Source organism: Paramormyrops kingsleyae, chromosome 5 (assembly GCF_048594095.1).
Source record: "Paramormyrops kingsleyae isolate MSU_618 chromosome 5, PKINGS_0.4, whole genome shotgun sequence".
NCBI lineage: Eukaryota > Metazoa > Chordata > Actinopteri > Osteoglossiformes > Mormyridae > Paramormyrops > Paramormyrops kingsleyae.
The window spans coordinates 20,406,851-20,688,134 of NC_132801.1; the positions used below are offsets into that span (position 1 = coordinate 20,406,851).

Consider the following 281,284-nt stretch of genomic DNA (forward strand, 5'->3'; position numbering starts at 1 on the left):
AAACTGTTCAAACTACTTCGAATCTGCAGCTGGTAGAAAAATCCTTCTGCTTCTCAGTCTATCACATATTTTGTTCTTAAAATGTTGCTGGTTCTGAAACATTTCGGTGGCAAGTTTTGGCAAATGGAAACAGAACATTTCCTATAAAATAATGAAAGATCTTAGATCTTTTTTTGTTTTACTCTGCTTTGCATGAAAAACACTGTTTTGCACAAAATATATGTTAAAATGTGTACATGGATAGGAACATGAGAGACAAACAACACAATAAAAACACCTAGATGGGGTTAAAATGTAAAACTGAAGCCTTCTTTTATTCCATAGTTTACTTTAAAATTAACAATAGATTTTTGTATTATAATCCTGTCCTGGGTTGTTCCCTGCTTTGTCCCTGTAGCTTCCAGAATAGGCTCTAGACCGCTGTGACCTTGCATAGGACAAGTGGGTATAGAATATGGATGGATGGATTGTAATCAATCATAATGCTATTTGAGGACTATATATTGTTTAATTAACAAACACAGGACTACAAACAGCAAAAGAAACAGGGAGACTTGCCTCTTCCTATGTGTCTATCTGTTGTACTCAGAACATGGAGGGAAAAAAACTGCAGCTCTCACAAGAAAAATGGACCCTGGTCACAGCCAGTGAGTGGCGCAGTGCAAGAAGCCGACAGTTTGTAGAGGAATCTCGCTGAGTGAGGAAACTGACAAAGGAACAGAGGCAACATTCCCTCATGGCAGAGAGAGAGGGAGGGGGAGAACACAGGGTTTCCTGACAATGTGGATCATTTTCATTATTAATGATTCCTATTGTGCCTCCACCCTGTAACATGTCAACTTGCAAGCGGCCAGTTCCATTATGGCTTCTGCTGTGGAAAGTCCTCTTTGTAATGGACCCCCCACCCCCAGCTGTAATCAAACTGATTGCGTGGTCCTCACAAGTAAGGTAACTGGAGTCATGCCCCAGGCACAGGGCGACTTGGGGCAGTATCACGAGCTCTGTGACCCCCCCCCCCCCCATTCTCGCTCCACTTATCAGCACAGAGAAGCAGTGAAACAAGACATCTTGGCATCCCCGTGGAATTCATAATTAGACGTGTCAGGCCCGATTCAAGCTGGTGCGCTGATGAGGATGAGGTCCTCGGCACTGGGAGACAGGAGAGCCACAGACAATGGGAGGGGGGGCAGGGGGGGAAGGGGGGGCAGGACTCCCAGACAGACTGAAGAGATCCCCATGTTTCTCTGTGAGGAGACACTCAAGGTGATTGTGCTTCCTGACAGTCAGAATCAGAGACTGTGCAGGGGAGCCAATCCTGCTGCAGTACTGTCAGTGACAAACAGCAAGCCAAGCAATATGGCTTCCGGGGGGCGGGGGGCGGGGGGTGATTTAAGAAAAGGCCACATCACCCGTTACTTCGTCATCGTCGCTCTGCCTCGTTGGCCACACATGAGCAGTTCTGAAGGAAGCTTTGACGGTTGTCTGTGACCGTCACTGCAAGTGTCACGACTTGATAAAGCAGTAGGCAGGACAAGTTGGGGGTGTTTTAGCTTCAAAACTCAGAGAAAACCCTGCATGCTTATAGCAAACAGGCGGAGGGGATCTCAGCAAATCCACATCCTCAAATCCTCATCTTACCTTACAGAACAACCTCTTCGGCGACATCCCATAGGAAAGCATTGTGGAACATGTTTCTTACAATAAAGATTTTTTCTAAATTATTACAATTAATTTGTTAAATTCTCCATAATATACTGCAATGTTTCCCAATCTGGTTCTCAGGAACCCACAGACAGTCCATAGCATGTTGATTATTATGCTGATTGGTTGATTGGCTCACTCCATCTTACTGCTGTCACTCTCTTACCGTAAACTGGCTCTTCACATCATCTTATAATGCAGCTCTGTCACAGTCATTACTAGAGCTGAGGACCCAGTATGACAAGCACAATTAACATTGTCAACATACAAAACACCCTTTTGCTTTCCAAATCTGTTGATATAATTCAGTCGACACTGATTGAATCCTCTTCAGTTGCTTGTAATATTTCTAGAGGAACTCAATCTATTCCCCTTTGGCAATGTTCTCAAGGCTAGTCTGACCTCTTCTTGAATTACTGAAGGTTTTTCTATGTACCTGATCTCCTTAGATGTATCTTGGGAGATCATCTGTGTACTACTTCCATCACTGCTTGATCTTCGTATCATGTATTATAATTTGCCAATGGATGTCCTTTAGAAACACCAACTTGAGGTTGGGATTTCTTTCTATCTACATGGATCTTCTGAAAAACAGCCATTGCTTTCCATTTTTATTACTGTTACGGGTGATGCTGTTGTAATATTGGTTTTTGTCTTTTTCTTTTTAACTTGATGGAATTTGTGACTCGATAGAGATTCAATTTAAACCGTATATGTATAATGCTTCTTCTACTCTGAATGTCATGAATGTCATGAAAGTAGTTCTGCTTTTGTCACCTTATACTCTGGCCCCAGCAAGGGGATGGAGTTAATCGGTGATGAAATAAAGGACAGGTGACCTGCTATGTGGACCTTGCATGTCACTCATTTGCTCCTTGGTTTCTCCTACCTACTAAATTTAATTAGCGCACGACGCTGACAGTGGGCTTCAGAAGTGTCTCCTGTGACGCTGGAGTCGCCTGGTGTCATGTTTATGAAACCGGGTCAATGAACAGAACAGGAGGGAACATGTAACCCTGTATGGCTTTCATGCAGGTAGCTAAACAAACATATCTGAACTGGTTTAGCTTCTCCTAGTGCTCAAAACTGATGCCGGTGACAATCCAACTATCATTTCACAATTTGTTTCAATGACCTTCTATGGTGCAGTATACAGAAAACGTGCAAAAAAAGTCAAGTGCAAGAAAAAGATTGAAAATAATGTGAATACACGAATTAATAATAATAATGTTAAATATTATACTAATTGCCCAGTTTCCATGCTGTCATGTGTAAATAAATGTGTAAATCGTTTTTCTATAAGATATACACAGAATAGAAAACATAATATGACAGAATATTAAATACAAGAGAAAGAGCTACTGTACTCCCAGGCTGCTGTTTATTTCTGAGAGAAAATAAAATGAGCAACGTCCCCGTTTTGCTGCCAGGAAACCGAAGGCCAGTTGTACTTGAATAGCTCTGCAAATTTTTCATGGAATTACACCCAAGGGTTGGAGGCCTGTTGATTAAGGTTCAGGTAAGGCAATTCCTCAGAATTAGACAATTAGTTTGGCTTTCTGATGGCACTCCTATTTATCGTTACCATTGTCATTCTTATTGTTTATTATTTGTGATAGTTCCTTTCATTCTCACACAAAATTAGATCTCAAGCATATCAGATTCCAAGTTCAGCAGTGCCAACGTTCTCTTTAAAAATATACGACTATCCACTAAATGTAGGTATTATTGTGGGGTTAATGCCGGTCGTGTCATAGGATACTGACACCGTGGAGAGTTTCAGCACCATATGAACGGACAGCAGACACTTACACTCAATCAAAAAGAGGAATTAAGCTGTGATACTTTCCAATGAGACATGGATGGTTAGCTGTGTCGATGGAGGCAGGGAGATCACGTTTAAATGCTGGTCTCAATCAGGGAAAATGGAGGCGATCTAGGCAAAGCAGATTCAGGAAATGAGAAGGTTTGGTCCTGGTCGGTTTGGCTTATCACTCCTTCCCCAGACTGGCTGCAGAGGATTATGAGTGTTTTAAGGTCAGATTAGTGGGTCTCAAACTGTGGTAGCAGTAGTATGCGGAGTCCCCCCTAGTGATACACAAAGGTACCAGGTAATAATTTTTACTGTTGCTACCCCCCCCCCCCCCCCCTTTACCCCATGCGCTTCACCATTGGGAAATGAAGAGCCTCAAACAGTATGTGGTATGTGGTGTAAAGAATCTGAGAACTACTGGTATATCATAACCCAGAGAATGCAATCCGGACCCTGGTGTTTCAGCTCAGCCACCTTCTATAGGCGCTGACTCCAGCAGGATGGGGAAGAGTCCCGACAGACTGTGGACTTGGTAATGATGGAGCATTTCCTCCAGAGTCTGCTGGGGACCAGGCAATTTGTCAGGACTGCCAAATCACCTCAACCAAAACGGCAATCCAGAAGGAGGGCAGGGTCTGGGGCGGCACTGACCCCAGTCAGCAACAGACATCCACAGAGAGCCTAGGAGTCCAGGAGGCCCAGCAAAGAGGGGAGACCCCAGAGGATTCCAAGGAGATCCTCTACACCCACTGGTGGAGCCCACACCAACTGACCTCCAAGCTCAGTAGACCAAGATAACCTTGCTGTGTGGGACCTCTTAGCCCCTATCCCTTCCGGTCCTCCTGCCAGGAAAGGACGTCACTATCATGCTGGACTCTGTGTACCTTCATGGATGTGAGACAGGCTTAACTAAATAGACCCAGATGGTTGTGCTGGAAGGAGAGCCAAGGATGACAGGTTTACTCCCAACCCAATACTGCTGAATGGTAAGTTGTATTTCTCCACAGCCCAGTAGAGGGAGCAGAAGGAACTGCTGGTAGTGTCCCAGTTTGAGGTTGACACATGAACTTCGCCCATATCCACCCTATGGCATGGCAGCAAGCAGCTCTGGAACACTGAGGAGGGAATCTGAGTCCATTTCCACCGGCTGGGCCTATGGAGAGAAGTGAGGAATTCTAACGCTCTGTGTCCCACCTGCTAGGGGATAACCCTCAACTCCCTCCAGCTCCTCTCTTGCCCCTGCAAATCAACAATGTGGGGGATGGACCTGGTGGGCCCACTGCCATAGTCAGCCGGGGCCACCAGTACTTTCTAGCACTAGTGGATTATGCCATGCGATGCTGGGAGGCTGTGGTGCTAAGGTAGGTGGCCGCCACTACCATTGCCTAGGAACATGGCCAAAGACGCCTGAGAGTAACAGCCGTCAAGCTACAGGACTGGGATTAAGAGTGTGCAGCAGGTGCAGGACTGGGCCCCACCCCAGGTCAGGAAGCATATCGCATCAGCCTCGAGAGAGCAGCCCAGAGACCAGGTCCATCTCCTGACCCATAATGCTACCTGCACATTCCTGGCAAACCGGTGGGATTGGTCAGCTAAAGTCCAAGTAAGAACTGGTTTTCCCTTCTCCCTCGCCACACTATGGTGATCCAGCATCATACAGAAAATCCTTTCTTGCCATTTGCTTGTTCCCCCTGTGTCGTGAAGGATCCCTCCTGCACTCCAAAGTTAGGTTACTCGCCATCGATAAATAGCCCATTGCGTGTACATTACTGTGGAAAAGTCTTATGCAGCCAAAGAATATGTTTCAATGATCTCTATGCTAGTATACAACTATTTTGCAAGTCAAAGTGTGTCAGCTTAGCCATTTCAAAACAGCTGCTAAAATCACCCCATTATGTGCAGCAATCATCCCACACACCCATGTATTATTTGACTCGACTACTAGCACATCTCATATAGCTAATCAATCTCATTGACTTTTTTTAAACTAATTAAGTTACTTATTAAGTGAGCTGGTGGTCAAATGTAATGAATACTGTATATGGAATGGCTGGGGTGCCCCTGAGGAGATGTTTGGGGACTGAAGTCATGTTTATCTAGGAGTTCCTCTACTGACAATTAGATATCAGTAACTTTTTGGAGAACAGAAGAAATTTTTACTTGTTTTTTTTTTGCGTTACTCTTAACTTGCTTATGTTCTAATGTTAAACTGTGTATTTGTTCTGAGCAAATGTGCACTGACTAGCTACCCAGACAAACAGCTTTAAACATTTCCTTTAACTGCCAAAGACCTTTCCACAGTACTGTGTACTTGCCCTGCCAAGGACTGTTTCATAGCCTTCCGCTTCTACGACCTTGATCAGGGTTACAGAATGGATGGATGGTTCAAATGATTAATAAGTGAGCTTAGATGGGAAAATTCCTCCCCCACTCAAAATACAAATTTAAGAATTACTGTTATCCTCTTACTCTGCCTTTCCTCTCCTTCATTTAAGAGGCTTATATGGCATTAAGATCTATGGTGTAATGAAGGCAGACAAGGCTAGATAACGGTGTACAGTTTTATGGTAAATTAACAGGGCAAATATGCAAAGGTTCTGTTTTCAACCATACAACATATAAGCTTTCTATATCAGAAAGCAACGATCAGGTTCTAAGTCTAAAGTAAAAAATTCAATTAAACCATCAGCTAAATGAGTCAGTGAAAATCCAGTGCTGTAATTTCCCATTTAATTGTAGCAGTCAAATATACTTCTGCTTAAGTCCGTTTATCGTTTAGGTTTACACGCCATTTTGAGCAGCTGCAGGGTAATATGTGCCTCAGCATATTTATCTCACGCCTAGAGGGAATCATTTGCTGGGATCTGCTTCTGTGTCTACATGTTTTTTAGTTTTATGGAATCTCCTGCCAGAATTGCAGACTTTGAAAAAAAAAAAAAACTTACGATGGCAGACCCACAAAATAAAACGCCTGATTTTTTAAGTTAGCCAGCTTAAAAATAAGTTGATATTAAAAATAAGTCAATATTAATTTTCCATCAGTTACAGTGTTCTTGTGGTTTAGTGGGAGGCACCATTACTGTATCTCACACCTCCAGGGTTAGGGGTTCATTCCTGCCTGTCTATGTATGGATCTTGCATGGTCTCCTTCTGTTCCTCTTAGTACTCAAGTTTCCTTGCATAGTCCAAAGACCGAACTATTAACTAGTGACACAAAATCGCCCATGCTGTATGAGCTCCATGACATCCCATCCAGGGTGTCCCCCTGCCCTGTATCCTGTGATGGACTGGCATCCCATCCAGGGTGTCCCCCTGCCCTGTATCCTGTGATGGACTGGCATCCCATCCAGGGTGTCCCCCTGCCCTGTATCCTGTGATGGACTGGCATCCCATCCAGGGTGCCCCCCGCCTTGTGTCCTGTTCTACCTGAGACAGGCTTCAGACTCACCATGACCCTTTATTGCAGGGGTGTCAAACTGCAGTCCTGGGGGGCCGGAGCCCTGTGTAGCTTAGTTCTTTCCCTGATATCCCACACAAATGATTCAGTTCAAGAGCTGTGTGATAATTAGCACAAGGAGTTGAATCAGGTGTGTTAAATGAGGGGAAAACAAAAAATGTGCAGGACTCTGGCCCCCCAGGACTGGAGTCTGACACCCTGAAGTACTGGATAAGTGGCGAGAAAATGGTTTAATAAATGTTTTGTCAGTGCAAGAATGGAATGAGAGTGGAATGAGTGTGGTGTGCTGACTATCACATGTAAACAAAAATGTGTGTGTGTGTATGTGTTTGGTTGTGCTGATAAAGGGTTCACCCGGTGGGATGTGGTGTGTACTGTGTGATGTGTGTGTGTGTGTGTGTGTGTGTGTGTGTGTGTGTGTGTGTGTGTGCTGACAAAGGGTTCACCCGGTGGGATGTGATGTGATGTGTGTGTGTGTGTGTGTGTGTGTGTGTGTTTGCGCGCTGATGAAGGGTACATCCAGTGGGATGTGATGTGTGTTCCATCCTAAACAGAAAAAACATCTCATGCTTGGTTGTTAGGATGGGTAGTTCACACTTCCTACTCAAAGGAACCTTTAGAAATAAAAATAAAAACAACACATTATTTTGTTGAAATGTACTTCTTATACTTCATGACACCAGCAGACAGGTCACATTCCGGAAACTCCACATTTGCTCTTTCTAAAAGAAAAACCACATTCCTTTTCTGCAGACTGAATGTAGGAACAAAAGGTTACTGATGTCCTGTAACGGTTAATTCGTGTTCCTGAATCCCTGCATGCCAGATGATATACCCCCTGGACACGAATGAGTGCTAGTGAGATTGAGTAAATACATAGCAGACATGAATAGTCAATATAAGGTGCCGTCGTACCTTTTTAAGGCTAATCATATGGCACTCTCAGGCACTCTTAGTTCCGTATGTTTAGCACCCTGCCTAATCTGGCTCTGATCAGTTTAAAAATGTAGCATAATTAAACTGCACAGACAAACATCTGTGTATCGTTATCGGTGCTCCTTGTTTGCATGTTCTGTCCATGTTTGCAAGGCTCATATTCCAATAAGGCTCGAATATGTCAAGAAAAATAGCGAAAAAGGAGAAAGACATTACGCACAGGCTTTTACATTACAGACATTTACAGTTTAGCAAAACAAATTCTTACCATGTGGAATTTCTGTTTGTTAAATTTAATCTTTTCATCAGAGTTCATCTAATCACAGAAACTAACCAGAGTAATACAAGCAATGTCAGATCTAATAGGAAATAGGCCATTTCTAAAAATACCACCCTAGATCCAGTCCAGGACGCTGTAGAAGAGTAGGACACATTAACGAAATAGATTGTTATGACAGATTGCATTACTCAACTGTTGCCCGGCGCCCTTTTAGACAGTGTTAAAGTCTGATAAATATTTTTACTTTATTTTCAGCAAATGCAACAATTTGACTTACATTGTAACAAATTTTGTAGTTTCAAAAAAAGTTAATGGTGGCTTTTGGAAAATCACATTCGTCTGGCTAGACTGACCTATGCTGTGGCTCAAGGTTGTCTCACTGTCAGAATGTTTATTTCATGAAAAACTCAAGTCAAGTTGAATATAATTGGTCTTGTTTAATTATTCGGTGACTAGGCCGCTCAGACTATGGCTTGGAGGCTGAACCCAGTGACATGGTTTAACTAATTTAAACCCACACAATAAGCCAATTTTCTCAATGTAATTTAATAATATGTGTATGCTGGAAAAAAATGGCATTAACAGTGTTAATAAAAGGGTTACTCTGAGTAACAGAGGCTGAGATGCACAGTTGAATAGTCAGACCTCCATCTATCTTGAAAACACTTACGGTGGTGAAGGTCACGAGGGGGCCGAGAGCCTGAGGCAGGGGGGCATGCTGGATGGGATGCCAGCCCACTCAGCAATCACTCTGCCAAACAGAACTATTTCATTTCATTTGAACGTAAAAGATAATATTTGCAGTAGCATATTGATACTATGGAAGTATCAGACATGTCTGAATATGTATCATCAGTACCATCAACAGGCACAGTCAGGCATAAAATTCTCAACGTCCCTAATAAAAGTGTATAAATAAAGAAAAACAAAAGTCTGGATTTTTCTGGAAATTGACTTTGTTAAAAATGATCCAAACATTATAAACGCCCATTGTATTCATTTGAAGAGAGACAAAACACAAGCGTACACAATATCGATAGGGCTCTGTTTTGATGATCTAATGCAAAGCAGAAAGGGCAAGATGCCGGTAAGATTCTTGGGCGTGTCCAAAATCATTTTGCTATTTTGACTGCAGAATAACCAGACTTTACGCCAGCGGAAGGCGAATAAAGGTTGTCCTGACTCTCTTAGGCCCAACCCCAGACTATACCCTCGACAATAGGCCTTCATTATGAGTTACGCTCACATTGAGTCGCCCTCACAACATGCCCTATATATGCACTAAAACTGATGGAAACTGATGGAAATTTTTGGATTTGAGACAGACTCACCCTCACTCCACCTTCAGTCTCCTATACAGGAGATGAAATGGCTCCCATAAGAAGTATTGTCCTCTTATAATATGACTTAAAATCAAAAAAGTTTTCCACTATGAGAAGACGACAGTTAAGTGGTCTTATCATCCTGATTTTAAGCAAAGTTTGTACTCACTTTATTTCATTACACATATATAAATATATATAAATAAAAACCCTGGGCCAGACTTTCAGCAGTGTGAGGCATCCTCTTCTGATTAATATCGTGTTTGTGAACATGAACAGTCTTCAAAAATGTAACATTATGAATCATATGTGCATTTAAACATTCAGTCGCATTAACTCAATACTAACTTGATATGAAATATTTTATTTTAATATGTGATTATTTTCTTACATTTATATGGCGATGTATTGTCCTGAATGTTTTTGCACTGTTCTGTTTTCTGCGTGCAAAGCATCGTGGGATATGAGAGTGGTAGTTTAGTTGCTTGCATCGCTGCTGACTCACTTCATGAGGACACAACGGGCCACTTCCCCTTAGTCCTTTGAGACACACTTCAATATGGCGACGGGTCTCAGGAACGCGTAAAAGAAGGTGAAGTGTCTAGTGACCGGTTTGGGATTAGGCCTCAATTAATTAGGCGTGCTTTGGGCGTAACCTGCATGGGCGTAACCTGCATGAACCAATCGGAATGGCACATCACCTCACCTTTAAAAGGCTGCAGCGCATGAGCTATGCCGGATTGCTATTACAATGGCCTGTTTGCCTGGGAAGCCCGCTTGCCTGCTTTCCACCAGTGGAAAACTGGGCCCATTGATACTCTGCTGGGAAATTGCCTTGGCTGGCTAACTTGCCTTGTCACAGAAATCTTGCCTGAGCTGGTTTTTTGTCTCAATACAGCTTAGCCTTTATACTACATTTCCTGAACTAATGAGTATGCTTCACTACTGAATCCTTTATTCATTCTGTTTAGCAAAAATCAGTTCTAGCTGGGTTCCTTTGTATAGTACTTTGATTAGTCTATTATAGTATCCCGCTGTATAGTACAGATCATTTAGGTCACTGTTCTGTTACTGTTCACTCCATTGGTTTTGTGATGCATGGTCTTGTTTTTTACAGTTAATTTGTTTAAGTGCAGCAAGAAACCTTGCTGACTATTGACTAGACATGAGTCATTCATGAATAATGTGTTCTATTTGAACAAATCATTTAAGTGAACAATAGGATCTCTGTGACTACATTAGTTCATTCAGTTTGTTCAGTTCATTCAATGAGCAATTCATGGTTCATTTCTTTCACAAACATAATCAGTGAACTAGATCACGCAGTTCATGACCAAGAAACTCTCTCTGTCTCCTCCTACTGGTGTAATAATGTACTGTATGCCTGAGTCAGTATGACTAATATCATTTAAGATGAAGTGTAATTCATAAAATAAAATACTTATTTTTATTTTATATTACAAAAAATATAATTCATTTAAGTTTCCATGTGACCCTGACCAGGGTAAGTATGTCAAAGATGGATGGAATTTAAGTTTCATGAGACTAAATTAAAAAATGTAACACAATTCTATTACACATAAAAGGAACCCACCCCTCAAAGGGAAAATATGTAAGGGGTACCTGTTTAAAGCAGATGAATTCAACTCTACCATTGACTTTACTGCACTCTCATTTGAAACTGATTTATCTCCAGCAATCACAAGTAAACAGCACTGGAGCTGGTTGATACAACACTAACATTCAAATCAACTCACAAAAAAATGTTTGTAAAAAATTCCGCATTTGGGACTTGGACGCCATGAACGCACTCAGTTCAAAAGCCACAAAGATGAGGAGTGAACTGATACTTTACAGGTTCCTGAGATCAAAACACCCCTTTGATATTCAAATACTTCACTTTGTTTCACGCCAGCGCAAGAATCGAGGAAATAATTAATGGTGAAATTGGCACAGTCAGGAATGAGTGTGCTTTTGGGTCAAACTGTGTGAATTTTAATCTAAACTTGTCCTGAGAACTGACTTGTGTGCTGGAGAAAAATGGAAAGTGGTCGTTACTCTACTTTTGTGCAAACAGTAACACATCAGGAAGTCACATTCTTGAGGTGCCTGCACATTTTAATCAGTTATCAAATGTTCTTTTCCATGACATTTCATATAGATGGCCATCTGATTTGTACAGTTTGGGGACAAGTTGTTTTTTTCAGGGGGTGGCTACAGAGTGATTCTTCTCATTACCCTAGCATGTTAAAAAAAGTTATCATAAACCTGCACATATGCCTGGTTTATTGCACACCAAAGCAGCCTAGTTATTGCAATGGATGAGCCAATAATGGAACTTTTAGAGTCCGTTTTTAACAGGACAATGTTTTTGAAGCTGTGCATAACATGTAGGCCTCACGGCCGTTTTCTTAGTTACAGATTGGCTGCTGAGATTTAAGTGTTCTGAGTCTTTCACGGTGACCCTGGGCCACCATGACCATTTCTCTGGGACCATGCTGTATCTCTTTCCCAAGGTGAGAATGCCCTCTGATTGGTCCCTCGAGCCATGCAGGAGCCGGTAGAGGTGGCTCCGGAAGTTTGGCTGGCCAGCCTTGCGTTTCCCCAGAGTCAGGATCCCAGCGCCGTGGTTGCCCACACCAAGGAGGAGGTCATGCAGGCGACATGAACAGCTCCTGTCCTTGCAACAGGGGCGAATTTCATTGGCTTCACCAGAAAAGTATAACAGCACTGTGATGAGGAAGGAGGCGGCAAGTTTCTGTGGGAGCCAAGCAAATAGAAAAGCAGTGTGGATAATGCAAGTCTAAGTATTTCAAGGTACGTTTTTCTTGCATGTCATTATAAACTAATCTCCCACTGCCCATCATTTTTTTCATGGAATGCAAGGAGGCTACCATAGGAAGCACTAGACATGAGGCAGGGGACACCCTGGAATTCAGAGACCTCAATTCAGTGTAAATCGACAGAAACATGCAAACTCCACAAACATCAAATAGCCAGCAAATGACCTCACAACCCTGCATGTGTGAAGTTACAATGATAACTAGTGTCCCCCAACCGTTACTCTTCAGGGTACTCCGACAGTTTGTCTGTGTACCAGCACAAAATGCACAAAATATTTGACAAATTTTATTATTTTTTTTCTTTCCTAATACCATAAAAGTATTCCCAATTTGATATATTACTTAACTATATTTAATCCAAATTGTTTTTTCTGCAAAAAGCATTGTACAAAATGACTGGATTTTAATCCGAGAATTGTGCCCTTCTCTAGCATGAGGTAAAATGCAATACCGGCTTTGGTGCATACTGGGGCTACTAGGAAGGTTTGTCTTACCTTGGATATAGAAGGTCCCATCTTGGTTTAGAGTGTAGAAAACACACAATTCATTTCCCAACAAATGCAAAAATCTGTCTTCTGGACTTCCTCTGTTTTGTCTTGCCTGTTGACTGATTCTTTATATACCCAACTACAACGTCAGTAAATTTAATAAGCAGTTGATTTCATTATTTCTACAGTGTTTTGAGGACAATATAGGGCAGGAAAAAAAACACTACCAACGACCATCACCTGGAAACAGTCATTATTAGCTTTGCTCCTATTTTGGTCGGCAGAATGAAAATAGCAATGATTCACCTACATATTTTGATCTTTTTACTAGTGACTCATAATTAGAATGTCCCTTGTTAGAGCATACTGTTTGGATCAGTGCTGACAGTAATTGGGCTTTAATTGGAAGATGAAACCATAGTACTGCTGAAGGCATGAGGCAGACAAAGGGCAAAGGACAAATAATTAAGCGAAAATGCTAATGGTCATTCTTGGCTGACGCTGTGACTGAGAACGCATCGCAGAAATTATTATTCCTTCTGCACTGCCAATAAGGGAACGGAAACAGAAGGCAAAGAGAAAATGTCGCGACTGCACTAAGAGTCTGACTTAATAAACAGAGCACTAAAAGCGTATGCTTGTTTTTGAATGAATGAATGAATGAATGAATGAATGCTACATTTACTGTATGTAGTATTTTTCAAAACAAAGCGCTTTACAGAATCAATGGAGAGCCACTTGAACCACCATCACTGTGCAGGACCCACCTGAATGATGTGACAGCAGCCATTCTGCGCCAGTACGCTCTCCGGACAGTAGCTTAGGTGGTGAAGTGGCAGGAGAGAATTCATTGGGATCCGCACAGACCACAGGATGGACTCCCCTGTCGGCCACATGAACGCCTTGTTTGTTGCAGTCCCTGATAATTAGCAGGACCAGAACTTCTGAATATTATTCTTTCACCTCTTGGCCTCCATTCAACTTGGGGATGGTCTATGATATCAGAACTAGTGCATTTTCCCAGTCCTAAGGGTTAGGGTTAGGGTTAGGCTTAGGGTTACTTAGGGTTAGGGTTAAGCTTAGGGTTACTTAGATTGATGTTTATTTTTTGGTGGACAGTTTAACTTGGTGTTTTAAGTATCTTATAAATCTTTGCTGAACTGTTTGAAGGTGGTTTTAAGGTGTGGTACCTTTTTTTTGGGGGGGGGGGGGGGTGACATTCAGCAGAATTTTTCAGGGACTTAGCCATGTCTTTGTGTGGCCCTGGGACTAGTAACCAATTCAAAATCACAAGACACAGAGGGAGAAACTCAAAAAACCATGCAGGAGTTGGAAAGCGACTGGGTGTGGCTGAATGGACACCTGGTTTATACGTTCTGTTAACTACTGTACAATCTGCAGTAGTTATAAAATACAGTGGTACCTCAGAACTCGAACTTAATCCGTTCAGAAATCCGGATCAAATCCTAAAAAGTTTGAGTTCTGATCGAATTTTCCCCATAAGAAATAATGGAAAACCAATTAGTTGGTTCCCGGCCCCCAAAAATTACACCTAAATATGTTTTTTTAGCATTTAAACACAAAATGAACTGGATAAAACAAGAAGAGCATATACTGTACTAAACATATCTAAGCACATTTATTCATTTATGAACGACGTTATCACAGCGAATGCGAGGCTGAGACTGAAGCGTTACCCTTTGTTTCCACTGAGAGACGTGCTGCGTGACTCATTTCCCCGCATGTACAAGTTATCTTAGGTCGGCGTTCACGGTTTGACTTCTGAGATTCAGATCGAGTTCTAGGTAATTTTTTTTCGAACTGGTTGGTTCGACTTTTAAGAAATTCGAGATATAATGAGTTTGAGAACTGAGGTACCACTGTATAACCTTTTATTATTTGTTTTCCATTGCTTCTCAGGCCAAACTCGAGTCTATTTATTTATTCAGGGTTCAAAATGATGTTTCTTTTATGTGGTGCGTTATACAGGTCGTCGTCGACTTAGGACTGTGACCGGTTCTGACTGACCTGTCATAAGTCGATTTGGTCGTAAGTCGGCCATTTATTTTATATGCAAAAATCGTCATATGTATAGTATACTGTGTAATAAAATGATATCATCTTTAAGTCATTGTTTAGGGTTACCGAACACACAACAACCCGACATGTTAACGTTTTAATTCAATGTTTAAAGTTTGCTAATCAGACAGATGGTTGTGACAAAACGTCACTTCCATTTCCTAAATGCACACGCATGTTTTTGATGACATTGGCTGTAAAAGGGTCTATAAAAGTATAGCACATAATTTACATTACGTAATACTTGATAATGGTAATAACTATGTTACTGGTTTATGTATTAGCTATGCTGTATTTTTTATCCTTATTTAGACCAGGGTTTCTCAATCCCGGTCCTCGGGGACCACCAGACGGTCCATGTTTTTGCTCTCTCCCAATTCCCTGCCAATTGGGAGAGAGCAAAAACGTGGACCGTCTGGTGGTCCCCGAGGACTGGGTTGAGAAACCTTGATTTAGACTATGTCATATAGTCTAGGTGTGTAGTAGGCTATATCATCTAGGCTTGTGTAAGTACTCTATGATGTCACAATGACGGATCTCTCAGAACACACCCCCGTCGTTAAGAGACACATTTTTGTATTGATTCTGGTATGTGAATCTACACTGTACATATATTATTTCTACTTTATATAGGCTGTGTATTTATCATATAATTCCTGGTTTTACAATATTTTAGTGTTATTTTAAGTTTTATGTATTATTTGGAATGATATACAGTACTGTGTAAAAGTCTTAGGCAGTCCAAAGAAATGTTTAAAGCTGTTTATCTGGGTAGCAAGTGTACTTTGGCTTAGAACAAAAAACACAATTTAACATTAGAACATGTGCAAATTAAGAGTAACACAATAAAAACTAGTAATAATTTCTTCTGTTTTCTAAAAAGTTACTGATATCTAGTTGGATGGCTAGATGAACAGCCCTTCAGTTCCCAAACTTCTAATTAGGGGCACCTCAGCCGTTTCATGATTTTGTTAAATTTCACCAACAGCTCAATTAAATAATTAAATAAAATGGACTAAAAAGTCAGTGACAGATTGACTAGCTAGTGGCCAAGTCAAGAAATACATGGCTGCACTGGACGGTCGCTGCAAATAATGGGATGACTTTAGCAGAGGTTCTGAAATGGCTAAGCTGACACACTTTGACAGGCATAATATCATAGTTTTACACCAACACGAGGACTGCTTTTTCATTTTATGCCATTTCAGCTTTCGGAAGGTTTTGTTGGAATGTTCTACTTTCAGATAGCGGGGGAAACTTTTTAAAAATTTATTTTTAAAAATAAATGGTAATAATCCACATTTTAAGTTCCACTGTCCTTTCCTTCACTTGGGATAAAGTTTTTTAATTTCCTCTTTGGAATGGCTGCCACCTGGTGGGGAAAATGTGTAAAAGCAGACTAAGCAGCCATTTATAGTCACTTGGAGAAAAAGGCTATGATTATTGGGTTTTTCCAACTGAATGGCGATGACTAGATTATTGATAATACAAAAAAGGAAGACCAACAAACAATTAAGCCACAGTTAATTTATTACAGGTGAAGATAATGCAGAAATCTTAATTACCTGATGATAAAGTAAATATTTGTTGCAAAACTGAGACATGTTTACAGTAACAATATTCCATTATTAATAATAATAATAACAATAATAATAATAATAATAATAATAATAGATATGGATACAGTTTGGGGAAAGAGTAATCAGAATTGTTAATAAAATGAATGATACAGTATCCTGTATTAATGTTAGATTTTTATCCTGACAGCCGAAAAACACCACATTATTTCCAGAAATCTCTTTTTTGATTTTTCTCTGATTGAAAACATGGCTAACAGCACTACGAACACTGGAGAGAAACTATAAGTCACTGCATATGCTATAAATTAAAGACCCTCGTGACAGTTAATTCCAATAGGTCAGTTAGACTGGTGCACTCAGTACAATAACCGATGGAGGCGACAACACTGCGGTGCCACTGAGATCCATCCTGTGGGACGGACTTCAGAAGGTCTAAATGTGCTGCTATGGTGTCAAACGTGCACCAAGAAAGAAAATCCATGAACGAATGGCCAACAGAGGCAGTGTTTTCATTCCTCTCCAGACTCTGCGATGGCTGCATTTACACTCTTTCATTCCTGCAAACTGACTCTGCAATGCAACAGATGGGCTCCCAGTCTGAGAGGCGCCATGACTGGGGGAAAAATTTTGGAAGGAGCAGCTAGGTGGGGGCGCCTGAGAACTTGCAGGGGGGTCCGGAACCCTGAACTTAGGCCCTAATTCAGGTTGTGAGAGGACAGCCATCCCATAATGAGATGCTGCCCCCCTCATTCCCTCCGTTGCGCCTGACCTGTCCACCCTGACGCTTTCGAGGTCTGGCCAGGTTTCAGCAGGAGCTGGTGTCGCTGGTCATTTCGCTCTCAGGAATGGGGTCCAGTGTGGCGGGGGCGTGGTGCATCTCCGGGGAGGGGGCGGCACCGTTCTTGCTGAGGCCGCAGGACTGGGCGGCGTAGTGGATCTGCCGCAAGGTGTCCAGAGCCTCCCCCTTGGCGAGCTTCAGGAGGTCCGCCTGGCCCTGCAGCACGTGGGCAGAGAGTCGTCATGCACGGCCATTTAGCAGGGCGACAGGGGGCAGAGGTGCACAGTGGTGGCTTAATGGTTAGGGGTTCGAATCCCCAACCAACAAGGCACCACTGAGGTACCCTGAGCAAAGTACCACCTCCAACTGCTGCTCCCTGGGCGGCTGAATTAGCTGCCCGCTGCTATGTCACAATGTCACATATGGCTTAAATGCAGAGGACACATTTCCTTGTTGTGCACTGTGCTGTGGGGTGTCAACAATGGCCACTGATCACCAAATTCTTTTCTAGCATGTCAGGGAACCGTGACTTTAATCTCTAATGCCGTGGTCACACACCTCTTTTCACCTGGACATGAGCGTCAGGTAACAGGCGCAAGCAAGACAAGCGAAGCTGTGCTGAAATCCACTAAGATCTCAGCACATCTGGGAGGCGGGGGGGGGGGGGGTTGGGGATACCAAGGGTGCCCCAGATTTGCACCTGGAAAGTTTATCGGTCTCATTATGCTTCTGTGTAGAGGTCAAAGCAGACTGACTGCTGCACGCTGAACGCTGTGACTTATCCTGGGACTCCCCGGGGAAGAATCCCATCTTAATCTTTTCAGCCTCATTATTTCTCTTCTGTTCTTACTAGCCTATGTTTCAAGACACATGTCATGTCTCCCATGCATTTAGAAAGGTCAGAGAAACACAGCTGATACAGTAACAGGAAAAATCCACTCGTCAGCCAGCAGAAGTGATCACTGTGACAGTCATGCGCATAATGTCACTTAATGCTAAAACAATCTAAAGCACACCATGCTGAAACTGAACATGTCTGAAAGATCCTTGAGTTTTTTAAAGGTTAGCTGATCTCACGTGCAGCAAAATCAATTTTCCATTAAAGAAAGTAAACTATTAACAGTGAAATTCTACTGCCATAGAAATGGAATGCAAGCAAAGGAAGCCTATATAGGCAGTTTTGGACTGACGTAATTAATTTGTTACACAAAACCTAAGTCAGATTTGCCTTTCCATACCATTCCATGCCTTCAAGCAAAAAACACATAAGCCAAAAAAATACCTGTAAATTTGTAACAAAGAAAAATGATGAAATAACTGAAACCATAAAGTGTAGATTTACTTACACGAGTAAGACACATTTTTGCATTAGCATGTCCGTAGACACTATGTATCTTGGATATTTTTTGAGTAAATCTGGGTTTACTTTGTTTTGTATCATTCAAGAACTGCTGGAATACAGCTGGTAGCTGCATCAGATTTATCAGAATCTGAAGAGAAGAATCCATCCATCACCTTGTCTGCAGAAAATGCTACTTGGTTAGTTTATGTTTAAGATTCATCTCTCAGAACATCAGGATCAACACTACATACCGACACCACAGAACAGCAGAAGAGTGCTATTCACATCCAGAGACAGTAGATGGCACTGTAGCACTGCACTGAGGGAAAATGCAAAACCCTCATAGACTTTCCATGGTAATGGTGTGTTGATTAAGGTGATTTTTTTTTTTAAAAGTGCCACAATGAAAGAAAACCTCTTTATGAATAAAGCAGTTGGTCAGATTCTCACATTTTGACACCACAGGCCTTTGGGGGCCGAGATCTGACTGCTGCCACATGCTCGTTACATTTAGAATCGGAGGGGGGGGGGGTTTGCCTGACATGTGGGGGGCCCAGGACCTTAACCTCCGACGCCATGTGCACCTGTTCTCACCTGGACGGGAGCTCGAGCTGACAGACCCAAGCAAGGCAAACGCAGCTGTGCTGAAAAGACAGCAGCACGTGCGGGCGGCGGGGGTAGGGTGGGGGTGCCCCAGATTTCCGCCTGGACGATTTACCGGTCTCATTATGCCTATGTGTGTGGGTGAAAGCAGACCCCTGCGTGTTGAATTCTGTGATTCATCCTGAGTCTTGCTGGAGCTCCCCAGATTTCCGTGGCATTAGAATGAAAATAGGAAGATCCGCCCCCTGAGCGCAATGTTTAGAAGCTGGTGTCAAGGCTCTGCATCTGCAGACTCCCCTTCATATCAATTCGGTTTTTTTTTTTAAATATCAAATCAGTCCAGGCACCTGAGGCGTGAAGGTTCTTTTCACAATCTGCTTATCCGGGTGATGGTTTTGCTAGCTAGAGACAAAGCGATGCAAGCACCCTCTAATCACAAAATGGAACTGCGTTTGCAATTAATTATAAAAATGTTTTCTTTTTAATCATTCTTAGCAGTCGAACCTAGAGTGCGGCTTTAAATCTCTAAGGTACAATTGCTTGCAAAACGTTTGATGAGATGCTCCAAATCACATTGTTTGATCAACCCGCAAAGTCACATGGTTGCATTTACACATCCCATTCTCTATGGCTGCATGACATCCACTGCCAGGTTAGTCTCAACAAGAGTACACAATGCTATCCTAATGCTTTGTTCAATAAAGTTGAATTATATTATCATTAATGCTGTGTACTGCATATATATATATATATATATATATATATATATATACATATACAGATATGTATATATAGACAATAATTATTTTCCATCAGCAACACTGGCTGCTACCAGAGGTTTACTTAAGGTCAGCATAGCCCAGCTGACAGGAGAATCTTTAGCTGTATACAGAGGCTGAGCAAATCTTATATGAGAGGAGACAGATACCCAGAGAGAGCACTACAATGACTCCAGGTTTCCTATGGGCTGCTATGTCTTTTGGCCATCTTCTTATCCTCGGAATTAGACTCGTAACCCACATTTCCTCTCTCCAGCTAGCCCTTCAGTTGGGATTAACCTGATTTCTCGGCTCCTGGCAGCCGTTCTCTGGGCACGAGCTGCGTTACGGGCCCCACTGGGGCAGAAAGCATGGGAACATGCTCATTAGAGGATGGGCAGGCCTTCAGAAGGAGCCGAAAAGGTATCACTCAAGCTATTCCATTCCAGAGAGAATGGCCTTCCAAGGAGTCGTCACTTTGGGGCAGAGGAACTCAAGGTCACCCTAATTTTTACCTTCTCACAGCACTTCAATGAATCTTCTGACAACTTCAAAGGTAAATCATCACCCATGCTCTTCTCTACAGCACCAAATCCTGCACTCAATCGGTAAACAACAGATAAAAAGCTCTGTGGTTGTCAATATAATGATGTTACTTTTCCTCCCAGGATAATTTCTTCCCCAGATTCTTTATGAGATTAACATAAATTGCACAAACAGTTTGTTATTATGTTATTTTAGCTATAAAACAGTGACAGACAATGGTGGAGATCACACCACAGCACTGGCGGGGGTCGATTTTCCAACTGAGCTGAAGTTTGTGGTCATGACGTAGCCAGTCCAGTTAACGTCTGAAGTGCTCAAAATCGTCCCTTAACTTCCACCGCTGTGTTTTACACAAAAATGAAGAGGTCACTAACGCTATAGCCAGCCAATGAAAAATGAAGAGGTCACTAACGCTATAGCCAGCCAATGAAAAATGAAGAGGTCACTAACGCTATAGCCAGCCAATGAAAAATGAAGAGGTCACTAATGCTATAGCCAGCCAATGAAAAATGAAGAGGTCAGCTCAGGATGTTTTTTTCAAGAAAAGCATGGTAGTGGATGGCAGCCTCTCCACAAGTGAAAAATGCAACTAACAACGAAAGCAGAAAAAAGAGTGAGTAGGAAGCGAGAGGCTGAATGAGCTGAAGTGGCTGAGGGGTACGGATGAGGGCGTTCGCTGCGTGCTGTGAGCGGCGCTTTGCAGAAGTGACAGGAGACAGAGTGTTCACTTCGCGGGCTGATGACTGTAAACACGAGAGTGTGATAAAACAGAGGCTCCCGATGGCGGGGGGGGGGGGGGGCAGCTTCAGAAACAACCGCTGGTGGCCAGGTAAAGCCACAGCTATCGATGGGACAACAAACTAGTTCCATTAATGGATGGGTTGGTTTCCTTTCCATGCATTTACCTGCACGTAACGGGCCCGTTGATGGACTTTGTCTTGTCCCTTAATCACAGCTTATATCTAGCTTTTAGCAAGCAAGTCCTCTCTTTTCTGTTTTCAGTAATGTTAGTGCCCGGGGGGGGGCAGCCAGGTGACCTTGGAGTTTTTGGTTCCTCTCCTCCGTTGTCATCTGGCCTTCTTTATTTAATTTCTTTCCTTCCTTTTCCCCTTTTTCTGTATTACTCTCTCTAATGATGTTTAATGTATCACAACACATCCCTGTAAAGCGATTTGGGATGACTCTGTTGTGAAAGGCGGTATATAAAAATTAATTGAATTGAACTGAATGAATGAATCATGAATTGGGATATTTGCAGACGTCCGCCCACAAACCAGCTACAAAGAAACCACTTTGAGGAATTCTATTGGCCAGCACTCTCAGCTGAATGCTTATTGGTTGTCATTTTACTGTACCTTCAGCACAGTTATGTTCCAGGCGTAACTTTCCATGGCTTTCTGCAGCTTCCGGCCCTTTAGCCCTTCCCTTGCCCCAATCTTGTGAAGGTCTTCATGGAAGTCCAAGCCTGTGGGAGAAAAATGGCTTTAGCAGCTGCCGTTTGTGGGCGTCACAATTCAGTTGTCATTGTTCGTCTCCTGTAATTAAACCTAGCTGTGGGGGAGACTCGAGCACAGATGGGGAACAGAACCACGTGGCACAGGGGTTGGACGGGGAAGCTGATTTCCGCACTGGGTACATGTGAAGGACAGGACACTAATAACAAGGACAAAAAAAGAAAACACAAATGCACTTGCTGTCGGGCAGGGAGGACGAAACAGAAACCACATGTGCGCAGCATCTGCAGCGGCACCCGTTTCAATGCCACCAAGGACGCTGCGAGTGAAAGAATGAAATGAAAAAGAACAAATAAAATAGACACATCAACCTAGCATTGAATGCTGGGGTAAGGGAGGAGGGAAGAAATGAATATTAATTGGCACAGGCACAGAATGCGGCCTCTTCTCACTTGTGTCCTATGAGGGACCTTGAGCTGGAAGACTGCAGTGGTTATTGCAGTGGAGCGCACTGCCAGTTGATTCATTGATACAGAGAAGCATACAGGTTCTACTGTCACCTTCTTTCTCCATACATTTTATCTTATGGAATAGCTGCAGACATTGCAAAATGAAGACACATTCCTACTATTCAACCTGCCTTGTTCTTCTGCACAGAAATCCCCATCACAGTTGAACTCACTAAGACAGGTTGAGCCATTTGTGGAATTACAGCTGAAGCACATGTTGCCAGGAGACACAAAACAAGTGAGATTTGACTGCATCGTCTTCAGCAGAACAGCAGCAGAACTCAGTTTGAAACCTGAATTTTTTTCCCTTTTGAGTTTCGGGGGGTGATTAACTGCACTCTGCATACAGCGTGCTCCCCTTAGGCAAGTCTCCAGACCATAATATTCTAATATTTTCTCTATCACCATGAAGGTTTGCATTTTCCCAAGCCTTATCTCAGAACACACCCAACTCCAATTAAAATCCTCTTGCAGTGATAAGGATAGTTTGTGACAGGAAACATTTGTGCAAGTAATATGTTTCCTCTGTTCTTTATAGCCCCTGACATATCCTTTGTAACTTCTTGGGGCACTGGGTGTGTGAGCCAAACATATAAATACGTATCGTATTGAGGTAGCACTGCTTTGGGTGCAAGTAATGTACACATGCAACAACAAACATGGAAATTTGGCCATTAAAAAAGAAAAGCTCAGGAATTCCTGAATTAGGTAAGTGGATCATTTAGGAAGCTTTTTTGGAAGAAAACGATCTCCTTCATGTTCAGCCACGTACTGTACAGTATTTGACCTCTAATCACGGTCCTCGTAGCCATGTATATGACATGGCAGTCATAATCAGAGGCTTTATATACTGGTGTGACCACAAATTGATCATAATTTATGATAATTCAATCATTGTAAGTCTGGTTGCAGAAGGACCATTAAATGTCTAAATTGACTACTAGTCAATTGTTATTTGGCACCGAAAGCCACGCAAAAGCTAGTCTTAGAAAATCCTCAGCTCAAACTCAGCTTCTCTTGTTTGAGCTACATAAATTGGATATTAATGAAAGGAACAGTTTTATGATCAATTAATTCAAACTGTGTCAGGGCAGATACCAGTTTAAAACAATTACATTGCTTGTGCCCCAATCAGGTCAAGTATAAATTCCGAGATGGAAAAAGAAATCGCCATCTTTGTCTCCATTTCTGTAATCTGAGCAGAGCAGAGCTGAACTTTCGCCAGGCAACGGCCAGACACATTACTGTTCACTATTTGTCCCTTTATTCTGCCAGGCCAGCTGAGGGTATGGAACTCTTAATAATGCAGCCATATACTTTTACCTTCATCGTTGTACTTGGGTGTTTGTTTTGCTGCTAATCAGGCATTTCTATTGACAGACTTTGCAGTGCAGCCCAGTACTGGTTATGCTATACGGAAGAGGCAGTATTTTTCTAACCACATACAGTTCTGTTAATGTCAAATGAGCATGGATCTTGGTCAATGCATGGCCCAAAAAGAAGAATTAGGGAAGCAGGTTATAATAACAGCATCCGCTCCCGAGTCTACGTAAAAACCCAGGGTTTGCATCGAGGCTCATTACTAATAATAGCATGCACTTCAATCTGTTAGTGTCTTCTTTGGATGAACACAATTACTGGAGAGGAGCTATAAATAGCATTTCTAATTTGGCTGGATAAATCCAAGGTCACATGCGATTCAGGATCCAGTCTTCTGTCAGTATGGATAACCCTACACTTTTCTGTCGTGAAAGCATGAATTTCACCAAACATAAAAAAGATGCCTCATTATAAATAAACGTGAGAAAACTTTTTAAAACAACACTGAAGAAATGTGTAAGTAGCTCATTTTTGAGCAGAAACACATGCTTTTGTCTCAGTGAAATCCTGCAGTAACATGTGGACGGTTTATTTAAAAACAGCTTCAAGCAGGATTTCAAGACAATATACATTTCAGATTTAAAAGGTCTGCATTTGAAAATTTTTATTCTTAATTTTAATAATGCTTTGTTTTCTGGATTTCCGAGGTCATTACCAAATCGTATAGTCCAGATGAATTGTGAGGTAATATAATAATATAATATATAAATTACACAAAGCATACTTTAGTAAGGAAAAATCATTTTCACCATTTATTAATATAATCAGGAAGGAAAGAGAGGGAAAATGAGAGGAGCTCTGCAGTTAATAAGAAACACTGGATATTCGACATTTCAAGGACAATTAAGCTTTATTTCTAGTTCATCCAGCAAAAGATCTGATTCTGGCAAATAAAAATCAGCAAATAAGACAAAGAGCTGTTCATTTTGATGGGGAAAGTGTGTGGTGTGTGATGGTGTACAAACTGAAAAGGGAGAAACAGCAAAGACAGTAAATGCCCTGGAGAAACACTGGAGGGCAGCTCTAACAGGCAGGTACTGTACATTCCGGAATGTCCCACAGCCCTGATCACGACCAAGGGGAAAAAAACATTACAGCATAAAAGCATCTTGGTAAGTCATTAAGAGGAGACTGAGACGCATGGTGCCCTTGCAGCACGTGCACATCCTGCATCCGGTCGTAATATCGACTCAATATCAAGTCCAGGATTAATTGTCCAGGGTGTCCCATGTGTCCTGCTGTGTTTTCTGCTGTCATTCACTACCTGCTGCACAAAGTAAATACCTCTGTTCTCTAGTACTTAGTCAATGCAAATGACTGATGCTATGTTTATTACTTTTTTTTGGAGGTGGGGCTGGAGTGTTGCATAAATTGTTAAAATTGTGGAGAAAAAGTCTGTTAACATAAAGGGACTAAGGACTACTGGACCACGACTAAGGAAACTGCTCTTGCTGATGTTCCCTGAACAAGTATTCAGCTATTGGATATTTTTGTCTGAAATTTTACTGCATTAGATTAGAAAAACATATTTTAAAAGCCACCCATCGGACAGAAATAAAACATTTCAAAATATTCATCTCATTGGGTCAACGCGTAGTTTAACCAACTATGGCAGCTACTAGAGCCAGTGGACAAATTTCTATTAAATGTATGCATTGTGACTTAGCAACATATGCCAATGCATCCTTGCAAAATTGCTCAACTTGTATTAAGTTAGTTGGTGAACGAAGATGAAGAAGGTTTTGAAGTGCTGCACCACTTATCTCTCAGGTCAAAAGGCTCCACTCTCATCGAAGCTTTACGCTTAACTTTATCTTTTGTTCAAAGACGGCTTCGTCCCTGTTGCTCAGGACGACAAAGGCCGTCTCTCTGAAACGCCCTGTAGGTCGTCCCTCTATGCACATCACTAGCACAGGGAACAATTCAACTGCTGACCTCAACGATTGATTTTGTCACTGCTTGCATCACAGCTGCTTCCACGCGAGGTGTCCTTCTTGTCCGGCAAATAAATTTAGAGAGAAAGCCTGATAAAGCCAGCGTGGGGTGCTTACGTATTTTTTCCTCTGAGGGAGATTCAGGACCTTTGAAATGGCTTTGTATGCCTCACCAGAATTGTGTTCCTCTATAATTAGATCCCTGACTTGCATACAATGCAGCCTTGTTTTCATTTTGGTGGCTTCTTTTAGTCTCTTCTGTGATGTGGGACCTTAGGGGAATTTGCAGATAAATTTAAAGGAGGTGACCTGCTAATTTCCCAGACAGGTCCATAAACATACAATCCAAAATACTGAGACACTATATTTACCTGAGGAAATTTCAGCGTAAAGTGTCTGGCCATGCACCAGAACACATTCCATGGACATGTAAATCGCCTTGGTGAAATAAAACGATTCTGATTCTGAATATCATTTCATTGATAATTTTTTTGTGGTTGGTTTTTATTAAATGTTGAAGGTTTTGCCCTGCGATGGGTAACCCATCCTGGGTTACTCCCACCTTGTGCCCATAGCTTCCAGGATAGGCTCTGGACCCGTGTGACCCTGTGTAAGACAAGCAGGTATAGAAAATGGATGGATGGATGGATGGATGGATGGATGGATATTGAAGTTTGTTTCCCCCCACATTTCTCTGTTGATTTAACAGTGGTCAAAAATCCAAATCTGTGTTACATTTGCATGTTATCCCTGTGTTTGGCAAGCTTCTCCCATCTACTATGGTTTCCTCACACAACATCACTGAAACCCAGAGATCCACCCCCAGGTAGCTAAGGGTTCTGAAGGTGAAACAGCTGCAGTAGCACCCAAGACAAAGAACTTCAGGATTCAAAACACTGACTGAATGTAATGAAATGCTCCATGAGAGGCAAAAATAGAATATATGCACCAACAAGTCAAAAGCTCACAGGAACTATATAGCACAGAGTGGTCACCAAGAGGAGCTTAAATCGGAAACACAGCACAGGTGAAGTTAATGGATTAAAGATCAGTCCAATATTATGTAGAACAGATTAGTTACAGAAGGGTGGTAAACCTTCTGAAGAGCTCACAGTGTCTCCTTTGCCACCCTCTAGTGGTCATCTAGAATATTCCCCAGTATCATGACATAAGGTCTAAAAACTCGATTAATTAAATTAGTGTCTCTAAATTGCCTGTATTGTGTTTAATTTGTATGCTTTCAGTCTGGGGGTATGCTTTGTGATTGACTGTGATCTAACCCCGGGTATTCCCCTGCTTTGTGATTGACTGGGATCTCACCCCGGGTATTGCTCTGCCATGTGATTGACTGGGATCTCACCCCGGGTATTCCCCTGCCTTGCAATTGACTGTGATCTCACCCCGGGTATTGCTCTGCCATGTGATTGACTGTGATCTCACCCCGGGTATTGCTCTGCCATGTGATTGACTGTGATCTCACCCCGGGTATTGCTCTGCCATGTGATTGACTGTGATCTCACCCCGGGTATTCCCCTGCCTTGCGATTGACTGGGATCTCACCCTGGGTATTGCTCTGCCATGTGATTGACTGGGATCTCACCCTGGGTATTGCTCTGCCATGTGATTGACTGTGATCTCACCCCGGGTATTCCCCTGCCTTGCGATTGACTGGGATCTCACCCCGGGTATTGCTCTGCCATGTGATTGACTGGGATCTCACCCCGGGTATTGCTCTGCCATGTGATTGACTGTAATCTCACCCCGGGTATTCCCCTGCCATGTGATTGACTGGGATCTCACCCCGGGTATTCCCCTGTCATGTGATTGACTGGGATCTCACCCTGGGTATTCCCCTGCCTTGTGATTGACTGGGATCTCACCCTGGGTATTCCCCTGCCTTGTTCCCTGCACTGGTTAATCTCCAGACTCCCCATGGCCATGTACTGGACAAACAGCTGGAAGATGGATCAATGGATTGTATAAGATTTTGAGGCAATAATACAGAACAGTGTCACCAAGCAGAAGGACGGCTATACAACACACTAAAGACAAAACAAGCTCTTGCAGCAACATAGAGAAGCAAAGAATCTGTTTTTAGAGTTGCAAAAACTCAAATGTTTTTCCATTTAAGGTTGGCGACAGACTGTGAATGACAAAAACAGAAAATTGTGATTGAAAGAGTGTAAGGATTTCAAAGGCTCAGCTCCTGCTTGCCAGCATGCAAGCTTCTCTTGCCTCTTCTCATCATTAGATGATGCAGGAGCTCTACATGAGCGCGTCTGTTCTGCTTGTCCATCATCCTGGGCCCTAGTGACAGGCAGTCATTAACACAGACGCGAATGAAGTGGAGATGACGGTGTTTGAAGATACCTTTGATGAGACAGAGAGCTGCCACGAGGTCCTGCTCTAACCGTCATTTAATGATGTAGCATTGGACTGTAAATTAAAACGTGGTTTAAATAGGGGGAGACTTCTGCTTCTTTTTTATTAATTTCTCAAACTAAATCAAATGAAACATTAAACATTAAAACATAGAAGTAGGCAATGTCAGTCCATCTGGTTGGTTGACAAGAAATGCCATTGCTTTTTTCCTTATAAACTGATTTGATTTTTAATTAGTAATGTATATGCCATGGCAAACACTGAAAGAGCAATGCATGAGTCAGGGCAAAAGCACCTTAAAGCAACTGAGGCACCCATGTTATAATGACAGTGAAATCAGAATCTCCTTCCCGAGGAGAGACGCTGTGAAATGCAAATGATCATTGGGGATAAAGAGCTACAGCTGCTCTTCATGCCGGCTTGCGGCTGTCTCGGGCAGAACTGCGCACACGTCGTCTCGCTAAGAGAGACAAGACACCTGTCAGCGGTTCTAATAGACGTGAAATTAAATCGACTGGCAAATTTAAAATTATCGCTGCTGCATGGAAACAGAGGCGATGGGAGCTGTCATTTGCTAGGGAGCAGATGAGCTCGTCCAGCCAGAAGTGGTAACGCGGATTCGGATTTCATTTTCTCATTTGCGGTTCGATGCAAAGGCAGCTTTTGCTCAGGTTTACAGCCACAACTTCACTTTCACCTTTGGAAGACTCACCTAGGAAGTGATTAAGCTGCAGATGAATTAAAACCCCTTCCAAGGCTCAAACCTAGGGATTAGTGGTACCTGTGTCTCCTAATCACCAAAGATAATCATGAAACGTATACTCCATCATCTCTACAAAATAATGGCCAACACAATATCAATCACACTCCCATATTGAAACATGCAGAACATCTAAGAAATGTACTCTGCATTTACTCAATACCGTGTTTTCCCTGTGGTTACCTCTTTGAGCATTTTATTTCTGCAATGCTAAGTTCCATCCCTGCTACAAATACTACTTAATCAGTCTGAAAAAAAGCAATCTTAGAACGCAGTCACCACAAACAGAGGCGAATGGGATTTTATATAGATCAACCACAGAACCTAAGTACTGCTGGTTACCAAAAGCCATCATTCACAATAAGGAATTCTTAATTCACACTGAGAGAAGCCCAGCTGTCTGGGAGCAGCACGTCAGCTGAGGATACGGAGGACGGAAATGGCTGTTCTAGTTAAAGAGGAACACTGAGATGATGGGTGGCAGGAAGCTCTTCTGGGTCAATTTTTCAGGACTCCCAGTCAGCCTGTGAAAAGACCCACATCTGACCGGGGGACCTGCAATCAAAATATAGCTTGGGGCTTTGGCTAATGCAGAAGTAGCATCCTCATACGTAAGTAACAAACAGTGAGTAGCCATTTTATTACATTAAAACAAGAAAAAAATCAGAAAGTAGAATAGGTGACTGGTGATTGAAGGTGTAGCATTCAATTGTTTTCCATAACCTCTTAGGCAGGGCAGGGCTAAGGTGAGCCCAGAGCCTGAAAGGCCAGAAAGTAGGGGAGTCCCTCAATGGGATGCCAGGGCATCACAGGACGTCTGGCTACAATTAGGAAACATGAATCCGCTTAAACTGAAAGAGGAAATCAATGCACCTAAACACTGTGTGCAGAACACAAGGAGGACATGCAGGTTCCATGCATACAGAGCAGTTATCAAACCTACAGCTCTGGAGGTTTGAAGAAAACAATGCAAACAACGCAATAAATGCAAACAACGTAAGAAATGCAAACAACTTAGCAGAAAGTCTTTCAACATGTATCTTCATCTCCTGGCTTTGAGGAAAACCTTGAGAAAACACACCCTATCAAAGATCTTTTCTCCCCTTCACTTGACTATTTTTAACAGTATTATACAATCTGTCAACAGAGAAAACTAGATGAATGTACTCTTGCAGCCCACACGAAAACCCTGAATCTGAGGAGCATTTCAGTGTTTGAGATTCAGTGTAGCTTGTCAGAAACTGCATGTCTCAAACTGAGCAGCTACTTGAAAACACCCTCTGGAAAAGGACAGATGCTGAGTGAAGCGCCTGATAACCCCCCAGAGGAAGCGTTTAAGAGTGCAGACTGCAGAGCAAGAAGTCGGTTTGGGAAGGATGTCTGGCGGATACCTTGCCAGCAAAGAAATACATAAAACATTCCTCAAAGGCAGAGCTATTTAAAATTGGAAGCAGTCACTTTCTTCTGTGCCTGTCCTGCTTTGAGAGAACAACACAGCTCTGCACAGCTAATCCAAGTTTAGGCACAGGGGTCATCCTGATACAGCCCCAGTGACTATCCATCCATCCATCCATATTCTAACCACTTACCACATACAAGGTTTTGGAGTGTAAGACACTCCATTTCAGGCCACATGCACACATATACAATCAGACACTACAGGCCATTCAGAGATGGCTGACTGCATGACTTTGGACTGAGAGGAAACCACCAAGCCCAGATATCACCCATGCAACAGGGGGGAGAACATGCAACTTCCACAAAAGGGGGGGGGGGATTCATACTCCCAACCCAGGAGATGTGAAGCAACAGCACTGACATTAATCTACAAAGACAGATCTAAATGATTAATTGCAAGCACCTGCAGAAACAGAGAAGGAATGCGACTGATCCACATTCTGTCCTGCAGTGATTAATTAGTGCTCCATACTTTAGGCCATCACCTCCACAGTCCCGCAATCTATCTAAAGTTGCTGATTTTAATGAAGTTTCCTTCATATTGGTACTTAAAAATGTTAAAAGTACCTGGAGTCTCACTCTATTTTTACGTTCTTCATATGCAAACTATTTCAGTTACTGTTTCAAGGTTCTTCTGGTAAATAGCTGTACAGGACAATTAGTTAAATCCTAATCCTTTTGGTCATGGTTCTGGGGAAGTCAGCTGAGAGACTCAAAGGTCTGACCGGCATGACCTGTCGGCTCCTCACCTGCCCGCTGTGACTGCATGAGTCTGGCATAGACACCGTCAGCAGATTCAATCAGCATCCGGCTGGTCTGGATCATCTGCAAAAGAGAGTCAAGGACAGGAAGTCACACACAAGCTACTTCCTTAGCCCGAGTCTCCATACATCCTGATCTTTACAAAGGCTGACTGGGACAACAGGAAACACTTCCTGGAAAATAACACAACGTAATCGGACTCCTTAAGTAACCACACAGCTGTTTAGGTTTACTAATGTTTTTCAATCTCAATCCTTTCAGAACATTACATTAGTCATCTGCTAACAATGAATACCATGCATTTTTCACCTGCCAACCCTGGGGATTTTGCAAAGAATTCCACCATTTGTTATGTGTTCTGTATACTGCATTGTAATGCATTATGTATATCCTTTCAAACATGAAACATTCCAGTCCAGCTTTTAATATCACCTATATATAGTAAGCTTCACCCTCATAATAAATGTCATAATAAAATAATACATACTGTAGAAAAAATATTTTTGCTTTTTACCCCATCTTGCTCTCCATGAGATACACAGATGGATGAGCAAGCTTGGGGGTCACAGTGAAGGGGCAGCCACCTTGTGATTGAAGGATTGCTCAAGGGCCCACAGACATGTGACTGTTCTGTTGAGGCTGGGTTTGTGCTGGTGACCTTCCAATCATTGGCACCAAGACTAGCCTGCTAAACCACACTCCACCTCCATCCATAAACAGACACACGCAGAAGATATATACCTTTGGTTGAATAATTATACCCTGTGAGCAAAAGTGATGATATACAGTGTAACTTTTTGAGCAATGTTGCTGGGCAACAACCAACCAGGTGAGACAAGGGGCTACTCATTTGGATACTAATGATTGCTAAATGTTGCCCACTGCCATTTAAAGTATTTCAAATAGAAATCTGTTGCCCAATATCTATCTCAATGCTTGTTTTCTTTTCATTTGCACACAATAACCCACCAGTCAGGTTTAAATAACATTCCAAAATATTATCACAAGTAAAATTACAAAAGAGAAAAACTGAACACCCCCTTCCTAAATGCATCTACAAACTGAATCGGGTATAACCATTCACTGAGCAGATCACAAGACAATATACTTGGTGCCCATTTGTGATTAACCATGCTGACTTTTATTAGTTTTGGATAAACTCAGCTGTTTGCAGAGGGTTAGACTCTGGTAGTATACTTCAAAGTAAAACAAAACACTATAGGTAGGAAAGTTCATTCAGAAGTGCTTCAAGATACAGTGGAAAGTCACAGAATAGGGTGAGAGGGTCAAAAGAGCTCAATGGCTTTAATTAATGGTTCTTGTGAAGTCAGTAAAGAGCATCATCAGGAAGTGAAAGAGAACAGTACCCATACCTTACCTAGATCAGGCCATCCCTGCATACCTGGTGACCGAGGAGGAAGGAGGCTGTTCATGAAGGTTACCTAGAGCTTAATGGCAACTCTATTGGAGCTACAGGGCGCTGTTCTATATAAACTACAGTATTTTCTACTTTTATTTCAGAAATGTTCTTTTTGCCACTGGGACACTGGAAAATATGATGTATAAATAACGGTAATAAAAATATATATATTTTAAATTGCATGTAGGCCAAAATAGTTAACATTTTGAGGGATGGTGGATTTCTATACTCACTGTATTTGTTTTAGAGATATTCCTCCAAAACAGAACTAAATGTCTACAAACACAATGGGAAGCACAGGAAAAGAAAAATTCTCATCCTTCCTGCTTATCATTTTGTATTTATTTGGGATTCACCTTCCCAGTCCAACCAGATTTAGTTTCAGAATGTGGACTTCAATCTTATTAAACCAGGTTGACATTGCGTTTCATTTTGTATTGATATATGTCAGGCAAAATTGTCTTTGTCAAATAATGTCTTGGAGAAACTAACCCCACAACCAAACACTTAGAGATGGAATACAGGACTAAGGTAGTAGCCAAGCAAGCTGATATGTTTTTCAAAGTGAAAGTCAATTGTCAGCAAATCTTGTAAAGAAAATGTAAAGTTGAAAATTGTTGCTTGGATAAGGACTGAACATTACATGATTTATTTGGTAGAGCTACCTTTTACTGCAATAACATCACAGAGGGTAAGCTGACATGCTGTCCCATATGTCAAGGGAAAAAAAATACATATATATGTGTGTGTGTATGTGTGTGTGTCACCATTTGAATTTATATCAGAAACTGGATCATTATTACAGCTCAGCAACATTATAAAGTGAAGTCACCTGAGTACCTGAATCTACTGGCCAGGTGAAACCTCCGTCCATCATGAATTTTTTTCTTCCCTTTTGGCATGGGCATATTCCAGGACAAGAATGCCAAGATTCATAGGGTTTGAATTGTCAAAGAGTGGTTCAGGGAGCATGAAGAATCATTTTCATGCATGACTTGGTCACCACAGAGTTGTGACCTTAACCTCATTGAAGGTCTTTGGGATGTGATAAAGGAGGCTTTATGGAGTGGTTCAACTCATTTGTCAATACAGGATCTCTGTGAGGAATGAATACAAATCTGGATGAAAATAAAGGGTGAGATGTTGCATAAGCCTGTGGAAACAATGCCATGACAAATGTGCACCATAATCAAAGCTAAAGGCGGTCCAATGAAAAATTCAAATGGCGACTTTTTTTTTTGGCCGGGCAGTGTATTTCAAGAAAACCTGTTTCACTCCGCAAAAAAAGTTCACCTTTCTGCAGGATGATCCTAAGCACAAGGTTGAAGCAATGCAGGACAAATATGTGTATTTATCATTTGCTATTCAAGCAAATATAATAACTTTAAGAGGGATTCAGTACTTTTGCAAGCCAAAGTGTGTATAAAGACACCCCAGTCAAAGGAAATGTTTAAGGTTATTTTTCTGGGTAGCAAGTATAGTATATATTTGCTCAGAAAAAAAAAACAGTTGAACATACATAAATTAACAGCAATATACTCATTCATTTTCTACACTTGCTTGTCCTATGCAAGGTCACAGCAGTTCAGAGTCTATTCTGGAACCTACAGGGACAAAGCAGGGAACAACCCAGGACAGGATTATAATACAAAAATCTATTATTAAACCTTGGACAATTTGTTTGTTGTGTAATAACAGTAAAGGCTATTCTATTTGGCAACTCCTGTTCACCTCAGCATGTATTTTGACTGTGGAGGGAACCAAAGAATTTGCAGGAAACCCCTGATGACACGTGGAGAACATGCAAACTCCACACACGGAGCCAGGGCAGAGACCCCAACCCCAGTGCCAGAGGTGTGAGAAAGCAGTGCGATCCACCGTGTCACCATGCCGTCCCAAAAGTAACACGATAAAAATAAAAAAAATTCTGTTCTCTGAAAAATTACTGCTGTCTTGTTGGATGGCTAGATGAATTCCTCAATATCAATTCCTAACCCTCTCCTCAGGGTCACCTCAGCCATTCCAAAATTTCACCACCAGCTCAAGTAATTAATTATCTGAATTAGTTAAATAACTCAATGAGGTATTGATTAGCCAAACAAGGTAGGGTAGCAATCGAGTCAAAAAATACACTTTTGTATCGTATGATTGCTGAAAATACTATGGTCATTTTAGGAGAGTTTTTGAAATGGCTGAGCTGACACACTGAACGATGGTCGTCTCCGTCCATTCCTTTCTATGGGCAAAACCCTAATACCAACTATGACAACCTTATCCCATACCCAGCCCTAACCTGAACCACAAGTAACCAAAGAAAAAACAAGACTTTTGGCATTTTTGCACATAATGTAATGTATACCTGGACTCCATATACACACATACAGACACAAGGGATGGACAAAATAACAGAAACACCCCTTGAAAGCAGAACTGGAAGTGCTTCAATCACAATGACAAAGACGGCAATGAAGGCCGGTGCCAACAGAGGCCAGAATGTCAGTAACTCATAACGCAGGTGCATCAGTCACAAACCCTGAAACATTTTTTCATGTTCTCAGGGGAACAGCCTGAAGAATAATGAGAGCATATAAACAAAAGATGGATAAACTGCACTGGCAACGAGACACAAAAGCTGTAAGTTTGGGACAACAGGACATGAAATAGGAGAGCTTCTAAGCACCACAGAAGTCGCCACAGACTAGAATCAGCACCTCTGAGATACATTTAGCAAATAGTGCTGATAAAGTCTCCTTTAAAAATATGATTTTAACTTAAAATTAGTGCTATTATACATTTTTCCATTGTAGTCCTGTTTTAATTATAAAGTTATGACATCTATGTAATTAATTTCAAGTGGCTTAATTTTTTAGAGTGCAAGATCTGCTAGAAATTGGTTCTTTTATTTATTTTTTTATTTTTGGAATAAATGACTGAAGTCAGCAGTGTCGAATACTTCCCATTTCCGGGCCTCACGCTCCCAAGCTTTGAAGGCATCCACAGCAAAGCCAGATTCTTCCCCACTGTTAAAGCGACCACCTGCGGCAGCGTTCGTAGACTGGTGGCGAGAGCAGCTACAGTAGCATGGATACGGGGCAACTCCCCGTCACAGAGAGAGAGCAGATTAAAGAGGAAGCAGGAGCAGGGCTCACCGTGTCATAGGCGGTGAGGACCTTCCGCAGCAGCTCCGGGACGGGTCCGCGGGCCTCCATGGCAGGGTAGTCCTCGTCGAGGTCCACCATTACCTGCAGGGTGCGCTCACTGTTCATTAGCCAGGTGGACACCGTCAGAATGCACTGCTTCATGTTGGCGGCCGGCGTCAGCCCACACAGCTCTTTGAAGGACACCATGGCATTCTTAAAAGGAGAGCGAGAAAAAGCAATGATTCAGGAAGAGTTATATGATCGGCCTTGACACTTCCGTTGACCGGGAGAGTTTTATTCATACCAGTGATGAAGGAGTGGAAGGCTAGAATGCCAATGCAACGTGATGAAGGATTACTCACACGTGTCTATTCTGCACTCTGCTCGGCAGTCATGCCTGTGTTGCTATGGACAGATTTTTCCCAAAAAAGTGCACTGCATTAGCAACAACAAGCACTGCAAAGTATGCATCAAGATAAGTGGGTGAGAGAAGGTAAGAGATATAAGAGAAAAAAAGACCATAATCTGGGAAAGACTAATTTCTGATAACAAGATTCCATCCATCTATCTATCTCCCATAACCGGCCATCAGTATAGGGTCACATTGAGCCTGAAGCCAGTCCGGGGGGGGGGGCATAAGTCATGGAACACCCTGGACAGGATGGCAGTTAATAACATTTTCTTTTCAACATTGGCTATCTACTGGATGCCCCTTAATGAACTTAAACTATGTTTCCAGGTTTACACCAGAACAAACCTCTAATTTTGCCATGTATCATGAGTGATGTATAATATCTGAAAGCATTAGCCCTACAAAACCACGAAACGACTCGTGTCCACGGCCTGCGTCTTTTACAGCAGCGAATTCAACGGACTGTACAGGTCTCTACCTCCCACATTGGGCCCCAACTGAAACACAACTCTGTGCCACCGTAGAGCAAAAAAAAAACAAAAAACACAATCCTTCTTTCAGCCCTCAGTACCTTCCAGTACCTCCACAAGAAGATACAGGCAAAGAGAAAAAAAAAACAGAAGGGGAAGCAGTGTTCCGGAGTTTTCTTTGGAAGCTTTCCCTACAGCGTGGGAAAGAGGACTGCCTCTCACAAGGAGCTCCAGCAGGACAGAAAGACGGCATTATGTGGAGCGCTGCGTTCCAGGGCCTTGGGCTCGGCGATTCAGAGTCGGCAGCCGCAAGCTGAGACACCCACCAGCCGCTCCTCTGAGCAGGCCGGAGCCGCACCGCGGACTTTGCCTGACCTTGGAAAGGTTTTCAGAATTTCGGCCAGATACACAAAGAGGGGAGTGTTATGGGTGGGTGCTTAGGAGAAGGTTCTATATTAGATGCGCATTGGCTTAAATCTGAGCACCCTGGCTTCAGCAAAAGGGCTTGTGACCAGGGACACAAAAAACTGCCCGTCATTTTGCATTTAAGTTTCAAATACTAGCTGGAATCTTCACCAGGGTTGAAGTGGCATGCTGTTATGGCAAAGTTAAATATACTCTGAGTAAACAGCATTCATGTTAACGGCACACAATTAACAATGTTGGGGAAGTCAGTCTCAAAAGTGATGCATTGCAGACAGAGGTAGAAAGTTCAGGTTCAGAAAGTACAAATCCAGACCAAGATTTTCTTTCAACCAACCAGTTGAGTCCTCTGTGACTGTAACAAAACCTTGGTCTGGATTTTTACTTTTTGGACCTGCACTCTCCACCCCTGTCTGTAATGCATCACTTGCGTGACAAACTTCCCCAATATTGACAATTAATTAGGACAAATGCTGTCAGGTCCACATAACTGCCACCTCTGCAGTTTGGCTACAGGTATGACAATAAGACCAACAGACTTGGGTCTAAACCCGAAACAACTACAGCTAAGTAAGTATGCACTTGCTTTCTTATGCTGGTTTGTCTACATAAACCATTAAATTGCACTAATCATTATCTTCAAGCATCTTTTTTATATGATACAAAAATATTGCAAACAGTACAGTATCAACCTGGCATTGACAATAAAAGCAACAAGGACCATAAATTACATGACAAAAAAAAACCAAAATGATCAAATTTGTTACAGAAGCTTGCAGGGCCTCTACTATTTTAAATATTAGCCCTTTGAGTAAAACAGAACGGACATTGAGATCCTTAGATCCTTAGTTCTTCACGGCATCTTTCAGGCTTAGTGGTATCTGTACGCCCCAGTGTCTTACGTTCAGAATGTGATGCAACTTCACAGGCTACCTTACAACAGAGCTGGCTGGTGAGAGAAGCTGGACATCCATCAGGGGACCGAATGTGAACTTTCATTTTTCATCCAACTGGCCTCCGGCCAAAAGGTCACTCATTCGGTTTGTTTGTCTTATTTCAATTGGTTTTTCGAAAAGGTTTAATTTAAACCAGAGCAGCCACCCAAGTGAAAGACTGTCAGATGGACCCTCCAGTACGAACATTTATTTCTTCTCAGGATCCCCAGAGGTTCACGGATCGGGCTGCTGTGTGTCGGCAGTTGGACATGCTGAGGCATTCAGGGGGAAGTGTGTGTGCAGTGTGTGACTGTGGGTCAGGCCTCTGTGGTGGTGATGGGAAGGTTGCTGGTTTGAATTCTGTCTTTGGCAGAGTCACATCTCTACTGGACTCTTGGATAAGGTTCTTAACTCTGAAATGCTCCAGCAGTGTTGACCCCTGGCTTCACTCTTACCTTCTTACCCGTGTGTGTCAAAGAGGGGATGTATGAAAGAATGGACCTGTAGTCGTGCAAATGACAAATAAAGCACACTTTCAATTTCCTAAAAGCATCTGGGACACTTTAAATTGGCCTTTCCATAATGTATAAACACATTTTTCAATTCTGACCTTGAATTAATTAGTGTGTGAAATCAGTGGTTTAAGATCAATTCATGTATTTATTTCTACTTCTCCTAAAAAAAAAAACAACCAAAACAAATCCAATATACATGACGTGAAAAATAAACCATGGTGACCAGTGTAGGAAATGTAAAAAATATTTGGCCGGCAGTTTTTAGAAGCCCCCACTGTCTAAAACATGGGGGCATTTACAAAATTTTGGGGGCACTTTTTAAAAAAGGTAATAAATACATGAAGTTTGTTTTTAATGTGAAAAGAACCCACATTAAAATGCATACAGTAATCATCACCTTGTGCCAACATGAGTAAATACTGTAAAAGTGGCTGATGGGTGGGTGGCGAGGCCATGGGTAAGCAGACTTTGCGTAGCTAAGCCCCTAGCAGAGATCGGCTTATTTGTTTTTATTAAAAAATAAAATTGGCTTCTGCCAGGTATCGTAAAAGTGTTACATAGTAGTATGTAGTTACATGTTACATTAAGTTATGTACGCACATAATGTGAACAACTGTGCTGTTTGTGTTGAGTGTGTGTTAGAGACAGAAATTTAAATTAAATTAAAGGAATAAAAACAAAATTATGGCTTAATGTAGGATTAGAATATTGCCCTAAACTGGTAAATATTTTTTTTAATCTTGGGGCCAAATTTTTTCTCCATTCGGTTTTTAGGGGCCTTCTACGATTTCTTGCACCATTTTTGCCCTTTGCCCCCCATTTCTGACAATAACATTGACTTCAGTAACCCATTCTGTCATGAATGCTTAAAAAGTCTCTTTATGACACTCAGCAGAAACATATTCATTCATAAGTTTTGATATTTTACTTCTAATGCATTTCAAGGGATAGTGATGCAGTTTATTTGGAACAGATCTTACATCTAGGACAGCTAACACGTGCATGAAGCTCGCTGCTGAGACAAAGGTGCACGGCAGAACCAAGCCAAGATCCGTAGATCCCGCAGTTTTTTTTTTAAATGCCAAAACTAACTTTTAATATTAATTACAGTATGCATTACGTACTTACACTAACAAATGTTAAATAATACTAATATTTATATGTTTTAATATCTTTACGTGATCTAAATCATTTTCAGTATTGTTTCTGGCTTATGGGTTATGAGTTTCAGCAATCATTCGACGAGGTCCAAAAATATTCCAGTTTAATTGTTCACAGCCAACTCATGAAGAACTGAAACTGCAAATGTCAAATTCTCAAACCCGTAGGGGAGACGGCATAATGTTACACTTCAATTTAATCAGAGTAGAAAAAGCATCACCTTCAAGGTACACATACATTTAAATCATTAATTTAAGAAAAGTTTTTTCTCATAATTACCTGCTAGTAGTTAAGTTACCACTCATGGTAGAAAACAGTAGGCTTAAATATGAAATGTACCTACCTTGAATTAGGGATGCACCGATTCGATATTCGGATCAGTATCGGTGCCGATCCAGACCTATTTGACGGATCGGGTATCGGCCATGCGTGACCGATCCACGTCCTATACTTACTTATTTAGTTTTTGGCAATCTCTAAAAAGATAGCTCCTATTTCGTGTTAAATCTATTTGTACAATCAATCACACGACAGCTCTTTCCCATTTTACATGTGTTTTTTAGCGGCATTCAAATCGAACGCTAACAAGTCTTTTTAGCTACTCAGTGGGTGTGAGTACAGTGATTTCCGCCTGCTGTGACGTCATGCGCATACCCTTCGCAGTACGAGGAGCGTAAGGTAAGACGTGACGATCTGGGAGTATTTTACGCTTTTAACAGAAACCAGTAGCACAGCGATTTGCAATCTTTGTAAAATAAAGTTTTGAGAGGTCGAATAACGTTTAACGGGCACACATGCGAGACAAAAAAAGCAATGAATGATTTGCTAACTTGGACTGTTTTACGAACTCGCTGCAGCTTGTGATACAAGAGGGGCTGCCATCGCACCAAAGTGTAAATGAGCTGACGCCAATGGAAGAAAAATTGTGTTAAAATTTTAAAGCATTCACCTTTTGTGTATACTTGATTTGAAGATATTCATATTGAACTGCAAATGCCTCAAAAACGCTTAAAACAAGACGTACAAATGAGGTGGAACAGTACGTTATGTATGTTTGTAGTAGCCTAATTAAATATTTTTTGTCATACATTTTTTCCATCTGTATTTAATAGCTTAAAAAATAATATATAGAGTATAACAAAGTAAAAAGAGCTCTTGTATCAGAATCTGTATCTGTATCGGCAGTTGTGTGTCAGAATCAAATTGGAACTGAAAAAATGTGGATCAGCCCATCCTTACCTTGAATCCAGTGTGATCTAAACATATCTGTACTATGTAAAAAAAAAAAAAAAAATCTGACAAATATAAAATTTATGTGTACTGAAAAATGGATGTGCAGAAAAACTGTCTGAGACAGGCACAGGGCTTTCAAAGACTTATAAAGTTGGAGTACAGTAAAATCCAGTTATAACGGACTTAAAGGGACCTGGCAAAACAGTCCGTTATATCCAGAGTTGCTGTATGCCCAGAACTACAGGACACCATTTACTCATGTCACACCTCAGCAGACACACTTGTGGTATAGATTATTATATTTTACATGAAGTAATCCAACTTCACCTGACCAGATGCATGATTGTTAATAATCCCATCTACGTACGTATCTGCGCTGGATATCACCGGCACGCCACGCACCTTGTAGGTGGAGCCTGCATGTCTGTTATAGCTGAACAAAACTACAGCTAAAAGCAGCCCTGAGGACCAAATAGTTTGTCCGTTACAAGTGAAATTCCGTTTTATGCGAGTCCGCTATATCCGATGCTTTTTCTGCATGTTGTTAAAGGCGCACGGCCGGGACCAGCGGACCTCGTCCGTTATAGATGATATTCCACTATAACGGGATTTTACTGTATATTTCTTTATCGTAATGATTTTTCAACTCAGTGCAGCATTGTTTTCACCAGGTCTAGCTCTAAGCCAGTGTCCCCCAACCCAGTCCTCGGGGACCCCAGACAGTCCACACAATTGTTCCCTCCCAGCTCCAAACACCCTTGTACCAGGGATTTGGTGTTTGGGTTGATTGCTTGTGCTTGGTTCAACAATCAGCAAAGACTGTCTGGAAGTACGCAAGGACACTGTTGGGAAACACTGCTTAGAGAGTACAGGAATATAAGCTAGTTCCTCTGCTCATTAAGTGAAAGAAAAAGGAAACACCTATGGGAAAATATCAGGCTATGCGTAGATGCTCAAGTCTGCCTTACAGTGAAACAAAAAACATGCAAAGAGCAGCCAGTTCAATACCTGCACGTTTTCTCGCAGGTCTGTAGCTTCTCTCAGTGGCTGCGTGGATGCCCTGAAGACCTCGTCCACTGCTTTGATTCCAGTTGTTTTGGTAGAGGTATACTCCCTTGCTTTCCGCCCTTTCCTCACTGACAAACCCCTCTTGTGGGCCTTGCCCCCACCCCGTCGATTCGTGATGGCAATGTGCACGAAGAGTGTGGTATTGGCAAGGAACTCCCCAGTCAAGGACTGCAGTGGAACATGCCTGTATCCAGGCTGCAGGCACTCAAAAGGAATGGTGTACTGTCCAATGAACTCGTCCCCGATGTAGTCGTCGTCCAGTACCACAAAGCGGAGCACCGCTAACTCCGGTAGGTTGATCTGGAATTCAAAGCTCTCCTCAAAAACAGGGTTGTCCCCATTCTGGGAGACAGTTTTAGTCCTTTGCTCAGCACAGTCAGCAGGGATCCCATGGATTTCCACATAGACATAGGGCTCCACAACATCACCTTTAGCAGCAGATCCCTTAGGCTTGGGTAGATTCTGGCCACTTATCAGTTTGATGTGCAGCAACTGAGCCGATACCCCAGGAAGAGAGTCTCTGGCATTAGCACTGAAATAGGACACCTCCTCCCTCATAATCGCAGGCCGGAGCACGTAGCCGCAATTTCCGTTCTGGCGAAACCAGCCCAAGTTGAGGTCCATCATTAGGCCAGGTGTCTGATAATTCATGGCCACAATCTGACATCCACACTTCCAGAAGTCCTGTGGGTTCATGTTACTGGCATCAATTCTCATGGGGCTTGGGTACACCCGAGAGAGGAACCTTTTGTTGAAGCACACAAAGTCCTCTGGGGACTCATTAGCAAATCTGTTAGCATCAACTTCATTGAAAGAGCACATCTCCCAATATTTCTGACATCTCTTTGAGACTTCAAAATCTCTGAATTGCACTGACTTACACAAAGTAACTAGATTGGACAGCTCCTTACACAGCCTCAGCTTTTTACAGCTCATTCCATTAAGCTGGTCCCTCTCATCTGTGCCAAATCTTCGGCTCATTTCCATTCCCTCATCCTCATCTGTGACATCCCCTTCAGAATCTGGGTGACTGGGAGGCAGCTGCTTTCCTTTAAGGAGTATCTTCCTTTTCAGTTTCTCAGGACTGGGCAGGTAATGTTCTCTGGGGTCAGGGGGATTCATGTATAGCTTGTCGCCAAGGATCTTCTTGATGTGCTGCACCATGACCTTTTGTTGGCGAATGCTACAATGAGTCACCAGGCAGAGGATCAGTGGGTATTCTGAGCTTTCAAAGGCATATTGGTTGATGACATCCAGGACCTTGCAGAAGGCTAGCTGAGAGGTAACTGAATTTCCCACGTAGATGTGAGGTTCATTGTCAGGGCCATCCCAAACCACAACCTCTACGCTGCGGCAACCCATCTTTAGTGCCCTGATGTAGCCATTAAGGTCTGAGGAACCCCAGAAGTGGTCTTCGAGAAGGGAGGCATTGCGTGAGGCATTAATATAATAGTGCGAGAGAGGCTGTGTCATGTCCTGACAGACAAATTTGTGCTGAGGGTCAAATATATGGCACTCAGATGAGAGGAGGTAGTGCGTGAAGCCATCAATGGAGAGGTACCCTCGCTCCTTACCCTCTGCAGATGGCTCATATTTGTGTATGATCTCCATGCACATCTCTTCAGTCACCCCTTCCATCCCTTGCTCAACCTCCACAAAGAGCATCAAGTCCTTACAGTCCAGGTATTCCTTGTTGCTGGAGAACTGGACCAAGAGGAAAAAGATCTCAGGTCGGGTACACAATTCACAGTAGGCCTCTGTGAATACGTCAGTTGTTATCTCCTCCCCATGCTGATCTCTAACCTTTTGGAGCTCCTTAAACTTCAGCTGTATCTGTGATGCTTTCATCCCAGGGTTCAAGCCCCTGATAATTTGGGTGGCTTTGGGGAGGTCAATGTGTCCCTTTTTTTCCATGTCAGCTGCTTCAAACAAGGAACTAATCCAGGAGGTCCTCAAGCTGGCCTGGCTGGGTTCAATAACGTCTACTGTGTGCCTCCCATAGGAGACTAGGTAGCGAAGACCCATCACCCAGGTGTTGACTATATCTGCTGTGCTGGCCACCAGATCCAGGGACTCATAATTGTCTCCATAGATAATGGAGAAGGCACACTCCTCAGGGAACTGGTCAGAGAGGCCATTGCTGCGGAGCACTGGGGTTTTCTTCCCCAGCCGCACCTCCTTGATGCTCTTGATCTCCAGCTTTGCCTTCTCCGAGTCCTTCTTGGAGGGTTCCCATCGTAGCCAGCGCATGTCCGGGTCCAGCAGAAAGTAGCGGTTGTACATGCGAGAGTTGGAGCGAACCTTCTTCATCTCGCAGCCCTCCATCATGAAGGCCATGCAGGCTGCTGTGCTGTTGATCTTGCGATCGTTGGGCATAGTGCTGAAGGACACGGTCTTCTTACGCACCTGCTTTTGCTTGGAGCCATCCTACAGAGACGAAATGGAAAGAGGTCACTTTACACAGCACTCTAACATGTCTTTGATGACATATGTGTGTATAATGTCTAAATACACCGTGATTGCTGAATACACAAGGGTATAATGCAGGAATGCAGAGATGAAACATAATGGAATACTTGTATAAAAGCTTAGTACAGCATAAGCAACAAACAAATTCGCATCTTCCCCACTGTTTCAACTGTATTTGTTGTGCTTAAAAATTACAGCTATTTATTAAATGGAAGGTTGGGGGGCTAGTAAAAAAAAGTACCCCAAATACCCCAAGGGCATAATTATCCTCTTGTTTAATATCTCTGTGTCATATTATAAGATGGCAGGGAGGCGTGGATGTCCTGGGGCAGAGAGAAGTCAGGGAGAAGTCACTCCTTCAGCACATCTGTTGCACACAGTCACTGTATATGATTGAGTATTTGGCCCAGCTTGCAGTGGCAGCCCTCGTGTAAAACCAGGCTCTCTTGTTCCCCCCCCCCCTCCTCCATGCTGACACCAAAATATATTTTTTTTGTTTTTACTTCTTCCTGCTGCTTTTTGCATCCCTTTCCATTCCATTCTATCTATCTATCTATCTATCTATCTATCTATCTATCTATCTATCTATCTATCTATCTATCTAATCATATATACACACACACACACATTTCTAGATAGAATTTCCAAAAGCATTTACTGTTTACCTACAAGGCATGGCATTAAAATAGTCATCTACCACTTTAAGATTTTGAGCTTCACTGTGTTGAACTGACTGTGTTGAAAAAAGAACTATTTACACAGTAAATGTTATCCATGAGTAAAACGCTTAATTGAGACTGTACAACAATATCATGTCTAAGATTCTTCAACCATTTTATGCTTCTGGTCCAAATCTCTGACTGCTGAAATAACCTTAAATCAAAACATCAAGTGAATCAGTTCAATGTTTTCAATGTTCAATGTTTTCAGACAACACAGAACAGCATTTTTTAAGCTAATTAAACAACGTCTACTTTGTAATAAGGGAAAAAAAATCTTACAACTTGATTACCAATAGTGCTAAGAATTTCTGCCAGTCACTGCCAAACAACCTTGCCAAATTAGCAATGGTAGGTACACATTTCCTGAGGTATTCCTTGGTCAGAATGCTGGCAATAGGTTACATCTATTGCATAGCCTGCAGGCCGAGACATTGACATGCACTTACAGTAACATTAGGCAGGTGAAGTGAAAGTTTTCATTCTCGTTTACAATTTCTCTGTTTCATTTTACAGTAACACTTTGCTTGAGGGGGCACAAGTATCTTAGTAACTCAGTTACTAATCAAGTACAAATCATGAACTGCATGAAATACATGATCCATTATGACTGATTAATGATGAACGAACATGGGATCAGTACCTAGCAAACACTTAGTAGTTTTTGGTTAATTAATACAGTATGTACTATTATAATATTTCTGCCCCTTCAAATAAAGTTACTGATTTTAGTCTTGCTCTTATAATTTTTAGCTATGACTGACAAAATAAGCGAATGTGGCACGGGCAAAAGTTTATTGGAAGTCCAATCATTAAATAATTGTTAAAATGGCCTTGCAAGGACGTTTATGGGGACAAGGAAACAAAATTTTAGTTCTCATGCTTTCTTAACTAGCACTCTGCTCATCCCAGTAACCCACACTGTGACAGAGCAGCTGGGCCTGACTGGTCTGTCACATCACGCTGCCCACAAGCATTCTGGGTGGGAAAACATGGAACAGGGCAGCTGCACAGTGCAACTGCTTCAAAATGTCGATCAAAGCTTCTATATGAAACGTGGCCCTACATCAGTAAAGCCAAACCCATCACATTCGTAATGAATGGGCATTTCAAATGGAACTATATTTCATCTGTGCGGTTTTACTGTATAACCCATCAAATATACATTTTTTCTTTAGTCTTGCTGTCATGCTGCCAGTGTGCACACATGGCGCCCTGAGGTCTCTCATTGCCCATAAGAGATATTACTACACCGTCCATCAGAGGACTGACATGATGGTGCTGTGACATCATCAAATGGACATTAACGAGATCACACGAAGCTTCCCAGATTAATCACTTTTCCCTTAATCACTTTAACACTTGTAACTGATCTCGGCTCTTATTTTCTATTATTATTACTATAAAACTGTGGCATAATTTATATTGTGTATTATATTACAGGGGTATATTATACTGTAGGTTATATTATAGGGGTAAAGTTTACTTTAGTTTGGTCCTGCCTAAGCATAGGACTGACCACAAAAACAATAGTTTTATATTTATAGAGATTTTCATGTATTATAAAGAAATGTCAAATTAACACTCTCATTGTTGTTAGTTCTTAGCCCTCGTGAGTCTGAGGCCACTCAGCCCCTATTGAGACCTGACATGCCTTGACATTTTTAAACATTTCACCTCTCTAAAAAACATGTACCCCAAAGTGCAACACTTGCTTATATTCAGCATAAACTCAGCACCAATAATCTGAGACCATTTAGAATGTCATTCTTCTATTTTTTTGTTTAAATCATCTTTAAACATACACTCAAAAACCTATTTTTAAGCTTTTGTAGGTTTACACAGTCCAAAAACGTGGATGAGTGAAATGATGTCGCTAAATTGCCAATAGTGTATGAGTGTGTGTCAATTGGCTTGCATCCCATCCAGAAAGTCCCCCTCCCTCATGACCTCCCCCTCTGGGTACAGGTTCCAGGCTGACCGCGACCTGCACTTGATAAGAAGTTATGGAAGATGGATGGAGTGCATTTCTTAAATAAGAATCTATAAAGAATGGGCAGTCAATATATGACGCCTTCACTCTTGAAACAAGATAACATCAGTGTGCAAAAGATCAACAAATATGTTTGTCATGCAAAACCAAAATCAAATTAAAACAAAAAATTATGGCCATGAATTGTCATTCTTTGAAACGTTCTTTAACTTTTAAAATCACAAGGCATATCTGTATCACTCCTTTTCCAGTAAACATAGAGAATTCTCCTAAGGTTTAATGTATTGTAGAATGCTTGGATAGTCCCTTCTGTGTTGCTGACCATGAACTACAAGCGAGTGAGATGTTAGCTCAGCTACATTTGGCTTGAGAGCGTCTTTCTAAAGCCAGCAGACAGGAACAGCTGCTGTCAGAGCCACGTGTCCAAAGCTGTGCAGCGACTCTCTCGTCCTCATTGCTTTATCTACCAGCCCATAACTTTGTTCTAAATAAATATGGCCATAATTACATCATATCAAAGTCACCTCTATCCAAGTCATCTCTGTAATCTGCTTTCATTTCAGAAAGTCCCAGATAATTTATAAAAATAAGCACTTTTGAGACAGTGGTTAAAATTGGTTTATTTTCATTCTTTCCAACTGCCACATCTGGTTTGGAGGAACGTTTGGGAAGAGACCTAAATGGAAATGCCAAGCGGGGGGGGGGGGTGTGTATATGTATGTTTTGTGGCTGAAGGGCAAGAACCCAGTTTTAGAAGATTTCTCGTGGAATTGCTGCCATCTGGCATCTGCAGACGGGCCAAAGGTATAGAGGGTAGAAAACAGATGATCAGTTTTTTCTTGTCGGGTCAGCACCAGTGTGTGGCTTTTCAGTCCTAAATTAAATTAAATGTATTGTGTACATCCCTGCATGGTAACCATAAGATAAAGGATGTGCATAGGAACACTGGACTATGGATGTTATCATTTGGGCTAACATTTCAATGTGCAATGACTGGACTGTGAATTAGAAAGGAAATTGTAATGTGTTTTCCTTTTAAAAAATACCCAGGACAGTAAATTTAGCTCATGTAGCAGGAATTGATGCTTAAGTGTTCAGTTGACGATTCGAAACTGCCATTGCTGTCTCACTCTGCTTCTACCCTCTGAGTGACTGAGGTCCAAACCACCATCAGACAGGAGAGCATGAAAATTCATAACATGCAACAGCGTGTCCAAGTCTTACATCGTCTGATTTACTACTTGTTACTGCAAAGACAAATCATTTATATATCACACTTTTTATTTATTTTAGAAGACAGCTGACTTCCTGTGATACTCAAGCGAACATCCTGAATGTTAAAGGCGAATGCACAGTGGGGGAGGGGTTTAAAAGCCAACCATTGTGCACGGAATGACTTTGAAGCTTTCAGCAATACCAAGAGAAACAAGAGAGTAATATGGGAAACAGCGGCTCAAAATAATTCAGATGTGGAAACACAACTGAAGCAGGCCGCCCAATAACAGGAGGTGGTTTAGGCTGTGGGAAGCAATGGAGAGCTTTGAACCATCTTAGCTCTTCCTGCAGCTAAGACATCACATGGCTTCAAAAGTAATGACTAAAATAATATAATTCTCATGCTCTCCCGTCCAAAGGCTTGCGTTTTAATTCCCAGCAGAGGTCTTTCAGCTTTGGTCTGCGCTTTTGATGCTAAGGCTGCTCTTATGTATCGCAAACATGCCTTCAAGCTGTAGATGTGCACATGCTAGAATACTGCAGTCATAATGGGAGAAGGAGTACAGCATCTGGCCTGGGAAATGCGGCACTGGTGGTGCTGGGGACCGTCATTACATTACCTCTCCAGCACCTGCCCCTGTAAAAGTTTTGGAAAAAAATCTGATGCTGGTGTCAACGAATTCTGATCAATCAGCATGCAGCACAGTCTTCTGATCGGGGTTGCCATTATGGGGCTGTTTGCCTATCTGGCTGATGGCAGGCAGCCGTTTAGCCCTCTACTCTAGTTAAATCTGTGCTACAAGGTGATTAGAGCCACAAGTATGCTGCCATCAAACAAACACGCTCCGAAGTTGGGCATGAAGAGCGAAAAAACTGCCACCCATACCCCCTGTCCGCATTTGTACAGGAAAAACCCAAGGAGACACCTTGGAGATGCCTTGCCGTGAAGGAATTGAATTCTGTGACGCATTGCAATTCATCTCTTTTCCCAATTCAACCACAGCTGTGACATCATGAAGCCTGCCTCAAAAAGACGGCATGCATGCCAGTGGCCCATGGATGTGGGTGCAGATCACAGGAAGGGCCACTCGACAGGAAGCGGGTGCCGTGTGGATAAGGGCCATCTAAGTACGACGGGCATGAACCAGGAAGCAGTGAGGCGCAGAAGTGGGTGAGGAGCATGTTGTAGTGCGAATGCGGCAGCAGCCCCTGCTCACTGCACATGTGACCCCCTTGCTCAAAGGACCTGCAGTGAGGTTTGCTTTTATTACAGCTTCCTGCTGCTGGGGCTGCACTTCCTGTCCCTGGAGGAGAATAGCTCTACTACCTGCTTCCATTTCCTGTTTTGTCTGTATCGCTCATATAAAAACAATCTGTACAGATGAGGAATAACAAAAACCTGTGGCCATTATTATCCTACTGTGTAGCACAAGAGAATGTACTCCAGTAAAATGTATTAATTTATTGCCAATTCCGATGCTGAAATTGGTTTTGCACAATATTTTGCTTGTCGACTGTTTACACTGAGTCTTCTTTGTCTTTGTTTTGCACTTTGTTTGCATCTGTGCATAAATGCTTTTGCTGCAGTATGCAAACAAATCTCATTCTGTGATCAATAAATGATATTTATCTTAATAAAAGCAAATTTTACAAGCAAAAATTACATAACCATAAGCTTTTTTTTCCACTCCATAAATCCAATGCAATCCATAAATCCATTGCTTACAACAGCCCTACTGAAAGGCAATTTAAAGCAAGAAAACTTCTACAGCATCTTAGCTATACATAAAAAACAACAGTTGTTTTATTCCATGTCCTGATGACAGGAAGGCAGACTTGTGAAGTGGATAATAAAACGAACCCCTGATTATAGAAGAGTGACACTAAGAGCAAATTAACAATGGTAATGCAGCAACCACGACCAAAATGCTGTCTGAACGTAATGTGGACTCTGCGGCCTGCCAAGGATTTTTGGCAAGGTTTTAGAAGCAGGAGACAGTTGAAACAGTGGAAGACAAAGAGGTTTGCCTAGAAAACCAATCTACTGTTCTTCAGTTGACAGTATCCATCTGATCATGGAAAAATACTGCACGATTACTCAGCGCTTTTATTTTTTCCCACAGTCTACAATTGATTTTGATGCTATGAATTTACGATGAATTGAATTAAAACTGCTCTGGGTTCCCAAATTCTTCAGGCCCCGGACAAGCCAGAGAGACAGTGGTGCATGTTAGCCTGAGAGACACCGACCAGGTAAGAAATCCCAGTAAAACTCCTGGATGCTCAGCCTGCTTAACTGACTCGTTTGATCTTGAAAATCGCTTTACTGTCTTTACGTTCCAGAAGCTAAATTGTTATGTGTAGGTTAATGCTAACATTTCACATTTATGTCAACACACAGTTCCCCTTTTTCACATAACTTGAATTAGATTAGTGTTTTGGTAACACTTTATGTAAATAAGTCATGTATAATTATTATATATACCTTAATAATGCATTATAATGCATTCATAAAGTATTATAAACATGGCTATAATTTAACAAAAAAGCACAACACATTAGAGCCATGTTTATTATGCGTTATGAATGTTCTAAGAAGCTCTCATCTATAATGCACTATAGATACCTTTATAATGGTCAGTATAAGAATTAAGGATGCTTTATACTAGATTATGAAGGTATTTATAGTACATTATAGATGAGAGCTTCATAAAGCATTCATAATGAATAATAAACATGGCTATAATCTGTTATGCTTTTTATGAATAATTTTAACTGAATTTATAATACTTCTTGAATACAATATAATGCGTTCTGAAGGTGTCTATAATGCATTATACATGACTGCTTAAAGTAAAGTGTTACCAATGTTTTTAAGTGCCAAAGGAAGAAAATATAACAACAGCAGTGATGTCTTCATCCAGCTTCTTCTTGACACGATGGGAGAGGTTGGAGGGCGGACAGGGCGATAATTACTGGGAGAAAGCTGAACCATAGGGTTCCAGGAAACAGTGACTAATTAAAGAGCTGTGTCATGAAGGACATATTATCAGCTGCTGTCTCCCTCCTTTACCAGCCATTTTCTGATTGTGTCCCCATTCTTGGGGGGGGGGGGGTCTAATTTCACATGTCACCTGTCTCACTCATTTATTAGAGGGGGGGGGCATCAATACATTGAAATGAACCATGCCTATAGCTACAGCTATACCATATTTTAAAGGGGGGAATTTTGGAGGGAAATGCAATATTGAGGCACCTAACTTATGCCTCTATCTGTCATTTATCTTCATATGAAACAAATTTGAACAGACAAACCTTAACATGGTTTATTTTTTGTGACTGCAGATGTCTGACATCTGACATCCTCAGGGTGAATGAAAATTTGAGAATTCAATCAATCTTAAGGGGTTTGATGTCAACTTTGTGATTCGCCAAACTCGTTGAAGCTGAAGGAATTCATGGAAGTATTTACGTTACCCCTCAAAACACAACAAAACAACAAAAAAAAAACCACACTGAAGCACGCTAGTAGCAGTTCGCTGTATCACTCACTAACAGTGCCAATACCCACTATCAGCTCCACTCTGGAATCAGAAATGACTCCGCCTTCCAAACAAAAGGAGAACAGTCCGCACCGCAGCCTGCAGACCCGGTAACCATGGGCCCTTTCTACTCTGGTTCCCGCCGCCCTGCCAAGCTCCGGCGATCCCCCAGAGCTCCCCCTCCAGGCCAGCCAGCTTCACATCTCCACGGTAACCGGGTCAGGGCCTACTGGGCATCCTGAGGCGTTTTCACTTTCACACCCCCATTCTCACATAGGATTCTGCCTGCTGTCATTTGGATCCCCTGGCTCAGGCGCAACAGTCTGCACAAAGCAAACAGGCTACAGGAGTCTTTATTCAGCATGTCTGTGTCACTGGGGCCTCATGCTGAGGGATTAGCTGCTAATACTGAATGTATGTTTCCAAATCTCACAGCTTCAGGCTCCTTCATTCTGGAGAAGAAACCTTCCTGTGAATCCAACTGATCAAACCAGATTCAAACATAGGCCTATACCTTTTTTTTTTTTGGACAAATCTGTATTTGCTGTAGTACATTCTTGGTCACTTGTCCTGCCTTTAATCACTGCCCTCATAATCACAATGGATGTGAATGACAGAAACATCAGGGGAGCTTCGAACCGGGGGCAGGGGGTCTCTTTCAATCTGAGGCGGGAGGACGTCCACTTTGATGAGGCTCCTTTGAAGGATCAAGCCCCAGCATCCGCTCGATCAACAGGGGTAAGAGCGAAAATGTCAGAGCACCATCCCAGCCTGTCACTCCCCTGCCCGACTGCGTGGAACGCTCCGGTCCCTCACCCACTTCTGCTAGTCAGGGATGGGAGGGGGGATTTTTCTGCTTGTTTGATTTAGTTTCCCCCTTGCTTTATATAGCATACACAAGCTCAAGAGGCCTGCAGTGGGGTGGAAATAGTGGTCTCTGTGTGTGCAGCGGCATCTGCATGTGCGGTGGTCTGTGTGTGTGGTGGTCTCTGCGTGTGCAGTGGTCTGTGTGTCTGTGGTGGTCTCTGTGTGTGCAGTGGTCTCTGTGTGTGTAGTGATCTCTGTGTGTGCAGTGGTCTCTGTGTGTGCAGTGGTCTCTGTGTGTGTAGTGATCTCTGTGTGTGCAGTGGTATCTGTGTGTGCAGTGGTCTCTGTGTGTGCGGTGGTCTGTGTGTGTGCAGTGATCTCTGTGTGTGCAGGGATGGACCAGGAGGTAGATGAAAGGGATTAATGAGGCTAGCATATCCTTCACTGAGCAGCTGAACACAAACAGATCTAAAACCACAGATCATAGATGCACTTCATGTCATCAGAGGCGCTGGTATAAGCCTGTAAGGAGCCTCTTAGGTTATGCTTGCAGCCAGGGCCAAGTAAAAACTCAGCCTTGCCTTTTCTGTGAGGCACAAGAACAGCAAACCGTGTCCATCCATCCATTTTCCATAACTGTATAGCCAATGAAGGGTCACAATGATTCTGGAGCTTATTCAGGAAACATGAGGCAGGAGATACCCTAGACAGGATGCAGAAAAGAATACGACGTCCCAGAATCAGTTTCAAATGACTGAAACGTTCAGATGGAAGCAGTGTGAAAATTTGAAACCTCCTGCTCCATTGGACATATCTGGTTCAGGAGAAGCAGCTACTGAAATTCTGCTATGTTGCATTACATTACAAAAATGCTATTTCAAAAGATTTATACTTGGTGGTCATGTTAATTTTTAAATGATGATTATTTTTTTTTAACAAGGCCACAGATAAATTGAATCGGTTCTGTGTCAAACCGATTCAAAGCTTATCATCAGCACACAGAGTGCAGAATTCCCTGCTTCATGCATCCCCGTTTCAGGAAGGTGAATGGAGTCAAACCACTTCAATTAACTGCCCGGTTTTTGCTCTAGCAAGGTGCCAGTTTTTTGTGCTTGCCTCTGATGTTGATTTTGCATGGACATCCCTAAATGCTCTGTGCATCAGTGTCACTTGTGATCAACATTAAAAAAAAAAAAAAAAAAAAAAAGATCAGTTTGCATGTCATGGACACTAAACAGAGTTTTGGTAAAGAGAAGCTGAATCTGTATATAATTAAAGATCCAGAAACTGGATATGTGTAAAACAATAAGAGACTGGAAAAGTGATGTTTTCATACTTTATGCTTAGTAGCACAATGTTAGGTGACTTTGCTTTGGAGACACACTGAGTATTTGGAGAGAGAAATTAGTCCACTGGAACAAAATAATGATTTTTCACCTAATAAGTACCACTAGAGGACCACAGAATTGACAGCCACATTGAGAAAATCATCAGGCCTCTAAAAGCAGATACAGGCCCTCAAGAACATTCGTCCAGAAGGCTCATCATCAAGTTTTGGCAGGCTTTCATCAAAATCTTGAGGGTTTTTTAGGGAAGATATTGTGAAAGGGACCTTTTCTTCCCACTGTGCTAAATGCTAAATTAGATAATTCATGTTGGTTGAGAAAAATATTCAGAACAGAACTGTATCTGACTCAGTGGGTAGCAAATCAACCTGACACCTATGGGTTTGACCCCACCCATATTTCTGTGTGTGTGTGTGTGTGTGTGCGTGTGTGTGTGTGTGTGTGTGTGTAGAGTTTGCATGTTCTCCCTGAGTTTATGTGAGTTTTCTCCTGCAGTCCATAAATACACAGTTTTATTGGCGTCTGTGTAACTGTGTAACTATTGTTCAGTTACAAAAAAAAAATCAAAAGCACTCACACAAAACCTTTATTGACTTTAAAACCCAAGAAGAAAGCTCTCAGATTCTCCAGAGGTAGAACGTCTTCAGCGAAAGGATGCAAACCAACAAAGAATCCTATTTGCTTTTGCTCGTTTAACAGTGGAACAATTTAAGGAGACCGTTATTGTCCTTAAAGTTTTAATTCTTTCCACTCCCAGTTTAATGAAAAATAATCGTATTTCTCTGCTTGAAAGTGATAAGCTGGGTACTATCAAACTTAGCTTCAGATACTTAACAGGGAATTCTTTTTCTGAGGCCTCTTGGAAATTAAGACACCCTTAAGTCATTAATTCATCGCGTTCCAATAGAATATCAACAATTCAGGAAAGGAAGAGTGGAAGGAGAATTTTTTCACCCCTGGGATTCAGAGTATGAATCAGGCCAATGAAAATTAATGAATCCCTTTTCCAGTAGAATGCTTTCTAATACTGTTAGAATTAACCCAGAGAAAAAAAGCATCTCAGCTCAAAATATTGAATTATTTCACTTTCTGCTCTACTTATCCTGCTGAACTCAAAATGTTGCTCTTATAAAAAAGCAGAAAAGAAATATGAGTCGTTTCCTACTTTGTATATGTCCAACATTCAATAACTGATGGCAGATTCAGCAATAAAAAAACTCCAGGAACCATGTTCAAACTGATTTTCCATCTGTTGTTTTTCTACAAAATATGGAAAAGCTCACTACAGATTTGACTAAACTATACATTGACTTTATCATTAATATGGTTAAACATATTAAACCCGTCCCGCTGATCCCTGGGTCCTGCAATGGATGGCAGCCCTTCACAGCCAGCTTACTCTCACCTGGAGGGGGGGTGTAAATTTCTTTGAAAGGATCAATAAAGCATCAATTATTATTATTATTATTATTATTATTATTATTATTATTGACAATACGAAAATCATAGGGCCCTATTAGGTGCCAGCAAAGACGTGTGGAGGTGGACCTCAACACAATGTGATGGATGTCTTCCATCACTAGTAAAGATGTAAAACATCCTACTGGTGGGAAGAGAGGCCCAGCATCAATAATGGCCTTTCCTGTGTCCTCTGGTGCTGTCCAAAGGCTTATAAAACAGAGGATATATGCTCTGCAGGTGCCAGAGGACGCTGCCCCAGCTCAGAGCTGAGCATGTGGAACGAAATCCATCCCCCAGTGATCCTACCTGGCCAATCGGCAAAGACAGGAAATCCCCAGAAGAGTAGTGAGCTCACCGGCAGGGACAACTGCTGCACGGAGCTGGGTCTAATTACGCACGCCGGGCACAGGGTGCAGCAGCATGCAGGAACACAGGCGTGCCCTCTAAACGCCACAGAGCGTGCCCGTCATCAGTCCATAGGGGATAGCCGCAAGCCTCAAATGCTAACACTCCTAAAACATCACCACGCGAGGTGCACTGGCACAGTGTACCGCCCAAGGCCTTCAACGTAACAGTGCCCATTCGCTGTCTTTAATTTTCAGCCGATACTCTTTATATCTCCATGGTTGCTGTTCTAGAATGCAAACTCAAAAGACTGACCTTGGGAACAGCTAGAGTTGCAGTAATGTGAGCGTTTCAGTGGTTTCTGACAAAAAGTCCCTTTTTCAGGTATTATCGTGGCATGAAAATCTGTCAGAACCGTGACAGAAAAAAATTGCCATTTCTGTGAGGAACCATTTCCTCAGGTCGGCTGCTGAAGGTGTGAAGCTGGGCTTCTTAAGCTGGGGTCCATGGACCCCCAAGGGGCCCTTCAGTGGGTCTTAGAGGGTCCGTGATGGTCAGATTGAAAATGAACAATTATGTTCACTGCATTTTATATAAACTTTATTTTTGCTGCTATGTATACAAAATATTTAGTATAAAATATATTCATTGCATGCAACACTGAGTTTATGTGCTTCTGTGCATATTTTCACGAGGGGGCCCGTGCCTTTCACCAAGAACCACTGGTGTAAAGTGTGGGGATGCAGGGCCCTGGCGTTGTGGGCAGGAGGATGTACATTATTTTTACATGGCCAGCTGCCTCCTCTCTTTCCCTTATTTCCATTCAATCGCATCACATTTCCCAGAAGTCTTTAACCACCCCCATTAGTGTGCTCCTCGGCTCTGTGATACATCTAATTGTAAGAAAGAGGAAGAACCGGAATTAATAGAAGAACCGGCAGAAACCTCCCTGTTATCTCAATGCTCTTCTTAAGGCCCTTTTGGCCGGCTTTCCCTTTCCTGTGACATGCCTCACTTCCTGTCATGTGATTCCTCAGTGCCATGAAAGCCGACGTGCAATGCCCACATCCTGCCAGTCTGTCCAGATCGCACAGCACACATCACGACAAGCAGAAGGATGTTTCGGCTTCCTGTGGGTCCCAGGGAAAAGCGACACCATTGTGAGCCACTGAGTGATGCAGTGCATTGTGGGAGTAGAGGGGGCATAAGATGGCAGAATGAGAGGGTATGGAAGATAGAGGAGAGGAGAGGAAAAGAGATGGGGTGGCGTGGGGGTGCAGGGGGTTTCTGCTACGTTTTCAGGATTCATGACACACAACTCCTTCATTCCCACTGAAAGAAGAGGAATTAAGCCAAATTTTTACAGCTCAATTAAACGTATTCATAGGGACCAAAAAGGGGGCTAATAATGTAAAAGTCAATGCTCCAATATTAGGAAGATTACGGCACACCCCCTGCCCTTTTCATCAACTCTAGGAAAAACGTGACGCGTGACATGAGGACTGACATCTCCTGATCCCCATGCACACAAATGAGAGGAGGGTGAGCAGAAACACAAGTGACACATTTCCCAGGGTTCTGTGCTGGATCCCAGTCAAAGACTCATTGGTGCAGTCAGCTCCCCCAGACTGGGGACTGATGTTAAACCACCTTATTCATGTCCATGCAAGAAGTGAGATGTAATGTAATAATATAGCTATCACTTAACACCGCTAGTGTTAAATTACAATATTTCAACATTTTTTTTAAATAAATGTAAATCTAAATACAACTAAAATAGTGCTATCATGAACAAACTACATTTTGTTAAGTAACTAAGTATGTTGCTCTTATAAAAAAGCAAAGAAATAATAGTTTCCTACTTTGTATATGTCCAACATTCAATAACAAACTAAGTTGTTGCTGTCTTTACAGTTACAGCAGGCGCATATAAAAACGAAATTTGTGGAAAATTGAAAACTCTTAAATGATTCACTTGGGGGGGCACCACTGCAGTCTGCTACAGGCTCCCAGGAACAATCGTTTAAGTGTTTTATTCAGTCGCATAGCGATTTGGGTAGAGGTTAAGGGTTATGCCAGACTTAAAATGCCCGTGTGGAATTCGGACCCCAGCTCAGAATGGAGATAAATATCTTAGGAGAACAAAGAGGCACATTATAAGGAAATGGCCTTAATAAGCAAAGGATTAAGTATTACTGCTTTCCCAAGTGAACTGTTCCAGGGAGATGCTGTGAGTCTACACGTAAACAACAGACCTTTTCAGTCTTACACAGTTTGAAAATGGCGTGAGAGATTATGGTCACAAAAACAGGTAATAATCGTACTCTCAGAATCGTTCTGCCCAGGGGGATACCTAGAAATTCTGGGTCCCCTGTCTAAAACTCACCTTGCGCTGTATTCATGGGCCCCCGTCAACTGCTCAACCCCCTGAATCTGCCAGAGCATCCATGCCCCTCCCACGCCTCTGGTTCTGCCCATATTGGTTTAGCAAACAATACCTCAGGGGGTACCAGAGGGAGCCAGCAGAGGTTCCCCTCCCTCCGGAGAGTTCTGCAGCAGTACCTCACAGAGCCATGGGATCTTGGGACCGAGCGGACGCCTCATCACGGGGCAGTGGTGGTGACCACTGCGTCTGCCGCAGGCCGCAGGGCAACCGCTCTTAGCCACTGCTTAGCAACAAGGCGATGTGCAGCGGCGCTAGAGGGAAGCGGGCCGGCCGCCAGGGCGCTGCTGAGTCATCATAGCGGAGCACTCAAGGTCTACAGGGGAAGACATGGCTGGATCTGTGGGCTGGGGGACATGCTGGGGGGGGGGGGGAGCTGCCATGTTGGGATTTTTCAAGACGTTCCGTGTGTGGAAAGAGGTTTCCGGCAGCAGACCCATAAACAAAGGCACAGAGCAGGAAACGAAATCAACTGGGGCAAATATAGTGATTCAGCGCATGACTGGAAGACCTCAGACCGTTCCTGAGATTTGTATGGTTACTCACTGCTTCCTCTTGTCACTCAATCCAAGCTCCTCTGATTGCAGTGTTACCATTTTCAGTTTATTTTGACAATTCACCCCAGTGTACTGAAGTTTAAAATGACATCTACCTAAAATACATCAGGATATGTGTCCAGTTACATTTTCTACTGCTGGCAGACCGTTTTTCTGGCTTGTAGCCATCATTCTGCACTTAATTTGAGCCTATTTGTAATGTCACCCAAAAAGTTAAATGCTGAGTGTGTTTGCTGCTGCCACAATGCTGGTGAATGCAGAAGATGATGTCAGGGAGGGTGCTACATGAACATCTACACTGAAGTAACCAATTGCATGGCAGCATGGTGAGTGCGAGTGCTCTGCAACAGACTAGTCTGCCTAGGATAGGCTCGAAGCCCACCAGGACACACACTTAGATGTAGCTGACTGCAATCCCTGAGTGGTGTGGGCCACTGCAGGTTAGCATGCTGTTCCACTGATATAAAAAAAGGTTATTGGTTCAAATCCCACATCAGTAAAGTGATTTCACTGCTGGGCCCCTGAACTCCACCGATTGAGATCTGATCTTGCTTTAGCAAAAATGTCTGTCAGTTTTGATGAAGCAGCCTGCTGAATAAATTAAACAGAAATACTGCTGAAGTCCCACCTTCCATGTTGCCTATAGCGATATGCAAGGGCGTAACTTTGGCTGGAACATTGGGGGGGTTGAGGTTTCCACCCATTATGGGGGAAACATGATTATTAGGGGGGTTGTATTAGCTGGTTTTGATTTATTGGGGGGGCTACAACCCCCCGCAATTTACGCCCATGACTACATGTATTACCTGTATGTAGAATTTAAGAAAACAGGTTAATATGCAACTGTACTATACCCTCATGTTGATATTCTATCCAAGGCTGTTCAAATAAGTCTGTTAACTCCCCCAATATCCTGGTCAAATTGTCTTCCTGAAATAGTACTTTTTATACATGTATATTTCAGTGCAATAACAGCACAGTGATAAAAATTGCATATATTAAGCGGCATAAATATGACTTAGTTTTGATGTTATATAATGTTGTATTAGGTTTGTTAGGTTTGCTTGAGTTACGTTTGGGGCATCAGAGGACCCATTTTACTGCTTCGGAGTTTAACAAACTGTGGAACAAAGACAGAAAACTGTACGAAGGGCGAAACTAGCAGGGGAAACAGGAAGGGCGTTGAGTCTACACATCAGTCACAAGAGTCTGGTGTGTCGCCTCATCTCCAGGGGACCGAGAGATAAACAGAAGCGTTTTATATCACTAGAACGTAGTTTCAGCTCAACAGACCTGTCAGCTGACTCCCCCCCCCCCCCCCCAAGGCTGCCACACCAACTTCAGAAGCCTGCATTCAAGAGCCACCATGACAATAAGCTTATTTACCAAAAACCCACTTCGGAAATGTGAACATGCAGCTGCAGTATACTTTGAATACCTGCCTAGAGGTCTCTCATCGTAGAGAATTCTTTGTGTACGTTTGTTTATCACATCTACTACAAAGAACAAAGATGGAGGGTGTTAATTCACAAGCTCCTTCAAACATAAAGGCCTTCCTCTCTGGCCTGATGCCTTCACCTGCCAGTAATAAACTCCCCTGGTGAAAAATAAATAAATGCCAAGATTCACTTAGGAACTGTGTGAACAGAGTGAAGCCTGAGTCAGCTCAGAGCAGTGAACAATCAGACAAGTGGCCCAATAGGTGACAGGAAGGACATGGTCTTAAAAAAACCGAGACAAGCTCTAATTAAACTTCCCACTGACGTAATTAATGTGCTCAAAAAACTCAGATTTACAGCTGCATTTTGTTTGTGACATGTCCAAATATAAAGCACAGGAAATCAAGCAAAAAAAACTATTTCCTGTCATGAGTCGCAAACAGCATTCATGGTTAAAGTTATAATGTCAAAATATGTGCAGAAATAAGTAATACAGAGAAGCGGTACAAGGGCTGCTGCATTGCATTTTTTTTTTTGTCTACAACAGTTCCAATGGCATGAGGGTGTACAGATTTCTTCTGCGGTTACCCTCAGCTATGACCTGAGTGGCAAATCGAAACACTAATCAAACTGAATTAAGCTCTAGCCTCCCAGCCGCAGTGATGTGCATGAAGCGGTTAGGACTAGGTCAAGCTGAGATATGCTGCCATCTTCTCCCAAAACAGCTGAAATAGTCTTCAGCACAATGTTAAATTGCACTTGACAACAAATCAGGTGAACTGAAAGGCAGACCTGTAAGAATTCAGTAGGCAACTGTATGGCGACCCAGATCCAGGCCCCTAAGAGATGCACCCCCACCCCCCAACCACTCGCTGCTTCTGTCTCGGTGTCCAACAGGACGCTCGTTAGTGGAGGAGGCAATGCTGAGAGACTTCCGGCTTCTTCCACCTGTCCAAGCCCATTACACGCTTGCGGGAGGCCAGCCTCTCTCAGCAGATGGGCGGCTGCTTAATCTAACGGATGTTTTCAAGGAGTGAAATAACAAACCGGAGCGACTCCTTTGCTGACCTCAGTGGTCCCAACATCCACATGAAAACGCTGCGCTAATCTCTGAGGCAATGAGAAAACTGACACATTTGAGATCTGCCACTCTCATTTTAACACTTGCTGTATATATTACTATATACTATATATTATTTTACATAATTTTACAATATGTTATTTAAAACAATTATTATAAGTTAAATGAATATACAGTTTATATATTTGACAAAATGTAATATTTTTATCTAGGCTGACAGAATGGGGTGCAGCCAGCGAAATAATAGTCAAAGAAAAACCAACTTGACGTCCCAGACATTACTAATGCCATTTTCAATTAAATCATGTTATTTAAATAAATTATTTGAATTTATTTAATTGTGGGATACACACTCACTGAGTACTTTATTATGAACACCTGTGCACCTATTATTCATGCAATTACATCATCAGCCAATCATGTGGCAGCAGCGCAGAGCATAAAACCATGCAGACACAGGTCAAGAGCCTCAGCTGATGTTCACATCAAGCACCATTATGGAGAAAAAATGTGATGCCAGTCAGTATGTTTATATACACACTAAGAAAATTTAATTATTGCGCTAGTCTGACTGAAACTGGACTTTTAAAGTACGTGTGTTAGTCCGATTGAAATCCTACTAAAAAGAATTTCTTAAAGTCGGACTAAGATACCCAAATAACGAGATTGCGAGTCGATTTACTCCTTCATGTATACCCTCAGTTGGACTTAAACTTGCCTAGGCCCTCTGCGCATGTTCTGCATTCTCCCCCCGGGCTTTGGCCCAGAAGCAACAAGAAGCCAGCGCACAGAAAAAACTTTTCAAGGCGGCATAGGAGAGGACATACAGTACACCCAAAATGTACAGCGCTATAAAGCCGTCTAATTCACCCATCAGCTAAACGGCGCTTTGCCACCATACCTAGTACCATACTTTTGGTTCTTCGAGAAGGTTCCAAAAGTACGGTTCTCCAAGGTGTTGGTTTTCCACTGGCGTAAAACTGGTACCGGCACTGAATGACATCACAACGCAAGGATGGGCTTTTTTGTACTGAAATTGAAAAACGCCTGTAGTATATTATAGGGCTGGATGACATGCGATATTAATGCAAACAATGCCTGTTCTGCATGTGCAATTCTTACATCGCCAGTCAGCTAGATTAAGATCAGCGTTTTTCTTCAGGTATTATAGTGCAGGGAGTTTAAGTCTCACTAAAACATTTTTATTCTGTCATGGGAAAAAAACAAGCAAGTTGTGCAATATTAATGATTATTAATTTTCAAGATTATCTAGTATATGTTTAAAAATTAGATTAAAGTTTACCTCCACCGCTTTTGCATACATACAGTGCTGCATACAGTACGTTCTCTGAGACAATCATGATAATTTTCATCCTTGCTGTCTAAATCATTCCGAGATGGCTTTGTGAGAAATTTATCTTGAATTCCTTTTTTTAGTTTTATAAATACTCAATATTTATTACAAAAATATTTGCAATATTTGAAAAATGTCCAATACTGTGCTGTCATATTGTACAAAGTACTTCTCTATTAGTGATGCGCGGGTCGTCTCGTAACCCGCGGGTAACCCACGGGTCGGGTTGGGGCCGGTAAAGAAATTGTCACTTTATTTGCGGGGCGGGCTGGGGCGGGCCAAATAATTTCATAAAAGCGGGACCCGCGGGTTGGAAAAATACCCGACCCGCGCATCGCTATTCTCTATTTCTATTATACAAAACACTTTATTTCATGTTATGCTATCCTGATCTTGTTGTATCTGTTCTTTCGATCAGATCACAATTATAGTTTCTGTCACTTCATTTGTCCACAAACCCATTATTACTAATTTTATTTTATTTTTTTACATCTGTGTCCTAATAGGTTCACCGGATAAAGCCCAATACTAACAAGCTGAAAGGAGCCATATCGCCACCTATTGAAGGAGTCTGACATACTTCGCTCAATAAATCAATTCCCCTCCCGTGCATGTATACTGGGACAAGGGCAGTAGTCCGATTAAATGGCCTAGTCAAGCTATAACCTTAGAGCATGTAAACGTACAGAGTGATTTTAACCATGGCATGATTGTTGATGCCAGATGCGCTGGTTTGAGTTTTTCTGGAACTGCTGATCTACTAGGATTTTCACACACAACAGTTTTTTGGTGCGAAAAACAAAAACATCCAGCGTGCAGCAGTTCTGTGGATGGCTGCGCATCATTGATGAGAGAGGTCAGAGGAGGCTGCAGCTGACAGAAAGGCTATGTCGTCTCAGATAACTTCTCCGTGCAACTGCAGTGAGCAGAAAAGCATCCCAGAATGCAGAACACGTTGAACTTTGAGCTGTATGGGCCACAGCAGCAGAAGACCACGTCGGGTTCCACTGCTGTCAACCCGAAACAGAAAGCTGTCTCGATTTCTGCTGAGGCGCACAGATGGTAGGGTTAGAATTTGGCGCCAATAGAATGAATGCGTGGACCCAACCTGCCTAGTGCCAATAGTCCAGGCTGGGGGTGCTGGGCTAATGGTGAGGGGGATGATTTCTTGGCACGGCTTGGGCCTGTTGATAGCAGGGGAGTTTCTAGCTATTGAAAAGGTCCGGGGTAAGTGAAGTTTACCTGGGGCTTTACTTTTCACTTTTTTTTTTTTTGAAGGAAGATTGGCATGGGGGATAAAATACTCGGGGGTACAGCCCAGAGTGATCGGACCTAACGACGCCCAGGGTTGATACCAATCGATAGTCGCTTGAATGTCACAGCCTATCTGTGTATCGGTGCAGACTATATGCATCCCCTTCATGGCCACAATTTGCCGCCTCTGACTTTTGTTATGGCTACTTCCAGCATGATAACGCGCCATGTCGCAAAGCAAAAGTCGTCTCAAACTGGTTTTGTGAACATGACAGCGAGTTCAGTGTTCAGTGGGCTTCCCAGTCACCGGATCTGAATCCAAAAGAACACATTTGGGATGTGGCAGAACGGAAGATTCGCAGCATGAATGTGCAGCTGACAAATCTGCAGAAACTGTGGAAAGCAATCATGTCAGCCTGGAACAGAATCTCCAAGGAATGTTTCCAACATCTTGTGGAATCTACGCCAAGCAGAACTCAGGCTGTTTTGAGAGCAAAGGGAGCCCTTTTCCAGTATTAGTTATAGTGTTCGTAATGAAGTGCTCAGTGAGCATACTTTGCGTAACTTTTGTCATACAAATTCCTTAGCACTGCACAGCTTCAGCATCAGTCCTTTAATTCACTGTTGTAATCTCAAAACTCATAATGACATGACCGATTTGCTTATGTGATTCTAATAACGATGAAGCAGATTACAGCTGCAGCAGAGGTGATAATGAGCAATCTGTGAAAAGTATCTTGCTTTTCTGCGTTTAAGGATGGGCTCCCTGTCTGCCAGTACTCTACCGAAAAATACAAAATTTGCCCTGGCAGATTCAGCTGCTCTTTGTGACCTTTCTTTCTTTCATAGGAATTTGCACGTATTCTAAAGAAAGGGCTTTACCGACACAGACATTTTTTGCCTTTTCAAAGCAGTTTCCCACTGTTGGGTCTCTGCTTGTAGCATACTTCACTCTTTCATAGCAACCATTTACCACAGGAAATTGTCACATGTTCCATCTGAAGCTTTCAAAGCCAAAGGCAGGGCACAAGTGGCAACCAGCCACGATCGGGGAAGGGGGGCACAAACTGAGAGCTCCAAGCTCATACATGGGGAGGCTGAGGTGAATGTGGGGTTAGGGGGGTAGCGGCCAGCGACAGTCTATAATAAGATTTCCCCCAAGCAATGAGTTAAATATGTATAGAGGAGACAAAAATAATTACCCTTGAAGGGGAAATGCACATAGAAAATAAAAATGAATGTGAACCAAAGATGCATGTAGACTGCCTCAGGTGACATTCATCTTCCTGTATCACCATTGTCAGGGGGTTGGGGGGAAAGGCCACCTCTGCAGGAGAGTAAACATGCCGGGCGCAAGACACAGTGCGGACTGAGTGCCAAGACTGAGGCTCACATTAGTGCTGTCAGGAGGCTAGACCATTATCATGATAGCGTGTACCAAAACTACATGTTGTCTGAATATACATTACAAAATCAAACCTTTGCATATAGAGACAATCATGCATACAGAATTGTGGATTAGGTTTTGGATAAACAGTATATAGTCTAATTTAAATGTTTTAAAATGCACTGAATACAGGCTACAGCATTAAAGCAATTGCCATTTAACATGAACGATAATAGGAATGTCTGCAAAAATTAAGTATTCCACATTATTTATTCTGACAGGCAGCAAAAAAAAACTATTTTTGTTTACATCAACAAATCTTGTTTTGGCTTTGTAATCTAGTTTTGAGAAAGCAGGCAAGATGCCTTTGAAAAATGTAGTATAATATTATAATAACAGCTACCTCACATGGCAGGAGATGGGCAGCCACCAGTCTTGTAGCGGTCAGGGGTACTAGTCTATTGAAGGTCTTTGTCCACTTCTCTAAGAGTTCCTTTAACTGCCAGAATTTACTAGCATTGAGTGTTGACCAATAGCTGCATCAGATGCAAGTTACTAATCTTGCTCCTTCAATGGAGTACTAATTGCTTTGTGAATTTTTAAGTTATCAATGGTTCAAAAAAGCTACGCGGAAGTTCCGTGACGGAACTCAGCATTACATCATGTGTTGGTCCTATAACAATTTTTATTAAATTTCCACCCGCAATTCATTCGACTTTTACCAGAAGGCTGTACTTGTCCATGGATCCTCCCGTCTGCATTCAGTTGTAAATTCATCCATCTTCCATAACCGCTTAAGCAGTACAGAGTAATGAGCTTGGGGCCCATCCCAGAAAGCAATGGGAACATCTTGGGTGGGATGCTAGAGCAGTCACATTTTATGCGCAGAGTATAAATACCAATTCACTTAACTGCAGGCTTTTGGATTGTGGAAGGAAACCAACAGGAAGATGTGCAAATGTGTAAATTTCACACATAAAGCCAAGGCATACATCAGACATCCCTAAATGTGATGCTGCAAGACTACAGTGCATACCAGTGAGCCATCACATGACAATTTGTCTGTATGTCTAAACAAACAACCAAACAAAAAAAAGCAAATAAATAATCAATAAACTGGATTAACCCGAAGTAGAACAGGGGAAAACAAACATTGATTTATTTGGTTTGAGTGGATAAAATTAGTTTCAGGTTCCTAATCAACTTCTGCTTATTGGCAACAGTAAAATCGCATATTGACAACTGTTCAAGGAACACGACTAGACACACTTAATAAAGGGAAGCAAGGCTGGTGGTCTCCTCCTTAAGGAAAACAAAAGATGCAAAGTACAGCCACCAGCAGTCTGGTCAGAGCATCTGAGATCTATGCTAATCATCTTAGCCATTAATGGCCTTTCCTTAAATTTCCTTAAAGAAATATTAAAGCATCTCTTTGTGTTTCAAGTTCTTTTAAAAGGCTGCTGTATAAAGACAGTATTTCACATTCATGGCAGTGTGTCTTTCATGGATAGAAATCTCAGGCGGAAAATGACCTTAATAACGTGTCTTGCGGTTTCTCCCCACATTTTAGTACCGTTAGGCTGAATTAAAAGCTACACTTTAGGCTGAATTTAAAGTAATTCAAGTAGAATTGAATGCTATATAAAAGCTAAGAATTCACAGCTGAGGATTATGGGAAACCATCCATCCTCAACCCACTCATGTGGTATAGGGATGATGGGGGGCCCTGGTCCCATCCCAGCAGGAAGAGGAAACAACGCAGGGGACACATTAGAAGGGACTTCAGAAGCAGGAAAAGGAGAATGTGCAACAACAGAGTGCATCACATTCACAGCAGCACCTGCATTCCGCAAGCACTGCACAGCTTTCATTAACAGGAAATGTGTCAGGAAACAGTCATGCAAAATACACAGGAAAATCAGAAACTGTAATTACAGAGCCGGTAAATATGAAAAGAATTGGCAAAGACGTGTATATATGTGTATAAGGATGCATGGAAACAGCTTTATTTTTTTGCAAACTAATGTTGGTAGACAGGTTTAATTCCCATATGTGCTGACCAACTGAGAAGCATAAATTATTAATTGCTTAATATGTCTCTCTGTGACGCAGCTCTAAGCTGAAAAAAACAAAGTGATGAAATTGTGTTAAAGTGGTGATGGTGGATTGGCTTCCAAACAGCTCACACCAATTCACAGTTTGTACATGCGGCTGTCAGTAATGATGAGTGTGTCATTCCCACACATTTGCATAATATGTTAAAACAAGACTTTCAGCATGGGGGGGAGGGGGTATCAGATGGTCACATTGTGCAAAGAAGCTAGGGGCACAACCTTTATTTGAGTCCACCATAATTGGCATCCTTCCCTGCTCCAGGCCTGTTCTTTCTGTTCCCAAGAAGGTACACTTCATAACTTCTGCACTGGACACTGCATGAAGGACAAGACCATGCATGTGTACACCTTCCTACCACTGTCCTTCTTCCAGCTCCTCCAGCTTATCCACACTGATCCTCTGCATGATCAAACGTGACAGGCAGTGACAAACTAGGAAGCCTTCCACTGTCCTCCATGCCAGAAATGATCAAGACGAGGCACTGGGTCTTCCTCACTTTGCACGGTCAGCAGCAGCACTTAAGGAAGAGTCTTTCACATGACTCTATATATAAATTTTCTACTTTTCAGAGAAGGAACTGGAGCAAGTTCCGCTCACTGTTTGCAGTTTACTGCCCTACAGAGGTGAAAAGTTCAGGTCCGCAAAGTACAAATTCAGACCAAGGTATTGTTTCAACCAACCAGTTGAGTACTCTGTGACTCTATTCTGTTTGGTTGAAACAAAACATTGGTCTGGATTTGTACATTCTGAACCTGAATTTTCCACCTCTGCTGCCCATAATATTGCAATTTCTGCTCTGTGTGGCATTCAAATATTTGGGGTTTTTGTGGGTTTGCGCTTGTGATCCAGAAACCTGCATTTAGACGTTTTTAAATAGCCCATTTTTGTGTGTGTGTGTGTGTGAGAGCGGGTTTGCCCATCCTTATGGGGACATAATGACCCCATAACGTGATAAATATCCGTTTTTTTTCCCTTATGGGGACCGGTTTCCTGGTCCCCATAAGGGAAAACTCTATTTTATAAAAATCAGTGACTGCTATGGAAAAACTAAAAATGCAAAAACTCTTGTATTTTGTTAGGTTACTTATGGTTATGGTTAGGGCAGGGTAGGGGTTAAGGTTGTCATAGTTAGCGTTAGCATTTTTCCCATTGAAATGAATGAGCGGTCCCCATAAGGATATATTTACCCTACATGTGTGTGTGCGTGTGTGTGTGTGCGCTCCCGGTGACGGACTGACATCCCGTTCAGGGTGTTTCACTGCCCGGCCCCCCAGTGTTTCCTGGGGTGGGATCTGAGTTCACCATGACCCTACACTGAATAAGCAAGGAACAAGTGATGAACCAGGTCAGCATCAAAGTCCATTAAAATAATCACTTTGGAATTTTAATGTAACACCAAAAAACTGATTAACATTACAGTCAAAAGTTGCTGTAGGTCAGGGCAGCTCAACCTGGCTCCTGCCGATCTACCACCCTGCTGAGCTTAGCTGCAGCCCTTATGTAACAAACCTGATACAGATAATCAGGCCCTTCAGTAGCATCTCATTATTAGAGTCAGCTATGTTGAAGCTAAGTTGGCTGTAATACTGAGATATCTCTGAAGGGCCTGATTATCTGTATCAAGCGCGTTAAAAGCTCTGCAGGGTGGTAGACCTCCAGGAGCAGGGCTGGGGGGTATTCCAGAAAGCTTGGTTAACTTACCATTTGGTAAATCTTAACCTCTGGGTTGATATACCCCAAACCCGCATACCATGAGTATGTCGGTTCCAAAACACCTGAGAAGAGTAAGTTCAATCAACCTCCTATTGCTTACCCAGAGTTAATGCGCGTGCACCGTGCATACATAAAGACGTTTTCAATTGATCGCCGATTTCACGAGTCAGAATGGAAAATCAAAGTGAAAAAAAGAGAGCGGCATACTTCACAGAGGCGGAGTTGGAAGTTTTAATGCACGCATATGAGGAATTCAAGCCAATAATAATGAAAAAAAGCAATACGGCTGCATCGGCTAAAGAAAGAGTTGGCTTAGCAAAAAATAACGGACAGAGTAAATGCGTGTGTATTAAATTGCAAATTTGACATCGCCTCCCCTTTTATTATAATGCAAAATAATTAAACACATAACCCTTCCGCATCCTTTTTACTGTTAAATCACTATGAAAGCATTTACTTTTCCTGCCATTCATTTCTTTAGGTTAAAATAACAATGTGTCTCGACTAGGAATATATGGTTTCTTATTTAATAAGGTGTAATCCTTCTGGAGACAGAAGAACTTTGAGCCAAGTCAAAATGAAACACAAAAACATTCTGCAAAAAGGTAATTGATTACACGATCACTTAACTATTTATTAAACACGATTTAGTATATTCTTTCTGTCATGTAGCTAATAGAAAAAAGGCTGAAGCCCGTCTAACTGGCGGGAGCCCACCACCACCTCCCCTCACCCCATCTGAGGGCAACCAGTGGTAACCAGCATTGTACTGTCCTGTAATGATTACCTATAGTTAGTGGAAAAAAGTAATGAGTTTGATGATTTTAACAAGGCAAAAAATTAAGGATACAAAATCAAGTTACCTGCACATTGATACTATGAATAGATTTCCTCCGCTATCTCGCTGTACTTGTATAGTGACAATAAAGACATCTATCTATCTATCTATCTATCTATCTATCTATCTATCTATCTATCTATCTATTAACATAGTCTCCCTCATTTATTGAAGGAGCTTTAATAGGAATGTAGGTGCCATCAATGCACCCAATTATGAATGAATGAATGAATGAATGAATGAATGCCTTTTATTGTCACTATACATGTATTACATGTATTCCAAATTACATTTGGAAACCCTGAAATAGAAAGTCATATAGGGAAGTATCAAGTGTGTGTGTGTGCAGGATGAATACATGTAGGCTATAGATATAAATAGTATGACTATATATTAAATATGCATCATAGATTTTACTACAAAGGACAAACCTACCACTCTGTGGAATTCCTCTTTAATAACACGCAGAGCTTTATGGACAGGGAACTGTATAAACGTGTGTAAGAAGCGTTAAGTACCAGACATACTGTGCGAACGGCTCTACATACAGTTGCCTTTCCTATATGCTCTGCGTCGCCCATATTGTACAAAAAATGCCCTGACGCAAAAAACCGAAGTGCTATGCACAGAATGTTTTCTGTGCTAAGCGCAGACCCGCGGTTTGGGTTTGTGACATTTGCAATATGCGGTTTCAAGAGATGTTAAGTAAATGAACGATTCTTTTGAAAACTGATAACGCTTTTTCAAATAATCATTAGGAAATGACAAGACATCAATACGCGGTCTTATAACTCTCTCCCGGCGAAAAAAACCTTGTATAATTTATGCCTCCACGTTCACAGGATCGTCATCAAAAGGGCACGCCATGCTCAGTAACCTTCTGCAACAAACTTACCCTGGAACATAACCTGCTCAGTAGCAGGTTATCTTCAGAGAGTAAGCTGCTATGGTTACGTACATACCCAGAAAGTTAACCTCCGTTTTTGGAACCGAAAGTTGAGGTTATCCACTAACTTACCCTTAAACTTACCCGGGTATGTCACATAACCTGCTTTCTGGAATACCCCCCTGGACAGCTCTACGTTAGGTGAACTAACACTCTGGCCATTGCTAGCAAAACAAGGCCCCAGCCAGCCCCCTTCCTGCTCGCCATAGCGACGTAAAACAGCATGTGTTTCTGCGTGCGGCTCTCAGCTAGACAGGCAGCCTCATTGTCACCTCCGCGTGAAGACCTGTCCCTAAGCATGTCTTGGAGTAATCCACCCTTTCAAGCTACAGTCTGACACAAAGTCTACAGGCTAATCAGTCATATGTTTACAAGTCATTCTGTTAGAAAAGGGCCCATTGATCTCCCTAAAGAAGCCAAACATTAGTTGTTTCACTTCTCCTTTTCCTGGCAATTTGGGGTTTTGGCTGGACCACTACAAATGAAACAGTCTTGCTTCTGTGTGTGCACTGGCCATCTACGTGTTACTCAGGTACTACAGTGGCATGGGGGTCTTGAGATGGAGACCTCCAGCAGACATACATGCCAAGAAAGTGGCATCTCGTACCTGCATGACTCTCCACAAGGATGGCAGAGAGAATCTGAGTCTGAGGACGTTGTGTAATATTCTTTCTTTGGGTCCCTGGCTCCTGGATTATACTCTAGTTATTCAGTGGATTCTGCAGAATTTATTCAAAATTATTATTATTTTTACTATTATTATTGTTGTTGTCAGCAATGTTGTTGTCAGTAATACTACTACTACTAGTAGGAGTAGTACTCATGGTAGTAAACTGTATTTACGTCAGGCAAAGATATCAAAGCATGCTGACATATAGCAATTAGGGTTGTCAAAATAACATGTTAATTTCAATTGATTAATTATTCATTTAAAAAAACACATAAAAAATTATGCAGATTAATCCAGCTCTATGATTCCCCTTCACAATCTGAATACAGCTGTTCATGGTAGCATTGTAAATATGAAAGTAGATGCAAAAATGTTGCTTGGCCCAGTCAATGAAAATACAATTTAAAAAATGGTCTGTGCAGTTTCGACAGTAAAGAATTTCATAGAATCGGAGTAGTTCAAGCCTGAAATAATACCTCAATGCAATGCACTTACTAGTGAACTTGGAGGTCAGTGAGCAACCAGTATGTACTGTAAGAAAAAAGTTGTTTGTGCTTAAAGTCTATAATGCCAATCATTGATTCACTCATCTTCCAAAATCCATTTGAATTGAAATATTTGAATATGCTTCTCAAGTTAAATATTGATAAATGCGATTAATTTAGATTAATTAATGACAGTCTGTAATTAATTAGACTACTTTTTAAAATCGCATGACAGCCCTAATTGCAATATAAAGAAGTTGCAATGACTTGCACTGGATGTACTTATTTTTTTTGCAAAAGAATAACTGCTCTGACCTGTTTCCCCCTTTTAATATCGCCTACTTGCTGTGGGACTTCCTTCCTAACTCGTCTTTATTTCTTTTATTTACTACTTGCTGCAGACCTCTTATCATCCAGTGAAGAAATGTGCCAAACACCTGTAGCACGAGGCTACAGTGCAACCAGAAGAGCCTCTGTGCTGCATCTTCAGACAAAACTGAACCTCTGTGTGAAATCTGCCATATAGCAGTATTCCAGGTAGCCAAGTCTGGAAAAAACAAATCAAAACAATCAAAAGGACAGACAACAGCGAGCTGTCAACACAAATCTGGGCAAGGAGTTCCTGTCCAGCGGGGCCCACCTCTTCACTCAGATGAGAGCTGACACCCTGCACCCACACAAGAAGACAAACACCCATTGCTTTATAACTTTACGCTCCCGTCGGACAGCAGAGCACGAGCTAAATATGAGGAGGCACAGTCACCAGACAGATTCTGCTGCTGCGAAAATCCTTAATAATAATAAAAAGTGATGAAAAAAAACCTTTATTAGCCATTTGCACAAGTACAAGTACTGGTACACTGGAATGCTTCTCTGCACCTACCCTATCTTGCTCTCCATAGCTTGGGGTCTCAGCATAGGGCCAGCCAATGGGAAGCACCCCTGGAGCTGGGGGTTAAGTGCACAGCTCAAGGGTCCACACGGATGGGCCTGTTTAGCTGAGGCTTGAACCAGTGATCTTATGATCACAGGCAAAGAAACTAAATCACACACAACAATGACAACAACAACAACAACAACGACAACAACAACAACAACAACAACAATAATAATAAGTCCTCATTGTACAGGTGGGTGAACTTCAAGGAGTGTTCAGTCCAGCAGCCAGACTTGACACTTAATAGCTCTAGAAGTAATTAAATGACCCTAGAGTGCTCCATGATCTAGCTACCTTGATGAACCCCTATAGAACGTTGAAATCTGTACTTGGCAGAAGGATAAAAACATGGTTATAAAGCAAAGTGAAAATCATACTGGCTCGGACGTCACCCAGGATTAAAAGGTCCATGTCTGTAGATTAGGCAGAGGTATACAGGTGAAAAATGGACTGCAGTCTCCCTTGGGCAATGGGGGCAAAACCAGCACCGACCCAAGTATGGCTATTGTAATGGCCATAGCAGTGGGTCAAGACATCAGACCAAACCATCTGAGGATGTTTCAGGGGCTTATCAACACCTACCCCCTGTGTACCTATCATACTTTCATCATGTGTACCTATATTACTGTAGCACAACTAGAAACAGACAAAACAGAAAACAGGCAAAAATTGCACACAACATCAATACAGGAATATTTGAATATTAAGATCACAGAACAAAGAATTGCAGATCAACGACGTACAATAATTATGAAGAACCTTTTTCCACGGACAACGCTGGAAGGAACCAAACACCAGGTTGCAGCCGAATTACACAAAGAAAGACAGGATGACGGTGGGATCGGCACACATCCACATCGCACAGAACCACAGTCCGTGGACCGGAGGCATGACACCTCAGAAACCGACAGCAACTACTGCAACAACAGAAGAATCTGATGAGGCACCAGTGTAGACACAACATACCTCAGTCCCCACAATAATACAGACACTAATACATAACTTCTTTAGAACACTCACAAAATACGTAAGAACTGACCCGACCCAAAGACCACTAATACTGAAACAAGTTACCAAGGTCGGCTAACGCAATACAAGTAGAACTACACATCAAAAAAAACGACACAGACACCTGAGACAGATATTCGAAAGAATAAAGACACACACAACAAGAACATCACAATGAACACACAGACACATACTGTATACACACTTAAACAGAAACTGGCAGTGAAATCACAAAGACTACAGTAAGACCATACAAGCGAAGCAATCTACAAAAAAGACAGGACATACAATTCCAAAACAATGAAAAACACTTCTACAAAGATACACTAAACAAAACACCAACAGAAAACAATGGCACACCTACAATGGACAGCCTCACACAATACTGGTCTCCCCTCTGGTCCAATGCAGTCGAGCACAATAGCAATGCCTCATGGGTCAAGGAAGAAGAGCAAATAACAAACAGCATTACGCTGATGCCTTTTGAACAGATAACGACTGCAGATCTGACACAAATAATAAACAAACACAGCTGGAAAGCACCAGGTGTAGATGAAATACACAACTTCTGGTACAAGAAATGCACACATCATGCATAACCCACAGACATACCGCAGTTCTTAACAGAGGGCGTCACATTCATGAAACCGAAAAACAAATATATCACAGACCCACAACATGCCTTTCAACACTGTACAAGATACTTATGGCAAATGTAAGTAAAAAAAATAAACTCATATCACAGACAAGATACTCATAGAACAACAAAAGGCAGGTCGGAGGAAACACATGGGCTGTAAGAAACAACTGATTGATTCTGTGGTGCTCAGGCAGGCAGTCACACAGAAAGCGGAGACTTCTACATGCAGTCTACATTGATTATAGAAACACTTTTGGCAGTGTCTCACACACATGGCTGATACAGGCATTATACATATACAGGATAAAGCTCCCACTCATACAATTGCAGACACTGATGGGACACTGGAGAACAACGTTATATCTTCAAATCAACAACACAACAATGCAAACAAATACAGTCTACATCAGAAGAGGCATCTTTCAGGGAGATGCGCTCAGCCCTCTCTGGTTTTGTCTGGCTCTTAACTCACTATCAAACAGACTCAGCTGTACACACTATAGACATAAAATCATAAACCAGCACCCTCTCACATTTATTCTACATGGATGACCTGAAAATATCTGCCGGAACCAACATACACTTACACTTACACTGCTCCATATAACAGAAAACATTTCACAAGGTATAAACATGGAGTTTGGCCTGGACAAATGTAAAACACTCCATGTAGAAGAAGGAACCCTGGGAGAAGGAGGTTTCATTCTGCAAACTGGTGACCAAATTGATGGAACATAGAGAATGAGCTCTACAAGTACCTGGGATTCCAAAAGGCCAAACTTACTGAGCATAAACACATTAAATGCACACTAACACAAAAATACTCGACTTACAGAAATACTATAAACACATCAACACGCATGTTATACAGTCAAAGCCATCAACACAAATGCAATACCAGTACTCACATATTCCTTTGGAGTAATACATTGGACATCCATAGAGGTACAACAGCTCCAAAGGAAAACACGACACATAAACATCATCACCCCAAATCAGCCACTGAGAGGCTCACCCTCCCACAGGCAGAAGGTAGAAGGGGCCTCACTGACATGCCAAACCTCCACAATACACAGATAAACACACTGAGAAGCTTCTTCCACACAACACAAAGCACATCAGCACTACACAATGCTATAGTCCATGCAGATGCCAACTATGCAGCACTTAACTTACACAACACGCACAAAAAAACAATATATTACAACCCCACACCTCAAAAAGATAGAATGAACCCAGAAAGAACTCAATGGGAGACACTCCAGTGAAATCAGGCAGCCTCGTGTCGATAAAGGTGCATCAGGCAGCTGGCTTACTCACAGGGATCTGTTCAGTGAGACTGAAGGATTCATGTTAGCTATTCAAGACCAAGTCATTAACACCAGAAACTACATAAAATACATACTCAAAGGCACAACCTGTAGATACTGTCATAATTAACAAGAGACGATACAGCACATCACCTCTGGGTGCAAACTACTGACACAGATAGCCTACACACACAGACACAATCGGGTTGCCAACATCATACACCAAGAATTAGCACTACGACATAAACTAATAGACACACGCACGCCATATTACACACATTCATCTAACACAGTGGTGGAGAATACATCACATCAGTTTGCAGGGCGGGGAGTGCTACCCACTACTGTCATTGTTGTTGTTGTTGATGGCACAAAATCAGAAAAATATAACATGGCATAGCCATTGCTAAAGTCTTTCAACTTTTCAACAATTTCAGTTTAGTAAAACAGAACAGATGAGTATAATGACACATTAGAGGACAATAATGGATCTGTCACTATGCAGTGGTGCAGTACAAGGCACCATGTGGACCCGTACAGCTGGGCCACCGCCACATGGCGCCCACTGCACACGCTCAGACAGTCGCACTTTAATGATTATGCTGGTGAGGGAAGCACCAGTACAGCCCTCAAGCCCAGCATGACACTTCCAAAGGAACTTTCTATACACCCTTTTAAGGTCCCTAGGGGTGGGGGCATTGTGAGATATACTGTATATATATATATATATATATATATATATATATATATATATATATATGTTTTTTAACTAAAAACTCGCACCCACTAAAATGGTACTTCGAGCCAGCAGTACTGAAACACTGCTCTAACCGCTCATGTGGTCAGCGTTGCATGGGGGCCAGGAGCCTGGCCCCCCAGCACAGAGCACAAGGCCCTAGAACAGGGGTGGCCAATCTTATCCGCAAAGTGCTGGTGTGTATGCCGGTTTTCACTGCAACTCCCTAATCAAGTCATTAATTAGAGGACTGATTGGCTGAGGAGTCCTCACACCTGGGTTTGAACAGCTGACCTAAAGGTTATCCCAAAAACCTGCATACACAGCGGCCCTTTGCGGGTAAGATTGGTCATCCCTGCCCTAGAACAACACACTCACTATAAATCCTACATGCTGTTCTTTTCTCCTGTTACAAGTTTTCACAAAGAAGATGCACATTTACAATAGTAATTAAGGTAAGGCATTTTTTCTAAAAAATATAATTCTTTTTTCCCTCCGGGCAGCAATCAGAAATCCATTGATTTAAAGTGTAAAACCACATGCTGCCCCATGAAGCCTTTCTTTGGTAAAAAAAAAAATACCCAGAAGGCCCTGTGTCCACGTAAGATAGTGGCATTTACTGTATCTGATGTGACCTTAACAGATGGTCCAGCTAGTCAGCTTCTCAGCTTCCATACCTTCTTGTCTTCTCTGTATTCGCACCACAGGCTCAGACCACAATCAGCGTGCTCACACACTCTGGAACACAGATCTCATGTGGGGGCTGCAGTATACTGACAGTATACTGAGTATATAGAGACAGGCTCAGTGCTTTATCCTGAGTATTTAGCAAGTAATTTAATGACTTCATTTCTGACAAGGCCCTACAAAAATCCAACATCATTGCAGCATTTTACTTTGTTTGGTGCACCAACCAAACGGATTTTCTGAGATCAAATCAGATTTAATAATCTGATGATAATAATAATAATAATAATACTTTGTAAAAATTGAAAAAAATTCTTAACAAAGCCCAATCACATGATCATATCTATAGTACAGATACGGCAGGTGACTCCACAATAGGATGATAGGCATTACTAAACTGAACACAGTCTGGGGATTGATACTCTCCATCGGGAGAAAGCATGAGGGATAACAGGCCGTTCTGTGTGGTCTCTGCTGTCCTCTGCCTGGTAACACGAGCAGCCCGATCCCCACATTAGATTAATCCCAAACCCAAGGGCCATTATGCACAGTAAGTCAGTTAGCAGTACTGAGGCAGGCAGTGTGGGCCAGTGTCTCTGAGGAAGTCTCTCGCTCCACTGAAATGTGAAAGACGCCCTGTGCGGGCTCTCGTCATGAGAGCCATGCCCGGGGGGCACGGGCACTAATATGGCAGCTGTGGAGGGCCTGGTAGCGCGTCGGCACTGTGGACATGTCGACACATGGAGACGGGCATGACATTACCAACCCGGGGTCACTGCCCCACCGGACAAGTCTCAATCACACAGTTAGTTACAGTGCAGTGTCAGTGCAAAGACAACGCTAATGCAGTGAGTGTCAGTGCAAAGACAATGCTAATGCAGTGAGTGTCCAAAAACACCAACAGACCTGAATCTGCTGAAACCTCTCCTTTCTTATGATGCAATATCTTCACAATGCATCTGTCTCAGTGAGCTCATGACAATGCAGCAGCCAATCACAGTACGACACATGATAATAAAAACATAAACCCCTCACCATAAACTAGGACTGCTGCAAATAAGAATGTGGGTAACTAACAAATATATTCATTTATTTATATAGCAATTTATTTACACACGAAACTTCTCTCATAAGGACACTACATCTTTCCACCATTTGAGATTACAGTGGAAATATTTTGTTTTTCCACTGCATCCAAATCCTAATTAATAGACTGGGAAGTCGTCAGGAGGGATTGTCATGGAAATCCAGCAAACACTGTTTTTTGTTTTTCTTTTTTTGCAGCTGAGAGGAAAGGAAAGTTTGACAAGCAGAGATGGTTCCTTTGTCACCCAGTGTTTGATACCCAGATGTAAAAGAAGTGCAAAAAGAGGGACACATTCAGACATAACAAACAGGCCACTGAGCTGAAACTGCGACGGGTTCAGCATCTCAACCCCATCTGCAGCGAGATTTGCATTTCAGTGCATATTTTGGGTTTTTTTTTTTAATGAGGAACATAAACAAAAATCAAAAGTATGAGACAAGATACTGGATAGTCAGGCTTTAAATAAAGGTCTGATGAAAGAAAAGGACATAAAATGTTGACAACAGGAGAGAGTCGGAGCTGAGTAAGCAGGCACAGACCTGGCTCTGCGTTTCCATTGGTGATGAGCCACACGCCCATTTAGCTGGACAAGGGGTCCCGCTTCGGCCTGTACCAAGGGTGAGGTACACTCTGAAAGTTACCCTGGTGGCTTGCCTGCTGACATTTAATCCAAGCAAATAAATGCCCCCCTTAACTGCACATGGTGGCATTTTCCAGAACTGAAGACCTAACTCCCGTTCCATTGCTTGGTTTGCATATGTGGGGGAGCTGGGGGTTTTCCTTGTCATCGCTCAAGCGTGATCCCCTATGGGGTTTCCCCACATCATCACTCATGCGTGATACACTTTGGGGGTTTCCCCTACAGCACCCCGGCTCTACATGTCGCACACCTGAGATATATAATTTCCAGAACTCTCCACCGACAATGTGACCACTGATTGGGCTCTAAATTGGATGGCTGGAAAGTCAGGGGGTTTGAGGGGTCAAATCTGGACATGGGATATTCCTTACGTTATCACCATTTGTGTCTTTCACTTTGAAAACGAATGAATATAACATAGTAACAAACAAAACAAAGCAACAAAACATATAACTACAGGATCACTCACCAGTTTAGATTCTTATACCAGTGCTATACTGTACAAAGACAAATTGAACATCTACCATATGTACAGTATGTTAGCACTGACAACAGGAGACAAATTCCCGGTTTAGGTGAAGATACTTGGCCAAATAAACCTGATCCTGATTCTGAAATTGTTATTTTACACGCAAATGCAGCAAAAGTAAAAATGCATCGGGATCTGTGAATATGAAAGTGACGGATGTTTGCTTGCCGTGATACTTTGGTCCCATACAGATGTAACGGATTACTGAACACGAAGGACGCAAGACACTGTCAAACTCATGCTAAATCTGGTCAAATCAGTAAAAATCAAGACAAAAGGAAAACAATATTGTTTTATGATCTACCCATATAATGGAATATCAAACAGGCACTATTGCACAGTATTAGTCATGCAGACGGCACAAATCTGTGAACCTCTGTAGCTGTTTAAAGTTCCTGTGTGCCACTCAAATATCTGTCTTCACAATAAAAAGCAGAAGCTCTTATCACAATGCTATCAACAGCAGTCCGGTTAGTCATATCATTTACCAGCCTCTGTTCTGCGGTTGTTCATGAGTTTCAGTTTTACTGTTTCTGTGGAAACCATAGAAAATCCACACAAATGAAAGGTTCCTGCTGGGCCCGCTGCCTGGTTCCTTTCTGGATAGGAAGCACGCTCCGGATTCACTTGGACTGTTAATCTTCATGCTGCCGTAGTACTTCACCTACGGGTACTCAGGTGTACCAGAATACATTTTTCACAACGGGCTGGCATCCCATCGACCTGCGTCACGCCTTGTGCTTCCTGGGATGAGCTCCAGCAGCCCCCGCTGACCCTGGATAAGTGTGGTATAGAAGATGGATGGATTTACGAATGGATGCGGCTTGGCTGGCGGGTGCCATTTCCATGGCGGCACTTGAAAACCTTGAGCAGAAATGTCACAGGGTCCTCCATCCCCATCTGGAGTCCCCCCCCCACCCCACCATTAAAAATGTTGGACATGCCCCACTGGTACGCTGGTGACCGGCTGCCTAGCATACACTCTGAGCCCTCGTCGGAGATCCAGCAGGTCTGCCAAGCCGAGCCATGGCACCATCAGTGAGCCCTTCAGCACGCGCACCCTTACGCACCATCAGTGAGCCCGTCAGCACGCGCACCCTCACGCACCATCAGTGAGCCCGTCAGCACGCGCACCCTCACGCACCATCAGTGAGCCCGTCAGCACGCGCACCCTCACCCACCATCAGTGAGCCCGTCAGCACGCGCACCCTCACGCACCATCAGTGAGCCCGTCAGCACGCGCACCCTCACGCACCATCAGTGAGCCCGTCAGCGCGCGCACCCTTACGCAGCATCAGTGAGCCCGTCAGCACGCGCACCCTTACGTTTCCAAATATTTTAACTTTCAAGCCCAGACTGCTTCAGGCTGGGACACCACAGGTACTGAATCTACTGTCATTGACAAGATCCTGAGTGGCACCATGCAGATCCTTAGCAAACACATTGCAAACAATACAACAAACGCATTATTAATATTACACTCATCAGAAATATTTTTACTTAAAATGAATGACGATTTTCGAAAAATTTTCGACTTTTTAAGAAATGGTGACACAAAATATCCCACAATGTGGAAACAAAAAGACTGCATTGCATCAGCTCTGAACAAGAAGAAACCACTTCAGCAATGATTCACAGAGAACCAACATCCAAATGAGAAATCTCACCTCATCTTCTGAAAGTAAATTAAAAGGAACAAAAAAAGTGCCTTAATACAAATTCCCCCCCCCCCCCCCCCCCCCCCCCCCGCCGGGGGGATCAGTGAAGTTCTATCTCATCTGTCTCATCTTAGGGACATAGGGTTTTTTCTGAGCTTTGAGGGTGTTAACGTCAGTTACTCTCTCACCACTAAGAATAACAATAAAGGAAAAAAAAAAAAATTCTTAAAACGATTAATGGAATATTACAAGTCACTGTCTACACTGATTTCCTTGGAACTCTTAAGAGTGTCCGTCACTCTCTCTTTCCCATGATTCGCCTTTAGCTCTCCAGAGAGACTCCTCCCAGGCTGACGGTCAAACACTTCGCTGCTCTGAACGGGACTGGCTCTGAACAATGACCCTTCCGGCTGTATTTATTCGCAGTCGCCGACAGAGTCCACTCATTTTCATCGATCATGTTCAGCCACAGCGGTTCACAGACGTGAGATCTTCCCTCAAGCAGACAGGTTCAATGGCGGCCATAAGTCAGCTGCCAAAAGGGAGGCAGGAATAATGATTACAAAGAGGATGCTGCACCAGCTAGCGATCAGCTGTACAAACGAGGGGACTGAAGGGGGTGTGGAGACAGGTGATGGCATTACAACAGTAACAGGTCTTATAGGCCTCACAGACGCCCCGTCAAATGAGCGTCTTGCCCAGGTACCATCCACCTGAGGGGTATGTCCAAATCTCGTTCAGTGGACCAAGAACATCTATGAAACAGATTTATCACCAATCGCCCCGACAAATACAAAGATTTGAAAATATTACGAAACAATTCTATTTTCTATTCTATTTTAGTTTAAATGCATTGTAGCATTAACATGGAACAGAATTTATTTCCTTAATTTTATATTTTGCTGTAGCTGCCCAATAGCTGTCCATATTGCTGCAGTGTAACATAATCATACATCCATCCATCCATCCATCCATATTTTGGTGGGGAACATTGTACACAAACACAAAGAACGAAATGCTAACTGCAAGATTCATGCCATGTTTTCAGCTTCTTCTTCCTCTAGGGCTCAGCGTGCGACATTTCAGAGGCAGATCAGAAATCAGAAGGCAGATGAGTGATGGATGAGTGCTGAACAAACCACTTCATAAAGCACGCTTGTTCTCAGAGACTAAGATTCCTAAAAATCCAGCGAAAAGACTCCCTAAAGTACCAGCAATCCTGATAATCGACACCATGTGTCTCTCAGAATCTGAACTGATTCATCCCTTCAACTTCCATACCACTTATCCAATGAAAAGTCATAGTGAGCAGGAGGCCAATCCCACAATGCACTGGGCACGAGACAAGGGACATCCAGAAAGCGACGGGTTCTGGACTGATGCTTTCCAAACATTTTACTGCCCACCTAGTAAGGTTTTTATTACAACGCCATGTCAAATAAATGTTCTATGTGAGTCTATGTGTAGATAGATGAACTTCTTCAGTTCGTGAGTCTTACATTATACTGGTAAAAGTGGGAAAGGACCTAATCAGACAACACTGTCAAGAGAGGGAATCGGCACCCACCCTTAGCATCACGATTGCCATAATCTATCCATCCATCCGTCCATCTATCATCCATCCATCCGCCTTTCATCATCACATACTCATCACAAACTTGCAGTGCTCTTTGCCATTATGCAAAATAATCAGCTACTGAAACTCTCAAAAAACATGCATTGCAGTGACATGAATTTATTTATTAAATGGCCACAGCCAAAGACAGTATAAGAACCTTCATCAAGCTTGTGGCATCGAGCTTCCTTAATTACTCTTGTATAAGCATGTCCATCCCATTCCACAAGAGCAGCAGCGATGATGACAGTGTCTTAACATTGTGAAACAGTGCTACACTATGGCTCACAGCCAGTCGAAGTTCAATCAGCTCATGTATAAACTGGCACTTATAAATTCCACAGCAGATCTGCACCGGCTTACACAAGACCAGAGGCCTCTGCAAACGCGAGCTCGGGTTTTCATTCATAGCCACTAAAAGCCAGCTTGGGGAAGTCCTGTGAAGCCTGGGCCACAAACAGCCGTTATTGTCTCCTTCCCTGTTTATCGGTCCACTCCGCCTGCATCCTACACCTCCTGATCCTGCCATCACGCTACGCATTGTCACCCTTACGGTGGTTCTCACAAAGATGGCTCTCAGCCAGCAGCCAGCACCCCAAGCCCCTCCCCCAAACCTTATGGGGTCTTATATTGGTCAAGTATCAAATAAGCTGATGAGTATGTTTCACCAGCTGCCCTGAATAAGGTGAATGAAATCCAAATGTAAATGCAATCTGGTGGATTCCTTGTTTTTTGAAAGCAATTAAGAGAAATGGTCTGACGGGCCCGCTTGATTTCATTTACACCGATTATTAGCTGCTTAATGGCCTGAACAGCAATCGACAGGGATCCACAGAGATGCAGAGGTTCTGGTGGGCCTTGCCGCAGTGCATCTGTGAGAGGTTAGGTGGAAGGGTTAGGCCAAAATGCCATCAGAATGGCCAGGAAAATAATGCCAGTAAGGTTCAGGACCAGACGATTCACTGCCCCAAAGTGGCCGAGAAGCGTCCAATCGCAGAGCTCGCAAGAGGATGCTAGAGTTCATATATAAACATTAGTAAATCATCTACTGATAATTGAGGCAGCAAAAACAGATCAAAATGGTACAATAATTTTTATAAAGCTTTAATCAGAGTATACACTGTCTTAGTAATTAGATGTTTCATTGAATGCAATTAAGATAAAACATAGATACGGTATCTGGATTAACCACAGGGCAAACAAGATAATTAGTTATAGCCAAGTGTGAAATTCTTAACACTTTAGGCTTATAAAATATGAGATAATGGTATAATTAAAATAATTGCAGACATTAATATACTACAAATACATGTCCATTACTTGAATTCTGAAAATTGTAAAAGCTGAATTTTTGATTTAAATAAACAATATTCAACAAATAACAGTAACTGATGGAAAATTAAGTGCATGTGTGACAGTGTTTGTGGATAATGCTCCATAGTGAGGAAGTGCAAGACCCAGTACACAGGAATCAGGAAAATGCGAGAAATCGTAATGTTTTATCAGAGAGCTTGTCAACTGTAAAGGCTTCTGAGATCTTGGCAAACTGTCCTGCTTTGCAAAAAATGGGTAAAGGACAAGAGCTTTGCCACTTTAGATCACAGTAATATTGTTGTCTAATATAAATCAATCAATCAAGTTTAATTTGGCATAGTGCATTTTTACATACAGTCTTGTCAGAAAGCACTCCGCGGTGATTGACTGTAATTTTGTTTGGAGGGAATAAAAAAGTTCTGAAGCCTGGAAATGATTCCATAGCTTGCATGCATCCTGCACGTTTGAGCAGGTCTCCTCCTGCATGCGGTTTGCTAAACTGGTGACTCTAAATTGCCCCTAGTGTATGACTGCATGTAGGAGCATGTGCCCTGCAATAGACTAGCATCCCATCCAGGATGCCCTCAGCATTATTTTCAGAGTGTCCGGAAACAGGCCCAGCGCAAGCCAATGGTCGATTATTGCTTGAAGATGAAGATGGATGGATGGATGGATAAAAAATATTACATTTCTGCTGGCAATTGCTTAATACTCCAGCAAAACTGCGTCTACATAATCAAAAATTGCAAACATAAAATCATACAAATATTAGTTGTATACACAAGTTGTCCATAAAATGAACATCCATCCATCTTCTAGCCAGTAATCCTCATCAAGGGCACAGAATAACTCCAGTTGTAAAAAGCTTCTGGTCTGATACAGGGCAGCTACAGGGCACTGGGGGGAGCGAGGTTTGCATCCTACTAAACTCTGACAGTGAGTCAACGAAGATGAAGACGTAGCTTTCAAAGGATGCTTCCGGGCGAAGTGGTAAGACAGCTAACTTTTAGAAATCTAGAATTTTCTTGCATTTCATCATCGATAAAAAGAATAAAAGAATGAACCCCGGAACAGACTCACATATGGCCCCACTGCATTACAAACAGAACCATGTCACTGGGAGTCCATGGCGACAGCTGTTCTGGAATCACGTTACGTAATCACGCAGGAGAAGGGGACCACGGGCCTACAGCTGGCGTTGGCCCTGCAAGGCGGATGGTTAACTCCCAGCGCCCCACCTGCCTTCCAACCGGCAGAACAGAAAAGACGCCAACAATCAATAAGCTATTTTAAGCGTGTATATGTAGCTCTCAAACTTACTAAATGCGTCCCGTCCCAGGTCCAGCACGCACGGCTGTTCTCACATGCTGTGCCATGCCGGGACGATCTGTAAATGGCAGACATACAAATACTGCAGAACAAAACTCACAACGATTCCCCTGAGGCAGCACGTCTGATACTAAAAGATGAGGCTGCAGATCTCTGCTAAAGTCAAAGATCACAAGTAAGGATGGGGCTTTAAAAGCTCCAAATTACAAACATCGTTTCAAGTGACAGAACAAGAAAACATGAAGTAATAAAGTGTGAATCTCTAGGAAACAAGTCGCAAGCCTCCTGCCTTCTCTAGCTACCCCCTCATCACAGATGCCATGCCTCTCATCAGTACCAACAAAGGAGATTAACGCTAATAAACGTCCCATTATGACCCGGTCAGCCTAGTGGTTGCGGATTATGGTTTCTGCCAGACAACCTGTGGCTTTGCTGAGCACTCTCTATGTCCTTTGTCACCAGTGGTTCCTCAAACAGCAGCCTGCGGCTCACGTCGGCCATCATGATAACTCTAAGCCCCGCCCACCAGCCCTCTAGCCACATCTCTCGCCACATCTCTCCCCTGCAGTGACACTTACTGGACATACACATGGAAGCATTTTACATATCATAACAGTATAAAACTTAAAAGCTGAACTGTAATACAATCATTGTTGGTCAGTGTAGCTGAACCCTCTGTCCCTGTTATCGAAAGGCTGCTGGTTTGAGCCCGGCCTTGGCAGAATAGCCATGTCAGAGGGCCCTTATGTGAGAACCTTAACCACCCCCCCAACCCCCCAGTCCATAAGTGCCACTGCAGACAGCTGCCCTTTGCTGCTAAACTCATGGAGAGAAAGATGGGGTATAGGGTAAAACAGAATTTCCACATGGCATTAATAAATTATTATTATTATATAAAACGAAACAGACAATTCACTTTTTATCCTCATTTTCCACAGTCTGCTCAGTTAGGGGTATGACTGGTCTAGACTGTCCCCAATACAGTGCCTATTAATCACTGACCCATATGAAACTTTGCATAAATTTGCCTATACATGAAGTCAGTTCCTTGAACTGCAGGCCTGAAATTGCCAACTAGGCTTGGTATGATGCCCACTTGGCCATATTTCTTCCTTTAGTGACTTAGAATAAACTCAGCACGTGGAGCTTTATTATACAGGCATTATTCTTTTCACTTTGTCTAAACTCAAGAGCAGTTAGCCACGGCCGTCGCTAACGCTTCACTATGTATTAGTCAATGTAGTGACGTCATTCCACGCAGCGGACCGTCGGGAGACTCACAGCCACGCAGAGCCAGGCTCAACGCGGTGGCCGAAGTGTGAACAGCCGTGCGGGAGGTGAAGTCCCAAGAACTGTGTCCGGCTGCCTGACTGCAGAGGCAGGGATCCGCAAAGAGGAAAGGCTCAGCACTGGAAGTCATCACTCATGCTAAGTTTACCTCCAACTGCAACTTCAGTTTCAAAATGAGTTTCAGTTACTTAGAAAATGAACAACCATTCACCATTATCACAGCCACAGTTCCCCAAAGCCCACACTTACTATGACTTCCTGTTATGTGCCTACAGCTGCGTTGGGTTTTTCTAACATAATCCCAGAGGCAGTAATATTGCTCAACTCAAATACCTTAATTTCTCCTGCCCAGAGGACTTGTTTTCTGAAGTTTAAAACCTGGTCGTATCACACACACGAGACGCAAACCAAAACTGTCCAGTGAATGGGATTATTCCCATACCAACAGCTGATCCATACCTATGAGTGTACAACTGGCTGTTTTTGCTGTGACCTGGGAGTTTATTTGGAACTGTATTTCTACAGAACAAAATAACATATTTTCTGCCCCCTGCATTCAATACATTATAAATTAATCATTTAGTATACTGTATATCTAATAATAGCTATATTAATACTGTGATGTGCTAATAACTGTTTTATTAAACTCGTTATTCAACCTATCCCCCTAACAACTAATCTGATTTTAAACTGGATATTATGTCTTTGTTTTAAAATGTACAATTAAGTTTAATCTATATATAAGGGATTTTAAGGCTTGAACATTATTACTGTTAAAAAGACATGTCACGTGAATCAATGTTCAGTTACAATCTGCAGACTCGATATATCATGAGTTTGGCTGGAATTTAGACATAAACTGGACCCAAGAATCTGAAGCCGGCTCTTGATATTCTGCGGCACATTGGGATATAGTACACATACGGACTTCCTTATATAAATATATAGAGAACATGAATGATAAAGCTGGGTAATGTACCAAAAAAAAGGTTGCCACCACTGAACTTACATTAATCCAATCTACTAAAATGAAACTAAACAAATAAAACAAAACGATAAATTAGTCTAGGAAATGTCTCCTCGATATCATCTAATTGCATGATGAACTGGATAACAGCGTAATAATGTCTCATTTCCCGGGAAAAAGGGGCAGAAAAACGTTGGTGAACACATGTGTTGACATTTGCAAGCGCACTTTGAACGCTGTGGGCAGGCTGTACGGTTCAATGTGAACATGCTGTTATAACAGTCTGCGTGCATAAGTGTTACAAGGTTACCCCTCCATTCACTACTGCGAAAAGAAGGGGGGTTGTCAAGATGTAGCCGTTTCGATGCACTCTAAGAGTTTATAAATTATCGTTATTTCCTTTGCTTCGCCCCACCACGTTATAATTTAGCCATACCAACCTTCATGATCCCGCACGGTGCGCTGACGCCTCCCAGATCCCTCTCGCCGGAGCACTCCCGGCTGCCGTGGCCGGTCCTGGGACTCCCATGCTCCCTGCACCTTCTGCCGGCGTGCAAAGCCTCAGCAGCCGCCACTACAGCCGGCGACGCGGCAGCATCCACAAAAGCCAGGGTGCTGGATGGAGGAAACGCGCCGCCGTTTTGGTTCAGCCCCTCAGTTTCTGTCATTAGCGGCACCAAAGTGGCATTTAGCGGTTGTCCCGATGCACTTCGATCAGCCTGTATCTCTTCCATCATCCCAGCAGAACACAGGATAAAAACCCAGCGTCGTCCAACATGCTACCATAGGCTGATGACTAATAACTACTTGAATTAAAAGAGGAAAAGATTTTAAAAAGCCAAACGCAAATATCCGAACAGGTAAAATACACCGGCGATGCTTGGTAGATCCTAATGTCAAACTGAGCAGATAGTGTCTTTTCTGTGATCTTTCAACTTCTCGTGATAACGAGGAAAATGCAGTGACTCAGCGGAGCCACTGACAAGATGTGCTGGGTCTGTATAACTTTCGCTTTTGCGCGATTGACATCTTGTCGTCCGTAAGCCGCTCGGGGCGCTTCGCAGGGGCGCTGTCACACGTGCTCGCCCGCCCGGGATGCAACGCTTGACAAAAGCTCTCCTCAAATGCCTGCCCCTTCCCCCCCACCCTCACTGTGCACCACACACACTGCTCTCTCTGGTTTTACACGCTGAGAGCTTCTCCATTTACTCGCACACATCGCACAAGATACCAAGTTACATAAACACCTTAGGAAGCCGATAGAAAATTAACAAATCGATCGTACGCCAAATTGAGCAATCGTTGTTTCGTGTTATTGATTACATACACGAAATACGTCTAATCATGTGTTCAGATTCAAATACATATTAACTTATATGCATAACTACTTATATTAAGCGGCAACCAAGCAGATTACTTCAGAAATGTTATTTACAGGATATTTATATTCATTACACCTACCACTGCCCCCACGGGGAAGCCTCCAGGTGTGATTTGCGCCATCTAGCGGTCGATTTGGTAGGTTAAAAAAATAATAGTACTGTATCTCTTTACAAAGTAATCTGTGACGACTGCTAAAAACTTGAAACAAGAGTATATGACTAATTGGACTAAGCCAAACATAAACTACTATTTATTTAGAAGCAGTTTTATGTTGTAGAGAAACGATTTAGTCAGTAAGGTTCAAGAACATTGCAAAGAAATCGATTTAGGCTATTTCACATTACTCATCCGCTTAACATGAGTGACTAGAACATTATAAGTAAATTATAATTGCCTGCCAATACATGAGATTCGCTGTGACAGATCAATAAGTTTGTGATCACTTAAAAAACTTTTCTTTTTTTTATTTCCGTGACACTGATTGTAATCTAAGCACGGTGCTTAGTAAATAGTAACGCATTTGGCACGTTTTGCTATTTCAATAACATTTTGAATAGCATTTTATTTCGGGTCATTTTAATGCACCTTTCTGCGCCGTATAAATTCTTTTGTAGGCGTGGTAACTATAGCAAAGCATCGAAACCCTAATGTTCACAGTTCGGTCATGAACCTAATAAATGAATAATAAATCGTGCTCTTCGCATAATGTCCCCACTTGAGAGGAATGGATAATTTATTAATAATACATCAATACGAGCTATTTTTGTTCACTTTTATTGCCACCTGCATGTTAAGGTTGTAACAACTATCTGGAATGGATTAATTATTCAACACTGAAACAAAATGAGTTAAAGTCGCGATTGATTGTTTAACCAGATCCAGTTTGTGATATTGCTGACATGTCCATTTTTAGCTTTCATTCTTTCTCATTGCCAAAAGGAGTATAAACTAAATGCTATCAGAACCACAATATATTCCCTGGACCAGGGCTGAACTGGGATTAAAAATTAGCCCTGCAATTCAAGGTCCCACCAAAATTTTGGCCGAGGGCGTGATAAATTTGCTCAGCCCACGTACCCATCGGCCTATCAGGAAAGGGCTTGGAAGCTCACATAGCCAGTCCAGCACTGTTCTGCACGGCCTGTTACCCTCACCCCCAATCTTACCCCCCCTCCTCCCATATCCCCCAACCTCCCCAACTCTCCAGAATTTTTTTTAACAGTCCAACATTGTGTAACTGATCTCAGTGTATCAGCTTTACCAGATCGGTATCAGTGGCTGTCCTTTCATGTGCCATGTGTCAAGTCATACTGCTTTAATTTTGGTGCAATTTGTCTCACAGTAATTACATAGACCCTAGATATACCTGTACATTGTTCCTGGGAAGTCTGAACAAGATCCACCAAGTACAGTACATTGAGTTCTCACGGTATCAAGAATGTGGTGGCAGCAACAGACTGGCTCCAAAACCATGTGTATGCGCTGTCCAGGGGTCACATCTACCACTGAACAACATTCCTGTGATAAGGAGTAAATGTTTGTTACATTTATGTCATGATCTGCAATTAAAACATACTGACTCAACCATATAATTTTAATTTAAAATAATCTATGATTCTGTCACCTCAGGAGTTATAGTTTGAATGATTATATGCATAATTTGAGGAAATAGATAAATACTGATACTGGGCTAGCCTATGACAATTGGCATAATGGGCAAGTAAGATTTTATAAGTTGCTTCAATTAATCAACTTTTACGCTAAATTAAGTGAGTGTTCAGTACAAAATACTGAATATATGATATGAAATATATAAAATATACCTTTTGAGGTTCCTGAGTACTGGTAAGCGGGCGTATCAAACCAACGGTGTATCAAACAAATCATCTCATAAAAATTGTACCTTTGATGCTTGAGCTGGACTAATCAAATTTTTTGATGGTTCTTTACATATGTTCTCAAAATTCATAACAGAAATGAAACATTTTTAAGAGAGTTGATGCCTAAATTATAATCCAATTCTGGAATGACCCCTGAAGTAATCTTCTCACGGATTGGAAGAAAGTTAACTTTTCAAACCACAAGAAGGTAGTGCAGACTCTTAGTAAAACAAAATGCCAGAATTAAAAAATAACTACCTAAGTTTTGTTTTTCCTCTGAAAGGTTTGCCATATCTCACTAATATGGCTGCCATGCTTGGTGAATTTAACTAGCTTAAGTGAGACAGCTATGAAATTACATTATAGGTGACCGTGCTGACAAATCCTGAGCTTTACCGGGAAAATGTCCTGCAACAAAGTAAGACCAGATGCTTATATTTAGGGGGGATATGAGAAACGGTTCCTGTTTATTTGCCTTACGGTTACCTGCTGCTATGAGTTAGCATGGATGTTCTGTGGCAAATCCCCCCCCCCCCACCCCGAGTCTCTGAGGACACCCCCACATCCTGCCTTTCACACAGCGCTCATCTGGAACAATCCGCTTCCTCAGGCCTTTTCCTTTGCCGTTTGCTAATTCAATATAAAACACTAGTTTCAATTGAAAATGTTACTCTCTTCAAGAATTTATTATGCTTAGCACATATTAGATATTTTAACAACTTATGAAAAACATAATAAAGACAAAACACATAAAGAACAATTAATTATCAACAAGACACAGGAGACCAGGATGAATGCACTTATAATATTACACAAAAAGGGAGACTATATTAAAGGACAAATCAAACTTTCCACATTCAATTAATTTGAACATTATACCGAACCAGCAGTGCATTCACTCTGCATAGCGCTTTGCACATCAGTCCTACCGGAGACAGGTGAACCTGGGAAGTGCAGAGCTGTTCACACTTACAGTATTCTGGAGGAGACAGTGGTACTGAACCCGTGCAGAATGAAGCGGAATCTACAGAAGCCTCAGCGCCCTAAACTTACCCTGAATTCATACTGAAGTATCACATGGGTCTGACCTTTAGCAAATGCACGTTTTGGACCTTTGGTTGTTGGCAGATCACAGAGTGGAACCATTTTCGGCGGCACGTGACCTTGCAGGCTGTTGGGTGGCTGTGGATGCGGAGCGGCTGGAGGCCATCAGCCTCCCACATTAAACTTCTCTAAATGTCAGTTCAATTAAAGGTAACCTTAAGGGTGACTCCAAACAGCCCAAGAAAACGACGTCTGGGACTATGACGTGAGATCTGTCCTGTTTACCGCTTTTTAGAGCATTTGCATACTTGATCAAAAAAGGGGGTCTTAGGATCAATTGGTGATATCTGTTCACATTGTGGAATAAAAACACTTGACTAGTCGAGGTACAGTAACTCCAGGAAACAGATTAATTGATCCATTTGTCATTTAGCTAATACCTGTAAATATAACTGAGGATTATGCTTTTCCTGTTAATTGCTTCTTTTAATTGATGGTATTCCCATATTATACTATGATTAGTTAGCACAACCATCCATTTTTAAATATTGTATCCTGCATGAGCAGTTTACAGTCAATGCCCCCCCAACCTCTCAGATGAAGGTGATGGAAAAAGAAACAGATCTGGCCTGGTTCAGCCTCGATCTGGTTTGGCATGGCAGCAGAAAAACAGTTGAGGACTCTTGTGAAAATACTAGAATTGTCATTATTGTCATTTTGGTCACTGCCATTACCAAAGTCAGTAATGTAGCCCTGTGCAGCAGCCACTTACTCTGTACACCTTTGTTTGTATATTCACTATCCCCCCCCGATAAAGGGAATATCTGTGGTCTAAAAAGATAAACACAAGGTGTCACAATAGGGAAGAAGTTTACACTCTACACAGTGTTGCTTACAGCAAAGTTTCCGAAAGTAGGTGTCACGATGAAGTCCTTTCCCAGAATTCCCTTTCAGCGGTGCTCAGGAGATGGTCCTTCGCAGCAGGAAGTCAGCGCATTCCTTACTGCGCAACACTCGCTGCATTTTAAAGGTGGCAGGAGGGAGCGATGACAAGCTGCTGCGCAGCTCCAGAAACGCACCTCTGCCAACCAGCTGCACCCTCATTGGCCCGATGCTGCCTTTGAACCTGAACGATTTATAGACGGCTGAGTGTTCTTGGAGACAGTGGTCAAGCTGTGTGAATGAAAGAGAGAGAGAGCTTGCAACAGGATGAGGTGATCTTGGGACGGGTGGAGGGATTCCCCCCCCCCCACCCCAACAAGTTCATGCATAATGTATCCTCAGAAATTATTCACTCAATCTACAGCCCTTAAAAGCTTCTCTGCCTTCCTGTCCGTCTGTCACCCTTTAATGTGCAAAACCCAGTCAGCCCCAGAGACTGGCAGCCTGAAGGGAAATCAGTTATTACAGCAGCTGCCATGAAGTCATAGACGGTAAACATGGAGCAGCCCATCCTCCATAGAACGCAACTGAACCTTAATAGTGCATCACATATTACAGTATGTGGTTTTGTGTGCAAGACATTTTTATATACACAGGACAAAAATAAGGTAAAGATTAAAATAACAAAAGTCATCTGGACAAATTAGATGGAAGTGATGGCAGTAAACTACAGTACGTAAATAAAACACTATTTTCTTTTCCTCGCCATTTCTATTACTTTTAATAACTATACATCTCTTACCTCCAGTTCAGTAAGTTCTGATCACCCTGGCGATTAGACTGATCGCACTACCCTAAATACACTATATTTTTCTCATTGGTTCGGTTTAAGATTAATGGAGATGGCAGCTACCGCAGGAAGTGTAACTCTAGTAAATCGCTCTGCCAATTAAGCAAATACATAATCCATTGGGGACTTTGAATTTCAAAGCACATTAAAGCAGCTTTTCATTACTCGAGTATGTTTTTGCAAGAGGACATGCCCTTCTGGAGACTTGGCTAGCTTTGGTTAATTGTAGGGTGTTAGGGTTAGAATAAGGCAACAGAATACTATGTGGAGCATGAAGGTGCTATCGTGACAAGAGATATGGGAGAGACGGCAACAATATTGTTCTTTTAGATTTCATGTGTCACCTGGGCTTGTCTCTGCCACTCTTCCAAAGACACCCTTCTATATCTTGCCGAGCTGAACAGGCCGATGCTAAGCCTGTCTTCCAAAACAGGAAGTGCACTGAAAGCACCACAGAAGCAGCAGGGGTAACAGGGTCAGGCAGAAGTGCTGAGGCTACATTGAGAAACTGACCAGCAGATGGTCAGTAATGTGCTGCCTTTTATTGGTCAGGTGGGGTTGTGTGACTTCGGCTAGAGTAGAACCGAAAGTCACATTGTTTTGTTACAATGATATAACTTCAGCTTGAGTATTGGGTGCATATGTGTCTAGACTTACAGTTTGCCTCCTGGAACAAGTTCTACTACACCAAGATGGCGGCGCACTGGGTCGCAGCGGTCGCACCAGGTCCAAACCATAGTGCGATATTCCTGCTTTATTTATATTTTGGTGTTTAAGTGAAAATGTCCGTCGGAACTGCAAAGAAACACGTCTACAACTGCCATCTGTCCTGTTTCCTGTACATAGACAGATAGTTAGAACTAGTTTCTATTCTTAAAAATGTAGTTAGATTTATTCATGTGAAATTTCTATTTTATATTTTCTTGGTATGTTTTTTATCTTTATAATGCACCGTGGGGGAGCTGTGTGGAACGACATTTCAATACACTGTATACTGTGTATATTGTTGTACTGACAATAAACCGATCTTAATCTTAATCTTAGAACAGGGGTGGGCAATCTTATCCAGAAAGGGCCGTTGGGTATGCGATCTTTTCGCTTCAACTCCGTAATTATATTACTAATTAGAGGACTGATTGGCTGAAGAGTCCTCGCACCTGGGTTTGAACAGCTGATCTAAAGGTTATCCCAAAAACCTGCATACACAGCGGCCCTTTGAGATTACTGCCCACCCCTATACTAGAACTTCTAATGACTTGCTGTCCAGAATCCATCCAAAGTAGCTGAAATTAACAGTCATTAATGCAACTTGGGATATTCTTCTGACTTTCAGCCATAGATATAACACAAAAACATAACATTAAAGATGTACCTGATACTACAAATTCCAAGCTATTCATTTCAGAAAGGCTGACTAGCTTGAGGCTTGCAGGTTTCTCACCTTGTAGCGCTGCTCCTCGGTCAGGTTCCTCACTCCTCTCAGCTCCAGAAACACTTGATAATGGGGATCTGAACCTCCTGAGGCCTGACCTGTAAGCGGACGACACACCAGTGACAAGATAAACAGCCTCGCAGTTACCTTCAATTAGTTATATTTGTAAAGTATTAAAAGAGAGGCAGTGGTGGCTTAATGGTTAGGGAAGCGCACTCGTAATCGGAAGATTGCAGGTTCAAATCCCCGACCAACAAGACACCACTGAGGTACCCTGAGCAAGGTACTGCCCCCAAGCACTGCTCCCCGGGCGCTGAATTAGCTGCCCCCAGCTATGTCACGAAAGTCACATATGGGTTAAATGCAGAGGACACATTTCATGGTTGTGCACTGGGTGCTGTGGTGTGTCAACAATGACAAAAATAAAAATAAAATAAAAAAAACAGGCGATGGCTAAGACTGATCATGAGGTTAAAAGGGCAGTTCACCCCAAAACTGAAAAAGACATTTTAGAGGGGTTTTAGTGCTGTCAATCCATCTAGGTTGTTCTGCTGGGAGTTGCCTAGTTTTGGAGACATTAGCCATAGAAATTTCGGCCTTCTCGAATGTAATGGGAGTGAATGGCATTCTTTCTACGGTGATTAAAGAGCCAGAAAAATACATTTGCTTCAACAGCAATGTCTCTTACCAGAAATCATGACCCAGTCACTCAAGATAATCCACAGGCTTTGTAGTGAGCAGTATAATATAAGAACTATTTTTTTCTACCGAACTCCACACACCAATCTTATCACGGTGCAGAAGATATTGCTGGCGTGCTTGTGCTCGTATCTTCTGCGCTGTGATATGAATGGTGTGAGGAGTTTGGTAGATAAGTTCCTACACACTGAAGAGATAGCACTAAAGTACCTCTAAAACATATTGGTTTTCAGGTTTGGGGTGACCTGCCCCTTTAAAGCGCACTGGCGTGCCCAGAGTGTCAATTCAGTAGGTTACAACTTACCCAGAATGCTACTCTCCACACAGCAGTAGTCCAGAAGCTCTGCCCCAGGCCACTGACTGACAGCCCGCTTCAGGGAACCCAGGAACATGGCCTCAGAAATTCTCTCACCCCGCACATTCAGCATCTGTCCCCGCCTGCACACAAAAGTTGAAGTCTTCAATTTGAGTCACACACACTAACTAGCCATCGTCCATGACCCTTTATCCAGTAGACGGTCATGGTGACCTCAGAGCCTTTCCCAGGAAATGCAAAGTTGATTAAAGTATGTCAGCAATTCCAGCATTCCTTATATCAGGAATTTAAATGCAATTAAACAAAAAACTCAAATGTTATTCCAAATCATCTACTGAGGTTAGACATATATCAGTGGCAAGCCTCAAATGGTATCATGATTTTTTTACATTTATTTTTTAATCTTTGAAGCTTTCATTTTTACACATTCTGTGTAGTCTGGTTTTTATCCAGCTGATCAACCGCACTAGCCTATTGCCTCACAATTTTTGGTTAGGGTAGTGGGCAACTGCAAAGGGCTACTATTTGACAGCTATTAAGATTCTACTTAAGAGAAAAAAATATTTTTTAAAAGTGTTTGTAGAATGGAAAAAGAGTCATATGTTCAAAAAGCAGCAAATACCTGTACTGGAATTCCACCACTGGACACTGATTGTGGAAAGCAGTGATCCTCAGCACATCTCCAATTCGATATCTCAAAAAAGGAACCATAAGAATTGTCATGACTGTCACTCTTCTTCAGACAAACATCATCAAAAAAAATTATATTTAACATTATCAGGTGAGATACACACTGAATGCATGTATCCATCTCAATGTCTCGGTTTTAGGTTGTACTGAATATCTAGGATGACCCTATACTGACATCTAGTGGCCAAACAGAGCATCCTGTAAGACACCACAGGCACTGGTTACTGGTCACTAATATGGTGCACAAGCTCAGTACAGGTAAAATGCAATGGCAATGGCATATCATTCCTACATGGGCACACCTGAACAGGCCGGACGCGTTGGTAACCACCAGCTCGTAGCACTGGCCCTGCTGCACCTGCTCCATAGTCAATGTGGGGGGCTGCTCCTCCTCCAGACTGGCCTCGGGGACAAACTCACAGAACATGGATCTCGGGCACAGCAAGTACTGCCGCGGCTCCTTCTCTGGGCACACGTTCACGCCAATCAGGCCTATATGGAAAGAGAGAGGCGGGAATACACACACATACACACGCATATGTTAGGTATTTATATCTTTGTGAGGACTCTCCATCTGTTTCTATGGGCAAAACCTTAATCCTAACTATGATAATACTAAACCTAAACCTAACCCCAACCTTAAACACAAGTAACCCAACAAAATATGAGACTTTTGGCAATTTTAGTATTTTAGTTTTTTGACTGCAGTGTCAGTTTTTTTTTTTTTTATATTTATATTGTGGGGACCATATTTAGTCCTCATTAATGTGGTAAATACAAACGCACGGGGACACACATACACACTTTTGTATCCATATCTTTGTGGGGACCGTCCATTCATTTCTGTGGGCATAACCATAATCTCAACAACGACAACCTTAACCCCTACCCTGCCCTAACCTTAACCATAAATAACCATATAGAATACAAGATTTTTTGCATTTTTACTTGCATTCACAAATTTGTATAAATTTGATTTTCCTCTTGTGGGGACCGAAAAGGTGGTCCCCACAATGTCAAAGTAACAGGTTATTATCATATTATGGGGACATTTGGTCCCCACAATGCAATATAAACATAATACACACACACATACACGGGTGTATTTTAACTTATCACTAGGAGACTCTCACTATACTGCAGTATATCATTCCTCAAAACACTGGGCAAAACGTCAAAACATTTAAAAGCTGAAAAAAATGTTTTGGCATATTTATCTTTTTCCCAGAAAGGTACAGGGAACTGGCTTAATCAAAGATGCATCTCAACCTCCTGTTGACCCAGAAAACATCCCCCAAAATCCCCAAAATCTTATGTAATTTACTCTGCTTGCTCTTTGAAAACAAGCCCATATAAACCTGGCTAAAAGGCCACTCTGTGCCAGTTGAATGAGATCATTCCAGCAGACATGAGAAGCCAACAGCTTTCGATATCTCAGGCTCTGTATCTCTGATGACCTCACCTGGTCAGATCATGTACAGACTCTCAGCATCAGCTGTAGCATCTTAGGCAGCTGAGGAGGTTCAAGGTCTCGCCACTCATTCTTAGGACCTTCTACTTAGACCATTCCCACCATGGGAAGCACAGCCTGGTTTAGTAGCTGCTCTGCCCTGGACAGCAAAGCTCTGCAGAGGGTGGTAGCTTCTACCCTGAAGCCTTCAGACTGCTTAATATCTGACTGACACTAATTCATATACACTCCACTGCAAGTTATAGTCTGACTGTATACTTTGCATGTGACAAATAAAACCCTTGAATCTGCACGTGATTGTGTTAATAATAACTCAATCAATAACATAATAACATCATAATAAATGGGTAGGTTGTGATGTAATGTTCTTAAGCATCGCTGCTACTCGCGCTGTTTTGGTGACAGAGTAAGATGTCTCTGGGTGTCTCCTAACCGAGCACGCTGCTGCACTGCAGAGCAGTCTGGGAGCTCGTACCTTCAGCGGCAGCATAAACGGGGGAGTAAAAGGGCACACCCTCGCAGTAGTGCTGCCTCAGCAGTTCCCCGTGAATCTGGTCGGAGCCGGAGTCCACAGCCAGAATGAGGCCGAGTCGAGGCCATAGTCTCGGGGCTATGCCCAAGAAGCCCTTCTCAAACTCTGCCCTAAGATGGGCGGCACGCTCCGGGTCTGGCCGGAGCAGTCCTTCCAGAGTTTTCCGTGTTCCATGCTCGAGGTCCAGCTGGGGACTGACCCGGCCCAGCTCTACGTCCTCCACCAGCTCCTGCCATCGTTCCTGGAGGAAGAAGTGCACCATCGCTTACCATCCCAGGTACGTTCAGCTCCCTCTGCCAGGGGAAGGGTTTGTTCCAATAAGCCACTAACAGGGGAAGTTATCCAACTAGCATGTTCTACTGTCTAAAGCAGGGGTGTCAAACATACGGCCTGCGGGGCGAATACGGCCCACTATGGTGTCCAATACGGCCCGCGGGATGATTTGAACAATAGTATTAAATATCAAATCTTTTTTATTATCATCATTATTATTATTAGTAGTAGTAGTATTAAAAAGGAATGAGTGTTAATGAACAGTTCCTGAGGACTTGTTAAATGCAGTTTTACAGAATATAGTGCATTTGTTGTAATTTGATGCACTATGATTAAAAAAAAATAATAATAAATTCGGCCCGCACATGGTCACATTTTCTTCTCATCCGGCCCTCACCCTAAAATGAGTTTGACACCCCTGGTCTAAAGCATGAGCGTCGTTAGGTCCGATCAGTCGGGGCTATAGCCCTGAGTATTTTAAGCCGAACCCTGAGTATTTTCGGCCCCCATGCCAATCTTCCTTCAAAAAAAAACAAAGTCGCGCCCCGGGTAATCTTGACTTACCCCCTTTTCAATAGCTAGAAACTCCCTTGGTCTAAAGCATACCGTTATATAATATCTTGTAAACCACAAACCACTTTTTGTGGAAGTCTCTGTTCATGTTTGGTATTCATACTTGGAAAATTTAGTTTATTTTTTCTTTCTGGCTTTCTTCCAGTCCCCAATACCATTAATATACAGTAATTCCTATTTACACTTCTGAGATGGCACAAACTGGATTTTATATAGCTAGAGTTTTTAAAATCAAACAATTAAAAAAAACATGTAACTTTTTAAGTTAATTCGATCAATATTTCATAATTGAGTTTCAGGGAATCTGTTGCATATCCCAGCAAGCATAGTAAACGCACATAGATTACTCCCCCCCCCCCAGTCACATTCTTCAGCGAGTCCCCTTGTACCTGCAAGCTACTGAAGGCGTCAAAGATCTCAGAGGCGAAGTCAGACTCCAGTGCGCCCAGTGCAGAGTCCCTCAAGGCAAAGAGCAGGTGCAGGTAGAGGGCGTCTCGCTTGTTGCGCACTTGCAAGGCTGGTGCAGGTGTGGTGTAGATGCTCAGCAAGTGGTGGAGCAAGGTGGAGCAGGAAGAGGCCAGGATGGAGATGTTTGACCTGATGGGAATGCCTGTCTCTGAACAACCAGAGTTCGAATCGTAGTAAAACCCAGTAGTGCGCTGCAGGACTTCACTGGCCGGGAAAGACCTCTTTATGGTGTCTAAACATACAGCGACCCCCTGAGGAGAGAGAGACCAAAACTCCTGACAGGTTCATTCATACATACATCCACCAAGATCAAGGCTCTCCAACTCTGGTCCTATAGAGCTCGTATCCAGTAGGTTTTCTATCTTATCTGGCTTCTGATGAGCCACACCTGTTCTCAAGGAACATACCAGGAGCAGGTGTGGCTCATCAGAAGCCAGGTAGGATAGAAAACCTACTGGATAGTAGCTCTATAGGACCAGAGTTGGAGACCCCTGATCTAGATATACTTCAGCATAAATTTTACTATTATCTAACGAGCTGCCTAACAGCAGTTAAAATTCAGAAAACAAGTACTAGTAAGAGCAACATGCAACAATATGCAGCCATGGGATTAGTGTACTGTATTTTCTTTCCCATACTTTTTGAAATGGACGTTTCCCTGCATTTCTACTTAATATTACTGCCAACCTTCCAGTGCACTTGATGTACAAAAGAAATTCCCTTGCGAGCGGCTAACAGACAGTTCAAGATGAATATCAGCAGCATATGCGCTGAGTTCTCTTTTCTGCAGTTCTGCCATTTGGGTGTTTCAAGAGGGAACAGATATTACAGCTTTGCCGGGAACCGTCGCCCGCCCCTTTACCGACCTGCAGAAACAAATCGGTGTTAGTATCCTTCATGCGTGGGAGCATGCAGCACTTCCCAGATATGCCCGACGTCATGACCAGGAGATGCGGCTTCTCTGCAATCAGCAGCCTGCTTTCCCCAGCCGCTACCTGCTCCACCAGATCACGGTAGTTCTCATAAACTGTAATGGGATGATGCTGGCGAAAAGTTTCACAATCTACAAAATATAATGGGCATTTCATATATATATTGCGACTTGCATGGCCTCATACAATGCATCATTTTAGAACAATGAGGATTTAACATATTATGGCACCACAGTTTATCACTTTTCAATACGTAGGGTGAGTATATTGTTAAAAGGGGACAGTTAACCTTTGCAGTTAATATATATGTTTAGTAATACTTTATTTCCTCCTAGGGGCATTAATGTAGTGAGAATGGTATCAAGTTGGGATTCAAGACATTGAGATGATTCTGTAAATTTTTCCAGCGAGCAATTTTTCAGAAAGTGTCCCATTCTAAAATACTCACTCTATGTTAGATATATCATAGGGAAGGTGAAGGAGCGGGCCATCGTCCAGTGGCAAAACAGCAGTGCATCTGAAACCTGTTTTGAAAGGTGCTTTCATGTTTTAAACATGAGGGGTTTATTTAATTGCCAGTCTTGAGCAAATTGTTCACGGACATACCCTTTGAAAGTTACCCATTATTTAAAGTATCCCCCTATAACTGTGGATAAAGTTTTATGAGATTTACCTTTAATAGATTTAAAATCATACTGCCGTCCATAGTCCGTGTTGGCAGTCTTGTGCAGGCGTTTCAGCAAAGTTTCCTCCTGTACTCGCCGGACGTCCAGCGTATCTGCCTCCAGCCTATTCCTTTGTCGTTTTCCAAGCCATCCTATTATTCCCCTGGCGATGAAGGTAATGATGAGGGCGGAGGCCGTCCTGCTTTCTCTCTTCGCCCTCCATCTGATGTCTCTCCAGGTGATCGTCACCCCACACAGAATGACGGCAGCAGTCACACTTGGCAGCAGACGAGTATCTTGGAGAAGCTCTGCCACAACAAGGGATGCAATCACAAGCACGGCCACAGGAAGACGCTACCGGCCCACTAAAATCCAGGCTTCATTCCATACTCTATACCGCTCTCCGTGTTTATCATTCAATAATTACTTACTCAAGGCATGTTGGTTTTGTTTCTCTTCAAAGTTCATAAGCATTTCTATTGTGAAATATAACGTTTTTGTAATGTGATTAAATGCGTATTGCATACAAATTAAATTGTCGCATTATTGCCACCATCATCCTGTCCAACGTGTAGTCCCGCCTTGCGCCCTGTGCTGCCCGGGATAGCCTCCAGGGCGCCCATCCTGACCAGGACGAGCCGTTAGATGATGGAGGGCTGAATACCTTAATTATATAGCTAATATGTAGGTATAATTTACAAACGCCAGGGGTAACCGTATTAAACTTGGCACAATTTATTTACATGATACTGTAGCAGTATGCCTTATTGAAGCTAGTTGTGACTACATTTAACAAATGATGTGCATGACATAACCTACCGGTATTGTATCCCACCGCAATTAAGAAGATCACGAGTAATGAAGTTAAAGCAAAATAACCGCAAAGTCTGCTTGGTCGTATTTTTAGCATTTTTGATTAGAAAAATAAACAAGATTTAGCCACTTAAATGATTGATAATAAACTTCCGTTTTCTAGCAAGTTCCGTTTAGAAATGCCACATCGTTCCCTTATCTCCCTATGAATATAAAACTGCGTTAATTGTGAACGGTTTACGATTAATTGTAATTGTAAATTCACTTTGCAGATCCCAAATGTGCATAGTGCTGTACTTCCTTACATGTTCCCTAAAACCCATGACAGCTGAACTATGACCGGTCAAATGCCAATGATGTCATCTACCGGACACCGCCCCGATTGAAACCGAAAGTAAACAAAAGGACAAAAATCGCTTTTTTCGGCTTTATTAATTGGTATAATTCTCCTAATCGCATTCACGTGTATTTGGATCCCTCCTCTCCAACAGTTAGAAAAACTGCGTCAGAATATTTAGTCATACAGTTATCGCTGTTAATGGTTCAGTTAGCAATAGCTAGGTTTCCGCCAGTCCGTTATAGGTGCATATACGAATATTTCTGGGAATGTTTGTTCAGCCTGTGTCGGATTCGGATTTGTCATAAATTTACCAGTTCATTAAACAGTTTACCTTTCATTATGTTTTAAGAAGTGCTCTGCATAAAATATACAAATAATTAAGTAATAGAAAATATTGTCTGGTGGAGGAGTACAATTTATAGGAAGTGTATGCTTTACTATGTTCAAGATGTAAATGTAGTCCATCCGTTTAAGTGGACTTTATTGATCCGGCCCGAATAGTTAATAATGAATATAGTTAAGAATGTTTAGTAATGTATGGGAATTTAAATAATCCAGTTGATGGTCTCTCACATTTATCTTTGTATCCATGTCAAATTACTTATATTAACTTAAAGTCGTATCTTCGGCTCTGGCATGTTGCGTTGTATTGTGGTTCAATGGCAAACGGCATTTTGACAACAAGAATTCATTATGCTAGATAGTGGTAGCATACAGTTGGAAAGAAATTACATTTAAATTAAATGAAATTACACCACACCTTGATTTTCTCTTCACTTTGTGTGTGACCTGTGTTACAGATGATATCCCATGACTTTCTAAAATCTAATAATGTTGAAAGTTTATTGTTGTCCCATGGGCAGTGGAGAAATATCACTGTTGGGCCCTTGAGCAAGACCCTTAACCCCAACTGCTTCAGGGATGCTGGCTTGTGCTGCTCTCATCCACACTTTTAAGTCACTTTGGATTAAAGCAGCTGCTAAAAAATGTAACAGGTCATATACAAGATGTGTGCAAACAATACATGAATATGGATTGCATTGCTAAACTTTTAGCAAGATGGCTGGACACGATAGAATATGGCAGTCACCCCAATTTAAGTAATACCTGAATTGTTGTAGTACTTCATTACCTGACATAAATTCTGTTACCAAAAAAAAGAAAGCCTTTGCTTACTTAAATTCTTCCTTTTCCTTTTTCCTAGATGCCGTTTTTTGAGGGGAAAAGACTACACGTTTCTACCAGAAGATGGCGATTGTGAGTTACAAGAAGTGTTGCACAACTGCAGAGAAGATGAATGTCTTGTTTTTCTCCACAGCTTGAACAAACCACAAAGGAAACTGGGAGTCAGACATCTAATTTTGGCTGTACCCAAAAGCAAAACAGGCTGGACCAAGATGAGCATAAGGGAAAAAAAATCAGCTATGATGTATATGTTTAAATTAATCTATGTCATTATTTTGCAGCCATTAGCAAGTATCATGCATATCTGGCTTTAATTCAGTGAATGCTTATTCACTGACAGTTTTACAGTCCTGGAAAAACCTGGCGAATCAATGTGAATGACACTAACAGCTGTACTGAATATGCCACAATATAGTTGCTCAAACCGGTGTTGAACATGAAAAACTGCAGGATGAAAATGCATGTGTCTCTACATGCATACGACGGAAAGTGTTTTAGGTTAGAACCAATTTGAAAAAGGTCTCAAAACCTCTGGTCAGTGAATTGCAGGTAATAATTATAACACAGTGTGAATTTCAGACATGTCTTTGTCCTTTGTCTACATTAATGATGCAATTATAAAACTTTATTTCAATTGGTTGTCTTTTGTGACACTGAAGTACTAAAAAACAGAAACAAACATGGGACACACAGAGCCAGCTAATGTACAGGAGCTGAAACATCACATTGCACAGGTGGGGGGGAAAACTGCCCAAAATACATAATATAAAACAAGGAAAACAAAATACCTGAATAACTGCCCATGTTTTCATTGACATGTTCTTGTAATAAAAACATTTAGAAATGCACTGAAAATAAATGCTAAAGGAAACAAGTACCAAAGTCTGCCACTAATATAACATTTATTAATATGTTTCTCCTTAGGAAAATAATCTTAGACTGCAATGTCAGATTGTCTGCCATCCTATTCCCAATGCATATAGTACATATTCAAAGGGTATGCAATAAAACATGCAATTCAGTTGTAGCAAAATATAGTTTTCATATAGAACATAATTCATATAGATTTGTTTTGTAACACATCTGTCTCCAGCTTGTTTCCTGAGCCTGTGGCGCAGACTGACAGGCAGAGTCAGCTGGCAAAGAGACTGAACAAGCACGGGAGGTACAACATGTGACAGGAAATGTTTTCAGTAGTGACTTGCACCTCAAACTTCTCTTGGAATTCTAAAATTGGGTTCTAACATCTGGGCAGTCACCCCTACTTTCAGAAGAAAAGGAGTAGGTTTTCCCATATACCAAAGAGGTTTTTGGCAATAATTGTTTGGTGCAGACCACCACCTCCTTCGAAATACAGACACATGTGGCTTGAGTGGAAATTCTCATTTATTTAAACAGCTGTGGTGGATGCGAGGTGCGGAGCCAAACAGGCCCAGTGACATGGTAGCAGAACACAAGCCAGTACGCCAGCTGTGACTGAAGATCCTTGGTTGTCTCACCTGAACAACCTACCAAGCAGAACACAGGGGTCTGGCCTTAGTCTTGGAAAAACACAGGCACTGTATGGATGGAGGGTGCCATACAAACTGTATGCTCCATCTCGTAGAAAGATGTTGTAATATTCAAAAATGACAAGCTTGAATGAGGACCGAGCAAATTGCTCCCGGGTGTTTTACTTACACAAAAATGTTCTGAGGGCAGAAGGAAAAATGATTGGTTCAGAGAGATACCCAATCAGATTGTAAACAGGGTGGGTTAAAGCAACTAGAAGAGGCAGGACCAACCAATTAGATGTCTTGGTCCCACCTCCTCTACAATCGGATTGGTTGTCTATCTGAACCAATCATTTTCCCTCCTGCCCTCAGAACATTTTTGTGTAAGTAAAACTCCCATGAGCATCCAAGCAGTGCGGTGATAGGATAGGGGTTCCTAGCCCTCAGTCTGCAGGCAGTATTCAACTGGGCCATGGAACGCTGGTGGCAGAGTTGTCACTTGTCCCATATACTATAGGATTGTCCTGTATTGGAGAATAAAATGCTGTGATCCACGAAAAAATGTTATTTATCCCATATTTTCATACACATTTTGTCCCTCCCCCACTCATATTTTACTGTAGGACTTTTTTATTGGTAATTTGTGCAATTTGTGTGCAACAGGAACCGGTCCATGGACATCAGAGAGTTAGGAACCCTTACCATGACTGACCGAGAGAACTATGCTGAAGTAACTTAGTGATATGAGAAGCAGGGAGGGTCCTGTCAGAATGGGACGGGAGAGGATGTAACACTAGAAAGCATGTTAACCATGGCGTAAGCACAGGGAAACAACTGCGTATTTAGTGTCCTATAGTCTTGCACAGCCACAGCATTTAAGAATATGGCAGGCCAATATGGGCACCAGGAAATAAAAATTAAATAGCATCTTAAAATGGAAGCAACTCCCTCACTAAGTACTGTTAACTTGGAATGAATTTCAGCTGTACAAAATTGAAAACACTGAAGCACTAACAATGATATTGTCAGTATTCCTGTTGGTGTTTGTACTGCATGTCTACAGACCACTTTGGTAAAATTACTGTAAATTTTACATTTTTTTGTGCTACTGTGTCACTCCCACTCTCCCAATTATCAATACATAACTTTAAAAAAATTATTTAGATCTTTTTTAAAGCAGGTTAAAAACTGAACTACAATTGTATGTGGTACATCCACAGTCTTGTCCGTAATAGAACATCTTCTTCATTTTTTGTCTGTTTAACAGGTACACATAAAAACATACAGTGAAAAAATAATTGTCAGAATCTGCATGCTTAGAGTAAAACCAAAAAAAAAACAAAAACAAAAAACTAGTGATTAACAACCATTATTAACATTTCACATTATGGTTATTAAACTGAACAACAATGAAATCAAACCATTGGGAAATCCTTTCACTTGGTGGCTTGCAGGGTTAGAGGTAAAGGGTCATGACTGTTGTCCACTCCACTGGTTTTCTATTGGCCTGCGCAGTAGCTCTTCCACATGTCTTGCAACATCCATGGTGTCTTCCAGGTCAAATTCTCCATCTGCATCCAACATTGGATCATTCCTGCAAGGGGGGCCCAACACAACAGTCGAACAGATAAACACAAACAAAAATTTGAATCAGATTAGTTATGCCAGGCACTCCCCACACTGATTGCCCCTCTTCGGACTGTCGAAAGCTGGAGCACTCACATGGGAGGGTATATTCCATAGTTATGAGGGTGACTGATAGATGGTGAAGCCGCATGATCCATGTAGGTGGGATTTCCTCCGGTTGGGTCAGGGTTGGCAGTAGTAAAGCTGCAGGCCCAAACAAAGAAAGACCTGGAATCTGATGAACCTTCCTTCATACAGAGTGGGCTACAGTACCAAGCAGCACAGTCAACATGCAAGAATCAACAAGGAATGTTCATCAGGCATCTTCCCAACCATTCCTTTCAAGGGGTGACTGATCATCAGTATCAGACAAAATGCAAAGACAACCAGGAAACAACTCATCAGATCAACAACAATTTTTTTGTCGAACTATTTGCCCTATGATGATGCAGGCAGAACTTCTGTCACTGCACATCTGTTTTTAGTAAACAAAAAAAAAAAAACAGAAAGGCAATCCTGAGTGTTCCTTGGCAACTGCTGTCTTTTTCTTGTGTCTGAAAGTGTATATTTCTATTGCTTCGCTAATGCATTAACTTTCCAGCATAGTTTGAATTGAAAGCCAATGCTTAATTGGCAATTGGCATTTAAGGAGGAAGCCAGGCAGACTACCTACAACCCGCGATTAATTCTACTGGAGAGAGGGCTGGGGACAATTAACACCCATAATTGTGAGAGCTGCAGGAGTGAATGGGGACTTGATTGACAGGCACATCAAGGCGGCCTGCTGCATACTGAGCAGCCAGTTAAATCGCACCAAAAGACTTCCTCTTAATGAATTACCCCTGAAGCAGAAAGGGAGCGACATATTGAAAATGTGACATGTCAGACAATCTTTCCATTGTGGAGCAAAGTGCTTTAAGTGCTCCCCGCACTTCACCTCTCACACGAACACCTCTCGCCCCATTTTCAGCAACTGAATTGCGAATGTGAAGGGCGCAATTAGCGATAATCAGCCCTTTCCTGTTATCCTGCTACTCCTTGGCCGTACGTCCTCCTTGCACAATAAACTGCCCCAGCACGCTGGCACCATGGAAACAACTCATAAATCCTCTGGCCGGCAACGATGGACGGCAAGAAACCAACATGTTTTAGGGCATAGGGAGAAGGGCCTCACAACTTACTCTGGCACTACTTGTCGGATCTGGGGTTTCACGTAGCCATCAACTGCTTTTGCTGCAGGTACAAAGTGGCACATGGGACACAAATAAGAAGTAGAAAATAATTTTAAATCCATGAAAAACAGTCATCAAGATTTCATGACCCTCTGATCTTGAATGCAAAAAGTGTGCACAGTACACAGTTAAGCGGGCAACCCATTTCTGAGAGTAAAGAGACTGATATCCGTACATAAGGGTGGGGTGTAGTATTTAGAGAAGACCTCATCCTTCGGCCGCTCGGGATAGAGGAAGAGAAGGTGGTTGAGGTCGCTGATTCTGTCTGCCAGCGATCGTATGGAGAAGTCTTTCGTTGTGTATGGCATGAGGTTCCATACCATCCTTTCTCCTAAGCACAAAAATGAGGGTTAGCAATAGTTCATCCAACTACCTCTGCCTACCTTCAGGCAGAACTTTAACAAAAGTGCCTCTTTAAAATCATCAAGGCTTCTTGGGCATGAACAAGGATTCGTAATCTGCTGGTTCAAGTCCCAGAAAAAGTCCTCTTGGAGATCCTTTGAGCAGAACTTTTACCAGAACTTCTTTGGATACAACTGTGACCTTAGCAACTTGGACTTAGTTACTGGGTAATCAGAGGTGGATAATTCAGGACCAGAAAGCAAAAATCCAGACCAAGATTCTGTTTTAATCAATCAGTTGTGTACTCTGTGACTGTGACTCTTTATACTCAACTGGGGGTGGTTGAAACAAAATCTTGGTCTGGATTTTTGCTTCCTGGACCTGAACTATCCACCTCTGTCGGCTATGGTACATACCATGAAGCAGTCTAGACAGCATCATGGTGATCAGAAACTGAACGAGCAACACAGCTGACAGGACACACCTGCTTTGTTGGGGTTGTCTGCCACCCAGGCGATGGTGATGCCCCCGATTTCAGAGTCGCTGAAGCGTAGGAGGAAGGTTCCGTTGGGTTTGGACATCAGCATGTCCTGAGCCTGCTGTTTGTTCACAAAGCCCAGAATCGCCCTGCATCACGACAAACCCCAAACACAGACATATACAGATGCATAAAAAACACAACAATAAAAAGTCATCTATTTTTACTCCAATTACCACAGGCGTATTCCTTTGGCTGAGTACATTTCAAAATTGTTTTGTTGCCATGAAGACTACGCATTGCGTAACTGTTAACATCAACAAAACTATACCAATAAAATTTATAATGATAGTTCCTTCATCATGAAGGAAACTTATTTATTTATTTATTTCATGTGTTTTTTTTGCAAGTCATGTCATAATCATAACCATAAACACCAGGTAAAATGACACCTGTCTGAAGTGGAGTAAACCAGGTGGCTGCCTCCTTACCCATCATTCCAGTGCAGCTTCAGATGCTTTTTCATGAGTTCAATGACTCCGTCAAACCACTGCCAAAACGTGAAGTTCCTGCCAGGTAAACTCTCCTGCACAGGAGGACAGGTTACATGTGGTAGCTACCTGATTACGTCACCTTATAGGCCTATTACAAGTAGCAAATGAGTAGCTTAGGGATTTCTGCAATAATTGGAGAGTTCAATTACTGTAGAATTAACTGCATAACTATTTGCTCCCCAAAGACAATGTTTCTGTTGTAAGTTTGTCTGATAGTCAGTTTTTAGCTTTGAGTAATAAGCAAGATACATCCATCCAGCTTCCATGCTACTATCGAGTACAGGGTCAGAGTAAGCTTGGGTCCTGTCCTTGGAAGCAGAGAAAAAGGCATGGGGACACCCTGGATGGGATGCCAGTTCATTTCAAAACACACACTTACACTATATGCAATTATCAAACTGCATTCCTTTTTGACTCCTTTTTGAGAACACACAATCTCCATGCACACACAGCCAGTGGGTACTCTGTGTTCTTCCTGCTTTGTTGAGTAAGAGTATGTGCCCTGTGAGGGACTGGCATGCTATCTACAGTGTCCCCTGCCATGTGTCCAGTGTTTCCTGGGATAGGCTCCAGGCCCCCTGTCACCCTGCACTGGATAAGTGGTTTATTTTTCAATGAAAGCACTATTTTGACCTGTAGTGCATTTAATTAAACTGAGGCCAGGCAAAGGTCTCAAGTGTAAAATTCCTATACAAACAGAGCTATTTTTCAATCCATTTAGCCAAACCACTCCAGAAAGATGATCAGACCATACATGGGAGGTAATTAAGCAGCAAACAGAGCTTATACCTTCAAAAATGCTGCAAACCTACCCTGTTGAACTGTGACCAGGATATGGTCATATTACGGTAATCCTCGGCATTTACGCTTGAATTGCTGAAGGCCTTCTGTGCTAAAAAAACCAGGTTCTCCTCTGACAGGCCCCGGCTGCTCTGGACCTCTGCCTTGTACTTCATGTTGAGAGCTTCGCATAGCTGTGGCCACGTTACCTTGTCTGGAACGATAAAAGGCACCCGCCCCTGGACCAAACGAGAAGATCTACAGTTACACAAAAGAAAAGAAAACTGCACACGGAACAGCAATCATTTTCATTCAGTTTTACAAAGCTTCTGCACTAGAATTACTGATCTAACACCTCATCCTGCTGAATACAGTGCATGGAACATTCAATTCCGCTTTTCATTTTTAATTAGAGTATACGGTTTGACTATCACAACATGTACAATGTCAAGATAGTAAATAAAATCAATTGAATGAAAGGTTTCATTAAAAATTATTGTCTTTATTGATCCCATGGTATTTTTCCTTGATGTTCTGGGTCAGTTAATGTACTCCAGGAGCCCATTCTAAAAGCAGTTTAAAGTGCACATTCTGTATGCCAAAGCATTTCAACTCTTCTAAAGACAATTCTTTATTGAGCATGTCCATGGCAACCGTAATGTTATGCTTCTCCTCCACAAACTCAACTAAGTTGCAGCGGACGTGAACTCACTGGCTCAGCAAAGGCGTTATCCCAAAGCACTGTTGCTGTGGCGTTGTTGTCTTGGCTTCCATGAACAATCACCACAACAGGAAGTGATAATGTCTGTGTGGCAGAGAGGCAAATGCCAAGAAATTATAGAATCACTTAACAAGAAACTGTTAGCATTCAGAATCTGACAGGATATAACTCTAAAAAGCAATAAGAGTGTAAAGGTGCTGTACTTGGTTAATCTGGTCAATGACAAATGGCAGATGTGATTTTTACCTTCACTTGAAACACCAGTTCATTGCCCCCAACACTGAACTGCGATTCAAACAGAATGGTGAATTTCTCCTCAGTAACTGATTCAGCCCCTCGTCGGTCTGAGCGCTTAATCCGCTTCAAGGACTATGTGGAAGAAAAACAGCATAAAATGCCATGGGCAACTCTTCAGATCATGACGTCAGTCATAAGAGTGCGTTTCTGCACCAGCGCTGAAAGTCTTCGACTGGTACGCTTTCACCACCTCCACATCTGACTAGCTGACCCTTCGCAGTCACACTTATACAGCTTTATAGTATTATAAATATAAGCACCTGTTGAATAGCAAGACTATTTCTGCTTTACAACATGTATCTGGGAAGAGTAAACTAGCTTTCTTCGTTCAGGTGTGTCAGCATTGGACTCCATAATTCCATCCATCCTTACACCTTCTATCCTGGACAGGATAACAATCAAAGTCAGAAGTATTACTGCAAAATCTGTCTGGGTCACTCTGTTCTTTATTCCAGTATTTTAAATCGCCGTCATATTACAAGCCCCAATTCAGTTTTAGGTAACAGATGGTTGCCTTGACGCAGCTGTAGAATTTCCCAATAAAACCTAGAATTTATTGTTCTTTCAATGGTTGCAATCCATCAAAGCCCAGAGGCAACAATGTGGCCCCACATCATTATACACATTACACATGAGGATGTTGGTATGCAGTGTTCTGTTTTCTCCAAATATAATGCGTTATATACACTACTGTTTGATATCTCTAGAGAACATTGTTCCTGTAGTGTTGTGGAACATCCAGGTGGTCTTGTGTAAACTTGAGAAAGGCAGCCATGTTGGACAGCAGTAAGTTTCTCCCTGGTACCCTCCTATAAACACCATTCCTCTTTGGTGTTTACTAATGGTAGGCTCATGAACACAGACATTAAGTGTCAGAGATGCCTGCAGATCCTTATCTGTCACCCTAAGGTTCTTTGTAATGTAATTTATAGGAGAATTCTTCATTGTTCCCTTTACTGTGCCCATTTCTAGGGGGAGTAGCAACTTCTTGGCCAATTAAATATATGAAATACTTTCATATCAGGTCCTACAAGCTTCAACTAACTCCATTCCCGAGATCCTCCAAAATCTCTTAATTGGACCATTTTGCACCTTGTTACAACACATTGTGAAATAATGCCACACTATGTCACAACTTGACAAAGTGTTAATGAAGACGTCCATCTTGGTTGTTTATTAGTGCAACTCCCACATTTTGTGTTAACTGCTGCAATATGTAATAATTTCTTACAAAATACGGGGTAATGTATTACATATTGCATATTACATATTACAAAATGCAGCAGATTATTCCAGAATGCGGGTCGTACAATATAAAAATTTGTCAAGTTATTACATAATCCTGCATTAATACATAAGGCATTGTAACACACTTGAACAGAATTCTGTTGCATGACTTATGGCACCACATTTTCTGAGCCATCCAAATGATTCCACTGGCTTTACAACCTTTTTCTCACAAATGTACATACCATGTTCCTGAAGTGTGCGCTGAGTGTCCCGGTCGTTTGGTGGTACTCCATGACACAATTGTTATTAAGGATTTCGCCACTGCTTTCACTGCAAGAAAGGCACAGAGTCCACGGCATGAAGCTGCTGAAGACTATCCTCCCACGACCCTCATTTTTCATCGTGTCTTTCATTCTACTGTTCTAAATATGATAAGAAGTATCACATTGATATAAATGGCACTGGAACCTTCCGTACCTCCTTCACCAGCAGTTCAAACTGTCACCTTCTTACCATAAACAAGCCTAACAACCAGAGGCGCTGAAAGGGTGGGGGGGAGTTAGGACAATTCCAAGGCCCCCTTAGTGACAGGGCCCCTAAAAAAATGTGGAAAATAACTGGATTGGTTTGGACTGGGGGGCCCAATATGACATGCTTTCATGGGGCCCAAAATATTTAGCAACGCACCTACTAACAATTCTGGGTGTTCAAAAGAGACATGTCCTTATTTTCTCGAAAGCTCAACACAAATATTTTATAGAAACTGACTGCTAGATATGATGTGCATCTTTGGACCACATTACACTTATTTTCCTGAGATGATGAAGGTTGAGTGTGCAGGCCTTACTTCCTGGTGTTCTCGTTTTTGAGTAGCGCTTTGGCCTGCTGCTCGCTAATGATGGTGGCTTTCACCTGGGGGGGGTTCATGTGCACGTTGAGCTTCCCCCCCACCAGAAGCCGCACGGTGGCAGCGAACTTCGTCTGTGTCTTCAGCACCTGAGGGGGCTGCTTCTCAATGATGAAGGTGCTGTGGGATACAGAATACAAACATACAGTCAGACTTACAGTTAAGAACGGCCGACTTACGGACAGCTCCTACTTACAAATGGACTGTCGTAAAGCCTGTTAGACTGACAGTCATCAGTTAAGAACGGCCGACTTACGGACAGCTCCTACTTACAAATGGACTGTTGTAAAGCCTGTTAGACTGACAGTCATCAGTTAAGAACAGCCGACTTAAGGACAGCTCCTACTTACAAATGGACTGTCGTAAAGCCTGTTAGACTGACAGTCATCAGTTAAGAACGGCCGACTTACGGACAGCTCCTACTTAGAAATTGACTGTCGTAAAGCCTGTTATACAGACAGTCCCCAGTTAAGAACGGCCGACTTATGTACAGCTCATACTTACGAACGGACTGCCATAAAGCCTATTATACAGTCAGTCCCCAGTTAAGAACGCCCGGATTCCGTATAGCCTGTTCTATTAAAAATCTGAATTAATTACAATGATTTGTAATAACAAGTACCTGCGCATAACCTCATTGTGCGACGTCAGCAGTTTGTTGGCTCAAGGTACAGTACAGTAACTTATGTAGTCAGTTTTCTTTTTGCATTATTATTATTATTATTTACTTTATTATTATGTTTAAGATGTTAAAGGTGCATTTGGAATAGTTTCTTAGGTGTTTCATATGCATAGAAAGGTAAAATACAGTATATACTATATATTAAAGCAAACATTTGACTGACTAACGCTAAATAAGAACATATGTATCAGTTTCGACTTACCTACAAATTCAACTTAAAGACAGACCTAAGGAACAGATCTCGTTCGTAACCTGGGTACTGCCTATATTGTAAGGGCAGTGCACATAAGGCAGTTTACCGTTTACAAAATGCAAAAGCAGAAGCCGTGTTCCGTTCATGCCTGCACTTAGACAGACACAACATGATGTTGGGTTAATGTTTAATTTATTAAACACTGGATCTCTCACATAAAACATGCAGAGTGTATGTTTGCGCAAGATGGCAGCTCTTATCCTGTTAATTATCTATTCAGCCAAACGGTTGCCACTTCACTTTTCCTCTGCAAATTATTAAAATAATCCGTTACTGTTAACCATGAAACATGAAGTTTATATACAGGAATACCCACAAAGGCTAGTTAATTATTGTCTGGATACAATGCATCTAAGTCATCAAACATCTTTAATTTACAGTCCCGCTGCGTCCAGCAGGTATCCTTAGAAAACTATTTTCATAAAATAAAATGCTCTTTTCCTCCTGAGGGTTCGGTAGGCAGAAAGTGAGATTTACTTTGCAGTTAAAGATAAAGATGACTTATATGAGGCAGAAGTAAGTCATGCATTGGCAGTGAAAATGAGGCTGTAAGCATTTCTGACCCCTCTTTTCTGGCTGAAGCCTTCTTATAAATGAACGCCCTACGATGCAGCATGACGCAGGCTGTGGAATGGCCTGGAGTAACTGAGAGTCTACTGGCTTGATTAAGATCATCAGACTGCCAAAACTGTCAGCCTCTCCAGGAAGGGTGAGCCCATGGTGACTTATGCTTTTCTCCATTTTCTTTCTCCATCTGATGGGGTTTTCCCCTCACTGTGTACCTAGGATACTGTTTCTATTCTCCCCCACTGGTAAACGTGCTCAGACCTTGATGCTTCACCCAGCCTACGGTTGTAGTCCTTCTGGGACTTGACATCTGTGACATTTATCTGCCTCCCTCCCGGTTATCCTGAGAGTCTTCTGTTTTCATTTCTCCTGGCAAATGAAACCCCAGTATCCTTCTCCCATCCTGCTGTCGCGTAGCTCTGTTTACGGTTCAATCCGCTCTTACAAACGGCGCCTAAACCAGACCAACCAGCCGCGTGATCACCTGACAATCACAGCGGCAGCACACTCCACTCACGCTCACGCCGAGCTCCATTCCAGAAGCTGCCCCCCTGCTCCACAGAGCACCCCCCTTCCCTGTCGGTCATATAAACAAAGAGACTAAACTACACATCTTTGCCCCCTTGACACAATGCATATATTACTGCCCATGTCCATTTCTGAATGCCTCATTAAATGGTAGCTGCTGCATGTGTTCACATGCCATGTTGGGGAAGTAGAGTGTGAGATCCCCAGAGCTGACAGGTGAGATATGCTCTGTGTATCGCTGGAACCTCCCAGAAGTTAGACGAGGTGCAGAAAATGTGCTTTAAGGTAACCTGAAAATAGTCAAGTGCCGGGAATGGAACTTCCTTAAAAGGGCAACCCTGCTCTGGTCCTCTGGGGCTCAGCTGGGGGCTGAGCAACAAGAACAGGTCGGTTCTGTACAAAAATGTTCAGATGTGTTTTCCCCTTGCTGGGGCACATCTCTTGTACAGTACATTACAAATAAACCCCTCTGGGATTCCTTATTACATCTCGGTCATAATGATTCCTGGAACACAAAAAAACAAGTCGCCTGGGAAGAATTAAACAAAAATGTTAGACCATGGGGTTTAGTGACTGAAACAGTCTCATTAACCAATGGGTCTGTTTCATTCTGGGTTGATTACAGGTAGCACACTGTGTGATAATCATTTATACTGCAGTTTATGCTGCACCAAGGAGCTGTTGGACATGTTTGCCTCATTTTACTTGCTGGACTTCTGCCCTTATTTCCAGAGGAAAGATCAGCGTTCTTGGTTCCTTTCAGCTCACACTAATTTTGCACTCTTCCCTTTGGTCCACATTCTGTCCTCTCAAGTCACCCATGTTCATGATCTACATTCCAAATTGCTCTCAGCATTTGCAATATTTGAGGGCACTTTTGCAGTTGCTGAGCAAAATTGCAGATTGGCAAAATCAACCCAAATCAGAGATGAGCTACCAGAAACCAAAGCTGTGGGCAGATCACTGCTACGTCAAAGCAATCAGGGCTATGGATTTTCATGCTTAACCTTCTGCATGGTGTGGTCATTTCTTTCTGCCTGAAGATCTCCATACACAGTAGGAGCACAGATTTACTACTGCAGTCCCCAACTATTTCACTCTGTTTCCATAATTCTTGACTAATTATGATGTTCTCAGTGTAACCTGTCACCTACTTCATGATGGAAACATGGACATCCACAGTACTGCGAATACAGAGAACTACAGAGAGATTTCACAACATGAGCACAGTAGTGGCAGCAGCCCACTGGCTCCATAAAAAAAGGAGAATAAAACAATTTTAAATAACTTTGCACTACCTTTCTCACCTAAATGGCAATTATCTCATATTGTGCATGGCACCTGAAGATCAGGATTTTAAAAATCAGTTTTGAAGATGAGTTTGCATAGCAGAGCAAATGTAATTGTTATTATGTGAAGCCTCTTGAGATTATTCAAGGAAGTCCATCAACCGCACACACACATGTTCATGCTGACACAGGCAGTCACACACACGGACATGCTGACACGCACACACTCACACACACACACGTGCATGCTAACACGCACTCACACACACATGTGCACCTTGTGACTAGTGCAGAGACAATGTCTGTGGTAGTGCTGTTGAGCTCCGTCAGCATCTCCTCCACAGGTCCAGGGATGGGTAGCTGCTGTCGTAGATGCTCTGCTCGCCGAATCTGCTGCCGGTTCTGACAGATCATCTCTGCAAGCTTTTCACACCTAAGAGATGCAACACATCTGGAATGAATACACAGGGACACAGGGCTGAAGAGTCACAAATAGGAGACATAGAGCTATTGTCATTTTAAAATAAATCTGACTTAAGAGATCCTCAGCTTGGTCAAGAGAAAAGAAGAATGGGAAAATCCCACAGGTCAAATCACTGCTTGGGTACCTAGTTACCAAATATTTATTCCGAACCAAACAGACTGCAAAACAAAACTGTAATACAAGTGAAAAATGCTACCTTAAGTATGAGTACCATATTTTGATATGAAATAAGAGGCATCATTAACCAACATACAACTGCAGCCATTAATTGTCAAAACAAAGTTTTCTTGAATGTCTTCCACCTCTCTATTTCTTCACAGTCCATTGTAGGGTGAGCATGAACCCTATTATGACTCACCCTGGACAGTCCATCAGTCCATCAGAGGGAACACACACAACCGACAATCAGACAGACAGAGAGACAGGCAGACAGGCAGGCAGAGAGACAGACAGACAGGCGGACAGACAGACAGACAGACAGGCAGGCAGACAGACAGGCAGGCATACAGACAGGCAGACAGACAGGCAGGCATACAGGAAGACAGACAGACAGGCAGGCATACAGACAGACAGGCAGGCATACAGACAGGCAGATAAACAGGCAGACAGACAGACAGATAGGCAGGCAGGCAGACAGGCAGGCAGGCATACAGACAGGTAGACAGACAGGCAGGCAGGCATACAGACAGGCAGACAGACAGGCAGGCAGGCATACAGACAGGTAGACAGACAGACAGACAGGCAGGCAGACAGGCATACAGACAGGTAGACAGGCAGGCAGGCATACAGACAGGCAGACAGACAGACAGGCAGGCAGGCATACAGACAGGTAGACAGACAGACAGGCAGGCAGGCATACAGACAGGCAGACAGACAGGTAGACAGACAAACTGTAGGGAGAACATGCAGACTCCACTGACACACACAGCCAGAGCAGAAAATCAAAGCCAAGACTATCAGGTCTAAAGGCACTACTGTACTCATAAGTGCACAACTGTAATACATGCTTACCTCATACTGTATACATGTGTATGATTACTAAGTGTGCTGCTGTATACCATAAGCACAGTCACTTTCTCTACCTCTTCTGTATCTCTTATATTTTGATATTTTACATGCTTGTGTGTTTAACTTTTCTAGTTTATTTTCTTTCCCTTATTCACACGTACCTCAAAGCATCACTTTGGGGAATCGCATGGATTGAATTTCGCTGTAACTTGCTACAATGAAAATAAAGGCATTGTGTTCTACATGGGAGAGGCCTAGAGCCCATCGCCGTCAGCACAGGAGAAAGGCGGGGGTACGTCCAGAATGGGATGCTGCTCCATCATAGAGCACATACACACACACTATGGGAAATTCAGAGGCACAGCTGGAGTTCCCAGAGGAAACCAGCATGACATCGCTAGAACATACACACTCCAACAATCTTAACCCCCATCCCCAGAGGTGTGAGGCAACAGTGGTACCCGTGAGCCGCCCTCTTTGCATGGCAACTAAAAATACAAATACTCAGAATAATGTTCTGAATTTAATTCAAGAACTTATTAAAGAATAAATGTAGCTTATTACTACCCACTACCCACTACTAGGTTGGAACCACCACCATCATTATATAGCAACATCATTGTCATTATGATCATGAAAAGCTCTTCCTTCGAAAACATTTAAATTAAGTGCTAATATGCACTTTTGTGGGTTACAGTGAAACAAGTCACCGACATAAGGGACATGGGAGAGAGAACATTCAGGGTGTGGTCTCACCAGGACTGCAGCACGTCCAGGCTGCCCTCTGGCGGGCCACCATTGCCAGCCAGTTGCTGTCGTCGCTTCCACTGGATCAGCTCGTCGTCCAGGATGGTGGTCTGCTGTTTCCGGAGGAGCTGCAAGGTCTTCTGGTGCTTCTCCGCCAGATCCTGGTACATACACAGAAGAACACACATATATAAGGCCAAGTGTAACCAGAAGACGTGCTGCTGCATGAGTTTATTGTCCGCAAATCTTCTTCCCACTGCATAAATTCAACTGCACTCCCAGTAAACAAACAAATTGATCTTCATTTGAATGGTAGGGAGACATTTCAGATTAACGCGGAGGGTGTTTGTACCGGGGGCATACCAGTCTGTACTTCTGTAGTGTGTTAGCCTCCCGGGTCAGCCAGGCTTCCATGGTGGCCCTCTTGCTCAGGAGGGCAGGTTCCCTCAAGACTCTCTCCGCTGGCGGCAGGCTGGACAGGTTGCTGAGCTGGGCTGGATGGAACGAGGAGGAGGGTTAGGGTCAGAGAAGCCCAGCATTTGAACACCTGTTCACCAGACACATAAGAGAAAGGCAATAAAGGCACAACGACACCATCACACATCACACACCCGTTTTACTGGTCAGGAAGTGCAAAGGGGGCTTAAGATGTTGTAAATAACGACGGGTCCTCTGCTCTTCACAGGACAGTGTCTGGGCTCACCCTGAATATGAAGGCTCTCTTGGTACTGGATTATAAAGTACTCCTGGTTGTGCTGCAGCTTGCGCAAGTCGTTGTCTGTGTCTTGTGTCATCATACGGAGTTCCTCAAAGGCCTGGTTTATCTGCTGGTATTTCTGAGACATGCTGTCCAACATCCCGCCCCCGGGCGAGCTCGACTGCTAATAAAAGAGGGCAAAAACTCGCTGACCTGAATCACATCCCATGAGAAGGAACGTATCTTCAGGGCGCCTTGACCACATGAACCTCATGACAACAGCAGCCCTGGAAACTTACGTTTGTGGCCTCGCGCACCAGGCGCTGCTCAGTGTAGAGAATGTGTTTGATGCATCGCACCAGCTCCAGGGGACACCTGTCGTACGTGCTCTGGGTCCGAACAAGCACAAAAATCACATAACCGTCATTCTGGAAGGCGGACTTCATGACCTTCAAACTTCATAGTTCAAGAGAGGAGCAATCATGTGGGAGTGCTGACCTTAAGCTGCGTGGCATAGTGGCCCAATTTGATCTTGAGCAGGAAGCCGTCTTCCCCGACCTGGTGCTCCGCCTTCTTCTGCAGCTCCTGGACCAAAGTGTCCAGCATTCTCTTTGCCTTGAATTCCTCCTGGGGGTTCTCCAAATCAATCGAATCCCTACGAAACACAATACGCACCCATTACACCAAAATGTAACCTTTCCTGTTTTTTCCCCTCCATTCTTCTCAATTTAACAAAGACAGCCACAAGAGGTCATTGTTTGGCAAACAAAACTGCCAGAGGAACTGCCCGTGAACTGTCACTCACTTGAGCCCTGGGAAAAGTTATCAGAATTTTCCAGTTTTTCTTGACTGCCACAGGTGTTTTCACCTGTGTAGCTAAACGGTACGTTCAAGAGGATGAAATCCGGGTCACTGACTGACAATTAAGAAGGTTAAATATACTAATCCAGCATATTACATGCAAATGAGGATCAATGATGTTCATTTTCATTATCATGAGATGAGGAACACATGTACCCACCATAGCTGGCCCTCGATCCACTGGGACAGGTAGTGGCGCACCTCGATGGGGAAATGCTGCCCATAGAGCGACTGCATCTGGTGCAGGGCCTCCCCCTGTAACTGCTGGGCCTGAATCCAAACCGCCATCTTCAGAAAGTGGAGAGAGAGTGGAGGAATATGCAGAGGGCGAGTATAATAAAAGTACAAGAACAGGAGAACCCTTTGTTCATTTGGTTTAGACCTGTTACAGTAAGAATACTGTCCTCGACCACAGCCTATATATACCTAACACAGGAACATGGATTTCCTGGCACGCTGCCCCCTACAGGCCTGTTAGGAATTCACTGCTTCTCTGGTGCATGATGCAAAGTTACCTGTGACATGAAATAAAGAAACTGGTCTGGCTGAGAGCCTCATATTAATCTAAATGGGACCTAAACTCACCTGAGGTGAGGTGACAAAAAAAGGCTAAAGATGGCACTGTGCCATTAACACCCACTTTCAGTGAGGCATTGATCCATCCAGTCTTATTCTTTCATGTTGGAGCCTCTGTTTAGCATGTGTACTGTGCGTGAAGCTTTTTGTCTATAGCAGATAATTACCACGAAAAGACGTGTGAATGGGGGGGGGGAGATGAAAAGTTGATATAAAGGTTATACTGACAGAAGAGCGGGCAGAATTGCACAATAACCTGCCACCCTGTGCAAACACCCGCAGCAGGATTTTGGCGGGCATTGTACGTGACAATGACAAAGGAAACGCCGTAAAGCGTGTCACACACACACCAGAAACCCCAAAGCAGAGCCGGTGTCAGTCAGCAGGTCACACACTCGTTACTGGTCACTCACTGGCAGCTAATTCTGACACCAAGCTGGTTCCCATTTCTACTGGTTTGGAAAATGTGTCTGCTGAATAAATAAATGTAAATATAAATTCATAACAATGCGATTGTCACTGTTCACCAGGGATCGGATTTGACAGATGCAGTGTGGGCAAATGAGACATTTTAATGAACATTTAATTGACACATTACAAACTCTCCATTATAGTAACTGAATCAGAGTGATACCTCTTGGTAGATTATTATCATTTTCTTTGCTGATGTTATTAAATAAAGGGACTTAATGTTATAGTCATTTATACATCTCAATATTTGGTAACATCATTTTTGTTATGTACCTTATTGCTCTGTCAATACTTAAACTAACAACTTTCAGGTAAGAAGCCTCTGTATCTTGCCACTATGCTTCTCCTGTGCAGCAGACTGGAGAGTCAGACATATCAACAAGAAGAAGCATTGAGAGAGAAATGTACAGCCATTACAGGTGATTATACAATGTTTTTACATCCTTGGGGGCTTTTAACACAAAACACAAATTCTGAGATCAGCAAATGCTACTGACGAAGACACAGCAACTTGGCCACTGTTAATAGGAACTGAAGGAAATAACCTTGGAGCCCAGGAGGCACACAGCAGCAGCGTGACTCCCAGACCAGCGGCCCTCTGGGAGGGTCTTCTGTGAATTCCTGGGTTATGTACTGAACACTTTAACGAATCAGGAAATTCATAACATCATTGGTATTGCAAAGAATGACAGGGATACTGGTGGCTTTGCTGACAGGGAAGTGACTTAAGAAAAGTGTCCTTTCTGCTCTTTCTGCTGGCTTTCTGACATCACCATCTGTATTAACCCCGCTTTGCTATGGAACAACACACTGTGTCTTAATGATTGTGTTTGTGTTTGTGGTGGTGGTGGGGGGGGGGGGGGGTATATATTACATTTAGGGGACCAAATAAACACATATTCACACTAATTTCGAGTAATGGCACCTATAGCGTGTGTACGGGTTTGCCTCGGAAAGCAAGAAGCACACCTGCAAATCTCAAAGTAAAAAACAACAAACAGGCAAACTAGAAGACAACTACTTCATCATTGAGAAGTGTTACACCTGTCCACACAAATCAATACTGAAGCAAAACGATATTTTGAAAGTTATAACTGTGATTTTTACCAGAGATCAAATGAAATGAAAATTTAGTCCCTGACATGATACCAATGTTAAAAAGAAAAATTAAAGACACCATAATTTTTAAAAACAGTCTTACTGACTGATGTCAATTTGTCAACCTTAAATAGCAGAAACTCATAAACTAAAATGAAATAAATGATGTAAGAAAAAAAATCTACTTTCACATATCAAATTTGGAAACATAGGAAAGAAGGACCTTCCTCAGCTGAGGGGTATCAAGTAGGAGAACCAGAAAGTAGCTGAAATTATGACAGGTGTGAGAACTGGCTCGCCATCGCAGATGGCTATAACTCAACAGAGGAGTTGACTGGCAGCACTCCACAGTGTGACTCCCTTTATACCGGTTTATACCGGTTTCCCTTCTTGCCTACCTCTGAAAACCAGCCGGCATCCAACAGCAAGGCTGTATCTGTGTCATTACCCATACTCCCCAAACTTCAGGGGTTCAAATGTTAAACTGTAGGTTTGTATCTTCGAATTATGAAGCTATAAAAAGCCACTTGACTTGACTTATGAACAGCAGTCTGGGTGCAGGTATTGTTCCAGAGCAATTTAAACATGTTCTAGTGTAACCTCTAATTAAAAACCCTAATTTGGACACGTCAGTCCTCTCTAATTTCAGACCAATTTCCAAGCTCCCACTTCTGTCCAAACTTTTGGAAAAAACTTGTCCTCTTACAACTGCAATCTTCCCTGGACAGACACAGTGTTCTTGAACCTTATCAGTCAGGCTTTATAGACCTCCATAGTACTGTATCTACTCTCCTGAACATTTTAATGACTTCTTATTTACTACTGATTCCTTGTTCTTTTAGATGTCACTTTAGCATTTGATACAGTAGACCACAACATACTCATCTCCTGCCTGGAGCATTGTGTAGACATTAAAGGCACCGCATTGGAGTGGATTAAATCTTACCTGCCTGACAGAAGTTTTCCTGTCAGCACTGTCGTCCTCAGCAGCCCTCCACTGTGAATTCCCCCAGGGATCTATCCTAGGGCCTAACCTTTTTTCTGTATACACTCCTCCCCTAGGATCCCATTTAAGAAAATATGGCAATCCTATGTGTAGAGCCCTACTAAATATAGGGTCTGTTAAGATAAAGTTTTTTTGGTTATTTATTTAATTTCATTATTGTTGGACTTCAAATTCATATTTGTTGTTTTACATAAAGGGAAAAAACGGGGGTTTAAAATAGATGTGATCTTTATAAAGGGAAAAATCTAAGTTTGTATTTTACTTTAAGAGAAAGGTTATGGATTAGCCAATGACACGTCTGGAGGGCGATGACCCCGGAAGGAGAGGGGTGAAGCAACGGAGGGGAGAGAGACGTGTAGGGTTTTTTTTTTCTTCGGTCTTCGGTGGAGGAAAGAGGCCGGTGTGGTCGTGAGCTGGGGATACGTGTGGTCGTGAGCTGAGGATACGTGTGGTCGTGAGCTGAAGATACGTGAGGACGTGAGACTCCGAAGCTTCTTGGTTGTTTTTTTTACAAGAGGATATTCAGTGACGATCGGATTTTTCGTCTCAGTTCATCTGGTTTCCTGGAATGGAGTTGTGTTTTTTTGAACTGCGTCATTTCATGGGGATTCGTGAGTACTAATACCTGTAGTACTGTATATTCACGTGAGCTCCAACGCTGCATGCCAACGAAAGACTAAAATCCCAGCTGGGTATTGTATTATTTTGATGTGGGTATTTTCCATGTTATGTTGTGGTAAAACTGTGTGTGTTCCGAGTGTTTCAACTGAGGGTGATTTTGTTCATAATTGGTAGATTGGGGCATAGGGCCTAACGGGAGGTAAAGCCTAGGAATACAACGAAGTATAATAAAAAGGGTCAACATCTAATAAAGGTGAATGCTTATCGAATACCTGGTTTTCCTGTGATTCTCATGATAGGGAAATTAGGGAGTAATTCCGGTGGGATTTTAATTTAATTTAGGTAATAGAAGGCCGTAGGAAACCACTTTCAGTAATCCAGTTACATCTGAAGAAACGGTACACTGATATTTGTAATCCGGGGTGGTAGATAACAGCTAAATGCTTAGCTGTAAACTGTCCTTTGGGGTTTAAAGGTACGTGATGTGTAACTCTCCTTTCATAATTTTACCGTGGTGGTAAGGTAAGTTTCCCTAGACATATTTATTAGTCGAGCTGTTCACCAGGAGAGGGCTACATTTGTGGGGGCTCGTCCGGGATCGTTTTTTTCTTCAGATTATTCAGATTGTGGTTTCAGAAGCTGTGAAGTTCTGTGGAAAGAAAATTGAAAGTGATTTTTGAGAGTTCTATCTAGAGAGTTTAACGCTTAAAAGCGGGGTTTTTTTTCTGAGGACATATTTTTAGGACAAATGGATAAAATGGAGCTTAGTGAGGTTATTGAATGGTGCAGGGAAAAAGATGTTGAGCTGGACAGAGTTTTTATTTTGAGAAATGTGCCTACAGACTGCGAAGACAGAGTAGTCTATAGTGTGCTGGATACTGTTCCAGGGCTTGGGAAATACAAAGTGCTTGATCGCTGCGCTGACAAAACCCAACAATGTCAATTTGTTTTGATTGAAGTAGCTGGCAGCATTTCCAAGATGTATATTCCTGCAGAGATTGGAGGACCTGAAGAGGGGTCCTGGTACACACAGGTTGTTCATGTTACGGCTGAAACCCCTAAACAGAGTACGGAAGAAGAGTTCCAGGCTAAGTTGAGCTTTTTTCTCCGAAAAGAGGGAAGATCCTTAGTTGACTTTCCAAGTTTTGCTTCCCCTACACCTGACCTCAACACTAAGCTAGTTGATGCTATAAACTCCCTGGTCCAAACGTGTCATCTGGCTTCATCTGAAGAAAGGGTCACATATAGAAAGCTGCGTCCTTTCTCAGGGTTTATACCGACTCCTCCTGGAGAAGAAGAGTATGAGGTCTGGGTGGAGCAGACTACTCACATGCTGGAAGAAGGGCAGTGTTCTGATAACGTCAAGAAGCAGAGACTAGTAGAGTGTCTCAGAGGTCCTGCAGCAGATATTGTAAGGTTTGAGAAGACTGGAAATTCTTCTGCTACTTTCAGTGATTATCTTAGTGTGTTAGAGTCAGCATTTGGCACTACTGAGGATGCTGCAGATTTGATGTTAAAGTTTCGGAGCACCTACCAGAAAGAAGGAGAGAAGCTCTCAGCCTACATACTGAGGTTGGACAGGATGCTGCACAGTATGCTGAGGAAAAAAGGCATTGAGTATTCTTCCCTGAATCCTCTTCGAATGCAGCAAATAGTCAGAGGTGCCCTTTCAAGTGACCTGGTGGCTATGCGTTTAAGGATGACCCATAAACTGTGTGCCCCTCCCTCTTTCAATGAGTTAATGAAGGAGGTAAGAGAAGAAGAAAATATGGTGAACAGTAGGAGCTCATTACAAGCTAATGTAGCCATGTCAGTAGTGCCCTTGGCCAAGGAGAAATCATCTGTTAACACTAGTCTTCCCGGCTCTGAAGTGGAAAAGCTGAAAAGGGAGATTCGGGCACTCAAAGATGAGGTGTCGCGCTTGTCAGCTGCAGCGAAAGACCCTGTAAACCATGACCGTCCTGTTATGCATAGTCTAGCTGCAACTGGGGAGAGTAAAACGCCAATCAGACCAGTGAACAAAGCAGGTGTTTTCTGTTACAGATGTGGAGAAGATGGGCATCTAAAGCGTGACTGTGCTAATGAAGAAAATCTCAGGAGAGTAAATCAGCGACTCATCAGAATGAGACAGTTGTCGGGAAACTTCTCTGGGGCTCAGTAGAGGAACGGCCTGAAGCCCCGGGGAAGACACGTTCCATACAGTGCAAAAGAGTAAAAGCTGAGCCAGCAGTTCTTCCGAGTGGGTTGGTGGGACCTAGCTCTGTTCTTCCTATCCAGGTGGAAGGGATCTATGCAAAGGCTTTGCTGGATAGTGGATCGCAAGTCACTCTGCTATACAGATCATTCTATGAGAAATATTTAAAGCATCTGCCATTGATACCAATAGAGAATTTGGAGATATGGGGTTTGAGCATGCAGCGGTACCCATATGATGGCTGTTTGTCTCTAAGGCTTGAGTTTCCTGGATCTGTAGCAGGAGTGGCAGAATCCATAGATGCACTTGTGCTGGTCTGTCCCGATCCGGTCATGAAAGGAGATGTCAGCATTCTGGTGGGAACAAATACCGCTGTGGTGAAGAAGTTGGTAGAAGCATGCAAAGAGAAGGTGGGAGATGATTTTCTTCATACCTTGTCAGTTCACCCTGTGATTAGAAATGCTTATGAACAGGTCATTGCTGTTGGAAAGGGTGATGATGACAACCGAAGAGGGACAGTCTGGTATCTTCATCCTAAGCCATTGAAATTGCCTCCAGGGGAGAGTGCTAGAGTGTATGGAATTCTGAGGTACCCTGCTGCTTTTGCGGATAAGACTCTGCTAGTGGATAAGCCAGAGGAATCGTGGTTTCCTGAAGAACTGCTGATAGCAGCAGAAGTACAGTCTACCACTGTTGTCCAGTCAAGAAGGATTGGAGTTACAATCAGAAATGTTTCTTCTCTGCCAGTGATGATTAAAAGAGGAATGCCCATTGCTCATGTGTTCCCAGTTGAGGTGGTGTCGACAGTTTCTAAACCTGGTGGAAGTCGTGGTCGGGCTAAACTCGACAATAATTCGTTTGACTTTGGCGATTCCCCTGTTTCAGAGGAATGGAAACAACGACTGGTTAACAGGATGTTGGAGAGGAAGGATGTGTTTTCTTCTGATGAATTTGATGTGGGATGTTCTAGAAGTACTCAGCATCACATTCGACTGACAGAGGATAGGCCTTTTCGGGAAAGGTCGCGACGGCTTGCGCCGGCTGACCTGGAAGATGTCAGGCAACATTTGGAGAAGTTGAAAGGGGCAGGGATTATCACTGAATCCAGGAGTCCTTATGCTTCTCCAATTGTCGTCGTACGGAAGAAGAATGGGCAGATCAGGATGTGCGTGGATTACAGGACGTTAAATCGACGTACTGTCCCCGATCAATATACTGTTCCACGCATAGAGGATGCGTTGGTCTCCTTGAATGGAAGCAAGTGGTTCAGTGTGTTGGATCTCAGAAGTGGATATTATCAGATCCCCCTGGGTGAAGCTGATCAAGAAAAGACCGCGTTCATCTGCCCGGTGGGGTTTTATGAGTTCCAGAGAATGCCACAAGGGATTTGTGGAGCTCCTTCGACTTTTCAAAGAGTAATGGAAAAGACAGTTGGGGACATGAATTTGTTGGAGGTGTTGGTCTACCTGGACGACATTATCATTTTCGGAAGAACGTTGGAGGAACACGAGGAGAGACTGATCAAGGTGTTGGACCGGTTGCAGAGTGAAGGATTAAAGGTATCTTTAGACAAGTGTACTTTCTGTCAAACCTCTGTCAACTATGTTGGACACATTGTGTCTCAGGATGGTGTCTCAACCGACCCTTCAAAGATTGATGCTGTAAAGTCTTGGCCTCGACCGCAGAACGTGTCCGAGCTACGCTCCTTTTTAGGTTTCTGTGGGTACTACAGAAGATTTGTGAAAGACTATTCTAAAGTATCCTACCCACTGAATCAGTTGTTGCAAGGGTGTCTGCCTACAACGAGTCTCAAGAAGATCAAAGCAGGATTCCTTCCAGAACGAGTAGTGTACAAAGCCTCTGATCCATTTGGAAGTAGATGGACTGACACTTGTGACGCTGCTTTTAATGAGTTAAAGGAGAGGCTTACCCAGGCTCCTGTGTTAGTCTTTGCAAATCCTCAGCTCCCATACGTCCTCCATGTCGATGCCTGCTGTGAAGGGTTGGGTGGAGTGCTATATCAGGATCAAGGACAGGGGTTACGACCTGTGGCGTTTGTCAGCCGAAGTTTGACGCCTGCTGAAAAGAACTACCCAGTTCATAAACTGGAGTTCTTGGCGTTAAAGTGGGCGGTTGTTGATAAGCTACATGATTACCTGTACGGAGTCAAGTTTGAGGTACAGACAGACAACAATCCGCTGACGTATGTTCTAACAACAGCCAAGCTAGATGCTGTAGGGCATAGGTGGCTGGCGGCCCTGTCAGCTTATGATTTCAGTCTCAAGTACAGGCCGGGGAGACAAAATGTTGATGCTGACGCCTTGTCGCGTCGTCCTCATGGTAAAGTAGAGGGGCAGACGTGGACAAATATCCCATCCTCTGGAGTGAGGTCTCTGTGTAATCTAACAGGTCAGGACAAGTTGGGTTATTTTGCACAGGCCAGCCGAGTTGTCACATCGTTAGGAGGATCTCCTAAGTCAGTCCCCCGAGCATATTGTAACTTAGCTGCGCTGGACACCTTCACAATCCCAAAGCTGAATTCTATGGATTTGTCCTGTGCTCAGCAAAATGATGTATGTTTTGGAGAGATATGGAGAGCTCTGAAAGAGAGAGATCCGTCCTCAGTCAAGAAAGAAGTTCATCAGGACCTTCCATTGATCATGAGAGAATGGGACAGATTAATGCTGGAAAATGGAGTGATGTTTCGGTGCACTCAAACACCCAACGGACCTCGTCGTAAACAGTTGTGTCTGCCCAAGACGTTCCATGAAGTAGTGCTAAAATCACTTCATGATGACTCTGGTCACTTAGGGTTTGACAAGACTTTTAAGTTTGTGAAAGAAAGATTTTACTGGCCCAGAATGAAAGTTGATGTGGAAAAGTATTGTCAGACATGTGCCAGATGTGTAAAAAGGAAGTCTCTGCCCAAGAGAGTTGCGCCTTTGTCACATTTGTCTAGTAGTGGGCCGATGGATCTTGTGTGTATGGATTTTCTATCCATAGAGCCCGACTCCAAGAACATATGCAATGTCCTCGTCATCACGGACCATTACACAAGGTACGCACAGGCGTTTCCGACTAAAGACCAGAAGGCGTCCACAGTTGCCAAAGTTCTATGGGAGAAATACTTCATTCACTATGGACTGCCTAGACGGATGCACTCGGACCAGGGTCGGGATTTCGAGAGCAGGCTTGTACATGAGTTGTTTGATCTGTTGGGAGTGGAGAAATCCCGGACAACGCCATACCATCCCCAGGGTGATCCGCAGCCCGAACGGTTCAACCGGACACTCTTGGACATGTTGGGAACCCTGGATCCGAGACAGAAACAACAGTGGAGCCGTCACATTGGACATCTTGTGCATGTGTACAACTGCAGTCAGAATGAAGCCACAGGGTATTCGCCTTACTTCCTTATGTTCGGCAGGGAAGCCAGGTTGCCTATTGACCTGAGTTTCGGAGTGTCAGGTGATGGTACTTCCACAAAGTCCTATCAGCGTTTCATAAAGACAATGCAACAAGAACTGAAGTTCGCTTACGAGTTGGCAGAGGAAAAGGCTGGGAAGAAAAACGCAGGAAATAAGAGGAGGTATGATCAGAGATTGCATTATTCTTGCCTGGTTCCTGGAGATAGAGTACTGATTAGAAATCTTGGACTGCAAGGGAAGCATAAGTTGGCAGATAGATGGAGGGCTGAGCCTTATGTTGTCCAGAGCCAAATGCCAAACTTGCCTGTGTTTCGACTTAAGTCAGAGAGTGGAACTGGATCAGTCAAAATTCTGCATAGGGATCACCTTCTTCCTATTGGACAAGAGTTGAGACAGCAAGTTTCTCACAGTATCCCGAAGCCTAGAACGATGGTTCGGCGACAACGAAGGAGTGTTGAAAAGAGTCAGAGACCAGAACAGAGAGTGCCGGATGCACATGAGTTGCAAAATGAAGAAACCAGAGCTGAGCAAAATGCTGGGAGTTCTGACGGGGAGGATGAAGCGTCTGGAGGATGGTTTCTAGACCCTGAAGACTGTCGTTTTACTCTTAGGAGAGTAGAAACTTCTCAGAATGATTCAGTGGTTTCAGAGAAAGGTGTTGCAAAGCATGTGGAACACTCAGACGTAAGAGTTGAGAGTCCTCAAGGAATTGAGACTGTTGAATCTATGGAGCCCGGTTCAGGACTTCTATCAGAGAATGTTTCGGACAATGCAGAACATGTGTGTCAAGTATCAGATCACAGTGATACTGTTACAAGTCAGGTGCAAGATTTAGTGAGTGTAGATCAAAATGATGCATATCAAGCTATCTCCAATAACGTACCTGAAACTGGTAGGAGGTCTCAGAGAATGCGAACTGTGCCTAAGAGGCTTACTTACGATATGCTAGGGTTGCCGAAAGTGGAGCCTGTTTTTGCTCAAACAAGAGTTGTAAATCCTGGTAGATACCAGTCTACTGCATATTTGTGGTTGAAGGTACCCCCGAGAAAGTTGAGCATCTGTTCAGTTATTTTAAGCCCGAGGCAATAACCTGAGTAAGTTGTTACTGTTCCTGGGTTATCTCATCTGTGTTTTTTTATTTTACTTGATTACCTGGAGACATAAGTATTGTGCATATGTACTTATGAGTGAGACACTGGGATGTCACTGTACAAAAAGGAGTTACTGGGGTGATACACATTTCAGCCTTGTATGACTGGTCCATTGTTTTTTTGTGTTCTCCCTCGTTATGGGGGCATAACGATTCTTGGTGGGGGAAGAATGTAGAGCCCTACTAAATATAGGGTCTGTTAAGATAAAGTTTTTTTGGTTATTTATTTAATTTCATTATTGTTGGACTTCAAATTCATATTTGTTGTTTTACATAAAGGGAAAAAACGGGGGTTTAAAATAGATGTGATCTTTATAAAGGGAAAAATCTAAGTTTGTATTTTACTTTAAGAGAAAGGTTATGGATTAGCCAATGACACGTCTGGAGGGCGATGACCCCGGAAGGAGAGGGGTGAAGCAACGGAGGGGAGAGAGACGTGTAGGGTTTTTTTTTTCTTCGGTCTTCGGTGGAGGAAAGAGGCCGGTGTGGTCGTGAGCTGGGGATACGTGTGGTCGTGAGCTGAGGATACGTGTGGTCGTGAGCTGAAGATACGTGAGGACGTGAGACTCCGAAGCTTCTTGGTTGTTTTTTTTACAAGAGGATATTCAGTGACGATCGGATTTTTCGTCTCAGTTCATCTGGTTTCCTGGAATGGAGTTGTGTTTTTTTGAACTGCGTCATTTCATGGGGATTCGTGAGTACTAATACCTGTAGTACTGTATATTCACGTGAGCTCCAACGCTGCATGCCAACGAAAGACTAAAATCCCAGCTGGGTATTGTATTATTTTGATGTGGGTATTTTCCATGTTATGTTGTGGTAAAACTGTGTGTGTTCCGAGTGTTTCAACTGAGGGTGATTTTGTTCATAATTGGTAGATTGGGGCATAGGGCCTAACGGGAGGTAAAGCCTAGGAATACAACGAAGTATAATAAAAAGGGTCAACATCTAATAAAGGTGAATGCTTATCGAATACCTGGTTTTCCTGTGATTCTCATGATAGGGAAATTAGGGAGTAATTCCGGTGGGATTTTAATTTAATTTAGGTAATAGAAGGCCGTAGGAAACCACTTTCAGTAATCCAGTTACATCTGAAGAAACGGTACACTGATATTTGTAATCCGGGGTGGTAGATAACAGCTAAATGCTTAGCTGTAAACTGTCCTTTGGGGTTTAAAGGTACGTGATGTGTAACTCTCCTTTCATAATTTTACCGTGGTGGTAAGGTAAGTTTCCCTAGACATATTTATTAGTCGAGCTGTTCACCAGGAGAGGGCTACATATGCAAACGACACCCAAATCTACTTGCCTTTAAAATGGAAAGATAACCTTATAAAACCATTATGGCACTGCTGAGGACATCAAAGACCAAGGTTCACATTTTTTGACCTAGTGGGACCTGTGATTCCCTCCACCTTAACCAAGGTTCACATTTTTTGACCTAGTGGGACCTGTGATTCCCTCCACCTTAACCAAGGTTCACATTTTTTGACCTAGTGGGACCTGTGATTCCCTCCACCTTAACCAAGGTTCACATTTTTTGACCTAGTGGGACCTGTGATTCCCTCCACCTTAACCAAGGTTCACATTTTTTGACCTAGTGGGACCTGTGATTCCCTCCACCTTAACCAAGGTTCACATTTTTTGACCTAGTGGGACCTGTGATTCCCTCCACCTTAACCAAGGTTCACATTTTTTGACCTAGTGGGACCTGTGATTCCCTCCACCTTAACCAAGGTTCACATTTTTTGACCTAGTGGGACCTGTGATTCCCTCCACCTTAACCAAGGTTCACATTTTTTGACCTAGTGGGACCTGTGATTCCCTCCACCTTAACCAAGGTTCACATTTTTTGACCTAGTGGGACCTGTGATTCCCTCCACCTTAACCAAGGTTCACATTTTTTGACCTAGTGGGACCTGTGATTCCCTCCACCTTAACCAAGGTTCACATTTTTTGACCTAGTGGGACCTGTGATTCCCTCCACCTTAACCAAGGTTCACATTTTTTGACCTAGTGGGACCTGTGATTCCCTCCACCTTAACCAAGGTTCACATTTTTTGACCTAGTGGGACCTGTGATTCCCTCCACCTTAACCAAGGTTCACATTTTTTGACCTAGTGGGACCTGTGATTCCCTCCACCTTAACCAAGGTTCACATTTTTTGACCTAGTGGGACCTGTGATTCCCTCCACCTTAACCAAGGTTCACATTTTTTGACCTAGTGGGACCTGTGATTCCCTCCACCTTAACCAAGGTTCACATTTTTTGACCTAGTGGGACCTGTGATTCCCTCCACCTTAACCAAGGTTCACATTTTTTGACCTAGTGGGACCTGTGATTCCCTCCACCTTAACCAAGGTTCACATTTTTTGACCTAGTGGGACCTGTGATTCCCTCCACCTTAACCAAGGTTCACATTTTTTGACCTAGTGGGACCTGTGATTCCCTCCACCTTAACCAAGGTTCACATTTTTTGACCTAGTGGGACCTGTGATTCCCTCCACCTTAACCAAGGTTCACATTTTTTGACCTAGTGGGACCTGTGATTCCCTCCACCTTAACCAAGGTTCACATTTTTTGACCTAGTGGGACCTGTGATTCCCTCCACCTTAACCAAGGTTCACATTTTTTGACCTAGTGGGACCTGTGATTCCCTCCACCTTAACCAAGGTTCACATTTTTTGACCTAGTGGGACCTGTGATTCCCTCCACCTTAACCAAGGTTCACATTTTTTGACCTAGTGGGACCTGTGATTCCCTCCACCTTAACCAAGGTTCACATTTTTTGACCTAGTGGGACCTGTGATTCCCTCCACCTTAACCAAGGTTCACATTTTTTGACCTAGTGGGACCTGTGATTCCCTCCACCTTAACCAAGGTTCACATTTTTTGACCTAGTGGGACCTGTGATTCCCTCCACCTTAACCAAGGTTCACATTTTTTGACCTAGTGGGACCTGTGATTCCCTCCACCTTAACCAAGGTTCACATTTTTTGACCTAGTGGGACCTGTGATTCCCTCCACCTTAACCAAGGTTCACATTTTTTGACCTAGTGGGACCTGTGATTCCCTCCACCTTAACCAAGGTTCACATTTTTTGACCTAGTGGGACCTGTGATTCCCTCCACCTTAACCAAGGTTCACATTTTTTGACCTAGTGGGACCTGTGATTCCCTCCACCTTAACCAAGGTTCACATTTTTTGACCTAGTGGGACCTGTGATTCCCTCCACCTTAACCAAGGTTCACATTTTTTGACCTAGTGGGACCTGTGATTCCCTCCACCTTAACCAAGGTTCACATTTTTTGACCTAGTGGGACCTGTGATTCCCTCCACCTTAACCAAGGTTCACATTTTTTGACCTAGTGGGACCTGTGATTCCCTCCACCTTAACCAAGGTTCACATTTTTTGACCTAGTGGGACCTGTGATTCCCTCCACCTTAACCAAGGTTCACATTTTTTGACCTAGTGGGACCTGTGATTCCCTCCACCTTAACCAAGGTTCACATTTTTTGACCTAGTGGGACCTGTGATTCCCTCCACCTTAACCAAGGTTCACATTTTTTGACCTAGTGGGACCTGTGATTCCCTCCACCTTAACCAAGGTTCACATTTTTTGACCTAGTGGGACCTGTGATTCCCTCCACCTTAACCAAGGTTCACATTTTTTGACCTAGTGGGACCTGTGATTCCCTCCACCTTAACCAAGGTTCACATTTTTTGACCTAGTGGGACCTGTGATTCCCTCCACCTTAACCAAGGTTCACATTTTTTGACCTAGTGGGACCTGTGATTCCCTCCACCTTAACCAAGGTTCACATTTTTTGACCTAGTGGGACCTGTGATTCCCTCCACCTTAACCAAGGTTCACATTTTTTGACCTAGTGGGACCTGTGATTCCCTCCACCTTAACCAAGGTTCACATTTTTTGACCTAGTGGGACCTGTGATTCCCTCCACCTTAACCAAGGTTCACATTTTTTGACCTAGTGGGACCTGTGATTCCCTCCACCTTAACCAAGGTTCACATTTTTTGACCTAGTGGGACCTGTGATTCCCTCCACCTTAACCAAGGTTCACATTTTTTGACCTAGTGGGACCTGTGATTCCCTCCACCTTAACCAAGGTTCACATTTTTTGACCTAGTGGGACCTGTGATTCCCTCCACCTTAACCAAGGTTCACATTTTTTGACCTAGTGGGACCTGTGATTCCCTCCACCTTAACCAAGGTTCACATTTTTTGACCTAGTGGGACCTGTGATTCCCTCCACCTTAACCAAGGTTCACATTTTTTGACCTAGTGGGACCTGTGATTCCCTCCACCTTAACCAAGGTTCACATTTTTTGACCTAGTGGGACCTGTGATTCCCTCCACCTTAACCAAGGTTCACATTTTTTGACCTAGTGGGACCTGTGATTCCCTCCACCTTAACCAAGGTTCACATTTTTTGACCTAGTGGGACCTGTGATTCCCTCCACCTTAACCAAGGTTCACATTTTTTGACCTAGTGGGACCTGTGATTCCCTCCACCTTAACCAAGGTTCACATTTTTTGACCTAGTGGGACCTGTGATTCCCTCCACCTTAACCAAGGTTCACATTTTTTGACCTAGTGGGACCTGTGATTCCCTCCACCTTAACCAAGGTTCACATTTTTTGACCTAGTGGGACCTGTGATTCCCTCCACCTTAACCAAGGTTCACATTTTTTGACCTAGTGGGACCTGTGATTCCCTCCACCTTAACCAAGGTTCACATTTTTTGACCTAGTGGGACCTGTGATTCCCTCCACCTTAACCAAGGTTCACATTTTTTGACCTAGTGGGACCTGTGATTCCCTCCACCTTAACCAAGGTTCACATTTTTTGACCTAGTGGGACCTGTGATTCCCTCCACCTTAACCAAGGTTCACATTTTTTGACCTAGTGGGACCTGTGATTCCCTCCACCTTAACCAAGGTTCACATTTTTTGACCTAGTGGGACCTGTGATTCCCTCCACCTTAACCAAGGTTCACATTTTTTGACCTAGTGGGACCTGTGATTCCCTCCACCTTAACCAAGGTTCACATTTTTTGACCTAGTGGGACCTGTGATTCCCTCCACCTTAACCAAGGTTCACATTTTTTGACCTAGTGGGACCTGTGATTCCCTCCACCTTAACCAAGGTTCACATTTTTTGACCTAGTGGGACCTGTGATTCCCTCCACCTTAACCAAGGTTCACATTTTTTGACCTAGTGGGACCTGTGATTCCCTCCACCTTAACCAAGGTTCACATTTTTTGACCTAGTGGGACCTGTGATTCCCTCCACCTTAACCAAGGTTCACATTTTTTGACCTAGTGGGACCTGTGATTCCCTCCACCTTAACCAAGGTTCACATTTTTTGACCTAGTGGGACCTGTGATTCCCTCCACCTTAACCAAGGTTCACATTTTTTGACCTAGTGGGACCTGTGATTCCCTCCACCTTAACCAAGGTTCACATTTTTTGACCTAGTGGGACCTGTGATTCCCTCCACCTTAACCAAGGTTCACATTTTTTGACCTAGTGGGACCTGTGATTCCCTCCACCTTAACCAAGGTTCACATTTTTTGACCTAGTGGGACCTGTGATTCCCTCCACCTTAACCAAGGTTCACATTTTTTGACCTAGTGGGACCTGTGATTCCCTCCACCTTAACCAAGGTTCACATTTTTTGACCTAGTGGGACCTGTGATTCCCTCCACCTTAACCAAGGTTCACATTTTTTGACCTAGTGGGACCTGTGATTCCCTCCACCTTAACCAAGGTTCACATTTTTTGACCTAGTGGGACCTGTGATTCCCTCCACCTTAACCAAGGTTCACATTTTTTGACCTAGTGGGACCTGTGATTCCCTCCACCTTAACCAAGGTTCACATTTTTTGACCTAGTGGGACCTGTGATTCCCTCCACCTTAACCAAGGTTCACATTTTTTGACCTAGTGGGACCTGTGATTCCCTCCACCTTAACCAAGGTTCACATTTTTTGACCTAGTGGGACCTGTGATTCCCTCCACCTTAACCAAGGTTCACATTTTTTGACCTAGTGGGACCTGTGATTCCCTCCACCTTAACCAAGGTTCACATTTTTTGACCTAGTGGGACCTGTGATTCCCTCCACCTTAACCAAGGTTCACATTTTTTGACCTAGTGGGACCTGTGATTCCCTCCACCTTAACCAAGGTTCACATTTTTTGACCTAGTGGGACCTGTGATTCCCTCCACCTTAACCAAGGTTCACATTTTTTGACCTAGTGGGACCTGTGATTCCCTCCACCTTAACCAAGGTTCACATTTTTTGACCTAGTGGGACCTGTGATTCCCTCCACCTTAACCAAGGTTCACATTTTTTGACCTAGTGGGACCTGTGATTCCCTCCACCTTAACCAAGGTTCACATTTTTTGACCTAGTGGGACCTGTGATTCCCTCCACCTTAACCAAGGTTCACATTTTTTGACCTAGTGGGACCTGTGATTCCCTCCACCTTAACCAAGGTTCACATTTTTTGACCTAGTGGGACCTGTGATTCCCTCCACCTTAACCAAGGTTCACATTTTTTGACCTAGTGGGACCTGTGATTCCCTCCACCTTAACCAAGGTTCACATTTTTTGACCTAGTGGGACCTGTGATTCCCTCCACCTTAACCAAGGTTCACATTTTTTGACCTAGTGGGACCTGTGATTCCCTCCACCTTAACCAAGGTTCACATTTTTTGACCTAGTGGGACCTGTGATTCCCTCCACCTTAACCAAGGTTCACATTTTTTGACCTAGTGGGACCTGTGATTCCCTCCACCTTAACCAAGGTTCACATTTTTTGACCTAGTGGGACCTGTGATTCCCTCCACCTTAACCAAGGTTCACATTTTTTGACCTAGTGGGACCTGTGATTCCCTCCACCTTAACCAAGGTTCACATTTTTTGACCTAGTGGGACCTGTGATTCCCTCCACCTTAACCAAGGTTCACATTTTTTGACCTAGTGGGACCTGTGATTCCCTCCACCTTAACCAAGGTTCACATTTTTTGACCTAGTGGGACCTGTGATTCCCTCCACCTTAACCAAGGTTCACATTTTTTGACCTAGTGGGACCTGTGATTCCCTCCACCTTAACCAAGGTTCACATTTTTTGACCTAGTGGGACCTGTGATTCCCTCCACCTTAACCAAGGTTCACATTTTTTGACCTAGTGGGACCTGTGATTCCCTCCACCTTAACCAAGGTTCACATTTTTTGACCTAGTGGGACCTGTGATTCCCTCCACCTTAACCAAGGTTCACATTTTTTGACCTAGTGGGACCTGTGATTCCCTCCACCTTAACCAAGGTTCACATTTTTTGACCTAGTGGGACCTGTGATTCCCTCCACCTTAACCAAGGTTCACATTTTTTGACCTAGTGGGACCTGTGATTCCCTCCACCTTAACCAAGGTTCACATTTTTTGACCTAGTGGGACCTGTGATTCCCTCCACCTTAACCAAGGTTCACATTTTTTGACCTAGTGGGACCTGTGATTCCCTCCACCTTAACCAAGGTTCACATTTTTTGACCTAGTGGGACCTGTGATTCCCTCCACCTTAACCAAGGTTCACATTTTTTGACCTAGTGGGACCTGTGATTCCCTCCACCTTAACCAAGGTTCACATTTTTTGACCTAGTGGGACCTGTGATTCCCTCCACCTTAACCAAGGTTCACATTTTTTGACCTAGTGGGACCTGTGATTCCCTCCACCTTAACCAAGGTTCACATTTTTTGACCTAGTGGGACCTGTGATTCCCTCCACCTTAACCAAGGTTCACATTTTTTGACCTAGTGGGACCTGTGATTCCCTCCACCTTAACCAAGGTTCACATTTTTTGACCTAGTGGGACCTGTGATTCCCTCCACCTTAACCAAGGTTCCTTGGAGCCTTTTACTGAGTCCTCCACAAAGAATTTGGGCTTGATTATGTACGGCAATTTTAAAATGGATAAACAAATCAGCTCAGTGATAAAGTGAAGCTTTTTCCAATTAAGACTTTTATCCAATGTCAAGCCCTTCTTATCATTTGATGATTTTGAAAAAGCTGTGCATGTGTTTATTTCATGTGTTTATCTGACTGCTCAAAAGTCTAGGCCGCTAAACTGTGGAATGGTTTGGACGTTAGGGTGGCCCCTTCACTGCCTGTTATTAAAGCTCCTCTTAAAACATACTTTTATTCTCTGGCTTTAAACTCAGTTTGAGAGTTGTTTGTTCATCCCTTGCCCTGATTTTATGTTTTTCTTTACGGTTCTCTTGGTTCCACTTTCATGTCTTTTTATGAAAAAAAAAAGATTAAATATTTAAATTGTCCTTTATTGTTTATTCATTTGTTCCATTTATTGTTATTTTAATTCTTTTATGTAGTTCAGTCTTGTTGCCTTACTTGAAGTATGGTTCATAAAGCACTTTGGGTTCACCTCCTGTTGTTTTAAAAGTGCTCTGTAAATAAACATGACGTGACTTGACTTGAATCCAAAGCATCATGAATAATAAATCTTCATCTACAACCATTTTATATGTGATGTGCATTTTTTAAAGAGAATTGTTCAAATTAAGGAGCTAATGAATGACATTAATTAATTAATACACTTTGCTTTCGAGGCAAAGTGCGATGCCTCTAATAATCATATTTGAATTTCAAACATCACAAATGTTGATTATATTTAGCACTACATCACATTACAGCATTTCACCGAGCAGATGCATAATACCAGGAACTAAGGCAAGCATCAAAGAAAGAAAAGCGAGGCAAAACCAATCTTGAAAGAGGGAAGCGAAAAACAGGGCAAATCTGTGGATCAGCATAATTAAGAGGCTTGTGATGAGATGGGAAATCTTTGTGTACAGAGTTAAACTGATAGGCGGAAAATGTGAAATATTGAAATCACATCAAAATCAATCACTACACACTTTCCAACTCCTGGAACCTGAAGAGTATTTGAGATTTGACAAAATTGGTGGTCATACAAAAAAATATTAGCTGCAAAAAAGAAACAACCCTAGAGGCAAAAAAAAAAGTTCCAGTGAGTGAAAAGAGAAGCAAATGCTTAGTGTCCAAATGAAAAACACTTTCCCTGTAATAGTACATAATACACTGGACCCGGCTCACATGATTTGCATGGTGAAACAAACACAGGTTATTTCTACTGTGTAGACAACTAAGGGCAGCTGCACTGCATCCACTGGATCCTACTGTACAAAACTCTCATTAGGCAAACACTTATAAGAAGCATTTTTAAATGGGTAGTGCAGAAATGATCAGAACTTGACTAGTTTTTATAGGTTAATATTGCATCTACACTTAATGAAAATAAGTGTAGTCCAATATATGTAGATCAATATATCACAAAACTCAGTTTACTCTGTCTGCAATGTTAACTGTGTAATCACTAACTGGGATTATGAGTAATTTACTGATGCTTACACACGTCACTTTCTGTAATGTGTAATTAGTGGTACTTACACACGTCACTTCTAATGTGTAATTAGTGGTACGTACACACGTCACTTTCCCCAGTGTGCAATACACCACCCCTCCCCCCCACATATATACACGCATACATTCCCTTATTTACGACCCTTTAATTTGACTTCTTTTTCTTATCCTCTTAACTTCTCCAATGCTGAATGACTTGCTTGCTTGTTTCTCCTCTTGTCAGACGCATTTCATTGTAGTGCTTGTCCTGTGTTAACATACATATGACAAACTAAAATATAGACTGGTGTGTTGATTGTGTACCTACAGTAATAGAACTGTATCTGTTTGATAACTTGTAGGTTCTGGAACAGGTGACATGCAGCCGCCATGTCATATGCGTGCGGGTGCTTGTGACAGGGCATTAGATCAGATTTAATGCCACCCCACCACACTGCCCCCCCCCCCCCCCGGCACCTTTTTTCTTCCATGGTTCTATAAATAGAGGATGAGTCGGCCGAAAACATAACCCAGCCACTTCCATCTTCACTAAGAAGCACTAAGGTTTTGTCACTTCCGTCTTCATTGGAGGAAAAACGAATAAAAAAAAACAAGATCAAAGGACTTAGCAAAGCATCTCTTCAAGTGAGTCAAACCCAACAACCAACAGCTGTAAATACTTGCGCAGCTGACTGAGGGCTGGTTTAGTGGCATGATGAAAACTCTGTGTGAGGCTTGTCAGCTCAGTCCAGATTAACGCCAGCACCTACCAAACCCAAAGAGTATCTCCGAGATGGTTGCACAACGCAGGTGTGGCCTGGCGTCATTCATAGCATGCGTCTATGGTTTGTCTTTAGTATACCCCCAGCATTCTTAAGCACTAGTGATTAAAACCCAAATTGTCAAAGTATCTCAAATCATGAGAAACGCATGTTATCTTTTCAAGTTAGCAGCATGTCTAAGTAAACATACTTGCAAACACAACAGCGACTTTAGTGTCAAAGGGCAAACGTGCATGACATGCTCGGTATCCCTGTCCTCTGGGGCCGGCGGTGAGGCCGAGCCCCGTCTGCAGGATGATCCGATCCCGTCCAGACTGCCATACGCGCATTATCACACCTGCCCTAGACCAAAGGCTGTAAATACTATAAATATACGCCGCTGGTGTCAGCTGACTGAAAGCTAATTCACTTAACCTACACCTCCCGACTCCCATCAGGTCCTGCTGCCGTTGCAGCTTCTCTCCTTCACTGTCCGGAGATGGGACCATTCTGTCGAACCGGCGAGCTTCCGATCACACACACAGAGCCCAGACCCGCTGGGCCACACGCCAATGTCCTGGGCAGAGCCGGTCATGTAGACAAAACGCGCACAACATCCGCACTTACACCTGCATAATAAAGAATAGAGTGAGGCGGCTTTACCTCAGAATGGACACACAGTTCAGGAACCTTATCTAATTTAGCAGAACTATGCCAACAGTCTGGAAAGGTTGCGGATTTGTTCAAATTTGCCATTGGCAATGGCTCATGTTTAACAAACATCATGACTGGAGCAAATACAGCAAAATGTCATCCTAAACATTACAACATTTTAAAGCAGATATCTACTTTTAATTGCATATATATTTTATTCTCACAATGCCAATTCACTTAATAAAGTTAATATTACTTTTAAATGCTCAGTAGTGATTTGTAGTTTAGTGAAATTTTAGCTTTTTAAACATACTTAATACGTACTGAGAACATGCTTAATTTTGGTTTGTCTTGCAAAGCTGTTGGAATACGAATGGTTGTCACGTATCCTGCAATATGTGGATTGTTACACCACAGAGTGTCACCTCCACAAAGCGACGGGGTCTCTGACTGGCTTCAAAATGTTTAATTTGCTGTATTTATCCTTATTCAAAATCAAACACAGGAGAATCTAGAAGATACACATATTACATGCAATTGTTTCATGAGACATTTATTGAGAAAGAACCTGAAACGAATATGAAGAAACGCCGTAGACCTACTCCAGCTGAAGATCTCAGCCAGCTCACGGTTTAGGGCAAAGAAACAGACCAACGCTTCCCTGAGGAGAATTGCAGCCGTTCACCTCATCACAGGCACTTGATGAACGTTCACGCTCACCAACAAGGGGGAGTGGTCTCACCAACAAGGGGGAGTGGTCTCACCAACAAGGGGGAGTGGTCTCACCAACAAGGGGGAGTGGTCTCTAACGGTGCTATCCAGGCACCAACAGCAAATGTTTTCACTCTTTGTACTCAAGCTTCATAGTTTACATAAGATTAGGATGGACATGGGGGAAACTTGGGGGGGAGATGTTTTTCATCATTTTCATACATTGCCCAACAATTATTTTATTTGCAGATTTCTGTGATATGGCCACATCCCTGATCTAGGTTGACCAGTTAATCCATGTCAGGCAGGACACTTTGAACTAGGACAGGATTTGTAAACTACCATTGCAATTAATAGGACCCGGAATTCACTTAAGCACCGAGTTCTTGCTGTGTGCTGATTGGTCAGTCTCCTATAATTATAAATGTGTCACATTTCAATCAATGAAACATAGAAGTAGTTTGTAAAACCTGAAGTAGCTCAGATTGTCCTCCCTGACATGGATTATCCGGTCACCCCACCTAATCATTGCAACCATTAATCCTGTACAATGTTAAAGACATACAAAAGATAATTCAGATACCAAGTGGCAGTCTCAGAAAGCAGGATTTCTTGCTTAGCTGTGTAACTTGTCAGATTTAAGGTAGTCTGAGCTAAATTTAAGTGAACGTAGATAAAGTCCATTTACACTCTCTATAGCCCTACAGATACCTTCATAATTCATTATAATGTTCAGTATAAGCTAAATGCATAATAAACAAGGCTATAATGTGTTACGCCTTTCTATAAATAGTTATTGCTATAAATAGATATAACTTTATGAATGCATTATAATGCATTGTTCATGGGTGCTTTAAGTAAAGTGTTACCAAAAGGCCTTAATTATAACTTAATATAACAGCATAAAGGGATCGAGTAACAAGATGATGCTTGAGCAACAAAATAGCCCATAAACTGCTAAAAGAAGGCATTGTGAACACTAACACAATGAAACAATTGAAATAAAGCGACACTCAAATGCTGTGCCGCAGGCCTACACTGTTGCCACTCTATGGAGCAATGCAGTAATTCCATGGCACTGCTATAATGTTCTGGCACAGTGGACACCAAACGTCCATCACTGCAATCTGTAGCATGGTGCCCAAGCGGGAGCTGGGGGGTATGAGCAGGGCCCACATTAAGAGAATGTGACCATAACAGAATAACCAGGAGGAGGGAAAAAGCACGTGTGTGTCCACAACAATCACTGTGCACAATGACACCTAAGTGATTGAACAGTGAAAAAAAAATTGACCAATCAAGACATATCAAGGACTTTAATTTCATACAACACGTTCCAAAATAATGATTTAATATTGTCAGCTTCTGTAACGGACTGGCATCCTATTGAGGGTCAGGTTTAGCGTTAAACCCCTCCCCTCGCGACCCCTACCAGGATTGACGGTTGGAAGATGGATCGGCTTTACGTGGTGCAACAAAATCGACCAGAGTGCAAACCGGGTTTGGGGAAGAAGGGCAGACTTGTGCATGTCACCTTAGCATCGGTACTCATTAGAAGAGGACACAAGGAAAACAAACAAAAAATAAATGAGAAGACGATTGAGGGATCTTCTTCAGTAGGGGAAACAAGGGCAAGGTCACATTCAAAATCAACATGAGTATAAATCAGTCATGAGTTCCAGACAGGGGCGCTGGCTGTGAAAAAAGGACAAGCTGGAAGGCCTGTACTACAAAGAGGGCAGAAACACTGCTGACATTGTGGCCTCTCTCCACTGAAACATGCCGACGTGTCAGGATCAGAAATAACAGTCCAATTAGGACACCCACTATGAAAAGAAGCTTCACAATGCAAAATTTAAAATACTTAAAGACAAATTCAGTTATATTTGGCACTAATCTTCCTCCTGGGCACTCATTGTTCTTATGGACATTTCTATACTCATTCTATACTTCTGTATTTATATACTTTGACAGATTCACTGACATACTGCAGTGCTTCCTTCAGCTATCACTTTGTTACACTCAGCCTACAGTATAAGAAGAAAACAGGGTACTGATTGCTTCCTGTCTTGTGCCGTCCCCTGCTCATTTTCAAGCATACAACAGGGCAAATGCTCCATTTTGCCAGCAGACACAGGACATGAGGGCCTTCAAATGAGGAATAACCACACAGAATACAGTTAATCCCAAAGGACTGAATGGAGTTCCGATTTGCGGGTGGTTTACAAACAGGACCAAATGTTTCTTACTCCTTATTGTTTGTGGGGCTTTTTTGGATGTGAGCGAGGTCACTTCCTCCCAAAAGAGTCAATATTTTTTCTTTAATAATAAAACAGATAATGCCTTCAAGACCAAGCTGTCTGTAACTGCATCCCTAGGAAAAAGGCATCTTGCTCAAAATTTCTGTCCATGAGAAATATGTTTTGAGGTTGACGTTAACGTCAGATAAAATTCCAGTTTTACATAGCAAAGAGGGAAGGACATTTTTAGGTCAGCAGAAGGAACAAAAGTGAAAGCTGCTACAGCCAGAGGATCCGAACTACAGTAATACAGGAAGAACCTAAGAGTCTCTGGCAGCCAGCCAGGCTTTCAGGCACTCAGGATAACTTTTTCCAGCACACTTCTGACTCAGCTTGGTGTCATATTTCTAAACTAGAGCAGCCCAGTAGATAGCAGTATCACTGAAGAACTAATATGATTTTTATTTCTCACATGATAAGTGGGGTATGGAGAATGAAGGAAGAAATGAATGAATTAAGTAATGTAATGAAAGGACATCATTTCAATTGTTTTTAAATGTCATAATGTTTCTTATTTAGAATGTAGTATTTTAAAGACATCACCAAGTCTCATTTTCATAATTTTATAGTTGAAAGTCCCTAAACAATTAGTTGCAAGACTGACTAATCCTAATCGATATCAATAATAATTAGAATTTTTGCTAGAAGAACAAAAGGTCTTCGTTTCTTAAATGTACCATAAAATGAAGGTGTGTGCCTTTAAGGACGGTCATGCGCTTTAAACCAATTTCCCCCTAATATAACAATTAGTTGCCTGGGAACAAGGTTAAAATTAATGTCATTCTGAAGTACTTGTGATGGCTAGAAGTGTTGCATCACACAGTAAGAGCACAGAGAACAGAGAGAGGAATGGCCGCAGGGCCAATTTCACTGCAGTCGTCTGTCTGCTTCCCTTTTTCCAGACCCAAGAACAGTCTACCCTCCCTGAGCTGGTGTCTGACTCTGTATGTACAGTATGTGTGTGTGTGTGTGTGTGTGTGTGTGTATATATATTTATATATATATATATATACAATTTTATTGTAGGGACCAAATGGGAACTCTTAATTTTATAAAAATCTGTGACTGCAATCAAACTCAAAATGTCAAAAGTCTTGTATTTTATTTGGTTACTTATAGTTAAGGTTAGGGCTGGGTAGGGGTTATGGTTGTTATAGTTGGGATTAGGGTTTTAACAATAGAAATGAATGGAGAGTCCCCATAATGATATAGATACCTAACATGCATGTGTGTGTGTGTGTGTGTGTGTGAGAGAGAGAGAGAGAGAGAGAGAGAGAGGCAGTCAAAGTGATTCCCCTTGAGAAGCACACGTGCCTGTTGATATTCCAGGGGTCATCTGGTTGGCCGGTGCAAATACTGAGCAGGACAAATGTGGGGCAGGAGAAGGCAGTACCAAATATGACAGAGAGGAAGGCAGGTCCACTTAGGACGGTGACTAAAAGAGGAAAAACACAATCACTAACCAAGGCTGATGTAACTGACACATTTGTACGAATTGTTCCAGAACTCACCCTGGACAGAATGGCAGTCTAGTGCAGGGCACACAAATTATGGGACATTCTGAGACACCAATTAACTTAACTGCATGGCTTTTGAATGCAACATGAAAGTTGAGTAACTGCAGGAAATGTGCAGAACATGAAAACTGCACACACATACAGAGTGGAGGCAGGGTTCAAGCCCTGTTATTCTTAATGAGCTATCTCATAAAACATCTGAAAGAGCTCCGCTTTAAAGTTTATGTATAAGGTGATAAATTTTATATGTTAAATATGTGTTTATGTTAAACATGCCTTGAGAAAGGGCAAAGTGCAAGATTTCTGATGTAGCGTTCAGCTGTTATTAAATAGCCAGTGGGCCTAACCTCTGCTGCATGCATAGACATGCGTGTAGGCACGTCTGTGGCCGTGTGAGCGTGTGCATCCATCTACACGCCTCCATTTACACATGGTATGTGCTAGAACTAAAAAAAAAAAGGGCATAAAATAGAAACAGAAAGCCACACAGTGGGGTAGGGGGTATGAAAGGAAGGAAGGAAGGGGGCCATGAGAGGTTTCAGGGCTCTTCTCTAGCATCTCCCTGATCACGCCACAGGCCGTAGTGAAGCAGCTGTGCCCTGCAGGCCGATGTGCTACAGTTACACTGGCAGAGAACAAAAAGGGACGTTTGATGAGGCTGAAAATTGGACATGGTGATAAACAAACAAACAAATAAATAAATAATCAAACAAACAAACAAATAAATGTGCGACTGAATGAATGAATCATGATGGGAATAAGGGCCAGAGAGATTTTAATTTGAAAAAAAATGTACATGCAACTACAAAGACAGAATCCCTGTCGAGACCCAGAATAGCCCACATCTTATCTAAAACTCGAAAGGACAGATAAAGTGACCTGACACCAAGAAAGGGTGAATCAGTGCACCACTAAAAAGCTCTAATCTGCCTGACATACGGTGTCCTCCACTGCAAAGCTTTTAAGCCTAAACTCAATTCCATTTGGGGGAAGCGGAAGTTTAAAAAAAAAACACATTACTTCACTTTACTTAATTTAGCTTGAAAGCACTGGTCCACTGAGAAAGCTAACAATAAAAAAATCATTCCTAGTGAAAAGAGCAGCATGGCTATGATGCCTCATAAGCCAACGACACATCAAACAATGTTAATTTGTTTATTAACAAGCAGCCATATAAATATTTCTGTGAAAGGCCTGGTTACACTGGGGCAGTACTGGTATAAACTAAAAAAAATCATCTTTGCAAGTCTGCAGTTCCATGGACAGTAATGTTAAAAGTGAAAGTACAGAACATTCCAAAAAATGACTAGAAACGTCTTAAAATCCACCATAGCGGCTGCCAACATCTAGTCTGGATAGGTTCTGTTTTTACCATTAAAAGCCTGTTTCAGGAGGGTTATATTAGATCTATTGACTGTAATCAATTAAGGCAGAGAACAAAGCTGACGTTAGGAGGTAAAAGTTTGAAATGTGCTCAAACTTCAGTGAAGCAAGTTCCGACATGTCTAATTTACAGTACTAATCTGTACAGTCTGCAGAAACAAGGTAACTGCCATAATGACCGGTGATCAACAAGGCTGTTTTCCACTGGCATGGCCAGGACCAGGGCCATTTTGCATTGGTGGTTTTCCAGTAAATTTAGAAACACACACCAAGGAGGTTTCAATGTGTCGCTAGCAAAATGATGCAGGCACACTCTGTCGGTTTTGTCCCCAGCACCCCAGCCGGGTAGCAGCCACATGCTTGTTTTCATTTCCTTTCCAACTCAGTTTGGTTTGTTCTCCCTGCGAATCATTATTCACCCTTGTATTGTTTTCTCCATTTTTCTCCCAGTCAGCTAAGATCGTGCTGTAAGTGTGGATGTCTATCGTGCCGCAGGCTTCGTGTCCCAGTGTTCCATGAGCCTCTTTCCTCCACTGTGCCCATTCTCCTGAGCATTCTGCACGTTAAGGTGGTCGATACTCATCACTTCCAGATGAAACTCAACACTACTGAGCACTAATACCTCTGTGATAATTATGGATTCACAAAAATATCAAATTTAGCAAGGCTATACCTATCGATGACATGATTCTCCATATGGTTAAATTTAAACTTTTAAAATTTTTAAAAATAAATTAATTGCTTGCAGATTGCAGTTTTGAGGAATTTTCATCTCTATAGTATATTACATTTCTGCTATTTTATAATTAACACAATAAAATATCCCCTAATAGAGGCCACATTCAAGCCAGGAAAAAGTGGTCTATCACAGAGCATGAGTGAATGCTGATCTTGCTGCATGAACCAGTTACCTTGCTATAAGGCATGAAAGGTAGATCACACACACACAGATATGCACAGACACAGACAGAAACACACAGACACATGGATAGGTAGGTCTTTACCCTGATTCACTGTTGCTAAATATTTTTCTTAATTAAAATCATATCTGAGGTCTTAGTTCTCAACCAGGATAGGGTGGATTTCCCATCCAGGTGGGGATGAGTCACTGCCTCAACTGAAGGAGGTTAAGTCTTAAATCTCGGGGTCTTGTTCATGAGAGAGGGAAAAAAGGAGCGGGAGACTGACAGGTGGATTGGTGCTGTGTTGATGCTGTACTGTTCTGTTGTGGTAAAGCAAGAGCTGAGCTGGAAGGCAAAGCTATCAATTTACCGGTCAATCTGCATTTCTACCCTCACCTGGTCACAAGCTTTGGGTAGTGACCGAAAGAATGAGATCATGGATATAAGCAACAGAAATGAGTTTCCTCCGCAGGGTGTCTGGGTTCAGTCTTAGAGATAGGGTGAGGAGTTCAGACATTCGAGAGGGTCTCAAAGTAGAGTTGCTGCTCCTTTGTGTCAAAATAAGCCAGCTGAGGTGGTTCAGACATCTATCTAGAGTGTCTCCTGGATGCCTCCTTGGGGAGATGATTGGGGCATGTCCAACCAGGAGGAGACCCCATGGCAGACCCAGGATATGCTGGAGAGATTATATATCTCAGCAGGCCTGGGAATCTTAAAGTTACATTTTATCTAAATACAGTGGACACTACTTATAGTGATAATGGTTATAGTGATCAAAGACGCTTGTGCCAGAATCATTCCTGTACAAATACCGTTTAAATATTTTGCATATAGTAATCAAGTAGCCCACTTATAGTGTTCATTTTGGATCTTTTTTAAACATGACATGATGACAACACATGGAGATTAAAACTGCAGTAATTCTTTTTTTCAACTTTACTTTTATAAGCCTACTTTGCCTTGGGGTAACCCTAGCTACCTAAGGCTAATGCTGCATGCACAGAAAACATGACAGGAAAAAGGAATTTTCTCTCAATGACAAATATTGACTCATGAAAGCTTATGATAAACCGCCAAAAACTAGCCACCGAGATGCATCAGCGAAACTACAATAAGCACTTTGAGACAATGTAACAATGTTAAAATGTGCTGTAACAAATTTTTATTGAATATTATGTACAATACTGTACTGTATTATAGCATATTTGAATTGTACACAGTTCAGTAATTTAATTCGCGCAGTACTGTAATTTGAAAAGCGTTTGAAACAGCTGTACTGTATTTAGAAATCGTCATTACAATATTTTCATGAAATAAATAAATATACAAATGTCAATTAGATAGTAATCTGCCTGAGACATAAAGAAGAAAAAAATCAGTTATATTGATCATCTGCTTATAATGATCAATTTCACCCAGACAGATGTGATTACTACAAGTGGTTTCCAGTGTATTGTAAAATATATAAAATATAAATGCAAATATACACTCACTGAGCACTTTATTAGGAACAGTATAATACCACATAGGGGCTGCCCTTGCTGTCAAATCTTGGACCTCAAATTTTCTTGGATTCCAGAAGATTTTGGAAACATTCCTTGGAAATTCTGGTCCATGCTTGAGATTTATTGGCTGCACATTCATGCTGCGGATCTCCTGTTCTATCACATCCCAAAGGTGTTCTGTTAGATTCAGACCCTGTGTCCGCAAAGGCCAATGAACACTGAACTCACGGTCATGTTCATGAAACCAGACACGTTGCGACATGTTGCATTATCATGCTGGAAGTAGCCATTAGAACACGGGCAAATTGTGGCCATGAAGGGATGCACATGGTCAGCAACAACTATTGTTTTAGTGAACAGAAAAATATTATACATCTTTATAGCATTCATCATATGTTTTTTTTTTACAATGTGCTATATCCACACCACAATTATAAGAGTTGTTATGCCTTTCATCTTATGATTCACGAAAATCAGCAAAGCATAAACAAATCCACCCCAAAATAAACATCTTCCCTCACTGTATGCATAATAACGGTAATTTTTAAGGTAGTGAAATGGTTTTGGTACAGAAATGCAACATTAACGTCTGTGCACCTGGTATCAATATCTGCACATTATTATAATGGAAGCACACTGCCAGACAACAATCATTTGGATTCACGGTTTTATTAAGCTGGTCTACTACAGATATAGATGCCCTAAGCATCAAACTAAGTAGACCAAAAATGTTCCTAGTAGAAGACCAAGCTCTACTGCTAATAATGTCCACTGAGGCATTCACCCGTCACAGATAGGGGGCACGGGGCACGGGGCACGGGGCACGGGGCAGCTCAGGACCCCATACCAGAGACAGAGAACAAAAAGGGGTGAATACTTAAATAGAAACGTCTGAGGTTACGACAATGGCGCCAAGGGCCTGCTTCCTGTCTATCAAGTGGAGCAGGCCTGCCTGAAAGTGTTTCTGTGGCGCATGTAAACATGTGGGAAGAACGCCAGCGTGATCTGTTTTGTGAAAAGTTGTTCAAGTGTAACACCAGGTTGCTGCCACGCTGGGATGTTCTCTGAAGGCAACACATGCAGCCAGCGACAGGAAAAAAAATCAAGTTTGACTATCAGACATGTGAGAAAGCATTGGTTTATTTCAGAAAAACTATAACTAGACTCTTAAGATTTCACCCAATTGGATTATGCAAAGAAAACACAAACAAGATGTCACCATATTGTGATATTATGCAAGCAAGAAAACAGAAGCAAACTATGTTAAAACGTAAAAGAAACCAGAATGCACAAGGCTGTAAGAGAATAAGGCTTTGGATCTTTACCAGCAGCACATTACTTAATGTTTAGTAGTATCCAAGGTCTTAAAATGGAAGCCGCAACATGAAGAGACACTGCAGGAGGTCAGCAATGAAATCATGTTCAGTCTAATGGATGGAAGACGTGATTTTTACCATAACGCCCACTCACTGTAACCTAGACTTTTTATGCTTCAATGAATAACACTCCACATAGGAACATTTCATGTTGCGTACAGATCGTTTCGGTAACGCTTTACATTCAGTGCACCTTCATAATGCATTCATAGAACATTCATAAGCAGCATTCAAGTACACCTTAACATCCTCACATCCCTTAACGGCTTTAATATACAGTACATTAATAACAACCATTATATGATTATACAATTATAATGTTTTTTATTATATAATGTTTGTTAATGTATATTACAGCTGTTAAGGGATGTTAATAAGTCAAGGTATACAAACATGATGTTTATGAATGTTTTATGAATACTTATGAAGGTGTACTGAACGTTTTATGAATGCAATATAAAAGCATTATGAAAGTGCAGTTAATGTAAAGCGTTACCTCTTTGTCTGACACAAACAAGGCACATACAATAAGAAAGCAAAAAGCATAACTGGTTTGGACGCAAACACTCATATTTCAGTCCTGCTTCTCGGCCTTCTTTACTCATATATTCAAAGTATAAAGAAAGTGCAAATGCAGAAGTTTGTATTCAGCGTAAAACACGGTAACGTAGGCACAGCTTCACCATGGCACTGAATGCTGTGATTTTTGAAGTGCTTTACTGAAACGCACCACCCCCCCAGGAAAGCTCTGAAATCCCTCAAGCTCCAGCTTTTAATGTGATAAAGGCTGCTGCCATCATAACATGGTTACAGCGCAGGTCTCTTCCTCAGAACAGCACACCAGTTCCCTCCAGGCCTTCTGGTAATGTGGCATCAGTTTGCTGGATGGCTGCATTTCAGTGGACCAACAGAAATAGATTGGAGACGTCTGGAACTCAAGAGTGGCCCTTAATGCCACCTCCTGCAAACCCCTGATATGTACATATCATAAGTGTTAATAATGTAGAGCAGTGTTTCCCAATCTGGTCCTCAGGGACCCACAGGCAGTTCACGTTTGTGCTCCCTTCCAATTCCATTTAGGGACCTGGGAGGGAGCAAAAATGTGGACTGTCTGGCAGGGAGCATGGAGGGAGCAAAAACATGGACAAACTGTCGGTGCCTGAAGACTGGATTGGGAAACACTAATATAGATTATGAAGCAGCTGGTCATGTTTGAATCACATCTGAATGCATGGAGTCTGTGTGTTATCCCCATATTACCCATGTTCACCTCAATGCAAAACCAGCGTTACAAAATACTAAATACAAAGCCAATTCTCATATCACCTCACCCAGAGTAAACATAATGCGTACAACTGTCAATATTTCAGTCCCAAGTGCAGTCAATTCTTATAACAACAGTACTCACTCAGGAGGACTGAGGGATGTTAGAACACAGTAAGAATTAAGTCTCGTAAGTACAAAGCAAAGTCACGCATCTGGTCAGGTAAAGTTGGATTACTACATGTACAATATAATAATCTGTACCACAAGTGTGTCTGCTGGGGTGTGACATGAGTAAATGGTGTCCTGTAGTGTTCTGGGCATACAGCAACTCTGGATATAACGGACTGTTTTGCCAGGTCCCTTGAAGTCCGTTATAACGGGATTTTACTGTATGACACAAAAAAAATCACACAATGTGTTATACAGCAGTCCCCACTCTGACTCTCCTTACCTCTGCAAACCAAATACATTCCGTTTACTGCCTGGAGTAAATCATAATAATAAAAAAAAAATGCTGCAGAATATTCATTTTAATTTGAACATTTGCTTGACAGATTATCTGAAAAGTGCCAACATATTTTATCATCAGCAGTATTCACCTGTCCAAAATATAAATATATATAAAAGAGGGTTTAGAAGCCTTCGGTGCTGACTGGGCACAGACGACGTGCCGTTTAATCCGCCGCAGCGGGATATACTGAGGCCTCGGTAAAGTAATTGGATCAATAAGTCACTGCTGGAGTGCAGAAGGAGCTTTAAGATGCCCTCTGTTTAGCACCTTCCTGCCTGATCCACAATCAGGGGCATAACAGAGAGACAGCTTCCGCGGCCTCACTCTATCTACGCCAGATAGGCTGGACAAAGTGAGAACATACCGTAGCCGACTCATATCACAGGGTTACCATCTCTCACGTATCTGCTGTGACGCTCACGCTTTCAGACTCTCACGCTCACGCAAGAAATCTTACGGCAAATTTACATTACTCCATTATAAACCCAAAATTAGCTGCATCTAAAGCAAAGGGGCGGTTGGCAAACCCTACAGACTATTTACAGGGTAATAAAACTCTTACATACATGTACATGCGTGTGCTGATTTGTCTGGAACTGAAAATCTCACGCCAGCCAGCTGACCATGGTTGGCAACCTTGTTATGATATCTTAGACAAGTTAAACTGCTATACACTTTTTATAGCACATTAGGGGATTATGATTATCTGGACTGGTTCAATTCAATTCAATTCAATTTTATTTATATAGCGCATTATCACAACATTACATTGTCTCAATGCGCTTTACATTTCTGCCTCGTAAGGACCCCCCATTGAGTAAGCCAAAGGCAACGGTGGCAAGAACTGTCTAAGAACTGTACCGCCTTCTACGAGAAGGGGCCAGAGCAGGCTGCCTTTCCTGTGGAGACTCTGTTCCTTTAGAGTCTGCAACACCATGCTGCGGGTGCAGTGTGAGTCTGCGTTAGCTAGGGCCACCTTCTACGCTGTTGCACGCTGGGGAAGCAGAATGCAGGTGGCAGAGACCGACAGACTCAATAAGGTGATCAGGAAGGGTGGGTTGGTGATAGGGGAGGAGGCGGATACTATGGACACGGTGGCAGAAAGGAGGGTGCCGTGCAGACTTCAGCCAATTATGTCCTCATCCACTTCATTGTTGTGGTTGGACAGAAGAGCAGATTCAGGCGAAGACTGACCATAAATAAAAATAAAAAATAAAATTTTCCACCGAGCACCTCAGGAAATCATTCCTTCAGGTGGCTATCAGACTGTACAACCAGGGAATCACTCAGGGCACAAGCTCAATATATCCTGTCTGTTCATATTTCTTGTGCAGTATTACCATACGTATATGTTACACTTATGTATGTTATATAGAAATGGTTGTATGTGGTACTGTGTATTGTCTAATTTAGTCTTTTCTGCAGTTGTGTACTGTGTAGTCTGTAATCACAAACGATTTCCTCCAGGATAATAAAAGTTTCCTGATTCTGATTCTGACCCAACACAACAAAGCTTCTTTTACTTTATGCCAGGAGTCATTTTTAGTCTAAATTATTATGTTTCGCTTAACTGTTTTCATTACAGTGCAGCAGTGCATGATTTTTTTTTCCCCATTTTTAAAATTTATTTAGGAGACACTTTTATCTGAAGTAACATACAGCTCTGTAAAAAGATGAGACCACAGCAAAATAATAACATAAGAAACTTACAAACAAGAGGAGGCCATTCGGCCCATCAAGGTCAAAGGGAGAACTTAACGAGTAGCTCAGAGTTGTTAAAATCTTATCTAGCTCTGATTTAACGGAACCCAAGGTTTTAGCTTGCGCTACATTAATAGGAAGACTATTCCATACTTCAACTACACACTGTGTAAAGAAGTGCTTCCTGAAATTCATTTTAAAATGTTCTCCCGCTAATTTCCACTTATGGCCCCGAGTCCTAGTATCTAAACTAATATTGAAATAGCCATTTGGCTGAACAGCATCCAGACCTGTTAGAATCTTATATACCTGGATCATGTCCCCCCTTAGTCTCCTTTGTGCGAGCCTGAACATTCAGCTCAGCTAACCATGGGCGTAAATTTCATTTAACAGTAGGGGGGGACAATAAATATAAAATTTCTCATGAGCAATTTTTGAAGGGGACACAAATAATACAGTCAAATTGTACTTATAAAGATATGTCCCCACAGTGAAAAACTTTGCTTCTATCATTATTATTGTAGCATGGAGACTGCGTCATTATGGTTATTTTCAAAGTTTTTCTCAGGTTCAATGACAAGGCAGATTTTTCTTCAAAACTATTTATTGCATTGTTTGTTATGTTGTTTACAGTCAAGCCATCAACATACAATAGAATTTAAACATGACTGCTTAAATGCATAATAGAAACTGATTATACAAAAGAATACAGTGGGGTCAGTTCGGACGTAGCACAGTGCTCATTTAGTAAATGCACAGCTAAACAATATGCTAATTCTGGCCGTTAATGTTAAGTTAACATTATGCCAAGTTGTCACAAATAAAACAATGCATGGGAAACGGCTTTGGCGTGTTAGTTGCAGTGCACTATGCAACAAGCTATTGTAAACAAGCTAACGTTAACTAGATAAGTAATATTTTAATAACTAATATAGCAGATTCATGGAAAATTACATCGGTAATCAGCATTTTTGCCGCAACTAAGTTATGAAAGAGTCTGCATCAACTACATTAAAGAGAATCGCTTCATTTAAAGTGAATAAAATACCCTACTTACTGGAGTTCAACATTAATTGAGCCGCAGCCACACACCTGACTCGTGTGTGTAGAGTAGGTGAGATGAACTGGGAAAGCAGGCAGTGGGCCAAACCACTGTGAGGAAGGGGAGGGGGAACGCATTTTTTTGCGTTTGTTTTTTTTTTCTACTTACACAATTATTTTAGGTATACATACATATATTTTTCACAATAGAGTGTGATTTTTTTTAAATTACTTTTTTTTAGGGGGGGACAACCCTCGGATGGGGGGGGACATGTCCCCTCCGTCTCCCCCGGGATTTACGCCCATGCAGCTAACCTCTCCTCATAAGACATTCCTCTAAGACCAGGAATCATTCTTGTAGCCCTAAGTTGCACCCTTTCTAAGGCAGCAATGTCCTTTTTAAGGTATGGTGACCAAACCTGCACACAATATTCTAGGTGGGATCTTACCTAGGAATTGTGTAATCATAGCATCACCTCCCTTGACTTAAACTCCACACACCTAGAGATGTAACCTAACATCCTACTGGCCTTTTTATTGCTTCCCCACACTGGTGAGAGTGGGACATGGAGGCATCAACACAGACACCGAGGCCCTTCTCATAATCAGCTACCTTTATTTCTGTACTTTATATTTCTGCTTCCTGCATAGATTACCTTACATTTATCTATGTTAAATTTCATCTGCCAGGTATGAGTCCAGTCGCTAATTAAGTCAAGATCCTGTTGTAGCCTCTCTGCTGCTAGATCAGTATCTGCTACACCACCCACCTTGGTGTCGTCTGCAAATTTAACCAGTTTACTGTATGTATTGGTGTCAATATCATTAATGTAAATTAGGAACAATAGTGGTCCTAAACTTGAACCCTGCAGTACCCCACTATGAACGCAGGCCCACTGTGACATTGTGCCTCTAATAACTACTCGCTGCTTCATGTCTGTTAACCAGTTTCTTTATGGATCTCCAGTCCTGCTTCTAGCAGCCTGATATGAATTGTCCTAGCAGTGCACTTCACACCTTAACTTTCCCTTTCTTTTTGAAGGTCACTTGAGTTCATCCTCTGATTTATGAAGCACTGCCAGATAGGGCTGCAACAACTAATCGATTTAATCGATTAAAATCGATTATTAAAATAGTTGCCAACTAATTTAATAATCGATTAGTTGGGTCTACGTTGTTATACACAAGTACAGTGGCGACCTCCTAATTTGGGAGCAGTAAGCTAACCAAAGCCGCGGTGGCAGTAAAGTACCATTAAGCTGGATGCCGACCGCCATAAAAGAAAAAAGTAAATGCACATAAACGCCATTTACGCACCTTTTAAATTTACAAAACAGCTTTTACTCACCTTTTTTAAGATCACTAATGTTAATGATATAGTTACCCACCGTTTTTACTGCTGTGCATATATATAGTTTACCCACCTTAAATTTCTTGTTACCACTACACCACTGCTTCATTTCTTCACGATAGAAGTTTATAGTAATATCAAATGTTGTAGTACTCAAGACCAGTTTTTGAAGGTCTCGATCTTGTCTTTCAATCAGCCGTATTTGTACTCGTTCTTGTCATGGACTCGGGATTTTATTTCGAGACCATAACTCTGAGAATATTCTTATTAATGAGCCGTTTACTGTCGAATTGAATAACTAATAACTGCAACCAATGGCGTTACTGCCGGCCGCGTTACCCGCCCCGTCCGTTCACACACGCACATGTGTTTAAATGAACGCAGGGGAAGTTGTGGTTGTCAACACAATCAGCTATTATGGGGCTAGAAATGCGGCTACATATACCACAACGTGTTTACCCTACCATTCTATTAGGTGGGCGCCCTAAGTTAATTTTATTTAATTTCATTTTCTATATAGCTCCAGATCGCAACAGAAGTCATTTAAGGCTACCTTTCCGATAGAACAGGTTTATATCTTGTCCTTTTATTAAACAAACTAAATAGCCTTATGTTATTTATCTTATTTACAGTTCATCACTGTAGTATGCTGAAACAACCGGACACGTTTTAAAACAAAATTTGCCGCCTGCCGTTCACGGGTTTTTCGTCACCAATCGTCTTATTTGCGTTGCTCAGTAATTTTTAGCGTAAGATGCGGAAAAGGCATTTTCTTCGCAATAAATGTTTACTTTATTTGTCCGTAATAAATGCAGACAGACTCGCTGGCGTGCTCTCTCCCCCTGTCATATATGTGTATCAACATTAAATAACATTAGACAATTATTTAATAATATTCTTAGTAGCAGCAGTAGTAGTCTGTGTTTTTACATTAAAAAACTGGAGTACTGAATACATTATCTAAAGCACCATGCTGTTTGCACTTTATAAAACAAGATTTTGTGTATTTCATTACGTTGATTCAGCTGCTACAAATTATTAATTTTTTTTGTTTACTCTTAATGTAGCATACATTTGTTTTTTATGTGAGTTGCTGGAAACAACTTTTGTACAAAGACAGACTGGGTTATTAAAAATTGCTGGAAATCAAATTGTTTTTTGCCCCCCCATCCGATTAATCGAAAAAGTAATCGACAGATTAATCGATTACCAAAATAATCGTTAGTTGCAGCCCTACTGCCAGATAAGTTGACCGTCATCTCTGGCATTAGAAAGTCACTTCTGCACTTTACATGGCAGGTTTATGGTCATTCCCAGTGTCTCCTGCTTCACCTTATTCTTGTGCACTGCTGTCTTAGAAACCTTGAGCCCGGAAGCAGCCTGCCGCACAGTGTAGCCTTGTGCCAGCAGAACCAGGATTAAGCCAGGATTTATGAATGCAGATTTTGTTTTTTTTAAATAAAGAGTGGTCTCTTCATTTTTTTCCCCAGAGATGTACCTTTTGTTGCGAAAGCCAGGTCAGATCTTGGAACAATTACAGATTAGGGCCCTTTGCTTCGGGGCCTAACATGGAAGTGACTCTGCTGTACAAGGGATTTGAAATGGCGACCTTCTGACCACAAGGACAGTGTTCTAACCCAACAACTGGAGGTGAGTACTTTGACTTATGTGGAACACTTTTATTCAGACAGCATTATGCTCCTCTCATTTCCTCCACAGAATATATAGGAGGTGATAGGAGCAGGACAACATCAGTGGCAGGCATTCAAGAAATAAATTCACCTGTAGCATTCGAGGACATCCATAACGCTTCCTTTAGTGCAGTGTCTCTGTCTAGTTCTCAGGGACCCACAGCCAGTGGGAAAGACAGCTTTAGTGGAATCAGTGTGGTCTAGCCAAAAAACAATAATTAAAAAAGACTTGAAAACAATTTGTTTTAGTCAGAGGTTAAATATACTAGCAGTGGATTACATTAATGTAAGATAATGCTTTAGAATTGCTTCTGCGGTGCAGCGGTCTCTAATTTCAATACGTTTTCTGTGAACTATTTACCTCAACAAGAGAAAAAGGTAACTAATTTTACTGGCAAAATTGGGAGCTCTGTTAAACATTCTTAGGAGAACATTCTTCAGCAGTCAGGGTGCATCTTCATTGTAGCACTGATGGTACATTGATTCCTTTGGAAAATCTCTACAGCACTTTGTAACAGCATGTTTATGAAAATGTATTGTTCCAGATTTAATTCCATTTGATCTGCCAGCATGATAGACCAGACAAAAGGCAAATAATGCAATGTTATTCACTTTTAGATAAAACATGGCCATCTCACAGAAACTGGCTATGAAAGATGTATAGCTATTTCCACAGAAGTAATTTCAACTTCATCTGTACAGCACAATGTAAAGACAGCCGTATACAGTACAAATATGGTTAATTCAGCAGGTGATACTGGCAGATTATTATAGATTAAAAGAAATTCCTGAAGAACTTTGGAAAAATGCCATAATGCATTGTCAATATGGAGAGCCCTTTACAATACCATACACAAAAACCTGGAGCTTCGGTGAACCACAGACTCAGCCAAACTGTCCAAATGAAGCAGTCTGAGATAGAAGTGAGTTTTTCTATGAGCTGCTGTCCTACCAAAATCTCTCCACGATAAAAGCAAAAAATGTTAAAGAAGGTCAAAAAGAACCAGTGACCTGTACTACGAAGCAGGGTTACTAGCTTATCAGGGTAACTTGTCGGATTTAAGGTACCACAGTTTAAATGGACTTCATATTCGTTCACTTACATTTTACCCAGACTACCTTAAATCTGACAAGTTACCCTTTTAAGCCAGTAACCCCGCTTCGTAGTACAGGACCCAGGGCTTCTGTCACCTAAGTGAAGTCAAGATTCAAGACTCTACCATAAAAAAGACACAGGACCAAAATGGGATCCAAGGACACAAAGTAACAAGTGGAGAACCATCACTTATTATGAACAATTGTACCATGATCCTCAAGGATTCTGGAGAAATGTTCTATGGACAGATAATTCCAAACTGGATTTTTTGGAGATTTGGGCCCCATAGCACATGAATGTCATACAAACAATCAAGAGTAGTAGGGTAATGGTTTTCTGGTGCCATGTTTCACTTTGGTCACAATCAACTTAACCAAGAGCTCTGCAAAAAGAATTCATAAGATCCATACTTAAGCTGAACTGTCACAATTACATTTATTTATTTAGCCAACATACAAGCGGGACAGTACATTAACAGCACACAGCTGTCATAAGGCCAATTAAGCAGAAGTGTGGTTAGGCCGAACGATTTGAAATACCACTACTCTGAAATAGGGCTGGGTGATATCACATCGATATTATATCACGGATGCGCAATAATCACCATGGCTTCCGATGACGAGTGAAACCGATGACCGCAGCTTTTGGGTACTATATAGAAGTTTATTTATGCCGACAATTCGTTAAACAGATTAGTGGTACGGCAGTCCGATGTGATATTGATGTTATGACACCCGGCCTTAATGAAATATTTAGAGTACAGAAGGAGCTCTTCATGATGGGTGGGGGCCAAAAATTCCTCCAGAGTTTCATGTAGCCGATCACTAAGTACAGGAGGGGTTTGGTAGTGATGATTAATGGTGGTGTAACCAGTTAGTGAGTAACCAAAAAGAACCAAAAAATATTAACAAATACCACTGCTTTTTCCACGTGAGATACTGTTTTGCACCTTCTATTAATAAGTAAATGACAGAAGTATCACTTCCGTCCTATTTGTTTACTTATTTCCTTTTTATCTAACACTGAGTTTCACTTGAATGACATTGACTTTTAAAACATGCATGAACGCACAGAGAATCCGATAAAGACACGTGGTCACAGTGCTGATGGACCACACCCAAAACCACATGTAATTCCCCATCCAGGAATACAAATAAATGTAAAACACCCTCCATCACAAGAGAGCTGGGTTTGATGGTTTTTGAAAAGTACCTAAACGACCTAAAAGGAGTAGTGAGTAATGAGTTTACAAAAAACTTTTTTGGTAACGTTTTACTGCATAATTACATTAATCGCACCTTCATAATGCATTCATAGAACATTCAAAAGCAGTATGCGAGAATACCTGAACATCCTTACATACATTAACAGCTGTGACATGCATTAATAACAAACATTATATGATAATAAGACAGTATAGTTATTGTCTAGTATAATCATAGTGTTTGTATTAATGAATAGTAAAGCTGTAAAGTACAGTATTTTAAGATGCTAAGGTACACTTACATGCTGCTTATGAATGTTTTATATATTTTATGCGTTATGAGGGTGCAGTTCATATAAAGTGTCAAGGTTTTTTAAAAATCATTTAGAAAGAAAAAAGCAGAGGTGGGAAGTGCAGGTTCAGAAAGTACAAATCCTGACCAAGGTTTTGCTTCAAGAAACAAGTTGAGTAAAAAAAAAAAAAAGTCACAGTCACAGTCTCAGAGTCCTCGATTTGTTGGCTGAAATGAAACGTTGGTCTGGATTCGTACTTTCTGCAGCTGAACTTTCCACCACTGGAAAAAAGTGTACTTCAACTGATAGGCCTAACTGAGGACCTGCTGAAGTTAAGTGAAAGTGATGATTTTTTTTTTTTGTCAAGATCTTGCCTAACCCAAACAAAACCACTATTATGGCATCAAGCCAACATCCAACATCCCTTTGAGTCTCTATGGGTGGTGCCTTATGGTGCATCTTGATACGAGGAATATTCTGTAGCCCTTAGTGAACCCTAGTCTCCCCCAGCTATACAGTAACTGTGCTATTCTGGGTTATATATAAAAGCAGTGAACATTGGATCCAGGTTTTCAATGAAGACATAACCATGCTTCACGGATGAGGTGCTTTTTCTTGGAATGCAGTGCTTTGTTTTTGCCAAACAGGAACATACCCTTATGCGAAAAATATCCACTACCCGCTTTCATCTCATCTGCCCAAAGAACATTCTTCCAATAGCCTTCTGGGTCATCCAAGTGGTTTGGTGGTAAATTTGAAACAAGCAGCAATGTTCTTTTTGGATTGAGTCAAGTTCCTCCTTGGTTCCTCCCACGCATATCACTCTTGTTCAATGTTTTTCTTGGTGGACTCTAAACACTGACAGTAATTTTTTGGAAGACCACTCCTGGGAAGAGTAATAGTGGTGTCCAATTTCCTCCCTTCTCCATTGTCAGTAAAATTAACTTTCGTAATGCTTTTCAGCCTCGTGAGCATCAGCTGCTCTTTATAAAATGCTCAGAAATTCTTTTTTGATTGAAGCATGATCCACAAACCAAAGTTGTTAAGAATAGACTGAAGAGGAGATGTTTTTTGTTTTGCAATTTACATACACTCACAGCTGACTGTAATCCCATTCAGTGTGCGATTCAGTTTAATCAAGTTATCTTGTACTATTACTCAAATTCAGAAGATGACAAACTCTCAAAATAAAAAGAGTTCCAAAGAACTCACAACAGTCTCGCGCCACTGTAAATGCCTTAATAGGTCAATCAAACATTAACTGCACGCTTCCTCTTCTTAGTACAGACCACTTAATGGCATGAAATTTACTGCATGTGACTACACATGGTTCATCTCCAATCTACTACCTTGAGTTGTACCCCACCCAGGATCCTGACTATTGCTTAGGCTTAATAAACGCTACCTCCAGGAGTCAAGTTGCCAATTACACTGTACACTGACACACATCAACAACATCTGCACTCCCACACCCTATGCTTCTGGAACTGTACTGCCTACTTGTATTGCTTTGCACATCTATCTCTTCTATCCCTCACGGTTGCATATTTATCTTACTAATAGTATTTCCTGTAAATTCTACTTATACTGCAGTGCAGTGGTTGTCAACTGGTTAATCGGTCTTTGTACTGTACCATACATACTTTGCATACATATGCCCATCTCAGGACAATAAGGTGAAAATATTTTTAAGAAAACTCTGCACACAGTGGCCTCCACTGTCACTGTGGAAAAAAAACATTCATCTGCCGTGTGGTGACATGAAAAGTGACCTCGTTCAGGGTCTCTGTTCATCTTCTCTCCATCCCTTACAAATGCTAAGCTTGTTCTATATATTAATTATTTAAAAATAAAAACCATTGAATTAAAATGAAATGCTATTAAATGTGTCTTATTATTGTTTAAAATAAAAATTCAAATGGTGGTAATAAGAGATTACTGCAGAATATTTATGACCCTGTCCATCAAAATGACAGGCAATGAGAAAGTCTAACACAACCTCTGTATACTACCAAATGCAAATGCAGTACATTTCTCTGCAATATTTCCTAATAAAACAATACAGTTGCAGGTCTGTACCACAAGGTTCAGCTGACAATAACATTTATATGACCATTCACAGGAAAATACTAGGAAGCTGTAGATCATATAATGAATGGCAAAATGGCTACCAACTGCTTAGCCATTGAGCTTCATTGACCAATGACTTATAACCTACTGACAAGTGGATCTAAAGGTGGAACTTACCAACCATCTCTGGCACCTTGCCCAGAGATTCCCGAAACGCCTAATGCACTGCTGTAGAACTGTTGAGTCCATCTTTAGTTCCAAGAATCAGCTCTTATTCGGGCTGAGGAATCACTGCTATCTGGTCGGGTAAAATTCAGGAGATGCAATTATCCATGACATGGGCCCTAAATCAGAACCACCAAACAATCTAAAACTCACATGGTGTTAACAGTATGGCTGCAAAAAACATGAGCAAAGCATGCAGGGGGTAACAATGAGATCATAAAAATAAATTTAGCCTGAAAAAAAACTTGACTGAGATTAACAGGGCATTTGTATTCACCAGGCCTGGCTCGTAATTGAGATAGAAAACACAAGCAATTATAACTGCATTTAAGCAGAGCATCATGGATACATACAGTATGGACAAAACAGTCCACCCAACTATGTGCATTAAAGACTGAAACTAATATGTGCTATTTGTATTCCTTTAGGAGTAAAATTTATCTGAGATTTGAGGATTCAGATTATGCCTTTCATTCAGATTGCCTGTTACACCCAAAACATGGCTCTGAATAATGAAGAGACTTAGGACATCCTTTTTGCACCTTGCGACAGTGACAGTCGTAATCATGTTCTCAGTCACTGCTCATGTGCAAACAAACAACTCGAGGTGAACAAGACTTCTGTTTCCTGCAGGTCTGTCAGTTTTATACTTGGAAACTTTAGCATTATTATGATCGTAAACACTGGAAAATTACATCAAGAATAGCAATGTTTGCTGCAATGACCGATTTCTGCAAGACAATTTTAAATGATTAGTAAACATTTCTTTTGTTCTCCAAAAAGTTCTGAGCATCTGGCTGGATGGCTAGAGGAACTCCTCTTCCCAAACCTCTACTCAGGGGCACCTCAGCCGTTTCATGTATTTATTAAATTTCACCACCAGTTCACTTAACTTAATTAGTTAATAGTTTAAATAGTCACTGAGACACTGATTAGTTGTATGAGGTGTGCTTGAGTAAAAAGAAAAACAAAAACACATGGGTGTATTGTGGGGTTGCTGCAAAAAAATGGGTTGATTTAGTTTTGAAAGCCAACATACTTTTTACAGGCATGATAGTTTTACACCAACATAAATATCATTTAAACATAACTTTCTTGAGCTGCCAAAGACTTTTTCACAGTATTGTGTATCATTAGTGTAAAGCTCAACTCATTAAAACAACAAATGACCTTATCTCTCTGAATATTTCATGTATTGCAGTAGTGTAGCTCTAAAATTTCCCACAACTTTGATTTTTAAAATTAAACAAATTGTATACTGTTGAGGAATATTGTTAATCCATAACCCCAATATAATGTCAATGGCTCAGCACCAGCTGTGAAGAACAGCGCCCATGAACCACGGTACGTGGTCAAAAGTATCTCACATCTACTTTTGGTGCACAGGAAAGTATATTATACACTTCCATTATGTATATTTATTTACAGTCATGCATTTGATGCATTAATTGTAAAAACTATAGACTATTTTGGTTTCTTGTGAAGACAATTTTGGAAAGGAATGTCAACCAGTGTAAACCAGCTACAGGTATGTCTGTTCTCACTTGAAACTGATCTGCTCTCAATAAACAAATACACACTCAAGAGTCCATTTTTAGATCACAGAGTAAAAGCCAAATATCATATTTAGGGAATAATTGTTTACATCAATGTTCATTGAACTGGAGTTCCTTGAACTTTACTGTTAACAAAGGTCATAAAAGGTTTTGCTTGGTAGAAACCTTATTTTTGGCTCTAGCGATGATTTTGAATTTTCATAAACATTTCTTCCACCATTAATAGTTGGGCTGTAATAACAAAATAACAAGGAGATAAAAGAAACCGAAAATCCACTTTTTAGCACCATTTTAGTGTGTAAACTACAAGTAAGTGAAACAGAAGTAGTGGCTCATGGCACTGCAGGGTTTAAGGGTATCCCTAAGCTTAGGTGCTGTTCATGAGACCAAGATAAAAGGTGATGGCAATAATTACAGGTGATGGTAATATTTACAAACTTATATTTACAGTTTCGATCATTTCTGTTCATTGAGAGATCAAGAGGCTGTGTGCCACTGCATGTGCTTGAATCATTGGTAAAAATCCAGCAATGTTTACAGCAACAGCTTTAGAAAAGCATGACAACTCATAGTAAAAGAGATGACTCTTTTTCCCCTTTAACTACAAACAGACTAAAAATAAAGTCGAACAGCAACATCCTCTGGTTTACCTGAATATCTCGTGGTATAACCAGTGAAACTTCTTAAACAGATTAGTCTCCCATTAGCTACAGCATATCAATCTATATTCCAGCTGCTTAACCTTAACCTGGCTCACGGACAGCACTGGCAACAGTGTTAAAACAATCATTAATGCAATAGCAATCTGGAAACGAAAATTTCTTGAACATTCCCCAAAGTTTTTGTGAAATTGTTCTTCAGCCTGTGCCATCCATGGTTCACTGCCAGACAGTTCACACCACAAGGCTCACATAATTTATCTGCCACAGGTGTTATTTTTTAGAGGTGATAAAGGTACTGAATGACTTTAAATCCAAAGACACCAAAGCTACATTTTCCATCAGCCAGTGGCACTGGTGCAAGCAATACAGGTGTTAATGTAAGAGTTATTATACTGGCGATGCAGAAATAAAGTGACGGAGAAAAGGGGTACATTAAAAGGCGCATTGGCGTGAATTTAAAATCTTACATGCCAGAGATTCATGGGCACAATGAGTACATCCAAGTTGTATTGGAATGATGAACAATCTGATCCATACCCACTAGTACTATGTAATGACAATCACAAAGACATAGCTACAATGAAAGTTATTTAAATCATATCCATCCAAAAAAATAGAGAACAAAGAAAGGAGAAAGGAGGAAAGAAAGGAGAGCCCCCCCCACCCACCCCACAAAGTAACACGGAACTATCAAAGGTTGTCAGGCTTCCTTTGACTCTTTCACTGGTTTTCACTGCACATCACCTAGATAATCTCTGGTCTATGAAGACTAAGGACTGCTTTATGCTCTGAACTAGACAAGAAAAACTAGCTTTACTGAATGGTCATGCAACATAAACATCCACAGCCAATGAATCAACGAACAAAGCCTTGAGGATACTTTCCCCCTGTAAAATTGACCCTTGGTGAGTAACCCTGCACAATTTTTTCATATTAAGCACAATGCAAAGACAATCATAACATCTATTGTTTATATTTGCATGGGTCATTAAATATTGAAGATCTCCCTCCCCTTCATACCTGCTAGAATAATTACTAATAGGTAATTCAGTTTAAGGGCAGTAAGTCAGGTTAAACGTGCGTCCAAACATTTGACAATAACTGACAATACCAAATAGTAGTTTACAAGAATTACACTGAATGACTATTATTGTCTATGCAAAAACAGTTCAAAATCATTTTTATCTTGCGATCAGTCAGTTAAAAATTGATACATTATCATTCCTTTCGACTTGTTTTTATACCTTTTCATGAAATTAAGAATTTTAGCTGATACTGGATTAGCTCCACATTTCCTGTCATTCCTCTGCCTGCCCTCTTCATGTCTTCTTTGCAACGAGCCTATTTTGTGCAGTGAAATTATATCCATCAATATCTATTTTAAAACAAACGATTTTACGTGCTGATGGTGAAATTTTACTGTACCTTGGTCACACAGCGAGCGTCGATGGACGTGCAGTCAGTGCCATTGAATTTTGCGCCGTTTGGTTTAAAAGTGCAGGGTTAAAGTGTACGTACTGCTATACGGGGACAGGTATACAGTAAAGAATACGTCAATTAGGCGTTTGAGACAAGGTCAAAAAGTGCATCTTTAGACCAAATAGCGGGTGGGGAGGGCATCGCAAACTGATTTATAGTTCTTCACCAGTGATGTAAAATCCATCACGAAACTGCATTGTACTTATAAGCAATGACAATTTGTAGGTCAAGTGCGATAGGAACTTTAATGTTAAAAGTCACACATACAACAATTCAGTCAAAGAAAAGAAAAAAAACTAAAGGCATAAGAAGCGCTATTCTTTCAGATTATCAGTAAGTTACCCTGCTTTCCTCCGAACTGGTGATATGACATGTTATAAGGGCGCCACCAATTCATTATGCGAAAAACATAAATATATATAAAAACAACTTTCAGTTTGTGGGGTCTAATTATTATTCTGATATTTCAGCGTCGCTCGCCGGTCGTAGATCTCCACACGCCTTTGCTCGTCTTTGGCCTCAAGCAAGGAAAAGTGAAAGTTGCGTTTGCGCCACTTGCTTTCCCCCGTTTGAACGTGCAGATCGCCGATACAGCGCGAAAAGCGAAACTGCACCGAATCGCAGAAATAAACACTGAACTGCTGTAAACTTCATAGTTAGCAGCGCAACCACAGAAACGTATAAGCAACTTGACCAAGTGCCGCACTTTCGACCCCCCCCCCCAAATCCTTAGGAAACACATTATCAGTGTTTATAATGGGCACTCGAAATGTCTCCCAAATAACATAAGACAGAATGACAGAATACACCACCATTTACCAACAAAACAAACACCAAGACTGCCGTTTCTCCAAACTGTCAATGCAGCACATACTGCCATGCAGCACAGGTCGGGTAGTTTCTTTAAAAAAAAATGAAAAAAAAAAAATACAATGAAAAAAGAAACATCACATTCTCCAAAACAGAGTGCAAGTATTTTCACTTACCTTTTCGGGTTGTTCAGTTTACTTTTCACGTAAAAGTCCCCTTCCCACAAATTAAAATAATAAATAATGGCCCCAGCAGCGCAGAGAGGGAGAGTAAGTGCCGCCCCCGCCGCCTTCGCTCACTTACACACAGTTTTCTCTCTGTCGCACTTCGCTCTTTCATCCACCTCCGACCGCCCACATCCGGCTCGTCTCCCCGCTCGGCGTCGCCGCGTGCAGTTTAACCCGTCCAAGTGGTGAAGCTGCGCCTTTTCTTTTTATTTATCTCAACGGGGCCCTAGTTTACCTGCTCGGCACAGTTTAAGGACTTTTTTTGTAAACGTGCAGTACATTTATGAATTTCTGCCAATTAATGATAGGCCTACTGAAAATTATAAGTGGCCTTTCAGTTGCCAACTGGTAACACGGCGATTAATCTGGTTGTGTTTGGTGCTTATACGACCAATAACGACCTGCATTACTACAGGAAATCGGTCATCATATGACGATATTTGACAGATATTTCCGTGTAACGTGTATTAAGTACAAATGTCGAAAATGTAGTGTTGCGCAATTGTAAGGGGGTATGTTTGCAATCTACAAGTTACAAGTCTTTCTCCGTCATTCTATTTCAGCGTGTTATTTAATTTATGTGTGCCAATATTATTAAATATACCACTTTTCAGTATTTTATGAAATATTACGCGTTTGCATAAGTGCTGCAACAAATTGGTCAAACTATCTAGTTTTGAAAAGTACTTCAAATAAATATTGTAGCTCTGGCAACATATTTCGATATAGGCAGCCTTCCTTTATATATGCACATATGAGAACCCACACAAACCAAACCCTGCTGCAAGTTTTCCAGCTTCCGTTGCCTAGGCGTATAGAATAGTACAGTACTTCTATAAATCAGGCGGTGTAACAATATTACTTTTCCCAAAGCATATTGTATTAGATTTACGGTTATTGTAACAAAAATGTATCTTTTCCGATTTCTCCGCCAGTGCACTGCAAAATCAACAGTGTTCACTTAGCAGCGGGTGTGTTTATCAGTTCTACGGGTATGAGATAAACACTCCCCCTACTATCTTACAGCTGATTTCGGTGTTTCACTGGCATAGCATAGTCCTCCATTTAATAGCAGCCCAGGTTCAAAATCATTTGCGAAAGATGATTCTAACACGTTATTCCTGGATGAAGAGATTAAGAACTTATTCACAGGATATAAAAAGTAACATATACTGTATATACACACACATATACATATATAGCCTACTCGCTAATGTGAATCCGAGGAAAATAGCAAAAAGGTCGTGAACATCGAAAAACAGACATCTTTGATCTGTAGATGCTCATTTTGCAGCACTTTGGTCTATCAACGTGTTTCGCTTTTAAAATGTAGTATATAAATAAACCGATTAGATATTTTTCATGCATGATCAACTTTCCAACAAGTTGGCCTACATAAAGTCAACTAAATTTATACGTTATTTCATTTTTAGCAGATTAGACGGAGATATTTTGGTAGAGTTTTAGTAAGTATTATGACTGAATGAATAGATCTAATTGTTCCAATACAGAAAATATGAAATGTCAGCTTATTATAGTTCTTTATACTTAAACATGTGTACTTTAAGGTTTTTACTGAGTGCTTTGGTAGTAATTTTGAGATGTTTCTTTACTGAGTTTTTTTGTTTTCAGTATTGCCAAACTACAAAGCATTCCTCAGACTTCGAAGATAGCAGAATTATCCATTTTGGTATTCAATGTAAAGATCGAACAATAGCGTACATAAACTATAAAGCATAGATATATTAATATAAAGTATAATGGAGTTTTAGGTTGTTTTGAATTGACTAACTAAACAATAGAAAACCACTATTAAGAACAGCATTTAAAAAAAAATGGATCCTGGCGCCATCTCTTGGTCAAATTATGTCACTGCACTACTTCAGGCTTGCGGCAGCGTGCAAAGCATGAAGCCAAGCAACCTAGATCGTCCTCAGGATACAAGGCAGAAGGTGACTGGGTGGTGCAGGGGAAGGGAAGGCAACCCTGATCCTGGAATACTGGAATCCGTAAGGTTTTCTATCCCACCTGGTCGCAAATAGCAACTCATCAGGTAGGATAAAAACAGCTGGATATTGGCACTCCAGTATTCAGTTTCTGTCTCAGCTCTGTGTGTTATGTGTCTGTGGGTATTTGCGTGCTCACTGAGGCTCCGTGTACTAACTCAGCAACACAGAAAATTTCCCACACTCTTCCATATTTTTCATTTAAGCAGCAAGTGTTTAAACTATGTACAGAATCAACATTATGAGCAAAAATGTGGTCATTGAGCATTTGGTATTTCACTGGTTATGAAACAGCACTTTGTCCCGGTGAAAACACTACAATCACTTTTATAGAACGATTTCGGTTTTAATTAAAATTCATTCCATAGCATTAAAAGGAAATTGTTCTGTACAATTAAGCCAAGTGAAAGATTACAGGTTACATACATGCCTGACACCTATCTCAGTCCACGGTATTGTTTGACTAATTCCATAAAGCATTCTCAAGGATGTTGTTTTCAAAATGCAGTTGTTTTGTTTGTGGACAATCTGGCTGCATCTTGCATGCACAGGTCACCTTTCTGCAGGGTGGGGCTGCTCTCTTGAACCTCCCCCCCCCCCCCCCGGCCTCATATTGCTAACTTAGGTGAAAAAGACCAAAGCCTTTGGTGCACCACTGGTAAAACCAGCAAAATGGCACACAATCTTCAGATAAACTGAAAACTTTAGCTACTTTAGAAATTGCGCAAGACTGAAAATTCTGAAATTTAAAATGTATTAAAAATAGAAAGTTTCATTTTTAGTTGATCAGAGCTGCGTCCACATTTAGGAGCACATTCACAAGTTAGGTGTGCTGTGCAGCCTGGGACAGGCTTAAGCATCCCATAATTCTGGTCAGGAATAAATGCCTGAAAAATAGATTTGGTGAATCACAGTGTTTCTCAAAAGCACAATCTGAACCCTAAATGTAAAAACCAGTAAGGCTAATTTGGAAACTAGAAGCAGGAACCTGTGTCAAACCAGTCTGGGAATTCTTTAGACCAGGGGTCTCCAACTCCAGTCCTGGAGAGCTACTATCCAGTAGTTTTCTATGCTACCTTGCTTCTGATGAGTGACACCTGCTCCTGGTATTTACCCAAAGACAGGTGTGGCTCATCAGACACCAGGTTGGATAGAAACCTACTGGATAGTAGCTCTCCAGGAGCGGAGTCGGAGACCCCTGCTTTAGACATTTCATGATGATTGCAGGGAAGAATAGCAGCAGCCGTTTTATACTAGACCGATATATTACTGGTTCTGAGATTGCAATTTATTTCCACAGGTTACAAACCAACACAATTTATATTAAGGTCAATATTTTAATAATAGGATTATAAACTGAGCATTGATTTTTGACCATGCAGCTTTATTTTTCCTGCTTGACATGAACAGTACTGAAGTCATTTTAAAATATGGCATTTAAAAAGCAGTATAGTGTATGAAAGCCCACAATACCCAGACCCGTCGTTGGAACAAACCGTAAATGCCTCACAATCCTGTCGTCTTGGGACCAGGTTGTTTCAGAGCAAGGGAAACACAAAACAGAACCCTACACAGTCTTGATAGACTGAAATTACACAAAAGGTGATTAAAAGACGGCAAGACGGAAAAACAACATAGAAAAGGACAAACCGCAGACCATACAGTTGAACAAATACTGATTGGCCATTCCAATAGCCGAAGAGGCCGTTATGGGCGCCAAAGTGGCACCTCCCACAACCATGACACGCCTGGCTAGCAGCTACACACAAATGCTCCCAAGCCAGTCATTCACAGCAGGAAACCCGCTAGCAGAGAGTGGCCATGTGGGGGGCAGTGACAGGAAACAACTCAGAATGGTTTGAAATTACCCATGAAAAATGCTTCTTCAATTGGTAACTTGCGAAACTGGTGAAGACTGTTTAACAAACAACTGCTTGCCATGTTCTGTCTCCTGCCGTCCCCCGCGAGTCCTGCAGATCTTAAAAGACTTTAGCTCCAAGAGTAAAAGAATACAATGCCAAATATCCATAACGTTTTAAAAAAATAATATATATATATATATATTTCATACATTTCTTACCATTATGAGAGAAAGACGTTTGGGAGACATTGCTGATACCAGTAACAGATGTATATAATGTACTGATTATCCAGTTTTATAGCTATAAAAAAAGAAGTGTAGCTTCCTTGATATGCAATGTTTAGTAATGTTTGAAGAGTAAAAAAAGAAAAAAAGAAAAAAAAGAACCATGATGTAATAGGCTTCTTGCCATCACAAGGCTGCAGTATGCTAGGTAATCAGTGAGTGAAGGACAACAGCTTGAGACAAGTGTTCATCCATCCTGTGGGCCAATGGCTCTTGTCTGGTCCTCACATGGGCGAAGCTGCGTCAGAGCTGAAGTCCATGTCTAGAGTGAGGGATTCTGGGAAAATAAGAGCCAAAGACAGTGGCCCACGTGGATAACATGCACGGTCAGTTTCACTTGAATACCAATGTCTCACCAATTGACTCAGCAATGTTAGCTTTCCAATGAATGGCAGTAGGATATAACAGTTGGTGCTATGGGGAGTTATGATGGTTTGCACACTGTATTTACCTAACCTTAGAGTCTACTAAGAGTTATGGGACAGGCTGGTGATTAATACAGAACACATAACGGTGATTAAACTTTGGGCCTACCCAAGGGGCCAGGGTTGGCTTCAGCCCCCTCATTGTGCATCAATGAGTCCAGGGTGCGAGGGGACATGGGGAACAGGTCACTAGTGTTTCCCGAGTTTGTACTGCAAAAGACAGAAGGGCAGAAATGAGCTGAAGGGGTAGGACATTCAAAATACATAAAATGCTGATCACTAAAGCTTCTGAATAAGTACCGATAAAGGCTAATTGCAACCTAAACACTAAACAAAATGGAAACATTTATGGTGTCTAGAGACCCAGAGTTAAACGGAATTGACAGGTGCTGTCACTATATTTCTGAAGATTAAAGCAGGGTTTTACCATCTTGGTTCTAAGGACCAGGATGCGTTTTGCCTTTACAAACAGGATGAGACACAACGCACACCTGTCCATAGCACGAGAATGGCAAAACTATAAGAATGAACTTTGCCTCATTAGATATATTTATAGGCATAAATTATATGCCTCTTTTTTAATAATAGCAAAAGCTATTGGTCAGTTTACAGAAATGATTCTCACTTCACTTATGAGCCCAGATGCACCAAAGACCAAAATCTGGCATTTTCCACAAACGATGTTAGCATGAATGTTAATAATACACTAACAAAAAATTAATTTGAAAGGATGATACATGTTAGTGGCTGGAGCTGCAGGACAAAGATTATCATCAGAAAACAGCCCTAAGTAAATAAATAATAAAAACTGAAAGGGACCCATAAAGATTTCACCAGTTTTAAAATAAAATGTAAAAAATTACGGAAATGCAGGGATGACGCCGGAAAAAAAAAAAACATCTGTTGTTTACTTAGATACTCTGAAAATCTAAAAAAAAAATAATATTAATGATAATAATAAAGTGAAAAAAAATCGGTATGCACATTTAAAATATGCAATGTCATATGCCTCTAGTCTGTGCAAAAACACAATATTTATGTCAACGTCATGCATGCACCACATACAAAAACTGTTCTTAGACAAAGGCACTGGCAGCAGTGTTGCATACTGATATTTTGAACCAAGTGAACATATTAACCGTTAAAGCAGGGCTGGGCAGTCTTACCCAGAAAGGGCCGCTGTGTATGCAGGTTTTCACTGCAACTCCCTCGTTACACTATTGATTAGAGGACTGATTGGCTGAGGAGTCCTCACACCTGGGTTTGAACAGCTGACCTAAAGGTTACCCCAAACACCTGTACGCACAGCGGCCCTTTGCGGGTAAGATTGCCCACCCTTGCTTTAAAGTCCAGTTTAATATCTTGCCACAATACATGTGTTGTTTCATTAAGTACTCATTTTTTATGGTTTTAATTTTGTTTGATAATATGTACCATGAGTTCAGAGAGGTATGGTCCTTACAGACACAGACTAATACCTGGAGACAGCACGTTACATTGCAATGTTCTTGTGCTAGCCTTGCACATTGGCTTGGTATATTCTGGGTCCTTTGTTCATCCTAATATTCTGTGTATATAAGGAGGAAGGTCTCACTCAGGCACTGATTTCACTTCATTTTCATAAATCGTCAACTAGGCCACTGCTTTCGGTTCTGTCCATTTCTCAACATGCTTTAACATCACACGTCTCTGCCCAGAAAATGCCAAATGTCCAGGTTTTGGGGCCAGCGACATTGTGGAACACATTGCAGCATTTCACCAACTGGATTTCAATAAAAGGTTCATGGGGTTTGGAGCCTATAGCAGGCAGCATATGCAGAAGAGCCTGGATAAGCAGTTGGAATGTGGATAGTTTTCAGTAAATTATTAAATAAGAAAAAATTTATGCAAGAGCAATTCTTAACGTCAAAAAAATTTCATGTAAAAGTTTCATGTAAATCTATAATAATGAATTCTACATAATTTTTATATTATATAGTGAAATAAGATCATAAGACCACAATAAACACAGCAGTGATGACAAACAGGTTAATATACCAACATCTTTGTTAATGTGTTAACACTGACAGCCCTAACTTATACACATGCATGACCATAAAAACACATGTTTGGGTGGAGGGGTGATTTTAATCCAAAAAAGTAAAAAAAAAATCAGGGAAATACAAAGATAAATTTGAAGGACTGAGATGAGTCCTGCAGCTAGGAGCGAGACACGTATCAGTTTTGGTGCTTATCCACCACCAGTGGGCGCCCAAGAGACACATACCCCTCCCCCTCCACACCACAGCCCTGGCCCACCCTACCCGGGGAATCCATTCGCCAGGAGCTCGCTGTCCGGCAAGTCCATGAACACGGAGGGGCACCTAAGGAGACAGGTCAGGTTCTCACAACGCTCCCACTGCACACCTCCGACCAGCCTCCTCTCCCATTTTTCCTCATACCCCCTAAACACTTCTGCATTCTATCACTCATTGGATCCTACACTCTTTTTCTAAACTAGGCAACACCCATATTAGTCCTCCTATGACTGCTTGCACTTTACAGGTCATATGAAAACATTCTGAGTTCAGTTCCTTGCTCATTTATCACTGCTTTCTGCTTCAGTGTGGGGGTGAAACAGTCTTTTAACTTCATAACTCTGGCTTAAGGTGCATACATTTGAAGGTATAAATGATGTTTGTCATATTTGCCATATTTGATGGGCCACAAGGCTCTGAGTTTCAGACAATTCAAATTCACTAAAAAAAGAAAGAAAAAAAAAAACAGAGAGAGACAGAGAGAGAGAGAGAGAGACAGACAGAGAGAGAGAGAGAGAGAGACAGAGAGAGAGAGAGAGACAGAGAGACAGACAGAGAGAGAGAGACAGACAGACAGAGAGAGAGAGAGAGAGAGAGAGACAGAGAGAGAGAGACAGACAGACAGAGAGAGAGAGAGAGAGAGAGAGAGACAGAGAGAGAGAGAGAGAGACAGAGAGACAGAGAGAGAGACAGAGAGACAGAGAGAGAGAGAGAGAGAGACAGAGAGAGAGAGAGAGAGAGAGAGAGAGAGAACACGATCCCAGAGGCTGCAGATTAACTAGCTGCTAGCAGGTGCCCTTGATGCATTTAAATTTTGGTTTGCAGAGGCAACCAGAGAAAACCACAGTGAGATAAAACTTTGCATATCACACTGTCCTGTCTTCGAGGTTTTACCAGTAAAGACAACCATAACAAGCAGCACCGGATCCCCGGTGAAGGAGATCAGCCAACTAGTTCTCATCTTTCCCCTGTGGTTGTTTGAGGCACCTAATCAGTAGATTCACTCATCTTCAAAAGAGGCTTTCCCTGAAAACTACTTTACGCAGAAGACACCACCAGTGAAGTCACAGCATACTTACGGGGTGACGCAGATGAACTTTGTTTTCAGGTATGGTACAGCACCTATTAAGCAAAAATACATCCCGTTTCAGCTAAGAATGAGTTCTTGCTTTGGCACAGAAAGCCAAATCAGACATCTACTGTATACAGCAGCTTGGTTCTCTTGGGCAAATATTCAACTAAACAGACACCCCTATTATGCACATTCAGCTGGCATTAAAATGACCCATGATACTGAGAAGTAACATTACAAAGTGTAGCTCAACAGAAAGACATGATTAAAATTGCAAAGAGATGACAATTATTATAGGTAAAACAGGATGTATGTCATTCTTTAATTTTATTCCATACATGATTAAGCTCCCTATATTGTAAAACCTTATCAGCAAGAAGATGTGATTCATTGTATCCACATTTTCATTCATCCCATGAAAAAATTCAACAGACCTGTACTTGCAGCCAAACCCAAATAGTCCCCAAGGGTAAATCACTGCGGCAAGCAGGAAAATCAACGACTACCTGGGTCAGTCGGGTCAGACTCAGCGGCCTCGGTTCTGCAGTACTTCCCAAATGCCTCTTCCTTAGGGATCTCTGGGTAGAGGTAGACGAGTGGGGAAACCAGGATGCTGGTGGCATCCATGATCTTGTAGCCCATGATGATCTCGGCGAAGGACATGCTGTTGAGCTGCTGTTTGGTGTACGGCTCCACAGACTGAATCTGAGTCTTTCCTGCAGGCCAAGGCAAGATAGAAGCATTTTATTAAGAACGGGTACTGTATAGCCATTTCAAAACCTCGCCTAAAATCACTCCAGTTTTTTTATTGTGTTACTGTTCATTTGCTTATGTTCTAATGTTAAATTGTGTTTTTTTTCTGATCAAAACTACCCAGATAAATAGCATTAATCATTTTCTTTGACTGTACTTAAGTGGAAGACTTCTGCACAATACTGTACACTTGAATACCAATTTGAGTAATAGTTTCCCATGAAGAATAAATATTTTTTATTTTAAAGGATCGTATTGCACAGAATGCCTGTCTGATAAGGAGCACACTTCAACTCAGCAGTTAATGCTTTTATTGCTGTTTTATCTGTCAGCCAGCAGCTCTCTAAAGCACCTTCTCTACAAGCAGAGAACCCCCCCCCCCCAGCTTAATAAATGATAAACAAACCCGCGTCACATACGCCAAACCAAACGCTCTGAGGCTAGGGATCTATCCCAGCAATTGGAAGGTTGCTGGTTCGAGTCCCTTGAATGCCCGGAATGATCCTACTCTGTTGGGCCCTTGAGCAAGGCCCTTAACCTGCAATGACTTTGTCCTGGATATGATGTTAATCTAAATCCAACCCTAAAAGGAGGTCCTCCGACTTACAGCGAAATTTGGGGGCTGGTGGCAGGATTGTGACTCCAGCCACTATAAAAAAACTTACACTGGTCCATTTGGACTAGTGTGGTGCTGAGGTATCGGCCGCCACATGACTGCACTCAGGTTCTCATCCCTGAGGTGGTTTGTCATGTAGTAGGTGTGACAATGTGCTGTAATCAGCACATCTCCTTACCTCCTTTATTAAAAATGGCCTAGGAATAGGTGTGCAATGGCACAGGAAATTCATGAATCAGAACAAACCCGTTTTGGGTTCAGAATTTGGTGTAATTTCAGTACAGCAAGTAAAAGCAGAATGTGTTTTTAAATCACTTATTGCTAAAACTGCAATGCCAGTGATGTATTAGGTTGTTTACGGTGCAGGTTTGCGTGTTACGTTGTGCACACTGTGGCACATCTGATCTTCTGTGGCTTCTCATCCGGTCTCTGTACTCTCTGTATTATTAAACACTGGTTATCATCTACGGCAGTGTGGCACAGATAGGATCACCTTTAAACCAAAGCCCATTTGTGTGATGTTGACATGTCAGAACAGCAAAACCTAAGGGATGCTTAGTTGCATATTGTAAAAATAAATATGTAAAAATAAAAATTTAAACACGACTACAAAATATCAATCATAATAAACTAAATCCTCCACTACCAAGTTTGGTTGCATATCTGTAGTGACAAACACCCCTATAACCTTAGTTGTTTTTTGTTTTTTTTTAAACTTGATCTGCAAAAGTGCCTTAAATGCCACGGAAGACCGGCTTGCAGAGTCTGTTTCTGCCTTGCTCCAATCGGATGACGTCGCCTCAAATGAGTTTCCAGCAACATATCCAAGTTCGGTATAACAGAGCCCATAGTTGGAACTGGTTTCATCAACCACATTCTTTCCAGCGTTGCTGTAATTTACTGGAAAACCAAAACGTTCCCAAACTGCTGACTGCGACTGACTAACCAGGATTAGCCATAACAAGTTCACTGCCACTATTAGCATAATGTAGCATAATGCTTTCCATGTTGAGCATCTACTTGTGAATTCAGGTTCCGCCTGTGTCAAGAATGTATTAATTCACTGCCGTGAGCTGCGTCTGCCCCCAGGCACCCTGTTCCGGGGCTCACCGTTGATGTCCTTCTCCACCCAGGTGAAGGTGATGCCACCTTCCTTGCTGCTCTCACTGAAGCGTAGCAGGAAGGTGCCGGGGGGCTTGGTGCTCAGGATGGCCCGCTCCCGCTCCTTGCTGATGAAGCCCATGATGTACCTGCAGCAAAGAGGCGATGTGCCTCAGCACCACACACACACACTCATCCCGGGAGGAAGCTCACTGTGACATCCCCGATCCACCTGCCGAAGCTGAGGTACCCTGCGTATCACAATAGCAGCCTTCCGCTGTACAATATAGAGATTTGATTTACCCTCAGAAATCAGTCTAGATCAAGGCTCAGCGGTATCAGGCCATGGAGGCCAAAAGCAAACGCAGGCTTACATTTCAGTCTGCTTAAATAATTAATTTGCTGTGCGTGTGCTGCTGCCTGAACTAACTGAGCGATCCAAATCAGAGAAAAACAAAAGTGTTATTTAAACCCGCACATTTTAAATGATTGTTCAGCCAAACCTATGATTAACTGAATTCCCTTTATCAATCATAAAATGTTATTTTTAAATTATCCATAACTATTCTTATCTTCAAAACAACACAAAATTATTAGATCTTTTAATTACGGTGACTTTTCATTTCGTTTAGAATAAGACAGCGGGACAATATTATCCAAAACAGTCACACCAGGTGTTTAACACTAGGTATTATGAGACTTAAGAATGATAATCTGTCTTATGCTGAAGATAGTTCAGCCAAAAGCCAATGATGGCTAATTGAGACCTAAGTGGAAATGAAAGCCAGAGTTCCGTCAGGCCACTGAAGCCTGTAGTTTATCATCTCTAGTCTGGACAGACAGGTGAATGATTGCCTCACCCTTCATTCCACAATACCAGGATGTACTTCTTCACCAAGTCAATGATGTTGTCCAGCCAGACCCAGAAGGAGAAGCCTTTGCCAGCCATGTTTTCCTGAAACGTTTTTAAAAGGTGAAATGTATATCAGAGCAGCGTGGGGGCAAAGTCATTTCATAGGATGGTTTTTCAACAGTCGGTCAGCGATGAGGAGGAAGAACTCACTTTGCAGAACTTTGCCCAGGTTATCTGGCACCCCGAGTAGTTCACACATGGCCCTGCATAAAATAAAGATGTAGGCATTAAGATCACACAGATGAAGATGAAGATTTAGGAAAAAATGTTGCATGATAAGCATCTGTGAGAACAGGCAAAGTGTAATGTAGACTGAGAAAAGTAGCTGGAGGACTGATACGTTGTGTGACTCCAGTATTCCACTGGAAAATTTTAGGGACCCTTCAATCAGCTATGCACTTGCCCCTGCAAAACCAGCTGATGCCAGTCGCAGGTATTTACATTATATAAGCAATTAAGAGATAATGTTAAAAAAAAAAAAATACCCTGCTACTGTTTTCTATCTCTGAAACAATGTTCTAGTGGCTTGCAGTGGCAATAAAAAGTGATAAAAAAATGTTAAAGCATGATAGAACAATTCCCTGAATTTCAGCCCCATACACCAGTCAAACAGGCACAACAAGCCTGATGTAAGGTCTCATGACAAAAGAACTAAGTTCCTTCTTCCTTGACCTCCACCCAGCCACATTCCCCTCGTTTCACCCTTACTTATCCGTTTGTAAATGAACGCATCTGTGTGTTTGTGTAGACTAAGCATTTATTATTCATAAATCATCTGGCACCAGGAAATACCCTTTATTAAAAATACATATGACCTCTATTCACCCACAGGCAGATGGGTGTCCCCGCCATTAAATCTGGGGGGGACGTGTCCCCCTCACATTTCATAATTATCTTTTTGGACCCCCCCACATTTAACATAAAGTATTAGTTTTATTCCAGTGTGCACCCCCACATTCAAAATGCTTGACGCCCCTGCACTGGCATAACATTTTGCACACATTTACAAAAGATCAAGATAAAAATAACATGCCTGTTAATTCCGTGACCTAAAAATAGGTCAGCAGCAAGTTATGTTTGCGTTCTCTCTACCACAAACGCTAAACCACTTCCATGCCCAAGGCTTAGACTCATCCTACCCAAGAGTTTCTCTGCCAGGGTGGTGAGCTGCTCGATGTTGAGGCCTCGCTTGGTGGTCGAGGAGAACTGCCAGCTCAGAACTTCAGCCACCTGGTCCCATGTGGCCACCGGCGGTTTGGTGAAGAAGTTCACATTCTGGGAGGGTTAAAATGCAATCACCAGAAGGGCCAGGAGGCACCGCCGCTCACAGCTCTGCAGGTTTGCCTGACTAGTGCCATTATGATAGGAGGATGTTTAGCACAGCAGGACTCCATCAAAAATTAATGCCATCGTTATCGATTCAGTGCTCTGCACTCCAGGGGAAACCACAACGATGCGTTAGGATTAAATTTACATATTGCCCTTAACTGACAGACTGGAAAGGGAAAGACCGGCCAAGTGAAGGTCTTGCCTTACCTTCGGGTGGTTGGTGAGCATGTTGTACCACAGGATTGAGGCCCAGGCATTCGGCATCTGACAGATGTTGGAGATCACGACGACTGGGAGGGAATGCGTCTGCACAGGAAAGATAACTGCTCTAGTGGCACTCACATAAAACAAAGCAAAGCCTATTTCTCCTGTGAAAACTGCCTTGAAGTCATGGAGCAAAAGCTTATTCATTCATGACAGAACAATGCTTAATAAGCCGTTCATTAACTTCTCAGCTTTTCACCCGGAAACTAACCACTCTTTATGTCACAGCAGAGAAACCGTTAGAGGGGGAAACACAACATGGCGTGAAACCAGAGCCACTCATTTACCTGCACTGCTTATCAGAAGGGCTGGGAATGGACCCTGACATCACAATTTGATCCAGTTTTGATTCAACTCAATATACCTTTCACACACATTCACTTTCGTGCAATCAAACCAGATTTCTTGTAATTAAAGGCATAGCACTGTGGCTTTAAATTGCAACATAGACCACTGTAATTAAGTTACTATTACATGAAGAAAATAAGACAATAAACAATGTATAATAAATGAATAAGCATGAAATTTCTACTTAAACTGACCCGTGAATACACTGAAATATTTTGTCCATGCTTTTCCCTCAGCAGTTCTTGCACTCAGCTAGCAAAATAAATTAAATCTCCAAATTTTCAACCCACAACATTAGAAAAACCAGATAATTAACAATACACTCATAGCTGACAATGTGTGGCTTTCAATGTATGACTAAGAGCTGTTTTGCTTTCAATGTACATGAGTAACATTAGAAATCGAATTAGAATGCATTTGTCACTGTAACAGGGTACAGTGAGACTCAAATTGCGAAATTTCCCAATAAATAAAGATAAACAAGATTAAGTTAGCTAAATAAGCAAAGAAGAATGTAAAGTATTAAAAATGTAAAAATACATATCCAATAATTCATTTTCTCTACATATCATTTGCTTTTATTTCATTTTATTTATTTTGCTTTTATATAACATTTTACATAGCATTTTTTTTGCTCCACTACATGCAAGTGTACTGAATGTCTGGTGAGAATAAAGCCCTACTTGACTTGACTTGCTTACATTCACAAGCTTGGAATATTCCATTACCATGGCTGACAATGCACCAAGATGGCGGACTGAGGTGTCTGCACTATACTATTATAACCTTCCTATAGCCGAGAGAGAAAATAGTGCCACCTTTATAAGCGGACTGATAAAAGTAAAATTCAGCAAAAGTACTTTTAGTGACAAGGAAAAGGCATAAATGAACAGGATTGAAGCTTGGGATCTTGTGTATCAACATTGAATTGTCAAAACCAGTATCGCGATTAATTATAAAATCAATATTTTTTCCCACCTCTACCTATTCATATAGCATGACAAGTCATAATGTGTTTCTAAGGAAGCCCAACAAGAAAAATAGAACTCAGGAGAATCTCACCTCTAAGTCAATCTTCAGCCCTTGGTGGTAGACCTCAGTTTCAAAAGTTATAAGGTGGAGTTCCTCTGTCACAATCAAAGAGGCCTGGGTGGGGAGAGGAAGATCAGCAAAGTAAAGGCCAATTCACACTTCACTTTTCTGCATGAGCTTTCAGTCTGTTCACAGGACAACGTAAATTTTATTATCAAGGGTTTGCGCTGGATGGTGCATGTGTAGCCCAGATTTTTTTGTCCAGTGGAAATCATGCACATCAGTGTGCATCTTCTGCACATGTGCAAGGAAAGTGACTAGATGTTTGCTGTAGGTGGTAGTGACTTTCACAGAGCAAAGGTCAACCAAGACAAAAGTAGGAGAAGAACTATTGTAGGAGGTGTGGAGGTATCCGCATACTTAATTTTTACTGACAAGATAGTTTATACTGTCCAAACGTATACCACGGTATATGGTACTTTCAAATGCAACACCATTCCAATATTTTGAAATCATGGTGATAAAATTCACTGGGCGGGAGCGTCCTGGCTAATTCTGTCGTAAGGACTTGGGATTCGAGAATGTTGTGTTATGCTGTATTACCTTAATACTGCTCATACCTAGACTAACAACTTTAAAACTGTTCACAAAAAGTTTACCAGTTTCATTATATTGCTTGTATTCGTGTTTGGTCCGTAGACTGAAAGCGCATGTGGAAAAGTATGACCTAACCTTAAGTGGTCAAAACATATCGCTATTAGCCATTAGGCAGACTACTTCAACATCAGCAGTAAGTTAGCATTGAAGGACAGATAAAGAGCTTGGCTACTGTCAAATCTCTGCCACAATCCTGCATTTCTGGCAATAATAGTTTCTAAGAGGTTCTGCGTGTTCAGACTTATTCAACAGTAAGAAATAGAAGATGCTCACATCACTGCTGGTCCTTCCACCATTCCCGCATCTCTGCTCCCTCAAAGTCTAGAAGACACAAACATTTTTAGACCAGTGATGCAATGACAGAAAGAGAAATCCACAACAGCTGAAGATCCACCCCAAGACTCACCAAGTGCTTGAACTCCGCAGAGAGACTGCCATTGTTGGACTCCTCCATGTTCATCACTTTCGTGTTAGTACCCAGTATGTTGAACTTTCGTGACCTAGAAGGCCAGAGAACCCAGAATGATCATCAAAGCAGTGACCTGTGCCGCCACTGAACAGCAGAGGCTTTGCAGATCACAGAATTAAACACAGGAAACCATCACTCACCCGCGCAGAGCAGCAACATCCCCCGATTCTCTGGAAAAAAAAAGCCAAAAAGGTCAATTCTGCAGTGGAACTGTAAAAAGGGGCTTTTAATAACCTACACTATTATGACTGAACAGAAGAAAACTGAAGTGCCACTGTCCAATGCAGAAAAGAGCTAGTAGGTGCACACAAATATATAATAACAATTATATAAGCAAGAAAAAAATGATTCATAAAGAAGAACAATGACGCTGGACCCGGAACCCACTTGTCAATGCAGACTTTGATTTTTAGCTGGTAATTCAACTCCGGAAATTTCACCAGTAGCCTGGAATACACAGAATAACACATGCGCATTAAAACATCGTAACCTTAATGTTCGTCTTAAACGGGCAGCAGGGCTCATGCTGATGCTGACCAGGACAGATCACAGTGCGTCACTTGCCTCACTTTGGTGGTGAACTGAACACCGGTTTTGATGACCAAAGGCCGGTCTGGATGCATGGGCATACAAGGCTGACGCTCCACCACAAACGCACTGCAAAGTCAGGAGAGAAAATGTCACGTCATTCACATCATCAGTGTTTTCATGGCAACTGATCATATTTAGTCTTCCTATCTGTATTTAAAGATGGAACGGAAACAAGTGTCTACACAGCATGGTGACAAACTGCGTAGGTTTGGGTCTCAAGTTGCTTTGACTTTCAAGTCTGTGACGTTGGTATGACGTGTACCTCTTCATGAGGTTTCGGAAGAGGTCCACAATCTTCTCTTCCAGAGCTGGCCGATGCTGGATAATAGGGTCTCCCTTGTAGGACACTTTCTGCTGCAGCTCCTCCAGCTTCTTGATCTGCTGTCGGATCTGCAGTTGGGACTCGGCCGAGGATGTAAACCTTGAGGGTCGACAGAGGTGCCGAGTAACAGGCACGGACCACAGTTTCTCAGAACACGGCAAATGGCGAGAGTAGCCATGAGTAAAGCAAATTAAAGCTAACTAAAATTGGGCTAGCAAACATTAAGTTAACAAATGTGGAGTGTCCTGAACCGAGTATGACACAGCACACCTCACTGTTCCCAAAAACACGGTGAAATGTAATATATGATGAAGTAGCAGGGGAAGGAGAGCTGACCTACCAGTTCTCCAGACGATCCAGGCAGATATTGGGGGTTCCTCCAATCGAGGCAATCTGTTGCCTTCTTTTCCACTCGGCCAGCTCCTCCGTCAGGTTCTTCTGCACAAATTCCATCGCCGACAGCAGCCCTGCCATCTCTGTCACAATTTGCTGCCAAGGATGAGATTCGTCAGTGTTTAACATGCCCGCCCCTCTCATTCCGGAGAGAAGAGTTTTTATTTCTACTAATCAAAAGCTTCCTTTACACACTGTTTTGAGTATCAGAGAATCCAGTTATGCAAAAAAAACATAGATTTTTTTTTTTACTTTTAGACACTTGTTAAATGTCTAGTTCAAAATACCTGCCTCCGAACATACACATTATGATTAGTAGTTGCCTTTCATGTTCACCAATGGCTTGTAGCTAAAGCCAACGCAACAGTCGGTTCTGCAGACCTACCCTTCTGAGCTGGTCCAGGGCTGTGAGCATCTGCTCCAGCTGGGCCATTTTCTGGCGGGTGGCTGCGGCCTGGCTGTTGCCGTTCAAGTCCTGTGACAGTTCTGCAAGAAGTAGTGAGGATGGTAAGGGTTCTCATCAAGGGCAGTGGCTGCAGTGAACTGCACCTCATCATTCAAATTATGCACCTTTTGGCCATAATCATCAGGGCCCCTAGCTGAGTTTATTCCTATGGAGACACAGGTAGATTCCTGCATAAGAAGCAGATCAAAAATGACCCCCGTAACTGCTGACCCACCTCCTTGGCTTTTCAAGGTTTTGTAGTTAAAGTCAAAGTCATCCTGCAGGTTTTCTAGCATCTTCATCTTCTGCTCCATATCCTGAGCCAGAACAAAACAGACCGGTTGGATACCATTGTGTAAACACCTACCAGCATCCGAAAAAGCGCTAGCAGTAATAACCAGGAAAGTGCCAAAGACGCTAAGCAGATCCCACTGGGGAAAACGACTCCTTCTGGTTCCCATGTTGCTACAGCACTTGTGTGGATCTCCCACCCTGCCACTGCTTCTCACCTGTACCCTCTTCCTGACATCCTGTAGGCTGTGCTCAAGCATCTGCTGCTTCTCGGTCACAACTGTTCCTGTGGGGTGGGCAGCCTGTCCATCCTAAAAAGGGGAGATGCAAATATGAAGCTGGAAAGGTCAAGGATCAACCTTATTAAAAAAAAGAAAAAAAAAGGCACAGATAACTCAATTTTAACATTTATCTTACTCCAACATACAGCCCATAAAACGAGTTCACACAACCCCTTACTAATGGACAAGACTGCATGCATTAAAAGGTGAAAATTTGCAGCATCAAGCTCTGGTTGCAGGGCGTTCATAATGCAAGCCTAATGTTTTGCTGCACTGATTATGATAACCTGTTTCTAGGTAACAGAGGGCTGTGGAGTCACGTGCCCCAGTCATACAGCATCACGGCCTTGTTTAGTTGCAATCAGCCAAAGCAAATGACATTAAAACATAACACTAGTAGGTACTTTGACAAGCACAAAAGTACAGATGATTATTTGGCTAGCATGCATTTCTTTTTCATTGGAAGCCTATAAGCAAAGAGCTTGTAAAGTATTAGTCAGTCTTGCTACAACATGTTATATCACACTGCGAATCTGTTCTACAGACTGATAAATCAATACAAGTCCAAACCAGTTTAACGCAGTATAGTGTAAATTAATCTTTCTTTTGAACTCATTCCTTTCATTACCATATAACATATAATTACCATATAAAACACACAGCAACCTTTTTTAATTCACTTACATTTCCATATCTTAGACTCTCTGTAGTCATGCCTTCATTACCCCTCCGTAATCCTTTGTATTTGTGCCCTGTGCATGCCCGGCCGCATGGGGCCCCGCCGCATACCGCAATCCTTTGTATTTGTGCCCTGTGCATGGCTGGCTGCATAGGGCCCCTCCACATATCGCAATCCTTTGTACTTGTGCCCTGTGCATGGCTGGCTGCATTGGGCCCCTCCGCATATCGCAATTCTTTTGTACTTGTACCCTGTGCATGGCTGGCTGCATGGTGGCTGTGGCTCAGTAACTCCCAAATCTCGGCAATCAACTAATTAGCGAGTTTGGTTGAAGCGGTTAATAGGCAATTCTCGTGAGACTCATAAGACCCATTTCAGATGCTTATAATCTATAAATATTAATGTGTTATTATTGTTTCTTATTTAAAATGCATGTAGTTAAATTATTGGCCACTGGTATCAACATTTTTATTTAATTCATTTTGTTTGGCTTAAGTTACTAAGTTTTGGAGTAGAACTGCCCTAACCCTATTTTCCCCATTAGATATGTGTATTTTAGTGCTCTAGCGTTCAGATTCTCTGTTTTCTCTGAAGATCTGATTGCCACTACTGCAACTCACCAATACACAATTTTCTGAGCCATGTGCGTAAGGTCATGAGCATATTCGCAAGAGCTTTTTGAGAGTGAAGTCAGCAGGGAAACATTACTTTCTTATAACTAATATTCTCATGTACAAGCCTTCAACGGTGGACAGGAATTAGCATGGGCACCTTGACCGGCCTGCGGCTAAGCAGCTTCATATGCTGCAGGGCTGGCAGGTGTTTCAATGATCCAACCTGCCCATCCAGTTCAGACCTTGACACACCCCATTTTCACAAGACAGTCAACATGATTCGTACCTGGGAGGCCGTGGTGGCCGTCTGCAGCAGGCGCTGCTCTTCCCACAAGCAGCGGGCCACAATGCGGGCAATCTCCATAGGCTTCTCTAGGTACTTGCTCTGCAGATGCTGCTTGATCCTCCTCAGGTTGTGCTGGTAAAGGACGTTGCTCTCCTGCAGGAACCGGCTGTACTGCTGATCAATCTCCCCCAAGAGGTTGTGGAACACCAGGGTGGCGTGGGACTCTTTGTTGGCAGCGTAGGCCCTGAGAAGACGGGGGTTTCTTTAGCTGGCGTGAAGCCGATGCTCAGACAGTCTAAAGCAGGGTTACCCAGACCGGTCCTCGGGGACCCACAGACTGTCCACATTTTGGCTCTCTCCCAGGACCCAGGAACTCGGAGGGAGCAAAAATGTGGACTGCCTGGCAGGGAGCAAAAATATGGACTGACTGTTGATCCCCGTAGACCAGATTGGTAAATACTGCTATACAGTTTTCAAAACTGAAAGAATTTTACTATGGTGCAGTATCTGGAATGGGCTGTTCACAATTCAGAACACCTGCAGAAAGCCCATCCTGTGGATTTTAGACTGGACACAAAAAATTCAAAGTACAGGAATTTCAGTATACTGTTAATAAACAAAACCTGAAAGCTCAGGGACCACCCCTCACCTCAACCTGAGGAGAAAGGAGCTGATTATTGTAAAGATCTAACATTTGGCAGACTACTGGTATAAAAGTAAGAAAAAAAAAACAGGATATAGCAAATGCGCAATCACCTTCCTGTAAGTACATCTGCTAGACCCTGCCCTATTTTTATACATAGTATCTTACAATGTTATGGAAGCAGTATTGTGATTTTTTTTGTTTACTGTCTGTTATGAAGAAGGAAACACAAGGAGTTGATCTGCATAAAATTAACAAAGTGTGGTGCAAAAATAAACAATCAGGTCAGCTAGAATGACAGTAATTTCCCCTATTATCACAAAAATGAGCAGCTCTATAACAGAGAGGCACTGAACACTGCCAATCTGACACTAACATTAACAAGCACCTGGAGAGTATTGCAGTAATCAATAAAACATAGAGCACAATAGTGTAGTTACGCAGTCTCCATTGTTTGTGAAGAGGGCCATTTCTTGCATTTGCACACCCTAAAGTCACTGGTAGGGTGACCACCTAATCTATGTCATGAGGGACACTATGAGCTACAACACAACTTCTAAATGACCAATTCAATCATTTCAATTAAAAAGGACCTGGATTTCACTTAAGCACTTGCTGGGTGCTGAGTGGTCAGCCTGCTACAATCATGCAAATGTCACTAATGTTAATGTGAAACAGCTGGACGAATCTCTCAATCAAGGAAAACAAACCAGTCAAAGAAAAAGAAGAACTGAACTATTTAGCCAAGCACAGGAGCCTTTCAGTTATAAAGTAGTTTGTATGACCTGAAGTAGCTCACTGTGTCCCTCCAGAACTTAGCTGCTGGTGGACACAGTCAGAAGGCTGGACATGCATTAGAGGAAGCATGGTGTTGCGAAAACTAGGGGTTTCAAAATGCCAACATCTGGTCCTTGGGAGATAGGTGCCCTCCCAGCCAAAACCATCTAAACGTTAAATATGACACAGCAGAATCCTAAATAAGGTATCAGAAAGGTGTGGATTCTTTTGCATCACAGTCATGATTTTGGTTACATATCACCACTGTGATCACTAGACAAGAAACTTCCTATAAGAAACTTTAGAACTGTATTGTTGAGTATGCTAGGAATCCACACTAACTCCTCATAGGTATTAAAAGCACTCCCGCAGTTTTAGTTCCTGGAGTGCAAATCCTGTACCATGACTTTCAGTGACTGTCCTGCAGTCATAACCTATATTTATACATGACCGAAGATTCCAAGGAAACAGATGATTAAAATCTATGCAAATTTATTTTTAGGTTTTGATGGTTTCTGTAAAGTCAGGAGTAAATGTGGTAGGTGTCCACCCAAAGGTATCACGGAGTGAATGTGGCACAAATCAAATAAACAATAATATAAACAATAGGGTCTAGAAAAATGCTATTTATGTATTACAATGTCCTTGCCCAAAAATATGTCAGAAAGACATCAAGACAGGTAACATACTGATGCACATAAATTCGCAATTAAACGTCATGACATAATGCCGGAATACTGAATAATGCCCACAAATGGGCAGCCGCTGTGGAGGTGTAGCTGTAAATTAATTAATCATGAGCACTGAGCACTGATTGGGTGCCAACATAACCTAGCAGTACTTAGTTATCACCCTGATGAAGGCCTAGTGCCGAAACATCTATGCTACACTCATGGTGAATGACTAATATACAAGAACTTAAGTCATATGATATGATTATTGTTTATATGGTTGTGTTGCATGGTTGACAAACCTATGGTACTAATCATCTGAGAAGGTAGACAGAGTGCTTTAAAAGACTTTTCCCGGACATGCATTTTCTCACCACAGAAATGTGAGCTGGTTATGTAATAGGGTGAAACTTTACAGTAAAGATGAGCCTTCTGATCACAGTTCGCGTAACAGCCCATGACAAGCTGTTAAAAATATTTATTTTTATTCTGACGTCTGACTACTTATATAAAGTGTTCAGAACTTTATTGTGCAGTGTGTAGTTCTGCCCATAATCAGAAGGTCGCTTGTTCAAGTTTCCTCCTCCAGGGACTGGCTGACGCCGCTATCTCAATTGTGTGCCTTTCAATAAAGCATTTGCTAAATAGAAATGGTAAAAAATGCACATTATACAAATAATAACACTGAACAATCCAGGAGGAACAGATGCGCCAATTCAAACCCTTCAATCATCGCTGTGATGAGCGGTACGCACCAGTCCTGGCTCTCGATCCAAGGGGCAAGGAACTGCCGCAGCTCCATCGGGAAGCTGTCACTGTACAGGTGGTACAGCTGCTCCAGGTATCTGGGGTCCAGCTGCTGCAACTGGTTCCACTGGGCCATCCTGCGCTGGACCGTGGGCGTCCTGAGCGGAGAGATGGGTGCAGAAGGTTCAGGGAAATGCTAGCTGGCATATAAGCCACACTTTGCCAGATGTGAAAGCCATATTAACCCTTATTTTTAAGCATTATACTTTTCTTATACTGTTTTTGATAAAAGCACGTAAAAATTACAATATAAAGCGGACAATCGTTCAGACATTAATAATGCATTCTTAGTTTTTTTTTTTGCATATGAGAAATGTAGAAATTAGGGCTGTCAAAGTTAACGCGATAATAGCGTGTCAACGGGAATTCATTATAACGTCACTAATTTTTTTGATGCCATTAACACGTGTTGAGTCGGATGGCAGCTCGGGGAAAGTAATGAACAAAGAAAGTATTTTGAATATCAGGTTCAATCAGCTTCAAAACTATGTCAGATGGGTCCATCGAAAAGACCATAGTTATTTACAGTTACTGTCGATGTGAAATAAGTTACCACCAAAGTACATCTAGTCTTAAATACCATACCACGCTGAGGCTCTTCTCAGAACGATAGACACATTCGCATTTTCATGTCTTAACATATTATGATAATACTTTCGTAAATATAAATCATTTATTGATGGGTTAATTATAGGGCTGCAACTAACTATTACTTTGATAATCAATTAATCTGTCGATTATTTCCCCCCCTTTTTTCAATTAATTGATTATTAATTATTATGATTTTTAATGCAATATCGGTTAATAATATCTCAAACCCCCTTCTCTATCCATTGGGGCTCTTTGTAAATCTTGGGTCAGACATTTGAGATAAAGCATTTGTGAAGCCACAACACGCACAACCTTGAGGCGAATAGGCTACAACAGCAGAAGACCCCACTGGGTACTACTCATCTCCACTATAAATAGGAAAAAGAGGCTACAATTTGCACGAGCTCACCAAAATTGGACAGTTGAAGACTGGAAAAATGTTGCCTGGTCTGATGAGTCTCGATTTCTGTTGAGACATTCAAATGGTAGAGTCAGAATTTGGCGTAAACAGAATGAGAACATGGATCCATCATGTCTTTAAAAAGGTTGCCGACTTAGTTATATGACTAAGTAATATGTAATATTTTGCAGGTCAACGTGCCGATCTGTTGTTGGGCTTGAGTTTTTCTTAATTGATGAAGGGTTTCTGATGATCTTTGGGCAATCTTTGTTGTTGTTTATTGTTGGTAATTGATTTCAAATAATAAATGCATACATTTGCAAAAAGCAATAATGCCTTGCCAACTCTAATATTGACAAGAATATTAACACCTGAAAAACTCCTTAATGCTAAATGTTGAATGTTGAATAAATTCATGATTTAATTTGCAATTAATTTGTGATTAACTATGGACAGTTGTGCTATTATTATTATTTACAGCCCTAGTAGAAATATATCGACTCATTTGGGAAAAGAGAAGGAAAAAAACTATTTACAAAGAGGAAAACTTCCCTGGATCAAACTTGTATTTGTTAGTTCAGATGGGCTATAGTGAGCTCAAGCTCAAAGCAAACACCAGAACAGACTGCTTTGTTTCCAAATAGGAGAAAGGAATTTTGAAGAAAGAGAAACCTTTATTGACTAGATTAATGGCTTTCAACAAACTGCCAGTGCCTCACTGGAGTCTGCATTAGCAGCAGAAGGTCACAGAAACATTTCAGAAACACACCTTATGAGAGCTTCTCCTTTATATAACTTAACATACAGGCTAAAATCAGTACAATCTCTGCTTCTTGACTTGCTGACAAGACTCTGGAGTCCACCTAGTCATTGTTCGGCACTGTTTCTTTCAAAATTTAAAAAAAAAAAAAAAAAAAAAACACAAACACTTAATTCAAACCATATTTTGCAACTCATCAAAACACACACGTACACAGCAGTAAGCTGAGTAAAGGCAAAAATGGGCTTTAAATTATGAACAGTAATACGATGAGGTTACCAAAAAAAAAAAAAAGTCAGTGGAGAGAAATAAATAAAAATTAAAAACATCTCACTTCAGCACCTTTCATAACCAAACAAACTACTTCATCTGTTCCACTTTTCAGATGATAGAAAGCTAATAAACTACATTGTCAAATGCCTTCCCCACCTCGCTTTAATTCCGAGAATGTTATAAGCACAAGAGCAACACAGATAGCAGGTCATCGCAGTGGAATCTTGCCTGCAAATCAGAGCCTAGGATTTCCCCTCCGTCCTGTGGCATTAATCAGCCCAGTCATTCCCCACTAAAGAAATGTGCAAACTTCTGCCAACATTGAAAAAGCATTAAAATAATTTCAATTAAGAATGAATGTTACCTGTAAATATTTTTATCAGCAGCTTTAGCTGGCAGAATAAATGTCCCAACAAGTAAAACTAATTAATAAATAAATTATTATTAATGCATAAAAAAGCTTCATTGGACCAGAGACAAGCAAAAAGAATGTGTGATGATTTTCTCCTGGTAGAATCAGTCAAAGTTATTGTTTCACAAGTCCTGAGTAGTAAAATAACGAAAGCATAACGTGTTAGCTATCAAGAATGGATCAAGCCTAATTCCGAGAAGCATAAATTTCATGCTTTTTTCAGACCCACATAACAGTGAAATGATCTATGCTTTTGCACGAAAGAGAACATTCAGATCAACAGCAAGTGCTGCGTTGTATTTTAGGGGCTACCGTGTTTCGCCTCCTTGCTCATAAGCAACATATTTCCTGGGACCGTTTCAAAAAATGTCCAAATCACTGCTATGTAGTCATACTGATGACACAAACTACTAATTGGAGGCATTACTTATGAAGCATGCAAGAAATTCACTCCAGATCATATAAGAATGATCTGTCAACATATCACATTCCAAAGACCCACTCTTTAAAAGCGATAAAGATTAGGGGGGCAGCCCACCCCCCCAACGGCACCTCCCGCCTCCCCTTGAAGGTCAAGTTAATTTTATTAGATTTTATTTTCTATATAGCGCCAGATCACAACAGAAGTCATTTAAGGTTACCTTTCCTATAGAACAGGTCTATACATTGTCCTTTAATTAAACAAAATAAATAGCCTTATGTTATTTATCTTGTCATTTTTGTCTCTACACGGTCGCGCGTTTACAATTCTCCTCTGCTCTCTGTATCGCACATGGCAGAGTTCCGCCCCGATGCGCGCACACACAGGTGAGCACACTCCCACCAGCGGACAGAGATCGCGCGTCGGAAAATATGTCACGTCAACCACCCGGTCAGCAGTGTAAACTGTGAGAGGGACTTCTCAACCATGAACAGGGTAATAAATACGTTTCACAATGCGATTTTCTGCTATAAACTATCACTATTTTAAGCTATCAGATATCGCTTTTAAAGCCCAACAATTAATGACATTAAGACAAACATCTGCAATAGGCTGCAAGGAGACCATCCTACAGCCTGCAAGTGGATCTCAATAAATGGGCCAGAGGTTTCTGAAATGTTCTTCCAGAAGCCCAGAAAGATACACTGCAATGACAAAAGCTGCATACTTTATGGATAGTTGTCATTAAAAGAATGTTCTGATGTTTAGTTCAGCTAATGACTGCTGTCATTAAAAGAAACACATGAACACTATGAATCCTTTCGGTGTCCATCTGCAGCCCCCCCCCCCCAAAAATAAAGCTGCAAACCTAGAGGAAACACTGATGACCTTGTATTGAAACCTTGGTTACTAAATATATTTTTTGTTTCCCCATTTTGACCCTAAATGGAATGAATGAGAGTACAACTTAAGACACTACCTACAACCCTGAGGTGAAAAACAAGAAAATGCTAACCAGTGGACAAAGCAAAGACATTGTATTTCTATACAGTTTAGTAATATGGAATACCATTGGTGGCCAAGGGTATTATTATGCTGTTCGGCTTTGATGTACCAGCGATTGGATGTGCTAGCACCAGACTGAAGGCAGTAATACTATGGTAAACTAATCACTGTCATATGTACTGTATAACCAAACAATTCATAGTTTGTTGCGAGAACCAATGCGACTAATTAAGAAAGCTTTATCAGAATACTGTGGAATGAAATTGTTAATACAGTAAGCCCTCGTGCATTTGCGCTTCATGATTTACGAATTCACAGATCCACAAAAATTTTATTGGAACTGAACTTATTTGCATAAGTTTGGAACTGTCATGACCTGCTCGTCCGATCCTCCCGTGTGCCACACCCCCTCGTCTACCTCGTGTTGAATTAGCTGTTTCGAGTTGCTGTCATTAGTCCTGTGTATTTAAGTCTGCGTTTAAGTATGTTTCCCGAGTCCGGTCATTAACGTCACTTTGAGTTTGCTGCCCGTTCCGTTGTCCTGCTTGTCTTTACCTTTTGATTAAACCCTGTGTTCCCCGATTCCTTGCATCCTGTCCCTGCTTCCCCAGTCCGTGGCCTGGCAATAAGTGATCGGAACGCTAATGGTTACATAAATATAAGAATATAGTTCATTTACTGTTTTGTAATAGTAAGTACACGTTAACGTAAATTCAGCGCACAAAAATTATACATTTCTTGAAAGGTGCTAATGTTTACGTACATAGCAAATGCCTCCCCGGTTTCCATCTCGAGACGCATTTGCTATAAACACTGAAAGGGTTGGTTTTTAAGGCAATGTATTAAGCTAACTTATAAATGAAATTAAAGTGTTTTGGGAGCATATTTGGTGTTTAAACTAAAGAAATAAGCACATATTACCATTTTTAGTGACTCTACCAAACATCTGCAAATCCTCCTCATTCGCGATGGGTTCTGGAAAGTAACCTCGCGAACGTCCGACGTCTTACTGTAAACCTTTGACACTGTAAAACTCAGCTTGTGTAATAGAAAGAGTTATGTGCCATAGCTGAATTGATGTAGCTAGTTATTACAATAATCTAAATGTTTTTTTAAATTTTGCAACCACTGCGTATACCCTGTAACCCTTGCCATTATAACTGAACCTCGTTTTAATCTGCAAATCATTTATGACCTAACTTAGAGGAAAAGCTATACAGCAAAACAGGTTGCAAACTTGACACCTTACATATCTAAATAGGAGGGTGTGAACACACATTTAGCCACGACTGGCCAGGAAGCATGCACCCTTGCATTGTCTCTTGCTATATGTTCAACATACAAGCACACAAATTATGTATATATGAACCAGAAACTGCATCTGGAGCAGATATTCCCACCTACCCACTCATCTTACTTTAGGTCAGCAGGAACTGAGTCGTAATCTTGTGCCCCTACTGCTGTAGCAATTACATTCACTTCCTATGCTCTAAAATTCCCCTAGAATTAATAGTAACTGATCAACCTGTTTGGGTGAGAGGGGGGCCTGAGCTTATTATAACCACCCAAAGGTACAGAACAGCTGGCAAAGAAAAACAGTTTATGCATTCTTTTGCAACTGACTTCCGTCCAAGAAACAGGATGCATTCCTGCAACCATGTAAGACAAAAATGTATACCTGGTCAAAGGCCCGGATTGGCTAATCAGGAGGACCGGGAGAATTCCCGGTGGGCCGGTCCGTTTTTTGGCCGCAAGGGCCGGTGTCCCTAGCTGCCTGCACTCACAGCAGTCGCACTTTTTTTATTATTTATTTATTTGTTTATTTATTTATTTTACCATAGCCTCACTCTTTTTATTCATCATTTTACCGCAGCTCCACTCTTTTTATTTATTTTCTCGCAGCCCCATGAGCAGAATACAGCCTGCAAGTTAATGATGACGTAATTACTGTAGCATTCGACTTCCCCGACAGCGGCACTTTGCTCAATAGATCAAAATCAGTTGTTAAGAGATACACGAGAGATGAAAAATGGATAATAAAAAGCGAAAAGGTGGCGCTGAAAAGGTCAGAATTAAAAAAAAAGAAAGCTCTAGAAACTGACGCGGCCAAATGTACTAAGCTGAGTACATTTTTCGTTAAAAGCAGAGGCAGCGAGAGTACAACAAAACATGAAGACGATGAAACGGCTGGTAAGTTAACGTTAAGCTAGTTAGGAGCAGTGCAAAACAACGATGTCTGCAAACCACCGTTCATGCTTATGTATCGAACTTTTTCTTGTACTGTAGCTCTTCGGCAGCAGCAGCCTCTAGTCCAGTTTGCTGCTAACAGTGAAGAGCCAGGCAACGTAACGTTACCAAGCACCAGTCATGAGCCCAACACACTAGAATGGGCAGGTAGGATTGTCATTGAGTGAATATAAGAATTCGAATAATTAATATTAATATTAATGAATATTACACCTGCTCAATGAAAAATGCCTGAGATAATTAATGACATCAGATGATTCACTACATTAATAAATCTGACTTAACTTGATCAGAAAGCTAAAAAGGGGAAATTTGTGGTGAGAAATATAATATATAATATTTTTAAAATTTTATTTAGTGTCACGCAGAGCCAGGACCCAGTTGTATCATGCAAGAGACTCTCAATGTGGAAAACACAGGTAAGCTGTTGTACCACAGGTAAAAAAAAAGTCTTGCAGATAACAGTGCAATACTTGTTTTATTCTTTATTTGTGTTTAAAGACAGGATATCTGTGAACAATTTTGCACAGAATATATATTCAGATATTGCAGAAAAGGACATTGTGATGTTTTAAAGAATAGTGTTGGAGATTTATCCTTTAATGTTCTCATATTTATGAAAAATATTTGAAGTTATAAAGCAGCTGTTTCCTTGAAAAAGACATGATAGTGTCATTAGAAAGTTTAATACATTTTATTTTAATCTTTATTTTATACATATAGCTAAATATATATTTGTATTTATTTGATATTTTTTCATTTCATGGTTTGGATATTTATGAGCACTAATTCTTACAGAAAATAGATTTTGATACTGTTAAACATTGTGTTAACTTCACTGTGAAGCAACACTTAGGCTACTGTATTTGCACTGAATTGGAAATGACGTTATTTTAATATAGTCCAGTCATGAACTAAAGTGGGCCGGTCTAAGGCTTGAAACTCCAGGGCTGAAAAGGAGTCCCACTCCGGCCCTGCCTGGTCAGTCAAGAAGGTCTAATCAGTCACTACTCCTGCAGTGGTGCTGAATATTGTGTGTATGTTTGTGTGTGTGTGTGTGTGTGTGTGTGTGTGTGTGAGTGTGTGTGTGAGTGTGTATGTGTGTGTGTGAGTGCTTCCATTTTGGTTTCCTTTTTTGGGGTACATTAATAATCTCGCATTTGAACACTGGACATGTGTCTAGCTCAAACTCAAGTTCGCTGAGGTCTCTTCCTTGAAGCTGACTGTCTATAAGCTACCTATGCTAACTAAGCCCACAACAAGGCTACTTCAGATTTCTCCTGCAATCCAAAGATATGTGGTTAGGAAAAAAGAGCATCTAAAAACGGCCCGTGGTGTGACTAATTGTGTGGCCTGCACCCCAGTCAGGATGTACCCCAGCCTGCTGCACTGTGCTACCTGGGATAGACTGCAGTCGCCCCTCCCCCCCCCCAGTTTGGAATAAAATGAAGGGAAGATCTATCTATAACATTATGACATAATGTTATTGTTTTGCACTTACGCAAACTGCATTATTCACTATTTACTTTGTTCAGACACCATCTTTAAATATTTGCTGTATAACTGTAATAATTCTGTTGCAATATCAAGATTAACATTATACCATTTAGTTTTATAAGCAAGTCAAAATTACTGTACAATCAATTTTACCTTCTTTAAATAATTAACATATAAAAGATTAACACTTTTTCATACACGATAGTTGCTATCCCAGTGAGATGGGAAAGACATTAACGCATGGAGACTGTACAACTCCCAAGAAAGATATCAAACACTATAATAAAAGCTTCCTTTGTTATGAAAAATGCCAACATTAAACCACAGTGTGCATTCATATTGCTATGAAAACCAGTTATCTGCCAGTTTCATTCTCCTTCAAGAAAATCCTTATTTTCATTAGCAACCAGCCCAACAGCACTTAAAATACTATACTAGGTATAGTAGGTTAAGTATTGAACCAAAACATGCTTATGATGATACCTATAAATTACCCCATCTGTCTGCAAGTTTACGTCTAACATGTAAGTTCTGTTAAATGCAAATGATTCAATAATAAAACATAGATTAATGGCATAAAAATGTATTGAAGAGATTATGCTGATTCTGCTGCCAGTGAAATAATACTGATTGTAATTTCATTTTTTAACATCAAAGGAACTTGTGAAAATAATAAAATGCTACATCTGTCCTCTCTTCAAATACAAGACGTACAAATGTTTAGCAGGTAAATGCACGATTACACAGATAACAGGTCTTATATAAGAAGCACATCTATACAGCAACAATGGACAACAGGAAACAGCTGAACTTGTTTGGTACTCTCATCCACGCTTATATATAGGAAATGCATGGTGGGAGTACATGCCGGGGTACTCCGAAACCAGGTGACACGCCCATGCAGGATAGAGGATACTGCGGGATTGCAGGAGAAATCCATCAGACGGCCCGGTCCAGCCAAAGGAATGAAGTTTAGCTGCCCTCGGCCGTCCCAAACAGACTGTCCACAAACTGCAAACCTAGGCATTTCGATCTGACAGATAAGGCAGAATGCATCGACTTGCGCGATGGTAAACATATACTACTGGTAATCTGGAATAAAAGTTTAAAAACCAAGGTTTCCCATCACAATCAAAGGTTCCCATGTCTGTCGGTATCGTTCGTATGGCATCGGCAAAACACCAGGTCCGCAATGGCGATGACGATAATAATGCTTTTAACTTTACTCGGCCACAAGTACAGCTCTTGCACTTATCCTTTAAAATGGTCGTCTCTGCCAGCAACTTTTCTAACGACCCGGCTTAGTCAATGCGCAAAACACTAATAACGGAGTAACTTGTATCAGTCAACACGGGAAGTTAACACTACGCTGCCCACGAACACTGGAGAAACGGCTAGCAACTTTATACTGTACTTAGCTGTCGTCCCAATAAATGAGGAAAAAAACTTACCTTTTGAATCACAATTAGTCGGTGCACTGGTTAAAAAACGAAGGCCCGTACGTCTATTGGGTTCAGCTTCAAATAAACAAAACGGCTGAAGATGTGAGGTCGCAATATCGTATTTTTTCTATAAACGTCTCTCCGCTTCTCTGTCGGAAGCAGACTGTGAAAGCACTCTGACCTTCCAGCATTGATGGCAGTCGAACCAGCTGCGAAAGATGTTTCATTGACAGCTCCACGGACCAATAGCATGAAAGGAAATGAGCTCTACTGCTCCATTATTCATTAGCAAGATACCCAGGAACCAATCATCTCCTAATGACGTGAAGGGTGTGTCCGAGGGGCGAAGGGGAGGTCGGTTTCTGCAGTGTTTATGATTTGGCCCTCTGTCGCTGTTCTAGGGATATTCTTCACTCCCCCCGCCGCGTCGCTGCCAGTTGTGCCACGAATCGCTGGGAGGACGTGCACATTGTTAGAAAAGCCGAACTGGAAAGTCATCTGAATTACCGGCAGCGGTGACGTCATCGCCAGTTTAATGAGACAAGTGTACAGTGAGATTTCTTTTCATTAACCGAGACGAGTCATAGGCCAGTAAGAAACAGGTGATCGACAGCTTGTAAGGACTAATGTTGAGACAAGTGTGGAAAATTTTTAGCATAATTTTGTGCCATAATTATTAATAACACTTGAAAATAATTATGATAATTTTCAGTTTTTCTTGTATTATTCTCTCTTAACGATGTTGTAATGTAAAGCACCTTGGGACGAAAAGCGCTATATAAAAGTAAATGGAATTTATTTTAAATATTAAATGAGATTTAAGGGCCTATATTGATATCTTTTTCTTTTCCGCAACTACTTTTTAAAAGTATTTAACCCTAAAAATTATATATATATATATGTTGACATTAACATTTTTGGCCACATTGAACGATGTCTCTCTTTTTAGAACAAAATATGCATATGGCAGTAGATAATTTTCTAGTTGTGAAGCAGGCTTTCCAAAGAGGAGTGGGGGGGGGAGTGTTGGTAGGATGATTCCAAGGGCCCCTGAGTGACAGGGCCCCTAAAAAATTTGGAAAATAACTGGATTGGTCTGGACTGGGGGGCCCAATATGACCAAAATGTCCAAAATCTTTAGCAAAGTGCCTGTGTGTAAGTGAAGCTCATCATGGTGACGCTCAGGCATGTCACTGAGTCTTGTATGATTCTTTGTTTTCAAAATGAACTTTATCTTTATGTGATCATGTCAAATAAGTTCATTAAAGGCTAGTGGCTTTACTGTGTTTTCTGGTGAACCAACTAAAACTGAGAGAATTAATTAATCATCAATTTTCAACAAACTATTGTTCATAAAGCATTAAAACATTATTGCAGAATTTGACTATTTTCAGCATTTCCACAACCTGGAGCAATCCTACTACCAGAAGGGACAAACAGGAGTACCATGGTGAATCACGTTGCTTTTATTAAAATATCGGTGGCTTAGAAAGCAAAATGAGAAAAGCAAAAAAGCATTATTTGGCTAAATGGTGTATACAAGCCTATTTAACTTATGTGATCCACAGAAACATGATTGAATCTTATACCCTATTTTGACTGAAAAAAGAGTGAAAAGAAGGTGAAAAGAAAATACATATTATTTTGTTTTTGCAGGCATTCTACGTTATTAGGTAATATAAAAGCTTAAAACTTTTTTTAAATCAACGGTAATCCACAGTGGGCCACAAGGTATGAATGATGGCGTATACATGGGCAGGCAGGTAGCAAAGTAACCCGAGACATGGACATGTAACAAAATGCTACTGGCTGGTTATATTTTTGCAACTACAGTAAACATCCAGTTGCAATAATAGGTTAAAACGTTTATTTGAATAACAGCATCAGGCTATGCAATTCATAATACCCTTAGACATTCTCTGCTTTAGGGAAACTTTCACTGTTGGCTGGATGATAAAAAGTTTGATTTAGACAAGTGGCACTTAGGCCCTGATTCACACTCATTTTAAATAGATAATTAAATCAACTGTGTAAACTAATTATAAGTGTAATTTTTAAATGCAGTGAAAAGTTTTCTATCATCTTGGATTAATTACAGAATTCAGCTTAGGTATGACCTTAAATATTCTAAGTATAAAATCTTGCTCTGAATGTATTTAAAATTATTCACTGTTCTTTAATTTATGGTACACATATCATAAATAAAATGTAAGTACACCAAATAAGTTACCTATCTTTTCAGAGATTTACACTGGCAGTCCAGGCTCTGGGTTGCCTACCCCCCATCTAAGCATTAATCACTAGGGTACTGGCTCTTCCAGCTGGTATCTCCTCACATTTACGGTTCAGAGTCAGAGTAAAAAGGCAGTTCTCAATCTGCAAAGAAGCACTGCACTAATAAAACACAGTGACTCTGCTCCTGTTTGAGTGTACAGTGTGGTTCAAGGGCCTTTCGTGGTGATTCACATTCTACATACATATAAATGTATGCATAAAAATCAAACCAAAAGAATACCATTCTATATTTTCACAATGTGCTCTTTTTGCTTGGGAAAGCCTTTGAATTCAGTACTGTCTGACTGTGAAGTAGCTCTTTAGAGTGATAGGGAGGGGAATAACAACTTGGAAATTTCCTAAATAAAGAAAATAAATGCATGAAAACATGAAACACAAGATTGTTATCCTTTTGCAGACATTTTTAATTGCATAGCATGTTATCTGCTTTACCACAATCAATTTCATTGCCAAAATTTCAGCCACTGCTCCCATCTGCTGGAGTCATTATGCATGTGATGACTTAGAAGACACCTTTGTTGTACTGTTCTGACTGATCTTCAGAAAGCAAAAGAAGTAAATGAGGAAATAAATCTTTTTTAAGGAATTGCTGATGTGATTTTCCGTAAATGACAGATTTTCACATCACTTCTGTGGTGACATATTCTACAGCTGAAGAGTAGCAACACATTTTAATTTAGCCTTTGTGTATGTGGTGTATAAAATTAGTCTGTAGTACTCTGAAAAAAGTGTGCAATTTTGTTTAACATATATGAGTGAAAGCAACACAATATTAATACAGTAAAATACCATCACACATCACATTTAATAGCTTTTGAGTGAAAGCAACTCCCCCCAAAAATAATTCCAATTCTCAATAAGAAAAAGCAATATCCTTTCCTAAAGATCTGTGAAATCCTTTAGGCAGCCAAGAATTCTAAAATTCTTAAAAATCATTAAGAAATTCCTCTGTGACCCCACTTTACGTATTGCTAAATTAGGCTATATGATACACTGTACTCAGAAAATAAAACGGTTCTTAAGTATGCAAGAACTTTTGTTGTTTATTATTAAATGTTTCTGTATGTACTTTGCTTGAAAAATGTCATCCAGATAATTAGTAATCTTGAATAAATGTCAATAAAACATTTGAAAATATAAAAATTAAAAGTATATCTGTGACTTTAGATCAGTTTGTCCTTTATAATAAGTATAATAAGTATTTTTTTGTTTCAAATAAAACCACGTCTTGACATTGTTTGGAGTTGTGTTTACATGTCTCACTGATGACAAAAATTGCTGCATTAGATTGTCTGCTTTGTGTATTTTAATGATGAATTCAGATGATAACTTTTTATCATGTTCATCTATGCTAACAGCTTAAACATATCTTATTGAACAGTCAGTCTTTTTCAGATTCTCTTTGCCATAAAGCCTTCTTTGAGTTAGCATTCTACATGAGCTCAAGGCTGACGCTTTTTTTCCACCAAGAATCCAAAAACATGCTGACATCTGCTGTTCAGGCTGTGTATTTAATTGTGAAACAAAATGGAAATCAGATGCAGTTTTGTCAAAAATAAAAAAAGACATAAAAAATAAAACATACAGTGTAATAGATGCAACTATGCTTGACAAAGCTGCAAAATATTGACAAAAAAAAGAAAAAATAGGAAAAGCGACTGTAAAGATGTTGATTCATTTTTAAAATCTAACATCTTTCCTTATCTAGGCAATGACTAAAGAGAGATTAGTATAAAGAGTTAATGGATTAATGATACTACTACACTACAATGATAATGAAAATACGCCCAAGCTTAGTCTGTATCTATCTTTTGTGTTCAGAGTGTTGTCACATTGAATTTTTTTCTATTCATCACCACGTCTCCCATACCCTCAGCCCTCCAAACTAGTCGCTGTCTCTGTCTTGATCCTGCTCCGCTAGAGCCAGCTCTGAGTCCTCTACCATCTCCATCAGGGCCTGAAGCTCTGGGTTGTCCTCAATCTGCAGCTCACCCGATTCCCCTGGCTCCTCCTCCTCACCAGCTACCTCCACCATTTCAGTGCCATGGACCTCTACCTCGCCATCCCGAATCTTCTTCACGTGGAAGGTGAAAGGTGGAACCTTGTAAACGGCTGTCTTGGAACGAGCATACACTGTGTGGTCTGGAGTGAAAGACTTCTTCATCTTATCACGAGAGGACTTCAGCTTTTCTTTGCGCTCGGTGTTGACTGACATCCGAGTGCTTAGCTTGCCCATCTTCTTCTCAATGTTTTGTCGGGTTTTCTCAAGGTTCTCTCGGGTCCTTTGACGGGTCTTCTCCAGGTTCTCCTTGGTCTTCTGCTTGGTCTTCTCTAGGTTTTCCTTGGTCTTCTGCCTGGTCTTCTCCATCTTCTCCTTAGAGAAGACCTTCTTAATGTTGTCCACCCTCTGGAGGCTACTGCGCTTGATGCGCTCTGCCCGTGACTCCTCAATGATCTCCTCAATCTCCACCTCTTCATCAGAAGAGAGGTTGGGGTTAGCCTTTTCGCCGTCCTCCTCAGTTTCCTCTGCCACCTCCTTCAGCCCTGACTCTGCTTCACCCTCCACACTGTCCGCAACTTTCATGGATTTAGATATTGACAGTCTAGAGGGCATCTTCATATCGTCCTACAAAACAGAAAAGAAAAAATAAATAATTACTGATCACACCAATTAAAGGTTTAAGTCCTGTCAGTCAAAAAAATCATCACTGATGTACATGTAACACTTATATTTAAGGACTTACAGCTGATTAATTTACTTGGAAACAAAATATTTTCATGCTGGTAAAGTGCTACCATATGATGATGATTCATAACTCTGGGTTCACAACAATAAAAATTATGAAACTTATATGAGCTTAGTTCCCAATGGAAAAAAATGTAATTGCTGTATATATTTTTATTCTTGTTCAGTATTACAAATGAATGTATCACGACACCCATCCTTCAGAAAAGCCACACACAGGTACTGCAAGAACAGAATCTGAAAATGTTCCACATCCTGAATGTGCTGTGTGCTTGTTTTAGCTCAGATCATAAGCCTTTCTTTCTATTAGTAAGACTTTCCAATAAAAGTGCAGTCACGCAAGTCCTGTATACTTGCCGATGGCGAGTTCCCGAAAGTGGAAAAGAGGAAACTGAAGAACTATGTATACGTTGAGGGTGTAAATTGACATGATTCTTTGTATGTCACTCTTGCAAAGGCTCCAGGCAAATTTCACTGCAAATCCACCCTTTCTGGGCATTTTCAAATTCCTGGCCTCCACACCCAAAGAATCAACTGAATTTTATAATCTGTTTTCTTTAAAGGACTCCACGACTCGTCTGATTTGAAAAATGAATGAATGAAAGAATTTATATGATGCTAACCTTTAAATTGTAAAACTTCTTTTGATAGTAGTAGCCATAGCACAGTAAGATTCAACTGTATCTGACAGAAGCATATAAAGTTACATGACTGCATTTTTAAAGTTTGACTTTAACATAGCCCCCTCTTGTGGCAGTGGATGAATACTAACGTGGAAATTATTCGTTCTAAGACCTCTGATCAAATATGTGCAACATACCCTTGGGACTCAATTTGGAAAGCTTGTTTATCATCTACAAGCACATTCTACAGTCTCCACCCTTCCTTCATTTTTTGCACTCTTGCTGCTGAAGTCCGTGTTTCATGCACCTATTGTATACAATGCATCAACATGTTTATGGAAAGAACTCCATTTTTCCACCATCCTGATAGGTTAAGTCACTCTTTCTGCTACCGGTATAACCTGAGCCCACATTGTGCATTGTTCTGAGGGAGCAGGAACACCCAAGCTAACATTATGAAAAGCAATGGAAGAAAACACGCTTTCATTTAACCAGAAGCGACTATTCAAAGTAAACCTGGAGAACCATCTGCTTCTCTTTCTCTCTGAGGACCTGCACACCCAAGCAAGTTATCAAAGACCTGACACGTGCTCACGAGGTGTGAGATTCTGAAAATACTTGAGCTTAAAAACAAGACCAGCATCTCCCTACAGATATAATTGAGAGGGCTTATTCAATCTGTTCAGCAAAACGGCTGTACAAACAGGTAGCTTTTTCTCATGTGTCTCAGGTGGTTGGTGTTTGTTGGCTTTGTTCTTTTTTATAAGCAATGCAAATGTGAACTACGTGTGCAGCACCTGAAAGATTGTAAAGCCAAGGGATACTATTGTCATTGGAAAATCACAACTGTTCAGAGGGGCTCCTGGAGAGATATGCACTAGTGCAGAGTTTCTCAAAGCGTTCCTTGGGGACCCCCAGACAATATATATTTTTGCTCCCTCCCAGCTCCCAGGGGAGCAAAAATATGGACTTTCTGGGGGTCCTTGAGGACCGAGTTGAAAAACACTACAGTAATGGATGCAGAATTATAACTGTTTTGCTGATCTTTGCACTCTAGTCAATGCTTAGGATACTGTTGATTAAGCTTAATGATTAGAGAAACTGGCAACCAGCCTTTGGTTAGTCTTTTAATTAAAATAAGATGTTTTTTTTTCAGAGAAAACTGTCAGAGAAAACTGCTCAGACAAAGACATTTTGTCTTTCATGCAAGAAAGAAAATCAGCCTTAATCTCCATAAAAACAACCAAAAGAGGATGGAAAGTTCTGCTGGGTTTAGGGTTATTGTGTTGTTAATTAAATGACTCATTTCAGAGGCACTGGAGGTTTTTTTTTTCATTTTCAGGAAAAATGGCATCAACTTCATTGCACATGCAATTATTAATTAGGGCAGCTTGATTTATAGACACATGTGGGTCTGTAATAATATTCATACATAATATAACATAACCTATATAGTATAACCTAAAAATTATAATTCAGTTGTACACCACAGTGATCAAAGACAACCTCTGTCTGCTCAGAAAGGGTTGGAAATGTGACTTGCACACTTGAGGAGTCAGGAAAATGGAAATAAGCAGAACTGGGAAAGGGCCTCTGTCAGCATGGCGTGACTGGCTGACGTCGCCGCATTTCCATTACTGTTTTCTTGTTGTTATTGTTTGCGAAGGCCAGGCAGGAAGGGAAGCTCCAGATTCTCGTCCAGCAGGACATGATGACAGAGATGCGAGGGCATGGGGGAGCGTTAAACGCCGGGAGGCAGGAAGCGGCCCAGTGCACAACAACATGATTTTCCGCCCTTTCTTTCACTAATTAGTTAATCCATTAAACCCCGACTCTTGTTCAAGAGCAGAGCACCAGACCCTCTTATGTAAAAAAAAATTCCCTAAAATCATATATAGCAGCAGCAGCTGCAACACTCCTTTCTGAGCAGGGACTCTGAATGCAGGAAACCAAAATGGACAGAGGGTTCAGTTATACACCCCCTTGGCTTCATAAAAAGTTTCTAAAAATATAAAATTGGCAATAATTTCTACGTAATGATATTTAATCTTGATATTAATTTATTTACAGTACTACAGTAGCTTCTTCCTAAAAATGATAGAAACAAATCTTACTATAGAATATCAAAGTAAAAAAAAATGTCAAAGAAAATTAAAATGACAAAATTATAGTTAATAATAGCTAAAATGATATTTGCAGGCAAAAACTCAATAGGTTAATGAAAAATCCCAAAATTAAAAAGATTTAAATTCATCTGCTTGAGTACATCCAAGAAGCAGCAATGAATTATCCCTATAAAAGGAGTGTTGTCCTTAAAGCTAGTGTAACACACTGGTAAGTAATAATGTATAAGATATCAAAATCTGAAACTATAGTCAAACATGTAACAAAACTCTGATCAAAGCACAGAGAAAAAGGTGAAACTTCCTTAACAGGCCGAGTGAGCAGAAGTCACCATAAAAGAGAGTATGATTTCTGCCTTGTCGCACGCTGACAGTTGAGCCGGTGGGGGCCACTGTATGTGCTTATTTCGGCCTGGTCTTTCCTCCTCTGCTTAGCCTCCCTGACCGTCAGCCACCATTACATTCCCTTCCTGGTATAGTAAGCACTACACAGAGCTCCCTGTCACCTATGGAAACCATCAGTCTTTCTCTACCATTACCCTCCCCCTTTCCAGTTCTGAAAATATACTGGCATCAAAGTTACACACAGCAGCAGAACCAGTTACAGCAGAAACAGCTGATTCGCTAATTTTGTGTGATTTCTATTTCTATTAAGATAATAGTTATAACTAAAATCATTACCCATACTGTATGTAATTGAAAATAGAACGAAGACAAAATATCAAATGCTGAAACTGAGATATTTAATAGTTTTATGACAAATATACGCTCAATTTGGATTTGATGCCAGGAGTTGGGACAGGGGCATATTTACCACTGTGTTGTTTCACCTCTTCTTTTAACAACACTCTGCAAACGTTGGGGACGTATGAGTGAAAAGGGAAATGTTGTTCCATTCTTGCCAGATTTTAACGGCACAAAAGTTTGGGTTCTGCTTTGTCATATTTTTTGTGATGCACCAAATGTTGCACTGCAGGTCGGCCAGTGTAGCACCCTACACACACACACACACACACACACACAGTTTTGTAATTATACCTTTGTGGGGACTCTCCATTCATTTCTATGGGGAAAACTCTAATCAACATGACGACCTTAACCCCTACCCAGGCCGAGCCATAACCGTAAGTAACCAAACAAAAAATGATTATATATAAATGAATATATATATATATATATATATATATATATATATATATATATATATAGAGAGAGAGAGAGAGAGAGAGAGAGAGAGAGAGAGAGAGATGTTCGTCTTTTGCCTGACTTTTGCCAGGGCGTTAATGGAACAGGAAAAGGGGGCTGAAACGAGCCAAAGGAATCATCGCTGTGCAGCGTGATCTGGGGCAGACTGGGGCAACACAAATGAAGAGAGGAGGGCAATGTCACAGATGCTTTATGGTGATTATAAAGGAGGGTCTTGTAAAATGCTGCACTGTACCAGCAGAAATGCTTTTACACCATCAGCTTGTCAATGCTACTAATACAATTAAATGGACAATAATCAGATCAGATAATGGCTATTGCATTCCTTTTTATTAATAATGTTTGTTATTTTATTATTTGTAACATTATTATCATCATCAATAACAACATCAATAACAACAACAAAGAATAAAAATAATAATAATAATTTAACAATAACATAAACTCCACTGGAATTCAGACCTGATTATTGTGAATCTGATTATAAAGGAGATATCATCAGCTTCTTAATAAAAATCAAATGCATAAACTATAAACAGCTTTATCTGATAATAGAGTCTTTTTCTGTGCTTGTTTAGTTTAATTTACAGCCTTCTCGGCAGGGAGCATCGCTGCTCGTAAAGTCTGTCCATCTCCTCTGTCTGCCCACAGAGGGAGCCTGCCAACACAGTCAGCCGCGCCTGGGGCGAGGCCAGGAGGCGCAGCAGAGAGCATCCGGAGGTTTATCTCCTGGCCCTGGCTTTCTGCCCATCACCATGGGCAACGTGTGGCACCTGAGAGAGTGCTGCTGGAGTAGTGTGCTGGAACCCAGTTGGGTGTTTACAGTGCCAGGGGGTCCAGTTTGAGTGTGACACCTGGTATGTTTGAATGTGCGTGAGGCTCCCTGGCTGCTGCCAGCACTCATCTGGACGGCCACATCTGCAGCAGAGATGCCTAAGCTAGCAGCTGAGCACCAAATAAGGGAAAGAAAGCACTCACTCTTATCAACACCGGGATTAAGCTTTGACTTCACATATACATAACTGACTAGTGTTGTAGTCACAGAGACCAGTAAGGAACAGTAAGATTTTGTTTTATTGGCAAAGAAATAGTTCCTTCTATTCTTTACTCAAACAAATGGTGCCAGTGTAATATAATTTCTGCTGCGACTTAAAAACAAATAGAAATGAATTATGGCTTCATAAAGCTATGATTGTCATGCATGTGTGTGTTTCGTTAGTTCTGAATTTGTCAGCTTTGAATAAATGCCATGTAGGGCAAAGTTACATTGTTCGAGAAATAACCAAAGTGGTGGAAACTGGGTAGTCTGGGGGCACGAGTTAAAGTACGAGATGAGCCATGTGTAATGTCCAAAACCCCACATCCCCACATCCCCACAGCAGGTTTACTTTTTATGGCGTAGGAAGGCAAAGCCTTAATCATAAAGTAGTGGTTTTGGTTGGAGTACATTCTCCGCAGAACCCAAGTGCTTTTCACCTGAGTCACCGTGTGTGTATCCTTCTAAACCAGAACCCCGTTGCTACAACAAAACAAACATACAACCCCTTGCTCCAGACCCAGGGGCCTTGGCAGTAAGACTGAACCAACTCAATTTTCCAATTTCCAACCGCATTCAACATTCCAGAGTTTCCCCGGCAGACATTGCCCTGTCCTTTTCCCTGCTTTGCACGTCATTCAGAAATGTAGCAGCAGCAATGCTTTGGTGACATGAAGCGTCAACCACACCTGACACAAATAGCCACCATCAATGAAACTACTATTTGATTTCTATGGACGATACCAACGACTTGTGTTGTGTTGGTGTCATGTGCTCTGAACCGCCCTTGGTAACCATCAATGAGCTACTCTCTACCGTCCCTGTTAAAAAGGGCTATAGGAGCCTTATATATATTTTCGTCCTTTAGTGTTTATTACAATTTGTTTGCATTACAGTTAATACTAATTGTTTTGCAATGATAACTGTCCTTTCTTTGTTTTGTTTTATTATTATCCCGTATGTGATTGGTTAAGATTGCAATTACTCAAAGTTACCCAGGGCGTGTTTATAAAGATGTGCCCACCCTCGTCAGCAGAGAAACCTTTAGGCCAGTGTTTCCCAATCCGTTCCTCAGAGACCCACAATCAGCCCACATTTTTCTTCCCTCCCAGCTCCCAGGAAGAATGTGGACTGTCTGTGTGCCGTCGAAGGTCCGGGTTGGGAAACACTGCTGTAGGCTCTTTGGCTTGTGCAGTGTGTGATATTTCATCTTAGCTGTGACTCGTGAGATTGTGTACGCGCAGCTAATGAACCGCACAGCTTCACACTTCTTCACACACACATGCAGTTAGCAACAGAAACTGATTAGTGTCTGCTTGTGCATAATAAAAACCAGCTGCAACTAGATATCGCCTCCTTAGACATCTGACTGGACAACCTGCGGCGATTGTCACCTTGACAGAGTGCCAGAGATCCAGTGGACAGATTTGGAACTTCGCACAGCATTGCATTTGGAACAAAAAGGTGTTAGTAAAAATACAAATAAATACAAATAAAACAAAATATGGGACATGCTGATGTAATAAATTCAAAAACAGCCCCTGGCTTAGTTGCATTTTCCTGGCCAAGCCAGTGTAATTATATTTAATTTAATCACACATTTGCTGAAAATTCCCTGTTATATAATGAGGATAATGACAGTGACTGCTTTATCTGACAAGCTTTTCATGAAGTTGATTGTTCAGTGCTATATTGCAAGGCATCCAAAATGCTGAAATGATTCCAAAACCCAGTGTCTGAAGGGCTTTGTAATGAGGACCTGGGTCCCCCTGAAACCTGCAAAGGAATGTTTCCACTGACCAATGGCAATGTTCCTCATTAAGTAATGTTTGGACTCCATTCATCCATTTGTTTACTGTGTGGAGGAATCCCCCAGAACACTTTTGCCCGGTTTCCCAGGCAACGCCTCACCCAATCGTAGGCGAGGTTTCCACTAAAAATATCAAGAGGCAATCCGCATGATTTCTCACTTGATTCTCGCATATAGCAAGCCTGGAAAATACAATGGCTCGTTCATTGGTTTTAGTTTTCATTATCATTATTTTTTTATTTTATTTTCAGTAAATGTTTATGTTAATTTTCTTTTTTCTATGCAGTCTGTTCATGTCAAAAGAAAGTAACATATTATAACATATTGTTGAGAACCAAAGACAGATTTGATCTAACAGCATCCGTGTCCCATAGTATAGCAGTGCAACCAAACTCTGAGATTACTGTTCAAATGTGTGCCCACATAGTCCATAGCAATAAGTCACTCCTTTCTCTAATGATGCTCATGCACTGATAGATTTGTGCAGTTTTATGTACAGCAGCTTAGAGCAGAACTGGAACTCTGTAAATCATAAGTTTGGAAAAGACTGATTGTTCCAGGGGGACCCTGGGCCTCTTTTGAATATATCCCCTTAATCATTGCCTGGGACACTGGTGCATGGTAAAGTAATGGCACCCCAGAGCCACCTTGTGGGAGTAGTTTCCCACGAACCACATATTTCTAGATCACATGCAGCTCCAGGGTACTGATCCCCTTGAGGATAGGACACAGTAGACCACAGAGCCTTGGCTCACTGGCTGATTCTGAGTCATACATCACGAAGATGGGACTGCGGGGCTGGGGTTTCTGCAAAATTCCACTTCAGAGGGAAGCCACACAGATTGCCGAAGGATCTCTGTACAACGTTCAGTCTATCCTTCATGACTTTTTTTTTCCACATCTGCCGCTACATGACAGGGCTTGCTGCTATGAGAAATGAGACTGCATTTAAAAGAGAAACCAGCAGAGGAGATTCTGCAAAAGATCCTTTCACTAAAATGGACAGATTAAGGCCTAAAACTTAAAACTAACAATGAAAACTAAACAAACAAAAGGCATATCATTGACATGGAATACATTATCAGGTTACATTGTACTGAACAAATCGGACATTTCTAAGATCTCATCAGAAAACTATATCTCGTGTTTAACAAAACTGCACTTATTTTTCATGCTTGTGAAAGCTCTAGTTGCTATGGCGTCGCCGTGTCACTATTTCCAATAACAAGGAAGGGAGTTCTGCAGATTTTGCTGGAAGATTTATGACCCCAAAGAACACCGGGGCATCCCTTTCCATAGCTCAGCCTATCTGGATGATTCAACAGGTTAGTAACCTTCTAGGATTTCCATACATCTGTCGTTCAGATATGCCCATTCAATCACACAGGATAACAATGCACAGCACATTTCTAATGCAATGTAATACTGTTGGCAGTCTAAAGCCATCTGAGAAAGATATCAGTGGGCACTGGGAACTAGTCTCAGGCAAGTCTGATTCTATCGCTTTCCAGAAGTGATTCATGAAATAAAAAAAATAAGCGAATGGAATTACCGCAATAGATCTTTGAAACCTTTTGTTCTGTGTTGTGCAAAAGACACTGCTTATCTTAATCACCAAGAAATGTCTTGGAAACAATGACTCTTTATAGAGGTAGCACCTGTGTTTTACAGTCTGTCTGCAAATAGTCACCCTGACGTCTAGAAGTTTGCCTCATTAGCAAAATATTGCTTCAGAGTTCTTCTTTTTATGTAATTTCCACCAAGGTCCAATAAAATGGCGCCATTTAAACTCCTGGATTCAACCGACACAGGTGTGCTGCATTTATTTTTATGCTGACTGCCTAATGTCAGATTTGCCACTAACCCACCTCTTTGAGAAATGATGTCATTGGCTTTGCGTCGGCGGTGATGCTCACTTAGGTGCCACATTGGCTACCATCTTAACAACTGAAGGTGTAGGCTGGAGCAGTAATTTGGCCATACTGTTGTCATGTTGTCAAAAGCAGAAGACTAATCCCACTCCTTCAGGCACCTGATTGGAAGATTATACCATATATAGAAATATGTGTAAATCAGACTAACTTGTTTGTTGACTCAGTTTGGAAGGCAGGAGGGCAGTTTGGAAAATCTGTGTAAGTGCATCCTAGTGAACAACTCTGGAAACGTGCCGTGATGGTGCTACGTGTAAATGACAGGATTATAACAGGAACAGGAGGTAAAACCAAAGAAATGGGCACTGAAAGCCACCGCCTAAACCTTGCAGCATATACAGGACAGCAAGGGATATTCAAACCAGGAAAGACACAAAGAGTTATTTTAATGTAGATGACTTACACAAACTCATACTTAAGGGCAAGTGCTATGGAAGGTCTCATGGGAAGATGATCCGATACTATAATTTTCATCTAAAAATAATCAGAAATGCTCCAGTGATGCTGCAGCTCCAGAAATGCTCCAGCTCAATGAATTCTGGGAAGTTTGCATTAAAAACCTCAAAGGCTAGAGCCAATCAACTTCTTTGTAAATGTCATAGAGTGTTTAAGACAAGAAAAAACAAACTATAGACACCTACAGTACCAGCTAAAAGTTTGGATATGTTTTTGGATATTTTTTTTACATTATGGTTTATATCATATATTTTTCCTGCAATACCATAAAACAAAAAAAATGAGGAGAATCAAAGCAGTGCTTAAGGAAATAAATTGTCTTTTGCCAACAGTTTCAGAAACATCATGCCAGCGATTCTCGGCCATCAGGGTGCTTGTTGGTTGCTTTACTCTGTCAAGTTCATGCCATGTAGTTTTTACAGGATTGAGCTCAATAAACTAGACAGGCCAAGGTTATTGGTTTGAGGCGTCCTTCATGTTTTTCCAGATAGTTTTTGTGCAATGTTGAGGTCATTCTTGGATTGCCATTTTGGTAAAGAAAGGAAGCCTCTCCAATCAGCATGGCATACCTTTGAAGTAGACTGTGAAAGCCTTTCTGACAGAGATCACGGTGGATTTGGTGCAGATCACCATTTCTGTCACCAGCAAAGCAACTGCTCACCAAGATGCCTCCCTGGGGGAAGCACACATACACTCAGCACTCTGCATCTCACAATTATTTAAAATTGTGACTCATTGTTGGTCCATAACATCATCTTATACTCCTGTTAATAGACACGTGAATGCAGCTTCAAGTACAGATATTTATGTATCTAGTAGATTTACTCAAACCTTTGACTGGTGCTATGCATCAGGAAATTATCCTTGTATTAACTAATGACAACAAATACAGCAGAGCTATGGGCTTTTGACTTATCTGATGCACTGAACCACTTAGTGTATAAAAACAAAGCTTTTTCCTCACATAAGAAGAATGCAGGATTTCCTATTTTTAGGCTCCAGCCTCCATTCTGCTCTCCCTAGTTCCAAGAAGCCAAAGCAGTATAACGCTCCCTTTCTCTCCAATCAATTCCTCTGATAACGTCTCCTGGATACACAAGTGCCACGCCTTCCTGCAGATTTTTACACAAAGGCCAAGAGAGAATACCCTAAACAACAAGTAACTAGGTAACTTGCGAAGTGAAGGTCATGGAAAGCACAATGAAAGAGGGGGAAAAAATCGCCCATAAAAGGCTACACTGTAACATTACCGAACAGGGAGAAATAAGTCATGTTAAACTTAATGACTGGGAAACTTTGTTCTTCAGTAAAGTCTGATGATAGGAATGTTTAACATTTTTCTGAGCTGGCTTCAGTCTCTATTTTACGATAAACAAAAAAATCAGTAATGTCTGATCATAGTACAGAAATCAACTAAACTCCAGTGGCTGACATTATTTAGGCATTACCAGCATCTTGGCCTTTTGACAACCCTATTCTGCCAGTCTGTCGAAGAACAAGCTACACACCACTTAAATACAACTTGCAAACAGAATGTTGACCATCCTGAAGTGCTAAGAAAAAAAGTTATGCGGACCTCAATCTGTATTCTGAAAATCTGCTGGAGTTCCCGCATATTAAAAACAGGACAGTGATCTCTTGATGCGCATTTTATCTAACACAGTACTGGCGCTGTGTCGGTTGGTTCTCTTATTTTTTAATAATATTACGTTCTTCATTTTTCCTTCATTCATTTAAGTTTGGGTTTCTCGCCAATTCCAGTGTCCAGTGAATCGGCCAAAGCAGCTTGCGGTGTCAGAAGACAGAACACCTTTGGATCAGATACCACAGCAGAATTCCCCTTCCTACAAACCTCTGTGTTACAATCGGGCTGCCTGAGCTGATGCAGCCGGGGTGTCTTATAGTATATCTCCTGTTCATGTCAATGATATATGTTCACACTTTTGTGTATTTCTTATCGTTAATGTTATTCAAAACAGTGCTCAGTATCCTGAAGTCAAAAAGTTATGCAATGCAGGATAACTGAAATCTACCAACAGTGTTTAGATGCCCCAACTTATCTCCATAGTCTTTTCAGGAACATTATGCTTATTGTTATAAATGTGTCCTTTGGCTGCGGCAAGTTATTTAATGACACCTTGGGTCTGCTCGCTACTTTCAAATAAGAGGAGTCTGACTTCAAACGGGAAAGGCCTCCGAGGACCGATATGCCGTTATGCTCTGATGTTGCATGAAATGTGGTCTTATGTTCCTCTGATCCTGCTATCTTGTAGTATGAGGTAGCTTGTGGTGCTGAAACGTCTAACCTGTCTACTGCTACATGCCAGATACTGTACCAATGTGTGAGGGGGAGGCAGAGGCAGGGGGGCTGAGTGGAAGGAGTGGGAATGCCGGCCAGATGAATCATGACTGGAGTTTATCAACATTCACGGGCAGAGAATCCCTGCTCTCCCACACTGGGCGTTTGCCCACCATAAAAGCTATTCCAGCTAAGGTTCTGCCAGTTGACGTATCAATCCTAAGCGGAAACCCAGATACGGCGGTACTGGCAAACTGGTCAGAGCCTGGGCATTTCTGCAGGCATGTTTATCCAAAACCATGGTTACCACCACAAAAAAAGGAAAGCTCTTTGCAGCAGCCTGTGAGTCATCATGGGTCGGGCGGGTGGGAAGGCAGCTGGTGCCCCCCCTTGGCACCATCGCAAGCGCTGGAAGCACTCTGCAGACATTGTTTTAGAAGAAACAGCAAAGGTGCATGACAACCTCACTGACACTGTCAGGTTCAGCGGCTGAAGAAGAAGCTTCCGGATGCCACATGCTAAGTAAGATCTGGGGTGTCAAGTGTGGGGGGGGGGGGGGGGGGCGGCTGCAGCAGCTGCCTCAACATGCTTTTGTATAGCAAAGACAAACAGCAGTCCGTTCTAAATAGACTCCTCCAGCAATGACACGAGCCCTCTGTTAGATGGCTACTGGGTTGGTCTGGAGAGCATGAGAAGAGATTTTTAAGTGAACATAACTTCTCTTATACTTTTACTTCCACTAGAAATGAGGCTTTTCTTTGTTGGGTGCTTGAGCTTCGGAGTTAGGGATCATACAGAAGCAGCGTCTGGGATTAATTATCCAAACTATTGCTCTCTGCCTCCACGTGTTCTGTGTTCTAGAGGCACTTCATTACGCGTGGCATAAAGCACGCACCGCCACCCACTTCCACAGACAAGGATTGTCCTGCATGTCTCTGTACTAGACATGCCAGGGTAACAAACCCCGCCCATCTCAATGATAATCAGCCATGCCAGTGCACAATCTCTCTACTAGCTCTGCTTTCAAATAGCATAACACCACAGAGGCTTCAGCCAAAAATAGGCCGGATCCCCAGGCCAAAAGCATGGCTGTGATCTGCCCCACTGCAAATGTCATCCTTTCTTACCGTGACTTTTGGTTACTTTTTGTATTCTCTTTGGAGTTTCACCCTAGCAGATGTTGTCAATGAAAATGGCTATACATGTTATTACAATTAAATGTCGACCGAGGATTAATAAAAGTAGGCCTTCTGCCTTCCAGGGACATGAACTCACGGGTTCGAAATCTGCGTTCTGAATCACGATGGAACTTGCTGAGAGAAACAGGTGTGTTGGATGTCTGTTGAAAATCTGGGTTGCTTTTCACTCAGTCATTTGATTAAATTTAAGGAGACACCGCGAGAGAGTCTGACGCCTCAAGACCCCTGGGAAAGCTTAGAAAATACTCAGTTCCAAAATAACACATTTAATAGGACAGTAGTAGTAGCAGGCAGATGGAAAACAGAGACACATATCTTGCAATGCGAGGGGAATTCATTCCCAACTGACAGTGGTTTTGTCAGAACTTGACCTTGGATTCCAGGAAAAAAAATGATTCCAAAAAAGCATTACAGCCTGAACCTGACTACATTCTAACAACCTAGTGTTTGTTTATTTTTACATCAGCAGCCATACCTTAATACTACATTGCTTTCTATATTCCCATTATGCGGACTGAGGTCATCTGTGGCGAACGGCAGCAGCCTAAGGGTGGACATTCCAGAAGCCAAACTGACACACCTCATCACATAGAAACGGAGAAACTCCAGGCTCTGTTTCCAAGCCAGCACACAGAATGATAGTAAATGCTAGTAGAAAACATAGGAAGAGCAAAGCTAAATGTCACAGGGATGCTATGAACTTAAAATTATGTAGCTATTAATTTATCTCTATGCTGCCTGTATAGGAGGGATTGAAGGGCCAGTTTAGTGCCACACGCAGTTCCTGGGCAGCCCACCGTATCCACTGGGAATTACTGGGGAACGAGGGGCAGGGAAAACTCCTCTGAGCCAGGGTGGAAACTCTGAATGTCTCACGCCTCCATGCAAGCTGCAAGCTATTAGACATTACAGCACACGAGGCTAAAAAAAGACCGAGCTCTGAAGCCAAAACTACAGAGTGCCTTTTCAAACTAAGTGCCTACCGTTCAGACTCTCTTTCCCCTCTCACACTACCCATCGCTGCTCTAGGAGGGATCTACAGAGCTCATGGTATTTTCCATATTTGTGAAAGCTTAGTCAAAAAAGAGTTCCTTATGCCTCAAATTAAGCTGCGTACACAAATGCATATTGTCTCTCTCACCAGGAGACTGCTGCAAGACTAAGAGCAACAGGTAGCCTTGCATGCATGTGTGAAATCTCTGTTAGGCGAGACCCTCCTGCTCAAAAGCCAAAAGATCAACCATCGGCATGCCTCGGACTCCGCATATGTGACTCAGATAAGATGCACATGTGAATCATTTACAACATAATAAACGGTCTGGTCCCATATTACAACAGATTAAATAAATACTCAATTGATAAATTAAGCAACCATTTGCACAATAAGACTCGACTAAGGGTGAAGTTGCATATCTGGGAGAAAAGTTGTGACATCTGTATGATGGCACTCAGTTTTGACACAGCCTAATCATTTCAAAATGCAACAGTAATGAGCAAAGCCAGGGGTTTAGCCAAATGTCAAGCATCAGCTCTCATTTTATAACTGAGGAATTCTGGTTGCTTGAAGATATAAATTTCTGCACAATTTATTTAATTAGCCAATTTGTCGTTAATATATCCTGTCCCTTGGCCACACACCACAAAATGTAAGGACACTTAAATTTTTATGCATCATAATACATTTATGTCCCATTAAATAACAATTTAAAATATGAGCAGATTGAAAGATGGATCATTTTTATCTCCTTTATCTCTAATTAAACCATGTAGATGTTTGAATTCTCAGGTAACAGCCTTCTGAAATGAATTCAGGGAGAAATGTTGTACATTATGTAATCATTCAGTGAGTGGGGAACACCGTCTATTCTGTAGGTATGACATAATCCCTTTTTTCAAAAGAGGGATTCTCCTCTCCAGTCCCGCTGTGGCACAGTATTTGTTCACTACATGAATATGGGAATAATCCTGGTGTACAGCACCAGGACTCGCCTGCCGCGACATCTTGACATTCGGCATTGACCACCACAGACCCCCCAGTAGCTGCTGCCCTCTGTGGACTCCTCCTGAATCTTCCCCCCACTCTTACCTGGTAGATCATGACTTTGAAGTTGCGCCTCTTGAGGAGTTCGTTCTCATTGCTCTCCAGACGCTTGATCTGGCCAGCCTGCTTCTCCAGGTTGGTCCGCACCGACTTGACGTTGACGCTGACCTTGCGCACCTTTTCCAGCATCTTGTTGACAGTGTTGGCGGTGGTGGTGTGGCTCTTGGAGAGCTTGGCTAGCTCACTCTGGATGCCCGTCACCGACTGATCCATCTCTCGCTGCCGGGTTTCCAGCCCTGTTTGGGTCTGCTGGATCTTGTCCACCGCCCCGATAATCTTGTCAAGCAGTGCCAGCACCATCATCCCATTCATCTGCGAGTCATCCTTCTCCAGCTCCTTGGCTGCTTCAGCGACCTCGTCCTCATCGTCGGAGGGAGGAATAACCACTTCTTCATCATCTGACAGCTCCTTCATCGCTGCCTCCTCCAGCTGCAAGGTGGAATCTGCCATAGCTGTTAACGGATAGTAATAATCTCACAAAAGTACAAAAAAACGAAGGCAGTTTTTCAAACTCTCTGTAGGCTAAACTAAATCCCTTGCTCTATTTTCCCCACTTTATTGCCTGTTTTGTTCTTCCTTTCTATGTCTTCCACTGCCCTGGGATGCTGACCAGAGAACAAGAGAAGACCACTCTCGAATACTGCTGCATGCGTGCCTGTACTCAAATGCCAGAGCTCCCATCTAAACCATCCAGTCAAATTAGTCTGCAGGTTTTCCCCTACGCCCCTCCCGTCCTCCTCCCCTGTTCCTCTCCTCCCATTTCCCCGCCCATTTTACTCCATACCATCCAATGGAATAAAAGGGTCTGACTATGGTCACCTCCCTCAGTGAGTGTAGATACTCCGCCTCCCAGCAGAATGGCTGGTATACTCAGGATGAGGCTTCAGACAGCAGTTCACAAACACAAGCACAGCTAAGGGAGGAATGGAAATCCAGAGTTCTAACTTTTTTTCCTTTTCTTCCCCGCTTCCTTCCGGGATATTTTAAATTAAATGGAGAGAAAAACAGTGCTGAATTTTATTGTATCTGCTGAGGTATGCAGAAGTATGCTGTTTGATAAATACTAATACAGAGTAATAAGGGTGGAAGGAACAGCTCCAGGAAGCACTTGAAGGCTTGATCTGCATCCACAGTACTTCTGAATTTGAAAATGACAAATAACTTGAATTCCACATATAACTTGTAGTGTCTTGCTATGTTAATACTCATTACGCTTAGGGATTCACTATAGAAACCTGTGTGGTCTTCTTCCTAAGTGACTATTTCAGAAAGGAACTGAAAAAGTGGGCGGATCTGACAGAGTAGTTCTAATATCTGCAGTGTCACATGCTGTCCAGCACAATGTTTGTTTTATGAGCACAGAGGAAAGAATTGTTTGTGAACTTGTAGTAGTTCAGCAGTGTCAGATTAACAAAGACTGAGTGTCTTATCCTGTAGCATGCATGCAATGACTCTTTGGTGTAAACTGTGAATTACAGGTAGAGAGATCTGAGAAATTACATCTACTCTCTCCTCAGCAGCCATAACTTTGTTATAAATATGAGTGTTACCTGTATATAGAATCTTCTTTTGTTTCGATTATCCTTAATAGAATGGAAACATTTTTGTGATGAGTTACTAACAATGTCCTGTAAAACCTCATCTTCCACCTCATTCTAATGTACATCTGGTAGATAGCTTATTTTTTAGAAAATTCACTCAGCGTTTCACAAATCTTTTTATCCATCCATCAATTTTCACACTTGTCTTATGGAGGGTTATTAATTAAATGGATTAATTAATAGATACTTTATTGATCCCCATGGGGAAATTGTTTTTACGCCTCACTCAACTTGCTTTTTGCAGAGTAAGTTGTCCACGAAGGGCAGCCACCTGTTGGTGCACCCAAGGAGCTGGGGGTTAAGGGCCTTGCTCAAGGACCCACAGACGTGCTGAGGCTGGGTTTGAACCGGCGACCTTGTGACTACAAGTACACAGGCTTAGTCCACTGAGCCACACGCTGCCCCATGGGGGCCCAAAGTCTGTCCTGGAAGCTACGGGTCCAAGGTAGAGAATAACCATGAACAAAATTGTCCAGTTCCTTTTTGAACACCACATTTTTGATCCATTCGTTTCATAATGACATAATTGTTGTTTACAGAGGCCCACTGGATAAGTTGAGAAACGCTTATGAGGTGGATCTGAACTGATACACAGAGTGTCACTAAAGAATAATGAGATTTGAGGTTCCAGAAGTAATGTGACCCAGGAGCCATAAACAGTCGGGCTCCTTCACAGTTTTTGTTATGGCCAACTTAACCCTTCGTGTACTGTGTCTTGCTAAATATACCTGTTTAATTACAGCATGTGTGCCAAATTCTTTAAGTAGTTTCCTAATTTGCAGCACACTATCTTGTAACAAGCAAGTGTAAGGCTTGATGGGTCTACCGAGCAACCTGCCATTGTATACATATACGGAGTTGTCACATGGCTGTATCCAGAGTTCACAACATTAGGCGGAAATTATCATATCAAACACAAACATATTTGGGAAATAGTAGCAGACAATATAAACAGATAATGGATTTTAATTCCTGTCCCAACACCTGCTCTGGTATTGCAGGGGACCACAATTCCATTTATCTAATGTTAGTATAACCGTCTGCTGATCCATGCATATATGCATCACACATAACTTCACAACAATCACATAATTTTACATTGTTTTCAGTTAAACTCACCCAGTAATTGCCTAATTGTTCCCATAGTCAAATGTCTCCTGTAATACTTCATGTTCTGTTTAATTTATGTATTGAATAAGTGGTTGGAAGTTGACTGGATTGATAAGTCAATGTACAAGTGTAAAAATCACTATTTCATATTAAATCATCAGTTAAATAACTAAACCCATCTATTAACATCCTCCCCAGAATATGCCCTGCGTCAACCCCCTGCAGACTGAGCCGAATACTCTGAAAATGAAGGTATGGCTGGAAAAAACTGATAATATAGCGGATACCAAAAAAAACATCTAGTAGCTGATGGTTCAGTCCAGGGTTTCCTCCATAATGCCATTCAAAAACGTGAGGGGGGGAGGAGGACCGGTCCACCCCTGTACTCGGTGGAATGACGTCACGTTTATGCTGGTGAGCGGAGGCTGAGCGAGCGGTGGGGTCTGCAAGGCTTCTATTACAGTACGCGATTCATTTATTAATAGTCGATTTCAGGATTTAAAATTCTTAAAATGGCATGCGTTTAAGGCGTAATATCGAACGCCTATTTTTCATGCATGAATTTTTATTACCACTTAATAATATTCATGTTATGACAGCAGGATAGCCAAAGAAAATAAGCTACAGATTAAGAATCTTTCCATACCTGATATTTATTAATGTTTTATTATAACGATGATTTGCATTTGTAAGAGCAAAACCGCTGTGCCGCTTTAATTTACCGGCCATCAGGCTTACAATATCTACCGTGGTTCAATAGGTATGGATGCAACGGAGAAAGCTACATTAGCCGTCTAACGAGATACATCAATCTGACAGCGCACATAACATATGATACGGGATTATTAAACTGTTTCAATGTTGTGTTTGCGGTAAAAGATTTGTTATTTCGAGGTTAAAGCTAAAGACGCTGAATTTATATTAACTGCTATATATTGATGATTGATGATGCGGTAATATCCGTATTTTTTTGTGTTATTACGCGATAAAAAATGGTGTTAGCCATTAATATTTTTCTCCACATTTATTTATTTGTCCCATTTCAAATATCTTGCCATACCAATATTAAAACAATATATTAATTCTGAACGATATAATTCGAGGACATCTTGAACAATACAACTCAAGATCACGTTTCTCTCCGTAGTATATTTAAAAGTGTTGCCCATTCACTAATAAACAATGCTATCCATTTTTGTGCCGCTATTAAAATGTGTTATGTAAGATTTTTGTAGCTGACCGGATAAGCCGATGCAAGCAGGGCATCATCATCATGGCGTCCTTGAAAGGTTAAGGATAGTGCGGCAGATGGTCTTTCAGGCTGGAATAACTCACACCTGTGATTGTTTTTCGTGGAAATTGTTTCCATTTTCATTTTTAACAATGAAATCAGGTTTGCGTCTTTTTTGTCTTTAAATATTTCGTGTAAAAAGGGCAAATTTGTCGATATTTTAAGCATTGAAATGCTATAGGCTATATTTAATCTCCGGTATCCGGGGAATACAAGGATTTAGGCCTAAACGACGGTGTGTCTGATTTACTTTAAAAACGTAAATTGTAGATTTGGATCATACGTATGTAATATATTGCTGTATACTGCATTTAATAAAATAGTTTATATACTGAACATGCGAGTATACATATGCGGTGAAAAAAGTGGGAATATATATATTTAAAAAACGGTAGACCTTGTATCGCTACAGCATAATATTTCGCACTCGTGAGACTGACATCTTATAATGTTACCTGAGAAATGAGTATTGCATGGAATGCGCAATAGCTACTGTTAGGCAGACCTGCTACTTTACGTTTCAAATAAAATTTACGAGCCTTAACTAATAGCATTTCTTAAATAGCACGAAGGATACGATAAAAACATATAGTTATTTATGATAACAAGGTCTTTTAGGAGCAAGAATTTCCCATCAGTACGTTTCAACACTGGATCAACATACTAATGCAATGTAACATTTCGCTTTGTTTGTTTGTCTCCACAGGGATAAAGTGAATCAAGTGTATCTTTTAAGCTTGACTTGCCATATTCGCAGCCACCATGGGGGAGCTTTTCAGAAGTGAGGAGATGACACTTGCACAGCTCTTCCTCCAATCTGAGGCAGCTTACTGCTGCGTCAGTGAGCTGGGAGAGCTGGGAATGGTCCAGTTCCGTGACGTGAGTGACTTTTAAGGGTTAAGAGGCGTTCTTGCTTTGCTCTTGAGTAGAGAAATGTTAAACCTGATAGTTTTTTTTCTGCTGATTGGTATACATCTGCTATTTAAAGTATTGATTTTGTAGTATTGTCCTCTTTATAGTTGTTGTTATTAAGTGGCAGATCATGTCTAAGTACTTTGTATTAAGTGCTTGAAGTGGGGAAAAACAGGTACTGGAATCCTATTGCTATTCAGTACCAAGAGATACTGAGAGGTAGAACAAAGAAGTGCTAGTACTGTAAGCACTGTGTGTATCCAAGCCAGCACCAGAGCAAATCTGATGGGGGGCATGGCCTGCAAATGACCTCCGCCCCCAATGACCATGACCCTGCTTTGTATAATTAGTAAAGCATGAACATGAAATCTAAAGTAACAGAGAGTGTAGAAGGATCAGCCTGCAAGATGGGGAGGCATGGACTGGTCAGTGTGGTGTGAGGTCAGGTGATGGCAAAACTTAACCCCAGATAAAGTTCTCAGTCCATCCCCTCATTCCTGTGACTGATGTCTCCTTTGAGGCAAATATTTCACAATCAGGGGTGTGGCTAGAAGCTCTGGTGGGGGGGGGGTCTCCATGGTAACATTTGTAGAGTGGCGGTACAGGGTTACCCAAGCGTGTAGATTATCATTTTTCATGTTCAGATGTCCCTATAAAGGGCTGCCTCCCTGAATCTGCCAGGATATCATGCATGCCCCCCAGCACCCCTGTCCACAACCCTACATTAGCGGCTTGTCAAGCTAAACTGGGACCAGTTACCAAACTGGTAGTGTGGTGGTTCAGCCTACCAATGCTCAAGGTGAACAGTGGACTGATGCTTTCAAAGAATGTGCAATCACGATTGAAGATGGTGATGAGATGCTCTCCTTCCCCATGGCAGCTGAACCCTGACGTCAACGTGTTCCAGCGCAAGTTCGTCAACGAGGTGCGACGCTGCGAAGAGATGGACCGCAAGCTAAGTGAGTGTCTGACACAACCTACCATCACACCAAAAGGAAACACACAGACTGCAGAGGTTTAAGAAGATCTCGGTGGGTCTGTTGCTTGCATCATCGACGAATGAACATGGACCCAGTTGCTTGTTAGCTGAACTCTTCATAAGAGTATGTCAGAAAAATGAATGACTTTGTCATACCTAGAGTGTGATAGGCTAGTCTAAGCAATTAAAGGTGATATACATTTTGACGTACACCACATACATCTGTATTCTGCAACAATGTTCTCAAAGGATAAGAACTCCAGTTACTAAACTAGATGATACTAAAGTTGATGAAGTGTTTTGTGCATGAGTATGGTTGTGGACTTGAACCAACAACATTTTTAATCAGGCATATTATGTTTGACATGTGAACAACCCATCAACCTCTAGATACAGGTCAAAGTGATGTACTAGATAGTTAACTGTGCTGCACTGTGATTATATATGCTCATGAATGACCTGCTTTTAATGTAACTGTTATATTACTTGTGTAAGGATTTGTGGAGAAGGAGATCAAGAAAGCCAACATCCCAATTATGGACACTGGGGAGAACCCTGAAGTTCCTTTCCCAAGGGATATTATTGATTTGGAGGTATCTTTGTACTTTAATAATGCTATTTAAAGGACTGTTAACAGCATGCAACTTTTGGAGATGTTGCATTATTTTAATATCTAATTCATTCATTTAGTAATCTAGTAACACATATTTGACTGACAGGCTACCTTTGAGAAACTAGAGAATGAGCTGAAAGAGATCAATACCAACCAGGAGGCCCTGAAGAAGAACTTCCTGGAACTGACGGAGTTGAAACACATCCTGCGTCGCACACAGCAGTTCTTCGATGAGGTCAGGCTGCCCTCCCACCTTTCATGCCGTTCTGACTTCTCATTGGCCACAGCGGCTGTCCGTCAGCCTTCTTGGCATAGTTATGGAACGTGGTGTAGGCACTGATTCCAGTGTTTCATTCTCAGGTTTTGTTAAGGAGGTGTCATAACTCAAGAACTGCTTCCTTTCTTTCTGTGAATGTTTAATCGTATATTTCAAAAAACAGCTGCAGAAAATGCCCAAATACAATACATGCAAAATACCCATTTAATGCAGCCCAGATGTTGATTTTTGGGTTACTTTACTAGCTAAATCTGTGTGCAGCAGTTAGTTGAGAGGGTTTGAAAAACAGTCTGAAGTATGAAAATATTATGGGTGCCCAACCCTGGATGTTCAATTTTAAAATAGTTGAGCATTTTTTAAAGATTAATCTCAGGTTGCAAGGTGTGGTTTTTCTCTGTTCTACTTTCAAGTAATAAATTATTTCTGGTGCTGTAAAAAATGCTAATTATTCATCCATGTTTAGCAGTCAGTGCCATTAGTGCATTGCCTACATGCAGGCTTTAGTTTATTGTAGTTGTGGCTCTTTGGTTATTGCGCTTGGGTAAACTTGGAAATGATGGCGTCACGTTACCTAGTACTCTGTCAGTATGCTTAATATATAAATATTTGAATGCTATCAATTTGAAGATGGTTTCCTCAAAATGGAGGGTTGTTTAAAGCCTTCATTCCTATACTTCTCCTGGATAAGTGTGTCTGTCATTTCTTGTGTCCTGTCACTGGTGGGCAGAGGTGGACATTTTAGGTCCAGACAGTAAAAAAAAAAAAAACAATTTATTTCAACCAACCAGTTGAGTACTCTGTGACTGTGACTCTTTATATTCAACTGGTTGGTTCAAACAAAATGTTGGTCTGATTTTTTTTTTTGTGTGGGGATGTGGGAGGGGGGGGCAGTGCTTTTGGCATGCAGACGGGGGCTGAAACTTTAAAGTCGTAACTTGCAGATGGAGGACCCCAATCTGCTGGAGGAATCCTCCTCTCTGCTGGACCCCAGCGAAGCGGGACGTGGGGCACCTCTGCGTTTGGGGTGAGTCCTGGCATCTGGCTCCTCTTAACCCTTCTCCAAGCAGACACTGACCATTAATATTATTTTCGGCTTCCTGCTGAACGTATTAAACAGCCAGTCCCTTAAGGACTGTAATGATGCAAGTATCCTCTTTTAATAACCTTTTTTCCGGTCAGCGTCCCAGTGATGCAGAGCGCATCCCAAGAGACACGCCGGTCTATTATAAGCTTCCGAGAGAGCATGCACTCACAAAAATTCATAAGAGCAGAGCTCAAAGCAGGAGAGTGTCCCTGGCTGTCCCTCTGCCTTGCCCTGGAGGAATAAATTTCCGCTTAAAATAAGCAGTGCGTTAAATGTTGTATTTCATTTGGGGTGCCCTGAAAAATGTATGATATAAAAAAATGAATATCGTGTATATCATTGTATTTTAAACTCCATCTCCATTTTTAAAACCTCTTCACTGGTAAATCCTCAATCAGTGCTCACTAATGTAAATTATTGATGAATTAATGCAACTTTAGCCATCCGTAGAATGATAGTGATTCTGACAGCCTGCTTTTCAGGCCAGCGTTCACATCAGTGTGCTCTTCACTGACAGGCAGAGGCATAGGTCAGCTTTGCCCCGCCCTGCCCAATTTTACATATTCAAGGACCCCTGAATCTGCCAGGGTATCCATGCACCTACCGTTCCCCTGCCGACAGGGGTGGAATATAACTCGTACAGCCAATCCTAATGTAGCTAATCAAATCTGAGCAGTTTTGCGAATAAGGACTTATTGGTTTCCATTAGCTCAGCAATCAGTTGAAAAGCACCAATAAACATCTCCATTGTCCTAAATTCCATACATGATAGTGGGATAGAGAGGTGCTGGGAAATTTATAGAGGTTTTACCTTGTAGGTTTGTGGCTGGAGTTATCAACAGGGAGCGCATCCCCACGTTTGAGAGGATGCTGTGGAGGGTGTGCCGTGGTAACGTGTTTCTGCGACAGGCCATGATCGAGGACCCCCTGGAAGACCCCACAACGGTGAGTCCTTGTGCTGTCATCATCCTTGGCTCAGTGCACTGATGTTGTTGATAATGTATGATTATTGACTGTGGGTTATCTGCTTAAATGCATGTTGATTTTGTGTAACCATTTGCACTAATCTCTTACAGAGCACTGCCATAATGGAAAAGGATAACAACAGATTATGAGTATTTGATTTCAGGGTGGAAATGTTTTTGACAGCTTAGGAATTCCAGTGTTCAGCATTGGTGAATTTCTGTTGCTCAGTGGAGATAATTTATCTACTTTGAATTTACTTATATTTAAAATTAACAAAAGTAGTAGAAGAATACCCATAAGAAGTAAGCTGTTGAATTTCACAAGTGTTTATGCTAACTTTACCCGCCCATCTGGCGAATCACTGCACGATAGGTATCACATAAAATGAAGGGCCATTTATATACTTCTTTGGGTTGCAGCCAGTATATTAAGTTACAGTAGACAGAAACATTTCTCCCTTTGTGCCATAGTAGCTCTTAGTGTCAAACGAAAGCTGTAAGTTGACAATCCTGCACGTTATTCTCTAGGGGATGCTTGTGAAAGTGTTTTATGCCATTGACTGTGTGCAATCAAAGGATATAATCAAGACAGTAGGGCCTTCATCACAACAAGGGGTCCGGTCATAACTCAGAGTGACTGAATTCAAGAGCTAATTGGAGAAGGTAGATAGACAACTCTTTTTTAAAGTAGTGAGAGTTTTCCAAAAAGGGATGGACCAGTGCCCGCACCAGGAGACCTAGCTGATCTTCTGCAGTCTACAGGAGAATCTGATTTTTGACCTGGAATTTGGAGATGCTTCGAATGTTTGGTACAAGCAGAAAAGTAGGCAGTGTTGGTGTGATATTCCAGTGAGCTGGCAGATGTGTGGTCAGCCCTGATGCCTTGTGTCACTCCCTACAGGGGGACCAGGTTCACAAGTCGGTGTTCATTATCTTTTTCCAAGGAGACCAGCTGAAAAACAGGGTGAAGAAAATATGTGAGGGGTAAGTTTTCATTACGTACTCAAACATCCATCTGTCCGTCTGTCCGTCCGTCTTCCAGAACTCCTTATCTGGTATAATGTTTCTATACTTTTCAACACTCTCCTATAAGTTTTTTTTCCATGTTGACATTTTGTCATCATGAAGCAAGAGTGTTTTTTTGGACATATAATGAATGTTGACTTTACAGTGGATTATTCTGTCGTGTCGGGGCTGTTTTTTTGCCCTGCCTCCTGTCCTCAGATTCCGCGCTTCTCTTTACCCATGCCCGGAGACTCCGCAAGAAAGGAAGGAAATGGCAGCTGGGGTCAACACCCGCATCGATGACCTCCAGATGGTAAGAGGCGAAAGTGAGCGTAGGAACATAACTGTGCCGAGAGAGAGACGCCAACCTCCTCTTTGACGTGCATCTTAACTGTGAAATACAGCACATGGACCTTAATTTAATGTCATAGCTTAAACTGCCGCTAGCTAATAGAGAAGTGCAGTGTCAAAGATAACCTTACTGCATTAACTGTAGTATGTATTACTTTCCATTATTTTCTGTTAAAATCTATTTACTATCACCTTGTTGCTGTTGTACTTCATACAATATACAGAAGGGTTGCCAACTTTCATGCATCTGGCGTCAAATGCTTTCTGACTCAGGTTTTGTAAGAAATCTTGCGGCAAATTAATATTATTCCATTATAAAGCTATAATTAGCTACATCAAAAGCATTGGGGTAGTTTGTAAACTCTGCAGATTATTTATAGGGTAATAAAACTCTTACATACATGTAAATGAGTATACAGACTCGTCTCAAATTGAAAATCATGCCAGCCAGCTGAGCAAAGTTGTCAACACTGATAGATTATGCTCATAATGTATATGTTTATTGATTTAGCAAATGTTTTTGTCCAAAGCCGTGCATAGACGAGGAATGCTTGGGCTCTGAGAGCAGGATCAGCAGTGACATGATTACTGTGTTTGGCACAGAATTAGAACCAAAATCTTTTTGGATAGTAGGGCCACAGGGCCTACTGAGCAGTGGCAATAAACAGATTAACACAGTAAGGGATGTAGGTTTATGCTGATATTCCATCAGTGTATTAGCTTACATTTCCCTGCTGCACCTCTTACAGCTAACAATCATCTGGTTATTTCACAAGGCAATAAGATACAGCAGACACAGGGAAACATTTTTCTGCCTCTCCTCCGGTTCTGGGCGCGCCCGAACCTGCCCTTGGGTTTAGCGAAGTGTTGAAGCGAGGTGATCTGGAAAACATGCACTTCAGCTCTGAATTCTCTAGCTGAAGCTAAAGCTGAAGCTGTTTTGAGTCAAACCCATGTTTCTGGCATCCAGCGCTGGCGTTGACTTTTCGGGGCCCCCCCCCTCAGCAGGGACCCGTGTGAGCCTGGTTCGGGAATGCTGATAACTTTATCGAGCCCCCACATCTGGGCCTGAAAAGCTGGATCTCCTGCTGATTCATTCGGGTGCTATTGTTAAAGTTCAGCTGGCGCGGGTACAAAGGCCGCCCCTTTTGTTTTCTCCCAAAGTCTGTGTTTAATTCCCAGGCCAAGCCAAAGGGTGCTGCAGTGAGTGCCCTCTGAACGCACTGCTGCTGACCACTTATTACCAATTGTCTTTCATTTCAGATTATTGAATCCTAAAATGCAGTGATTATTGGAGTAAAGTCAAGGTAGTGGTAACATCGTATTTGTCTTGTGCTAGAGAGTGTTTGATGTGTTAACCTAAAATTGATGCCTTCTTAAGGGAGGTTTGTCTCTTGTTTCACTTGTCACCCATAAAAAGGGTCTGTCTCTCACTCTTACCTCTTTGGACTGCCCTTGTCGGTATAACTCGCTGTACTTGGCGTGGTTCACCCACCCCTGTATGGAGGATGTCTCCTGCAGCTTTGTACTGCTCCTCCCCCCCCGCCCCCCCCTCCTGGAGTGGGTCAGAGATTCAGCTGCGCTTCATCTGTGCCCCCGCCAGCTGGATCAGTTTGCAGGCGTGGAGACGGAGCCTCCTGATTCACTTCATAGGCATTCAGAGGTAGCTGGGATGGGCAGGGGGAGGGGGTCGCTTTCTCTGACCCCCCCCCCCCCCCGCCCGTCACTCCACTTGGACCAGTTTGCATGTGAGACCAGTGTACTGGCGGTGGCAAGACACAGTCACTTTCCCCAGCTGCTGGTACACAGATGTGGCCTTCATTCCCAGCATCTGCAACTTTGCCGTGAAAACAAAATGCAGTGAACCCCTCATTAAGTTCAGTACAACAACATTAAGTCAGATGAGCTGTTGTTTCTCCCCTGGTGGAATATATGACTCAGTGTAGTTTAAACTTGGATACAGCAATATGCTCGATTTGATAAATGCTGTAATGTGAGGCAGTTAACATGGTGGTGTCCTCCTTTAGCTTTTCTGCATTTTCAGGTCATTCTTACAGATTCCTCTCTAGTGCACCATGTCCCATTGCTTCGGCACTGACCTCATCCTCGATGTCCTTTCAGGTGCTGAATCAGACTGAAGACCACCGTCAGAGGGTCCTGCAGGCCGCCGCCAAGACGATGAGGGTCTGGTTCATCAAAGTTAGGAAGATGAAGGCCATATACCACACCCTGAACCTCTGCAACATTGACGTCACCCAGAAGTGTCTGATTGCCGAGGTGTGGTGTCCCGTTTCTGACTTGGACTCGATCCAGTTTGCCTTGCGACGGGGCACGGTGAGTTCGCCAGCATGTCATGCTGTCTTGTGTCCTAAGTCATCCAATCCTTTTGACTGAAACCTAATGTTGTCTTGGTTACTGTTGTAATACGCAAGAGCTTTCTTTCATAATTCAATCAAGATGTGAATTTTGAGCCAGGTATGTCTAAATACTTCAATGGGCTTGTTTTGTGTCCTCAACTTCTGCTCCAAACTTGTAACTCAAAGGAACATGAAGACTCTGAAATAATATGCAAACGTGAGGCCAATCATAACATAGGCACGGCCATATCTGTGAAGTTCTATTGTGTGATTGTTTCACCAGCCACAAGTCGCTTCCTTGTATTATTATGAATATTAGTCATGTTTGGTTGACATCCCACCTCAGCAAACTGTTGGACTTCCTCCTTTGCCCAGGGGCATTATAGTGATCTTTCACCCAGGACTTTAAAGTACACAGGAATTACTGTCTTGCCTTTGATCGTCTTGGCTGACTTTTGGGCTCACAGTCATTTTTTCCACTGCTAATGGATTTCGGGGCCTGTGAGGATTGTGCTTTGTTTAGTTGCTTCTGTCTGAGAGACAGGGGCTGCCTTTTTGCACATGTGCCATTAGTCACCTGCTTCATCTCAGTATGTGGGCTGTGGGCTTCATCGAGCAGCCTAACAAACTAGGAAGAGAAGCACTATTAGCTTGATTCCACCCACTGCTCTGGAGGGGCCTAGCTGACAGTAGAGGTCACTGTAGAGTGACGAGAGGGACAGGATACCCAGCCTTTTGAGCCTACCTTTTCTGGGCTTTGCCGGGCGTGAATCCAACTACCTGTCACTTTTTAAACAGTAAGACCCTCAACTGTCCTGGTTTTTCATGGCTTATTAGCTGTTATATTTCCCAGACAATCAGCTTGATTACAGTAGAACAGACCATTTATTGTTTGTAGCAACTCTTTTTAAGATATGCACACACACGCGCGCGCACATTCCTTTTAATTTTTACTCAGATATTGAGATATTGTTAATACACATGCTGTCCCTTTTCCTTCAAGAATGGCATATTAGGTGAAAATCCGTGACTGTACATGTAAATAGAATTATTAAATGACAAATGTGATCACTCAAAACAGTAATTCCCCTTAAGTTAACTAATGCTTAGTCAGGGGTATGAATAGCCTATGCGCACAATTAGGTGTGGAAAACATGTTTTGAAGGGATGGTGTACTCTTGTATCTAAGTGAGATGAAAGCAGTGGTCTGGATATTTATATGCATTTGAATAGAATTTGGATTCTACTAAAAATGACAGCTCACTGAAAAGTACAGCTGTAATGTGTGGGTAGGTTATGGTCCACACCCAGCAGAAGATTATATTCCAGATGCAGAGGAGGCAAAGTGGCATCGATCTCACTGCGTCATTGGTGGAATTCCTTGAGGTCAGCGGTCAGAGTGGGAGAGGAGCATTGGAATCTCAGACTGATTGTTTAAATGGCAGTGCATGAGCGTACGGTCTCTGCTGCTCTCTCCTCTCATTTCGTAACAGGCTGTGGTCGGACTGGGCTCCTTATACTGCACGCCTGGTGTGCTATAGGTCATGCAGATACAGTTTGTCTCTGGCCAGCACCATAAGTTTTAGGATATTTCGCATCACCTGCTGTATTTGGGGAGCTAACCAAAACACTTCTAAACTGATTATGTGTGTCTGGATATAACCTAAGACTGTACAGTGAAGTTATCATTATATGTTAGATATGACTTATCTTGTGTAAAGCTGAGAGAGTTCAGTTCCTACTCCTGCTCTGTGTATGCAGACATGATCTCTTTGTGTTATAAGTGGTAATGGGGAAAAACATGGATGTTAAGTACCCGATGAGGTTGTCATCTTCTCATGAGGTACTTTGCCCTAAGATTCTTTGAGCAAAGAGTCCTCTCCTGTGGCGTAAAGGGCATGAGATACCAGCATCAGCATGGTCCTCTGTCCGCCTGCAGGAGAGGAGCGGCTCTACGGTGCCCTCCATCCTCAACAGGATGCAGACTAAGCAGACTCCACCCACCTTCAACAAGACTACCAAGTTCACCGCTGGCTTCCAGAACATTGTGGATGCCTATGGCATTGGGACATACAGGGAGATCAACCCAGGTAACGAACACCCATGTTAATCTAAATACAAAAAACCTAGGCCTCACTTGCAGCCTCCCAACACACTTGTGTTCTGTCATGAATAATCCATTGCAGAAATTTCACCTGGAGGCTTGGTTCTTATATAATGAGAATATATTATTTTCTATTTGTTCTAAGTACCTACTGTAATTCAGCACTGAATGCAATGTCCCCATTACTGCTCGAGCAAGACTTGCACACATCAACAAACGTTGAGGTAGTGAGCACAGATGAACAATTTCTCAGAGCAATAATAGGGCCTCCAAGAGCAATTGGATTTTTATTGCATAATTCAAAGATACTATTTCTAAGACTTTTCAGACAGAACATTATATCTCTAGTTGTTGCACCTGGGCCTAATATAAAACAAAGTGGTACTCCCAGTCTCATCAAGCCAAGCTTGGAAGGAAAGTCACACTGCTCATCTCAGTAGCCAAGGCTGAGATGGATAGGAAGTATGAAAGAAGACAACACCACTAATAACATCAACTAACAGCACAGGCTTTGCAGTCTAGTTGTGTTAATTAACATTCCTCAACTTTCTTCCACAAATATTAAGTATTGTTCCTGTCAGATGATTAGCTGGACATGTGATCCAAATGCTTGATTTGATTAGAATGCATATGTCTTATTGGTCGTTGTGCAAGTTCTGTCGCAAATACTTTCATTAAGGCTCTTGGTTATGGTTCATGCCTCATCAATAATCAGTAAAATGCAGAATTAGGACTTCAGTGTGAGGTACTGTAGAAAGTACAGCATTGTGACACTCAATGAAATATTAATAAGCGTTGAGCCTAGATAACGGAATGGGAATCTTGTTCTCTCTCCTCTGTAACGTCTGTCCTGTAGCCCCATATACCATCATCACCTTCCCCTTCCTCTTTGCTGTCATGTTTGGTGACATGGGCCATGGGTTACTCATGATGTGTGCTGCCCTCTATCTGGTCTTGAGGGAGAGTCGGCTCCTCTCTCAAAAGAGTGACAATGAGGTGAGGACAAATCTTGGAGTCTCACTCTAGCAGTCCTGGAGAGGATGGGATTTTAATTTTTTTAAATATCAAAGAACAAACACCAGTTACCCTAACTTGCATATGCACATTGTTACAAGTATTGTGAGATGTCTGATCACTCTTATTTGACTTTGGCACCTGATTCTGGTGTTAATAGTAGGGTTTTGATGCGCATGTTCATATGATACAGCCACAAAACTTAGGAAGCTCAATCATTGTCCACACCTTTATCAGGCAACTTAAATAATGACTTTCATGATATCCTTCTCATACAATCCAGATGTTCAATATGGTGTTTGCTGGGCGCTACATCATACTCCTGATGGGAGTCTTTTCTGTCTACACTGGAATCATCTACAATGACTGCTTCTCAAAATCACTTAATATGTTTGGATCGGGCTGGAGTGTGAGACCCATGTTTTCACCCAAGGGAGGCAACTGGTCGTAAGTTGTTGGAATTTTTCATTGTCTGCTGATTGCATATTTGTTTGCATAGTAGATGTAATGAATAGTATACTTTATACTTACATCTTTACAATTGTCTCCTTAGAGTGAAAACACTTGAAGATAATGCATTGTTACAGATAGATCCAGCAGTAGAAGGAGTTTTCGGTGGACCTTATCCTTTGGGTATTGACCCGGTAAGAGTTCATACCTTACCTGCAATAGGTTCATGATGCAAATGTGGTGGTTTATTTATTTTTATATGAATGTCTGAGTCTAATGATCGTTTTTTATATATAGATCTGGAACATTGCCCAAAACAAGCTCACCTTCCTCAACTCTTTTAAGATGAAGATGTCCGTCATTCTGGGTGTGGTCCACATGCTGTTTGGGGTCACCCTCAGCTTGTTCAATCATCTGTAGGTTCCAAGATATTTCTCAGGGGTCTCAAAATTGTTTTTTTTTTTTTTTTTTTTTTTTTTTAATTACAGAAAAGTTTTAATTAAGACGCAGTGTTGAGACCATTAAGTGTTGAGATCAAAGAAGTATAAGACCATTATTTTTAAGCCACATTGTTGCTTAATTCTTTGTCCTGTGATTTCAAAGGTACTTCAAGAAGCCTCTGAACATCTTCCTTGGTTTCATCCCTGAGATAGTCTTCATGAGCAGCCTCTTTGGATATCTGGTCCTTCTTATCTTCTACAAGTGGGGTGCCTATGATGCTGCCACCTCCAAGGATGCCCCAAGCCTGCTCATTGCCTTCATCAATATGTGTCTCTTCAACTACAGTGACCCCACAAACAAGACCCTCTACAGTGGACAGGTGATGGTCCCTGTCTGTGCGTTGGGACCATGGAATTGAGTGTCAGAGAAGAAATGGAACCTAGTGCCTTTCGCTGGGTGTGCAACCTAACTTCTTTCTGTTTGAATCTATAGATGGGGATCCAGTCTTTGTTGGTGGTGATTGCCCTTGCATGTGTTCCCTGTATGCTGGTTGTGAAAACAATGGTGCTTCGTCGTCAGTACCTGTGGAAGAAACACCTGGTATGTCAATCTGTACCATAAATACAGTACTGTGCAAAACTCTTGGGCTGCCCAAGAGAGTTGTATTTAAATCATCTCGTGTTGGTGTAAAATAGAATACCATATGTGTAAATGTGTGTTACCTTACTCATTTCCAAACCTCTTTTGATGTCACCCCAGTTTTTGAAATAACCATCCAAAATACTCATGGATTTGTTGACTCAACCACTAGCAGATCTTGTTTGGCTAATGAACACATCATTGAATTATTTAACTGATAAAGTACATTAATTAAGTGAGCAACTAGTTAAATTTAATGAAATGGCTGGGGAGAGGAGTGGTTTGGGAATTGAAACTGTGTTATTCTAGCCACCCAACAAGATATCAGTAACCGTTTGGAGGACAGAAGAACTTATTTTTTCTGTCTAACTCTTCTGTTGTTAAGGTATTATTTGCCTCACTTGTAGGTCACTTTGGACAAAAGCATCTGTTAAATAAGTCTAAACATGCATCTTATTTGCATGCATTTTAATGTTGTATTGTGTTTTTGTTGGAGCAGACTTGCAACCTAGACAAACATTTTCTTTGATGGCTTAAGACTTTTGCAGAGTACTGTATGTCTAACAATCTTATCTTTCAAAAGTGGCTTTAGGAGTCTTCAAAGGTTGCCCTAAGCATGACTTTTTGTTGGGTTTGTTTAAATGCTTGAAGTATCTCTTGGGTAGACTGTGACTAAATCCAAGTTCTTTGGTGTAGCATTTTGACCAAATATTTTGTAAATGTAGTTTAGCATTATTTATTATTTTTGTGTGCCACTTTTAATCCATTTATAGTATAAAAAAGGAATATCTTTTTTTAGTCATAGATATTAATTGGCAAGTAAAAGTATTCAAAATATTCACTTGTGCATGTGAGTGTCTGGTACATACCCAGAAAAGTAAACCCAAGGCATGCTTCAAGCCAAAAGAAGACTTTTGGATTTTGTATCTAGTCACAGAAGAGGGAAGAAAGCCCTGCTGAGAATCTAGAATCTTTAGAACAAACAGGTGTGTCCTCATCATGCACGGGACTCACTCAACAGGGCACTCAGAAATTTGGTGGGGTCCGGGTTGGTAACGGGCCCACAGAAGATGAAGCAGAGATCATTGAGCACGACCAGCTGTCTCAGCACTCTGAGGATGATGAGGTAAGTGCCACACTCTAAGGAGCTATGGCTCTTTGACCCATGTCTCCACCCCACCTGCATCCCCCGATGACAATCTCCAAAGTCCAAACCTACTCCTGCACGGCAGATTTTTTTGCTTTAGCAAAGCAAATGTAGCTCTTACCGAAAGTTTTGAATATCTGCATTACTGAGCTTTGAGATCTAAAGTGTAGCCTAGCAGGCTAAGAACAAGCCTTGTTAGGATACTACTTTGAAATGGAAGTGGGATACTTTTCAGCTTGTATCTTATAACAGGCCTACTACCTAAGACAAAGCTCCTAAAATTCAGTGTACAGTTTTGCTGATGGGTCATGTCAAGATGATTAAGCTATGATATCAAAATTTCAAGTACACTACTACAAAAGAAAAACAACGTAGACTTTCTTACCTACATGATACAAATTGGAGTTGATCAAGACACAACAATATAATCCTAATCTTTCCATAAGGCTTCTCTCTGTAAGCATTCTTGTTTAGAACAGGTTTCTGCTGAATATTCTGAAACGGAATGACCATTTTTATTTAAAATCTGAAACACTGTGATCTCAGATGGCAGCTCAGCTGATGTGGGGAAGTTCACATCTCTAGAGCTGAGTCATACAAACCTAGACCTGGAAGGATTTTAAGTGGGGGTACACCCCATATCCCTTTTACTCTATAATTTGTCCCATGATATATTTAATGAGAGCTGGAAAATCTGATGATTGTGGCCTTCCAAGACCAGATTTGGAGACCCCTGCTCTAGAGCACCCATCTTAATACATTCTCAGTGTGTCATTCTACATCAGCACTGACCTCCAGACGGTAGCCTTTGCTAAAATTAACTTGTGTGTGTTGTGACTCTGCAAATAAACATAATCTGCAATTATTTTCAAGCATGCAGAAGAGGAAGTGGTAAGAGAACTTTGCATGTTACTGGCTTGTGTCTCTATCACGTCTTCCACTTGCTCTGTCTGTTGTCATCTGCTGCATTATCCTCATCTTTGACATTCACTGTCTTGCAAGCACCGTGTGTTGTTTTGGCTTCCATGTATTCATGTGAATACTAATGGCAAAAATCTATAACTGTTCTGGGGAAACTGGAGAGAGATCTTAATGGCTTGAACAGATGGAGTCTTCTATAGTGGTGGACTGATTTAGCGGAGATGAGGTAAACTCCTGTGTCGTCTTCTCTGAAACAGGTGTTTTTTAAGATGTTTCCCAACTATCTCATTTTAATCTGATTTCAAGTCCTTCTGAGAATACTCTCTCTACCCCCATTTCATAAATATTTGATAACTCACAGCTACTGTAATAGTATAGAAGAACAGTCTCAGCCTTTCTTCTATTAAAGAATTGTCAGCTGTGGTTTGTACTTCCTGTCATCACGTCTAGTATGTTTTCACAAGCGCCTTATCATGTAAGAAAATATGTTTTGCTGGAGAGATCCAATTGCCAGCTTAGAACAGAGTGAAAAATATCTTCTTCATATTAACCAAATTATAGGGGTCTGACTCAGAAGATCCTCATTGTTTTTTGTATTCTTTGTTATGTTGCCGGGGCGACATGGTGGTGCAGTGGTTAGCACTGTTGCCTCACACCTCAGTGACCTGGGTTCAAGTCTCCGCCTGGGTCACATGTGTGTGGAGTTTGCATGTTCTCCCCATGTCGTCGTGGGGTTTCCTCCGGGTTCTCCGGTTTCCCCCCACAGTCCAAATACATGCTGAGGCTAATTGGAGTTACTAAATTGCCCATAGGCGTGCATGTGTGAGTGAACAACCAAATGCCTGCCTCGTGCCCATTGCTTCCGGGATAGGCTCCGGACCCCCTGCAACCCAGTAGGATAAGCGGGTTGGAAAATGGATGGACGGATGTTATGTTGCCTTAGAAACAACAGCATTCCCAGTTTACCCATTGATGTAGTGTGAAGGCCATAGAATAACATACAAGCAAAGAAGCTCAAAAGGACTTCAAAACTTTTATTTGACGTCCATTTTTGTCATCTTGATGTTGGTCTGTCACAATACACATTCTGTATTATTTAGCTGAAAAGCGTTTATAATATAAATCTGTTTTTACTCAAGAGTAAAGTTTCAGTATGAATAAGATGCATTTTAACATTGGTGTATAGATGTATATGTGAAGACTTTTGTTTGGATTTATAAGTAGAAAAGGATACATGTTGCTGCTTTGTTACATAATGGCATGTTGTGCCACAGTGAAGCCAGATAAACTGTTTTTGCTGTGAGATGTGAGCCTTTCCTGTACTTCACGTACCTCAATGAATAGAGGCCAGATCTACTTATACATATTACCCTCACACAAAGAGTGCACTACATCAAGGATTTAGCCCAGAGCTTCCCTGCATTGTTCCCTCTGTTCTATCCCTGCAGTTTAACTTTGGAGATGTAGCAGTCCACCAGGCCATCCACACCATTGAGTACTGCTTGGGCTGTATCTCCAACACAGCCTCCTATCTCCGCCTTTGGGCTTTAAGCTTGGCTCATGCACGTGAGTGTCAAAGCTCTATCTGACAGCTTCCCAAGGAATGCCAGCATCTTCTATCATTGACAGTTACTTTCGCCCTCTTACATCTAGGCGTGGCGCCCGTCACGTTTTTGCCATATGCACTGTTAATGTACTTTTTGCTGGACTCATTCATGAATACAGTTTTTAGCCCCAAGTGGATATTAAATTACTCTGGTGCCGCAGCATGTCAATGAGAAGATAATTAACAGGATGTTACGTTCTGTGCTGTGGTATTCGGGCACTGAAGTGCGCCTCTTTACTTCTCTTTGTCCCACAGAGCTATCTGAGGTGCTGTGGGGGATGGTCATGCGCCTCGGCCTGAGCTCCAGGAGCTATGGCGGCTTCTTCGGCTTATCCATCATTTTCTCAGCCTTCGCCACGCTCACCGTTTGCATCCTGCTGATCATGGAGGGCCTGTCAGCCTTCCTGCATGCTCTCCGCCTGCACTGGTGAGTATGTGTGGGGAATAGATGCCCATCAAGGAATGGCAACAAAAAAAAAAAACAGTTGTAAAGACATTAAGAGTAATCGTTATGAATAGAATAGTAGAAAGCTGTTAATTTATTCATCCCCATGGGGAAACTGGGATTTCGCCAACCCATCTTGCTCTTCCAGAGACGCACAGTAACATGTACAGGTGACAGCAGGTTTGGGGTTCAGGGCAGGTTGGCCAGTATCCAGCAGCCAGGGAGCAGTTTGGGTTCAGAGCTGTGCTCAAGGGTCATTCGATTGCATCCTCCTGCCAACTCTAACTTTTGACTCAGACACTATCTGTGTGTGTATCCTTGTATGTATCTATTGTGCTATTTCCATGGCAACTAGCTGCCAGTGAAGCTGAACCAGCTGAAGTGTGTTGGCGGTCATTAACTGATCTTTTTAAGATCTGTTTAAATTTTGCAGAAAGAGAAATCAGCCATTTTATGTTCATCTGTTATTCAATTCTTTCTTACACACCCACTGCTTATTAATGATTACTTGTTTCATACATAACATTTTAGTGCTTATGATGAGAGTGCTGAGGCTGCCTCTTAACTGTTACTCATCATTGTGGGCACTGCACACTGGCTCTTAATTGGTACTCATTATAGACACTGCATTTTGCCTATTGTTACTTATTGTATAGGCGTTTCTTCTAAATTGTTACTCATTGAATTAGTGCAAATAAATGTATTTAAGGCCTTTATAGACAGAGCCGCATGGAGTTTATCTTTTTTTAACCTAAAAGTCTCACCTTGTTCTTGAGGTCAATGTCTGTGCTGCTTTTCCAACCGGGGAAGCCTGAATTGACCATAGGCCTGTACTTCTGTCATTTACAAGCTGTGTAGAATCTGTAATGGTTAAAAGTCAGGTGGAAGAATTGTAGGCATTTCCAGGCTGAGGTAATGTTTCAGGACTGTGGTGTTATAAAAATATCATTGGAGAAAAAAAAGAAACCTCGCCTAAAAGGACACTGCCTGTACGGCGCAGTTCATTGGCTTTTGCTGATCCAAAGAACTGGATTTGTTTTTTTTAAATAATCTTTTGACTGCTATAAGCCATTAAAGGCTAATAAGCACTTTACCTCATACATTTGATATGAACTTCAGTGTATTTGCATTGGAACAGGTTAGAAGTTAATGCTTTTCCATTGTTTTTCTACATTCATTCTGCCCATCACTGCTGAAATGCGAGTTTTCTCAAGTACTCCTTCACTACAGGTCTAGCTTTGCCAAAACATAGTTATGGGAACTTGGCACATCTCAGAAACACGTAAAGTGGAGTGATTCTCTGGCAGCTGTTCATGATCAGTGGGGTAAAACTATAAAAAAGGTGAGATGAGGACCCTATCTGCCACAGATCATCTAAAGATTGTGCCAAGAAAAACATTATGCTATTAAGAAATGTCTCACTTTCCCCCTCTAAATTCTGTTACTGACCTGAAAGCAGCCAAATTGGTTGCCTATGGAATAACACATACACACTGAGTAAGTCTTAATATAGAGTCAGTATATCTGACATTTTCCATGCTTGGTTAGGCTAATGTAGGACTGAGGAGGACCTAAAAGACGCCTGTGCTTCTTCGGCTCTGTGTTTAACCTGCACTTTCTCAACTCCCTTGCAAAATATTTGCCGTTCCAGTAAGGCATTCCTGCACCCATACCCTGCTTTCCTCATGCTCAGGCTATGGTTGCCATGTCAACAGGGCTATACAGTAGGTCACAACTCCGATGAACACCGTTTGATATTTTCTAATCATCATACAGTTGTGATGATTGTAATATGATTGTTCTGTGTTTGTAATTTATGTGGCTAATAATATAGTATTAATGATTGAGTTTTTTTAATTTGCCCAACTTTAAATTTGCTTTTTAGTTTCATTTTTCTCAGATAGTGCCAGCATTATAACAAAGGCTTACAGTGACATTCCTAATGACCTCTGAAGGACTATTCTCACTTTATCACAATTGTCAGTTTTTATAATATGCCATTCACTGTATATTTATCAAAGGCATCCTAAAACTCCTGCAGTCACAGTTGGGGAATCGGTGGGGGAGCGACGCCTGAGGTGGTTCACAAGTCGGACGTCACAAGAATAGCTTAAAGCGCTCATCTCAAATAGGCTGGACCAGAGGAAGCACACGTGCGGCGTGGTGCACAAATGTAACTTCATACGGTGATCATTGTCGTGTCAGGGGCTGAGATTCCCGGCCGCCCATCCCAGGCAGAAGAGCGCACAGGGCTGGGGTGCATGCGGGTCGGGACTTCAGTCCATTGTCATTTGTATTAATAGTACCATAACTGGTGGTGACTCAAGAACAGGAGCCTCTGAATATCAAGGGGAATATTAATGTATATTTAATTGAACATGAAAATTGTCATGGGAATCCCCTTGCTTTTCATTTAGCACGTTTTCCTGCCTTTGACCTATTACATCCTTAATCTTATTCTGTAAATACTGTTAGGGCAAAAGTGTACCATTCCTAAAAGGAGGCCCAGCGGCTCTCTGTGTGTCTTATGAATTCCATTGAGTCAGAGAGCCTCCTTCCCTTCCCCTCACATGGCAGAAAGCTTAGAGTGTGACATTTGGCATTTGGGCTGCAGGAAACCCAGCCCCTGACCCTACAATGGGCCTGGAGTCTCTTAAGGTAGCAGTGAGGGCTTCTGGGAATACAAAGCTCACCCTACGAAAAGAGGGAAGACCGACATCCTCCACAAGAACCTTAACCACAGTCGCATTGTTTTTTTGGCCAGATTTTAACCACGTCTTTGTATGTGCAACCGCATACTGCAACCTCAGTGTTTTCCTAATGGGGTTTTACCAGTGAGAGGAATGCAAACAAAACCTCAAATATAAATTTGAATAAAATGTTGGCCTTCAGTTACATTAATGTCATAAAAAGTAGGTCATGTGGGTGACAATTGACATTAACTGAAATTTGTGTTTACAAATTTCCTCTAATGACTGCCCTTAGGAAAGGTTTGGCAACCGAAGTGATATTCTTCTAGACATCCAACAAGATATCAGTAACTTATTGGAGAATAAAAAATCTTGTTAGTTTTATTGTGTTACTCTTACTTTGCATATGTTGTTTTTTTTCCTGAACAAATATACACTTATTACCCATATAAACAGCACTAAACATAATCTTTGACTGCCTAAGACATTTGCACAGTACTGTATGTTTATAGGATGACAGCTGTGAATACTATTTTTGCACACCTGGAGTCACAAACTTATTCTAACACATTTACTAGAAATTATTATACAGGACATAATTAATCAAACAACCTTAGGTATTAAGGTATATGATTTCATAATGAGGTCCAAGCAGGTCTAGATGTCCTAGTATCTCCTGTTTGATTTGTGCTTTTTTAAGAGTAGCAGATGTATAGAGTAAGGTTAAAACAACTGGGAACCTGAGAACATGCCTCAGAAGGACCTGTAATGATATATTGTTAAAAGGTATCAGATCGTCATGGATACTGAGCAGTCTGATTGGTTGGATTCTTTGCATGTGTGTGTGCATTTTCTTACTTTTGGTAAAGTGACGATTTCTGGAGGTGACCAGAAACATAATTTTGTAAGACATATCACAGCCATCATCTGGCCTTGAGCTGACCTCACGCTTGGTCAGGGAATCCAGGGTAAGTCCAGCTTTGGACAGAGCAGAGAGGCACCAAGGCATTTAGCAGACTGGTATCACTGAAGTCTGGCTGGACATCTTTGTTTTTCCTGGCGAGATGCCTGGAATATTCTCGCAACATGCCAAGAGGAGATTGCTGCTCTTATGTTCATAAACATTTGACCTGAAGCTTCTTTTAGTGGGGAAAAAAACATACCCACTGTTACTCAACAGTGAAAAAATAAAATTGAAAGCGAGGCCGTGGAAAAGCTGCTTAAGCCCTGCTTATCGCTTATCTAAATGACAGGCAGGCTGTTCCCTGAGCTCTGTAGTTCCGTTTTGTAATTTTTCCCGCACTTGGTTCTCTGAAGTTATCACAGCACCACAGGTACTGAGAAACAACAAAAGAGGATCAGTTCCATCAGATGAATTTCTTAGCTGTTAAGTTTATAATGTAGCTGAGACATTCTGTGATGGTTGAGAATATAATATAATTACATGAAAAGCGATTCTATTTGTGTGTGTGTGTGTGTGTGTGTGTGTGTGTGTGTGTGTGTTATGAAATCTCTTTTTTGGCCCCTTTTCACCTCAAATGAAACTGGTCTGTAGGTATTTATATAATGATAATAAATTTAAGGTAGCATGGATTTTTTTTAAAAAGCACTTTTTTTTTTAACATTGATGCAGGGTGGGTGTCTCTTGTGACACGTTTGGACAGTGTGAGACCTGCAATGTCCTTGTGTCGACATAGCAAGGCTGCCGGGATGCTGTGAGCTGGCAGTCACTCTGTTTGTTAGTAGCTATGTTTCTGTGCGGCTGTGTAGCTGCCTTCATGTGTTGCATACAAGAATCCCGATGGCTGTTTCAAAATGACCGAGAAGAGAATAAGGTCCTCTGTCTAAACAGCATTCAGTCTTTCTGACAGACAAATTCTGTTTATAGTTTCCCCCGTGGAATGTCACAAAGTAGTCTGCAGACCAGCACGAATATCTGCCGGCAGTGAACTGAAGAGGAACTTGAGTTTTGGGAGGAGCCAAGTACCAAAGAGGCCACTGTTTTCATTTTCTGATTAATAAAACAAAAAATAATTCTACACTGGTTTATGTAGTACATAAATGTAATATTTTAATATTTTTAGCATGCAGTGTTTATTTAATGACGTTTTGTGAGCATAAGGTGTATACTGAATGTTTATTTTTTCCATGAGGTCAGCACCTTTTTGTTTGTAATTCAGAAATAATGCGCATGATTTATTTGCTTTATGATATTAAGAATCGATAGCAACTCACTTTATGTGGCAGTGTCCAGTTAGCTTCTTTCAATCTGAAAGGTCTGTTTTTATTAGGGGAAGGAGGTTTGCTTTGCACTCCATATTTGGTTTGGTTTTGTTCCTCCAAGCCGCTTGTTCCCTGCTCCTCTTTCTCCAAATGTAATTCCAGGCTCATAGTTAAACCCAACAGCTGCGCAATATAAATGCTGTACGGGAGCCTAGGACCCTGACGCAGGATTCCTGTCTTACCTTCGCCCTGAGGAGACTGATGGGTCATATCAGTTTTTATCGACTGCTGCAGGTGGAGGAACAATCTGGAAATCAGACTTTGTGTCAAAGGGCCTCAGGTTTGCCCAAACTGCCACCAGTTTCTCCAGCTGTACCTCTATGAGCCCGTTGCAGACTTTTGTGAGCATATTGCAAAAGAGAGGCCAGGTTCGTTCAGAGGCAGTTGACGCTGTCAACATCTGTAAGACCTTTGTTGCAGCCGGTGACAGGGCATCAGATAAGAGAAAAAACCCTCCCAGTGGTTGATGTTGAGATGTGCTTCGGTTGCTGCTAGATTCCTTCTCAGTTTCAAAGGTCTTGCTTATTCGAAAAGCTTTGCCAAGCTGCCCTAGACTTTGCCCTCATTCCACTGAAGGTGCAAATAAAATGCTGACATCCCACAAAGCTGTTCAGATCCCTTTACTTGTCAGAACCTTTTTTTCCTCATGCATTATAAATTCCCAAAATTCCAATGTTAAAATTTCCATGGAAACTTTCCAGGAAATTTTCCACCACTTTGCAACTCTAGACAGGGACACAGAGAGAGGATCCAGGTGTGGGGCTTTATTTCCAGAATCATGTTCCAAAGGGAGGCAAGGGTGAAAAAGCAGGTAGAAGAAAGCAAAGGCAAACAAATCGACATGCAGGAGTCCCGCATGGAGAGCAGATCATGAAACAAACACTCTTCTCAAGGAGTGAGCTGAGACCGGGGGCTTTCACACCGTGCCAATTAGTCAAGTAGACGGGCTACAGGTGTGTTCTGGTGGGGGTGGGGGGGGGGGGGACTGGCCGGGTGTGGTTCGATGGATGTTTAACTTGGTGTGTGACAACTTTATGGAATGTGTGTGTTTATGTGCAAAACATCTTCATTATTTTTATTATTCAAATGTTTTTGTTTTTACTACTATGGTTCTTAATGATTACTGTTCTGAAATGTGTTGTAATGGTTGAATGAACATATAAATAAATGCATAAAGAAGATGTATGCTGGGCTGAATTGATATGCTGGTTTCAATAAAGCTGTTTGTGCTGTGTTTGGTCTTAAGGGTGGAGTTCCAGAACAAGTTCTACACAGGACAGGGATTCAAGTTCATTCCGTTCTCCTTCGATAGCATTCTGGACGGAAGATTTGATGAGTGAATTCATCCGCTCCCACATCAGCCGCTGTTTCCTCTGCCACAGCGTATAGGAGCCTGTCTTGTGTTGTGTACCATTGGTGAGAAATGCTGTGTTGTCTTTTTTGCTGAAGGGGCCATTTGAATGATTCAAGGTAGCTTTGTTGTTTTAAGCTGTGTGTAAAAAAAAAAAAAAAAATGACAGCCAATTAAATGAAGTGCAAATGTGAGCACTGCTAGCTAAAAAATGTATTGGCTTTATGTACGTAAGACAGACAAACTAAAGCGGTCAAACCATCAAATGAAGCTGTCATTTCACTACTGTTTTTATTGCCCCCCCTCCCCCATAGCTTTTGATAAGCTTCTAAAATTCTGTGCTCACCTCAGTCAGATAACGACTTCATGAAACTGCCTCTGTCTGACAAAAAACCCCAAGTTTAAAAAACGCCAGAGCCATCTGTGCACGGTATTACTGCGATAATCTTACTCCACTTCTGAAGTCTGCCTTTGCATTCTTGGCCGTTCCATTCCAGATCTTGCAATACACTTCAAAGGAAGGACAATCAATATTTAATCTAAGTCATATTTTGCTAAATTGCCCACAAAGTACTTTTTCCTGCTTGTGTGTGAGGGGTTTCAGTTTATTGACTTTTTTGGGGTCGGAGGTCACATGGAGCGTCCTCTAATAACATAGCTGAGCTGAATCATACCTTTGGCCCACTGTCAAAATAAATGCTTATTGCATACCACAAGCTTCCACACCCCTTAGCATCTCAGAATCCCCAATACCAGCATCTCCAGGCTTCCATCGCCCACAACAAACCTGGGTGACCCCAGTCACCATAATCTGCAGTTTCTGCACCACCTGCTGAAAAAAGTTTGGGATGTTTTCCAAAATAAGCATCACCATTCTGCCAATGCTGTTATGTTTGAATGTTGTGATGGTCACTTCTCAATATGTAGACATATCTCTTGTGTGCAGGGGGGGATATCATTGTGTCATGATTATTCTGTGAGTGACAGTAAACACCTTAAATTACGCTGGTGGTGTTCTGTGAAAACTCGTGTGTTGCGATTAACTGTATTTATTGTGCTTGTTGATTGAAAACAGATGATCACAGTAAACAAATTAAACCGTAATCGATGTGGTGGTGTGGTTTGTTTTGAAATGAAGTTGCTACTTCTCAGGAAATTGAGCTGATTGTTGTGCTGGAATTTATTCTTGACATTGTTTATTGTGGGAGATGTATACATTTCTGTTTAAATATTAAAGACAATCAGTTGGGTAGGTATGCTGTGTGTTGATTTGCTCAGTGTGTATGACCGTTGTTTCTCTTCATTATTGTTTTTACATTCAGCAGATACTCTAGAATGAAGGTGTCTGACTCAATTTCTGCCATATTGTGTCCATATGGAGTTTTGATTTTTGTTCTGACCAATTTAGTTACCCATATCTGTCCCTTAATTCAAATCACGTCCTCGAGGTCCGAGCACTGCTGGTTTTCCAGCCTTCCTTTACCTGTGAGCCAGGTGTGAAGCCTCTGGCCAATCAGAATCAGTAACTATTAAAGTAACTACCTGGGAGAACTGAAAACAAGGCCTGGAATCGGCTTTGGAATCGAGGTCCAGATTTAAAGAACCCTGCCCTATTTTCTCACACCTGAGGAATTTTCAAACACGTTTATGTGTGCAGTACCTGTCTTTGCTGTCTCCCTCTGTCAGGTTGCCCAGGGTGGTTAGTTCTCCTTGTACCATTCCTCCCTGTTTCTATCTGTTTTTGCTAAATTAATCTGGTCAAACTCCGTCCCCGAATTCTTTGGCTTTGCTTGGCCAGGCTGCCAAACTTTTTCCGGACATAAATCTCCCATGGTCATCCTGAAGGCTGGGTATTCAGTGACTTATGTACTTAATGTTATCTTGTAGTATAATTGTTTGGCAGTTTGAGTCCTTGTAGCTTAGCGTTCACGTCGCCTTGAGTATTTCTTGAAAAAGCTTTGGTGTCGTTCGATACAGAATCCCTGCCAGATCAGCAACATTATGATTCAGGCCCAGTTTTTCGAACACTAAGCTACTTGCTGTTCTGTTATTGTACTTCTGTCATGCTGATGATGTCCTTCAGTTATGTTATCATTTGAAATGCAATATTGGTCAGTGGGGGGTGAACATCGCAGGGAGCAGCACAGTCATGTGACTCACACATCCATTCACATCACCTGTGCCTTATTACCAATTGACATATATGTTTCAGTTCTGTTTTTTTCCCCACATGTGCCTAGATACTGATGATTACTCAGTCCACATGTTACAATAGTCATTCTCACAGCCTAACATCCTTTGTGTATAAGACAGGAAGGTATTTTATACTAAGGAGATGGTCTTGTATGTTTGATGCACACTTGGTAATTTGGAATCAGCAGTTTAAACACAATCTGAGGATCATCCCACTGTGGGATTAAGGGATCTGAGTGTAAAACACACACTGCAACCCAAGCCCAAGCTGCTCATGTAATGTCAGCCACACATCCGGCCCCTAGAGATTCTGGAAAATAAGCTGTAAGGACAATACAGTCCTTCACAATAGGCGATCCCAAAACTTGGGCTGCGTTAACCATTAAAGCCCACCAGTGCGTAATCTGGACGCAGCTGCACGCCGTGAGTTTCCGTCTTCCTGATGACTCGGGATTCCTGGCTCCGTGTCCCATCAGAAAGGCACGCAGCTCTGTCAGAACAATGGGCCGAGAACAGGCCGCCCCTTAAACCGCGCACTTCCTCTGCCTCCCTGGGGGCTCCATTTCCCTCCCAGTGGAGCTGCAGAGACCTTGGGGCCCTGGCAGGTTTCCTTCAAAAAAGCAGAGAAGAAAGCAAGCTTGGAAACCCACCCCCGCCACCCCGCATCCAGTGAGTGCCCTGCTGGAATGCTGCTGCAGAAGAAAGGAACTACAGCACAGGACATGATGACAGCCCAGAGTCACCCACTGAGTCCAGATCACTGTATTCTCACTGGACTCAGGGAACCCCCTTTCCCAGGAACCAACAGGAACTCCTCCAAGAATTCTGAGGTCCGTGAGTTTCCTCAATGGATGTTTCTCCTGGAAATAGTAAGACAAGCAGCCTCAGATATGTTAATATGTTAGTAATATGTTTGAGCCAATTAATGTTTGATTCACCATAGTTATGCTCATTGGCTAAATGAAAATAAGACAAAAACCATGTCTAAAATTCATGGGAAATTCACATCAAATTGAAATTCTATCAAAATATAGGCACTCCCTCTCTTAATTGAAAAGCTGGACTTTCCTCATCCCAATGGGGAAACTGGGAAGTATTTGTGTGCTCCATCTTGCTGCCTATGAGCCGCTCAAACACTCATGCATATATATATGCAGGTAAGAGCAGGGCTTGGGTGTAGTGGGTAGCCTGTACCCCTGGGGCTTGAGGGCCTTGCTCAGCGATGACTCTGCCAGCTAAGGAATTCAAACACGCAACCTTGCTGACTCACAGACCAAGCCCAACCCTGCAATGCTCCACACCACTTCTTTTGTTTAAACACTGTTGTCATTCTCACTGCTAAAAATGATGTTCTAATGTGTACGTTTCTTTAGTTTCCAAGATCCACTAGGGGGCAGAAGCCACCAACATTAGAGCTGTACCACTGACAAGCAAAGCATCAAATTGCATTCACGCAATGACACCATACAGTTACGTGTACATTGTAATATTTCTATTCACATATCCCCTCTTGCTCTCCTTTTGGGCATATAGACATATTGTTGAGAACAAAGCTTAGGGTTCCAGCACAGGGTCAGCTATGTTTATAGCTTCCCATGGAGCATTTTTTAAGGACTTAAGGGCTTGACATCCATATGGGACTCAAACCAGTTACAGTACCTTCTGATCACAGGCTATAATTTTAGAAAATGCAATAATTAACAAAAACATTTTCATTGAGAAGAAAAATGAAATGCTAAGGGATGCATTTTTATTGTGTAGCATTAGAATGGGCCTCACATTGTATATTTTGGTTCTGTTATTAATGGCTACAATGTCATTTATCAAAATGTTTGCATTACACAAGTTGTGTGCATCACACATATATATATATACACTATAATCATTATAATGTTTTATAGTTCATTATCAAAAAATATCCTAGCCCCTATTCTGCTTTGGAAAATCGGGGAGAATTGGTGGATGTTAGGGGCGTGTCCTCAAACCCTGCCCCGCCTCCTTGGATTTCTCTTGTTTTTCTTAGTGTACTGCAGGCAGAAAAAAGCTTTTGTCTGATCAGTTGAGACTGAAGGTTGTCATCAACAACATTTAAGGTAATTTTATATTTCAGCTTTACACTGATGGATAATAAATAATTTGTGGTATGTATCTTGATATAATAATGTGATATGTCAAATTCTATATGCTATTTTACATGTCAACTTCATACTCGTGAGCTAAAGACATCAGAGCCTGTGTAGGATCCAGGTGTTTTGTTAGCAATGTGAATATTAATGAATGCGCAGCAGGGGGCCGTGTTACTCATGGATTTATACCCTTTATAGGTATCTCTTCACATTCATGTTTGGGCAGCTACTACAATGAAGGGGCTTTTGTTCTATGTGCTCTATCTGATCATTGGAAGTTATGCTGAAAGAGAAGGTAGGAAGTTTACAGAATGACTGAAATTGCATTTCTGTTGATAAATGCATACAAGTACATTTGTAACTATATGTGTATAATTGCCATTATCTTAATATTTCATGTAACATTGTCATTAATACTGTATATTCTCCTTGTCAGTGAAAGCTCCCAAATGCAATTTGATAATTAATAGTGGAAAAAGTATTGGCAGGAAAAAGATGAACTGCTGATTTTCGTATTTGGTGCCTTTTGGACTCAGATCTCTCTGGGAAAGCCTTCACCTTCCCAAAACAGACAGCCACGGACTATGTGAAGATCACGCTTGATGACAAGACGTCCCTAACGGCCCTGACTGTCTGCCTGAGATTCTTCACTGACTTAAGTCAGGAATTCTCGATTTTCTCCATGGCTACACTTACACACCATAATGCGTTTCTGCTGTACAAGGAACCGTCCGGTGTGTATGGAGGGCATATCAATAATCTCTCTGCTAAGTTCTTTGGTCTTCCAGTCGAGGTGAACGAGTGGATCTCGACCTGTATGACCTGGAATTCCAAAAACCGCCTGATTCAGCTGTGGGTAAATGGAAAGCACAGTGTCAAGAAGCCTGTGGGGAATAACGCCGCCATCCATGTACCCGCCATTATCACTTTAGGTCAGGAGCAGGACAGTTATGGAGGGGGCTTTAATGCACACCAATCTTTCGTGGGTGACATCACCGACGTCCACATGTGGGACCACGCCCTCTCTCCCTGCCAGATCCAGAATTACATCACTCACGCAAGCTTCTCACCAGGTAATGTTATAAGCTGGAAAGCTTTAGAGTATGTTAAACAGGGGAGTGTGACTGTAGAAGACATCGAGATCAATACTTGTGAAAAGCCTGGATTGTTATGAAGAAAACAAAATGACTTCTGTGGCTCTTTTATGTAAAAATATTCAGTTGCTGCTGCAGTCTGTCAAGAATGACTGGCACATTCAGGTCCACCTCATGTCAATATGAATTATGACAATCTTGATTACATGATTACATTGTATGTATGAATTACGTTTTACAATTAAAAAAACTGAGCAACATAAAAGCTTAATGGTCAGCATTATAGCACACAGTGGTTCCCAACCCAGTCCTCAGGGACCCCAGATAGTCCACATTTTCGCTCCCTTCTAGCTCCCAGCCAATCAAGAACAAGGGGCTGGTACAGCTGGTTCAGGTGTTGGGAGCTGGGAGGGAGCAAAAATGTGGACTGTCTGGGGTCCCTGAGGACTGGGTTGGGAACCACTGGCCTAACACCTTCAGGGCATGCATTTTGACACTGCATACCACACAGGGCTGCAGTGAGCCTGGATCCTATCCCAGGATAGCACTAGCCAGGGGAGCCCCCTTGATGGGATGCCAGTCCATTACAGTGCACACACTCAGGCACATAATCACTCTCTATGGGCATTTCCGTAATGGCAATTCACCTAACCACATAGTTTCCGATGGTAGAACTAAACTTCAGTTGCTGGATAAATCTTGGCAAACACAGAGAGAACCTGCAAACTCCACACACACAGACCCCGGACTGGGAATCAAAACCAGCCAAGGATGCGCAAGGCTTCTGTGCCACCACACTATTCAACCCTGCACATTATACTTAACTTATACAAGCACAATATAATTGTTGATTTTACCTAGTCAAAAAAAAGTTGAGGGCTTAGACATAGAAATCTAATAAAATTGCAGGATGGTCCTGTCAAAAAGCAGAAACAAAATGTAAATGATGCTTTATTTACCATGTTTCTCTTTGGATATCCCATCTTGCTCTCCTTCGAGACATACACTCACATGCAGGTGGGGGTGAAGTTTGGTGTCAGTCATATATATTTTAAATGGCTGTAGCCTTGTCCCAATTCAGGCGCTGCATCCTTTGTAGGATGTGGTCTACATAGTCTTTGTAGGCTGTGTCCTTCTAAAAATCCATGCGATGTGTCTTGTGATAGACTGGGCTTTGAAGAAGGTGGTTCATTCTCAGCCTGGGAAAAGAAGGAGGCATTTCTAAGACATATTTGAAGGAACCTTTGAAATGGAACAGCCCTGTTGCGCCACTGTGACGCATCTGGTTTTTGACTTCAGCCTTAGAAGGACGCAGCTCCTGAATTGGGACACAGCTTGTGGGGTAAGAAGCAGCAACAACAAGCTCTGTCCCTGTAACCATGACTAATCTCAAATGTCAGGCACTTCTGTCTGCTCCAAACTTCTCTCCACAAAGAAAGACGTAGAAGAAACATTCACTGGTATTTCTACTATAAATAGCCAATAATATTACAACTGTATATAAACATTCAAATAGCAAACATTTAATAATAGTTGAAGCGTTCAATACACAACTTGTTTTCCATCCCCCAACTCCGAATGCAGCACACGGCTGTATGTTTACATGCAGAGGAGACTCTCTGTCGGAGGTAAATATCTCTTCATAAGAAAGCAAGTTGATACAATGCTGATTACTGAGATATAGATATACTGCCATAAAATTACTTTCTGTAGGTATTGCCTCAGGTATTAAAATGACCGAAAAAGAGACCTTGAGGTGCCTTTGGCTTGGCGCAAGAACTAGTGGCTTCCTATTAAACAGATCACTGTAAATCAAAGGGATTTGTGGAAACAAATCTTGCACAAATGCAATATACTAAGCTGATTTTTGTGTGAATGGCTGATCTGAACATTACACACTTTGACAGGAGCATGACATCGGCTTGAGAATGGAACTGTACTATCTGTGTGGTTCAAGTGTCTTATACAATTTCACCTTGCTGAAGGATACCATCGATTTAATGACTCCCGGACATAGTAAAAGTCGGCATTTTGCTCCAGCTATTCCTTTGCATTGTTGTTGCATGCTGGACTGATTGCATTGTCAGCACTATTACAGGGGCTTCAGCTTGGAGTGAACTTATTTTTCAGCAGTGGACTACTTGAGATTGGCTTTCATAAGCAGAAGACAGCAACAGTAACATATAATAGAATTATATGTTGCCTGAATGAATACATGCAAACTAATTCTACCTACTAATCTTGAGAATTCACATTCCTCCAGCAATGTTTAGCTCAAATTCTTTTCATAATGTTAATGTTAGATATTTATAGTGGATGGTTGGTTTTTACCCCAAACTTAGTTATTAATGATTATCAATTTTTAGCAATATTCCATAGAGCAGAGATAATCAGCTTTATCATATCAATCTGTTTAAATGTCCAACGTGATTGCTCCACTGGACTCAAAATTTCCATTGACTAAAGATTTATGAGCTAATGAACATCCTGTGTTTTATTTTACTTGGCAAATTTCTGTTGTTTGCTCTGGCAAATGTTAAGTGGTACTAACGTTGGCTCAGGCATCTGGATCAAAATAAAAAAAATCCCTGCATTGGAAATCCATGTAGGATCTAGATTCATCATGTAGGAAATCCATCCTCAGGTGATGTCAAGATTTCTAAAGCCCATACAAAACATGTTTGTATTTTTAAGCGGGTTTAATTTTTGTCACCATTTATTCCATTTTAGGCCTGTTTTTAAATGTACCAGGTTAGTGTATTTTTTTTTTTTTTTATCATTTTGCTGTCAGTCACTAAATCACACAAAAGCTCTTTTGAATGGTTGACTTAAGCCAGGACTAACATGAATGATTATGAACATCCAGAAATGAATTCAGCCAAATGACTATTTCAATATTAGTCTAAATACTAGAACTCGTGGCCATAAGTGGAAATTAGCGGGAGAACATTTTAAAACAAATTTGAGGAAGCACTTCCTTACACAGCGTGTAGTCAGAGTATGGAATAGTCTTCCTGCTATTGTAGTGGAAGCTAAAACCATGGGTTCCTTTAAATCAGAGCTAGATAAGATTTTAACAACTCTGAGCTATTAGCTAAGTTCTCCCCAAACGAGCTTGATGGGCCGAATGGCCTCCTCTCGTTTGTAAATTTCTTATGTTCTTATGTTCTTATGCAGCTTACCTGGTTTTCTGTTAATGTGATATTTGGGTGTATCAATGGTTGGCTGACAGCAGTAGCTTCACTGAAGGCACAATTTGTTATATTATGCAGCTGCAGCTAGATAAACCTTAGACTGGATATGCTAGTTTTTTGCATAATATTCCAAAGGTTCATGAGGTAGGGCAGCAGCCCCCTACCTGCAGGTGTTGTGGGTTCAGTATGTTCCCCAGCTTTGTGTAGAGTATATATGTTCTCTAAGTGTCTGTGTTGGCTTCCTCTGGCTCTCCCGCAAGATAAAGGCACAGTGATTTGGTGTCTGAGTGAACGTGTGCCTGGCCATTGACCAGAGGTGGAAATTTCTGATCCAGAAAGTAAAATCCAGGCCAAGATTTTGGTTCAACCAGCCAGTTGAGTACTCCGTGACTCCGACTAATTCTACTCAGCTGGTTGGTTGAAACAAAATCACGGTCTGAAATTTCCACCTCTGCCATAGAATGAAATCTGTTCCATGATGCCCTTTGCCTTGTGCCCTATACCTAATGGCATACACTCCTGAATCACTGTATCCCTACACTAGATAAGAACAGATGCTACATTTTGCTGGCAAACACAAAACAGCCATAATTACAGCAAAATATTGATCAGTCATGCTAAGCAGATGGGTGTTTGACCTTTGAGTTTCTTATATGTGTATAAATGAACTTTGAAATCAGTCCGATACCTAGCAGAAAGCCAGTGAAGGCAGGGACTATACTTTATGTTCATACTTTCTGCTCCTAGTAAAAGTTCTAGCTGCAGCATTTTGAATATGCTGTAAGGTGCCTAATGTGCAGTGTGGATAGGCCAACCTACTGCATACAAAACAGGTATTTGTTTTTTAGTATTTTGAATAGCGATAATCTCAACGTCTTAGTTTGGAGTTTCACAGCTGAAGGAGGCACACCTTCAAAACTGCATCAATAGTGACATCTTGTGGATAACCTAAGGGTCTCCAGGGGACCCTTCAATCAGGGCTGCCAACTCTCACGCATCTGGCGCAACACTCATGCATTCAGACTTTCATGCTCACACAAGAAATCTTATGGTAAATCTAAATTATTTCATTATAAACCTAAAATTGGCTACATCAAAAGTGTTGGGGCAGTTTGCAAACCCTACAGACAAATTACATCGTAATAAAACTATTACATACAGCCACGGAAAATATTAAGAGACCACAGCACAATTTTTTGTTTCACTCATTTCTCAATTTATGGGTGTGCATCTGTGAATAATATATAGTTTTCTGCAAACTCCAACCTGGCTCTTCTCTGTTTCTCGTTAATGAAGACCTTCTTACTTGCTTTATGGGACCTCAGTCCTGCTTTTAGGAGCCTGATACAAACTATCATAGCAGTGCACTTCACACCTGCACTCAATGATTGCCATTCCTTTTGAAGGTCACTTGATGTCATCCTTCGATTCATGAGAAATTGTCAGATAAGTTAACGGTCATCTCTGGCATTAGAAAGTCGCTTCTGCCCTTTACCTGGCTGGTATTCGGTCATTCCCAGTGTCTCCTGCTTCACCTTATTCTTGTGCACTTGTGTCTTAGAAATTTTGAACCTAGAAGTGCCCTGCTGCTCAGTGTAGCCTGCTGCCAGCAGAACCAGGATTTAAAAATGCAGATTTGTTTAAAAATATAGAGTAGTTTCTTAATTTTTTCCATGGCTGTACATGTAATGGCGTGTAAATATGTATATGCAGACTGTCTCAAACTGAAAATCTCACTCCAGCCGGCTCAGCAAAGTTGGCAACCCTGCTTCAATAGTTGTAAATATTTGGATTCTTTTCTAGGAACTGGGAAATCAGAAGCTTGAATGGAAAGACAAGAAACCATATGGATCGACCAGTTAATAGATTATATTCATCAAATTATTTACAGTAGGCTTTTGCACAGGACGGAGTGTCTTATTGCCATTATCCTGGTACAGCTTGTTGTTTTTTTTATTAAATAATAATAATAATAATAATAAAAAAACACCTAATCTATTAACTTGTCATTCAGATTTTATGTTAAAGCCCTTGGAAATAATATGATATTGTTGATCAAAAACACATCTTGCGTGCGCGAGAGCACTGGGTACCAGGCTTGTCATTGTTGGCATCAGGTGATTGCTAGCTAGCAAATTTACTTTAGCAAAAGAAGTTTCTTTCCAAAATGAATTATGGATAAGAAGCTTTTTTTAAAAAAAAAAAATAGGTGAGGAGGTGCAGGCAAGGCTTGAGAACGTGCAGGAAGAGTTATTTCCTGTTGCCATAGCAGCTTCATCTGTTGGTTCAGGTTGGTGAAGAAGAGGGCTCGCTCGGTAGCTAGCTAATGTAGCTCAGGGCTCCTCAAGCGTTTATGAAACAAGGCTTTACCATTTATGAAAGCAAGTATTTCCAAGTCACACCTTTACATGTAAAACATCATGAGACTAATTCCAAAACACACCTGACCAGCAACTTAGGCACAGCAGTGTGTGATGGCGCAATTTGAGAACCACTGGTCTAGATAGTAGGGATACACCAGAATACAAATGAATTACTCAGAATCGCACAAATAATGCATCGTAAACTAATCTTTTTTCAATTCCGAAGTTTCACGATATTCTTCAAAAAAGTCAGCTCCATGACTAACATGTCTATTTTCTTTCAAATCGACTCACATCAGTGTGGATGGCCCGGAGACACAAATGCCCATTCTTTGATTTCACTAAGTAGTCACTTGATTTACTACAAATTATTTCAAAGTGATCGCTAACGCACAACAGGCAGTGGGCGGGAAGCTGACCCCTGGCTGTCGCTCTGGGAAACTCATATGTTGAGAGGTGGCAGTGTCATGTGCAGATTTCATACTTTAGTAGAGTATCACATAGGATATTCATTTGACTCTGAAATGACTTGAAAACGGTGCATTTTTCAGGTGAAAATCTAAAGATTTCTTGCCTGCCCCGGATGTTTCAAGACCCTACGATGCTCCTCTCCCCAAGTAGAAACCTTTTATAAAGTTTTGGGCAAAAGCCATAAAGTTAAGCATGTTAGTCTCATGCATTGTCAGACGCCCACTGAAATGTAATGGGTTGTGGAGTTCTGGATTAAGCAGTCTAGATATTTCTAAACCTTGTGTTTTTGGTGTGGCCGGACACTCTGGAAAGAGCAAACAGTAGGTAGGGTTGCCACCTCAGTCCCGTAAAATCCTGGACACCCAGTCATTCCCTTTCTTAGCGAGCAGAAACAAAGCATTTACGTACAATGGCATGCTAAATGAAAGAGTGTTTCTTTGAATGTGAATTTGGAATATTTTTTCCATCTGCATTTACTAAAAATAATATATAAAGCATAACAAAGTAAAAAGAGCTCTTGTATCGGAATCTGTATTGGTATCGGTAGTTGTGTATCGGAATTGGATCGGAACTGAAAAAATGTGGATCGGCCCATCCCTAACTGTGACCATCAATTAAATAATCTGCCATTTGTGCTACAGTAGCTCTTCTACTATAACATTCTAGTGTAATGTTATGGTTCTGTGTGTGCGTGCGTGTGTTTGCCATTCATAGCAGATAGGGCTAATTAAATGACTACATAGACCTGGTATTAGTGACCTTCCTGGTAGCTTTCAAACACGCATGTATGAATCGGAGCACATCCCACAAGCCTGAACTGCAGGCAATCAAAGTAGGACCAAGTCTTGGAGGCCAAGCGAGCAGCACACACCATGTCACCATGTAACGGATGTGGCCCCAACATGCAAGAGAGCAGGCTGGCAGTTCAGCTCCTGATAGCGATCAGTCTATGGGAAGACGGGGGACCCACATCACCACTGGTTTAGTGGAACAAACAAGAACGATGACAAGTTAATACAGCACTTTATATATTTATACATGAATTAAAACAATCAAATTGACAACAGAAAAAAATTGAGGATATTAACCTAAAAACTAAATAGACAGATATACACATTTCAGTCCTATGTATGAATATTTTGATTTAATGCTTGTTCCGGAAATTTCTCTGCATATAAAACTTCAAGGCATTACTAATGCAGCCCAGCTTTGAGCCGCTAAGCATGACGCTGTATTTCAGATTTTCCTTTCAAGAACTTTTACAAAATATTACTCAGTTTGGAAAAGTCAAGGAAATAAGGCAGAGAACTTTAAAACATCAACAAAATCCATGTCAATCTGAATAACACAATTTTAGCAGCAATGACTGGGCATTTATATGAGATTAAAAACAAAACTCAGGTGTGAAAAATATGCAATAAATTTTCCAAAGTAATAAATTAAGATTTTTGGACACCGTGAGATATCAGTCCATTTTCTGACAAAGTGCTTGGAAGTTGGTCAATCTAACTAAAGAAGGCAGTAAACAATTCTTTCCTTTATTATTCTCATTTAATTCAGGTACCTGGTTATCTTGATTTGAGGACACACACAGAACCAAATACAAGCAAAAAGTACGTGAAAATTATGAACTTCAGCACTGGTCTGTCACTCCTTGAAACTTCACAAATAAAAAGTACCAAGCAAGCTAATAGTTGTTGTATATAACCCTCATAGTACAACACATACAGGCTTTTTACTTATGCCCATAAAATAAAATTTCAAGGGGAAAACAAAAATATAGAGGAGGGAACATGTGTCACAACTGTTACTTCAACCCTTTTCTAGGTTAGCATATATTCCCTGATCTCTGGATCCAGGCCATCTTAACGGAGATAAAAGGAGAAAAGTTCAACATAGAAAACAAAAGAAGAACTGAGATACCTTTACCACAGTGTATGATGGACATCTATAACAGGTTTGTTTTAAATTAAGAAGAAAGAAACGGTGGGAAAAATCCTCTTAATGACTTGGAGATAATGCATGGGCTTTTTAACATTCCTTCTTCAAAGCATGGCTACAGATTCCTTGACAGCATGTCAAACTGCCACATTCAGACATGGCCATTGCACAACCTCAAAGTGCCTTAAAAAAACAACACAATAACAATAATGATAACCACAGGGGCTAACTGACGGTCCATAGTCAAGCTGGCTCAGCAGACGCACTTCTGCGGGATCTCGGGGAGGCTGGGAAAGGGCTCGTCGCACGAGAAGGTGCCCCGAATGGCCTTCATCTCACGCTGGCTGGAGCAGTAGGGCGTCATGTAGAGCAGATCCCGGGAGGGGACTGGACTCTCAGGTTCTGAGTCCGATTCTGACTGGCTGGTCTCGGGCTCAGCTTGGCTAGGCAACAGGGTAGAGTGGAGGTGGGTGGGCGGCTTAGACCCCCCCATCAGCCAGGGATGAGCCAGACAGTCTTCAGCAGAGGGTCTCTCTCTGCAATTAGAGGGGAAAAATGCAAGCATTTATAACCAAACTTCAGAAATCAGATGTTTATCCAGCAAGATCAACGGTCTGTTCATTTTGTCCCATATTTTGATTTTGCCATTCTTCCCCTCTACTCAACTGGCTCAATTATCTAATCTGAAGCAGACAGTAAATCTTTGCACTTTTAATTGATACAGACACATCCTAGGCCTGTCACCCAGTACACATTAGATTGCAATGACACATGTCATCCTCAAGAGGGTGCGCTAGGCTATTTTTTCCAGGGGAAAAAAAAAACTGACTGAATCAGAGCACACGACAGAACTGGCTGACCTAGGATCTTGGACAAGGAGGGTCTTGATGAAGTCGATGGCGAGGGAAGACACTCCCTCAAAGACATCCTGGGAGTAGTCCGCATTGCCCTGCGAGATGTTCAGGAAGGTCTCCTGTTTGTTATCACCCAGGAATGGGGACGATCCTGTCAGCATGACATAGGTCAGGACACCAATGCTCCTGAAAGGGAAAAGAGAAAAAAAAAAAATAGTTGAGTTGATGCTCAAGGCAGCTCATTTAGGAGATTCTAGCACAAGAACATGACAGCACTTAGTAAAGACAGCCCGAACTGTTCAGCCCTTAGTCGTAGCTGCTACTGGCTTTAACCTGACATTGCCCCCTGAATAAATATTTCAGCAATTTGGAAACTCCCTCCCCCCCCAAACACACACCTTAAAAACGCCAAAGTAAGCTAAGGTAGATCATGTATCTGAGCATGACTCAAAACAAGTTAACACTCACCACATGTCTGTGGATGGACTTAAGGCCTCGTAGTTGAGGACTTCAGGGGCTGAAAGAGAATCAGACAAAGGTCTAGGAGTTAAAACGGAGGCAAAATTATTATTAGACCGTTTTCAAGAATTTCTTAGCTTCTCTTTGGTACCTTCCAGCCATTTACAGCACAAGACATTTTAAAATTACTTTTTTTTTTTCTTCAATTCACAACCAGAAATGAAATGGCAGATTCTTCGTAATTCTTGGTGACTTACCCACATACTCCGGTGTCCCAATTATCTCCCGAATCTCCTCCTTGTTGTCCATGCATCTGGACAGACCAAAGTCCACGATTCTGATGTCACCCAAGGGCTGGGAGCTGGTCAGCAGGATATTCTGAGGCTTGGATGGAGACAGAAGCAAAACTAATTGAATATTAGCCAAACTGTAAATCAGTGGCCCCCAACATTTTTACTTTGTACTACAAAGAAAATAATGTGGGTGGTGTTTGTTGATGGTGAAATGAATCCTATTTGTAATAAATGTTATGTGGGCTACTCATTGGCTCCCTGTGGGTAACTAGTAGCTACCAGTCAATGCGTTGCTGACCGCTGGTTAAGTGATATTTATCTGTACTTATTGGTTACCAGGCATTTTTACTTATGCTTATTACTGACCTTCAGATCCAAGTGTACTACATTGTTACGGTGCAGACAAGCAACGCCCTTTAAGATCTGCTGGGTGAGTCTGATGACATCCCGCTCTGGGAAGGTCTCGTCTGCTACACACTGGTCAAAAATCTCCCCACCGGCTGCACTACAGAAGTGAGGGGAAAAAAATAACTTTCAGTATGAAACAGGACAATCAAACATGAAAGTAGACACCTCATCATGTACATTCTTTAATTTACTCATAGGCTCGCACCCAGACCTATAAGGGCACCGATCTCTAACTCATAGCTCATAGCGTTCATTACTAGAAGGTGAAAAATGCATGCCAGGTGTCCTCAAGGAGCTTCACTTATTTAAAAATTGACTTGTATTGGAATCCATGTCATGACAAGAGCGTCGAACAGTAGCTGAGCCAAAAAAAAAAAAAAAACAGGTATTTAAAGCACATGAAATTTCTTGCATTTTTTGGTCGACTTACATAAAAATAAATAAAGAAAGAAAGAAAGAAAATCACTGAATTCACCTGGAGGATTGATGGTTATATTAATGGGGAATTTCCCCACCCTTTCATTTACTGGATATTATACTGGAGGAACCAAATTAAACCACAGAGGAATGTGAAGAACTCCCACGTGAGGCTGCTGTCTTAGATAAGATTCCTGGAGCGGCGGAGAGTTGAAAACAAAAGCACGTGAGACTGCTGCTTTGTGCACACGGCTCGCCTGCATTCTTAGTGCGGTGGGTGCATCAGTCATGCAACTTCACGTCCACCCATCACGCTCATTTATTGCTCTTGCCCTCGAGTCCTGGTTGTAAAAACAGGACTCGTGAGAAATCTTCTTCAGAATGGGTATGAAGACACTGAAGGGGGTTGTAGTCTAACTACTAATACACACAATACTCATCCATTCAACAATCATAAGACAACTAATCTAGGGGGGTCTGCATAGTGTTGAAGGCTACAAGAGAAAAGGATGCAGGGCGAAACTGCAGAAGTGGTGACGGGCTTCTGCAGTTACGGCCTCCTTACATCACCTCCTCAAGCTGATAAGCCAAAGGAAACCAGGAAACACAACAGACTCAGCCTTACTTTGAGAGACAAGAGGCAGATATTAAGGAGTTTTTTGATAACCTTGTGAGAAGAGCACTTGGGCTTTGGCCAACAGCTAAATGGAGACAATAGGGAGAGATTTTTTTGTAAGTCCGAAAAGAAAGCGAGTGTGTGTTAGAATCACCATCACGTCGTAGGAGAATGAACAAAACTCTTGCAGTTATTTTTGTAGCACACTTTCTTTGTATGGTGCGACAAAAGGGTGCATGCATTATTTCAGCAAAAGCAAAGCACGATTTCACAAACACAGGAGTGCTGTATTTACTGGGTCTAATGAAGCACGGGCAGTTTGAGGAAGATTAACTCAGGAATATTCAAGTTTTTTGCAAAGCCACTTTCAATAAACTGAAGTAAACTGAAGACTGATTAATCATCTTTGATAATGTTCAGCGACAGCTGCTGTGAATTTAACTTCAGTTGGGTCAAGCCTCGGGTCTCAGGCAGAGTTGTTAGACCAGGGGTGGCCAATCTTATCCGCAAAGCGCCGGTGTGTATGCGGGTTTTTGGGATAACCTGTAAGTCAGCTGTTCAAACCCAGGTGTGAGGACTCTTTCAGCCAATCAGTCCTCTAGTTAGTGGTCTAGTTAGGAAGTTGCAGCGAAAACCCGCACACACACCGGCCCTTTGCGGATAAGATTGGCTACCCCTGTGTTAGAGCAACTCAACACAAACCGTTGTCATCAGAGCAGTAGCGATCTGCAGTACGGTTTAAAGGCTTTTTGAAGTACCAGTGAGAAATGCATCAGTATTCCATATTCCATATTCCATGTTACATAACCAGCTTTTATAACTTTAAAGCTAGAAATGGAACTACTCAACAACAACAAAAAGCCTACAAGCAGTGAATTATAAAAGGCAAAGCACAAGATTACTCTCCTATTAAAACACAAACTCAGGAATGTCACCGTTACCCAGACATCCAGTGATATACAAGCAATCTCATGGACTGAGTGTGCCAGCGGGCACAGGGAACAGGAAGGTGACGCCTATTAGATGGGGACAAAGGCTACGGTTCAGGGTGTCTTTCACAATGCACTCCAAACTGAGGCCATGACATCACCGCAGATACGCTACAACACTAACCCTTTAATAACTGACGACACGTTTCAGAAAAAGAAGCAAGCAAATCGAAAGATTTAAAACACGGCATCGGGTTGTGAAGCATAAAATAAATCCAGATTTACTGTAAATGCACCTCTACTATTACTCAACAGTACAGAACTATGACTGGGCCACACCTCTAACCAGAGACACAGAATGGTACACTGCCCCAGCACGCTGATGGCCAGAGGTTTGTCTGGAAGATTCTGCTAGAGCAGCATGTAGGCACACAATGAACACCTTTAATTCAAAGTAAGCTCAGGGGATGCAGGCCAGTACTGCTTTGCAGAGAAGATCATCTCGACAAGTATTTGGGAAAACTTGTATACTGTAAAAGCGTGTTTATCCCTGGTATCAATGACATCACAGCCCATACTGTACATACAGATTTCATTAGACAATGGCCTGACCATTTCTGTAATACTGTACAGCAAGGAAATTCTGAATGCAAAGTAACGAGTCTTCTGGAAGGCAGCAATGAGGTATTAAAGAGTAATAATTAATATCTTATCACCCTTTTCACTTAATTCTCTTTTAACCGTAGTATTTTGAAAAACAAGGTTGTTGTTCCCCTCTTCAAACCCAAAAGAGCCTAGACCTAGTTTAGCACTGGTTAAGGATGTGGTAGCGGCAGCTGCAATGTATATTTGATTTTTAAATGCTCCCCACAGCTAGAGCTAAAACTAAACGGAAATGGAAAAAGAACACTCAGTATGCCGGTTTTGCAAAGAAGCATAGTGGTGCGGGGGCAAATGACCTGAGAAGACCGCTGTGCAGTCGAACGTGCTACAGATGGCGAGAAAAAAAAACAGCTAGACGCAAATCATTTCTCAGAAGAATGCTTGAGAAACCTCACTCTGTCACAAAGGATGTGAATTAAAGGCCCAATGTAGCAGGAAAAGAGAAACAAGAAAACAAGGCAGCCCTGCTTAAGAGAAAGTGAGGCATTTAGGGGCTAAGTGTAGTAAATGTGAATATTTGGGTTATTACGCCCAGTATGGTTCTGGGTAACTCTGCCCAAACTCCTGCAGTTTTTTGATGAGTCTGGGAAAGCTAAGGCTACAAAACCCTCTTCCAAAAAAGATGCCCATTGCATGGCTCAATACATTTACATGCTGAATATATACAGCATCCTTATCAAGTCATAATGCAAACACAAAAGGTCATCAAAAAAATACATAATTACAAATCAAGTTAAGAATTCTCTCTTTAGAGACAAGCAGCTCAATGGACGTGTTAAACATTAGAAACTGCACTGCGTGACAGGTATAGTTAAAACTTCCTCCCAGTGTTACTTTGACTTGATCTTGAAAAGCAACATTTTTCCAGCGTAATATCAGCGATTGACGAGGCCCCTGAGGCACGGCCTTGAGTTACCCATTGGCCGTAACACACCTAGACCCTGGGTAGTCTGAGGTCGACTCTGCACAGTTCTGCTGAAGGGGGAAACAAGCTTTCATTTCCTTTTAAGGTGAATACGAACACGTGTATGACAGAGGCTGACCGGCTGCGGAAATGAGGCCAGACGTACCAAGGCAGACAGGAAAGGTGCAGACACAGGAAGCAAGGCTTCTTACATCTGAGATATCATCTCCCCACTACTCTAAACCTGACAGTAAGGTTTAAAAACTAAATCTGGATCTACACTAGTAAAAGTAAGGGAAATTTAAATAAAGACTGAAGCAAAGCCACAGCTCAAGTGTTGGTTGGCAACACTCAGAGGAACAATAGCCAGACTAAGGCCTGTCCACCGCTGTAATATTCTCAGCAGTATTAAAACAGATTAAAAACCCACTAAGTTTCTGACATTTAAAATTTAATAGGATATTAGAGTTAAATCCTTCCTGTGATTCACTTGACATGCAGCAACTTGTATCATTGTAGAAGAATGAATGTCCACTCTTTTAGGTTGGGGGGGGACTTACTATTCAAGCACCAGGATCATCTCTTTTGTCGTCTCATAGACTTCATGGAGGGATACAACGAAGGGGTTGGATTTCGCATACTCCAGCACGGCGATCTCATGGATAATATCTGAGCGGCAGTCCTGCCCCCTGCGCATCTTCTTCAGGTATTTGGCTGCATGCTCCTTCCCAGTCGACTTTTCGACACACTTCTTCACCACAGCAAACTTACCCCTAGTGGACAGGAAGGAGAACAGCAGGGTCAGTCGACTATCACCACCTATACTTATTTAGAGTTTCTTCACTAGAAATCAACATATTGTTAGATGAATGAACTGTATTTTTTTTTTTTTTATTTAGTTTGGACTTTCGCCAACGAGCACTGATATGCAGGAACTTTAAATATAGTGGCTGTTTTCCCTGAGACATTAATACTGATATGCAAAATTTAATCATCATTGACAGCAGAGAATGCATTGTTGACTAAATCAATTCAGAATAAGGCATTTTTAACTTATTTGTACTCAAGTTCTCTTTCAATAGGAACACACAGTATGGGAACTTCAGAGGTCACGGGTCCTGTAACCAAGAACAGCCCTGCAGAGTCAAAGCTGTGCAAAACTGGGCTGGCCAAGTGTCCACAGATTTCTACACCATTATTTCTTAATTAAATTGCATCACAAGCTTTAGAACAGAGACTGCTCTGACACACATTCAAGTAAGAGCATGCTTGGGGTAGGGGGGTCACAGCGCAGCAAACAGCGCTCCTAGCTCAGGGGACCCCAAACATGCGATTATTCTTCCGAGGACTGACGATCATGCGATCACAGGCACAGAGGCTGAGCCACACACCACCACCGCCATTCCATAAAAGGAAATGAGCCTCATCTGAACTGTGAAACTTCTTTTCCTGTGTTGTCTGCTGTCAGTCTCACTCACACAGTTACTCAAGTCTGACGATCAGCCGCCTGCTGTTAAACACTCAAGCCGGCATTTACATGCATGGACCATTGTGGCATAGAACAGTCCATTTAAGACGAAAATGAGACATTCAAACACCATCATGCACCTTTAAAAGGAAAGGGGATAGCACGAACATTAGCCTTTATGACAGCATAACAACAGACAGTCTATTCTCCAGAACTGCATATCAGATCTGTCGTAGCACCAAGGAACCAGTCTGGCAATCAAGAAAGATCGACATGATAAATAGGGAGGTAGAGGCTGTACAAACCCAAGGAAGATTGCAGCAAACTGTTAAAGATGTCTATAACTGACGACAAACTGAATACCGATAGCCATAAATTAATGGGTTTATACTCTGAACAGCTGCAGCCAGAATTTAAGCCAGTATTATATACATCTACACTCCAAGTCACACTCATTCATCAGCCATGTGGTCTGCAGTAAATTAATTTATTTACAGAAAAGCCGCCTTTTCTTTCTTAGACATAAGCTGTTTATATACATTTATTATTAGTTTCTCTTCCTGACCTGGGTTTTGAGTCGTCTACACTCCTGGTTCACACCACAGAACAGTTTTTTAGTGTTGTTCAGCATTTTCCATTCTCATTCTTACTAGAAAATACAGACTATTACCATGCATTTGCATGACTAAACTTACCTTCATGCTATCGATCGGGCAACAGCACTATACACCGATTCGTATAAGTCGTTCAGTTAGATATAAGATCAAAAATGCGCACTTACCTGCCCAGTGTTTTGCCAACCACATCATAACTGCTTTTAAACGAGTCCGTACGGATCGGCGTTTGGATTTTCATCACCATCCCGTTTTTGTTGGTCATTGTTGAGTCCGGCTTTTCCTCGTCTCGGTATCTACACGTGAATTCGAGGTCCAGTAATGAGATGACGCCTACGTTTAGTAACTTAACCCTATTTCATGTCACTATACAGTAACTTTTAACAGCACCGGCGAATACCGAACAACCCAACACCCAAGAGAAAACAACAGACTAAACTTCAGCAAAAGGCTTCAGCTGCGGATACGCTGTCACATGCTTTCGGACTGAATACCTAAAGTGCTCTCGACTATCTGTTCAATAACAGAAACTCAGACAACGTAAAAGGAAAGTAAGATAACAGTATCACAGGTATAGCACCTTCCTCTTTTCAAAAGAAACACGTCTTTGCTGGATAGGCTCCTGCGGCCAGCCCTTCTTAATGACAGCCCGCGCGGCGTCCAATGAGACGCTGGGACACATCGCAGCCATTCACTGCAAGCAAGTTCAGCTATATGCGCAGTCCTCAATCTCCTATCGTGCAGTAAATCCATTACATTTCTCATTAAAATGACATGCAGAACTCCAGTTAGAACAGCCCAGGAATAGCATTGCAACAAATCATAGGAGGAATAAAGTACAGAGATAGTGGGTAGCATAATGGCTAAAATATGGATAGGAAGACCAGATAATCCCTGTCAGGGAGGACACCTCGAGCTACTTCAGGTTTTACAAACTACTTTAAAACTGAAAGGCTCCTGTGCTTGGCTAAAGAGTTCAGCTCATCTTGTGCTTTGACATTAACATTAGTGACACATGCATGATTACAGGAGACTGACCAAACAGCACATAGCAAGAACTCAGTGCTTAAGTGAAATCCAGGTTAGTTTACAAATCATGTCTTCACTCAAAGTGTCCTCCTGACATGGATTATCTGGTCACCTTAGATATGGACAGTATGTATAAATGGAAATATAAATCTTTTAAGCTTTGGATATAGTGGGACTGGTGTCTGAGTGTGCCTTGCCATGGGTTGGTGCCCCATTCTGGGTCGTTCCTTGCCTTGTGCCCATAGCCTCTGGGATAGGCTCCGGACCTCACATGACCCTGAATAGGACAAGCGTTTACAGAAAATGGATGGATGGATATAGAGGAAGACACTGTGATATCTTGCATGTTTTGTTGTGCTTGCAGATACCTGTGTTCTCTGCAATTGATCTGGAGGAAGCTCTGGGTGCACCACCTTGAAGCAGGGAATTGAGGTAACAGGTTGTGTAACAGTTCCATGAGGAGCATCCAGCATACATGGATTCATCCATCCATGAACTTTCCAGGTTACTCTTCTAGCACAGGATCAATATGAGGAATGAGAATGGATCCTATCCCAGGCATGAGGCAGTGGGCACCCTGGACAGAATGCCAGGGCGTAGTCTCACACAAAGGGCAGCTAAAAGAAACCAATTCACTTGGACCTTGTGCTTTTTACTGCTGGAAGAAACAGAAGTACCTATAAAAACCCATAAAAGAGCCCAGAGACCATGAAGACTACAAAACAGGCTCTACTCAGACAGTTGGTTTCAGCTGAGAGAATGTGTTAAATATAGACACATTGACATTGTTGTAGAAAATAATCTGAGGTCACATGTCTTCTTATCTAGCTAGGCCCTTCTTCCTACATTCTTCGGCCGGAGATCTTTGTGCACCATGCTACTAACAAGCATTTTTATGTTATCCTTGAGGCAGTAGTTCAAAGCAGCAGTACTTCCGCAAAGTAAAATTTCAGGAATTCGTTGACCTTCCCTAGATCTTCAGAAACTCATTAGTGATTCTGGCTATTCTTCTTAGCACTCTTTAAAAAAAGAAATTATAGTCAGCTTCCACATTTGAACTTAATCCCAAGCTATTAAGACATTGCTATACATTATATTAAAACCTTCCATCACTCATACCCAGCACCTCCTGGCTCTTCACGGATGTCCCTCCAGATGCTTTTCACATCTTAGACTTACACATTCCCTGCAGAGATATACTTGCTGACCAAATGATGGTATGTTCTATAGACTTGGCATGTACTGCCTGAAGGGACAGAAGACTTTGAATAGAATAAGACATTCATTCATTGTCACATGAGACTCAGGGTTACGTATGATGGGCGTGACCTCCACCTATTTATCCCTTACATCTAGTAGGCTAACTGTTGCCTCATTTTTTGGTTTCTACATTGCAATGTTTAGTGTATGTACGTAATTCAGGGACTCTACCCATCTGAAGAAAAGTAATTGAATTATTTAAAAAAACAAGGAGAATTTAGTAATATTGTCATGTACAAAGGATACATCATATTTGCCTCACACTTAAACTTTAAACAAACACACACTTGCTAACACACATTCCCATAGATATGTATCAAAAAATAAAGAGTTAAAATTTCTAAAGATCACTACATATTTTATATAGGAAATTCACAATTGCATCTCTCCTTAACCTCATATCAATGTGCTATTTTACTGAACCATATAGGAGTATAATAATGTAATACAGACTCTTGAAACTATTTCTGACAATTGTAGATCAGTTGTTTTTCACAACAGGGTCAATCCTTTCACCACATTAATAGAAGTAAATGCTATTATATCTAGTCATTTGTGACAACACCCTCTTGGTCATTAGTCAGGTAAAACATTTTACATTCCCGTCTCCGTATTATGAACCAACATGCCCTTTTATCGAAACTGAGTGATTAAGATGGTGAAAGGAGTGCTGAAAGGACATGATCAGAGTTTTGTGGCGCAGATGTAGCAATGTGGCTCCACCTTATAGCCGAAACACAAGCTGATTTCATATGCTAATGTACTGAACAATAATGAAAGTATGCATTCCAGGTGGGTTTATCCAGGTGAAAATGAAAGCCACTAATCTATCATGTTCTCTAGATAAATCTCTCCCGACTTAGCCGATTCCAAATTATGAGAAGGTGCTTTTGCTGAAAAGTGACTGTAAAGAAAGTTTGGCAGAACATTACGATTCTGTTGCATAGCATCGAGTGGAAGAGCTTCTAGTGCTGGTTCCTTAAAGCATTATGCTAATTACCATAGGAAAAACTTGAACGGACTGGTGCTGAAGACCATAAAGTAGTAAATCTGTTATTTGAACACTTTAAGAAAATGCTACACACTCTGTTTTCCCTTTCCTTTAGTGTGTTTTGTAGCTTTATGTGCATGTAAGCTATCCGATAAGATCCGATATTCGGATCGGTATCGGCGCCAATCCAGACCAATTTGACGAATCGGGTATCGGCCATGCGTGACCGACCCACGTCCTATACTTACTTATTTCGTTTTTGGCAATCTCTAAAAAGATAGCTCCTATTTCGTGTTAAATCTATTTGTACAATCAATCGCACGACAGCTCTTTCCCATTTTACATGTGTTTTTTTTTGCAGCATTCAAATCGAACGCTAACAAGTCTTTTTAGCTACTCAGAGGGCGTGAGTACAGTGACTTCCGCCTGCTGTGACGTCACGCGCATACCTTTCGCAGTACGAGGGTGTAAGATAAAGATTTGACGATCTAGGAGTATTTTACGCTTTTAACAGAAACCAGTATCACAGCGATTTGCAATCTTTGTAAAATAAAGTTTTGAGAGGTGGGAATAGCGTTTAATGGACAATCCCACTTAACAAAGCGTACGTAACTGTTCGAGACAAAAAAGCAATGGATGATTTGGGAGTCGCTAACTCGGGCTGTCCTGCGAACTCGCTGCAGCTTGTGATACAAGAGGGGATGCCATCGCAACAATGTGTAACTGAACTGACGCCAAAAGGAGAAAAAATGTGTAAAAATTTTAATCATTCGCCACTTGTGTATACTTGCTTTGAATATATTCATATTGAACTGCAAATGCCTCAAAAACGCTTAAAACAAGACGTAAAAATGATGTGCAACAGTACGTTATGTATGTTTGTAGTAGCCTAATTAAATATTTTTGTAATACATTTTTCCATCTGCATTTACTAGCTTAAAAAATAAAGCAAAACAAAGTAGTAAAAAGAGCTATTATATTGGAATCTGTATCGGATTCAGATCGGAACTGAAAAAATGTGGATTGGCCCATCCCTAACGTAAACGGCCTGTAAAATCTCAAGGCCCACAGTACACACCAAAGGGAGTAAATTACTCTCACCACACAAACCACTCTTTGCTAATCTGCCTGAAATGCCTCATTGGAATTCCAGCCCTTCCATGACATGGTGAGGCCGCCTCGTATTGCAATCCTTATTGGCTGCCTACCTGCAAGGATCTGTTTGCAGACTGCAAGACAGGGACAAGCAGCAAGCTGGCCAATCGAGCAAGCTGACCAATCAGAGCACAGTGGGCTCATTGGGGGTGGGCCTTAACACTGCACCAACAAAAAATTGGAGCTTTTAAGTATGTACATCTATTCAAGTAGACCCCAAAAATAAAATTATGAAGTAAAAAATGAGCATAGTAGGGCCCCTATTATTACTATTTGTGATAGACATAGGTATTATGACAAAAAGTTATTTCTCAAAAGGAAAAGCAGGATATGCTTTCAGTTTTTATATTGAATTTTCAAGAAAAAATGTGTTCTTATATATGTTGGTGACGGTCAAAATCTTTTTGGCCTTTTTTCAACAACATTTAAGTCAAATAAGGGTGGTCCGTCCCAAACAAATTCTGAGAAAATGTCACTTTTCCCCCAAATACATTGCAATTACCACATACACGGTCCCACCACATAAGTTTGAAAAACGAATTTTTTTTTACCATAAACATGCAAAATGCTCATAATACCTATTAAGGAAAATTTGCATTTGTAGAAAAAGATTAAAGAAAGCATTATTTGAGTATTTGGATTTTGCAGAGTTATGCCAGATTATGTAATGTTTACTTTGGCCAATGAATTTATCCTCTGGTATCCTGCTTGGAAGAACAATAAAAAAAGCTTTTGACTTCAAAATAATTTAAGTTATTAATAAATAAGTAATCATTCATAGATCAAAACATCTGAATGGCTTGTCGGTCTTTTCAGTGAAAAGCACACATAATCTGTTCAAATTGCATAATTCAATCAACACCTCAGTCAAGCCTAATTAAACAGAAACCACAGAGACAAAACCAGCATGCAGAGGAGTCAGCAGAATTTAAATGAGCAGAATTTAAATGAGAAGCACTCCTTTTGGATGACAGGATCTGTTTCTTTTTTGTAACTGTTTTTCCAGATCTCACATGGGGTGACTCATGCTGCTTGTTTTATGAAGCTGAAAAGAGACTCAGTGGTTTAAATGACGCCGCCATGAAAATCTGCTTAACCCTCTTCCAGTTATGGATTAACCGAATCTTTCTCTTAGTGATTTGGAGTTACAATAAAATGGGAGTAGTAAGAAAACTTCTCCATGTATAAAGCAGTATATCTCTATTGTGACATACTAATTTATTATAAACTAACAATTTGCCCAATAGCCATTTATTTAAAACTAAACCATATTGTTGGAGATGTGCTGGGAGGGGGCAGAAACATTCACTACGAGCCAATAGAGGTGGGCTGTAGAGGTTTTGCAGGACACTTATTCTGCAAAGTCCTCAACCAACTGGGCCTAACAGGAGTGGCTCAGAAGATGGTCATCTGATCCGTATGCGAAGCCGCAGAGACCACAAAGTGGCTGTGGATGAAGAGGGCTGATCCATGGGCGGTTGCTGCTGGGAAGCAAGCTGGGGCCTGATCAACCTCAGCTGGGTCACCTGGGTGAGGGTGTCTGATGTTGAAAGACCTGAAACACCCAGTGACCCCAGGTTACATCACTGATGATGCGTCCCACTGCATCCAGAAGATGTACCTTACATATTTATTTTCTTGTTTCCTGTTCGAGAATAACCCCAGAGGCTATGCTAATGTTGCTAAGATAACTGAATTTCTGTGTATCAATGTCTTTCTAGATAAATGTTCCCTTTGCACAAATTGTGCACATTTGTGAAGCTAATGCACAAATGCAGGGTAAATAAGGGGAGCAGCTCTGGAGCAGATGGAGGCAGACATCAGACAGGGCACAAGAAGTTAGTGAAACACTTTCATGGCCACAGCCTTGTAGGATACTCTTACCCCATGATGTCCACCATCATCAACAAATAAATGAAGGACTGAATGTCAGGTGGAAGGATGGATCTATCTGTTCATCTTCCAACCCCCTATTTTTGTCAAGTGAGGGGTAAGGCATAGTCAGGATGCTCTGCCTATGGCAGAGTACATAGCAATTAGCCTAACCGCCGGAATCCCACACAGTGGAGGTAACAGTGGTACTCACTGAGCAACTGTATGGCCCAAATGAGGAACAGAGCTGTGTTATTTCTGTATTGCATAGGGGAATCCAGTCTTCAAACACACCACTTTTCTTCCTGAGTGTATGAATTACTGTGTTAGATGTAGTTATGGTTTAAATGGCAGTACAACCTTTTCATTTAAAGAAGTATGCTGTTATGGTGAAGCATACATTCTGATGTGTGATGGGAAAATGATTATGTCTTCAGCTTGCCTCAAGAAAAGCATTTATTTATGCGGTTGTCCTAATTAGCTACATATTTCTTGTAACCCTTGTTTGCAACGTTTTCACTTTCACCCTGTTAGAATTAACACAGTAAAATATATATTTACATATATTATTGCATATATTACTCAATAAAACATGTCTTAAAATATTGCTATTCAGCAAGTTTATCTTGCATCCAGAGAATGTCACTGATTTCCAAATTTTCTGTGATCATATCAGTCTCTACAGCATTGCTAAACATATGTGAAGCAATCTGACCATGTGTTGCAGCTGCTCTCACAGTTCACAAGCTCTCTTCCACTGAAAACAGGAAGAGGTATTTTTTTTATGCAGAAGCTGTGTGTGAGTCTGCTGCCTGATACCCATCAGTCATCAGCATGAAAGAAAACACTAGGACACGGTGCAGTGAGTGGTTAGACAGATGGCCACATCCTCTTCAATTCATCATTTGGGCCTGGAAACTCTTTGTATTGAGAGTCAAAAGACAAACTGTTTCAGAGAAATCTGATTGGTCCTACTATTCAGCACATGTGATAAGATGCGCATACAGCGATTGACATTCATGCGATCATTTATTTATTTATAATTTACAGTAATGCTGACCTTATGAGCACTAAGCCTTAATGCTGTATCTATTGCTTCCAAGCAGCACCAACATTTACATTCCGGAACATTTAGCTTTTCTGAAGCAAAGCACCAGTATTTCCCCACTATAAGCACGTTTTATCAAGCATCAGCCTTTTGACTCTAGCTGGATGTAAATCCATTGTCTCCAAATTGCATCCATTGTCTGCACACCCGTGACAAACTCAACTTGCAGTTGGTGCTCTGTAAAAAATTAGTGGTCAGACTGATGTGAGTAGACAGTGATTTTGAAGTGTGCTTTTCTGTTGACCAGAGAAGTTAGTTTCACTACAGAGCACTCCCCTGCTGTCATTGTCATTATAGTCTAACCACATTTTTTTCCACTATATGATGCTTTTTGAATCAGGAACCTGATCACAGTCTAATTTTATTCACACAGAATTAAATTTTCTTGTTGACAGGCACAATTGATTTTGCATTGTAATTTTGTACTCTAAACAAAGTTCAGCTTCAGCAAATGATCAGTTCAGAACTACAGCTAATGAATGTAAACCAGTTTTTTTTCACTTTAAACTTAAAGGTCTGTGTACCAAAATCAACAGATGGGCCTTATTCAGCTACAGCCTCTGCCTTAAACAATAGCTCCTTATGGCCATCATTGTTTCCTAATTTACATGAAGTCACCACAAGCCGATGGGCTTGAGTCTGCCTCTTGAGTCTGCCTCGTCTGTGTGGTGACCCCACCAAACACATCATAAATATTCAAACAGCTGATGTCCAGGCACTCCCCGAAATACCTCTACACAATGCAGTGCTCAGTGAAGGTCAGGTTCCACTGGATTTGGGTAAAGTGCAAAATGTTTAGCCACGTTTATGCAGACAGGGCCTGTAACTGTCTGGGATGTTTATTTGCATGTTCACTGGTTCCTGCTGTTGCTATTCTGAGAAAAACATTAAGCAGATGCTACACTCAGATGCTACCAATGCTAAGAATCTCTGGTGAAAAAATGTGTTGTTTACTGTAGGCAGCGAGTTGCCAGGCAAACAATGAAGTAAAGTTTCATGAAATCCTCTTTCCGTTTGCAACATTTTATGTACAATGGTCAGTTTACTGTATAGCAGTCAGGCCGTGTTGCATGCAAGTAGAACTGAAATGGACTTTGAATATCAGCACAAGGGGAACTTCAGGTCTGTGGCTGCTTGGTAACCAAAATGAACCATGAGAAACAGGACCTGGAGTTTAAGGAAGATGAGCAACACTTAAAAGAATGGCTAGAATGCACATGGATGTAAAGCATCAGTAATGCCATTTTTCATGAACATAAGCACATCGAGGAGGGTTTGAAGTACATTTTGTCAAGAAATAAAACTACCAGTGGTTTGAGAAATGTTTAATGAATTAATAAAATGACATTTAAATCTATGAATTGTGAAGACTCCAACATTTTCTGTCAGAAAAACTACTAGATTGTGTATGCTCCTGCTTAAGTATAGAGAAGAGAGCTATTGGAGTGATAAGTGATTGGGATGCTTGTGTTTGTATAAAAAAAAGACCTGCGGCAATGAAATGGGGGCAGCACAGTGGCCTCCTTAGGCTTTCAAACCCAAATCTATTTGCAAATCTACAGAGTGTTGGTCCATTGTCAACCTGTGATTTGTAACAAAATCAGTAGCCTCTGTGTGATTGCTTTTTAGGTGTTGAGCATTAAACACCTTGTGTCTTTTCTATAAATCTCATCTGCGTTCTTTAACTCTGTAATATGCTTCAATGGATCAATCCATTGTGTCATTGTTGAGTATCCATTCTGCGTTGGTGCAGTCAGCATCTTATAGAGTACACAGTTTTTAGACAGCATGGAATAGTTGATCCTGGTTTTACTGATGTGTAATATGTTGACTACACTTCTTTGAAAGATACTACAGATAGATGTATACATTCATCTGTAATTTCTTTTTAATGTGTTCCATATTACGGTACATTAAGTGTCCAAAGAGTTAAAGCCATTATTATGGAAAGTCCTTGTAAGAAAGTAGGCTGTGAGATGCATGTTTTTCAGGGCCTCTTATCTTCGAAAGTCCAGAATGGTTCCTTATCTCTTTTATGGACTTCCAGCATCATGAATGGCAGGGGTGGGGAACCTGATCCATGGAGAGTCAGTGTGGGTGGGTTTTTTTGGGATGACCTCTCAATCAGCCAATAATAAAACAGGGGTTCTCAACTATAGTCCTGGGGACCCTCTGTTATTGGCTGATTGAGAGGCCATCCCAAAAACCGGCACCCACACCGGCCCTCCACTGGTGCAGTGAATGGTCATTCTTCTGGTGGATTGAACTGTTATGCTTGATAGTTTCCAAAGTACAGAGGTATTCTGTGAAAGACAGTGAGCAGTGAGAAGTAACAGACAGTTGACACATTTCATTTCATACAAGATGTTGTGTTAACCTGTGAGCTCAAGAAATGTGTACTGTGACAGATGTGAGTGATTGTGTGAATTAGCTCATGGGGAACAGTGATTTATTTATATCCATTTTTCAGTGTGATAGCAATATGGAAAATGAAGAATAAAGCATTTTAAAACATTGAAAAATGACCAAAATTTCCAAAGTTTACCTGTACCCCTCCTATTGAAGAAGAATGTTAGTGTTCTTCAGGATTTGGGATGAGAGTGCATAATGTCACTGGTATCTTTATTCTGTCATCAGAGATGAATTAAAAGTTAGAGCAACTATGAAAAAATTCTCCACCTCCTTACATTCCAGTAACACCCCATTGAGAAATCACTGGCTAATAATGATTCTAGTCAATAGCCAATTAGCTGTCTCTGACCCTATTGAATGCTGGTGCTCTCTGGTGATCCTGGTTGTTCTTCATGTCTTGTGCTGTCCCTGCCTCTTCCATGATCCCTTGCAGCCTGTTTAACGTGTCTGCCCTGGCACACCAGCAATTCTCAGTGGAGCCATAGAAGCACAGTTGACGGTGTGTAAAAAGCTAGGACATGAATGGATTTAGAACTTCTGTCTATGTGATCATATTAGGTTCTTCCAAAGCAGGTTGAAGGTTTCCTGAAACAGGCATCTTCAGTCTCCTCTTCAACATATAAACTTTTTGGCAACAAAGCCAAAATGGTTTTTCAGTTACCTCAGATTGCACTGTTTCTTCCTCTTAGATATGGACTTTTGCTATCCAGTATTATATTATGCTTTCCAAGGCCACCCACAATATGACCGTAGTGGCTGGGCAGCTTCTCCCTGCTTCTGGCTGTGTTCATGGGCATATTTAACTGCACATGTAGACCACTGCCAGCCCTTTGCAGATGCATGCCACGTTGGTGGTTGACTCATGAATGTATTTACATTTCCACTGAATCATTTACCTTCAGTGACGAATGCCTTACTAAGAAGTTATTCTTTTCAGTATGCTTTTTTTCTTTCTTTTTCAGTTCCACACCCCTCTTTTGTGGAAGTTATGTATGTAGTTGTTGATCTCACCACATTCAAACTACCGGAGGACATGATGCCAGTAGCCTTTCCAGTTTAACTGGTCTTAAGTTGGGGACAGTTTCAACACATTATTAGCTACTCTTTGGCTTGGAGGCTGTGACCAACCCTTCCTGTCTGAGGTAGAGGAAGGTTGGGGGTAGAGAGCTTTACATATTTATCATACATAACTTTTGATTCCTGTGTATCCTCACAGACACGAGGCTTCCTCTGGAATAATCAGGGTGTTGCAGTACCTGACTTATTTGCAGTCCAGCTAGATATGCAGCCATGCCTATTTCTACTTTACAGGTAGAGCTACGTTATCTATTATGAGTAAATATGTCTTTACATATTTGCATCACATTTGGCTCCTGTTTGTAATCAGCATTGCTTGGATTCCTTCCCCATTCATTTATGTTTACACGTTTATTTATGTCTCTTTGAAGGTCTAAAATGAAAACGTATTGTGAACAAATTAATTTATATTAAATCTGAAAAGATCGCATTGTCATATTCATTTCCTTGTAATTTTAGAAAATTCCTTATTATAGAGCCAATTAAAATAGCTGTATGTACTATACAAGAGAAAGTTCTTTGTATTAAAAAAAATCCTGTTTTTCTTTTCCTGTTGAAAATCATTTTTTTATTTTACAAAATGCTTTGCTATGAGTAATAAGAAAAGGCAGTGTCATATTAGGGCGATTTTAGGTGGAGGAACATATTGCAAAACAACAATACATCAAATTTCATGACGAACAGAAAGCCTCTTCATGTTCAAAATTCACTGTAGCTTGTGAAATATCAGTATCGTAGCTGCATTGCAATCATGGTTGAAGGTAGATATTTGGAAGGGATATAGCTAATATAAGCTCTCCTTTATGCATTGACTTCCGAAGATGTAAAATTCTAAAGCATTTCAGTATTTACTGGTAATTTTTCCCATAAATCTGCACCTGTGCATCATATCAAAGTGTGAAGTACAAATAGATTAAGCAGACCCTCGTATTGTTATTTTTTTTTGAGCTGTACAGTTCTTGGATAGTGGCTACCTCAGTTCAGCCGTATTAAATCAGTGGCTTATTTATGAAAACAGATGGGCAGCACTGTGATCTCACACAGGCAGCATTGTGACCTCACACAGGCAGCATTGTGACCTCATACAGGCAGCATTGTGATCTCACACGTACAGGGTTTCGGGTTCTGTTCCTGCCTGTAGCTCTTTCGGCGTTATTTAACTGTTCTGCCCATATTGGGTTATTCCATGTATTCCAGAAGGAAATTCTGTGTTTGCTGTATTGTCCATGAATAAAATGGCTGACATGCAAGAAGAATAACTTAT

At 41.7% G+C, this 281,284-nt stretch overlaps 8 protein-coding genes and 3 long non-coding RNA genes across 26 annotated transcripts; 4 read left to right on the plus strand and 7 right to left on the minus strand.

Annotated features, from left to right (window-relative positions):
• Positions 1–16,431: 16,431 nt before the first annotated feature.
• On the minus strand, positions 16,432–88,954 carry LOC111842564 (inactive phospholipase C-like protein 2). Its single transcript, XM_023809294.1, has 6 exons — positions 88,309–88,954; positions 41,883–44,369; positions 35,735–35,938; positions 31,153–31,228; positions 21,882–21,991; positions 16,432–17,493 (listed from the first exon to the last, which is right to left on the minus strand). The coding sequence occupies exons 1-6, from the start codon at positions 88,603–88,605 to the stop codon at positions 17,305–17,307; spliced, it is 3,363 nt and encodes a 1,120-aa protein (XP_023665062.1). The 5' UTR covers positions 88,606–88,954; the 3' UTR covers positions 16,432–17,304.
• On the plus strand, positions 40,023–49,959 carry LOC111842565 (uncharacterized). The gene is made up of 3 exons (XR_002837936.2): positions 40,023–40,319; positions 49,342–49,509; positions 49,612–49,959. It is a non-coding gene; the product is annotated as an uncharacterized lncRNA (long non-coding RNA).
• A 2,844-nt stretch (positions 88,955–91,798) lies between the features above and the next one.
• Positions 91,799–103,114, minus strand: ghdc (GH3 domain containing). 3 transcript variants are annotated; one of them, XM_023809180.2, is made up of 10 exons: positions 102,778–103,114; positions 101,967–102,266; positions 101,228–101,424; positions 100,283–100,612; positions 98,991–99,288; positions 97,347–97,536; positions 96,977–97,048; positions 96,343–96,476; positions 95,349–95,437; positions 91,799–93,348 (listed from the first exon to the last, which is right to left on the minus strand). In XM_023809180.2, the coding sequence occupies exons 1-10, from the start codon at positions 102,866–102,868 to the stop codon at positions 93,136–93,138; spliced, it is 1,914 nt and encodes a 637-aa protein (XP_023664948.2). In that variant the 5' UTR covers positions 102,869–103,114; the 3' UTR covers positions 91,799–93,135. The 3 variants fall into 3 exon arrangements, with proteins under 3 accessions (XP_023664948.2, XP_072568471.1, XP_023664949.2); XM_072712370.1 differs by lacking the exon at positions 102,778–103,114 and adding an exon at positions 102,390–102,729; XM_023809181.2 differs by lacking the exon at positions 102,778–103,114 and adding an exon at positions 101,742–101,817 and having other exon boundaries at positions 101,967–102,096.
• A 17-nt stretch (positions 103,115–103,131) lies between these two features.
• LOC111842515 (uncharacterized) lies at positions 103,132–105,030 on the plus strand. The gene is made up of 2 exons (XR_002837927.2): positions 103,132–103,209; positions 104,316–105,030. It is a non-coding gene; the product is annotated as an uncharacterized lncRNA (long non-coding RNA).
• Positions 105,031–105,664: 634 nt separating this feature from the next.
• On the minus strand, positions 105,665–169,737 carry LOC111842514 (signal transducer and activator of transcription 5B-like). Of its 2 annotated transcripts, XM_072712367.1 has the most exons (20): positions 169,322–169,737; positions 164,591–164,711; positions 121,233–121,360; positions 120,710–120,866; positions 120,511–120,600; positions 120,218–120,395; positions 119,878–120,008; positions 119,524–119,675; positions 117,553–117,708; positions 113,897–114,076; positions 113,292–113,379; positions 111,769–111,891; positions 111,514–111,606; positions 110,834–111,040; positions 109,959–110,053; positions 109,474–109,616; positions 108,823–108,978; positions 108,597–108,648; positions 107,512–107,619; positions 105,665–107,383 (listed from the first exon to the last, which is right to left on the minus strand). In XM_072712367.1, the coding sequence occupies exons 2-20, from the start codon at positions 164,660–164,662 to the stop codon at positions 107,260–107,262; spliced, it is 2,433 nt and encodes an 810-aa protein (XP_072568468.1). In that variant the 5' UTR covers positions 164,663–164,711; positions 169,322–169,737; the 3' UTR covers positions 105,665–107,259. The 2 variants fall into 2 exon arrangements, with proteins under 2 accessions (XP_072568468.1, XP_072568469.1); XM_072712368.1 differs by lacking the exon at positions 164,591–164,711 and having other exon boundaries at positions 169,322–169,736.
• A 3,004-nt stretch (positions 169,738–172,741) lies between these two features.
• On the minus strand, positions 172,742–200,843 carry LOC111842512 (signal transducer and activator of transcription 3 (acute-phase response factor)). 3 transcript variants are annotated; one of them, XM_072712369.1, is made up of 25 exons: positions 200,658–200,843; positions 192,601–192,657; positions 191,549–191,698; positions 188,703–188,946; positions 187,061–187,153; positions 186,787–186,868; positions 186,492–186,592; positions 186,054–186,202; positions 185,654–185,812; positions 185,365–185,457; positions 185,188–185,247; positions 184,941–184,970; positions 184,738–184,831; positions 184,605–184,652; positions 183,705–183,788; positions 182,238–182,336; positions 181,841–181,976; positions 180,852–180,904; positions 180,649–180,743; positions 179,798–179,937; positions 177,822–178,034; positions 177,326–177,368; positions 176,253–176,312; positions 174,059–174,159; positions 172,742–173,801 (listed from the first exon to the last, which is right to left on the minus strand). In XM_072712369.1, exons 3-25 carry the CDS (start codon positions 191,674–191,676, stop codon positions 173,749–173,751), a joined length of 2,358 nt encoding a protein of 785 aa, XP_072568470.1. In that variant the 5' UTR covers positions 191,677–191,698; positions 192,601–192,657; positions 200,658–200,843; the 3' UTR covers positions 172,742–173,748. The 3 variants fall into 3 exon arrangements, with proteins under 3 accessions (XP_072568470.1, XP_023664942.1, XP_023664939.1); XM_023809174.2 differs by lacking the exon at positions 192,601–192,657 and having other exon boundaries at positions 177,825–178,034; XM_023809171.2 differs by lacking the exon at positions 192,601–192,657 and having other exon boundaries at positions 200,658–200,842.
• Positions 200,844–202,098: 1,255 nt separating this feature from the next.
• Positions 202,099–221,166, minus strand: LOC111842522 (caveolae-associated protein 1-like). Its single transcript, XM_023809207.2, has 2 exons — positions 220,459–221,166; positions 202,099–205,569 (listed from the first exon to the last, which is right to left on the minus strand). The coding sequence occupies exons 1-2, from the start codon at positions 220,921–220,923 to the stop codon at positions 204,829–204,831; spliced, it is 1,206 nt and encodes a 401-aa protein (XP_023664975.1). The 5' UTR covers positions 220,924–221,166; the 3' UTR covers positions 202,099–204,828.
• Positions 221,167–223,473: 2,307 nt separating this feature from the next.
• LOC111842501 (V-type proton ATPase 116 kDa subunit a 1) lies at positions 223,474–249,365 on the plus strand. 7 transcript variants are annotated; one of them, XM_023809142.2, is made up of 22 exons: positions 223,474–223,598; positions 225,182–225,354; positions 226,268–226,346; positions 226,862–226,959; positions 227,086–227,214; positions 228,198–228,280; positions 229,159–229,285; positions 230,207–230,289; positions 230,530–230,623; positions 232,783–232,995; positions 234,958–235,108; positions 235,979–236,118; positions 236,420–236,583; positions 236,690–236,780; positions 236,884–237,002; positions 237,190–237,406; positions 237,520–237,627; positions 238,598–238,792; positions 239,687–239,704; positions 241,183–241,300; positions 241,596–241,767; positions 248,005–249,365. In XM_023809142.2, the coding sequence occupies exons 2-22, from the start codon at positions 225,238–225,240 to the stop codon at positions 248,096–248,098; spliced, it is 2,610 nt and encodes an 869-aa protein (XP_023664910.1). In that variant the 5' UTR covers positions 223,474–223,598; positions 225,182–225,237; the 3' UTR covers positions 248,099–249,365. The 7 variants fall into 7 exon arrangements, with proteins under 7 accessions (XP_023664910.1, XP_023664907.1, XP_023664913.1 ...); XM_023809139.2 differs by having other exon boundaries at positions 223,551–223,646; XM_023809145.2 differs by having other exon boundaries at positions 223,551–223,646; positions 238,688–238,792.
• LOC140590885 (uncharacterized) lies at positions 248,189–254,815 on the minus strand. The gene is made up of 3 exons (XR_011991769.1): positions 254,482–254,815; positions 250,696–251,162; positions 248,189–248,247 (listed from the first exon to the last, which is right to left on the minus strand). It is a non-coding gene; the product is annotated as an uncharacterized lncRNA (long non-coding RNA).
• On the plus strand, positions 252,250–258,665 carry LOC111842503 (C-reactive protein-like). Of its 3 annotated transcripts, none has more exons than XM_023809149.2 (4): positions 252,250–252,395; positions 252,627–252,723; positions 252,965–253,501; positions 258,520–258,665. In XM_023809149.2, the coding sequence occupies exons 2-4, from the start codon at positions 252,663–252,665 to the stop codon at positions 258,540–258,542; spliced, it is 621 nt and encodes a 206-aa protein (XP_023664917.1). In that variant the 5' UTR covers positions 252,250–252,395; positions 252,627–252,662; the 3' UTR covers positions 258,543–258,665. The 3 variants fall into 3 exon arrangements, with proteins under 3 accessions (XP_023664917.1, XP_023664918.1, XP_023664916.1); XM_023809150.2 differs by lacking the exon at positions 258,520–258,665 and having other exon boundaries at positions 252,965–253,162; positions 253,361–253,787; XM_023809148.2 differs by lacking the exon at positions 258,520–258,665 and having other exon boundaries at positions 252,965–253,787.
• Positions 258,666–260,565: 1,900 nt separating this feature from the next.
• Positions 260,566–272,446, minus strand: LOC111842502 (serine/threonine-protein kinase 17A-like). Of its 3 annotated transcripts, XM_072712372.1 has the most exons (10): positions 271,265–271,354; positions 270,514–271,164; positions 269,697–270,422; positions 269,284–269,412; positions 267,595–267,807; positions 263,464–263,602; positions 263,062–263,188; positions 262,814–262,862; positions 262,352–262,531; positions 260,566–262,027 (listed from the first exon to the last, which is right to left on the minus strand). In XM_072712372.1, the coding sequence occupies exons 3-10, from the start codon at positions 269,972–269,974 to the stop codon at positions 261,745–261,747; spliced, it is 1,398 nt and encodes a 465-aa protein (XP_072568473.1). In that variant the 5' UTR covers positions 269,975–270,422; positions 270,514–271,164; positions 271,265–271,354; the 3' UTR covers positions 260,566–261,744. The 3 variants fall into 3 exon arrangements, with proteins under 3 accessions (XP_072568473.1, XP_072568472.1, XP_072568474.1); XM_072712371.1 differs by having other exon boundaries at positions 270,514–272,446; XM_072712373.1 differs by lacking the exon at positions 269,697–270,422 and having other exon boundaries at positions 270,514–272,442.
• Between the last annotated feature and the right edge of the window lie 8,838 nt (positions 272,447–281,284).

Bases quoted from the DNA above. Each gene is read 5' to 3' on its own strand.
- LOC111842522 (XM_023809207.2), bottom strand. From the start codon at position 220,923: ATGGCAGATTCCACCTTGCAGCTGGAGGAGGCAGCGATGAAGGAGCTG. The intron at 205,570-220,458 runs GTAAGAGTGGGG...TCTGTTTTGTAG, and splicing joins TCAAAGTCATGATCTACCAG to GACGATATGAAGATGCCCTC.
- LOC111842564 (XM_023809294.1), bottom strand. From the start codon at position 88,605: ATGATGGAAGAGATACAGGCTGATCGAAGTGCATCGGGACAACCGCTA. The intron at 44,370-88,308 runs GTTGGTATGGCT...TCGTCTCTGTAG, and splicing joins CACCGTGCGGGATCATGAAG to GATGGCTCCAAGCAAAAGCA. The intron at 35,939-41,882 runs GTATTGAACTGG...TCTCCTTTTAAG, and splicing joins ACCTGCGAGAAAACGTGCAG to AATGCCATGGTGTCCTTCAA.
- ghdc (XM_072712370.1), bottom strand. From the start codon at position 102,483: ATGCAATACGCATTTAATCACATTACAAAAACGTTATATTTCACAATA. The intron at 99,289-100,282 runs GTACAAGGGGAC...TTCTTCCTCCAG, and splicing joins ACGCCTTCAGTAGCTTGCAG to GAACGATGGCAGGAGCTGGT. The intron at 97,049-97,346 runs GTGTGCCCATGT...TCCTTTTTTGAG, and splicing joins AACGCGTCCGGCCTGTTCAG to ATATCGAATTGGAGATGTGC.
- LOC111842512 (XM_072712369.1), bottom strand. From the start codon at position 191,676: ATGGCCCAGTGGAACCAGTTGCAGCAGCTGGACCCCAGATACCTGGAG. The intron at 184,832-184,940 runs GTGAGTGATGGT...CTGGCCTTCTAG, and splicing joins GATGTTGCTGCTCTGCGCGG to GTCACGAAAGTTCAACATAC. The intron at 182,337-183,704 runs GTGAGATTCTCC...TTTCCTGTGCAG, and splicing joins GGCTGAAGATTGACTTAGAG to ACGCATTCCCTCCCAGTCGT.
- LOC111842501 (XM_023809142.2), top strand. From the start codon at position 225,238: ATGGGGGAGCTTTTCAGAAGTGAGGAGATGACACTTGCACAGCTCTTC. The intron at 228,281-229,158 runs GTGAGTCCTGGC...TTTACCTTGTAG, and splicing joins GGGGCACCTCTGCGTTTGGG to GTTTGTGGCTGGAGTTATCA. The intron at 236,119-236,419 runs GTGAGGACAAAT...CATACAATCCAG, and splicing joins CTCAAAAGAGTGACAATGAG to ATGTTCAATATGGTGTTTGC.
- LOC111842514 (XM_072712367.1), bottom strand. From the start codon at position 164,662: ATGGACTCAACAGTTCTACAGCAGTGCATTAGGCGTTTCGGGAATCTC. The intron at 120,867-121,232 runs GTGGGTACATGT...TGTGTTTCGTAG, and splicing joins TGGATCGAGGGCCAGCTATG to GGATTCGATTGATTTGGAGA. The intron at 120,396-120,510 runs GTAAGTTTCCAG...CTCTTTTATTAG, and splicing joins TGGTGCGCGAGGCCACAAAC to CAGTCGAGCTCGCCCGGGGG.
- LOC111842502 (XM_072712371.1), bottom strand. From the start codon at position 269,974: ATGCTACCCACTATCTCTGTACTTTATTCCTCCTATGATTTGTTGCAA. The intron at 263,189-263,463 runs GTCAGTAATAAG...TCTCCATCCAAG, and splicing joins TAGTACACTTGGATCTGAAG to CCTCAGAATATCCTGCTGAC. The intron at 262,863-263,061 runs GTAAGTCACCAA...ATTCTCTTTCAG, and splicing joins TGGGACACCGGAGTATGTGG to CCCCTGAAGTCCTCAACTAC.
- LOC111842503 (XM_023809148.2), top strand. From the start codon at position 252,663: ATGAAGGGGCTTTTGTTCTATGTGCTCTATCTGATCATTGGAAGTTAT. The intron at 252,724-252,964 runs GTAGGAAGTTTA...TTTTGGACTCAG, and splicing joins AAGTTATGCTGAAAGAGAAG to ATCTCTCTGGGAAAGCCTTC.